A 214,760-nucleotide genomic window follows, 5' to 3' on the forward strand; every position below is an offset into this window, starting at 1 on the left:
GAAATTTATACATATATCGGAAGGAAAGCCCTTTAATACCAAAATTGTAATTACAAAACCACAAAGTCATTTCAATACCAAAATCATTAAAATGGCTCCAGCATTAAGCATCGATTTAACACAACAACAGGATAACAATAGCAAACATACAAGAATTCAAAGAAATCGAAATCGTTATACCCACAAGAAATATGGGGCTCGTTGTCCTGAAACCTATCACCATGAGATGACTGCAGAACAACAACATATTATTAAAATGGCCAATGAAAACAATACAACCACCACCAGCCCCCAAAAAACGTCACTAGGCGGTAAGCGAGTTGGTGAAATCTTTCGTCCATATGCCATCGATGATGACATGACAACACCACGTAAACGTAAACATCAGGAGTTAAATGATGATGAAAATTTTGAATGCAAGAGATTTGCCCCATCAACAGCAGCAGCTACGGTAACAAATGAAATGGATATTGCCTCCTACTTTACACCATACTATATTCCTCCACCAATGGCTCCCTTAACTTATCAATGGTCCGCACAACTGGAAATGAATCCAGAGATTTTTACCGAGATACTACAGAAACAACATGCTGCCATGTATATGGGAGAAATTTTAAAAAGAATGACCATGGGTTGATTTGTAGAATATTAGTTTCTTTAAGAATATTAAATGCAACAATTGTGATAAAATTAAAAAATTGGTGGCCTGTAACTTTGTGGTGATTTGAAAATCAAAGAGAAGTACTGTTATTACAAATGTCTTGGACTTTGTTACATATTCGATTAGTTCGAATGATTGAAAGCTCTCAGTTTTTTTATTTTCACATCTCCACACAGATGCGGGCCCTCAATATTTGTATTGTAATATGTATTATTTTTTTAAATTACAATTTACTTTTAAGTGATTTTAATTTTATGTAATAATTGTATGCCTTTTTAAACTTAAATTGTAAATTTTTGTTAAAATGGATTAATTTGTATTAATTTTTGAATATTTATTATTAAATGGCATTATTTTATTGACGAAATATAAAACCTAGATGTTGAAGTTTATTGGACCCGTTCTGCATGAAATTGTGGTATTGTCAAGACAGTCGATATTTAACTTTAAATGCGATCAATCCTATGACCAATCAAAGCCATATCATGGCATACTGTGACTCGCATATATATTTCTACGAATAGAAACTAACGATCAAGGAAGAATATGGACAATGTGGATGGAGTTCGCAATGGTTTTTAATATGTCAAGCTCCAACAGCAGGGTCTACGACTTGTTCGGGTTAATTCTCCGACAGATATGTGTGGTTGTTGTTGTAGCAACACATACATATGTATATGTTCGTTCGTGTATTATTTCAGTCATCAGGTTCTGGTTACTTTATATCCAGACTCAGGAATTCTAATTCTGCAACCTGGACTGGTTGCGTCCATAAGAATCAGGGGAGAGGTGAGGGGTTAGCTGGGCAGCTAAACAAATGCAGTGTGTCGTGTGGTCCCAATCCACATGCGGGCATGTGTTGAGTATCGTGGTATCAATTCGGGCCCAATACGAATTGAGGCGACTGCATCGCCGGATCTACAAACAAAAACATTGTTCCACAACATCCCATACGGGACAAGGGAGACTTCTCTCATATCAATGAGTGCACCCCGATTCATATTTAGCTCAATGATATGGGACCTACTGTTTATCGCCGAGTCCGAACGGCGTGTCATAAGACACCACTTGTGGTTGAAAAATGTTTGATGTTGCCTGGCCGGGGAATCGAACCCCCGACCTTCTACGTGCAAGGCGGGCGTGCATACCATTGCACCACGGTGGCACCGGATCTAAACTGGGCTAAAACCATTAGTTTTTGCCTTGGCAGCTGGCGTTCTTCTTCTGTTATGGAGGGATGGTCCCTAGGGCATTCACACTGTATCTATGAACTGCCTGCGCAACCATGTCATTGTGAATGCTATACAAGCCTGCCTGATAGGCTCGTTTGTTTAGATCATGAAGATCTCTCCTGATGTGCCTGGCTCACTGGAATAGCACCCAATCAGGTACTGCCTCTACAGCATCTTGTTGTGCTGACACACCGGTAAAACCTTCGTCTCCTCATGAAGATGGTCCTCTGGTGTCATGAGGAGGCACCCTGAATATTCTTCCACTGCGTACCGCTAACATTTGCATACCACGCTGGCTCCGCATAGATTACCACAGACCAGTCTATTGCGTTGTAAGAGATCGACAAAGTTTCTTTGTCAGCACCCCAAGTGCTGCCGGCCAGCGACTTGAGGATCTTGTTCCTACTTCTGATCTTGTCGCAAACAGCTGTGGCTTGAGCGGACGACTTAACCATGCTATCGAACGTTGCAGCTTGTGAGCAGCTCCCTGCGTGAGCTGTCATAATAGCTATGATTATCTCTCTTTGGGGAGCTCACTGTTTTACTTAACGGGTCTTTGACCTCTTATTTCTGAATTCCACAAACTACTGGAGTCCACACAGTATTGTTGAATATCCAACGTTTCGAACTCGGATGGAGGGAAATTTTCTCTATATTTTCGATCAACTTCCCATGTTAACGGTATCGGAGGCCTTCGATAGGTCAAGAGACACAATGACTGCTCAGTTCAGTGTTTTGGTTCAGTTCTCGACTAATATGTGTGGATATGGCGTGCACTGTACATTATCCGGAATCCATGCTAATTTTAGGCAACTGGAAAACTGCTTCTAATCATGGGGATAGAGTCTTCGTAAGTGGTAACAGGTGGGAAATCGGCTTGTACGATTCGGCTGCTAACTTTCCAGGCTTCTGGTACAACATGGATCGCTAACGATGAATTGAGGACACTTGTTTTCAACATTACCATCGACGCTTTCGATAATTTCGCGTTTCAGATGTCATCTGTTCATTGTAAATTGTGGTGGTACAACTTCGGCTGAGAGGGCGTAGCACGGATATCTTCGTTCTATCACCCTTCGAGATTGATTTACCGATGCCCACAATTTATTCAATTATTTAGATGTCTTGTATCACACTTCGAGATTGATTTACCGATGCCCACAATTTACTCAATTCTGTAGCAGCCTGGCAAGCAGGCGATGCTGCTTATGTACCCAGGCCTTAAGTTCCCTAACACTTAGGTCTTCAGGGTTCGTACGACAAAGCTCATCACGCTTATTTGCTAGTCACGTCGACAGTGTTGATGTCCCGGAAAATTCTATCATTTACCCGAGGATTGCTAAATTCTCAAACCGTGTGACCCAATGGTGATGTCTGTCTTTTCCTTATCTTCGTTTTCCGTTCAAAATATTGAGGCATCAGTTACGGCGTGCACTGTCCCTATCTGTTCATTGCCTAGGACGGATTGCCAAAGCTCATGGTGATGATTGAAGTCCTCAGTTATGCCCTTCCAAAAGCGAAGTAATAACAAGCATATAAAGCATGGTGTGCTATACACATCTAAACACATGTACAAATTTGGTTAAAAACGATTCGCTGCTTTGGAAACATCATCCCAAAATATCCTACCCCTCCTCCTAGAAAAGAAATAAAATAATTATGGGTTGTGACAAACATTTTATTATGTTATATCTTCTTTATTTTATATCCGCAGAAAAAAAAAACAAAAGCATTTTGAAAACATGAAATCAATTACAAATCAGAAAAAAAATACTTTGAAAATATGTAATAAAACAATGTGTATGAACATGGGGGACTCACAGTGTTACATGAGTCACACGTACATGGAATTCCACTACGTACGTATGTATATCCGAAACATCTTTAAAACGAACAAAGATGTCAATACAAAAAATTGGAATATTGATAAAAATAGAAAACAAAAATCGCGAAGGCGCCTTAAATGAAACGAAAACAAAAACTGTACCAAAAACTTAGTTAAAGACAAGTTAATATACGACATAACTTTACTTAAAATCTATTCAGTATCTTGTTTTGTAATTTTTGTTCTTGTTGTGTTGTGTTTCTTTCTTTCTCTTTACTTGTGTGATTAAAACGTAACTCTCTATTCGAGATGTGATTAAAATGACTCGTTTTCATTTCTTCAAAGGTAAAAATCTGCATTATTTATAAAATAGATACGATTTTCTTCTCCCAAACAAATTTACACCGATGGTAATTACAATTTTAGGAATAATGTTATGGGGCAATGGTCGCTACCCATACACTGGCTGCGTATACAATTGTCCACCACACGTTTAATAAACCGTTCCGAAACCAGGAAATAATCCAGACGCCAGCCAACGTTGCGGGCTCGAGCATTACCCATGTAAGTCCAGAAGGTATAGGCTCCCTTGCGATCGGGATACAGGTGGCGGAATGTATCAATGTAACCCAAGGCAAGTAGCTCAGACATTTTATCTCTTTCCTCTTTTGTGAAGCCGGCATTGCGGGTATTTGTTTTGGGGTTTGCCAAATCGATTTCCTGATGCGAAACATTCATATCACCACATATGACCAGAGGTTTGCGGGCATTAAGTTTTTCAACAAATTCCTGGAACAACTTTTCCCATTTCATGCGGGCATCTAGATTCACCAGTTTTCTACCCGAATTGGGTACATAGACATTAACCAAAAAGAATTTTTCATATTCTGCCGTTATGATGCGACCAACATCATCAAATTCCTTATTGCCAATACCATATTCTACATTGATGGGCATTATTTTGGAATAGATGGCTACACCGGCATAACCTCCTGGCATACACAACCAATAGGGATGATAACCGGGAATGCGTTGTACCTCCTCCGGCAGTTGGTCGTTGGTGCATTTGGTCTCTTGCAAGCAGAAGATATCGGGTTCCTCATATTCCAAAAATTTAAGACCTTCTTTCTTAAGCCACGAACGAAGGCCGGCAACATTCCAGCTGGAAATTTTCAAATTAAAACGTGGCTCATCTCCCGCCGTTTGTCCCTCGGGCAAAGGTGGCAACTCAAAATCGGCTTTATTATATTTAGTTGTGGTTGAATTGAGTGGAGGAGAATCCTTTTTCTTTTTTGCTTTGGAAGCTGTAAAACAGGAAAATAAGAGCTTTTTCAGTTGCGTGCCGCACGACGTCATATCTAACTTACGTTTCGAACCATCTGCTTCGTCCTCATCTAACTCTTCATCCTCAACGTCATTGTGATTTGTGGCAATAGCCGCCTTGTTGGCGTCATCATCAACATTTTTGTCATTTGTCTCAGCAGCTGCGGTCTTTTTTGCTTTGTTAGCTGACGGTGCGGCACGTTTTCGTCCACCACCACGGCTTGTTGAGGGCTTTGTTTCTGAAATATAGAAAAAAGTTAGGAAAATTAAAAAAATGGACCAAGTCTCGGATCATACTCATATTGGCCTAAAAAATATACAAAATAATGGAAAATGTCGAAATTTTTTACCATTTTACGATGATTTGATAAAAAAGAAAATTTGTATTACCCAGCCCAAAGTGTATTCATATAATATACCCATGGTACAACTGACCAAGGAATGAAAGGGTGCTTCTAAAGAACCTTTCTAAAAAAATACAAAGAGCCTTTTTGAAAGAAAGGGTACTTCCAAAGACCCTTTCTGACAGAAAGGCTACTTCCAAAGAGGACTTCTTAGGACCCTTTCTAAAAAAAAGGTTGCTTCCAATGACCCTTTCTAAAAGAATGGTTGCTACCAAAGACCCTTTCTAAAAGATAGGCTGCTTCCATAGACTCTTTCTATAAGAAAGGTTGCTTCCATAGATCCTTTCTAAAAGAAAGGTTGGTTCCATAGACTCCTTCCGAAGGAGAGGGTCCTTCCAAAGACTTTCTGAAAGAAAAGCGCTTCTAAAGACACTTTCTGAAAGAAAGAGTGCTTCCAATGACACTTTCTGAAAGAAATGTTGCTTCCAAAGACTCTTCCTAAAAGCAAGGGTGCTTCCAAAGGCACTTTCTGAAAGAAAGAGTACTTCCAAAGACCCTTTCTGATAGAAAGGGAGCTTCCAAGGAACCTTTCTGAAAGAAATGGCGCTTTTATAGACCCTTTCTAAAAGAAAGGCGCTTCCAAAGACCCTTTGTGAAAGAAAGAGTGCTTCCAAAGACCCTTTCTGATAGAAAGGGTGCTTCTAATGACCCTTTCTGAAAGAAAATCTGCTTCCAAAGACCCTTTCTGAAACAATGGCTGCTTCCAAAGAAATGGGTGCTTGTATACACCCCTTTTAGAAAGGTTGCTTCTAATGACCCTTCCTGCTTCTATAGACCCTTTCTAAAAGAAAGGTTGCTTTCAATGACAATTTCTGAAAGAATGTCTGCTTCCAAAGACCCTTTCTGAAAAAAAGGAGCTTCCAATGACCCTTTCTGAAAGAAAAGCTGCTTTCTGAAACAATGGCTGCTTCCAAAGACCTTTTCTGAAAGAAATGGTGCTTCCAAAGACTTTTTCTAAAAGGGTGCGTGTATAGACCCCTTTTAGAAAGGTTGGTTCGAATGACCCTTCCTGCTTCTATAGACCCTCTCTGAAAGAAACGGTGCTTCTATAGACCCTTTCTAAAAGAAAGGTTGCTTCCAAAGACGCTTTCTAAAAAAGGATACAAGGACCCTTTCTAAAAGAAAGGTTGCTTCCAATGACCCCTTCTAAAAGAAAGGTTGCTTCCAATGAGCCTTTCTAAAAGAATGGATGCTACCAAAGACCCTTTCTAAAAGAATGGATGCTACCAAAGACCCTTCCTAAAAGAAAGGTTGCCTCCAAAGACCCTTTCTAAAAGAAAGGGTGCTTCCATAGACAATTTCTAAAAAAAGGTTGCTTCCATATATCCTTCCTAAAAGAAAGGTTGCTTCCATAGACTCTGTCTAAAAGAAAGGCCGCTTCCATAGACCCTTTATAAAAGAAAGGTTGCTTCCAAAGACCCTTTCTAAAAGAAATGGTGCTTCCATAGAACTTTTCTAAAAGAAAGGTTGCTTCCATAGACCCTTTCTAAAAGAATGGTTGATTTCAAAGATCCTATCCAAAAGAAAGGTTGCGTACAAAGACCCTTTCTAAAAGAAAGGTTGCTTCCAAAGACCCTTTCTAAAAGAACGGTTGCCTCCAAAGACACTTTCTAAAAGAAAGGATGCTTCCATAGACCCTTTCTAAAAGAAAGGTTGCTTCCAAAGACCCATTCTAAAAGAATGGTTGCCTCCAAAGACCCTTTCTAAAAGAAAGGATGCTTCCATAGAACCTTCCTAAATGAAAGGGAGAAACTTTTTAAAAGAAAGGTTGCTTCTATAGACCCTTTCTAAAAGAAAGGTTGCTCCCATATATCCTTCCTAAAAGAAAGGTTGCTTCCATAGACCCTTTCTAAAAGGGAGTTTGCTTCCAAAGACCCTTTCTAAAAGAAAGGTTGCTTCTATATATCCTTTTTTTTCGACCGTTCCCAACGCCACTCATTCTCACACCTACCGACCGAGGGTGCGACCACCCTTTGACCCTTCCTAATAGAAAGGTTCCATAGACCCTTTCTAAAAGAAAGGTTGCTTCCAAAAACTCTTTCTGAAAGAAAGGGCGCTTCCAAAGACCCTCTCTGAAAGAAATGTTGCTTCCAAAGATCCTTTCTGAAAGAAAGGGTGTTTCTACAGACCCTTTCTGAAAGAAGCAGTGCTTCTGTAGACCCTTTGTGAAAGAAAGGGTACTTCTATAGACCCTTTCCTTCAAAAAGGGTGCTTCTATAGACCCTTTCCTTCAAAAAGGGTGCTTGTATAGACCCTTCCCTTCAAAAAGGATGCTTCTATAGACCCTTTCCTTCAAAAAGAGTGCTTGTATAGACCCTTTCCTTCAAAAAGGGTGCTTCTATAGACCCTTTCCTTCAAAAGGGGTGCTTCTATAGACCCTTTCCTTCAAAAAGGGTGCTTCTATAGGCCCTTTCCTTTAAAAAAGGGTGCTTCTATAGACCCTTTCCTTCAAAAAGGGTGCTTCTATAGACCCTTTCCTTCAAAAAGGGTGCTTCTATAGACCCTTTCCTTCAAAAAGGTTGTTTCTATAGGCCCTTTCCTTCAAAAAGGGTGCTTCTATAGACCCTTCCTGAACGAAAGGTTCTTCTATAGGCCCTTTCCTTCAAAAAGGGTGCTCCTATAGACCCTTCCTGAACGAAAGGTTGCTTCTATAGACCCTTCCTGAACGAAAGGGTGCTTTTATAGACTCTTTCAAACTGATCCTAAGGCTGCATCTAAACGACAATTGCTCCGCGAAATCTTCTAAGGAAGAGCACACCTGCCGCCACACAGTATGAAAACCAACCGCCATAACACACTTCCGAGACGACCAAAGGTAATGAAATGATCTCAGTCTCTCCACCAAAACAAAATTTCACAAAACAAACGAAGACAAATAACACCGAAGACTCTTTTTGCAAATAAACAACAAAAATTCCCTCACTCACACAAACAAACACGACATGAAATCCCAACCATGGTATACACAAAAAATTGTGCGAAAAAAATATTTTTGCCAAATGACAAATAATTAAAAAAAAAAACAAAAATTCAACAGCACTTACCTTCGGCAACTTCTTCGGTAGCCTCTTCCTCTTTTGCTTGTTTTGCCTCAACAACTGGCTCTTCTTCCAATTTTTCTGCCGCCTTTCTTTTGCCACCTCTACCTCCCTTTTTGGGTTTTTCAACTTCAGCCTTTACCTCTTTCTCCACACTAGGCTCTTTACGGCCACGTTCTGTAAATAAAAAACAAACATAAGTTAAATTCTGAAGACTTAACTACGCAAGTTTGTATTACTTTTAGGAACTGGTGCTTCTTCCTCAGCAACTTTCTCTCCATTTTCTTCAGGAGCTTCTGTAGGTGGTGTTTCATCAGTCTTTTTATTTGCTGCTTTGGCCGAACCTCCTCTGGCCTTTTTTGTTGGTACTTTTTTAACTTCCTCCTTTTCCTTGGCTGCGCTGTCTTTGGCACCTCTCTTGGTGGCTTTTTTGACTGGGGCAGCTTCTGCAGTTTCTTCAGGTTTATCCTCTTCAACTGATTCTTTAGCAGCAGCAGCAGTCTTCTTAGTGGCTCCGCGGCCTTTCTTTGTGGGTGGTTCTGGCTCTTCACTTATCTCAGATTTCTCTTCTATGAATAAATAATTTAGCATAGGTATAAATTGCATAAAGAGATTAGAACAATGTTTGCCTACCTTTTACTGTAACTGATGCTGTTTCTTCCTTCTCATCTGATTTCTTTTTGCGACCACCCGCTTTTGCTTTTGTGGCCTTTGGCGGTGGTTCTTCTACAGCTGGAGCCACTTCCTCATTTGCCGTCTCCGTCTTTTCTTCTATGAATAAATAATTTGGCATAGGTATAAATTGCATAAAAAATTACAACAATCTATGCCTACCTTTTACTGTAACTGATGTTGTTTCTTCCTTCTCATCTGATTTCTTTTTGCGACCACCCGCTTTTGCTTTTGTGGCCTTTGGAGGTGGTTCTTCTACAGCTGGAGCCACTTCCGCATTTGCCGTATCCGCCTCTTCTTTATTGGCTTTTGTAGTTCTCTTGCCACCGCGTCCCTTGGCTTTAGGTGCCGCTTTTTCTTCCGTTTCTGCAACCTTAGATTCGGAGCCATTGGCGGCGTCCTGTTCGCCATTTTCAACAGCAGCTGGTGCTGACGCTTTAGCACCACGCTTACCTCTACCACCCTTGGCCTTGGTTGCCACAACTTCTTCCTTTGGCTCTTCTGCTGGTGCTTCTGTGTCCACTTCCACATCACCATTGCTTGCTTTCTCGACAACGACGTTCTCGGTCTCTTTCTCTGTAACCTCAACATCGGCTTCAGCAGCCTTTTTATTGCCTCTACCCTTTGAAGCTGTGGCTTTTTTAGCCGGCTTTTCTTCTTTTTCAACTTTTACCTTTTCGCCCCGCTTTCCCCGGCCGCCTCCTTTGCCATTTGTAGCCGCTGGAACAACTTCTGTTGCGGTTTCTTCTTCAGCATTCTCATCGTTGTTGTTGGCAACGTCATTTGTATTTGTATTGTCAGCATCAATTTTGTCTTTTTTATCTTCTTTTGTCAATGCATCAAACAATTCATCAGCTTTAGTTAGCGTCTTAGTTGGTGCTTCAGAGGTTGCGTCCTTTTTTCCTTTACCTTTGGTTGCTCTTGGCATTTTTTTAATTATTTTTGCAAAATTTGTTATCCTTTTTCCGCGTTAATTTACAAAGATTTTCAAAGCTAAAAAATTTTCTGTACAATATATTCTTTTCTTTCGCGTAGGTAGGTTGGTATGTTGCAGACGCGTTGAAAATGAAATTGACAGCGAGGAGAGGAGGATGTTTGTCAGTTGAATGTACACAAAAAAATATTTTTGCAGTTCTTTTTGGCGCCCATTCACACCGAAATTAAATTCAATCAACCCTCGAGAAGTTTAAGCCGAGTACACATTTTCATTGTTCACACATGCGACAAGAGTTGCCAGATAGGTTTGCTCGAAAATCGTCATAATAGCATTCGAAAGTCTTCAAGAGTCGTCAAATAAAACGACGTTTAATTCATTTACGATTTTTAATAAGCAGAAGTTAAAAAATTAAAGTTTAATGAAAGAATTTGCGGTGCAGAAAGAAAAATAGGGCTCATTTCCCAACATTGACAACACAAAAATGTCCATTAAATCGTCACTTATGGCAACGCTAGCATAAGTCAAAGCCACTCAATATAGTCAACGTGACTTGTGAACGGCGTCAACTTCACCACTGGTCGACCACGTTATAATTCTATCATTCTAAAGTGAATGCTGTTTATTGTGAAGAAGAAGAACAAACGAGTAAATACGAATCAAATTCAATTTATTTAAATTAAATTAAAGAAAATTGTTCAATAAATATACGCGATAAACAGGGAAAATATACATATATAGAAAAATATAGCTTAGGAGTTGATTAAACCAACGACATTGGATAATATGAAATGTTTTCTGTTCCACAAATGAGAAAATTGATTTGACGGGCATATCTTTCCTTTACCGACAGTATGCATAAAACTAAGAAAAGTTTACCACAGATAATGCTTTTCGTCCCGATTCCAACGACGTATAACTCTTAGTGGGGAAATATATACTTCCCAAGATATGGGCCTCTGAGGTTCCGAAGTTTAATGGCCGGCTACTTAGAGAAAAATTATAAATATAAGCCAATATGTGTTAAAATAATAGGAAAGTTCGGCTCATTCTGGTCAACTCCATATAATGCATTCAAAAGTTTGATGGATGAAAATTTCGAAACATAAACTGATCGGTTTTAGTGGACAAACTTGAGAACAGAACTCGATATTCAATTTTATTCGGGTAAAAAAGTGCGCCATTGTGTGTGGGTGGAAATATATTCGAAATAAAAATATCGTCTTGGAGTTCTTAGACGCAGCATCTGGCATGACTTCAAGACTATGGTAAGTCTTTTAATCAAATATGTACCTGTTTTTATCCTATGAAATGCTTTAGATGTCTGTCTTTTTTAATAATATTGAACCGACAGTCGCCAAGAAATGTGGATTCATAGACCTTGTTATAGAACGTCTTCAATGACGAGCAGTATGTTATCTCAAAAAAGATTTATCGGTTTTCTAAAAAAGAGGAATAGATTTTTTTAGGCAGTGTTATAAAATTAAGATAAAAGGACTTTTAGATGTCCATTATGTCAATAGTAATCAGTTTGTCTTTTTATAGGCTTATAGGTATTCTTGTAAGAACCATTTGACCTTATTATAGAAGACCAATACATTCTCCTAGGAATGGAATGCTTGTAGAGCAGTATTGTCCATCATTTAAAAATGAAACTCTCATTTGGTGGTGTTATTGTCCTCTACAAGAAAACTTATTGGTCTTCTATGAAGATGTTCTCCTTTGATAAAGTTCTATTGGCCTTGCCTAATATTCAGTGAGATTATGAATGTAAACTCCCAGTGAGTTTTGTCTTTCTGCCATTTCAACTTAAAGGAAAAGCGAGAAAACTCACGGGGAGTTGATATTCATAATTGGGCTTGGAATTGGGTGGAAACGATGTCATTATACTGAAACGCAATAGATCAGCATACAGTAATTTAAAAACAATTAATTAATTTAAAACACTTTATTTTCAATTTAAAAAATCTTAAAACAAATTCAAATTTATATTTAAATTCATCATTAGATCATTTGGGAAAATATAAATACATCATATGTTTATTAAAACCTTTTAAAGAAAATCATAAATATTTGGCATATTATCTCCAATAATATCAATATCGGAATCCATGATAAAATTGTCATTATCAAATCCAATAATGTCAACGTTTTGAGGTGTAACATCTTCTTGTGTTTCAAATGATTGCTGCTCTTCAGAGTCACTTTTTTCTTTATGGTTTGGTTCTTCCTTTTTTGTATTGGTTTTTGTTGAAGTTTCTGGTTTGAAATTGTAAATTTTGTTTAAATAGTAATCGAATTCTTTAAATGCTCGTCTACTGGTGTGCGGTTCAGGTAATTCGGTGTCTGAAATACTATTTGGAGATGATGAACTGGCTAATTCTTCTACACTATTTGACTTATCTACATCATTTTGTATATCATTAGTTGGTTCAATATTTTCTTTATTATTTCCCAAGTCCTCTTGCGGCGGCTTTATGACAACACACTCCAATATGTCAACTTTTGGTTTATTTGTGGTAGATTTTATATCTACAGCTTTAGTGGCACTTTCTTTTTTGCCACTTTCTTCAAGAGGCGTTAATAAATCAATTATTGGAATTGTATTTTGCGTGGTTTCACTCTCTGGACTAGATTTTTGAACAGTACTATTTGGATTTTCAATTGTGGTATCTTGTGAATCTTCTGAAGTTGTTTCCGACATGGCGGAATCACTATATTTATTAAGCTCAAATTGTTCCTCCAATTGTACCTTGAAACGTACATGTTTGGTGTGGTTTGTAGTAATCGATTGATTAATTTCCATTGAATTATCTTGGCTGTTGCGTAAAATTGACTTGACCGTAATATTGGTGGTATTTTCAATGACCGTTATTTCTGGTTTTATTTCCGTTTTGTTAAAATCCTGATTGAAATTACTTAAGATTTCACTAAATGTTGGGAATTTTGGCATACCGCCGTTGAATGTTCTCAAAATATCGGGAGCAACAAAATCCACAGAACTTTGGTAGGGCATTAACAATTTTAAATGCTGGAAAAAAGAGGACACCAGTTACTAGACGATCAAAAAATTACAAATAAAAATGTTACCTTGCTTTCGATGTCTTGTATCTGTTGGTTTAATTCGAACTTTTTTCGATTCAAGGTTTCCAACTTTGAGGAATACTCTTGTAAGGTTTGAAGCTAATGTAAAAGATAAATAATAACTACTATTGATATTGTTATTATTAGGTTCCTTACCTCTCTTCCTAAATTGCCAAGATCTCGTAATGCTTCAGCCATGGAAATAATCAAATTCTTTTGTTTTCCCTTGGCAGTTTGTAGTTGTTGGCGACTCTCATTAATCGTGTTGCCATAGGTTGTTTGTAATGTTTCCAAATTATTTTTAACACCCTTCCAAATAACTTCAACTTTACGATATTTTTGTACGACATGTCGATCTTGCATTTTCTGATGCCCCTTCAGTATGGACACGGTGTAGTCTTGCATCTTTTGCCACTCCTTACGCCAAGTTTGTTCCATTTCCATATGTTTACATTGTAAAATTTTAATATAGTCTATTTGCGATAGAGCATAACGTATATTAACACAGCTTTCAATAAGCTGTTGATTTGTCCTCGCAATGGAACTTTCATCGGGTAAATTGTTGTCCGTGGGCAACATTATAAGTTTAACATTGTAAAGATCCATTTGAAGGCGTGTATGGTCACGTTCTGTTTCTGTGGAAAGTATAATAATGAACATGTTTGCTTATTGGATACAATATACATATTCAAGTGAGTTAAATACCTTTGGTAGCACCAAGTAATTGCCTCAATTGTTAAACTTAACCTATAAAATGTACTCACCTCCCTCTTCATATTCCACAAGTTTTTGTAAATTTAACAATTCTTCAGTTTCCTTGAGTAGCTCTTCAATTTCGGAGTCCTCCTCACAAAATGATTGTACAATACCAATAAAAGTACTTAGATGGCTCATTTTTGATGAAAATTTAATTTATTAAAATATTTATAAAAAAGTTTAGTATAAAGACGAAGCGTCCGAAGTAAAATAACGGCAAAAGGAAATGAATAAACGTATCTTCTCTTCTTCTTGCTACCATTGCTCTCTGGAGAGACATTCACTGATGTGTGATTGTGTTGCCAACATGCAGTTTGGGTAATTGTTAGACACTGTTCACACAGATAGTGAGAGCAATTTTTTAAAGCAACGCAGCAATGTGGATGATTACAAAGAGCTAGAAATAACATTTAAGTGTTTTTTTCTAAATGAAAACTGCATTGTTGATATTAATACTTCAACTACAGAGTCTTTTCAGAAAAGGAATATCTTCTTCAGCTGCATGCTCTCAGACGACATTCACTGATGTCTGATAACATCATTGTGTTGCCAACACGCGTTTTGTTTGATTGTTAGACACTGTTTAAGCGCCTTTGAATTATACAGTAATAATTAATGTGTAAATGGTATTACAAATGACCAGAAATGCACTTAAAGTGATTTTTTCTAAAGACAAACTACACTGTTGACATTAATGCTTTATTTTCAGAGTCCTGTTTAAAAAATGAGTCTAGTGACTAGACTCTAGTCTCTTCGCCGTTACCATTGCTCTCAGACGACATTCACTGATGTGTGGTAACATTCTATGTGTTGGGATTAACCCACTTAGCGCCGAGATTTTTTTTTTTTTTTTTTTTGAGTGAAACTTAACATTTTATATGAAAATGATATTTTGTGGCTTTTTTAAGCTTTTTTTAAAACATAATTTTTTTTCTCTTCTTTTTGATGAATAAAGTACTACTATATTCCTAATAACTCTCTGACTTTATATGAATGTAACATTTATAATTAAATTTTTAACGCATATTTAAATTTTTTATCAAATGTCGAAAATTAGAAAAAAGTCGACTTTTCTGAATTTCTTGCGTTTTATGCCAATTGCGTGGAAATGCATGGACCAAATGAAGCTTTATATGATAGATAACAGACAATACTATAACAAAGTCAAAAAACCCCACAAAAATATGCGAAAATATTCGAGTTTTACGTCATTTTTTTCAACCATTTTTTGTAGCGTTTAAACGACCAAGCCAGTGGTCGTGGTAAGTGTGTTAAATTTCTAAAACTTTTCAAATTTAATAAGAAAACAATGGTAAATATTGCAAAATGTTTAAGTTTTTGCAGGACCAGGAACAGATCATAGATTACTTACTTTCTTAGCTGGCCCATTACAGAACATTTGTTCCATAGACCGAACTAAGAAAAGATCTCCAATTCTCTCTGTTTCGTGCTTCGCTTTTTGGAATACCGCGCCTTGTCATCTCTTCATCCACTTGTTTGTGCCATCTATTCTTTGACCTGCCAATTCTGCGTGCACCGGCATGTGACTCGAATTTATAAGCCTTTTTAGCGGGTTCATCATCGCTCATTCTTATTATATGACCTAGCCAACGCAATCGCTGCATCTCGATACGTTTAACTATATTGATGTTGTTGTATAGAAGATACAGCTCGTGGTTCATACGACGTCGATATTCACCGTCAACGCAGATCGGTCCGTAGATGTTTCGAAGAATTTTTCTCTCAAACACACCAAGCACTAGCTTATCTGCTTGCGCAAGTTCCCAAGCTTCGGAACCATACATCTGCACGGGTAGTATCATTGTTTTGTAAAGCGTTATTTTTGTTTGACGAGTTGTGGCTTTGTTTTTAAAGTGCTTACTTAAGCCAAAGTAGCATTTGTTGGCCAATACAATTCTTCTTTTTATTTCACAACTGATGTTGCTGGTTGTGTTTACGGCGTTGTCGAGGTATACGAAGTCTTTTACTACCTCAAAATTATAGGAACCAACTTCAAAAGTTGGTCCGATCTCAATGGATGCATTGCGCGTCGACACCATCAGCTTGGTCTTCTCGCCATTTACCGCCAGACCCAATTTACCAGATTCTCCTTCCACCTTCATAAAGGTATCGGTTACTTCTTTTACTGATCGTCCCATGATGTCTATATCATCAGCATATGCAAGTAACATGTGGCTATTGGTGTAGATTGTGCCACTTCTTTTGACGTTTGCCTCTCGTATAACCTTTTCTAGCAGGATCACACACAAAACTCTTCGGAGAGGTTCTTTCCTATTTTAACTGAAGATCTTGTGTCAGTTAGAGTCATTTTACAAAGCCGAATGAGATTTGGGGGGATACCAAATTCAGACATTGCTTGGAACGTAGCGGTCTGTCGAAGGATACTTTAAAATCGATCTGCATCTCTTGGGTCTTCTCCAGGATTTGCCGCAGGCTAAATATCTGGTCAATGGTGGACTTGCCAGGTCTAAAGCCGCATTGGTATGGTCCAATTATTTCGTTGACCATTGGCTTTAGTCGTTCGCGCAATATCCCTGACACTATCTTGTAGGCGATAGGGAGAAGTCTTATACCCCTATAGTTGGAGCATAAAGTCTTATCTCCTTTCTTACGGACGGGACACAGGATGCTCAGGTTCCAATCGTCGGGTACGAGTTCTTCCTGCCAGATGGAGCTAACTAGCTGATGAATACACCTTATCAGCGTGTCGCCTCCGGTTTTAAACAGCTCGGCTGGTAGGCCGTCAGCTCCTGCTGCCTTGTTATTCTTCAGACGGTTTATTGCTGTCTTTACCTCATCTTGGCCGGGTGGTATACATTCAATACCATCTTCTGGGATTGGATCTGTAGTATCTTCGTCGACTTCGCTACTATTGGATACCAACAGTTTTGAAAAATGTTCTTTCCATATCCTGAGTACACTATCATCATCAGTTACCAAACTGCCTTTCTGGTCTCTACAGGAGGATGTGCCTGTACCAAAGCCATCAGTTTGATGCTTGACTCTTTGGTAGAATTTTCGGCCTTCATTCTGTCTCCTGTACATCTCGATTTTTTCACACTCTCGCTTTTCCATCTCTCTCTTTTTCCTGCGGAAAAGATGTTTCTGCTCTCTCCTTTTCTCCCGATACCTCTCTCGTACCCTACGCGTTGCTACGGATTGTAAAGTAGCCCCATATGCCGCATTTTTCTCTTCGGTGGCAGCACGACACTCCTGATCATACCATGGATTCCTTGGTGGAGGTCTCTGGTATCCAAGTATGGATTTTGCGGCTGTTTGCATGGACTGGGCAATGCTTTGCCATTGCGCTGATATGTTATCGGGATGAGGAGCGCTTTGATTAAGCAATTGGGCTAGTTGAGTGGAATATGCTGTAGCTATCTGTTGTGATTGCAGCTTACCGATGTCTAACTTTCGTGTTGTGTCTGTTCGTACTTTGTTTGCTACGTTTAAGCGGGTGCGTACCTTTGCTGCAACAAGGTAGTGGTACGAATCAAGGTTTGCGCCTCGGAACGATCGTACATCCAACACACTCGATGAATAGGTGTGTACGATAACCCAATAATTTGTACAAATTCGTACAAATTTTTACTGAATGCTGTTCGATAACAAACCCAGCAAAATGTTCGATGACAGATCATGAGTTGAATCATAGGTGCAAGTGACTTGTCATAGGTGCAAATTTAGGTGAATCACCGATGAAATTTACAAGGGAGTGACACCTGATTTCACCTGTTCATTGTCATGGCATTTTGCACCAGTTCATTGTCATGACATTTTGCACCAGTTCATTGTCATGGCATTTTGCACCAGTTCATTGTCACGGCATTTTGCACCAGTTCATTGTCATAGCATCTTGCACCGGTTCATTGTCATGGCTTCTTGCACCAGTTCATTGTCATGGCTTCTTGCACCAGTTAATCGTCATGGCTTCTTGCACCAATGCTTTGGATCCGGATTTTTGCCAATCAGAAATAAAATTCGCAATACAATTATGTAATTTGTGGAATTAATAAGAATACAATGCGCAGATGATTTGTATCGCCAGATGTTATTTTTCTTTATTTTGTATGTAATTTTCAAAATTATATATTATATTAATCTGCAATATCATATTTTATCTCTTCCGATGGCTGCAAGATACTTCTTTCAACTTGGGGGTTCCGTTTTCCAATATTCGATAAATTATGTGTCAATCTCTGAACCAAGCTCATCGTTTGGGAAATCTAGTATAAATTTGAATTCTGTTATTTTATTTCAAAAGAAAAAGCTTATCCTGTAATAGTTACCACGTTATGGTCTCTTTTATACTTATTTTACCGATCTCCTACTTTGCTTCTCTCACTTTGCATGCCATGCTTGTGATATCGTGATCTTTCCATTGGAGTTTTGTTCCCTCGGGTCGCATAACTTCAAATGGCTCGTATTCATATGCCGGTGGCATCTTTATCCATCCTGTTAACATGGCCCAACCAACCCAATAATTGCAGCTCGATATGTTTTACTATATCGGTGTTGGTCGGCTGGGGAAGCTCGTGGTTTATAGACCGGGTCTTTTTCATACTTCTTTTTAATATCCACAAAGCGAAACAGGTTTCCAAACACAAAATATATTTTTCTTTTGTTTTATATAAATTTACATTGTATTTTTAATTAAAATATATAAATTTTGCCACTATCGACCACTTTCATCTGACTTTTATTTTCATTTTAACAATTACTTTTGCAAGTACACAATTATTCGGGTATATGAGTATTTGATAATTTATTGTGCGGTTACTTATCAATTTATTTGAACTCATGATAATATTGTGACAAAGATCGGATCTTTCACGACTTCAATTGCACTCATGAAAATTCGATGAAAAAGATCGGATCTTTCATGACTTCGATTGCACTCATGAAAATTCGATGAAAAAGATCGGACCTTTCACGACTTCAATTGCACTCATGAAAATTCGATGAAAAAGATGGGATCTTTCACGACTCCTTTCGCACTCATGCAAAAGAACCAGTGAAATCATGATTTCACATGGAATCACTTCCATTTAATTTTGCTGGGAAATTATCCAGCAAAAGAGAGCGAGTTTGGACAGATTTTTGGAGAGTTTTGTGACTGAGAACTTGCAAATTTTTGCTGGGAAAATTTGTCCCGCAAAAATTTGCAAGTCTGATCAGCTGACTTTAAATCACCTGTTCAATGTAAACAACTCGAAATGTTAACATTTTTGACCACGAAAATTTCACAATTGCACATTTTTTTTAGATTCTAAAGCGTTGTGGATAGGATTAAAGTATTAAAGAAGGAAACTGCAATTTTAAAATTTATGCTTTTGTTCCGTTTGGTTTAAAATATCAAAAGAAACAAAAACAAATTTCATACATTTTCGGAAACAGCTGACTTTCTTGCAGATTTTTGCCAAATGCTGTTCGATAACTTTCTGCAATTTTTCTTGCTTGAGAGAGTAAAATTCACTGAGAGAGGTTGCTGGAACTGACTGAGTAATTATTGCTGTTAAAGTTATCGTACACACCTAATGTCTTCCATCTATCACAACATGATCAATTTGATTTCTTGTTTTCTGATCTGGAGACAGCCAGGTGCCCTTATGAATATCGAGATGATTAAATCTGGTACTGCTAACTACCATGTTTTTTGCAGCTGCAAAGTCTATCAGCCTCATACCATTGTCAGATGTTTCACTGTGGAGACTGAATTTCCCGACTGTTGGGCGAAAGATATTCTCCTTTCTAATTTTGGCATTAAAATCGCCTAGAATGATTTTAATGTCATGGGCAGGGCAACGGTCATATGTTTCTTCTAAGCGCTCGTAAAATATATCTTTGGTCTGTTCGTCCTTTTCTTCAGTGGGAGCATGAGCGCAAATAAAGCTGATGTTGAAGAATTTAGCTTTTATTCGAATTGCAGCAAGGGGTGAAGCTGGATACCAGATGTTTTAGTCTCCGTCTAACTACGAATCCACAACCAAACTCATGCTTTACGTCATGGCAGCTATAATACAGTGCGTCACCTTTAGCTGTTGTTGTGACGCTTTTCCCAATCCATCGTATTTTCTGTATGGCAGTAATATCGGCCTTGTACTTTTCAAGTACGTCTGCCAATGCGAAGACTGCACCTTCTCTATAAAGAGTGCGAACATTCCAGGCGCAGATTTGCAGATCGTGGTCCTTAAAACGTTTGCGGGGTTCGTCAACTGTAGAGGGGTTTGTTTTTCTTTTCTTTCGTGTTTTCATAGTAGGCTGTTTTTTCTAGGGGAGGTTACTAACCCGACGCCCAAACCCAAGTTTTTAACGTTCTTATGGGTGAACGCGCGGCACATGTTAGCTCACTACCTTTAACGGGTGTTAAAGGCAGTTCCCCAGGTGACACCACGGGGAGGTCAGTGTCCACTTGGGATGAAAGAGGGACCAAGATAAATCCTGGGCTTTGCCATGTTAAAACAGGTCAGGACCGTTGCTTGGTATCTTCCATGCCCTACGTCATCGGTTCCAAATAATAATATATTTTTTAGTTTTTCCCCACTTCACCCATACCTACCTACCTCTTAAGCATAAAAAATTGCTTACTAATGAACATACCAGAAATGTTTATTTTATTACAACTTACAATTTTTATTATAAAAAAATATTAAGTGCCTAACAATAGAAAACACGTTTTGAAGTACATACATACATACTATATAATACATAATATAAATTGATAAATTTGATATTCTAATTTTGTCATATATAAATTTATACTAACACTTAAAAACTAATTATTATCAAGTAAATTAATTACATATTTTAGTTATTGTTGAGATAATTCCATTTTCAAGCATACGCTTCTCTAATTACTAAAGTGGTAGCAATTGATATTAGGTGAGGGACAACAAAAAAGCAAAGTGATTAAATGCCAGTTTTTTTTGAAAATTAATCATGTAGAACTAATTTGATAAGAAAACAATTATTTGAAGGGTGGCCGAAGATAGATCAAGGCCTATAGCAGGTCGGGCGATAAGTAAATTTTTTAACAAGAGATTTAGTAGTTTTTTAATTATTGTGATTCGAAATTTTTTACATTCAACACAGAAGCAAACGTTATTGTCCAACTGGACTTATCGTTCGACTTGTTGTAGACCTTGGTGTAGATGATTGATATGTCTTTAAGTTTCTGGGCTTTTCTAAATTGATATAGTACATAATTACATATTACAATTATTGAGATATGATTTTTATATTTCCTAAGTAGTTCCTCGGGGTTGTGAATAGTTTTTAATATATTTTCCATATTTTTTGTAAGGCAAATTATCACATTCCTCAGACATATAAAATCCATTTGGTTTTATATGAAGAGTTTAATTTAGCGAGCATTATTTATTTCCAATATCATATTTAAATATTTTAGTTCTTCATTTGAGTTTTATTTTACACAACAGTTCGTTTCGTTTGACATTCACTTCTCTTATCACAGTAGCTATGTTTTTAGAGCACCAAATGTTTCTAGTCTATGCTATGAAGTTATTTTTTAATATAGTCTTACTTTTTTCCATTTCAAAGCAGTTCTATGTAGGAATATTCTGCAACAAAATAAAGATTTTTTTAAACAACTACAAGGACTTCGGATTTGCGAAATCATACCGAAAAAATATATAAAATATTTACGCATAATTGTGAATTACAAGTTCAAATAAAACTTTTGGACTACTTTTTTTGATCGCTAACCTACCGAAAAATATCGTTAATTAACGGAATTATAGACATTTCAATTTTACCGATTTTTGTCGGAAACTCAAAAAGGATTTAGAGAATCGCACTACTGACTGATCATGTTCGAAAATTGTGGGTATCGTCCACATAAAATGTTCAATTTTCTCGCACAATTGCAGTTAAGTAAGGACCCGTCCCCTTTTCGACAGTATAATTATTTTTTGGGGAAAGTCCATACTTCTTGAGGTGACTACCCTAAAGCTTATGGCCTTTAATAGATCAAAAATGTACCTGAGAGCCTCATCAGACGATTTTGCCAAGCTTAGCTGGCTTATACTCGAAGTGAGTAACCGATTTGGTCAAATCTTTGATATCGAAATATTCCTTCCAAATTCAGATCCTGTTCAAAGTGGACTATTTGGTCGTGATCTTCACTACGAAAAAAAAAGTTTAAAAAGTTAAGACTAAATGTAGTCTAAGGACTGCTCGAGGATTATTTTGAAATTTCTACCGAATGTAGCCCTGCTTAAAACGATATAATGTCTTTCCGAAAGTAGTGAATGACCTTGGTCCAACTTGTACACATTGGAATTTTTCTCTCAAACTGAAATCAAGTTTGAAGATGGACTATATCGAAAAAATCAGTTCGGGTTTCCTCCACAAAAATTTTAAAATTTGTTATTGTTGTTGTAGCAGCATTTAAACCTACGTAGAAGCATAGGTTTAATGCTGGGTTGGCAGCCGCTGGCCGAAACACTATGGTCCCGGGTCATTTCGGTACGAAAGAACCCGCTGCCGTGTGATTAAGTTCAGTTTAAGGGAAGTTCGAGAATAATTTTGGAATTTTTACCAAAGTTAGCCCTTGTGATTCTGATAACAACGATATAAATTTGTGCATGGGCAAGTCCAAGCTTCCTGATATAAATCGGATAGCTCACCAACAAAGATTCGAAAATGGTTAAGGATCAATTTGATAGCCCTTGTGATTTGAATTTTTCCATTCCTTCCATGCTTCCTCACATAATTCGAGTATCTCCCCCGCAGAGTTTTAGGCAATTTCGCATAAGTTTAGTTTAAGGGTTGTTCGAGGACCATTTCATATATATACTGAAGCTAGTCCTTGTTGTCTTGTTCCTGTATCATTTTTTGTGGGCAAATCCATAATAATATAATTTTTCTATAAACATCTCAGAAGGGACAAGGGAGACTTCTCTCATATCAATGAGTGCACCCCGATTCATATTAGCTCAATGATATGGGAGAGAGTCCGTTCAGTTCAGTTTAAGGACAGTTCGAGAATAATTTTGGAATTTTTACCAAAGTTAGCCCTTGTGATTCTGATAACAACGATATAAATTTGTGCATGGGCAAGTCCAAGCTCCTTATATAAATCGGATAGCTCACCAACAAAGATTCGAAAAAGGTTAAGGATCAATATGATAGCCATTATGATATGAATTTTTCGTGGGCAAGTCCATGCTTCCTCACATAATTCGAGTATCTCCCCCACAGAATTTTAGACAATTTCGAAGAAGTTTAGTTTAAGGGCTGTTCAAGGGCCATTTCATAGTTTTACTGAAGGTAGTCCTTGTGAGAATATCATTAATAATAATATAATTTTTCCACAAACATCCCAGACGGGACAAGGGAGACTTCTCTCATGAGTGCACCCCGATTCATGTTCAGCTATGTGATGGAAAACGATTCGACTCGTTTTGCGATAAATCGAAATCGTATATCTCTAATTTTGGTGAATATTTTAATGAAATTGAAAATGGATTTTAAAAATATTATTCAACTAAGGGGCTTTTGCAAAGCAAAACTATATATATCATCAACGTCACTCCGATCATATATCATGTCGATTCTGCAAATCGAGTCGATTCGGTTTTCATCACATACCCGATTAGCTTAATGATGTGGGAGAGAGTCCGAACAGCGTGTCTTAAGACACCACTTCAATAAAGTTTTACATAGCTGAAATACTCAGTCAATGTCGCCAACATTAATGAGGGGTACTTGCAACCGTTGCAAATTTGATGTTGCCTGGCCGGGGAATCGAATCCACAACCTTCAGCGTGCAAGGCGGGTGTGCATACCATTACACCACGATGGGACCCGTGGGCCAATCCATACTTCCGGAGATAATGACCGGAAAGTCTTCTAAAACCCCCATGGTCACCATCTAAAATGTCTAATAACTCTCGAAAGAACTAAGCCTCAACGTAATATTTCTACCATACTTGAATCAAGATCGAAGTTGGACTATTTCGTTCCTATCCTAGGCTACCTCCCCATAAAAAGTTTAAAAATTCGATAGGTACACTTTTGAGTGGTTTTGTTCTCAGGTCGTTATTAAAAATTACACCAACGATAGTCATTATTTCTCCCAAACTAACAGCAAATCCATCCCAAGAATGAGGTCCCGAAATTGCTCAAAATGTCAGCAATATCCACAGTTTATGTGGATAAGTTTTTTGACCTCTAGGGGGACCTCAAATGCCGAGTTGTAGATAATTTGGTCAGAAAATGTGGTACGTACCGTTATGTGGAGGTTATTCCACATTTTTTGGTGGATACGTTTTTTTGACCGCAGGGAACCCAAAAAGCCAATTTATTGATAATTTGAGGTAGTGAAGTTTTTTGACCGCTGGGAACCCTAAATGCCAATTTATAGATAATTCGGTCAGAAACAGTGACTGATAACTTCAAATTACCTGAAATCGGGTGATGTCATTATATGTGGGCTATACCCAGGCGTGGACCTATGTCTACAATTTTAGGGGAGAGAAGTTTTTTTGGCGCCTGGGGACCTCAAATATAAAATTGTTGATAATTCGTCAGAAAATGTAGCTGAAAAATTCAAAATACCTGAAGTCGGGAGGTGACGCTATGTGGAGGTTTTAGGAGATACGTTTTTTGATCGCGGTTGAACTCCAAAAGCTAAACTGTAGATAATTCGGTTAAACAATTTAGCTAAAGACTTCACAAACCTAAAGTCGGGAGGTACCGTTAGGTGGAGTTTATACACACACGTGGACCTATACCCACAGTTTTTTGAAGATGTTTTTTTAAAAAAGGAAATTATAAATTACAAATTGCAGCCAATTCCAGCAGAAAGCTTAGATAAAAACTTTAAAATACCTGAAATCGAGTGGTACCGTTATATTGTGACCCATACCAAAACGTGGACCTATGTCTACAATTTTAGGGGGAGAAGTTTTTTGAAGTTTTGGACCTCAAATATCAAATTGTTGATAATTCGGTTAGAAAATGTAGCTGAAAAATTCAAAATACCTAAAGTCGGGTGGTGCCGCTGTTTGGTTTGTTTGTATACCAAAACGTGGGCCTATGTCCACGATTTTTGGGTGAAACGTTTTTTGACCGCTGGGAGCTTCAAATTCCAAATTTTAGATAATTCGGTCAGAAAATGTAGCTTAAAACATTAAAGTACCGGAAGTCGGAAGGTACAGCTATGTGGGCGGTATACCAACACGTGGACCTATGTCCACAGTTTTTGGTGAAGATGTTTTTTGACCACTGGGAATTATAAAGTACAAATTGCATCAATTCCAGCAGAAAGTTTAGATAAAAGCTTCAAAATACCTGAAATTGTGTGATGCTGTTATATGTGGGCTATACCCAGGCGTGGGCCTATGTCTACAATTTTAGGGGGAGAAGTTTTTTGACTGTTTACTGTTTTTTTAGCTGTTTAAAATTCAAAATACCTGAAGTCGGGAGTTGCCGCTATGTGGGGGTTATACCAAAACGTGGGCCTATGTCCACGGTTTTTGGTGGAGACGTTTTTTGAGCACTGGGAACTATGAATGGAACATTACAGCCAATTTTGGGCGAAAAATCAGATAAAAATTTTAAAATATCTGAATTCAGGTGGTACTGTTATATTGTGACCCATACCCAAGCCTAGAGCTATGTCTACAATTTTAGGGGGAAAAGTTTTTTGACCGCTGGGAACTCCAAAAGCTAAATTGTAGATAATTCGGTTAAAAAATTTAGCCAAAGACTCCACAAACGCTAAAGTCGGGAGGTACCGTTAGGTGGAGGTTATACCAACACGTGGGCCTATTTCCACAGTTTTTGGTGAAGACGTTTTTTGACCGTTAGAAATTACAAATTGCAGCCAATTCCAGCAGAAAGCATAGATAAAAACTTCAAAATACCTGAAATCGGGTGATGCTGTTCTATGTGGGCCATACCCAGGCGTGGACCTGTGTCTACAATTATAGGGGGAGAAGTTTTTTGACCGCTTTGGACCTCAAATATCAAATTGTTGATAATTCGGTTAGAAAATGTAGCTGAAAAATTAAAAATACCTGAAGTCGGGAGGTGCCGCTTTTTGGGGTCATTCCAAAACGTGGGCCTATGTCCACGATTTTTGGTGGAGACGTTTTTTGAGCACTGGGAACTATGAATGGAACATTACAGCCAATTTTGGTCGAAAAATCAGATAAAAATTTTAAAATATCTTAATTCAGGTGGTACTGTTATATTGTGACCCATACCCAAGCCTGGACCTATATCTACAATTTTAGAAGATACGTTTTTTGACCGCGGTTGGAATCCAAATCCAAATTGTAGATAATTCGGTTAAAAATTTACCTAAAGACTCCGCAAACGCTAAAGTCGGGAGGTAACGTTAGGTGGAGGTGTTGGTATACAACACGTGGACCTATGTCCACAGTTTTTGATGAAGATGTTTTGTGACCACTGGAAATTGTAAATTACAAATTGCAGCCAATTCCAGCAGAAAGCTTAGATAAAAACTTTAAAATACCTGAAATCGGGTGATGCTGTTATATGTAGGCTATAACCAGGCGTGGACCTATGTCTACAATTTTAGGGGGAGAAGTTTTTTGGCCGCTGAGGACCTCAAAATCAAATTGTTGATAATTCGGTTAGAAAATGTAGCTGAAAAATTCAAAGTCCCTGAAGTCGGGAGGTACCGCTATGTGGGGATTATACCAAAACGTGGGCCTATGTCCACGGTTTTTGATGGAGACGTTTTTTCAGCACTGGGAACTATGAATGGAACATTGCAGCCAATTTTGGGCGAAAAATCAGATAAAAATTTTAAAATACCTGAAATCGAGTGGTGCCGTTATATTGGGGTCTACACCAAAACGTGGACCTATGTCTACAATTTTAGGGAGAAAAGTTTTTTGACCGCTGGGAACTCCAAAAGCCGAATTATAGATAATTCGGTTAGAAAATGTAACTGAAACAAAATACCTTAAGTCGGGAGGGTTAATTTAGGGTTATACCAAAACGTGGGCCTCAGTTGTCGGTTTTTGGTGGAGACGTTTTTTGAACACGGGGAACTATAAATGGCAAATTACAGCGAATTCAGACCGAAATTTTAGATAAAAACTGAAAATTACCTGAAATCCAGTGGATTTTTAAAGAAAATATTTTTAATCGTGGATTTGTAAAGAAAATATTTTTAATCGTGGATTTTTAAAGAAAATATTTTTAATCGTGGATTTTTAAAGAAAATATTTGTTATCGTGGATTTTTAAAGAAAATATTTTTAATCGTGGATTTTGAAAGAAAATATTTGTTATCGTGGATTTTGAAAGAAAATATTTGTTATCGTGGATTTTTAAAGAAAATATTTTTAATCGTGGATTTTTACAGAAAATATTTTTAATCGTGGATTTTGAAAAAAAAAATTAATCGTGGGTTTTTTAAGAAAATATTTTTAATCGTGGATTTAAAAAAAAAAATTATATGGTGGAAGGTATGAAAAGCAATTCAAACGTAATAACTTCAGAATGGAGGATTTTATTCATGTAGACTCTATTGGATCTGTCACCGGAATAATAAGTTTCTAACTTTCTGATTAATTTCCCACAAACTCCTGAAAAGTTGGGCAGGAATCCAGTTTTAACTACGGATTGCTTCTACATTTTGTCCATGAGAAAGTCATGAAAATAACAAAATCTTTTCTGCAAATATTCGTTGTGGTATTAATTTCAAAGGAGAATTTCTACCTCAGATTTCTCTCAAATATTCGTTGTGGTATTAATTTCAAATGAGAATTTCTACTTCAGATTTCTCTCATGTCTCTTAGTTGCAGGGATGCCAACTGTTCCGAGCCAAAAATCGCTACAGCCACATACGCACCATAGGTCTGTAGCGATTTTTACCTTAAAACAGTTGACATTCCGGCTTAAACAGTGGTTTTTCTACGTCAAAAATCACCACATGTAGCGGGAAAACCACCAAGTTGGCACCCCTGCTTAGTTGTTCTTTCACCCTTCTCTTTCTCTCTCTCTCTCTCAACTTTTTTGAAGGCGAATAGTGTGAGAGAGAGACTCAAAAGGGCATAGTAAAATAAACGTGAATTAGTGTGTGTAATGGGTTAGTGTAAGAGAGAGAGAGAGAGAGCTCTCTTACACTAACCCATTACACACACTAATTCACGTTTATTTTACTATGCCCTTTTGAGTCTCTCTCTCACACTATTCGCCTTCAAAAAAGTTGTCGATGCATAACGAATTTTGTAGCTAAATTAAATCGCTACGCAATTTCCCGATTCAGATTTGTTTGAAGTCTCTTAAGGCCATAACAGAATCAATCGTCGCTTGCTTTGCTTGCTTCCAAAATGTCAAATTATAAAGCATGGATAGGCAATGTGCGCTTACTGAGAGCAAGTGAGCATACATTTCAATGCGTTTTACATTGAAGTTTTCGCTCACTTGCTCTCAGTAAGCGCACATTGCCTATCCATGTTATAAAGTAATGCCAGAGCCTCCTAAAGGAGAACGCAGGCGGATTTGCAAAGAGGCTCTTGCATTCCTTTATAATTTGACATTTCGGGAAGCAAGCAAATCAAGCGACGATTGATTCTGTTCTGGCCTTTACATTTTTCGCTTCATAAACCACGACATACATATGTACATATTCACATATTCAAAAAGATTTGCCCGCTCACTTCGCATACATAAAAAATTATGGAAGAAGTGTCGTTTAGGGACACCTCTCGGATCGGTCCGAAATTTTTACCATAGGTAGCCCTTGGGACCCTGAACACAACGATATATAATTTTCCGGGGGGAAGTCCATACTTCCCGAAATATGGGTCTTGACATTTCGGAAATTTCCTACTTTAACACCTGTAGGTTGTTTATGTACACCTCTTGGATCGGGCTGAAATTTTTACCATAAGTAGCCCTTGGGACCCTGAACACAACGATATATAATTTTCTGGGGGGAAGTCCATACTTCCTGAGATATGGTTCTTGACATTTTGGAAAATTTGTACTTGCAACACCCTTTATGTTGTTTATGGGCACCTCTGGGATCGGGCTGAAATTTTTACAGTAGATAGCCCGTGGCACACTGAACACAACGATATATAGCTTTCCGTGGGGAAGACCGTACTTCCCGAGATATGGGTCTTGACATTTCGGAAATTTCGTACTTTCACACCTTTAGGTTGTTTATTATTAACACTTAGGGATTAACTAACGAATTTATCGCTTAATGTAGAGAATTTTCCCGTTCTGAATTGTCTCATGACTCTTATTTCTACTTTGTTGTTTTTCTTCAGCTCACTATCTCAGTTATTTGAAATCTTCGGTTCACAATTAACAAAAAGATTAAACGATTTCCCTGCGCTCATCGCCACATAACGTTAAAGTTTAAATTTTATCGCTTAATTTCGTTTTAGATCGTTAGAGAATTGACCGAGTTAGATTTGTCTCATTTCTCTTAACTTGTTATCTTGCCTGTTCTTTGGCTTCCACTCCCGCTACACACATATTTACCAAAAGAACACGATTTTCCTGTGCGAATCGCCATTTAATTAACGAATTTTATCGCTTTACATATTTGGAGAATTGTCCAATTCAGATTTGCCTCACGTTTCTCATTTCTGTTCTCTTATTTTTCCTTGGATCACTCTCGCACTACACCCTTATTTCCCATTTTCAGATTTCTTTGTTCACGTTTAACAAAACAAACACGATTTTCCTGCGCGTATCGCCATTTAACGCATTAATTAACGAATTTCATCGGTTTACTTCTTTGGAGAATTGTTCAATTCAGATTTGTCTCATGTCTCTCACTTTTGTTCTCTTGATGTTTCTTTGGCTCACTACTCTGCCACTACACACTTCTTCACATCTTTTCATAATGCTTTTTTTACGATTAACGATTTCCCCCCGCTCATTGCAACTTAACGTTAAAACTAACGAATTTTATCGCTTAATATCACTTTATATCCTTACAGAATTGTCCACTTGCTTCTTCTGTCGCTCTTTATCACTTTCTGTCTCTATCTCTCCTTCTCTCTGCCTCCTATAAAAACGAACAACTCAAAATTAGAATTAAAACTAATATTGGAAATATCGCATAAATCTCCGTACGCGGATGACATGTTGAGATCAAATAGGTTATGTCATCTTCTTCATGTTCAATACCATCGCGAGTTGGCACCTCAACGACGACAATTTCATCCGACAAAAAGCCAATGGAAAATGTACAATTCGTTGCATTAACACAACCCTGAGAATTACTTATGTTGGAATATTGAAATGTTGGCTTATAAATATCGAAAATGGCATGAATATCGTTACGCACCAAATCGTTATCACTATAAAAGATATAATAGTAGTAACCATCGGCATCGATTTCGTGGATGGACAGCATACGATGTGAGCCATTCTCTAAGAAATGGGGATTTGTACATTCGGCAATGGGTGGAAAATTGCCGAATGATAACTTGTTGGTTTTGAAACACTCGAGAAGGCCAGTTTCAAAACTTGATATTGAGTTGGATTCATCGGTTTCGGTAAAGTTCATGGCATTACCGCCATGTGTGTATTTACGATCATAAATGTGATCACGTTTTCGGCGACTTTTGAAAAGTTGATCGTAGACGCGTTGTTTGCGCTTCGTTTCGGCTTGGTGAGATTGATGATGAAGGGCGGAGAGATTTTCAGGACTTTGGTCCCCGTGGGAACGTCGTGATCTTATGTTGGCTTCAAAATGTTCATCTACAACAGGTGCATCTTGAGATCGTTTATAAGGTTCCTCATGTTCTCCATGATGGGATCTATGTGATCTTACATTGCCTTGAGATCGATAATGTGATCTTGTCTCTCCGTATTCCTCCTGCTTTTTGTGGGATCTTCTTTCTCTGTTATTTGTTTCTTCATGGCCAACTGTTTTCTGTTCCTCCTCTTTTGACATCAAACTATTGCCATTATGATCATGATTTTTTAGGGCATTTGGCAGAGAACCCTTTTTCAGCTTCTTCCCCCTTGGCTTGATGGTGTGAGGGGCCTTTGTTGTGGTCGTCGTAGTGGTTGTTGTAGAGGTAGTTGCATCATCATCATCCTCATATTCATAATCCTCAGATAAATCTTCCCCACCACTATTCTCCAATTCCATTAGACTTTCGGGAACCGGCTCAAGCGGTGGTGCCTGAGTTCCGCCATTTTCACTGACTTTGTTCGAAGTAGTTTCATGGATTTCGGTAATATCTTCAAAGAACACCTTTACCTGTTCATGATTTTGCGGATAATTTGGTTTTTTCTTATTATGATCCAAAAGACCACAGGTATCCAGCTCTCGGGCTCCCTTTACCACCAACATACGAGCACCTTCATAGCGTGAGCAAAACTTCAACAGCACTCGAGCGCCTTTCAACAAATAGAAACCCCAATATTCAAAGGTATCATCCGGCAATGTCATCGATTTCTTGAGGCGAATATGTTTGTGATGTGAGGATATTTCAGGTCTAGTGCGCAGCTGAAAGGCATTAAAGTTCGTGTTCATTTTCAACGAATGTTGTTGACAGAATATCGAGGAGATACCATCGCGTATCTCAATAATATCCGATTCAGCCACTGGATAGACAACATCAGCAAACACGGTTCGGCGCAGATACAAAGGTATGATGATCAGGGTGGCCGGCAGTATCACAATTAGGGTGCAGAATATCAAAACCCTTTTGACGCCATTCATTTCGTGGGACTCTGTAAAGAAAAGCAAAAAATAAGAAAATTAATACAACATGGCAAGGATTTTACGGGCTCTAAAAATTCCCACCATCAAACCGGTACTCGGTTGGTATTAGCTTATAATTTGGCAAGACTTTGGCCTCCATTATTCCTTTTTTCTACTTTTGTAAAACTTAAAAAAATATTTCCCCAAAATTTTTAAAATTCCAAAACTTTTTAGTATGCCACCGATCTTTACTCAACTACCAACTTCTATCAAATGAGTCTCTTGATTATGGCCAAGGGCCGCTAACGCCTAGCAATATCTGTTGATTGTAATCATCTGCCCTGCCCCCACTCAAATAATCTTTATCTTTTATAGTAGACTTGCTATCAGTCACCCAACAAATCAAACAAATACAAAATTATTTGCTCGACTAATTTCAAGATATTTGTTTGTTGATCGTCGTGTGTATTGCTCTTGCGTTTTAGTTCTTCTTCGGTCAAATAACTATGTTATACAAGTGGTTTGTCTTTCCATTTTTTTTTTTTGTTTGAAGATCATGATTTTCTTTGCTTTTTTTGGGAAGGCAGAGATTCTTAACTTCCGAGAGAAAGTTAGAGTAGGGAAATACAATACCTCCCATGGGAACCTTCTATTAGAAGCCTCCAATGGAGGTCTTCTATTCTATAGAAGCCTCCAATGGAGGTCTTCTATTCTATAGAAGCCTCCAATGGAGGTCTTCTATTCTATAGAAGCCTCCAATGGAGGTCTTCTATACTATAGAAGCCTCCAATGGAGGTCTTCTATTCTATAGAAGCCTCCAATGGAGGTCTTCTATTCTATAGAAGCCTCCAATGGAGGTCTTCTATTATATAGAAGCCTCCAATGGAGGTCTTCTATTCTATAGAAGCCTCCAATGGAGGTCTTCTATTCTATAGAAGCCTCCAATGGAGGTCTTCTATTCTATAGAAGCCTCCAATGGAGGTCTTCTATTCTATAGAAGCCTCCAATGGAGGTCTTCTATTCTATAGAAGCCTCCAATGGAGGTCTTCTATTCTATAGAAGCCTCCAATGGAGGTCTTCTATTCTATAGAAGCCTCCAGTGGAGGTCTTCCTCCAATGGAGGTCTTCTATTCTATAGAAACCTCCTACGGAGGTCTTCTATTCTATAGAAACCTCCTACGGAGGTCTTCTATTCTATAGAAACCTCCTACGGAGGTCTTCTATTCTATAGAAACCTCCTACGGAGGTCTTCTATTCTATAGAAACCTCCTACGGAGGTCTTCTATTCTATAGAAACCTCCTACGGAGGTCTTCTATTCTATAGAAACCTCCTACGGAGGTCTTCTATTCTATAGAAACCTCCTACGGAGGTCTTCTATTCTATAGAAACCTCCTACGGAGGTCTTCTATTCTATAGAAACCTCCTACGGAGGTCTTCTATTCTATAGAAACCTCCTACGGAGGTCTTCTATTCTATAGAAACCTCCTACGGAGGTCTTCTATTCTATAGAAACCTCCTACGGAGGTCTTCTATTCTATAGAAACCTCCTACGGAGGTCTTCTATTCTATAGAAACCTCCTACGGAGGTCTTCTATTCTATAGAAACCTCCTACGGAGGTCTTCTATTCTATAGAAACCTCCTACGGAGGTCTTCTATTCTATAGAAACCTCCTACGGAGGTCTTCTATTCTATAGAAACCTCCTACGGAGGTCTTCTATTCTAAAGAAACCTCCTACGGAGGTCTTCTATTCTAAAGAAACCTCCTACGGAGGTCTTCTATTCTATAGAAACCTCCTACGGAGGTCTTCTATTCTATAGAAACCTCCTACGGAGGTCTTCTATTCTATAGAAACCTCCTACGGAGGTCTTCTATTCTATAGAAGCCTCCAACGGAGGTCTTCTATTCTATAGAAGCCTCCAACGGAGGTCTTCTATTCTATAGAAGCCTCCAGCGGAGGTCTTCTATTCTATAGAAGCCTCCAGCGGAGGTCTTCTATTCTATAGAAGCCTCCAGCGGAGGTCTTCTATTCTATAGAAGCCTCCTACGGAGGTCTTCTATTCTATAGAAGCCTTTTACGGAGGTTTTCTTTTCTATAGAAGCCTCCAACGGAGGTCTTCTATTCTATAGAAGCCTCCAACGGAAGTCTTCTATTCTATAGAAGCCTCCTACGAAGGTCTTCTATTCTATAGAAGCCTCCTACGGAGGTCTTCTATTCTATAGAAGGCTCCTACGGAGGTCTTCTATTCTATGGAAGGCTCCTACGGAGGTCTTCTATTCTATAGAAATCTCAAACGTAGGTCTTCTATTCTATAGAAGCCTCGAACGGAGGTCTTCTATTCTATAGAAGCCTCCAATATGAAGGTCTTCTATTCTATAGAAGCCTCCTACGGAGGTCTTCTATTTTATAGAAGCCTCCAACGGAGTTCTTCTATTCTATAGAAGCCTCCAACGGAGGTCTTCTATTCTATAGAAGCCTCCAACGGAGGTCTTCTATTCTATAGAAGCCTCCAACGGAGGTCTTCTATTCTATAGAAGACTCCAACGGAGGTCTTCTATTCTATAGAAGCCTTCAACGGAGGTCTTCTATTCTATAGAAGCCTCCAACGGAGGTCTTCTATTCTATAGAAGCCTCCAACGGAGGTCTTCTATTCTATAGAAGACTCCAACGGAGGCCTTCTATTCTATAGAAGCCTCCTACGGAGGTCTTCTATTCTATAGAAGCCTCCAACGGAGGTCTTCTATTCTATAGTAGCCTCCTACGGAGGTCTTCTGTTGTATAGAAGCCTCCAACGGAGGTCTTCTATTCTATAGTAGCCTCCTACGGAGGTCTTCTATTCTATAGAAGCCTTCTGCGGTGGTCTTCTATTCTATAGAAGCCTTCTGCGGTGGTCTTCTATTCTATAGAAACCTCCTACGGAGTTCTTCTACTCTATAGAAGCCTACTACGGAGTTCTTCTATTCTATAGAAACCTCTAATCTATAGAACCTCCTATGGAGGTCTTTTATTCTATAGAAGCCTGCTATTCCTCTATTCCGTGGGTCCTCTATTCTATAGAAGCCTCCTACGGAGGTCTTCTATTCTGTAGAGCCTCCTACGGAGGTCTTCTATTCTATAGAAGCATCCTACGAAGGTCTTCTATTCTATAGAAGCCTCCAATGAAGGTCTTATCTTCTTTAGAAGCTTCCTACGGAGGTCTTCTATTCTATAGAAGCCTCCAATGAAGGTCTTCTATTCTATAGAATCCTCCTACGGAGGTCTTCTATTCTATAGAGGCCTCCAATGGAGGTCTTCTATTCTATAGAAGCCTCCAATGGAGGTCTTCTATTCTATAGAAGCCTCCAATGGAGGTCTTCTATTCTATAGAAGCATCCTACGGAGGTCTTCTATTCCTCCTACGGAGGTCTTCTATTCCATAGAAACCTCTTACGGAGGTCTTCTATACCTTAGAAACCTCCTACGGAGGTCTTCTATTCCATAGAAACCTCCTACGGAGGTCTTCTATTCCATAGAAACCTCCTACGGAGGTCTTCTATTCCATAGAAATCTCCTACGGAGGTCTTCTATTCCATAGAAACCTCCTACGGAGGTCTTCTATTCCATAGAAACCTCCTACGGAGGTCTTCTATTCTATAGAAGCCTCCTACGGATGTCTTCTATTCTCTAGAAGCCTCCTACGGAGGTCTTCTATTCTCTAGAAGGCTCCTACGGATGTCTTCTATTCTATAGAAGCATCCTTTTGTTCTAATGAAGCTTCCTATGTAGGCCTTCTATCCCTTATATTCCCTTTTGTTGGAAAACAACAATAATCACTTATCACCTTTTTGGTGACTTCGTTTGGGAACCTCTGAATCTTACAACCTTTCTCAGGTTTTTAATGGAAGATAAGATTATGTGTGATTAACACAAACAGTTTTCTGTTTATTTCACTTTGTCATCCATTTATTTATGTAAACTCTGGAACTATTTGAAATTTATGATGCCACAATTTACAGGCTAAGGCTAATGGAAAAACAATTGTGCGCTACAGAACGATAAATGACAAATAAACAAACTATGACGAAAAGGATCATAAAGTAATTTCTCCGTAAGTGGTAACAGTTTATAAAAACTCCATATAATTCACGTTGCCTATTTCTACCTCGATGTAAACAAACCGACCATAATGAAAATTCTGCTTTTAACTAATACCAGGTTTTCAAAAAACTCCAGCTTATAATTAAATTTCCCTTGCTCTCCTCTCCCTCTATCACATTTTTTTTGACTTTATTCCAGAGTTGAGCAAAATCAAGAGAGAGACAAATTTAAGAGAGAATTAATATTTAATTTTTCTTGATGTTTCATTACTTATTTCAAAATTTTTTAAACATTTATCTTGTCTAAAATCTTCCACAATGCAAATTATTAAAAAATATAAATAAAAAATTGCATAAACTTTTAATTATTTATGGTTCACAAAAAACTAAGAGTACCCTACTTTATTCCAAATCCATTGACAGAATTCTAATCCAATTTATGGTCGAAACAAACAAATATCACACTTGTTTGTCTGCCAAAAAATCAATTGTGTCTGTTGATAAAATTGATTAGACCCTTGGGGTGGGTAGGTAGATGTTATGCACCCAATCGTTAATAATGTCATCATTTATTGGGCCAATAAACTTTCATAATTATTCCTACTAATTTGAAATAACAAATTCGTGTTGTTTTGTCACAGAATTGGCTGTCGTGTTGTTTGTTATGGTCGGAGATAATGAAACCCAACCTAACACACTTTTCTTTTGTAAGGTTATTAGAGTGGCTAATATTAAATAATTCAAAATACAAGAAGTGTTCGAACAGTACCAGGAAGCCAATTTAAAAAAAATATTTCTTTGTAATCAGATTCATAAGAACTAACTTAGATCCAAATTTCAAAACAATCCATGAACAGCCCTTAAACTGCACTTGCACATTTTAAAAATCGAAATTTTTTTATTGACTCATTTTAAAGTACAGGTAGAATAGAATATGTTGCAAAAAAATTTGCTGAGATATGAGCGTTAGAAAGGAAAAATTCATTGTGAGAGACTTGACGGATTTCTGGCGAAAAACTATAATTTTTTTTATTTAATAAAGAAATTTTGACTTTGACAGTTTTGTTTAAATTGTAAATTTTTTAATTCCGTTTCGCTTAAGTACAAGATAATTATGTAGATCCCACACAAACATACATTTTGTTATGAATGTAACTGATAGGTTTAAGTTAATTTAGTTTTATTTCTGTTAATTTAAAAATTTGAATTGTAACGTAAAGTTTTTATTATGCAGTTACTTTATTTAAGCAATTACAACTACCATGTAGAACTCTCTTCTTTAGTCTAGTTATTACCCAACAAAATGTTCGATGCCATAGATGCTATTCAAGAATGGGTGCAAGTGAAATGGAATGTCATTTTTTCAGCATCTTCACTCATTCTTTTTACAAGAGCGTGACCCCCAAAAGATGCAATTCATTTTCAGATCCTAAGCATGTCATCTTTACTAACTCGATGGAATGGCATCTTCAACAATTCTTTGGCTTGCCATCTTAACCAATTCCCAAGAATAACATTTTCACTATTCTTTGGCATGTCATTTTCACCAACCCTTTGGCATGTAATTTTCACGTCTTGTTCGGAAAATGCTGTATTGAAAAATGATTTTATTTTTTTTTTATTTTATTAATTCAAAGGAGTTAATGAAATAACTATAATTTATTTATCATCATAAAGTTTACATCTATATTTGCAGTTTGTTCTCGTTGTTGTAACAGTAGTTAATATGTTTGTATTCTCATTTTTCTGCTTAATCTGACTCTTGGTCTATCAGTCGTAAGAATGTGGCTATTTCGCTATTTATATGGTTTGTAACCACAAAGCTGCAAACTTAAGTTTCTTAGCAGGATTGGTAGGGCAATTGAAAAGGAGCAGTGTGTCGTGGGGGCATGTTTCCACGGTGTCATCAGTACTTGCCCTATAGGAATTTTGACGGCTGCACCATCCCGAGCGTATTGACCCAAAACTACTCTGGTTTGACCTGACAGCTGGCGCTTCTCAGCTGCGATAGATGGTGGATGTTCTCCAAGGACCGCATTCACACGATAACTGCGTTTGGAATTCAGAAGAGGTTTTCTACACTCTACGGGTCTTGGACTTCTTGATCCTAAATTCTACGTACTACTGTCATCCACACTTAAAATTTATTATCCAACGTTTCAAACTTGGACAGTGCGTAGTCTGCTCGATGACATCAAACAACGAGGGTGCTTGACAATATCAAAGGGCTTTGCTAAATAAAGTGTCACTATCACTGTTCTATCGCACACCTTGCTCTGAGTGAGTCTTCGGCTAATATGGAGATGGCCTTCAGCGCAGTTGTTGTGCTGCTTATGGATCCTATGCTATTGATCGGCAACTGGAAAGTTATTTCTGATGGTGGAAGAACTAACGCCACAAGGGTCCTTGCTACGGGCGACAAAATCGGCCTGTAAGATTCAACTTTGCTGGCATCCTTTTCGGGCTTCAGTAGCTGGCCTATTTTCCAGACTTCGGGAACGATGTGTTTAGCAAGCGGCAGGTTGTAAATTTAAGTGAGAAACTTGACTTCCGGCTGTCCCAGCTATGGCAGTCTAAACACCGCCGCTGCACCGAAACAGAGTTTACTTCGTCCACTCTCAGCCACTGATTTTGTTTCATCTTACAAAAGCTTTTCTATTATCTTCTCATCACCAGTTCAGATTTCGACATGGACTAGCACTCCTTTAAGAATTTCTGTTTGTGAACCTACATTTAACTTGTAATTTTATAACAAAATTTTTGGAAATGTATACTCCTTTGTTTTGATGTCGCTACATGTAGGGATGTACAAATCGACTATTTTTTTTTTTTGTAGTGATCTGTAAAAATGATTCAAATGCTGCTGAAAAGATCGGATCTTTCACGACTTCCTTTGCATGGGTTTAAATGCTAATGAAAAGATCGGATCTTTCACGACTTCATTTGAACCAATGCAAAAGATCCAGTGAAATCATGGCATCTCATGGAACCACTTCCATAAAATTTTGCTGGGTACTTTAACTTTTATTAATGTGTTTTTGTTTGTTTTGCCATAATCATGTAATTATCATTTAGTTGTCATTTCTTATTTCTTGCATTTGTTTGTTGTTGTAATTGCGTCATTACTGCGCTTGTCTACTTGTTCTACTTGTATGTATGTGAGTATGGTTGTTCGCTTAGTGCGAATGTGCGTCTGTGTGTTCGCTGCACAGATTCGAGATGTTGCCAGATTTTGTGGATAATTTTAGACCAAGGAGATTTTGGTTATAAATAGCGGAAGGAGCGGCAACATTGAGTGAGTTGTGTTTTAAGCGTTGAACTGAACAGATCGGTTAAAGAATAGCTGCGTGCTAACTAGAGACTTGCTGTGTGCTTAGTAATTAAAGTCGGTTCCGAATAAGTGTAATAAAGTAAATAAAGCATTGTAGAAACGTAATCTAAAACGAAATACCGAAAACGTAATCTAAAACGAAATACCAAATAAAACAGGGTATTTGGTACAAATCGTACTGGGGAATAAAACAACGTCTACACGGAGATTAGTTAAATCTAATTCCGTAACAATATGTTGATCGCTTAATTCGTTTTCGATCTACAGTGGGCACCGCAAACTGTTTCGAAGGCGGCCATTTGTCAGAACACTGTCCAATATTTTTCAACAAAAAAAATTCCGAAAGTATCTCAAGGTATGATCTATCAGATGAAAACAAAACCTTCTAAACCAAATTGGTAGATTTCTTGTAAAAATTTCATGAAAAATTTCATTTTTCGTGCTCAATAAGTGTAGTTTACTTCTAGTCGCATTTATTTTATCGTAAACCAATATATATTGGAAAGATAATGAAGGTTGTTATTTTCCATTGCAACAGATGTCGCAGTTGGTGATAATGGTATAAACTTCAAGTAAGCTATAAAATTTTGCTATAAGCTATATAATTTTGTTTTCACATAACAGGTGTCGCACAAAAGATTTTCTTTCGTTAAAATCCAGTTAGACAAAAAATGATTACAAACGATGAATTTGTAAAAATTTTGATTTTCAATTTCAAATTAAAAAAAAATTCTTTCAATAGTGTTTGGTTTGTTGTACATATGAGTTGCTGTTGAAGACAAAATTAGGGTATTAAATTCAGAAATCGGTCAGAAATAACAAAAATAATTTCTATTAAAAAATAGTTTTAATGTTGAGATTTTCTTTATAATTGTGTCACTTCCGCTAACGAAGTAGCGGGCACATGCTAGTAAAGTATATATATTCTTGATAAGGATACAATTCTGAGTAGATATTGTCATGTCCGTATTTTGCAATCACTATATTTTTGCACCTGAGTGTCTTTTTCCATAGGCATCTCAAGTTCGCAGATGGGCTATATCGGGTCATGTTTTGGTATAGCAGCCCCCATATAACGGTACCTCCAGATTTTCGGTATTTTGAGGATTTTAGGATTGGGTATTTTGAGGAATTTAGCAACGTTGTTTACCGAACTATCTGTAAGGCCACAAAATATCTCCACCAAAAATTGTCAACATAGATCCATGTTTCAGTGTAGCCACCATATAACGGTACCTCCCTATTTTCGGTGTTTTGAGGGTTTAATTTGACGTTTTAGGTTTCCAGAGGTCACAAAATATCTGTGCTATAGACTCCATATAACTCCATATAACGGTATAGACTCCATATAACGGTACCTCGCGATTTTCCGTATTTTGATGGTTTTAGCAAATTTTTTTGATCGAACTACCTGTAATTTGACGTTTGAGGTTCCCAGAGGTCACAAAACATATCCACCAAAAATTGTCAACATAGGTCCATGTTTTGTTATAGCCACCATATAACGGTACCTCCCGATTTTCGGTATTTTAAGGGTTTTAGCAACATTTTTTGACCGAACTAACTGTAATTTGACGTTTGATGTTCTCAGAGGTCATAAAACATCACCACCAATAAAGGTAAATATTTTGGTATGGCATCCATATAACCATACCTCCCGATTTTCGGTATTTTGAAAATTTTAACTGAACGTTTTCAGTTGACTAGCGGTAATTTGCCATTAGAGGTTGCCAGTGGTCACAAAACTTATCCACTTAATATTGTCAACATAGGTCCATGTTTTGGTATAGCCCCCCATATAAGGGTACCTCCCGATATTCGGTATTTTGACGATTTTTGCTACATTTTTGGACCGAACTACCTGTAATTTCACATTTGGCGTTCCCAGTGTTCCACCAAAAATGTTCCTACCGTTTTTTTTTTGTATTTTGAGGATTTTATATACCTTTTTTGATCGAACTACCAGTAATTTATACCCTAGACAGACGGCAGCGTAAATTTGCATTAACTGCCTTAATTAAAATTAATTCGTGCATTATCCACATTCTTAATGCACAAAATCAAAGGGAATTTAAACTGAATTTACATAGGTATTTCAATATGGCAATACTGTAAAAGAGAGCCCATATTCATGTAGAAAAGATAGCATATTCATATATTCATGCTCGGAGAGACAATTTGCATGGCAGTAAACAACAAAACAGTTGTTTACCAGGAAACAGCAGTCCCGTGCCACATTAGAGTAATTTCAATAAAATTTTGACATAAAACTTTGCATTTTTTGGGAAAAATGCATAATTTCAAGAAACTAGTGTACACGGTTTCATGTGTTTTGCAAATTTGCTTTGTTACAATATTCGTATGAAACAAACAGACCGTTTTATTTTACATTTTCTTTTACTTTCATGTTAAAAATTCAGTGAAATTACTCTTAGTGTGGCCCGGGACTAAATGCAGAAACTGTCGTCTGTCAGGGTGAAGATAAATACAGTGGCGGCCATATAATTAAGAACGACATCGTATTAAAAAGTATTTGACTTGCTACGTTCCAAATATTTGAATATTTATATGGAACAAAATTTGTAAATAAAGTACAGGGTAAGCACTTTCAAATAAAGCCAAAACATGTTTTACTTCTCCCTAGTTTATACGAAAGAAACCACGATTTATTAAAATAGTCATAAATCGACCTGGTCACATAATTAAGAACGCTATATGTAAAGGTTACTTTAAGGTAATTTTCATACACAATATGTGAATATATCGTTATGTATTTTAGAAATCGGTTACTTTGATTCATTTTTAGTATCAAATGTCCTTCAATGGTACATATTATTGAGTCTAAGTTTGATAATTAGAGCATACCTAAGGTTTTCCAAAATTTGCCCATAATTTGACGAATTTATTTTATTTTTGGGATCTAAAGCCACAGTTTTGGCTTCCTCTCATTCCCTCGACGACGCTCTGAACGATACCCTGTGATTGTCGTTCCATAATCGGTGCTTATTTACCCTTAAATTGGCTTTTATCCCACTTGTTTGAGTCCTTTACGAGGGAATTGTCTGGGAAATAGTTTCGTAAGAGCCATTTCCACCTTATAAAGCGGTAGGATTTTTGTCTGCAGATAGTAGACAGGAAATAAAAACATAATTTCGTTTTGTACAAAAAGTTGGCCTAACGGTACACCGAACAAAAATGAAAGGTTTAATAATTTCAAAGCCTTCATTGCACAATGTCTTTGTGGGTGTGGTAGGCATAGTTATGTAAGACGTTTTAATCAATGAAGCTCATATTAATATCAAAACCAGTCAAATCAATAATTTTTATGGATGAAAATACAATTTTTGTACAAACTAATGTCTGATGAACATACACAAAATTATTGTGAAAATCTAGCATTCAAAACATTATGTTAATAAATGTTATATTCGGTGTGGAATTCTTCCAATTTTTGTATAGACGTTATATTATTTTTTTATTTCCTGTCTACTATCTGCAGACAAAAATCCTACCGCTTTATAAGGTGGAAATGGCTCTTACGAAACTATTTCCCAGACAATTCCCTCGTAAAGGACTCAAACAAGTGGGATAAAAGCCAATTTAAGGGTAAATAAGCACCGATTATGGAACGACAATCACAGGGTATCGTTCAGAGCGTCGTCGAGGGAATGAGAGGAAGCCAAAACTGTGGCTTTAGATCCCAAAAATAAAATAAATTCGTCAAATTATGGGCAAATTTTGGAAAACCTTAGGTATGCTCTAATTATCAAACTTAGACTCAATAATATGTACCATTGAAGGACATTTGATACTAAAAATGAATCAAAGTAACCGATTTCTAAAATACATAACGATATATTCACATATTGTGTATGAAAATTACCTTAAAGTAACCTTTACATATAGCGTTCTTAATTATGTGACCAGGTCGATTTATGACTATTTTAATAAATCGTGGTTTCTTTCGTATAAACTAGGGAGAAGTAAAACATGTTTTGGCTTTATTTGAAAGTGCTTACCCTGTACTTTATTTACAAATTTTGTTCCATATAAATATTCAAATATTTGGAACGTAGCAAGTCAAATACTTTTTAATACGATGTCGTTCTTAATTATATGGCCGCCACTGTATATGTAGTTCTTAATGCAAATTAACCATGCCGTCTGTCTTGGGTATTAACATTGGATTTTCCCAGTGCACAGTAGCCAATTTTCCGAAAAGCCTGACCAAAAATCGAAGAAATAAATTCATAAATATTTAAGTTGTTTATAAAACTATGATAATATTCAAAATAAACCACGAGTTTTAAATATTGTTTTTTCTAAATGTAATGAAAGGTACGTGAAACGTAATTAAAATGTTCAGTGTCGCCAATGAAGTGCGCATATTTTTTATTTCATGTCCGTACTTGTTGATTTTTTCAAGATAAATTTTCACAATAAATTAAGAAAATAGTTGTGTAAGATGGAGTTGGGCTGTGTATCTTATCATGGAAACTGCTTTTTTTCATAAAAAGGGAAGAGTTTTTTTACCAATTTCCATCGAAATATCCTGCACATGTGCAAGTATGATATTCGCATTTACATGGCATTTTGTCCAGCACATATATACAAATATTCGTTGATTCAGAATGTCAGAATATAGTATAGGATCACTTCCTGGCGTTTAGGTATAATTTAGAGTTTTGATATAGTCTAGGACTTATAGTAAAATTTTATGGCGAACAAATTTCTAGAAGATATTGTTCTGATACGATCACATTTTATAGATTTTAAAGATTTGTGGAAAAAACGGACCAAACAGACCCCTTTTATGACTCGCACGAGGGTTAATTTTTTAAGACAAATATTCCTCGTATTCTTGTCAGTAAAGTTGTCAAGGACGCCATATATCTAAACTGCAAGGATTCCAAGTAATCTTAACTCAAATATATCCAAAACTGGAGAAATGGTGGAAACATGCACCCCTATTTTATTTTCTTGGTTTTTGGCAAAATTGATACCGATATTTCCTTGGTATGTAATGCAAATAGAGACTCCATTTCTTTGGCGACTTATAGTGAAATTTAGTGGAGAACATTTTTGTCTTTGACATCATTCTTCGTAAATAATGTTTTGTGGGACAATTTAGCATAAAGTAAGGTGAAGTACGACTTTAACCCTACAGCTCTTTTTAATATTTCTGGAGTTTAGATAAGATATACAAATGGAATAATTCGAATTACATATGGAATAATTCGAATTACAAATGGAATATTTCGAATTACAAATGGAATAATTCGAATTACAAATGGAATGTTACGAATTACAAATAGAATTCTCGAATTACAAATGAAATGTTACGAATTACAAATATAACTCTCGAATTACAAATGAAATGTTACGAATTACAACTAAAATGTTTCGAATTACATCTGAAAAAGGTGTAGTAAGTGTTTTTGCCTTGTAAAATTTCCAATAAATAAATAATTGTTTTTAACCTACTGTTAATATTTATTTGTATTACATTGTAATGGATTATTCGACTAATGGGGTCGCCGAATTTTTTGCATAGTCTTATTGTCTGAAGCAAGTTTTTATTTTGTCATTTTAAACTACTTAACTATGTGGCTCACTGTATATGTTAATCAATTTGTTATCATTATTATTTATAGCATAATTTAGGGGATTATGAAATATTATTTCATTGTTGGTTTGCGCCTAAGGGGTTACAAAAGATAAAAAATATGTATTGTTATTAACCCACACGTCACCTAAAGCCTAAAAACAATAACTAAAATTCTGGACAATAAAAATATGTGTCTCTAAAATTTATTTCATGAAGATTTCCAAAAAAAAAATCTCGCTAATTTCTGCTAATTCAACTAACACTAACTAAATCACCTACACTCGTCATATTTCCTCTCAAAGAAACCTTTGTTAGTGGAAGTGAATTTGTTTTCATTTCATCAACCCACTCTCCTCTGAAAATAATTTATTCAAATTAAAACGTTTATTATACGCAATCTGTGTGCATCCAAACTGGTTTATTTTGTAGGGCTATTCCATGAAAATTGTATTACAATTTTATAATCTTAATATGTACCAAAATGTTGATGACTTTCGAACATTGTATGTTCGTTCCATTAATTTGAATATTTTATGAATTTCTAATTTAAACTTTATTATCAGTCAGTGTATCTTACGATGGAAGGAAATGTCATTGTTTGAATGGGGTAAATATAAATAAATATGTATAACAATAAAGTCAAAAGGTGTTAGAATGTGGCTCTGATAAGAAGTGCATTGTTTAGCAACCCAGCAAAATGTTATGGAAGTGGTTCTTTGTGATGCCATGATTTTAATAAGTTCTAAATACAATTTCAATAAGAATAACATTGTTGTTTTTTGTTTTTATTTATAATAGAATTTGATAAATATTAGATTGGTATTCAATTCTTTATTTTATGAAGTTACCCCCCTTTATTCTTTTGTTATTATTTGAACTTTCGGACAGTTTTATAACTTTCCGGTTATCCTAAAGTTAAATGTGATCATTAAATTTTAAGGAGGACTTTCTTTGCATTATTTTTTAAGGAGAGAATTATGTTTTAAAGTCCTCCGAATTTATTTTGCGATTTCAAAACCATCCAATAGTAAAAGAAAATATATTAATAATGACCCTAAATTGTACTTTGCTTCCATGGATATTTCCCCAGGAATTTTCCGCACGGAAAATAATTTTAAAAAGTTTAGTTTTTGTAAAATCAATATTTTGAAACGTTGAATACTACTAGAATCACTTAAAATATTAAAAATATTCCTTTTTTGGACATTAATACGGAAATAAAAAATGGTGAATTTGGGGAAAGAGAAAAAATACGGCGCGGAATTTTTATTCATGATTGCCCCTGTAGAAGTGAATATGCTAAAATGACATGCCAAATCACTTGAATTGCATCTGTTTGGCATCGAACATTTTGCTGGGAAAGAGAGCAATTAGCGGATTTCAAGATATTCACGTGCTTTTGTTCTGCTTTATACACACACCTAATGAAAGCCTCCAATAAAATCTTTATAAATAAAGCAGTAAATTAAGAAGAAAGAATTAAAAACACGAAAAGACATAAGTGTTATGAATTGCTTCTATTTTTAGGTGACTGGAGTGGGGACTTTATTCTTATTGCTAATTTCAATAAAGAATACACGGTTGGAAATTTTTTCCCACAAACTTCTCTTGAAGGCACGGGGAGATTTCTTTGATATCAATGAGTGAAGATCGATTTTATATTTAGGCCAATGATATGGAAACTGCTTTTTATCGTCAAGTCCCCATAGCGTGTCCTAAGACGAAATTGCTTGCAAAGAAGTTTTACATGGCTAAAAATATATGTTCAGGAAATGTAAGCCAAGATTACGTTGAGGGGTTTTTAGCCAACGTTGTACAAAAATAGTGTTTCTTATTGATCTGTTATTGATTTTTGTATGGTCGACAAAACCAAGGCTCTCATAATTGTGTTTTTATATTGAAAATTATGTTCCTTGGTCGTGGGTCCATGTTGCCCTTCTTAAAAATGTTTTCCCATCGGACTTTGTCTGGTTATAGCCCAACTGCCTATCATCCCCACCCAAAGCGTATCCCTATCGCTATGTCTAATTAAATCTTTATACGAAATGCCAACAGTATCTAACCGAATCATATTGATTATGCATTAAGAATATTTATGACATATAGAGGCATCCAAAATCTTTGTTTTTGTTTCTGTTTAGAATATTAATTTATAAAATATGAAGGTGTGTGCTGCTTATTTCCAATCGCTTTTAACCATTATTTGTTTATTGTTAAGCTAAACCAATAATATAATGCAAATTATTGAGTATTTGTTGTAGTTAATAACAAATTATTGTTTTATGTCATACACCACATCGGCAAACAGATATACAATGAGCGCGAAAAGTGAGTAAATATTTAGTATGGGAAGCATAGGCTTCTTATGGAGACCAACATAACTTTTTAGAAAAGATCATAGAAGTATAAACATGTATTCTAGTTAGAACATCTATTTCTTGTAGGAGAAGTAAAAAAAGAATCAGGAGGCTTTGGTGACAGCTAATTACCTTCAGTCTATGACTGCAAAGAAAAAACAAATTACTGATGTGGAACTAAATAGCCGCCGCACAATGGTTCAGAAATCGATTTTCCTCCAAAACTTCAATTTTTTGTCGCCACTGATTGTCAACTTATATATGGGATTCGATAGTAATCATATTAAAACTACGGAAACCAAAAAAGTAGGCCAAAATATGTTAAGGTGTGGGCGTGGCGGTTCCTAAATACGGACATTTTCCCCCATTTTGGAAAATACGTAATTTTTGCAAAAATCTGCAGAAAAAGGAGCCATTTCTCGGAAACTGTAACAGATATTGTGTTCATTGTTTGTTTGGTAGGTAGGTAGGATTGTTGCCATTAAGCCACGTTTTAATAAATTACCCTAGCATTTACACGTAGTGATATATTTGATGTTTCCTAAGGTACTAAATTTTAGTTAAACTCCCAAGTTTATTGGACTAGAACCTTTAGGGAACAGTTTGGAACAAAGTTTCGTATTCACAGAATGATGCCCGAGAGTGCCCCCTTTTAGCACACATACATATACTTTTTTAACCGGTCCGTTTAACACTCATTTTAAATTTTTTGAAATTACTTGGCACAGTGGCAAATTTTCAGAAAAACCTGGCCAAAAATCGGTGAAATAAATTTATAAATTTACACTAAATAGTGTCAAATATTTGTTAGAGGATCCCACTGCGTGTAGTTATAAAAAATATACACGTTTTTTGTTTAGTAAGTGGACATAAAACCAGATCAAAGTGACCCTATTTGGAAGTTTTTGTTTGTCTCAATTTTTAAGTTGTTTATAAAACTACTAGCAAATGCCCGCTAATTGGTATGCGGAAAGGAAACGAAATATATATAAACAATATTTAATACGGGAACGGTGAATACTGGAGATTCTGTTGTACTAAGACCTATTTTTAGTACCAATATTTTTTCGATTGTAGTCTCATATTGCAAATTTCAGATTTGACCCCTGGTTTTACCCCTTCACTAACACAGCATTCCCTTCCAGTACGAATTTCCTAACACTAAACTTTATCTCACCCCTTCACAACAACAATCACGCACATTCACAATTCAAGGTTCTATCTTTTGCGGTTTCGCCCAGAACCAGAATAGGTCCGTTAAATTTTCGGCATTCAAAATGGCCATAAAAATACACGTTTTCGTATATCCCCATATAACGCTACCTCCACGTTTATTAGAAGAGATATTTTGAAGATTTAGATTATTTTGAAGATCTTCTGCACATTTTCCCAACCGAAATACGGAATTTGTGGCATGAAAGGTTAGAAAACTTCTTTACAAAAAATTGTACTTAATGTGCACGGGTATGTATATAACGGAAAATTTTTTGAAGGCATTTCAATTTAGGATTTTTTAATATCAGGGGGTAAATAACTTCTAGTTAACAAAATTGTCGCATTGGACCACGTTTTCAAATTTACATACCAAAGCGGTCAGAACAAAAACGTTTTTTGAAAAGATACTTCACGTTTCACTATTTAATTACAGTACATTATTTAGAAACTCCTTGGCGTTAACATCAAATCAATGGAACAATATTCAGTACAATTTTTCAAACTCACATCACTCCATCAGTGACCTTCATTCCAAATTTCAGGATTCCAGCTCTATTCGTTCACCCAAACCCAAATTGTACTAAATTTACTACAATTTATTACTTTTCGTACACTTATAGTTCGAATTCCAAAAACCTTTCATTTTTACTCTTCATCAGTGATCCTCATTCCAAATTTCAGAATTCCAGCTCTATTCGTTCACCCAAACCCAAATTGTACTAAATTTATCACCATTTAGTACTTTTCGTACCCTTGTAATTCGAATTTCCAAAAACCTTTCTTTGCTACTCTCCACCAGTGACCCTAATTTAAAATTTCAGGATTCTAGCTCCATCCGTTCACCCAAATTGTACTAAATTTAGTACCATTTAGTACTTTTCGTACCCTTATAGCTCGAATTTACAAAAACCTTTCATTGTTACTCTTCATCAGTGACCCTCATTCCAAATGTCTGTATTCCAGCTCAATCCGTTCACCCAAATCAAAATTGTACTAAATTTATCACCATTTAGTACTTTTCGTACCCTTGTAATTCGAATTTCCAAAAACCTTTCTTTTTTACTCTCCATCAGTGATCTTCATTCCAAAATTTAGAATTCCAGCTCTATCCATTCACCCAAATCCGAATTGTGCTAAATTTAGTACCATTTAATACTTTTCGTGCACTTATGGTTCGAATTTCTAAAAACCTTTCTTTGCTACTCTCCATCAGTGACCCTCATTAAAAATTTCAGGATTCCAGCTCAATCCGTTCACCCAAAACCAAATTGTACTTAATTTAGTACCATTTAGAACTTTTCGTGCACTTATAGTTCGAATTTCCAAAAACCTTTATTTGTTACTCTCCAAAAGTTACCCTAATTTCAAATTTTAGGATTCCAGCTCTATCCGTTCAAACAAATCTAAATTGTACTAAATTTAGTACCATTTAGTACTTTTCGCACCCTTGTAGTTCGAATTTCCAAATACCCTTTGGTACATCTTTCTAGCTCTCCATCAGTTACCCTCATTCCAAATTTCAGAATTCTAGCTCTAATACCAAGGGTACCATATTTAGTACCTTTTAGTACTTTTCGTACACTTCTATGTCGAATTTCCAAAAACCCAGCCTTAGCTCACCCCTCACCCCTACACACTTTCTAGCTTCAGTGGTTTCGTCTGGGCGCTGAAGAATCAGTCAGTCAGTCACTCACCTCACTACTCTTTTATATATAGATAATAATATCCAAAATAAACAGCGGTTTTTAAATATTTTCTTGTAATTGTAACGAAATGTATGTGAAACGTATTTACAATGTTCAGTACAGCAAAAAAGTGCGCGTTTTTTAAAAATTGATGTCCGTACTTGTTGATTTTTTCAACGTAAATTTTCACAATAAATTAAGAAAAATGTTGTGAGCAAGATGGAGTTGGGCTGTGTATCTTATAATTTCATTAAAGGGAAGAGTTTTTTTACCAATTTCCATCGAATCATCCTGCACATATTTGCACTTTTCGTTTTTACCTGTCATTTTGTCTTGCAGATATGTACAGATTTTCTTTGATCCAGAATGTCAGAATACAGTATAGTGTCACTTTCTGGCGTTTGGGTATAATTAAGAGTTTTGATGTATTTTAGGACCTACAGTAAAATTTTATGTGGAACAAATTTCTAGAATATTTTGATCTGATTCCATCACATTTTATAGGAACTTTTAAAGATTTGTGGAAAAAAGGACCAAAAATACCCCTTTTTGACTTGCAGGAGGGTTAATTTTTTTAAGAAAAATATTCCCTACATTCTTGTAAGTAAAGTTGCCAAATACATTATACACCTAAAGTGCAAGGATTCCAAGTGATCTCAACTCAAATATTTTCAAAACTGTAGAAATGGTAGAAGTTTGCAGCAACCCGATTTTAGTTTCTTGGTTTTTTGGCTAAATTGATACCGATATTTCCTTGGTATATAATGCAAATAGAGATTCCATTTCTTTGGTAACTTATATTAAAATTTAGCGGAGAAGATTTTTGTTTTGGACGACATTATTCTAAAATGATGCTTTGTATGACAATTTTGCCAAAACTAACATGAAGTACGCCCTTAACTCTAAAATGTGTTTATAATTTTGCACATTTCTGAAGTTTAGGTAAGATATAGAGTTATGGTGTATTCTAGGACCAATAGTAAAAATTGATGGCGAACAAATTTATAGAATATTTTAATCTTATTCGATCACATTTGATAGGAGAAGGGGCCAACAAGTTCCCATTAATGACCGTCTGGTCTAAATCCATTAATTTTTAGAGTATTGGCCAGGTTTTCCGTAAAATTGGCCACTGTGCATCGGTAAAAATTTGTGTTTTTTCCATACCCGTTTCACATATAAATTACAGCTTTTTTACACAAATGGAATTTTTTTAAATATGAATTTTATGAAAACCCAACGAGTGTTTATGTTTTAATTTTTGAACAAATTTTAAATTTTTTGAAAAAAAAAAAACAAATTTGTTTTGAATTTTTGTCCTTTTTATTGAGGTTTGACCATTTTAGACCTCAGCTTTTATGCTAACGAGGACACTTTCATACGGACAAAATTAGCCTCATCGAAATAATGGTTTTATTAGACCCCAATGTTTTATCCAAACTTAGTTTAAGGTCGAAGATGCGTTATATCTGACCACTCCATCCGGTACCTCCCTAACAAAAACTCGAAAATGTTCGGAAAATTTGTGCGCACGATAACTCTCGAAGGGATCTGCCGATTCGGTCCAACATTCGGCCTGCGTATTATTTTGTCCAAAATTAGTTTAGGTTCGAACATACGCCATATTGGTCCGCTCCTTCAGGTACCTCCCCCACAAAAGTTCAAAAATATTCCAAAAAATTGTGCGCACGATAACTGTTGAAGAGAGTGACCAATTTGGTCCAAACATTACACATACTGATATACATATTTGTAGATCAGGTTCGAATATGGACTATATTCGTCCACTACTTTGGGTACCTCTAACACAAAATTTCGGATAAGTTCCCTTTAAGACAATGAAGAACACGAAGAGAGCATTTGTATGTGGTATCGTACGAAAAAGTATAGGCGAGTGCTCATCTTGTTCATCTGTGCTTTAAGACCTGCTCTCGAATCACTTTGTTTGTTAAAGCAACTTGAATTCGCTGTCTCATTTACGGCCTTAAAACTTTTTTCAGGACAAGTCCATACTTCTTGAGAAAACAGCCCGATAGGTGTAAAAAAAACCCTATGGCACCACATGTAGTGGCTGGAGAGCACGATAACTTTCGAACTGATAACTGATTTGGTCCAAAATTTGGCCTTCGTAATATTTTGTCCAAACTTAGTTTCAGTTCGAAGATGGGCAATACCGGTTACTAAAATGGATAATTTGGTCCAAACTTTGGATCTCCTAATATTTTTTCCAACTTTAGTTTAACTTCTAAAATGCCACCATATCGGTCCTCTCCTTAGGGTACTTCCCCCACAAAAGTTCAACATTTGTGTCTAAGTGCAGTTTAGGGTCTGTTCGAAGATCCTTTGGAAATATATACCGATGATGTTCGTTGTGGTCCTGTTTACGGCGATATTATGTTTTCCGTGGACAAGTCCATGCTTCCTGGTATACTGATCCAAAAGTTATACGATAACCCACTAAAATGCGATATCTATCGAAAAGAAATGATTCTCAAAATAACATCCACTTCCATGATGGTCTCTGTTGGTCCATTTCTTTATGTACCACCTCGGCAACACTTTTGAACTTTAATCATAATCCACATTTTTGTCGGCATGTTGAAATGTTCAAATAGGCCCACAAATTTCAGATAAGACCCTAAATACATTCGATCTGTCTGTAGATGACAGTTCGATTCATATAGGCTGAGGGTATATCTCTGTCGGCAAAGCCGACTGATACTTTTTTACTTGTTTTCTGCAGGTTGTCTTTGCGGTCACAATTCGGGGGCAAGTCCATACTTCCTGAGATAATAACCTAAAAGCCCCAAGAAACCTTAACGGCACCAACTAAAATGGCAAATCCGCAAGATACATAATTCTCGCAGGGAGTTTCTGATTGGTCCAAACTTTGCACGGTTACCTTCCACACAAAATTTGGGAAATGTGCAGAATAACAGCTCTTCTCGGATTATTTAATTTTTTTTCCAAAAAAGTTTTTTCGGGACAAGTTCCTACTGCGCAATTTTTTCGGGCGCAATTCCATACTGCCTGAGATAATGGCCCAAAATCTCCACAAAAAAAACCATGCCCGCACCAACTAAACTGGGTAGTACGTACGTAAGACAACCCTAGAAGAAAAACCCGATTTGGTCCACACGTGGTACAATTTTTGAGGGGAAGGTACAACTTGGTGATTACCATACTTTGGAAGAAATATTACAATGTACAAGACCAAGAGGTTTCCTTATAGAAGACCAACAGGTCTTCCAGTAGGTGACCAAGAGGTCTTCTTATAAACGACTAAACTAAACGGGCCAACAGGTCTTTTTATTGTCAAATAGGCCTTCGTATAGAAGACAAATAGGTATTTATATAGAAGACCAACAGGTCTTCTTATAGAAGATCACCGGGTCTTCTTATTGAAGACAAACAGTATAAAATACATAATTTCTTCCTATAGAAGTCCAAGAGGTCTTCTTATGGAAGACCAAGAGATCTTCTTATAGAAGACCGACACGTCGTTTTTTAGAGTAGTTGAGCTATTATAGAAGACCAACAAGTCTTTTTATAGAAAAACAAGAGGTCTTCCTATAGAAGTCCCAGAGGTTTTCTTATAGAGAACCAATAAGTCTTCTATAGAAGAATAACACATCCTTTTTTAGAGTAGTTATCTTTTTATATAACACCGTCATTCTTCTTATAGAAGACCAAGAAGTCTTCTTATAAAGAACCAATAAGTATTCTATAGAAGACCAACCCGTCTTTTTGTAGAAGACCAACAGGTATTCTTATAGAATACCAACAGGTCTTCTTATAGTAGAAGAGGTCCTCTTATAGAAACCAAGAGGTCCTCCCATAGAAACCAAGAGGTCCTCTTATAGAAACCAAGAGGTCTTCCAATAGAAGATAAAGAGGTCTTCGTATAGATGACCAATAGGTCTTCTTATAGATGACCAATAGGTCTTCTTGTAGAATACCAAGAGGTCATCTCATAGAAGACAAAGAGGTCTTCCTATAGAAGATAGAAGGTCTTCTTATAGAAGAAAAATAGGTGTTCGTATTGATGACCATATTCTTATAGATGGCCGACAGGTTTGCTTTAGAACCCAAAAGTTTTTTCTCTAAGGCCATTATCTTAATCTTTCTATCTATTCTTGTAGAATACCATCAGGTCTTCTTATAGAAGACGAAAATGCCTTCCTGTAGAAGGCATCTCATATGTAGAAGAAGACATTCTAACAGAAGTCCAACAGAACTTTTACAGATGTCCAACTGGTCTGCTTATAGAACACCAAGAGGTCCTTTTTTTATAGAAAATTGTGATATCTTCTTCTTATCGAAGACCATAAATTCTCCCTTCCTATTTCAGAGACATTTCCGTGAATTCTGTGGATTATAGTTCAGTTCGACCATATACTCTGATGTTGGCTTTTTGAGACATCTTATTGCATGGCCCCGAATTGCATAAACAATTGTCATTTTGTTGTTGTTGTTATGGCTTATGATGACTTGGAGCGTTGTCGGCGTCGTCAGCATATTTTGTCTTTACAAAATTCTATAATGACACTGAAATGTTTTTGTTTAGCTGTTTGTCTGTCTGTCACGTTGTTGTAGTTGCGATAACGAAATAAACGACCATCCAAACAATCATGCAAGTGCAGCTTATTTACAATAATTTCTATTTAGATGTGTCCGCGCTGGAGAAGAGTGTGTTTACCTGGTTGAAGTATGGATTTTTTAAATATGTGAACTGGATGATACAGTGAGCGCATTCTTTAATGTGACAGGTTGAAGGCCAACTTATTTCCGTTCACGGTGCAAAGAACATTCAAAACAAATGTTGGTTAGATTAGATGAAAATGGCATTAACCTCTGTTTCGAAGGTTGTACCACTCATTATACACTCTTTAGATGCAGAAGAAAAGGTAGGATTGGTTGGCGCAAGAGGAGTCGTAAACAATCACTTGAAGAAGATTCCCCTGTGAATTTTGACGAAAAAGTTAGCTAAAAAGACATTCAATTTCAATGATATTGGACCTTCTCACCATGTCTTAACGAGATGTCGAACATACCACAAACTATCATGCTTACCATCTTACCAACGTACCACGTGCTGAAATGTTCCTGGGCCAATTTAATTAGAAAATTACTGTGACTAGCACTTGAACAAAAAATCAATACAAAAGTTCACTTGATTATTTCATTATTGAAAAATACATTTGAATTTAAATAGCAAAGTCAACAGATTATTTTTAGCTCAATTTCAATATCAAACAGCGCAAAGGGTGCCATTAGAAACGTCGACTACGTCATATTCACACTTCTGTCAAAAAACGCCAAGTACTTGAACTTGCTTTGTTTTACTCATGCCGCCCTTATGAGACATTGAGACATGTAAACACTTGTAGGCTTCCCATATAAGAATTACAACAAAATTTGAAATTATTTTCTTTTTTAGTTTTGTATTATTCACGAACCGTTATAGTTGTTGCTGCCATTTGACTTTAATAAGAAGAAAAATTACACTAAGTACTACACGTAATAAAACAATAAATAGAGCAACAACAAAAATAACAACAACGATAACAACGGCAGCAGCAGCAGCAGCAACAACAAACAATTGACATGAAATGACGAAAAGCCCAATCAAAACAAATAAAATGAGAATGTGATTATGTTTGTTGTATTGTGCCAATGGTTACAGTTGTTGTTGCTACAATAGGCGAAGTTGAATTAGTTTAAACAAAAAGAAAATCAAGTTAGACAAATGTTAACGTAAACTAAATGCTGTGTTCAATAGGTCTGTCTGTTTACTTTCCCAGTAAGAATTGTCCAGCAAGAACTTTCTCAGAGAGTAAGGAGTTTTTATCCTCTTTTGCAAGAAAATTGTAAAAAGTAAACAGACACGTTTCCAGCAGAAAGCAGCAAGCAATCAGCTGGCTTTCCAAAAGAGAACAATTTGTCCGCAATAAAGGAACCAAAGCAAGCAAAAAAAATTTGTATTTTATATAAAATAAAAAAGAAAATCTCCCAATACAATTAGGCTTGCTATTTCCACAATAAAATTGTTTTTCTTTTTCACAAACGTAAATCACAGAACAATTGAAAACAGCTGATTGTTTTCAGGAAGAAGAAGAGTTTGCAAGTGCTTGCTAGAGAAAATTTTGCAAACTCTCACGAAAAGAACTGTCAAAATGTCTCTCTCTATTCACTCTCTTTTGCTGGCTTTTTGTGTTAACAGACGACTTTCAGCACCAATGGGTACAAATTGTTGCAAGTTTTAGGTTAACCAGACAGACCTAATATTAGTGCCTCTTACCCTGCAAAATTTTATGGAAGCGTTTCCAGGCGATGTACAGTGGTCGAAATTACTGATCCATGGATACTGCGCTGGCCGAGCAAATTGATAGCTCCACGTTTTGCACGGTAAATGAAGACGCTACTTTGAGGATTTGAGGTGATTGCAACAACTCACTAGATATCACTTTTGTGGGGCCAGGCCTGATAAATGACATATCCTGGCATCCCGTAATTTTCCTTGGCTCAGACCACCTTCTTATCATCGTCTCCGTAATTAGACTACCCAACTTCATAACCTCTAATCGTCGTAATTTCCTGAACAATGAGAAAACTGATTGGCAAGAGTTCAGAGAATTTACCAATCACCGCTTCAGAGAGCTGCCTATTCCCTCAAATCCTCGGGTAACTGAAAGGAATTTTCAGGACATCATCCCTGCGGCAGCCGCTCGCTACATACCTGCTGGTCAAACACCCGAAATCAGACCAAATTTCCCAGCAGAGGTGACTGGACTAGCAAATGAGCGTGATGAGCTTAGTCGTATGAACCCTGAAGACCCAAGGGTTAGAGAGCTTTCTCTTGAAATCAACAGGCTAGTAGGCGAACGTAAGCGGAAAAAGTGGCTAGACCACCTAAAGCAATGCACTCTCACTCTCGAATCCGGGAAAGAAGAATGACCAATATGTTCAGCGGGAGCCTCATTTCAGCCGTCCAAGTGATAACCAGTGTGCCAGCGGATTTTGCAGCGTTTATTTTCATATTCAAACTGACTAAGTCAGCTATGTCGATATTGAACCTATCACATATGTTATCGACGATAGGACCCGACGCCAAGATCGTACAATCATCCGTATACATTACGATCTCTATGCCATCTGGAGGATGTGGAATTTCAGAAAGGTAGAGGTTAAACAGTACCGGAGATATCACCTCTCCTTGGGGAATTCCCTGTTTCACTATCACATATGTTATCGACGATAGGACCCGACGCCAAGATCGTACAATCATCCGTATACATTACGATCTCTATGCCATCTGGAGGATGTGGAATTTCAGAAAGGTAGAGGTTAAACAGTACCGGAGATATCACCTCTCCTTGGGGAACTCCCTGTTTCACTCTACGGGTCTTTGACTTGTTAGTTCTGAATTCTACAAACGTCTGGCGTTCACACAGATAGTTGATAATCCAAAATTTAAAATACGGTAGGAGGGAAGTCTTCTCCATATTCTCAAACAGATTGGCATAGTTTATGGTATCGAAGGCCTTTGATAGGTCAAGAGCCACCATAACTGTTCGGTTGTACGGCATGTTCTGGTTTATTCCTCGACTAATATGTGTGGATATGTCGTGTTGTGGTGCTGTGCATTTTCCGGAATCCAACTCTGCTGGCATCCTTGTCTGGTTTCAGAAGCGGGACCAACTGATACAATATGCGTGGCGAACGAAAGATTGAGGACACTTGTTAAATACTCAATCCCGGGGTTCATCCAGTTGTTTATGCATTGAGATTCCGTGTGGGTTAAATGGTTTGGATGATTTTGCGTTTCGACCATCGGATATCGTAAATTGTGATGGTAATTCCTCGGCCTAACCCTTACGGCATACCATACTCCTCTTCGCCCTATCAGCCTGGGGTGCTCTATAAACTCGCGGTTAAAATAACACTCTCATCTCTGTCGAGCACCCCGAGAGTGACAGGGTGAAGAGAAAAGTATTACGTTGCATCAGATCTCTTCCTGCCGAGGATGAACCACCACGGTTTATAATGGATGATGTTGCGAATGCCATCAGGAACGCTAAATCATCTAAAGCCTTGGGCCCTAATTGGAATCTCCATGGTAATGCTAAAGCAGCTGGATGAGCCCGGAATGTAGTATTTCGCTAGCCACCCTCACTGTTCCCGAAGTCTGGAAAATGCCCAGGGTGGTCCCGCTATTGAAGCCAGAAAAGGATGCAAGCAAAAGTGAATCGTACAGGCCGATTTCGCTTTTGACGCCCTAGCAAAGACCCTTGAGGCCTTAGTTTTCCCCAGTCTCAGAAATAGCTATCAAGTTGCCCATCATCAGCATTGATTCCGTAAGCAGCACAGCACGACATCGGCTGTTACTTTGAACGGCCTGACAGTAACTGACCCAAAGAGGTGCGCGTGTTATTTTAGTCGGCAGTGCATAGAGCACTCCGAGGGAGATACGGCGAAGAGGATTGTGCTACGCCGTATAAGAAGAGCCCTCCCAGCCGCGGAGGTACCACCTCAATCTACAATGGGCGATGTTGCAGATGCCATCTGAAAGGCGAAATCATCCAAAGCATTGGGCCCACACCGAATATCGATGGTAATGCTTAGGCAACTGAATAACCCTATCGTTAACAAAGGGCCGATTTCAATACTGTTGCAGGCCGATTTTAATCCTGTCGCCAGTTTGTTTGGACGTCAGTCGTTTGGGGAATTCAGCAATAAGAATTCAAGGACCCGTAGAGTGAAACAGGGAGTTCCCCAAGGAGGGGGTGATATCTCTGGAACTGTTTAACCTCTACCTTTATGAAATTCGGCAACCTCCAGACGGCATAGATATCGTAATGTTACGGAATTAGATTTAACTAATTTCCGTGTAGACTTTGTTTTATTCCCCAGTACGATTTGTACCAAATAAAACAGGGTTCGTTTTAGATTACGTTTCTACAATGCTTTATTTACTTTATTACACTTATTCGGAACCGACTTTAATTACTAAGCACACAGCTTGTCTCTAGTTAGCACGCAGCACTTCTTTAACCGATCTGTTCAGTTCAACGCTTAAAACACAAATAACTCAATGTTGCCGTTCCAACCTGTATTAATTCCCAAAATCTGCTTGGTCTAGAATTATCCAGAACATCTGGCAACACCTCGAATCTGTGCAGCGAACACACAGACGCACATTCGCACTAAGCGAACAACCATACTCACATACATGGGGGAAGACAAATACAAGTGGACAAGCACACTAATGACGTAATTACAACAACAAACAAATGCAAGAAATAAAGAAGTAACAAATTAAACGATAATTACATGATTATGACAAAATAAACAAAAGCACATTAATGAAAGCTAAAGTAAGAACTAGAATGATGAAGAGATTTCTACATGGTAGTTGTTGTTGCTTAAATAACGTAACTGCGTAATAAAAAAACTTTACGTTACAATTCAAATTTTTAAATTAACGGAAATTAAACTAAATTAACTTAAACCTATCAGTTACATCCGTAACAGTAATGTACACTAGAATGAGTATACGATCTTGGCGTCGTGACCTATCAACGATGACATATGCGATAGGTTAAAAGTCTACATAGCTGACCTAGTACAGTTCTTCCATCTGAGGAATATGAACATATCCGCCGCTAAATCCACTGCTACACTGTTCACCACATGGACGGCTGAAATCAGGCTGCCGCTGAACATAGTGGTCGATGGTGCACTGATTCCTACTACTAACTACCCCAAAATAGTTGGTGTAACGATCGATAGCATGTTTAAATCGTCCGCGGAAACCACAGCTATTTGCGATAAGAGCAGAAGTAGGAGCAAGGTTCTCAAGTCGCTGGCCGGCAGCACTAGGGGTACTGGCAAAGAAACCCTGTTGACCACTTACAAAACAATAGGCAGGTATGTGGTAAGCTATACGGCGTCAGCGTGGCATGCAAATGTTAACGCTACACTGTGGAAGAATATTCAAACCTGGCAGAATACCGCCATGAGGACTGCAACAGGGTGCCTCCTCACGACACCGGTGGACCATCTTTATGAGGAGACGAAGGTTTTACCGATACATCAGCATAACAGAATGTTGTCGATGCAGTACCTGCTTGGGTGTTATTGCCGTGAGCATTCCTGTCACGATTTAATGGATACATGCACGTCAGGAAAGATCTTCATGATCTAGAGAGGGAGAGGTCCAATAGTATAAAAGATAACCTCTAGACGAAATGGCCAATCAGGCAGACCTGGACAGCATTCACACTGAGACGGTTGCGCAGGTATTACAGAGATACAGTGTGGATGCCGTACTTGGCTTTGAACGCTAACACGCCGTGACAACATTTTTTGATATGTTTTCAAGGACGGGGGTTCAAATCCCAGCCTTTTAGGGCGAAGATCATTTTTATTAATTTTCTCGTTTAGAGTTAAGCTTGATAATTGAAAATTATTTGCAAGTGAAAAAGGAAAGCCAAGGACTCGAACCTACGTAGTCACCAAATTACGTTACCTGGTTTCACTGGTGGTAAACCAGATCTTCGGACGTATCGAACATGTAGTGGCTTCTCTCTCCTAGAACTTTTCGTTTTTCAAATGCAAATGTGTTTCATACATTTATTTTTGATTTTCCTATCTCTTTTTCATTAAGAGATATTCCACGGCCTATTTTTGTTGACTGATATGAAGATATTGTAGCCCTTCCATGAAAACTTCGAACTCGTTCATTAATAATATATCAGCAACACCAGAAAGAGAAAAGCTGCTATCATATGTATGTCTACGATGTACTACTAACGCAATGTAATCAAATTTGAAGCACTGTGAAGAGAATACTGAATCCATATTATGGATATACTTCACAACTATTTCAACAAACATGGACTCAATATTGGAAAGTATCTGTGGTTTTTAGTCTAACCCATTCGGAAATATATCCTTATTATAGAATCTGGCGATGGAAGAAATTGAATTTTGAACATGAAATACCTTGAAATTATCCAGAAAGGCGAGTGTGACTTCTGTCGTCAAGTAAACTAGCATATTTTACTTTGCGAAAGCAGCACCGCTTTAGATATATTAGGCTTTCAGAAAGTATTGCCCTCCAGAGAACCCTCAAGTTTATACTAGAGTCACCAACTTAAAGATCCCCTATATGGGCATCTTCTTACTCTTAATAAATTGGATTTGGTTTATCAGAAAAAGCCTCCAGTCAAACTTTACTACAGTTTCAATTCAATACTACCAGTTTTAATTCAGGGAATAGGAAGAATGTAGCACGCGTATTAGCCTGGTGTAACAGTCTAATAACCATGTTTCCATGGGCGTAGTTTTCTCACTGTGAGGAGCGTGGCCTATTCACCTTACGAATGACAAACAATTTATGATTGAAAGTGCCTCCGACAAGATCGTAAAGATATGTGATGGTGTATAGAGTTAAGATTACCTAATTCCATATACGACTTGCGGTACTAGAAAGAGAATATTTGGTTTAATCTCGTTACTTTCAGCTTCACTTCTATATTACCGGGATATTAATAACACCTGATGTACTGGGATCGTTTAGCCCGTTACTTTCCTCTATAATATCCATGCCTTTTGGGTACAACAATGTTTGAATGCCCGCCTTCCTCATCTATCGCTCGGATTCCATTGCCAGGCAGACATTACCTTTTTAGCGCTGGTACAAACCTCTCTGTGTAATTTAGGCTACATTTCCTGAGTACTTCAGCCCTGAAAAACTCCTCTATACATGAGAAAACAAAGCCAATGTTGGAAAGGGAACGTATGAACAGCTTTGGCGCGAAACACATTACATATATAAATCAAACTTTGATAATGTCAACATTTTCGACAAAGTAAACAAAGAACAAACAAGGTACACATTTGAAACTTTGCAAATATAACAGAAGATGAATAAGACGATGAGCGTAAAAGAAAACACCAACAACATTAGTATTAGTCAACGCGCTACAATACAAAACTCGGTGATCCAGATTAAAGCTGTCTTTAAAATTTAAATTTGTGTTATTACATACGTGTGCTAACTGAGGAAGAACTTTGTGTGATGATATTCTTAATTATTGTAAGTTAATTTTATATTGTGGTCAAGATTCGATTAATTTGATGTTTTTGAGGTGAAGAAGATGACAAACAAATATTGACAAATCGTCGGTAAAAAATTAATAAAAAGCAGTCTGTATTTAGACACATTTATGTTCACCAAGCTTAAAAAACAAAAGCAGATCCCATGTCATTGACCTAAATATTGGATCAAACTGCACTCATTTATATGAGAGAAGTCTCGCCATGTCACCTGGGAGATGTTTGTGGGAAATTGTTTTTTATGAGTTTACCTAAAGCTCCGTTACCTTGTACTTTCTTACAAATCGACTGAATGATGTCAGTAATCTGAAGGTCTTTGTCACATTTCGATATTCAAGTTTATTTTGGGATATCTACATGTACAAATATGGGTACTGGACTTAGATGAGTGAGGCCTGTTCTTTTCTTTTTCTCCGAGACTGGTGAACGACAAACTATTTATAATTGAAAGTGTCTCCGACAAGATCATTAAGATCTGCGATGGTTGATCAGTTTAGATAACTTAATTCCTCACACTACAAAGCAAACCTTTGGTGGGATCTCGTAACTGATTTTCGTTTAGTCCCATCTGATCCAGGGGTCAGCTATACTGACCTTAGGACACCTAACTGTAGTAAGCATATCATCTGAGTCCTGGACCTAAACTAGGCATAATACCAAGATTTTCAGTTGTTTTTATTGTGTTCGGTTCGTGGAAACTTCAAATCATTTCTACATATTTTACGTCCACCTTACATTAACATACTTATGCATCTATAACTAGGCCAATGATTGAGCTGAAACACTTACATTATGGGTCGTCGTTTGTCCACAAATGATGAGGGTATTGACGATGATGAGGAGGAACACCACTTCGGACAATTCTTGGAAAAACTATTCAAATAACACGTTTTTTGTTGCTGTGGTTGATAGTTGTTGCTACAGCGGCTTCCCTTATGATGAACGGCAGAGAAGATTAGAATACAGGCGGTGGTTGTTGTTTCGGCGAATTTCTTATTGCTAAGCATTACAGTGATGATAGCGGCTATCCAAGTGTCGAATAATAATAATGATTGTGATGATGATGAAGTTGAATGCGCCAACAACGGCGACGTTAATACATAGAACCCGAATAAAAAGAATAACAAAACACAACAAATATCAGCTGTCATATAAATAGACCCCCGAGCTGAAAATTTGAACTAGCGACGCAAAAGGAGAAGAGAATTATTTGTTTTTGTTTTTATTGACAGTTACAATAAGAACAACAAGAACATTATTTGATGTATGGTAGCCGGTGGCGATTGCATTGGTTACAAAAACAACACGAGGAAAGGAAAATAAACCAAAAAAGTATTATAGAAAGGTATTAACAACGGCGATGACGACGACCACGTCTAGCGATAGTAATGTCGAAGGTGGCAGAAATACCGATAGTTTTTATACTTGTTTTGTTGTTGTTGTTTTTTTCTATTATATTATTGTTATTGTAATTCCCCTTTGTTTTATTTAAACGGAATTTAATTCATTAAATTTTTGTTACCATTTCACATTTTCAATGACTCAGAAAAAACCAAAATAATGAGATGTTTTCACTTTTTACAAAGGTTAGGAGGACAAAAACGTTTCCTCAATATTTTTCTTGTTTATTTTCATTAATCATGAAATTATTAGCACTGTAATGCCACTCATTTTATTTGGTAGGTAACGTGGAACTGTAACAGTTCTCACATATTTCACAATTTGTATTTAAATATTTTTTTTACATTTGTGTTGTTGTTGCTGGATTTTCACAAAGCCATGTTATTTTGTAATATTTGAGAATATTTTTATTGTTTTGTTTGTTGTTGTTGCTGCCTTTTGTAGTGGTGTATTACAACAATTTATACGTAAATGTCGTTGTCTTTCCGAACAAACCGAAAACAATCGAATTTTCCCTCTTTCGAAAATCAAATCAACGTTGTGTTCCATTCACGAACAATTGGAACTGACTGATTTGTTTCAATGGTGCCGTCTCTCATTTTGTATGCCTCGCATGAAATACAAAAATTGAAAATTCATTTTTTTTTCGTGTGCCGTTTGTTTTCTCTTCTTCCTACTCTTATTCAGTGTTTTGTGTGTCGTCTTCTTCTTGTGTGTGCCCTCCTCTCATTTGGTGATGTTTTTGTTTTTGAAAATCAAAACAATGAAATAAAGCGGCATGCATCGACCGTAGCCATTGTTGCACAGTGTGACGACAAACACTTTTTGTAGAGTTATTATATTTCCTTTAATTCTTTCTTCGATGTTCTGATTAGAAAATTCTTCAGGATTTCTTTTTTGCTTGTGAGCACAAGGAAGAGCTTAAAGGCCAGAATCTATCAGAAAACGTCAAAGAACGAGTGTAATCCTCTTGGAAGATTGTGAGCGCCACCGTTAACCAATATGGGCTCATCCACCGCCATAACTACCGGATTGCCCGCCATAGCAATGCAGATATCTGTAGAGCCTATTCCCCAAGGACTTCGGGATGGCTATTACATGGTATGTTAGAGGTGCTGCAGGTACTTCTTCCATGCAACAGTTAGGATTATACCGATCACGAGCCTCGTTTGCGTGAACAGAGGACACAAAGTCTCAAGTAAACAGTGGGTGAGATTTGATGTTTGAACAGGCCATGGTCGGTCTCAGTTCGAAAACATACTACAGGGCAAAGAAAAGTAGACCGAAGGATTGGTGCAACAAGTACGCGGTCTTGGCACGAAAAAAATCCAACACGCTGCAGCTGCGATTACTGTTTGTTTTGGTTTAACGCCAAGATTTTTCATCCGCACAATTGATATCAATCAACACAGATTGCGATGTTACTTATCACTCGACAAATATACGAACGACATCACCAACACCAGTCTTGCTGGAGGAGTAGTCGAACCTTGGTTCATTGTTTTGCCTAAACCATTTCACAGGTATAAAAACCAGTATATTTCGGTTTTATTCCATTTATTGCGTATTTATTATTTTTCAATCCAAGATGATTTATAAATAAATTTATAGCATTCACTTTTAGGCTTTAATCAATTAAATTCAAAGTTTTTTTTTATATTTTTCAATAAGATAAAAGTCTACAGACTAAAAAGGAAAAGCCATACGAGAGAGAGCTGGAAATACCAACCGTATAAATATAGGGTGAGATCAAAACAGTTGAAGCACTTGAAATGGACAAAGAACTCAAGCAATGTCATTCAAAAATGTCTGTACCTCCAATTTTAAAATGGAAAGGTGTTTTGTTTATTGGACACCAAGGAGTTGAATACTAATTCCATCTGGATAAATATTTGTAAAAAGTGGCTCCAGATGAAATCCCTTCAAAGGCCCATGACATTCAAGTAACCAACCTCGGCACAAAAATAGGAATAGCAGGATATAGCTCCACCCTGAAGAAAATGACAACAAAAATAGGAATAGCAGGAGATAGTGCCACCCTGAAGAAAATGAGAACACTAAATAAGCAAGGACCCCCAACCACTGCACAAATTCAAGGATGAAACGATAGATGGCAGCCCCACCACCCAAGACAGGCCAATCTACTTAGCTGGAGTAGAAAAACAATACTTAACCAAACTAACACAAGGCAAAATGAAAAACAATATCAGGATCATATGGCAATGACTATTTCCACACGAAATAGGACCCGCTTTGCGCAATAGAATGTACTCTTTATGACGTATCGAGGCCTTCCGTGCAAGCCTCGACATCTTATGACATCGAAATCTTAGGTATAAGCGAAATGAGATGGAGTAAAAGCGATGAACTTCCCAAAGGAAATGGTGGTGAAAGCGGAATTGGGATCATAATGTCGAAGAATACTAGGAGATCGTTGCAGACATGAAAACCAACAGCTGACCGTGTGATAATGGCTCGATTCAAGAGCAATGTAAGACACGTCACCATAGCACAGTGCTATGGCCCCACAGAAGATGGTAATAGCACAATTAATATCCACGCTTAATCAAATACAGAGAGGAGACATCATAATTCTCATGGGTGACTTTAACGCAAAACTAGGGAGCGACAATGGGAAAAAACGGATGTGGAGTTAAAAACAATAACGATGAGCGGTTCATAGAACTGTGTCAAACATTCCATCTTCCTGCACAAGGAGATTCATAAAAACACATGGACCTCACCGAGCGGCATTACTTGATCACATATGCGTAAATAGAGGACGAAAAAGCTCTATGTCAGACGTCAAAAACAAAAGAGGATCTGACATTGATCACGAGCTCATCATAGGCGACATTATGATCACATTGAAATACCCAAGAAGAAATACAAGGCGAAAACAACTACGCCTAAAACGGCTATACGCAAAAAAGTTATCAATAAATCAGCACCATACATGGGAAGACATCAAATGAACATATCACCAAGTTTCGGAAGAAACATTGGCCGTAATCCAAAACGGAGAAAAAATTGGATGTCAGACGACACTTGGAACCTAATTTCTCATAGCGGGGAACTTAAGATGCAGTTGAACGACAGCAATATCGCAAGTGAGCTATATCAATTACTAGCAGAACAAGTGAAGAAAGCTGGAAGAAAAGACAAAAGTTCCTGGAAAATCTAGCAAAAAACGCCGAGGATGCAGCTAGCCGGAACAACATGAGAAAGCTACACCGGACAATAGAAGGTGTACCAGAACCCAAACAATAAATAGAAGGTGTACCAGAAGCCAAGCAATAAATATCGCAATGTTAGGCTACTAACGAACAATGATGAACAATTTCAAAGATGGAGAGAACATTTCGAAGAAATTAGTAACGTCAGAAACCCCACTGAAAATAACGAAATGTACAATAGCAGTCCAATGGAAAATAGGCTGAATATACCGCGTAACCCTCCCAGCTTCAACGAAATAAAAGAGGTAAAAAAGTTTACCGGCGAAAGCTCTACAAGTCAACGACAGAACCGCATCTGATTTACTTCGACCTCACATCATAACATCTTAGGAGGAAGAAAGACTGCCTCCAATATGGAAGAAATGGCGACTTGAAAGATTGTAATAACTGCAGAGGAATAACACAGGCCAATACCTTACGAGTCATAATTTAACAATCTATAGCAGGGTGAACTATGTGCGCAACTTCATTGCTTGTAGCAGGGAATATATTTGTCATGTCTCCTCAAGAAAAGTTGAATTTCTAAAATATTTTATCTATTAACAGCAACAGAGCAATGGCTCAGGCCCATTTTAAATTAATGTCTTTCTAAAAAATTAATGCAAAAGCGATAGGACTCAAAATCAACATAAAAAAACCAAACGCATGCGCCTAGAAACTCAAAACACTCAGCCTGGCGGACTTCCGAAAGGTCTCTTGCTTTTTTGTCATGAAACAAATCTCATGAAATTAGGCGTTCTTAGATCCAGTTCCCCGCTACTGCAATTTCATAAATTTACTCTAGTATGGATTCCAGAGACATCCACCAAGGAATCCATGGTATGCAGGAAAAAAAAGAGGGATGGTCCGAAAATTCTACCAAAGAGTGAAACATCAAACTGATGGCTTTGGAACTGGCACATCCTCCTGTAGAAACCAGCAAGGTAATCTGGTAACTAATACAGATAGTATGCTAAGGATGTGGAAAGAGCATTTTTCCAAACTGTTGGTATCCAATATTAGCGAAGTCGACGAAGATACCACAGATCCAATCCCAGAAGATGGTATTAAATGTATACCACCCGGCCAAGATGAGGTAAAGACAGCAATAAACCGGCTGAAGAATAATAAGGCAGAAGGAGCTGATGGCCTAAAAGCCGAGCTGTTTAAAACCGGAGGCGACACGCTGATAAGGTGTATGCATCAGCTAGTTAGCTCCAACTGGTAGGAAGAACGCGTACCCGACGATTGGAACCTGAGCATCCTGTGTCCCGTCCATAAGAAAGGAGATAAAACTTTATGCTCCAACTATAGGGGCATAAGTCTTCTCCTTATCGCCTACAAGATAGTGTCAAGGATATTGTGCGAACGACAAAAGCCCATGGTCAACTAAATAATTGGACCATAGCAATGCGACTTTAGACCTGGCAAGTCCACCGTTGACTAGATATTTACCCTGCGGCAAATCCTGGAGAAGACCCAAGAGATGCAGATCGACACCACCACCTTTTTGTCGATTATAAAGCAGTCTTCAACAGCCCGCTACGTTCAAAGGTATTCCAAGCCATGTCTGAATTTGGTATCCCCGCAAAGTTTATTCGGCTTTGTAAAATAGGAAAGAACCTCTCCGAAGAGTTTTGTAGCAAAAGATGTTTCAGGCAAGGATACAGCCTTTCGTGTGATCATTTCAACATCCTGCTAGAAAAGGTTATACGAGAGGCAAACGTCAAAAGAAGTGGCACAATCTACACCAATAGCCACATGTTACTTGCTATGCTGATGATATAGACATCATGGGACGATCAGTAAAAGAAGTAACCGATACCTTTATGAAGGTCGAAGGAGAATCTGCTAAAGTGGGTCTGGCAGTAAACGGCGAGAAGACCAAGTTGATGGTGTCGACGCGCAATGCGTCCATAAAGATCGGGCGAACTGTTGAAGTTGGTTCCTATAATTTTGAGGTAGTAAAAGACTTCGGCACCGCCGTAAACACAACAAACGACATCAGTTGTGAAATAAAAAGAAGAATTGTATTGGCCAACATATGCTACTTTGGCTTAAGTAAGCACTTCAAAAGCCACAACTGATCAAACAAAAATAACGCTTTACAAAACTGATACTACCCGTGCTGATGTATGGTTCCGAAGCCTGGGTACTTGCGCAAGCAGATAAGGCAGTGCTTGGCGTGTTTGAGAGAAAAATTCTTCGAAAGATCTAGGGACCAATCTGCGTGGACGGTGAATATCGACGTCGTATGAACCACGAGCTGTATCTGCTATACAACGACATCAATATAGTTAAAGGCATCGAGATGCAGCGATTGCGTTGGTTAGGCCATATAATAAGAATGAGCGGTGATGAACCCGCTAAAAAGGCGTATAAATTCGAGCCACATGGCGGTGCAAGCAGAATTGGCAGGCCAAAGAATAGATGGCGAAAACAATTAGATGAAGAGATGACAAAGCGCGGTATTCCAAAAAGAGAAGCGCGAAACAGAGGGAATTTGAGATCTTTTCTTACTTCGGTCTATGGAACAAATGTTCTGTAATGGGCCAGCTATTTAAGTAAGTGTGGAATTAGAGGAAGAAAATCAACTATACAAATTAAAGGAATTATATGCACGATTGGAACTATATGAACTCAAGGAACTATATAAATGTAAGAGCCCGATATAGTTCCAATAGTTCCTTGGAACTAGTTCGTTTCGGTACTACACAACTCTAACGCACAGAAAATTCAACACAGACCTTAACAAAATGGCCTTCGAATGGAATCCCCAAAGTACAATTCAGCCAGAAAACAAGAACTTTATGCCCAGAAATACGAAGTATCGAACATAATAGACAACGTTGGAACGAACTCGTTTCCACCCTATGTTCCGTGTGGGAAGGGTATACGAGTATTTTAACAAGAACATTATACATGTAATGTTCAAATGTACATAGAAATGTATTTCAATATTGTTAAAAAAATGTTCCCAAGGAAACAAATGAATTTCTTGACTTGTCCGGGTCCACACTAGAGTGATTTTATTGAAAAAATTGTATTTCATGCATCTCTAGATCGACCTCCATAGTAAAGTAAAATCATAAAATTGCTGTAGTGGGGAATTCGATTTAAGAACACATAATTTCATGAAATTTTTTAATGAAATTCACGCTAGTGTGGACCGGGACCTTAGAAACTGAATTTTTTTTTTTTGCAATTTTAAAAGCTATGTTGCGGTTGTTTTCATTTTACTAAAAATGTAGACAAGGTGTTCCACTAAATTTTGTCTCCTATTTATCTCCTGATTTAATTTTGGATTGATTGGCTCCCTTTTACCGTCTTTGTAATATGATATTGGTTTTGTATTTCTAATATTTTTAATATAATTTTTTATTCCTTCCTTTTGAATAATTTTTTATTCCCTCCTTTACTTTATGCTAAAAGTTTGTTAATCAAAAAATAATTTTAAATTGGAATTGCAAAGAATTGATTTTAAACCAAATAAAATATTAGGTAAAATCAACAAACTATTCCGAAACATAATACTTTTATTTTAATCTGGCAACAATGTCTATTCCGAAAATTATTGTTTAGATTTTGGTTTGTGTCTACGAAATAAATAGGTTCAGGGTTGTATTACGAATTTCTAACAAACCATTTGCATCCCACCACACACGTTTGTTCGGATATATTCTATGGCCATTGTACTCTTGAGACAATAAAAGATAAGAATGTTTTAACGTGTCAAATGAAATAAGGTAAATATCAACATGTTTCTGCAGGGTTGACAAATTATTTACAGCAGAAAATTTGCATTGGAACTTACGACTAATACAAAATATACCGAGTAAATGTGTGCCATTTTAGGGTAATTTCATAGAATGCCTATTTTGATTGCTTAGTACAGTCAAAAAATGTTATAGAATAATAAAGTTAAGTACATATGTAATATTAAATAATATGTTCTTGTGACTTCATTTCATTCTACATTTCTAATATGTAATCCTAGCTGTTGCTGTTTATATCCTTAAGGTACCACACTATTTAGAAAAAGATATCTTTTAAAGTGCTAATTTGTTGATAACTTTACATCACCTACAAAACTACTTCCACAAAAATATTTGTTGTTCCTTTTGAAGTGCAAATTTGTTGATAATTTCTTCATCGGTTCCTGGGTATGAATTCACTTCATTCTACCTTTGTAATATGTAATCCTGGGGGGTTACTCTCTACCGCGATGCGTTAAAAAATGCGATGCGTAAGGAAATTAAATGCGTTTTAGTATCTCCTTTCGCCATTATTTTTATTCCTTTTTTCATTTCTGGCACCGCCGTTATCTGTAATACAAAAGCATATGTCAAAATCGTGTGTTAACGCAAATATCTTGCGCTAACAAAATACCAAACGCAACACAATACAGAGTAACCCCCCTGGATATTGTCATTCTTATATCCTCAAAAATCCATTTTCATCTACAGATATCTTTTAAAGTGCTTATTTGTTGATAATTGTTCATGATCTACAGTATATGGAGTGTCAATGATGGCTAAAGACATCTTTTGAAGTGCAAATTTGTTGATAATTTCTTCTTTGGTTCCCGTGTATGAATTCATTTCATTCTACCTTTCTAATATGCAATAATATATATTTTAATTCTTATTCTAAAGAATCCATTTCTGCATAAAGAATTCTTTTGAAGTGCAAATTTGTTGATATTTTCTTCTTCGGTTCCTGAGTGTGAATTCATTTCATTCTACCTTTCTAATATGTACTCCTAAGTATTGTCATTCTTCATCATCTACAGAATATGGAGTGTCAATGACGGCTTAAGGAATCTTTTAAAGTGCAAATTTGTTGAGAATTTCATCTTCGGTTCCTGAGTATGAATTCATTTCATTCTACCTTTCTAATATGTACTTCTAAGTTTTTTCATTCTTATATCCTCAAGAAACACTTTCTAGCTACTGATATCTTTTAAAGTGTTGATTTTTTCGATAGTTTTTCATCATCTACAGAATATGGAGTTTCAATTACCGCTAAAGAAATCTGTTGAAGTGCAAATTTGTTGATAATTTCTTCTTCGGTTCCTGAATGTGAATTGATTTTATTCTACTTTTCTAATATGTTACCCTAGAATACTATTTCCATTCTTATATCCTCAGGAATATATTTATATACTCATATATAATTTAAGTCGTAATATGTTGACAATTGTTCATCATCTACAGAATATGGAGTGCCAATGTCGGCTAAAGAAATCTTTTGTAGTGCAAATTTGTTGATAATGTATACTTCGTCTTACATATCGTCATTTTTATATCCTCAAGAATCCATTTCTAGTGCTTTTAAATTGCTAATTTGTTAATAATTTTTCAATCAATTCTACCTTTACCATATGTAATTCTAGATATTGTCATTCTTTTATCCTCAAGAATTAATTTCTATCTAAAGATATCTTTTAAAGTGCTAATTTCTTGATAATTTGTCATGATCTACAAGATATGGAGTTTCAATGGCGGCTAAAGAATCTTTTTAAGTGCAAATTTGTTGATAATTTCTTCTTTAGTTCCTGAGTATGAATTCATTGCATCCTACTTTTGTAATCTGTATGTCAGTAGATACTGTCATTCTTATATCTCAATAATCCATTTGTATATACAGATATATATTTTTAGTGCTAATTTGTTGATAATTTTTCATCATCTACAGAATATGGAGAGAAATCTTTTAAAGTGCAAATTTGTTGATAATTTTTTCTTGGGTTCCTGAGTATGAGTTCAATTCATCCTACATTTCTAAAGCGGTTTCTAGACTTTAATTCATTATTTAGTATACCAATCATCTGAACTTTAATACCTAGAGTAGTCTGTAAAAATAGTTTTTATGCAGAAGATATCTTTTGCAATTTTTTTGATGATTTTCTTATAACAAAGTAGTTCATCATTCAATTTATTATTTACATTTGATACCATCCTTTAGAAATAGTTCTTATTCATACATATACATAGTGTTCCAATAGCGTAAAATGTCTTTCAAACAATGATAACTTTTAGAAGTTCTTTCTAAATTTCTACTTTCACAATACTTACTGCTTATCTCTGGCATTGAATAATAAAAATCCGTATGATAGTAATGGTATAAACCAACCTGAGCCGGTTTTGCCGTTTTCGATTTGATTAAACCACGTTTTTCCATTTCTTTTAATCTCAGTTCAATATTTTCCATCTTCGTTTAATTTTTATTTTCAACAATTAAAACAATTTATTCTTCACCATGTACCGTGTCTGAACTCTAAAGTCTAACTAACAATTGGAAAACTATTTTCAACATTTTAGTGGTGATAATAAGTAATTTACTTCATCATAATCGCCTGCTTTGTTTCATCTTTTACACTATTTATTTACAGAGATAGAAAACCAAATGTCAGTTGGCAAGCAGGCAGACAGACAGGTCATATCATATGCCGGGGTTTTTGTTTATTTAATGCAGTGGACTATGATAGTCATTGGCTTCCTTTAAGCAGGAGAGCTGAATGAGCTACCATGATGACTGCATACTCAAGTAATCCGAGTAAAAACAAACACAAAAAATTGTTGTATTTTATATTGATAATTTTTTACATTATCTGTAACATCCCACGCCACATACCGACATATTTATACGTTATGGGTAAATCAATCTCCGGTAATCTAAAGATATTTTTAATGGAAAAAAATCCGATGGACTTCAAGAGTAAGAGGAGGGTTACAATTTAATCAAGAAAGAAAGTCCGAAGTGCTGGGGATACTATAATAGTAAGAGAAAACGGGATTCCTCAACCAGGAGAGAATGTGCTACTATCATGACATCCAAGTAAAAACAAAACGAAGAAATGTATCATAAATTTAAAATTAAAAAAAATTGACAGTATCCGTAACATCCCACGTCACACACAGACATATTTATATGTTTTGTGTAAATCAATCTGCGGTAATGACATTTTCACGCAAAAAAAGAGTAGTTTGAAACGATGTATATTTAACATATGATTTGTCACTGTTTGTATAGATAATGTACACAAAAAGTGACAGATCGTATATTCAAATATATATCGTGTAAACGACCTCTTATAGAAGAGTCACAGTTAATGTGAAATTATTACAGTTAAATGAAAATGAAGTCAAGCAAACAATAGCAGCACCCTTTCTTTAAGAATGGGTCTATAAAAACTCCCTTTCTTTAAGAATGGGTCTATAGAAACAACCTTTCTTTAAGAATGGGTGTATAGAAACACCCTTTCTTTAAGAATGGGTCTATAGAAACACCCTTTCTTTAAGAATGGGTCTATAGAAACACCCTTTCATTAAGAATGGGTCTATAGAAACACCCTTTCTTTCAGAAATGGTCTAAAGAAGCACCCTTTATTTCCGAAAGGGTCTAAAGAAGTACCCTTTATTTCCGAAAGGGTCTAAAGTAGCACCCTTTATTTCCGAAAGGGTCTATAGACGCACACCTTCTTTTAGAAAGGGTATATATGAGCGCACTTTCTTTCAGAAAGGGTCTCTAGAAGAAGTCTGTCTTTCAGAAAGCGTCTATAGAAGCAGCCTTTCTTTCAGAAAGAATCTATAGAAGCAGCCTCTATTTCAAAAAGCGTCTATAGAAGAAGCCTAACTTTCAGAAAGCGTCTATAGAAGCAGCATTTCTTCTTCTATATACGCTTTCTGAGTGTGTAGAAGCGGCCTTTCTTGCAGAAATAATCTACAGAAGTAGCCTAACTTTCAGAAATAATCTACAGAAGTAGCCTAACTTTCAGAAATAATCTACAGAAGTAGCCTAACTTTCAAGTTCGCTTTCTTTCAGAAATGGTCTATAGAAGCACCCTTTCCTTTAGAAATGGTCTATAGAAGCACCCTTTCCTTTAGAAATGGTCTATAGAAGCACCCTTTCCTTTAGAAATGGTCTATAGAAGCACCCTTTCCTTTAGAAATGGTCTATAGAAGCACCCTTTCCTTTAGAAATGGTCTATAGAAGCACCCTTTCCTTTAGAAATGGTCTATAGAAGCACCCTTTCCTTTAGAAATGGTCTATAAAAGCACCCTTTCCTTTAGAAATGGTCTATAGAAGCACCCTTTCCTTTAGAAATGGTCTATAGAAGCACCCTTTCCTTAAGAAATGGTCTATAGAAGCACCCTTTCCTTTAGAAATGGTCTATAGAAGCACCCTTTCCTTAAGAAATGGTCTATAGAAGCACCCTTTCCTTTAGAAATGGTCTATAGAAGCACCCTTTCCTTTAGAAATGGTCTATAGAAGCACCCTTTCCTTTAGAAATGGTCTATAGAAGCACCCTTTCCTTTAGAAATGGTCTATAGAAGCACCCTTTCCTTTAGAAATGGTCTATAGAAGCACCCTTTCCTTTAGAAATGGTCTATAGAAGCACCCTTTCCTTTAGAAATGGTCTATAGAAGCACCCTTTCCTTTAGAAATGGTCTATAGAAGCACCCTTTCCTTTAGAAATGGTCTATAGAAGCACCCTTTCCTTTAGAAATGGTCTATAGAAGCACCCTTTCCTTTAGAAATGGTCTATAGAAGCACCCTTTCCTTAAGAAATGGTCTATAGAAGCACCCTTTCCTTTAGAAATGGTCTATAGAAGCACCCTTTCCTTTAGAAATGGTCTATAGAAGCACCCTTTCCTTTAGAAATGGTCTATAGAAGCACCCTTTCCTTTAGAAATGGTCTATAGAAGCACCCTTTCCTTTAGAAATGGTCTATAGAAGCACCCTTTCCTTTAGAAATGGTCTATAGAAGCACCCTTTCCTTTAGAAATGGTCTATAGAAGCACCCTTTCCTTTAGAAATGGTCTATAGAAGCACCCTTTCCTTTAGAAATGGTCTATAGAAGCACCCTTTCCTTTAGAAATGGTCTATAGAAGCACCCTTTCCTTTAGAAATGGTCTATAGAAGCACCCTTTCCTTTAGAAATGGTCTATAGAAGCACCCTTTCCTTTAGAAATGGTCTATAGAAGCACCCTTTCCTTTAGAAATGGTCTATAGAAGCACCCTTTCCTTTAGAAATGGTCTATAGAAGCACCCTTTCCTTTAGAAATGGTCTATAGAAGCACCCTTTCCTTTAGAAATGGTCTATAGAAGCACCCTTTCCTTTAGAAATGGTCTATAGAAGCACCCTTTCCTTTAGAAATGGTCTATAGAAGCACCCTTTCCTTTAGAAATGGTCTATAGAAGCACCCTTTCCTTTAGAAATGGTCTATAGAAGCACCCTTTCCTTTAGAAATGGTCTATAGAAGCACCCTTTCCTTTAGAAATGGTCTATAGAAGCACCCTTTCCTTTAGAAATGGTCTATAGAAGCACCCTTTCCTTTAGAAATGGTCTATAGAAGCACCCTTTCCTTTAGAAATGGTCTATAGAAGCACCCTTTCCTTTAGAAATGGTCTATAGAAGCACCCTTTCCTTAAGAAATGGTCTATAGAAGCACCCTTTCCTTTAGAAATGGTCTATAGAAGCACCCTTTCCTTTAGAAATGGTCTATAGAAGCACCCTTTCCTTTAGAAATGGTCTATAGAAGCACCCTTTCCTTTAGAAATGGTCTATAGAAGCACCCTTTCCTTTAGAAATGGTCTATAGAAGCACCCTTTCCTTTAGAAATGGTCTATAGAAGCACCCTTTCCTTTAGAAATGGTCTATAGAAGCACCCTTTCCTTTAGAAATGGTCTATAGAAGCACCCTTTCCTTTAGAAATGGTCTATAGAAGCACCCTTTCCTTAAGAAATGGTCTATAGAAGCACCCTTTCCTTAAGAAATGGTCTATAGAAGCACCCTTTCCTTTAGAAATGGTCTATAGAAGCACCCTTTCCTTTAGAAATGGTCTATAGAAGCACCCTTTCCTTTAGAAATGGTCTATAGAAGCACCCTTTCCTTAAGAAATGGTCTATAGAAGCACCCTTTCCTTAAGAAATGGTCTATAGAAGCACCCTTTCCTTTAGAAATGGTCTATAGAAGCACCCTTTCCTTTAGAAATGGTCTATAGAAGCACCCTTTCCTTTAGAAATGGTCTATAGAAGCACCCTTTCCTTTAGAAATGGTCTATAGAAGCACCCTTTCCTTTAGAAATGGTCTATAGAAGCACCCTTTCCTTTAGAAATGGTCTATAGAAGCACCCTTTCCTTTAGAAATGGTCTATAGAAGCACCCTTTCCTTTAGAAATGGTCTATAGAAGCACCCTTTCCTTTAGAAATGGTCTATAGAAGCACCCTTTCCTTTAGAAATGGTCTATAGAAGCACCCTTTCCTTTAGAAATGGTCTATAGAAGCACCCTTTCCTTTAGAAATGGTCTATAGAAGCACCCTTTCCTTTAGAAATGGTCTATAGAAGCACCCTTTCCTTTAGAAATGGTCTATAGAAGCACCCTTTCCTTTAGAAATGGTCTATAGAAGCACCCTTTCCTTTAGAAATGGTCTATAGAAGCACCCTTTCCTTAAGAAATGGTCTATAGAAGCACCCTTTCCTTTAGAAATGGTCTATAGAAGCACCCTTTCCTTTAGAAATGGTCTATAGAAGCACCCTTTCCTTTAGAAATGGTCTATAGAAGCACCCTTTCCTTTAGAAATGGTCTATAGAAGCACCCTTTCCTTTAGAAATGGTCTATAGAAGCACCCTTTCCTTTAGAAATGGTCTATAGAAGCACCCTTTCCTTTAGAAATGGTCTATAGAAGCACCCTTTCCTTTAGAAATGGTCTATAGAAGCACCCTTTCCTTTAGAAATGGTCTATAGAAGCACCCTTTCCTTTAGAAATGGTCTATACAAGCACCCTTTCCTTTAGAAATGGTCTATAGAAGCACCCTTTCCTTTAGAAATGGTCTATAGAAGCACCCTTTCCTTTAGAAATGGTCTATAGAAGCACCCTTTCCTTTAGAAATGGTCTATAGAAGCACCATTTCCTTTAGAAATGGTCTATAGAAGCACCCTTTCCTTTAGAAATGGTCTATAGAAGCACCCTTTCCTTAAGAAATGGTCTATAGAAGCACCCTTTCCTTTAGAAATGGTCTATAGAAGCACCCTTTCCTTTAGAAATGGTCTATAGAAGCACCCTTTCCTTTAGAAATGGTCTATAGAAGCACCCTTTCCTTTAGAAATGGTCTATAGAAGCACCCTTTCCTTTAGAAATGGTCTATAGAAGCACCCTTTCCTTTAGAAATGGTCTATAGAAGCACCCTTTCCTTTAGAAATGGTCTATAGAAGCACCCTTTCCTTTAGAAATGGTCTATAGAAGCACCCTTTCCTTTAGAAATGGTCTATAGAAGCACCCTTTCCTTTAGAAATGGTCTATAGAAGCACCCTTTCCTTTAGAAATGGTCTATAGAAGCACCCTTTCCTTTAGAAATGGTCTATAGAAGCACCCTTTCCTTTAGAAATGGTCTATAGAAGCACCCTTTCCTTAAGAAATGGTCTATAGAAGCACCCTTTCCTTTAGAAATGGTCTATAGAAGCACCCTTTCCTTTAGAAATGATCTATAGAAGCACGCTTTCCTTTAGAAATGGTCTATAGAAGCACCCTTTCCTTTAGAAATGGTCTATAGAAGCACCCTTTCCTTTAGAAATGGTCTATAGAAGCACCCTTTCCTTTAGAAATGGTCTATAGAAGCACTCTTTCCTTTAGAAATGGTCTATAGAAGCACCCTTTCCTTTAGAAATGGTCTATAGAAGCACCCTTTCCTTTAGAAATGGTCTATAGAAGCACCCTTTCCTTTAGAAATGGTCTATAGAAGCACCCTTTCCTTTAGAAATGGTCTATAGAAGCACCCTTTCCTTTAGAAATGGTCTATAGAAGCACCCTTTCCTTTAGAAATGGTCTATAGAAGCACCCTTTCCTTTAGAAATGGTCTATAGAAGCACCCCTCCCTTTACAAATGGTCTATAGAAGCACCCTTTCCTTTAGAAATGGTCTATAGAAGCACCCTTTCCTTTAGAAATGGTCTATATAAGCACCCTTTCCTTTAGAAATGGTCTATAGAAGCACCCTTTCCTTTAGAAATGGTCTATAGAAGCACCCTTTCCTTAGAAATGGTCTATAGAAGCACCCCTCCCTTTACAAATGGTCTATAGAAGCACCCTTTCCTTTAGAAATGGTCTATAGAAGCACCCTTTCCTTTAGAAATGGTCTATAGAAGCACCCTTTCCTTTAGAAATGGTCTATAGAAGCACCCTTTCCTTTAGAAATGGTCTATAGAAGCACCCTTTCCTTTAGAAATGGTCTATAGAAGCACCCTTTCCTTTAGAAATGGTCTATAGAAGCACCCTTTCCTTTAGAAATGGTCTATAGAAGCACCCTTTCCTTTAGAAATGGTCTATAGAAGCACCCTTTCCTTTAGAAATGGTCTATAGAAGCACCCTTTCCTTTAGAAATGGTCTATAGAAGCACCCTTTCCTTTAGAAATGGTCTATAGAAGCACCCTTTCCTTTAGAAATGGTCTATAGAAGCACCCTTTCCTTTAGAAATGGTCTATAGAAGCACCCTTTCCTTTAGAAATGGTCTATAGAAGCACCCTTTCCTTTAGAAATGGTCTATAGAAGCACCCTTTCCTTTAGAAATGGTCTATAGAAGCACCCTTTCCTTTAGAAATGGTCTATAGAAGCACCCTTTCCTTTAGAAATGGTCTATAGAAGCACCCTTTCCTTTAGAAATGGTCTATAGAAGCACCCTTTCCTTTAGAAATGGTCTATAGAAGCACCCTTTCCTTTAGAAATGGTCTATAGAAGCACCCTTTCCTTTAGAAATGGTCTATAGAAGCACCCTTTCCTTTAGAAATGGTCTATAGAAGCACCCTTTCCTTTAGAAATGGTCTATAGAAGCACCCTTTCCTTTAGAAATGGTCTATAGAAGCACCCTTTCCTTTAGAAATGGTCTATAGAAGCACCCTTTCCTTTAGAAATGGTCTATAGAAGCACCCTTTCCTTTAGAAATGGTCTATAGAAGCACCCTTTCCTTTAGAAATGGTCTATAGAAGCACCCTTTCCTTCAGAAATGGTCTATAGAAGCACCCTTTCCTTTAGAAATGGTCTATAGAAGCACCCCTCCCTTTACAAATGGTCTATAGAAGCACCCTTTCCTTTAGAAATGGTCTATAGAAGCACCCTTTCCTTTAGAAATGGTCTATAGAAGCACCCTTTCCTTTAGAAATGGTCTATAGAAGCACCCTTTCCTTTAGAAATGGTCTATAGAAGCACCCTTTCCTTTAGAAATGGTCTATAGAAGCACCCTTTCCTTTAGAAATGGTCTATAGAAGCACCCTTTCCTTTAGAAATGGTCTATAGAAGCACCCTTTCCTTTAGAAATGGTCTATAGAAGCACCCTTTCCTTTAGAAATGGTCTATAGAAGCACCCTTTCCTTTAGAAATGGTCTATAGAAGCACCATTTTTTCAGAAAAGGGACAATAAAACCACCCTTTCTTTCAGAAAACGGGCTATAGAACCACCCATTTATTTTAGAAAAGGGGCTATAGAAGCACCCTTTCTTTTAGAAAAGGGGCTACAGAAGCACAATTTCTTTCAGAAAAGGTGCAATAGAACTACCCTTTCTTTCAGAAAAAGGGCTATAGAACCGCCCATTTCTTTTAGAAAAGGGGCTATAGAAGCCCCCTTTCTTTTAGAAAAGGGGCTATAGAAGCCCCCTTTCTTTTAGAAAAGGGGCTATAGAACCACCCTTTCTTTTAGAAAAAGGGCGATAGAAGCACCCTTTCTTTTAGAAAAAGGGCGATAGAAGCACCCTTTTTACAGAAAAGTTGATATAGAAGCACCCTTTCTTTCAGAAAAGGGGCTGTAGAAGTACCCTTTCCTTCAGAAAAGGTGTATCGGAGAACCCTTTCTTTCAAAAAGGATCTATAGAAGCATTATTTCTTTCAGAAATAAACCCTTTCTTTTAGAAAGGCTTTATAGAAGCACCCTTTCTTTCAAAAAGGGTCTATAGAAGCACCATTGATTTCAGCAAGTTCTATAGACCCTTTATAAAATCACCCTTTCTTTTAGAAAGGTCTATAGACCCTTTATGGAAGCACCCTTTCTTTTAGAAAGGTCTATAGACCCTTTATGGAAGCACCCTTTCTTTTAGAAAGGTCTATAGACCCTTTATGGAAGCACCCTTTCTTTTAGACAGGGTCTATAGAAGCACCCTTTCTTTTAGAAATGTCTATAGAAGCAGCCTTCTATCAGAAAGGGTCTATAGAAGCAGCTTTTCTTTCAGAAAGGGTCTATAGAAGAGGCCTTTCTTTCAGAAAGTGTCTATATAAGCAGCCTTACTTTCAGAAAGGTTTTATAGAAGAAGTCTTTCTGTCAGAAAGAGTCTACCGAAACTTTCTTTCAGAAAGGTTTTATAAAAGAAGTCTTTCTTTCAGAAAGGGTCTATCGAATCACCCTTGCTTTCAGAAAGGGTCTATCGAAGCACCCTTGCTTTCAGAAAAGAGTCTATGGAAGCACCATTTCTTTGAGAAAGGTTCTATAGAAGCACCCTTTCTTTCATTTTAGTTCAGAATACTTCATGGTGGAAGGCAATGATAACAAGTTCGGACCAGCAAAAATTAACGTTTTTTACTTGTTAAAATAATCTATTCCTTTTTTACTTTCTTATGCCCTCACTGATGCAATATTTTTCTTTCACTCTCTTACAGATCAGGAAAGAAAACCACATGTTACTACATGTAAGTACCCCTCCAATTGACCTTCCCTTCATATTAAACAAATAGTTCTGGAAATTTTTCCTTTTGATTAAACTTTATTAGATAAAATGTTCAACAAACCACTTAAAATCTAATCCAAAACGTATTCTCTAACTTATCAAATAAAAAGATTCAGCAAAGATAAAAATGTTGGTTTGCAATGCTGCGATCGATTAGCATACAAAACTTATATCGCTGAATTCTCTCAATGCAATTCAATTGCAAAATTCAGTTACACTTAATCGATAAAATATTAATATATAAGTATATTGAAATATATATGTATGGGTTCGAAAACATTCGAACTTCCTCTTATGCATAGTTTAGATGTTACGACTAGCCTTATTCGAAAATTAATTCTCTAAATAAGAAAATGTCTGTTTTTTGTTTTCGAATTGTTTTTGTTTGTTTTTCGGTAAAGCTCCAAACCATTGACTTTGAGACTTAAAAAACTAGGATTTTATGTGATTTTGTTTTCAACTTAACCTAATCCATGGACCACATAATTAAATATAATATGCGGGACCAAGAAGTTCCTTAATTTAATTACTAATTAAATTTTCTATGGAGACCCAGCTCCAGTTTTGACGGTCGTCCATCATTTGTTTGGGTTTACATATAAGAATCGACCGGATAACGTTCAGCTTCTTCTAGCATATGGCGAAAATCCATTCTCTGACCTCCGGTCTGACCGTTCATATATGATGTGGGACCCTTATTATTATTGTTGTTATTTGCTAATTGATGACCGCTAGTGTTGCGATTCTTCAAATGGCCATTCATGAGACTGACATGATGGCTTATTGTTGGCACTGCACCAGGCACATTATTTTCTAAATCCTGTAGTATGGCATCCGTTTGTTGGTTCATGTGTGATCCAGCTGCTGCACCTGCTCCCAGGCCCGCAGCCGCTGCCATGCCCATATGGCTTACATTGTTTGCTGTAGCACCTGTTAGGTTTTGTATGTGATTGCGAATGGATTTTTCAAATTCACGCTGCACCGATGGGCTATCCGTGTCGCCATCGATCTGTAAGAAAAAAAATATAGGTGTTGTTTTTATTACAAATAAATTCCATGATGAAAAATTGCAAACAATTTGACGTACAATTTGCAAACGATTGCTGTTATCCATTGCCTTAAGCATTGGCAAAGTTTGTTCGCGGAATAGTTCCAGTCTGCGACGAAATGAGGACACCGTGTCATCTATGCGTCCCCTGCCAAGTTGTAACTTTGAACAATCCAGCAGGATTATGGGTGGGCGTTGTTTATACTGTAAATAAAGAAATTAAGAAAAATTGCAATTGAAGGATTATCAGAGGAGAGGAAAGATTTCCAGAACATTTGGAGCAGCCGAGCTAATTCCGAATGTATGTAAATAGATATCTTTTAAAGTGCAAATTTTTTGATATTTACTCTTCGGTTGTTATATAAATAAGAGTATTTTATACTATATTTATACAAGGACAGACACATTGCGACCAGACGAGCTAATTCCGGAACTGAACAGATATCTTTTGAAGTGCAAATTTGTTGATATTTACTCTTCGGTTGTTATGTGCGGACAGCAGGGTTAAATAAGTAGATTTTATACTATATTTTTACAAGGACAGACACGTTTACACCTTTTGTGTACTCTTCGGTTGCTATGTACGGACAGCAGAGTTAAATAAGTGGATTTTATACAATATTTTTACAGGTCCAGACAAATTGAAACCAGCCGAGCTAATTCCGAACCTAAACAGATATTTTTGGTTGCTATATGCGGACAGCAGAGTTAAATAAGTGGATTTTTACAAGGGCAGACACGTTAAGTCAAGCCGGGATAATTTCGGATATAAGCAGATATCTTTTGAAGTGCAAATTTGTTGATATTTACTTTTCGGTTGTTATGTGCGGACAGCAGGGTTAAATAAGTGGATTTTATACTATATTTTTACAGGCACATATACATTGGGACCAGCCGTGCTAATTCCGGATCTGCGCAGATATCTTTTGAAGTGCAAATTTGCTGATATTTATCCTTCGTTTGCTATGTACTTACAGCAGAGTTAAATAAGAGTATTTTATACTATATTTATACAAGGAGAGACACATTGGGACCAGCCATGCTAATTCCGGATCTAAGCAGATATCTTTTGAAGTGCAAATTTGTTGATATTTATTCTTCGGTTGCTATGTACTGACAGCAGAGTTAAATAAGTGGATATTTACAAGGACAGACACGTTAAGTCAAGCCGGGATAATTTCGGATCTAAGCAGATATCTTTTGAAGTGGAAATTTGTTGATATGTACTCTTCGATTGCTACGTACGGACAGCAGAGTAAAATAAGTGGTTTTTATACAATATTTTCACAAGGACATACAAATTGGGATCATCCGAACTAATTTTAGATCTAAACAGATACCTTTTGAAGTGCAAATTTGTCGATATTTTGCTAGGCAGGGCTAAAAACTATCCGAAGAACCTCACTTACCTTATCTTCAAAGTATTTAACCTGCTGCATATTCCGTGGGAAACCATCAATGATGACACCCTGTTTATCTGACATTTGTCGCAAATTCGTTTCCAAAATAGTATTAATGGCCTTTTCCGGGGCCATTTCACCTGCCGCCAGAGCTTCCTTGACTGCATAACTTTCTGTATTGGCACGTGGCGCAGCATCAGTAATGCTACGCAAGAGGCGACCCACACTATGTAAATGACACACATTACAAATTATTACACATGAATCTTCTTCAAAATCGCCTCCAACTTACCTAAAATGAGTCCATCCCGGATTCAAACCAACCGCCTTCATACACAATGTTGCCTTATTGCTACCGGGACCACCAATAACCCATATAACCGGTGGTATACCATTCATATCGGTGCTCATTGATGTGGCAGCATTTGTCAACATTGGTTGTCGTGTTACAGCTCCACCCGCCGAACCCACCGCCTGGGCAGCATTAGAGGCAATATGCGATATAACTGCATTGGTTATATTCCGATCATCCACCGCATTGTTGTTCAACATCTGTTGGTGTTGTTGCTGTGATGGCACTGTTGAAATTGATTGACCAGCGTTATAATTAAGATTTCCTGGAATATTCTGTTGTGGTGCTTGACTAGGTGCCGTGTCTACGCTAACTATACTGCCCGGTATATCATTTATCCCTCTGCCCATACCTGTTACTCCATTGAGAATGGCCTCCTGATTTTCCAATGAACTCAAAATGTCAAGCACAGCTGAACGGAAATCTTTATACACCTCAGATGGAGCTCGTTCACCATTAACCTATACGAAATTACAACAAATATTGGAAGTTCAAATTGTCGTGGAATATTTGTGAAGTGGACTTACCGCTATTAACATATCGCTTTGATCAAAATAATCCGCAACAGGCATAACATTTTTAAAGAAATTCTCTAATTCCATTTTGGCTAAGGAGAGTACTACATGACCCAATTTGGCGCCATAATCAATTTGTTTTTGTAACACGGATTGACGCCAGGATATCAGTATGACACCATTTACTACTTGAATCTGGAAAAACAGGAAAGACAAAAAGAGTGATTAAAAGGGAATCAAAGGATGGGGTGTCAGGGTATAAAACATATTATAGAAAATAAAGTGTAAACTTCTAGGAGTCTTCTCTGCTACCTAGAAATCACCAATAGAAATAAATGGTGTTTCTATGGATCCTTTCTGAAAGAAACGGTGCTTCTTAATACTCTTTCTGAATGAAAGAATGCTGCTATAGACTTCTATGGACCCGTTCGGAAACATTGGGTGTTTCTATAGACCCGTTTTAAAAGAGAGGGTGATCTATAGACCCTTCCTGAAAGAAAGGGTGATTCTATAGATCGTTTCTCAAAGAAAGGGTGCTTCTATAGACCCTTTCACTAAGGATGGGTGCTTCTATAGACCCTTTCACAAAGGATGGGTGCTTCTATAGACGCTTTCGAAAGGAAAGGGTGCTTCTATACCCCTTTTCTAAAAGGGGTATAGAACTTCCACAGACCCTTTCTTAATGAAAGAGTACTTCTAGTGACCCTTTCTTAAAGAAAGGATACTTCTAGAGACTCTTTCTTAAAGAAAGGATACTTCTTGAGACTCTTTCTTAAAGAAACGGGGCTTCTTAAGAAGCTTTCTGAAAGAAAGGTGCTTCTATAGACCCTTTCTGAAAGAAAGGGGGCTTCCTTAGACCCTTTCTCAAAGAAAGGGTCCTTCTTTAGACCCTTTCTCAATGAAAGGGTCCTTCTTTAGACCCTTTCTCACAGAAAGGGTCCTTTTTTAGACCCTTTCTCAAAGAAAGGGTTCTTCTTTAGACCCTTTCCCAATGAAAGGGTCCTTCTTTAGACCCTTTCTCAAAGACAGGGTCCTTCTTTAGACCCTTTCTCAAAAAAAGGGTTCTTCTTTAGACCCTTTCTCAAAGAAAGGGTCCTTCTATAGATCCGTTCTGAAAGAAACGGTGCTTCTTAAAACGCTTTCTGAAAGAAAGGGTCCTTCTTTAGGCCCTTTCTAAAAGAAAGGGTCCTTCTTTAGACCTTTTCTCAAAGAAAGGGTCCTTCTATAGATCCGTTCTGAAAGAAACGCCTTCTGAAAGAAAAGGTTCCTCTTAAGACCCTTTCTGAAAGAAACGGTGCTTCTTAAGACGCTTTCTGAAAGAAACGGTGCTTCTAGAGACACTTTCTGAATTAAAGGGTGCTTCGTAAGGCGCTTTCTGAAAGAAAGGGTACTTCTTAAGACCCTTTCTGAAAGAAACGGTGCGTCTTTCAGAAACGGTGCTTCTTAAGACGCTTTTTGAAAGAAAGGTGCTTCTTAAGACCCATTCTGAATGAAATGGTGCTTCTGTAGACCCTTTCTAAAAGAAAGGGCGCTTCCATAGACCCTTTCTGAAAGAAAGGACCCTTCTTCTTTAACCCTTTTCGAAAGAAAGGGCGCTTCCATAGACCCTTTCTGAAAGAATGGACGGGTGTTTCTATAGCTAGACTCTTCCTGACAGAAAGTGAGCTTCGATAGAGTTCTTCTATAAGGTCTATCAATAAAGAAAAGCCTTCTTTAACTAGAGGGCCACCTCTTCCTGGAAAGAGAGATATCTACTTGTATTCTAAGCATTTTCTTTAGAAATAAGGCATTATTTTTTCTAAAAGTAATCAAATACATTTTTTAGTTTCTGCTTTACACCAAATACTTACTATCTACAGATCTTTCATTTAGTAGATGGAAGACTTCAAAGGTCTACTACCTTGCCCTGTGACATGGAAGACGTTTTCTATTCTGGACATAAGAGACCGCAGATGAATTCTTAAATCATACCGATTTAGTCCATATAATTTTTGCAATCATATTTCGACGAAACTTCAAATTGCCCTGCACAGTCGCCTTTAGTTTCCAAAGTATCTTCTCCGTCAACCACTGTTTTTTTTCTTTTTGTTTTAAAATTTATTGAATTAATGTGGGCCGAAATCCCGGCGGTACTGCAATACCGGGCCAACCCGTGGCAGGGGTGGAGCAAGCCCCTAAACACCCCGCCTATTTCCAAAAATCAGTTTAACATTTGTTGTCCTCCGATGGAGGATCTATCAGATGTTAAGCTGATAAGAACAGATACTACACTTTGATCTTAGCCATAAGGCCGAGAAGCGATAACTTTACCACCGTCAAACTAAACATCTTATTCATAGGGTCAAAGTAGGTGAATGAGAATTATAATGTAGCAGATACATTTTGACATCACTTATTTATACAACCGAAAACGCTAAAGCATACAAAATGACAATGAACTCACAAACGCAAGAGGTATATTCCTGCCTAACAACCACCATTTGTAGATAAGCATGGTTATTTGTACATGCTATAACCACAACAACAACACCAACAACCCTCTGTGCCTCTGTGAAATGATTCATTACAACAACGACAAGCAGCCACATTTTCTACCGTTGAATATGTGCTGTTGTGGTTGGTACTCATAAAAGTCTGGAAGTAATTTTGTGGAGGTAGCAGACCTTGTGGTGGAAGCCAGCTGGCTCACTCAGTAGTAGCTTAGTACGTGTATGAATGTTTGTGCTATAAATGCTTTATTAGTCGCGTTTTCTCAGTTATGAAAATTATTTTTTTTTAATTTATATTAAAAGGCAAGGTTGATAAAATATTTATAGAAATTAAGAGGGAACTAAAAATTCTGGTTTTTCAAATATTCCAATTTAAAAACTATGTATAGGAAAACAACTTTTCACTTCTAAATGTGATCAGGTAATTATTTGTGGGTCTATTCCACACTTAATATTGTCGGGAATGTTATAATTTTTCAAATATTTTGTTTGTAATTCATACGAACACCTTGGTAGTTACCAATTGCGTTGTCATGTTTCTTATAGAAAATTTGATGTAAGAACAAAAACAAAACAAACCTATTAAATTTAGCCATACCATTAATAACGACACAGAAGCAAACCATTGAATAACAAACACGCTTAAGGGTTGCCATGTTGAATTTCATAAGTCTTGGAGGTTTCCAAATACGAATGAGTGTATTTTTCTTCTGAACAAAAGTCGGCGAAGAATTTACATTTTATATATAATAATTGTTCCACAAAAACATCCCAGGCGGGACAGGGGAGACTTCTCTCATATCAATGAGTGCACCCCGATTCTTATTAGCTCAATGATATGGGACCTACTGTTTATCGCCGAGTCCGAACGGCGTGTCTTAAGACACCACTTGTAGAGAAGTTGTACAAGGCTGAAATACTCAGAAAATGTCGCCAACATTACTGAGGGGTATTTTGCCACCGTTGAAAAGTGTTTGATGTTGACTGGCCGGGGAATCGAACCCACGACCTGCAGCGTGCAAGGCGGGTGTGCATACCATTGCACCACGGTGGCACCCGAATTTACATTTTATATTTGTTTAAAAAAAGAAAAGTGGTGTGAAATACTACAGATAATGGCTTATTTGATTTGACCTTTAACAATGACTATTTTGAAACAATCAGCTAGTATGCATATGACGTTCTAATACTGCTAATAGGAAAGAATAAAATTTGTTTTGCTAAAGGGCGGACCAAGATGTCTAAAAAAACAGAAATATATAGGAAAAGGAACATATGTGTGACTCTTGGAAGAACCAGTTTTCCTCAATACGACTATAAGAGACAAAAAAGTTGAATAACACTATGCAACATATTTAGACTATAAAAACCCTAGTAGGGTTTTGTCCTGTCAGATCCAGTTCGGATTTTATGGCCTCATCTAAACCGGGCTAAATCTACACTTTTTCGAAATTATCAGGCCTTTATCTCAGAAACGAATAGAAATTTGGCCTTGCTGTCTTTAGCAATATTGTAGCCCTAAACTAGTAGAACTTATCTTTACCGCATAAGAAAAACTTCTTCTAGGGCATCAAAATCTATAAAATATAGAAAATTTTACATAATTGCTGAAATTCTGGTCAGTATCGGCTAAACTATTGGGAGTTGAACCAAGTAACCTATTGCAAAAACCATCCGAATAAAGTTCTCAACAATTCTTCACAACATACTGAAACTCTAAAATGCTTACTTCATGTTGTTTCAGCGTTATTTTGCATCATATCTTTTACAACACGTATTTCAAACACAGTTCACACCAACAGTTTATTCTCGCATTTCGGATTTCTCTACATTATTGACATTTTTATTAAATCGTCGTTGAAAAGTGTACTAAAAACAACGGGATAGAGGCATTTTACACCAATGACATGTTCCGAAGAGTTGTGAATTACATTCCAATTTTTCCAAAAGAAAATATTCTGAAAAAATTAACGGTTTTGGAGATACGGTGCGAAATGTATAAAAATTGTGGCATTTTTGCATATATTTTAAAATTTGAGGCAATAAATGTAGTTTTTCGAGTTGATTATCTCTGCAAATATTTTATTCTTGTCCTTACCTACAAATTTGCTTCAGAGATCAGAAGAAGATTCGCATTGGTTTCAGAGATATAGCCCCGAATTTCTTTAAAAAACTCAATATTTAACCATGTTTGGATGGGGCCATAAAGTCCGAGCTGGATCTGACACACGTTTGGGTCTGTACTTTCAAAAAATCCTCAGTTCGAATTGTTTGCACAAGATCACCTTAAAAATGTTGCACAGTGTAATTGAAGATATCTCGTTAAAACCCGTCAGAGGCATGTCGATCACTAGGACCCCAGCAAAAATACATGCTGGCACAGATGAGTCGATAGGGGTTCCAATCTAGAACATTTCTGGAGATGTTGTCGTTACTTTTTCGAAGGGTGGAACCTATTCACTTCCATTTTCTTCATCTCATCTGACATTTTATGGGTTCTTCATATGTTGTAATTTATAGCTCTAAATCAGAAATTGTATTTACCCAAAATATGCCGCAAATTCTTCTGAAGCTTCTGACGGCTTGGAATCTTGAAATTTATTATTGAGTTTGAAATGAGCCAGTTTTCATATTGTAACACCGACGGGTAATAGGATCTAAAGCTTTTCGAAAATGTATTAAAACGCGGTGGAATGTCTTTCGCTAATCTATAGACTGCCGTTTTATTACCTGCAGGAGATTTGTCTTATCAACACAGCTTCAACGCATGGTAGAACAAACCAGGTAAAGTAAATACTACAACAAATACAACTCAACAACAACCACATAGAAATTTGTTTTTGTTTGTAATGTTAGTGCCAATGGTAAATGTAAACATAATAAGGAATTGTCTATAAGTTACTGGAATTTAAAAACTAATATTTTTAACATTTAATTGAATATTTTCGAAAACATGAATGAAAACTCGTTAGATTTTTAATTTGAATGTTTCCATATAATTCCACTAAATGCCTACTTTCTCGCAGAAAGTAGAATTCTTGCAGAAATGTTTGGGGTCGCTGGTCATTCATCGAAAAAGAAGAAGCTGCTTCAAACTTTTGTTTTTGAAATAAAAATAGCACACGTTTATTAGGGCTTTATTCTTTTCAAGTTTAAACAAAATACCACACATATTTACAAATATCGACCGCCACTATAAGCGGTGTTTTAGTGTGCGGCACATGGAGAAGGTTACATGTCAATGATATGAAGAAGTCTTTATGGGAAATAGTTTTTTTTCTAATGAATAAATTTGTTCTTCAAGAAATATCTATCCCTAATATACATCGAACATAGAAATAAATATACAAACTGTCGTATGGAATTTGACACTAACATTACAGCCCAGTTCAGTCAGCTGGGTATTGCTGTTACCTTTTATCGTTCTACCATGGCTTCAATGTGGACAGAACTCGGCTTTTTCGTCACTCACTGCTTTTTCAATAGGCTGTAATCTATCGTTTATTACAGTTGTGTTCCAGAGCCTGCAAAATAGTACTATTTTTCGAATTTGTTTAGAAAATCGTTCCCGTATTCCAAACAGTAGAAAAACTTGCACTTCTCTTTAAATAAACATTTCGCCGAATCACGCTCTCTCTGCTATTTTCTGGATAGTAGTAGAGTAGGATGTGCAGAAAACAGTGAATGCGGAGCATGCAATGAGTTACACTTAACCGGATAAGCCCAGTGGGTTTGGAATTCAAATGTCAATTCCATAGCGCAAACGTCAAATAAATCCTATCGAAGTGGGTTAACCCGGCAAAAAACTCTAGTGTAACCGTACTATAAGGAAACACAACCAAAGATGTCACCAAAGTAAGATCAGAGCGATTGGAAACAAACACAGTTGGTTTCTTTATCAGATGTGCAGTTCGCAAGAGGCAGATCTGGGTACAAACAAGTCCAGACATTCTCAAGATTTGCAAAATTATTCCAGTACCACAAAATGTGAATTCAAAAAGCGTTGAAGATTTTAGACCAGTAGCAGTTGAATCGATGCTTGAGAGGTTAATTGAAAAGAAAATTTTTGATAAATTCACAGCGTATGTTCAAGACAAACATATAAGTTTGCAAATCAGTTTGACTTTAATAAAGATTCTGAGACATTTGAGGCTATATTTAATATTGTTGAACATGTGTGCAGTGGAATTGATTCAGGAGGTAGAGGAGGTGGCCGGAGTATTTCTTTGACTTTACCAAAAGGCATTTGATCTTTTGGATCATAATATTTTACTGAAAAAGTTGGAATACTTTTTGAAAAATCGCTTTCAATTTGTAAAAATTTTCAACAAAGAAATTGCTCTACATAAACGATTTAATAAATGTTCCGTGTTTCGCTGACGATATCAGGATAAAAAGTTTCTTCAAACTCAAATCGAATATGATTCAGCATTACTAGCAGAGTTCGCAAGATTAAACAAATCCTAGATCCAATTAAAATAAAAATCATGGAGCTCTCTCACCGGGCATTTAAAGTCGAAGGTATCATCTGCTACACGAGATCTTCGAAAATTTAGAGATCGTATTAGAACCGATACCATGGTGATATATCAAAGGAGTTTATGGAGGTAAAGCCATCCTTATATTATAGCTTTTTGCAGGGTTAACCTTCTTTATGAGGATTTATATTTATATACCCAATGGAAATGACATTTGAAACCCACTGGGTTTGTTAAATCAGGTTATATATAAACGTGCTATAAGAGTACATGTCCACTAAAGGATTTATAGCGCCCTCAAAATTAAGCTGTGAAAGTAGCTTTGAATTTGCCGAGAAGATATCCGAAATAAGGCTGTAGAAAGAAAATACTAAGTCCTCCATTTTGCCGATACGTGGATTAATCTACAACACATCTGCTACAGGAGATCTTCGAAAATTTAGAGATCGCCTTAGTACCGATACCATGATGGTGATATATATTAAGGGAGTTTATGGAAGTAAGAGTACATGTCCATTAAAGGATTTACAGCGTCCTCAAAATAAGGCTTCGAGAGATACCATATGGTAACACTGTGCAATATTTTTAAGGTAATATTGTGCAAACAATTTGAGCTTAGGATTTTTTGAAAGTCAGACCCAAACGACAGAAACCCTAGTTGGGTTTTGTTGTGTCAGATCCAGATTGGACTTGATGGCCTCATCCTCATGGTTAAATATTGATTTTTTATAGCAATTCTGGGCTATATCTCTGAAACCGATGTGAATCTTCATCTCACCTCTGAAGCAAATTTGTAGATAAGAGCAAGAATAACATACTTGTTGAAATAATGAACTCGAAAAACTAAATTTATTGCTTCAAATTTTATAAGATATCGGAAATTTCTTCTTAATAAGAAGAGTAAGTCCAAAGGTCAATTATAATACAAAATAAATATCGAAAATTTCTATAATTTGTATACATTTTGCACCATATCTCCAAAACCGTTAATTTTTTCTTAATATTTTCTGTTGGAAAAATATTCACTGGAATGTAATACACAACTCTTCAGAGCATATCATTGTTGAAAAATGCTTTTATCACGTTGTTTTCAGTATATTTTTCAACGACGATTTAATAAATATGTCAATACGAGTAATATGGCGAAATCCGAAATCCGAGAATAAACTGTTGGTGTGGACTGTGTTTAAATACTTGTTCTTAAAGATATGATGGAAAATACCGCTGAAACAACATGAAGTAAGCATTTTAGAGTTTCAGAATGTTCTGACGAATTGCTGAGAACTTTATTTGGAAGACTATTGCAAAGGGTTACTTGATTCAAGTCCCAATAGTTTAGCTGATACTAACTAGCATTTCAGAAGTTATGTAAAATTATCTATATTTTATCCAGTTTGATGACCTAGATGGAGTTTTTCTTATGTAGTCTGTTCAAAAGATAAGTTCTACTAGTTCAGGGTTACAATATTTCCAAAGACAGCAAGGCAAAATTCCTATTCGTTTCTAGGATAGAGGCCCGATAAATGCAAAAAACTGTAGTTTTAGCCCGGTTTAGATGAGGCCATAAAATCCGAACTGGATCTGACAGGATAAAACCTTCCTAGGATTTTTGTAGTCTCAATATGTACTTTCAAAAAATGCATGCAGCTGGCTGTGTCTTCTCATTTTATCAATTGGTCCTTCGAGCCGAATCGAGTGCCTTACATATTAAGGCTAGATATCAGTTTCTTTTCTTTTCAACCGGCAGATAAATCCCCTTTTTTCAATTTCCACAATATTGTATTTCAGTCCATTGAACGTTTAGCATGTTGTTGCTATCAACATGGTATTTTCGCCGTTTATTGTCATGCCACATTAGCAGATTCTTTCGACCTTTTGAAAGATGTATGTTACCGCTCGTTAAGTTCGATCCAAGATGCTAATGTCATCGTTATAACAGTTCGCGGTTATGAGTTAATGTAGAGTACGATGCAGTTTGTGCGTATTCCACACTCAGACATGCCATTTATTTACACCGTAAAATATATGCAGACATTTCGTTTTGGCAACCCTAGACCCGGCAGAGGTGGGATTTCATAAATGAAGAATTATTTTTATTTTTGTAGAATACGATTGCAAAAATGCTAGCTAGCATATATTTAATTCATTTTAATTCAACTGATTTTGTAGATAAAGAAAAAATATTTATGGATTCTATAATATAGAATTCCATGAATTCATACTCCCTATTAACATACCTATGTAAGCAGACATACATACCTACATATTATGCCCAGCATTCCGCACAACAAAAAATAAATATCTTCACACACATACCATAATCATATCCATCTCCATGCTATCGCTTATGGTTGTTTAATCCACACTGCCAACTCTGCATTATTGTTATAGCACGCTATGAGTTTGTCAGATGACTTGATTGGTGGTGGTAGTTTTATGTGTGTTATGTATTTCAACGGCATACAATTTTAATAGTATTTTCGTTTACCATGTTATACTTCTCATTCACTTTGTATTGCTGTTTACACTTATATTTTAGTTTTTCGCTGTTCAAATCACTCTGGCTTCTCTTCAGTTGTCGAATAAATCTTTCGCCTTTTACTAAAGATTTCCGTGGAGAGGAGCACTCTAATGAGTCTTAACAGAATTTTTCCACCGGCCTTTCCTTACTGGAAGGGCCATAATAAAATACATTTCAAATATTTTTATTAGTTTTAGTTAGTGAGACTTTTTTCACTCTTCTGTCAAGTGAAGGTTTAGGGATAGGTAATGGAAAGCAATAATCGATTATTCGATTTTGGTCTAAAACTAAAAATGCGATTTTTCGGTCTGGCGATTATTTCGCTTGTCATAAAACTCGACTTTCGACTTTTTCATAACCGCAGAAAATCGATTATGATAGATTATTCGTCGATTTTCGAGTTTTCTTTTGAAAATGTAAAACCGCCAAAAATGTAAAACCGCCAAGTCAGCAATCAATGGGCAAACTCGAAAATCGATCACAGATAATCGATTATGCGATTTTCCCTGCAGCCAAAAGTCGACCACGATTTTTAGACTTTTAACTGCAAAAATTCGACTTATCGATTAATCGAAAGTCGACTTACCTCCCTATGAAGGTTTTTACAATCTCATGCTGCTAATCTACGTAAGAAATACCATAACTTTTCGTGGAAGAATTTTAAAGGAATTTCTACGGACCAGGCATAGTTGGATACAAATAGTAGAGCTGGCAAACTATAGATAATCGCACCATTCGATAGTTTCTATATTTCTTAGATAAATATCGATACTATTGTTAGTTTTCCATCGCCTGTCTTTGAAATCAAAACTTGGGATTTTAAATGTTCAGTACAGATGTGAGTGAAATTAAATCCAGTGGATTTATGGGCAAATATTCATTTGACGAATGTGGAATTGACATTTGAAATCCCCTGGATTTACTAAATTTAAAACGCCGTACTTAGTAGACCTTTTTGTCGGGTTAACCTTCTTTATGAGTATTTAACTACGTTTATACTATACCTGTTTTAGCAAATCCAGTCGATTTAAGTTGTTATTTTCATACCATACATTTCAAATATATCGAGATAACTCACTTAATCATCATAGAGTCTAAATCAAGTTTTAGATTTACGAAGAAATTCACTCGATTTCAAATGTCAATAATTCCATAGCCTGTACGTCAACTAAAGTCCAGTGGATTTGGAACTAGGATTTATAGTTTGTTTACATTTACGAAATCTATTCGATTTCAACTGTCAATTCCATTGCTTAAACATGAAATGGATTTCATTCAGATGAGTTTTCATTTGACTATACGCAAAGTAATTGACAGTTAAAATCAAGTGGATTTCGTAAACGTAGTATTATTTTACGTATACGCTATGATATTGACATTTGAATTCGAGTGGGTTTTGTTAAATCCGGTTATATGTTAACATACTAAAAATGTGTGTTCCCACAAACAAAAACATGTAAAACTTTATGCCTGCTCCAGAACCTTCAAGAAGCTACTACTTTTACCACGATAACAATTTTTCCTTTATGTTATCGAAAGTAATAGTAAAATGTTGTAGATTCTTGCAGTACTGGAACAGACCATTTTAAAGTTTAAAGTGAAAAGTGTAAACATTTGTTCCCTGAAGCATAAACCCACTATTATTTAACAAATAAAATGAACAAAGCAAAAGACACATTGCCTGTAGTGCGATTCTGTAACTTTTTTTAATAACGAACCGACATCGGTAGTTAACGAAAATATTCGGTTGAGTTAACGAATGTGCTAGTCTGTAACTTTAGGTCTTACATAGCAGTACCACACTTGAGTTCTTTTGAAGCACTTGAGTTCTTTTTCCTCTTTAATAAGTAAAACAAAGGTTAGCGCAGTCTTCATACGTAGGGTAGCATGGGGCAACTTCGCCACTGTTGCGCCTTCGCCAGCATCGATTATGAGTTAATCGAAGATCTACAAGTTCTCTTTGATGACCTTTACGCAGCTTCAATAAAATCGGCGCTTTCGAAAGCACAACAGTGGCGAAGCTGCCGCATGTTATTCTACACAGTTAACACTTATGTAAATGCCTTTGGAAGATTTTTCTTAATAGGGTGGAATTTACCTTGTGTGCCCTCTTTATTATCTTCATATCTGTTCATATAAAAACGCCGTTGTTAAAAGAAATCATCAAAATACAGCAATAATGTACTGTCGTTAAGACTTAACGACTACTTTTTTTGCGTTGTTAACTTAACAATAATTTTCGGTAATTAACGACAAAATTTACCGACAAAAATCGTTAAAACTGGTTACAGAATAGCACTTACCGAAAATTATCGTTAACTACCGACATTCGTCGTTAATTCTGTCGTTAAGGAGTTACAGAATCGCACTACTGGTAGTATCATTGTGAGGTATGATAAATACATATATGACCGAGAACTTTTCAATTCTAATTGATCTAAACAATTTTCATTTTTGTTGATTTTTTACGTTATTCTTTTAATTCTACTAATGGCTGAATTCTGTCGATAATATCGATAGAAAAAATAACCTTCGATATTAGCTCACAAAATAAAATGTCGATAGTGCTTTCGATATTTGTCAGCTCTAACAAAAAGTCTGTCTGGTTACTTTCCCAGCAAGAATTGTCCAGCAAGAACTTTCTCAGAGAGTAAGGGGTTTTTATTCTCTTTTGCTAGGAAATTGTAAAAAGTAAACAGACACCTTCCCAGCAAAAACCAGGAAGCAATCAGCTGACTTGCCAAAACAGAACAATTTGTCCGCCAACAAAGGAAGCAAACACGTTGTACTTTATTAAAAATAAAAAAGAAAATGAAACAAAAAAGTATTTTTCCACTTTACAAATTTGTTCTCCATAAAACAATACAATTAGACTATGTTATTTCCACAATAAAATTGTTTTTAATGTTCACAAACATAAATCAACAAAAAACTAAAAACGGCTGATTGATTGTTTTCAGGAAGAAGAAGAGCTTGCAAGTGCTTGCTAGAAGAAATTTGTCCAGCAAGAATTTGCAAGCTCTCAGTGAAAGAACTTTCAAAATGTCTCTCTCGAATCGCTCTCTTTTGCTGGTTTTTTGTGTTAACAGACGACTTCCAGCAACAATTGGTACAAATTGATACAAATTTTAGGGTAACCAGACACAGCTAAAGGTGTGCGGCTTTCTTATTAGAAGGAAAATTCTCAACATTTTCCGAATAATTATTAAATAAACGTGATTCAATATTAGGTCTGTCTGGTTACTTTTCCAGCAAGAACTTTCTCGGAGAGTAAGGAGTTTTTATTCTCGTTTGCAAGAAAAATGTAAAAAATTAACAGAAACCTTCCCTGCAAAAACCTGCAAGTAATCAGCTGATTTATACAAAAAAAAAAAAACAATTAGTACGCCATTTAAGGGACCAAACAAGCAAAAATTTTGTATTTTATTAAAAATAATACAAAAATTATCCGAAAAAATACATTTTCCATTTTAAGCTGGGTACACATTGTCAGTTTTGAATGACAGCTTTGTTGTTGCTTGCTAGTGTGGCCGTTTTTGTTGATGTTTTGTTGGTGCTGGACGGTTTGACAGTTATCGATAATTGCGAAATATCGACATTCAAAACTGACAATGTGTACCCAGCTTAACAACTTGGTTCTCCAAAAAGAAACAAAACAAGTGACGTGCTTATTTCCACAATAAAATTGTTTTAAATTTGAACAAACATAATGCCCTAGACCAGCGATGACCACAGAAATACAACCAAAGCGAAGACGTGTATGAACGTATGAGTGAAAAAAGCAAAAACCACATTATGCTTTTGTTTGTTTATATTCATTTACACTGTACGTGAGAGAGAGAAGCAAATGCAAAAACAACTCAGTGGGCGCCCTCACTATTAGAGATGGCAAAAAATCGATGGCACTATCGATAATATCGATTGTTATTTAAAAATTCAATATCGATAGATAGTTTTCCCTATCGATATTATCGGAATAAAAACGCCTAACCTGAAATCCATTGATATAAATAGAAATTTCGCTGCTTTTCGGTTATGTGTGTGTAAGAAAGTAAGTCCGTAGTCACACGTACACATTTTTCGGTAAAATAAAATGTATTTTTTTACATTTTTTATAAAATAACAAAATTCCAAGAAAAGCATTGACATTTCCACCATTTTCAGCTCCAAATTAATGGCGATGACAACTTAACGATAATATCGATAGCAATCGATATTTTAAAACATTATATCGAAAATATCTAATGTTGGGAATATCGATGGTTTGCCAGCTCTATCACTATACGATCTAAGCAAAGAAGCTCGTCCCTGCCCTAGACAGACGGCAGCGTTAATTTGCATTAGCTCCCTTCATTCAAATTAATTCGTGCATTATCCACATTCTTAATGCACAAAATGGAACTGTATTTAAACTGCATTTACAACAAAAATTTGCAGTGCAAACAATACATGTTAACCAACAATCAGCTGATTCATAAATGCAGAAACTGCCGTCTGTCAGGGTAACATTAAATACACATCTTAATGCAAATTAACGTTGCCGTCTGCCTAGGGTATAAATCACCGAATAATTTGAAAACAGCTGATTTATTGTTTGCGGGAAGAATAAGAGTTGCAAGTGCTTGCTATAAGAAATTTGTCCAGCAAGAATTTGCAAAATCTCAGTAAAATAACTGTCAAAATGTCTCTCTCGAATCGCTCTCTTTTGCGTGGACTTTTGTGTTAACAGACGACTTCCTGCAACAATTGGTACAAATTTAACAAGTTTAAGGCTAACCAGACAAACCTATTATTTTTAGGTTATTAGTACTTAAAAGTTGAAACAAAATATGATTTATATACGCAATCACGTATAAAAATTCCGTGCGGAATTTCTGTTTCCCCCATTATGTCCAAAAAGGGAATATTTTTGTCGATTCGGCGAAAATATTTCATAATTAGTGATTCTAGTAGGTAATAATTAAAGATTGCAAAAAAAAAGGAGTATGCAGTTTATTACGTTGCCGTCGGACTTTCTTGGTAAATCTTGTTGATGACTGGGGGGGAAACATTCCAAAATAGATTCCAAGGAATATTGAATAAGGTAGTATATTCGCGAATTGCTACAACAACGCAAATTTTGTGGTAACATGCGTCAAAATTTGCAAAGAAATTCAATTCACCTTGGCACTTAAATTGATAGCGAATTTATTTCGACCACTCTGAACAATAGGTTAGTTTAGATTTCACAATTACAACAATTTGTTTTGACATCTCATATTACCATCAGCTGGAATAATTCCTCTACCTGTTCCACGGCCTAAATACATATATTCTCTGATTCCTACTCGAATTTAAACCAAATAGTTTAATAGACAATTCAACAAATTAGTACATTTTTATTAAAAAAGGGTACATATTAAACAAAAAAAAAAAACAGTTTGTTATCTAATTTTAAGTATAGTACACATTGACAAGCAAAACTGACAGTCATCGAAGACTATTTCGTGAATATCAAAGCCTAACTTATAAATTTCTTTTGAAATTTAACATTCAACAGTTTTTAGCTAAATAAAAGTTGTTATTTTCCGTAAAATTGTCCTAAAAGTACGTTGACTGTCAGTTGTGAATGATAGTATGTACTCCCCTTTAAATTGGATATACAGATACGATTTGGATTTTAAATTACAACCTATCTGAATACTTTTCCAAAAGTTCCACATATAAGTCATGATTTTCATCTTTAAGATTTTTCCAAGCTTCTGTTTTCTTGACAGCTTTAATATTTTCTATTATAAACGTAACAGCATTGGTTTTAAGGCGAATATTTCTAGTTTTTTGGGCAAGTAGAAGTAGTTCAATAACTGAAGCCGCATTCACTGTTTTTGTTAGAATGTTTTCACAAGTTGTTTCCAAGTTCGGAATGACATATTTTTTAGCAGCCGAGAGTAGATCAACAGCCATATGTTTGGGTATTTTATTCTCACCAGTGTAAATAAAGTTTAACATTTCTTTTATTACATCGGCCGTCATGTCCGGAAGTGTTATACGATCAGGGAGTAGCTTTTTGAGAAACATGGCAGCAAAAGTTTTGCTACGTGCACTTAATATAAGTTTGTGGGCCTTGATCTCAGTTCCACATGATGCAACCAGTGTTATATCGCTAAATTGCTTGCTAACTAAAATACTGGCAAAATCCATCGCCAGATTAGAGTCTACGTTGTTTTTTCCCTCCATTTCTTTATTCATATTTTCGATATTTTCGCAGTTTGCCATATTGAAGATAATTTTAGGTGTAGGCCGACATAATCTATTTTTCAATACTTCAAAGAATAAAATGCTTTTTTTTTCTTCTTCCACTAGTATAGGTTTGGTAAGATTGTAACCATGTACGTCTAGCGTAACGTCGAAATGGGCATTGGTGCTGTTCGAGGAAATCAATTGTACTAGAATGTCGAAACCATCAGTGGATAAACTGTCATGCTCCATTACTAATATTTTCCATTCAGATATAAGATCACCATTGCATACTTTTATTGTGGGGGAACTCAAAAAAGGGGGAAAACTAAGGCCACAAATTTCATAAAGCTCCTTTTCATCAAAATTCCAAATAAACATGTTACCGCTGTTATTGGTTATTACTCCAGCAGTGAAGTTTATTTTATATGGTGACCACATTTGGTTGATTTTTTATAAAGTGAAATTTATCGGATAAATCCAATATACTTTTTATTCCGACAGAAAAGTAGAAAACGGTTTATGTTGTGTTCAGTGATTTTTATTATACTATTCATTGAAAAGAACTACTGGAACTGAGTCCGATCTTCAAATTCATATAGGGTAAGTGCACCAATAGTCGGCACTTTAAGGATTTGCCCAACGTCAATCATTCACCATTCCGAGTAAATTTTTCCAATTGCTATGAACTAAAGCTTATTTTCTTCGTTTTTTTTACTATTCGATGAAAAAAAAATGAATTATTTGTTATAAAAGTTGAGAAAAATGCGAATTTAGTGAAATAGTGCTTTTGTGCTAGTAGTCGGCACCATTTCCCAATTGTCGGCATGGCATGTTCCAGTTGTCGGCATATCGTATTTTAGTAAAAAATGTTATAAATTGGTCGTTTCTTTCATTTAAAACAACAAAAAACTCACTTTAACACAAATAATTCTTATTTTAATCCATATTGTTTTTAAAAATTAAATAATTTTAAGATTTTGTTAACATTTGGAATTAAGTTTAAATTTCTTTTTTAGGAGTTTATAACATAAACTTAATTATTTGAAAGTTCAATAATTTTTTTCTTGCATTTTTTGTTGACATTCCAATTAATTTTGCATAAAAAGTAAGCAAATTTAAATATGATGCTTAAATAAATTAGTTATTGTCTAATGTCGGTAACTATAACCTAATTGTCGGCATGCCACAAACGCGGGCACTTCAAACTAGGCCAAATATAAAAGGATTAACTTATTTTTTATTGAAGTTATTTTAACAATTGGACTTTGAAGTATTTATTCAACATATTTTTACGATTTCGAGCTAAAAATAATTGACAATTGTGGTTTGATAAGTTGTAGAGCTGACAAACCATCGATATTCCCAACATTAAGCATAGTACACACGGTCCAACAAAACTGACAGTCATAAAGGTCTATTTCGTTAATATCAAAGTCTAGCTGAATAATTTCTTTCCTAATCACTAAATTATACCTTAAATCCCAGTAAAAAGTTTGCCTCCAAAGAGGCAGTTAAATGATATGTACAAGTGATCTGGAAGTGCATCAAATTATGCATTTTCACTCATGATTTTTACAAGAGCGTGACTACGGAAAGAGGCACTCCATTGCACTGCATTTTAACTGACCCTTTGGCACTGCATTTTAACTGACCCTCTGGCACTGCATTTTAACTGACCCTTTGGCATTGCATTTTAACTAACCCTTTGGGGTAGAATAGGAGGCAGTCCAAAGCACGTATTTTGATACAGGCATTCTGCGGAAATTGTGCAAGCAATTACAAAATATGCCAGAACAAATGAAATGCATTATTTGTGTAAAACAAAAATATTAAGAACTTTATTACATTAACACAAATTATGAAAATTCTCCATTGAATTCAATCGCAAACATGCGTGTTTCCTCCGCTCTCCATTTGTTCCAAGCTGAACTGTTTTTACTTTATTTGCTAAATGGGTTGCCTTCCCATCACCAGTTAAGATATCGACATGTATTCCAACAGCACTCCATTCGGAAATTTTCTTCTCGTGAGTTACCGGAAAAATTTTCACAAATTAAATATTATTTAGTTTGAAAATGTTAACACGCTTATCTCTTATTGGAAAATGTATGCCGCTGCCTGTAGAGATGTACAAACTGATTTATGTACATGTAGGGATCTCTAACAACTGCTAATAATATGTAGCGAACGGAGTGCCTATTTCACGACTCCGTTTGGACTGCTTCCTGATGCTGTTAAATTGTGAGGAATTGGAGTGCCTTTTTCACGACTCCGCTGAACTGCATCCGGATGTTGTTAAAATGTGAAAAGTGGATGTGATTCTTTGGATTGCTTCCAAATGCGGTTAAAATGTGAGGACTGGAGTGCCTTTTTCAGGACTTCAATTGAACTGCATCAAAACATGCCGTGACAGAACTAGTCCACATTGCACTACTTCCAATTTATTTTGCTGGGATGTTGTATTTCAATTATTTTTAGCTAACAAAAAGTTTGCCAGACAATTGCCGTAAAAGTACGTTGACTGTCAGTTTTGTTGGACCGTGTATAATGTTTTAAAATATCGATTGCTATCGATATTATCGCTAAGTTGTCATCGCCATTAATTTGGAGATGAAAATGGCGGAAATGTCAATGATTTTCTTGAAATTATGCAAAAGTAGTTCATGGAAATGTAAAGGAAAACAAGTAAAAAAGTATCAGTCGGCTTTGCCGACAGAGATATACCCTCAGCCTGTGCAAATTGAAACACGTTTTTCACAAAAAAATTATGTATTTAGGGGGTTTCAAAATTTTGGTCGTATGAACCGACAAAAATGTTAATTAAGATTAAAGTTGAAAAATTTTGCGGAAAAGGTACTTAAAGGAATGGACCCACATAGACCATGGGGGTGCCATAGGGGATTTTTACACCCTTCGGGCTGTTTTCTAAAGAAGTATGGACTTGCCCCTGAAACAACTTTTACCATCGTAATTGAGGCCGCGAATGTAAGTTGCTTCAACAAAAATCAAAGTGATTCAATAGCAGGTCTTAAAGTGAACTTATCCAAAATTTTGTGTGGGAGGTACGGGATGGAGTGGACAAATATAGTCCATGTTCGAACCTGATCTATATCTGGTAGATATTATGAGGTATGGACCAAATCGGTCACTCCCATCAAGGGTTATCGTGCGCACAATTTTTCCGAATATTTTTTAACTTTTGTGGGGTAGGTACCTGAAGGAGTGGACCGATATGGCTTATCTACGAACTTAAACTAAGTTTGGAAACAATATTACGAAGGCCAACTTTTGGCCGGAATCGGCATTTCCGCTCGAGAATTATCGTGCGCTTCCACCCATAAACATGGTGTCATAGGGTTTGTTTTTCAACTTTCAGGCTATTTTTTCAGGAAGTATGGACTTGCCCCTGAGGAAACTTGTACCTTCGTATAGGGGACAGTGAATAAAAGATGTTACAACAAAAACCAAGGCGATTCGAGAGCAGGTCCTAAGCTGAACTTTTCCGAAATTTTGTGTGGGAGGTACTCGAAGGAGTTTTCCGATTGAGTCCATATTGGAACCTTATCTAAGTCTGGTAGAAATTTCATAATGTGCAAAGTATGGACCAAATCGTTTACTTCCTTCAAGAGTTATCGTTCGCACAAATTTTCCGAACATTTTCGAACTTTTGTGGGGGAGGTACCGGAAGGAGTGAACCGATATAATCCATCTTTGAACTTGAAATAAGTTTGGACAAATCGTGCGCACAAGTTTTGCGACAATTTTTGAACATTTGTGGGGGAGGTACCTGAAGGAGTGGACCTGTATGGCCCATCTTCGAACTTAAATCGAATCTGGAAAAAATATTTCGATACCCAAAATTTGAACCGATTCGATTGATCCGTTCGAGAGTTATCGTGCGCACCAGCCAGCCAGACAGACAGACGGACGGACATTGCTAGATCTACTCAAAATTGTCTGAAACGGATATCGTACAAACATACTTGGGGTCTAAAACCATTATTTCGATGAGGCACATTTTTGTTCGTATCAAAGTGTAAATACCCTCTTTAGCCTAAAGGCTGAGGGTATAAATATACACATTGTTTTATAAATATTTTTAAACAATATGCAACTTTTACTATTTTAGAAAACAATTAAAGTTTTAAAACATAAAAAAGTTAAGAAAAGCCAACAAAAATGCAGTGTGAAACATTTAAGAGAATATGTGTCAGATTCTCTTTGTGCATCCCTGCTTTAGATTCTAAAGTTTCTAAAGTTTAGAAACCAAGAGGGATATGCAGTTTACGTTGCCGTCGGCAGCGTGACCGTTGTGCCACTAAAGTATCAATTTTGATACTTTTTTTCAGCATTGATACTTCTGTGCCACTTTTTTATATTGATACCAAATGTGCCACTTTTTGATATTTTGTGCCACTTTTTCATACCTTGTGCCACCTTTTTTAAACTACATACATTTTAATGTCGGGAGGCAAGCATCGATGCGATAGTCGAAATCTTATCCTAAATGATCAAGCCCACGGGAAGAATTGTGCCACAATCATATGACTGGCACGTTGGGCTTTATCATTTTGGATAAGATTGCGACAATCGCATCGATGCTTGCCTCCCGACATTAAAATGTATGTAGTTTAAAAAAGGTGGCACAAGGTATGAAAAAGTGGCACAAAATATCAAAAAGTGGCACATTTGGTATTAATACAATGGTGTGCACGGCCATCCACTGGTGGATGCTGTAAAATACTCTTAATTTAATTAATTCAACAACACTTGGGCGTTTAAGTATTTTTTGTAATTATTCTTTAATAATTCGTTTGTAGCACGATTTTAGACAACATAAATGTTTAAAAATTTTGAAATATGTAATGAAACAACAAGAAATTATTTTATTATTTAATAATAATTCTCCCTTAAATATTCTCTTTTCCAATTTTGCTCACCATTGTATTAATATAAAAAAGTGGCACAGAAGTATCAAAATTGATACTTTAGTGGCACAACGGTCACGCTGGCGGAGAGTATGAAAAGTTCGAAAATCCAATCGCATTCATTGATGCAGGACGGGTTCTTAGTTAAATAACATTGAGTCGTAGGTGGTCTCTAATTGTGTGTTGTTATATATACATATGTGCGTTCGACTATTGGAATTTTTACATTAAACGCCTTTTAGACTATACACTTATACGACGATACATTATCCATTATCCCAATTTTTTGACATACATATATTGTATGAAAACAACAATTTAAATCGTTTGGATTTGCTAAATCCAGCATAGTCTTAATGTACTATTAGGCCATGTTTATATTATAGCCTTTTGCAGGGTTAACCTTCTTTATGAGGATTTGTTTGACGTATATGTAATGGAATTGACATTTAAAACCCAGTGGGTTTGTTAAATCCAGTTATATATAAACGTACTATCATAGACTAATTAATGTAGAGACAAAGAATGGCTCTCACTATTTATCTGCGGCGACATAGATGTCGTTTACGCATGTTTGTGGTTTGAGTGACAGCTACTTGTTTCACTCAAACGAAAACTCCTAAAAATATTAACATTAACGAACTATATGCCTATCAAAAAGATTGACATAGTTAATTTCACATGTAAAGAACATTTTAAAGTGGCGAAGTTTGCAAACAGAGACCCTAATTGGTAGAAAAACAAATAAATTGTTTTCGAAGTTGAGTCATTTGACTAGCCCCAGTCTGGCTTGAGTCAGATGACTAGCCCCAAATCGTTTCGTGCGACATCTTGTAGAAAATGGAAAATGAGAGCGTTCGTAGTCTCTACTTAATTAGTCTATGGTACTATAACCAACATTATTATTAACAAAAAATCGAGCGAGGGACTTTTATTAATTTTTTTGACGAAATCGACATTTTCCGTTTCGCTTAAGGAAAGGAAATTGATCCCACAAAATATAATCTTATCCGTTTATTTGCTTTCGAACTACGGTGGGAATCGCAAACAGCTTTAGTAAAAACAATGTTTCGTAGGCTGGCATTTGTCAGAAAATATGCAATATTTAGATTTCTTTTATAAAAAATCTTGAATAATGATTTTTTGGTGCTTAATAAGTGTCTATAACCCCTTAACAATAGTAAAAAAAACTGTGCCACTTTTTGTGCTACTTTTTCAAAAAACTTGTGCCACTTTTTTCCAGAAATGATACTTTTTGTGATACTTTTTCAAAATTTTCAGCGGTCACGCTGGCCGTCGGTCTTTCTTGATAAATCTTGTTGCCAATAGAGAGCGTCATATCGACGCCTCCAAACAATAGTATGCTAAGTCGACTTAGCATGTTTTCAAGTTCTTTACATTTTTATATTTAACGTCCTTTAACTTAAATTCTGTCAAATTTTGGTAATAATCGGACAATCCGAACAGAAGTTATTAACAAATATTTACTTAGCATAGTACTGAAGGTCAAAGAAATTTCCAAACTTTTAGAGCTTGTCCTGCAAAACTCACTGTTCAGAATTAGCAAACTATTATTTGGAGGTGTCGAACGTCCTTTAACTTAAACTCTGTCAAATTTTGGTAATGATCGGTCAATCCGAACAGAAGTTATAAACAAATATTGACTTAGCATAGTACTGAAGTTCAAAAAAAGTTCCACACTTTGAGAGCTTCTCCTGCAAAACTCACTTTTTAGACTTAGCATACTATTATTTGGAGGTGTCGATATATCTTCTGTTCCTTAATCGAAGTTAAACAAATTCCTTTGATTAATTTGATCAACAAATTTTTAGATGACTTATCAACCAGTTTATATAACCGATTTATTAGCTTTGTTTCTTTACTTTTTTAATAGTAAAAGTAGCAAAAGAGAGAACTGACAAAATTGCTCACACATAACAAGTTTTGCACTAAAGTAAAGGAACGGGAAAATAGTAGATCTGGCAACAACGTCAAAAAAACAAACATGGCTGCTTTCACTGTTTTTATTTTTTATTTAAATTTTTATTAATTATACCCTCAGCATTTATGCTAACGAGGGTATAAACACTTTCATACGGGTAAAATGTGCCTTATCGAAATAATGATTTTAGACCCCAAGTATATTTGGACGAAATGTGTTTCAGACAATTTGGAGTTGATTTAGCCATGTCCGTCCATCTGTCTGTCTGGCTGGTGCGCACGATAACTCTCGAACGGAGCAACCGATTCGGTTCAAAATTTGGCTTTCGTAATATTTTGCCCAAACTTAGTTTAAGTTCGAAGATGGGTTATATCGGTCCACTCCTTGCGGTACCTCCCCCACAAAAGTTCGAAAATGTTCGGAAAATTTGTGCCCACGATAACTCTTGAAGGGAGTAACCGATTTGGTCCACATTTTGTACATCGTGAAAGTTCTACCAGACTTAGATGAGGTTCCAATATGGACTCAATCGGTCCACTTCTTCGGGTACCTCTTACACAAAATTTCGGAAAAGTTCAGTTTAGGACCTGGTCTGGAATCGCTTTGATTTTTGTTTACGCAAGTTGTATTCGCTGCCCTCTATACGACGCTGTAAGTTTCATTAGGGGTAAGTCCATACTTCCTGAGAAAATAGCCTGAAAGTTACAAAAAACCCTATAACACCGTGTGTAGTTGTTGGAGCGCAAAATAACTCTCGAACGGATCTGCCGATTCGGTCCAAAATTGGCTTTCGTAATATTTTGTCCAAACTTAGTTCAAGTTCAAAGATGGATTATATCGGCCCAATCCCTCCGATACCTACCCCACAAAAGTTCAAAAATATTCGGAAAAATTGTGCACACGATAACTCTTGATGGGAGTGACCGATTTGGTCCATACTTTACACATTCTCATAATATCTACCAGATATACACACAGAGAAGAGATATTGTTGGAACAATCATATTCTAAGAACAAAATAGTGTATTTTAAAAATCTGAAAATTTATATTGTTGTTTCAACCATATATTTTTTATTAGGGAACATGATGACACAAAATATATTGTTGCGCCAACAATACATATTTTAAGAATTTTAAAATACACTATTTTGTTCTTAGAATATGATTGTTCCAACAATATTTTTTCTCTGCGTGTAGATCAGGTTCGAATATGGACTATATTTGTCCACTCCATCCCGTACCTCCCACACAAAATTTTGGATAAGTTCACTTTAAGACCTGCTATTGAATCACTTTGATTTTTGTTGAAGCAACTTACATTCGCTGCCTCAATTACGATGGTAAAAGTTGTTTCAGGGGCAAGTGCATACCTCTTGAGAAAACAGCCCGAAGGGTGTAAAAACCCCCTATGGCACCCCCATGGTCTATGTCGGTTCATTCCTTTAAGTACCTTCTCCCCAAAATTTTTGAACTTTAATCCTAATCAACATTTTTGTCGGTTCATACGACCCCCTAAATACATAAGTTTTTTGTGAAAAAAGTGTTTCAATTTGCACAGGCTGAGGGTATATCTCTGTCGGCAAAGCCGACTGATACTTTTTTACTTGTTATTTTTGTCTTTGACGTTATATCTCCAAAATTATGTTTTGTGGGACAAATGTGAAGAAACTCAGATGAAGTTCGACTTTATGCCTAAAACGTGTTTTTAATTTTTAAAGATTCCTGGCGATTAGATAAGATTTACAGATTTGGTATATTTTGAGACCTATAGAAAAATTTTATGGCGAACAATTTTGTATAATGTTTGGATATAATCACATTTTAAAGGAGTTTTTGGAAGATTTTTGGAAAAGGGGCCCTTTTGAAATTTTTAACAAAAATATTCCCCACGTCCTCCTCTGTAATGTTGTCAAAGACACCAGATACCTAAAATGCAAGGATTCCAAGATATTTTTTTTCGAAATATTCGAGTTAAGGAATATTTCGAAAAAAAAAAAAATAGAAATGGGCGGAACTCGCACCTCCTACTTTGGTTACGTTCCGATGTAAATTTAAAAACGTCGATACACGTGTCTCAAATTTTTAGTTCTACTTTAGTAATCTACTCAGCTTTCCTTGACATTTTTTGGTTGTAGCACAGTGCAATTCTGAGTTAATGGACACATATACACGTACCCGGTTTGCACTTAGCCGGATTAACCCAGTGGGTTTGGGTTTCAAATGTCAATTCCATAGCGTAAACGTTAAATAATCCTCATAAAGAAGGTTACACCGGCAAACGCAGTTTAAAAGTACCGTTCTCTTTTCTCCAATAGTCAACTACGACTAATAGTCGACTGCGTCTTTCGAAAGTCGATTAAGAATAATCGATTATCCGGTTTTCGCCCAGTCAATAGTCGACTACGTTTTTTTCACATGTAAAGAGCAGTACACATTAGAGCTGGCAAACCATCGATATTCCCAACATTAGATATTTTCTATTATATCGAAATAAAAATATCGATTCCTATCGATATTATCATTAAGTTGTCAACACCATTAATTTGGAGATGAAAATGGCGGAAATGTCTTGACATTTTGCACAAGTAGTTCACAGAAATGTAAAGGAGAACAAACAATTCCTTTTATTTTTTAAAAATATTAAAAAAAAAAATACATTTTACTTGTCCGAAAAATGTGTACGTGTGACTACGGGCTTACTTTCTTACACACACAAAACCGAAAAACAGCGAAATTTTTATTCATTTTAATAAATTTTATGCTGGGGGTTTTTGTTACGATAATATCGATAGGCAAAATTATCTATCGATATTAAATTTCTAAAAAATAATCGATATTATCGATAGTGCAATCGATTGTTTACCAGCTCTAGTACACATTGTCAGTTTTGAATGACGATATTTCTCAAGTATCGATAACTGTCCAACAATCCAGCAACGACAAAACATTTTGCGGTTGCATGATGAATGATAAAAATGAACGGCCACACTAGCAAGCAACAACAAAGCTGCCATTCAGAACTGACAATGTGTACCCAGTAGAGCTGGCAAAGCGTCGATATTCCCAACATTATATATTTTCGAGATAATATTTTGAAATATCGATTGCTATCGATATTATCATTAAGTTGTCAACACCATTAATTTGGAGATGAAAATGGCGGAAATGTTAATGCTTTTCATGACATTTTGTACAAGTAGTTCACAGAAATGTAAAGGCGAATAAACAATTGCTTTTATTTTATAAAAATATTAAAAAATGCATTTTACTTTTCCGAAAAATGTGTACGTGTAACTACGGACTTACTTTCTCACACACACAAAACCGAAATTTCTATTCAACAGGTCAACAGTAATCAAAAAACAACATTTATACAGTCGAAATCGCTTATAACCTCGTCGTTTATAACGTCATATCGGTTATAACGACGATATCCAAAAGTCCCAAATCTCTGGGGCCCTTTATAGCCCTATCGCTTATAACGACATATCGGTTATAGCGACAAATTCCGCCGGTCCCTTGGCCGACGTTATAAGTGATTTCGACTGTATTTATTTTATTTTCTTTTGCTTTGAAAGTGCTCTTTGTTTTCCTTTTTTCTTTTTCCTTAATTGTCAAATAAATGTCAAATCTCCAGTTTGACAGATTTTCCACTTTTTACACCACGAAATTTGTCGAGCAGAAAGTATTAAAAGGGAAAGCCATTTTGGCGAGCTGTCTCTTAAATTTTGCTTCCAGGAACGCTTTCCGAGATAAAAATGGTAAAACTTGAAGAAACTTTAAAGTAAAGGGGCAAAGTTATTATCAACCATTTTTGTCAACTAGTTGAAAAAAGTACGACAGGGAAATTGAAAAGGAACCACCTGAACTACTACAAGTGGACCTGCGGGTAATAGGAGAGTAGTCTATAGGATGGTTTTGCTACTCAAAATGTTTCATGGATATTGACGGGTGAGTAGAAGAATATGTCATAAAGCTAGATCTGCCATAGGTCGTCTTAACAAAACATGGAGGTCACAACATCTCTCGCTCCAAGCAAAACTGCACATATTCAACGCATGTGCAAAATCTATCTTGTGATATGACTGCGAACCTTGTCTTAAAAAGTCCCAAAAATATCATTTCCATATAAAATTTTAAGTTTTGCGCAAATAAAATTCTCGGCGCTAAGAGGGTTACTAAATGCTTGAGAAGAATTTACGTCATCTTAGCCAAATAAAACTTATAATTTATAACTATGGAATACAACTAATGAGGAACCCATAAAACGCCAGATCACAAAAAGATAATGGAAGTGGATAGGCCACATACTTCAAAAAAGTCCCGACAGCATCTCCAGAATTGATTTAGAATGGAACAATGAACGCACCGGACGACCTAGGGATAGGTAATGGAAAGCAATAATCGATTTTTCGACTTTTCGATTTTGGTCTAAAACTAAAAATGCGATTTTTCGGTCTGGCGATTATAGGTGTGTTCGTTTACTCAATAATTTGTACAAGTCCAGTAACTTCTTGTAAACGGACAGCATCCAGTAACAATTTGTACAAATTGTGAGTAAACGAACACAGATTATTTCACTTGTCATAAAACTCGACTTTCGACTTTTTCATAATCGCAGAAAATCGATTATTCGTCGATTTTCGAATTTTCTTTCGAAAATGTAAAACCGCCAAGTCAGCAATCAATGGGCAAACTCGAAAATCGATCACAAGATAATCGATACGATTTTCCCTCCAGCCAAAATTCGACCATGACTTTTAGACTTTTTACTCCAAGGTCGTCGAGAGTCGACTTACCTATCCCTAGAACGACCAGATCGGCCGAGAAACACGTGTCTATGGCCGAGAAACACATCGCACCTAATCAACAAAAGGGAAGCAACTCAAAATTTCTTACTTTTCAGTAGAGACAAAAACCTGTTCATACTTAACTAGTAACTCTGAGGACACGAAGAGTGAAATAACGGTATTTTTTTGACGAAAGAGTAGACAAACCAATGTAACATTTTTACAGTGGATGGAGTTGATCATTATCTAACGTTTTTTATTAAAAAGTGAAAATTTCCAAATTTTGAGTTACTACCCTTTTGTTGAACAGGTGCGACATGTCTATGTCTATGGGAAGTATGTAGTTACAATTATGTAACAATAGAGTAGGGGAATTCCCTTGTGAATGCCCCATGTTCCCAAGTGGAATGATTAAAGGAAAAAAATAACAAAACCGCACTGCCGTTAGCTATGAATTTTTTCGCAAGAGAATATGTAAGGCCCTAATAACCAAACTTGCTATGTTAAGGTGCGGAACGACTCTTGTAAGAGTTCCGCATAACTCAAAGCCGACATATTGCATATGAACTAATAAGAAAAAAACATAAATGACGTAGGAATGGACCAACTTGAACTTCAAACACCTCTCAACTTGTGAAATTTTTAAAGAATAAAGATTTGTCACATTGCGACCTAAAAATGTTCACAGCTGTTAGATGGTTATGTCGAGCCGAAAGTCTGAACCCACTTTTTAAGAAGATACATGAAGGTGTTGAGAGAGCATAGAGGTCCATTTATGGTTGGAAAATGAAGAGTTTATACGAGATCAAGCATTTTTGTCCGATATTTCATTGTTAATTAATAAATATGATGCTAAACTGCAGGGAAAATTAAAGCTGTAAAGTGACATGTGGATTAGTCTTTTCAAATGTAGAAATAATATATTTTGTTAGCAAGAGGATACATCAACCTGGCCTTACCGGGTCACCCGGTAATTGAATCATGGTCAAAAAGTTCATATGTACTACAAAAATTAGTCTAGAATAGGTGTTTTAAAAAATGGTTAGTCTCCGTATCCAAAAGTTTACTTTTGATTTCGATTGCATATTCATAATCATTGATTTTACTATGAACATTGGTTTAAGAACCATTCCTGCCATATAACCTTAATGGTATGCAAAGTATTTCTACTCTTCATTCCCCAACACCGAATTGATTTTAACTGCCTTCCGCAATGTGCCAGCGTCCAGCGTTTGGTATTATTATCCAATAAAAACATAAATCAATTTTTCATAATTTTTTTCAAAAAGTTTTGGTTATTTTCCCACAATTTTTGACAGTGAAGGAGGAGGTTGGTCGGTAGTCGTGGCAGGATTGACCGACCAGTAAACAACACTCCCATTCATATTCGTGTGGCATTGAACAAAAAAAAAAAAAAAACACCATGTACACAAGTACAGTGAGTCACAGTCATAACATCTCAAGTATAGGAACCCTAAAAAATGTCTTTCAAGAAGAATGGTCAGATTTCTTGCACCGAAAATTTAGTTAAATCTTTGCCAAAAATGTTCAAAGCTGTTAAGGATAACAAAGGATATTATACCAAGTACCAAACACCCAAGAAATCCTTTTTGTTTAATAACATTTTTAGTATGGATGCTTTTCACTGTGAGGTAGAAATCGATGTTGTTTAACAATTTTTATTTTTTTATCTGAATTTACCTGAATATTGATAATTTTATTAATTTTAAGTTAAGATGCTTTTGTAAAAATATAAGAAAGAATAAAATCACTTTCATTTATTAACTCTTAGCAACCGCATTTTTAATGTCAGAAACTGAAGTGGATGCTTTTGACTGTGACTCACTGTATGTGTGTAAATGACACATGCTGCCGAGTTGAGGGCAATGAATGGTTGTTGTGGGTGGTGGTGGTAATGCTGCTGGGTTGGTGCTAGTATGTAGTCCAATCGCCAAGGTTAACTCTAGCTTCCAACCTTACTTCCGCCATCGAATGACCTGACCTGCTTGCCGGTGGTTTTATTTCAGCTGGTAGTGGTGCATCATTCATTCATTAATGAATGGTATTGTGGGTGTATAAAAAAAGGGTGGACGGCAACCGAACCAAACAAAACGAACACACACACACGAATGAATGATTTATTATTAATTAAACATTTTAATTAATTCAGATACAAATTCAAGTAAAGCACTATAGCTTTTCGTCCTTTATTGGCCAGGTATATAATGCTAGACCAGGAAAACCCAATGGGTTCAAGCAACGACAATAACAACAATTGAGGACAAACTCAAACCGCATTAACCACAACAAAAACAACTGCGCTCACTTCTTAGAACAGCAGCAACTTGATTAAAATTTATTGTGTAAACAACAGAAATGTATGGGAGAAGAGAGTTGGAGGAGTATTTTGTTGTGGGTGGTCGACCGGTCGACCATGTGAAAGGGATACTTGCGATGACATTCAATGGCTTATAGTTCAGTTTTTGTGGTGTTAAACAAATATGTCTATATTTTGTTATTAACTTTTATTGTTTATATAAAAAGGCCAATGAAAGTAAGCAGGGCAAAAGGATTAAGGCAGATCTTACAAAGAAACTATTAAACTTGGATTTGATGGTTCTGAGACATTGTCCTAATGTGTTTAGGTTTGTAGAAGAAGGAGAAGATTACCATGATTATTTGAATTTGATAAATCATACACAAAATTATCGTTGAATATTTAAATTTGAGTTTATGCGCCGATTTGAAAGCGAAGTCTAATAAAAAATTCGTATTAATGAAAGAAGAAGAAACACTTTGGTAGCGCAAACTCGATAAAAATAGTATTAATGAAAAACACTTTGACAATATCAAAAAATATTAAATAAAGAAACAAATGAGAAGAAAATGAAAACGCAATCAGGGTGACGTAGGAGATGGAAGATACCAAGGAACGGTCCTGACCGGTTTTAACATGGCAAAGCCCAGGATTTATCTTGGTCCCTCTTTCATCTCAAGTGGACACTGACCTCCCGGTGGTGTTACCTGGGGAACTGCCTTTAACACCCGTTAAAGGTAGTGAGCTATCAGGTGCCGCGCGTTCTCCCATAAGAACGTTAAAAACTTGGGCCTACTATGAAACAACGAAAGAAAAGAAAAACAAATCCCTCTAAAGTTGACGAACCCCGCAAACGTTTTAAGGACCATGATCTGCGAATCTGCACCTGGAATGTTCGCACTCTTTATAGAGAAGGTGCAGTCTTCGCATTGGCAGACGTACTTAAAAAGTACAAGGCCGATATTATTGCCATACAGGAAATACTATGGATTGGGAAAGGCGTCACAACAACACCTAAAGGTGGACGCACTGTATTATAGCTGCCATGACGTAAAGCATGAGTTTGGTTGCGGATTCGTAGTTAGTCGGAGGCTAAAACATCTGGTATCAAGCTTCACCCCAGTGAATGAAAGACTTGCTGCAATTCGAATAAAAGCTAAATTCTTCAACATCAGCTTTATTTGCGCTCATGCTCCCACTGAAGAAAAGGACGAACAGACCAAAGATATATTTTACGAGCGCTTAGAAGAAACATATGACCGTTGCCCTGCCCATGACATTATAACCATTCTAGGCGATTTTAATGCAAAAATTGGAAAGGGCAATATCTTTGGCCCAACAGTCGGGAAATGCAGTCTCCACAGTGAAACGTCGGACAATGGTATGAGGCTGATAGACTTTGAAGCTGCAAAAAATATGGTACTTAGCAGTACCAGATTTAATCATCTCGATATTCATAAGGGCACCTGGCTATCTCCAGATCAGAAAACAAGAAATCAAATTGATCATGTTGTGATAGATGGAAGACATTCATCGAGCGTGTTGGATGTACGATCGTTCCGAGGTGCAAACATAGACTCGGACCACTACCTTGTTGCAGCAAAGGTACGCACCCGCTTAAACGTAGCAAACAAAGTACGAACAGACACAACACGAAAGTTAGACATCGGTAAGCTGCAATCACAACAGATAGCCACAGAATATTCCACTCAAGTGGCCCAACTGCTTAATCAAAGCACTCCTCGTCCCGATAGCATATCAGGACAATGGCAAAACATTGCCCACTCCATGCAAACAGCCGCAAAATCAGTACTTGGATACCAGAGACCTCCACCAAGGAATCCATGGTATTACAGGAGTGTCGTGCTGCTACCGAAGAGAAAAATGCGGCAAATAGGGCTACTTTACAATCAATAGCAACGCGTAGCGCACGAGAGAGGTATCGGGAGAAAAGGAGAGAGGAGAAACGTCTTTTCCGCAGGAAAAAGAGAGAGATGGAAAAGCGGGAGTGTGAACAAATCGAGATGTACAGGAGACAGAATGAAGTCCGAAAATTCTACCAAAGAGTGAAACATCAAACTAATGGCTTTCGAACTGGCACATCCTCCTGTAGAGACCAGCAAGGTAATCTGGTAACTGATACAGATAGTGTGCTAAGGATAGAGAAACTGTTGGTATCCAATAGTACACGCAGAACAATTTATGTTAGAAATATGTTTGGATCCAAACAAATATATGTTTGGGACCGGTTGCAAACAAATATAGTGATGTCGACGAAGATACCACAGATCCAATCCCAGAAGATGGTATTGAATGTATACCACCCGACCAAGATGAGGTAAAGACAGCAATAAATCGGCTGAAGAATAATAAGGCAGCAGGAGCCGATGGCTTAACAGTCGAGCTGTTTAAAACCGGAGGCGACACGCTGATAAGGTGTATTCATCAGCTAGTTAGCACCCTTTGGCAGGAAGTACGAGTACCCGACGATTGGAATCTGAGTATCCTGTGCCCCGTCCACAAGAAGGGAGATAAGACTGTATGCTCTAACTATAGGGGCATAAGTCTACTCCCTATTGCCTACAAGATCGTGTCAGGGATATTGTGCGGACGACTAAAGCCTATGGTCAACGAGACAATTGGACCATACCAATGCGGCTTTAGACCTGGCAAGTCCACCATTGACCAGATATTTACCCTGTGGCAAATCCTGGAGAAGACCCAAAAGATGCAGATCGACACCTACCACCTTTTTGTCGATTATAAAGCAGCCTTCGACAGCCCGCTACGTTCAAAGGTATTCCAAGCAATGTCTGAATTTGGTATCCCCACAAAGCTCATTCGGCTTTGTAAAATGACTTAACTGACACAAGATCTTCAGTTAAAATAGGAAAGAACCTCTCCGAGGAGTTTTGTACCAAAAGAGGTTTCAGACAAGGAGACAGCCTTTCGAGTGATCTTTTCAATATCCTGCTAGAAAAGGTTATACAAAAGAAGTGGCACAATCTACACCAATAGCCACATGTTACTTGCTTATGCTGATGATATAGACATCATGGGACGATCAGTAGAAGAAGTAACCGATACCTTTATGAAGGTCGAGGGAGAATCTGCTAAAGTGGGTCTGGCGGTAAATGGCGAGAAGACCAAGCTGATGGTGTCGACGCGCAATGCGTCCATTGAGATCGGACCAACTGTTGAAGTTGGTTCCTATAATTTTGAGGTAGTAAAAGACTTTGTATACCTCGGCACCGCCGTAAACACAAGAAACGACATCAGTTGTGAAATAAAAAGAAGAATTGTATTGGCCACCAGATGCTACTTTGGCTTAACTAAGCACTTTAAAAACAAAGCCACAACTCGTCAAACAAAAATAACGCTTTACAAAACACTGATTCTACCCGTGCTGATGTATGGTTCCGAAGCCTGGGTACTTGCGCAAGCAGATAAGGCAGTGCTTGGCGTGTTTGAGAGAAAAATTCTTCGAAAAATCTACGGACCGATCTGCGTTGACGGTGAATATCGACGTCGTATGAATCACGAGCTGTATCTGCTATACAACGACATCAATATAGTTAAACGTATCGAGATGCTGCGATTGCGTTCGCTAGGCCATACATATCATAAGAATGAGCGATGATGAACCCGCTAAAAAGGCGTATAAATTCGAGCTACATGGCGGTGTACGCAGAATTGGCAGGCCAAAGAATAGTTGGCGCAAACAAGTGGATGAAGAGATGACAAGTCGCGGTATTCCAAAAAGCGAAGCACGAAACAGAGAGAATTGGAGATCTTTTCTTAGTTCGGTCTATGGAACAAATGTTCTGTAATGGGCCAGCTAAGTAAGTAATCGATAGCTGTCAAACTGGCTAACAACCACAAAACATTTTGTGGTTATCTGTTGACTGGCAAAAATTAGCGGCCGATTATTTGAGCAAAGCTGTCAGTCAAAACTGATCATGTGTACCCCGTTTTAGTTATAGGTAAGTCGACTTTTTGCAGTCAAAATTCTAAAAATCGTTGTCGACTTTTGTCTGGAGGGAAAATCGCATGATCGATTTTCGAGTTATGAAAAAGGCGAAAGTTTTAATGCAACTGAAATAATCGCCGGATAGTCCCGGTCCACACTAGCGTGAATTTCATTAAAATATTTCATGAAATTAGGGGTTGTTAAATCGAATTTCCTACTACAACGATTTTATGATTTTACTCTACTGTGGAACTCGATCTAGAAACGCCTAATTTCATGAAATCGCTTTAGTGTGAACCGTAACATAGAAAAATCATTTCATTCATTTTTAGTTTTCCACCAAACTCTATTATAGTTCATTTAGACTAGCCATAAATCCTCGACTGGATTTAATAAATCCAGTACAAATGTCATTGCATTCAGATATACATTTTGGAGGATTTAAATGGCAGTCAGCTGATTTTTGTTTATAGCAACATGTTGCAGAAAACAGAGTTGTATACGAGGATTTATGCCAGATTTAAAACAAATCCACCCAATACGAGGATTTATTTTTGTATGGGAAATCTGGGAGATTTTGGCTGGATTTAGCAAATAAAACCTGGTAGTGTGCTAAATCCGGCTAATGAAGTCATATCTAAATGGGCTATTATTGCTTTCCATTACCTATCTCAGATGCCCAGAATTTTTTCCCAATAGAAGACTAATAGATTTTTTCATTTCCAAAGAAACCCTGATGGTTTATTGATAGAATAAATAAGGCGTGCTAGTGCAAATCTTCACATGGAAGACCAAAAGGTATTCTTATAGAAATTCAGATGATCTCAAAAATACCTATGTATATGTCCCCATTAAAAACCAAAAAGGTATTCTATTAGAAGACCAAAAAATCTCCTCATGCCATCATAACTACTTACCTTCTCGGAATATTCCACAACATCTCGCATTGAACGGGGATATCCTGAGATTAAATAGGCTTTGGCAGCTGGAGCCATTTTCATTTCTAACATTAAAACTTCTGTGACGGTTTTTGATGATAATTGTGAAAAGTCTTGCATATCTGTGAATGTAAAACACAAAATATTGAGATAATATATTTAAAATCTGTAGTGGAATTCTGTAACTCAAGTTCGACCTAATTCAAATGTGATTCTGAAATCTTTTTATTAGGTCGAACTTAGTCTTTAGCCTTTTATCAGATATGACTTCAGCAATGCTTCTTATGTGTCGAGGCCTTAACGAACATTTTCGGTAAGTTTACAACCAAAATAAAGCTGTCGCTAAGTCCTAACGAAAGCAACAATGTTGCCAACTTTTATTGATACATTTCATTCATAATTTTTCGTTCTAATTTTACCGATTGTTGTCGGTAACTCAAAAAATGAGTTACAGAATTCAACTACTGAGCTCGGTTTCTCTTCTCACCGTTTCCCATGGCATATTGTTGCAGCAGATCCATCATATTGATGTGTGTTACCCCACGGCGTTCCTGCATAAATGTATCGCAGTGGGTCACTTTGCCACTACCTGGGCCGCCTAAAACAAATATCACTGGCACTTTGGGCGGATCGAATTTTATTTTTCCAACATTTTGCATATCGGTAGCGTTTATATTTGGCGATGCGACTAAACGTCCAACGCCAGCTCCAGCACTGTTCTGATTTTGAGTAGTACGATTCCATTCGTTGCCTTGTTCGCCGGTGTCCTGTGCTGCACTGGCATCTGTAAAACAAACAAATAAAAAAACACACACGCACACAACCGCCCGCCCACAGGGTGGGAGGTTGGTGGGTGGGAGATGGAGGTGTTAATAACAAATCGCCGCAAAGTTTTTGAAGGTAAAATGAAATAAAAAGAAAACCCAATATAAACAAAACAACAAATGTGGGATGGGTCTGTTGACCTATGACATATGTGAGGAAACTTAAATTTACAATGGAATTGGTAATAAGGTTATTAACAATTAAATAAAAAATTCGAAATTTATTAATTTTTGATTATAAAAAAATGACGGCGGCACGTGTGATTTGAAGGCAGAACATGTTAAAAATCAAACGACTTTCAGAGCTAAAAAGTGAACAGAGACAAACAATATTTTTAAGTACATTCTGTTGGTTCTTCATTGGGTTTTCTGAAGAATATTTTCCAAAGAACAACAGACCCACAAAAGTGAATAATATAATGCATATATTTGAAGGCCCAACATAACCTCCACTTCCAAAAGATTAATTTCAAGTTTCAAGGACCAAAGAATCAATTATTTATATTCTAGCAGAAACACAGAAAAGCAAAGGGTCTTATAATAGAAGACCGAGAAGTCAGCTTATAGAAAACTAAATGAAGACCGTGGATGTAAATAATTATTTTAAATTCTGTCACTCCAATTTATTTAAGGATATAAATGACACACTTGGCAGTCCTAAATCTTAAAGAGAGAGAGAGAGACAATAACCGACAAACTCAAGAGAGTTGTTCCGAAGTCCTTACAATGTTTGGATATTTGTTTCCCACTCCAAGTTTCGCACACACACACACACATCTAAACCCACTTTCACCCACAATAACACACGTGTAGTCGTGTAGTTTGTCGGTGGTGCATGACTCTGTTTATTTCCGAAGGATATGACAGTCGACAAAATAACAAAATGAAATAGAATTGAACTACACAAAAAACATGTCAATTAAATTGGTAAATGTGGGTGAGAAGAAAATCGATAAAGGTAAACAACGAAAAGAAAATATAATGTGAAATCTGTATGTCAATATTTAGTGTTCATGTATGCATGTGCATGTGTATTTATGTTTATTTGTGTACTTGTTGGCACAAATAATAGATGTAAAAGTGACGTTTGTTGTCGCGATTGAAACATAGCAAAAAAGTGTTTTTTTTTTTTGTAAAAAAGTGAAATCCTGTAAATTTCGAATGTCATGCAATGAAACAAATAAATATTGGCGGGAACTTTAAAAACTGGGTAACTTTGTTAAGTTACAAGGCAAGGGGAACACAAGGCCCTTTGAAAAGAGGCAGAAGGTTCCCTCGTAAAAAAACCTTGGTCTTTTCTAAGAAGACCATTAGGACTTCTCACGGAAGATCACAAAGTGTTCTCATATAAAAAAGGTATCTTGTTATGGAAGACCAAAAAGCCTTTAATAGGAGCCGAAAAGATGTTCTAATGTTCTCATACAGGACCGGAAGGTCTTCTAGCAGAGAACTAGGGATGAACGACGTACATATATGTATGTCACATATTGATATTCTACCCAAAAGAGAGATCTGGGGTGTTAAGCGACCACGTGTTCCCGGTTTGCTGTCAGATACCTGGGTGAGCCAACGAGTAGCAGGCTTAGCTGTCGAGTCCAAGTCATGGTATTGGAGGTCTATGTCATCACCTTCTCATCTCCCCATTTTCAAAAGACATCTAAGGATTCAAATACAAAAATAAAAAACCCTCAAAACAGACAAAAGCACCCTCGATAAAGACCACGGACAACGCTGCACCTGGAGCAAAAGACGCAGTTTCGGATAAGGACGGTAAATCTATGCCGACGGTGGCCGCTGTCATATTGGGAGAGTTTCCTCTAAGAACTTGGGAAGACATCCCTCTGTCAGATGAGGAGATGGATACCACAGTTATCCTATCTCAACCCTTCATGGAGCTGTCCACCTCAATTTGTGATCCCCAAATCAAGGCGGTGAGAGCTCAACTCCATTGGGAGATAAGACGTCGATAGTAACCTGTCCTTCCCAGACTGGATGCTCTAATGGATGAGGAGGTGGAACATAGTACGAACCACTACCCCACACTCCCAACCAAGAAAAGCAATAAGACCAGGGACGGAAAGATTGCCACTCCAATAAAAGGGCAGCTCGATACTGTACAAAATGTATTGGCAGGAATCCGAGTGAGATCAACCAAGCGCAATTCCGCGAGATTGGGTTGAAAATTCAAATAGTGAGGCATTTTGAAAGGATATAGCATCACGCTAAAAAAAAACTTTTCCTACCGAGTGAACGGATTCTGACGTCTGGTACGGTGGAAGCCTTCGACTCTCCACCTGAGATGATTGAAACGACACCAGTTAAAAACAGAAATCACCGATGTTTTCAGGCTGCTCGAGTACCGTGCGGAAACCAGTGGTGTCTGCGGCTGGGTCGGGCAAACTGACTTCATCGGCCCGCAAGGCAATCGATGTCGGCAAGAGTCAAGAGCTTCAACGGCGACTGACTCTACAACTGCAGGGGAAAAGAAGTGTGGGCATTCTTCGGGAGCCTCGAAAATGAAGTGGAATGGCCCAAAGATCACTGCAATGTCGGCCGCTCCTAACAGTTCCAGCCCTTCGGGAAAGTTGCACCTGGAGGGAATAAAGGGGATGTTGAAGCAAGAAGTAAAGTCTGAATAGACTGACGGTCCCTCACCTCAAAGTGGGAAATCGAACACCTCTTCTTGAACTTTCCTATAGAAATATTCATCGTTTCCCGATGAATTTTTCTATAGAAATATTCATCGTTTCCCAATGAATTTTTCTATAGAAATATTCATGGTTTCCCGATGAATTTTTCTATACAAATATTCAACGTTTCCCGATGAATTTTTCTATAGAAATATTCATCGTTTCCTGATGAATTTTTCTATACAAATATTCATCGTTTCCCGATGAATTTTTCTATACAAATATTCATCGTTTCCCGATGAATTTTTTTTCTATAGAAATATTCATCGTTTCCCGATGAATTTTTTTTCTATAGAAATATTCAACGTTTCCCGATGAATTTTTCTATAGAAATATTCAACGTTTCCCGATGAATTTTTCTATAGAAATATTCATCGTTTCCCGATGCATTTTTCTATAGAAATATTCATCGTTTCCCGATGAATTTTTCTATAGAAATATTCATCGTTTCCCGATGAATTTTTCTATAGAAATATTCATCGTTTCCCGATGAATTTTTCTATAGAAATATTCATCGCTTCCCGATGAATTTTTCTATAGAAATATTCATCGTTTTCCGATGAATTTTTTTATGGAAATATTCATCGTTTTCCGATGAATTTTTCTATGGAAATATTCATCGTTTCCCGGTGATTTTTTCGTTAGAAATATTCATGGTTTCCCGATGATTTTTTCTATAGAAATATTCATCGTTTCCCGATGACTTTTTCTATGGAAATATTCATCGTTTCCCGATGAATTTTTCTATAGAAATATTCATCGTTTCCCGGTGATTTTTTCGTTAGAAATATTCATCGTTTCCCGATGAATTTTTCTATAGAAATATTCATCGTTTCCCGATGAATTTTTCTATAGAAATATTCATCGTTTCCCGATGAATTTTTCTATAGAAATATTCATCGTTTCCCGATGAATTTTTCTATAGAAATATTCATCGTTTCCCGATGAATTTTTCTATAGAAATATTCATCGTTTCCCGATGAATTTTTCTATAGAAATATTCATCGTTTCCCGATGAATTTTTCTATAGAAATATTCATCGTTTCCCGATGAATTTTTCTATAGAAATATTCATCGTTTCCCGATGAATTTTTCTATAGAAATATTCATCGCTTCCCGATGAATTTTTCTATAGAAATATTCATCGTTTTCCGATGAATTTTTCTATGGAAATATTCATCGTTTCCCGATGATTTTTTCTATAGAAATATTCATAGTTTCCCGGTGATTTTTTCGTTAGAAATATTCATGGTTTCCCGATGATTTTTTCTATAGAAATATTCATCGTTTCCCGATGAATTTTTCTATAGAAATATTCATCGTTTCCCGTTGAATTTTTCTATAGAAATATTCATCGTTTCCCGTTGAATTTTTCTATAGAAATATTCATCGTTTCCCGTTGAATTTTTCTATAGAAATATTCATCGTTTCCCGATGAATTTTTCTATAGAAATATTCATCGTTTCCCGATGAATTTTTCTATAGAAATTTTCATCGTTTCCCGATGAATTTTTCTATAGAAATATTCATCGTTTCCCGATGAATTTTTCTATAGAAATATTCATCGTTTCCCGATGAATTTTTCTATAGAAATATTCATCGTTTCCCGATGAATTTTTCTATAGAAATATTCATCGTTTCCCGATGAATTTTTCTATAGAAATATTCATCGTTTCCCGATGAATTTTTCTATAGAAATATTCATCGTTTCCCGATGAATTTTTCTATAGAAATATTCATCGTTTCCCGATGAATTTTTCTATAGAAATATTCATCGTTTCCCGATGAATTTTTCTATAGAAATATTCATCGTTTCCCGATGAATTTTTCTATAGAAATATTCATCGTTTCCCGATGAATTTTTCTATAGAAATATTCATCGTTTCCCGATGAATTTTTCTATAGAAATATTCATCGTTTCCCGATGAATTTTTCTATAGAAATATTCATCGTTTCCCGATGAATTTTTCTATAGAAATATTCATCGTTTCCCGATGAATTTTTCTATAGAAATAATCATCGTTTCCCGATGAATTTTTCTATAGAAATAATCATCGTTTCCCGATGAATTTTTCTATAGAAATAATCATCGTTCCCCGATGAATTTTTCTATAGAAATATACATCGTTTCCCGATGAATTTTTCTATAGAAATATTCATCGTATCCTGATGAATTTTTCTATAGAAATATTCATTGTTTCCCGATGAAGAATTTTTCTATAGAAATATTCACCGTTTCCCGATGAATTTTTCTTTAGAAATATTCATCGTTCCCCGATGAATTTTTCTATAGAAATATTCACCGTTTCCCGATGAATTTTTCTTTAGAAATATTCATCGTTTCCCGATGATGAATTTTTCTTTAGAAATATTCATCGTTTCCCGATGATGAATTTTTCTTTAGAAATATTCATCGTTTCCCGCTGAATTTTTCTATAGGAAATATTCATCGTTTCCCGATGAATTTTTCTATAGAAATATTCATCGTTTCCCGATGAATTTTTCTTTAGAAATATTTATCGTTTCCCGATGAATTTTTCTATAGAAATATTCATCGTTTCTCGATGAATTTTTCTATAGAAATATTCATCGTTTCTCGATGAATTTTTCTATAGAAATATTCATCGTTTCCCGATGATGAATTTTTCTTTAGAAATATTCATCGTTTCCCGATGAATTTTTCTATAGAAATATTCATCGTTTCCCGATGGCTTTTTCTATAGAAATATTCATCTTTTCCCGATGAATTTTTCTATAGGAAATATTTTTCTATTCCCGATGAATTTTTTTATAGGAAATATTCATCGTTTCCCGATGAACTTTTCTATAGAAATATTCATCGTTTCCCGATGAATTTTTCTATAGAAATATTTATCGTTTCCCGATGAATTTTTCTATAGAAATATTCATCGTCTCCCGATTCATTTTTCTATGGAAATATTCATCGTTTCCCGATGAATTTTCTATAGAAATATTCCTCGTTTCCCGATGAATTTTTCTATAGAAATATTCATCGTTTCCCGATGAATTTTTCTATGGAAATATTCTACGATTCCCGGTGAATTTTTCTATAGAAATATTTATCGTTTCCCGATGAATTTTTCTATAGGAAATATTTTTCTATTCCCGATGAATTTTTCTATAGGAAATATTCATCGTTTCCCTATGAGTTTTTCTATAGAAATATTCATCGTATCCTGATGAATTTTTCTATAGAAATATTCATTGTTTCCCAATGAAGAATTTTTCTATAGAAATATTCATCGTTTCCCGATGAATTTTTCTTTAGAAATATTTATCGTTTCCCGATGAATTTTTCTATAGAAATATTCATCGTTTCTCGATGAATTTTTCTATAGAAATATTCATCGTTTCTCGATGAATTTTTCTATAGAAATATTCATCGTTTCCCGATGAATTTTTCTATAGAAATATTCATCGTTTCCCGATGAATTTTTCTATAGAAATATTCATCGTTTCCCGATGAATTTTTCTATAGAAATATTCATCGTTTCCCGATGAATTTTTCTATAGAAATATTCATCGTTTCCCGATGAATTTTTCTATAGAAATATTCATCGTTTCCCGATGAATTTTTCTATAGAAATATTCATCGTTTCCCGATGAATTTTTCTATAGAAATATTCATCGTTTCCCGATGAATTTTTCTATAGAAATATTCATCGTTTCCCGATGAATTTTTCTATAGAAATATTCATCGTTTCCCGATGAATTTTTCTATAGAAATATTCATCGTTTCCCGATGAATTTTTCTATAGAAATATTCATCGTTTCCCGATGAATTTTTCTATAGAAATATTCATCGTTTCCCGATGAATTTTTCTATAGAAATATTCATCGTTTCCCGATGAATTTTTCTATAGAAATATTCATCGTTTCCCGATGAATTTTTCTATAGAAATATTCATCGTTTCCCGATGAATTTTTCTATAGAAATATTCATCGTTTCCCGATGAATTTTTCTATAGAAATAATCATCGTTTCCCGATGAATTTTTCTATAGAAATAATCATCGTTTCCCGATGAATTTTTCTATAGAAATAATCATCGTTCCCCGATGAATTTTTCTATAGAAATATACATCGTTTCCCGATGAATTTTTCTATAGAAATATTCATCGTATCCTGATGAATTTTTCTATAGAAATATTCATTGTTTCCCGATGAAGAATTTTTCTATAGAAATATTCACCGTTTCCCGATGAATTTTTCTTTAGAAATATTCATCGTTCCCCGATGAATTTTTCTATAGAAATATTCACCGTTTCCCGATGAATTTTTCTTTAGAAATATTCATCGTTTCCCGATGATGAATTTTTCTTTAGAAATATTCATCGTTTCCCGATGATGAATTTTTCTTTAGAAATATTCATCGTTTCCCGCTGAATTTTTCTATAGGAAATATTCATCGTTTCCCGATGAATTTTTCTATAGAAATATTCATCGTTTCCCGATGAATTTTTCTTTAGAAATATTTATCGTTTCCCGATGAATTTTTCTATAGAAATATTCATCGTTTCTCGATGAATTTTTCTATAGAAATATTCATCGTTTCTCGATGAATTTTTCTATAGAAATATTCATCGTTTCCCGATGATGAATTTTTCTTTAGAAATATTCATCGTTTCCCGATGAATTTTTCTATAGAAATATTCATCGTTTCCCGATGGCTTTTTCTATAGAAATATTCATCTTTTCCCGATGAATTTTTCTATAGGAAATATTTTTCTATTCCCGATGAATTTTTTTATAGGAAATATTCATCGTTTCCCGATGAACTTTTCTATAGAAATATTCATCGTTTCCCGATGAATTTTTCTATAGAAATATTTATCGTTTCCCGATGAATTTTTCTATAGAAATATTCATCGTTTCCCGATGAATTTTTCTATAGAAATATTCATCGTCTCCCGATTCATTTTTCTATGGAAATATTCATCGTTTCCCGATGAATTTTCTATAGAAATATTCCTCGTTTCCCGATGAATTTTTCTATAGAAATATTCATCGTTTCCCGATGAATTTTTCTATGGAAATATTCTACGATTCCCGGTGAATTTTTCTATAGAAATATTTATCGTTTCCCGATGAATTTTTCTATAGGAAATATTTTTCTATTCCCGATGAATTTTTCTATAGGAAATATTCATCGTTTCCCTATGAGTTTTTCTATAGAAATATTCATCGTATCCTGATGAATTTTTCTATAGAAATATTCATTGTTTCCCAATGAAGAATTTTTCTATAGAAATATTCATCGTTTCCTGATGAATTTTTCTATAGAAATATTCATCGTTTCCCGATGAATTTTTCTATAGAAATATTCATCGTTTCCCGTTGAATTTTTCTATAGAAATATTCATCGTTTCCTGATGAATTTTTCTATAGAAATATTCATCGTTTCCCGATGAATTTTTCTATAGAAATATTCATCGTTTTTGTTTGCCTTGCAATGAGAAATAGTTAAACTTTTAAAAATAGACATTTTTCGCTTGCAATACCCATGGCGTGGATAATAATTTCCTGTGTTTTGCAAGTCGGTCATTGTGACGCAGATCTATCCATCCACCAGACCTGTGGCACTAGTAGAGCAACAGAGTAACGAAAACAAACATTGTCATTTCATGCCTGGCGGCATTAATGAGAACGGAAACTAACGGACAAAGTGGCACAATAAACTCGTTATTACCGGAAGTTAGGCCAAAGAAAGTTTTGCACACACACGCGAAAGAGCGTATGTTTTGTTTTTATACCATGTCCTGTCGTCAGTTTAATATTTCCTTTCGCTTTTGGGGTGGGAGATCTGTTGTAGAATACAAAATAGCGGTAAATTAATTGCAATTAAAATGTTTAACAACACTTCAGCACGAAACGTATAGTTGCAATTTCCGCATGTTACCGGATGATTAATAAACCACCTTCACATTTCCGTTGACAATGTCGTCTTTGGAATACACCCGGAAGAGAAAATGGAGAAAATAACATACAATTTATGGGTCTCTTGAAAAGTTTTAAAATGTTGCAGGACACAGGAGGAGACTCAAGATAAATAGCAAAGGTGGGTTTAAGGACATTTCTCTCTATGACAAGGACTTACAGTGACAATGGTCTAGAATGCAAGGAGAGGTGACTTCTATGAGAAGACCGGCATATGGGACCAGGGAGACTTCTCTCCCTACTTAATCCTACTACTAAATCCAATTTCCATCCAACTATAGGCCACGTTTGGTAAGCCTTTTGAATTCCCGCAACAAGGTCACCACACACTATCCCTTCAAGTATTCCCTTTGCTTTTGTGATAATGAAAATCTAATGGCGGCACTTCACTTCAGGATAAAAGCAAAATATCAAGGGAGCACTTGTCGTGTTGTAGGTGTTCTTCCCCTGCAAACCATTTCTATCGCCTAAGAATAATACGCGATTTTCCTCGGCGAATAATTTTTCACAGGCGATATCGCCTAAAAATCTTCTGCGTAACACAAACCTAAAGTAAGTGTTTATGGAATGCGACTCGCGACCAAGATTCGCTGACGAATCATTTGGAAGATCTTAAGAAGAATAAAATATAAACAAAAAATTAAAGAAAATTTATTTTTAATTTTTCTTTGTTTTTTGTTTCTTTCATTTTTGTCTTTGATTTTTATAATTTTTGTTTTATTTTCTGATTTGTTATAATTTTTTATCATTCCTTATGGCATAGTGGTTTATACTGCTCCTCGGGCCTTTCTTAATTCCACTTGGCAAAATCCAGACATGTACTATGTTTGTCAATACTCATAATATAATACGTGCCATTTATACCAAAGTTATGCAGAATGTGTATATGAGAATTATAAGCAACCAAATCAAAAATTTTAGTAACAATCGCGTGATGGGGGTTCGGAAAAATAATATATTATTCGCCTGCTCTAACAATAGCGGAACATAACACAATTTCGCGAAAAGATCGCCGAGAAGCGTAACAGGTAATTTGTCGTAGCGATTGATTATCAACAATAATTTTTGAGAATCGTCTACGAATTGCAAATTACTCGCATGGGTGAATTTTATATACAAATTCGCTAAAAGATCGCCGGAAAGAAGCGTTGAAGAAAAATATGGTCGAAAAATCGTCCAACAATCCTCCAATGGTTTGCAGGGTCGGGTAGAACATGTGAATGAACGAAGGAAAAAAATCCCCCTCTCAATATGAATTACAAACTCACAGACGCACTCCACATACATATATGAATTTGTATCTGTGTAAGTGGGTCGTTGGCGACCTTGATCCTATTGCTTTCTCTTTCTCCACATGCGTTCTAAACATGATTTGTTTTTGTTATCGTTGTTGGGGTAGTTGTTGATGGTGTGGTAGGTAGGGATGGGATGATGATGATTGTAGTGGCGATAATGATTATTATCGGCTTCCATTGTAAGTGGATAATTGTAGGTGAGTGGATTTTGTTTTGCTTTGGTGCCACCAAAAAGGATAACACACATGTCCGTATGTATATGTGTGTCAAATTACAATTTTTTTAAATCTTAGTTTTTTTTTTTGAGGAAAACTGTTGCATACTTGAATTTGACAGGGATTAGGCTTCCGATTGTTGGAATACTTGTGGAATAAATTTTTCGTTAGTTTTGTAAAAAAGTCCTTGGTTCCTTAAACTGTCCTTTGAACTCTTATAGAAGGTAATGACGAAAGCAAAACATTCAAGGCAACATAACTGTATTTAATTGTTGACCACCCTCCTACAACCATAATGACAATAAATAACACCTTTTCAAGGAGAATAAAACGACTGGGTATAAATCATGGTCCCAAAGGCTGGCAAAAGACTGGGATGGGATAAATGGGAGTTCGAAAGGATAGACTGACTATAATATATAGTTTGAGTAGAATCTACAAGGTAGACGAATTAGAACTCCAACATACTTTGAGCGATTGTATGGGACTTTGAAAGTTATTGTGGGATTTTCCCCAATATAGGACACGGTGCGCCTTAACTAATATTAAATGATTAGTGCTTACACCTGGGAAGTTTTTCCGGGTTCTGAAACTACAAACAGCATAGATAAGAAAAATTCGTAGATAAGAAAAATCAAAAAAAAAAAAATAAAAAATCGCTGGAAGGATTTTAAATAAATCGCGGTCAAAGTTCACATTTTTACGTTTACTTTAGGATTTTGCCTGGAAGCGGCAAGTCTTATCGAAATGGGACTAAAGAAGATGTTGTAGCAGTGAAAATCCTCTACAACATTTTCTTTAGTTCCATTCCTGAAAATCTAAAATAAACAAAAAATTGGAAACTTACCGCATTTTTTTTAACTCACTCCAGCTATTTTTTCTTGGGTTTTTTTTACTTTTCTTATCTATGAACGTTGCTGTTTCAGAATCCGCAAAAAACTTCCCAGGTCTAAGCGGTTTTCATTTAAAGTTAGTTAAGGGCACCGTAGATGACATTGTTTTATAAGGAGGCGATACGGTCAGTGCATTGTCCCAATTTGAACTTCTATATCTCAAAAATGGTAAAACCTAGGAAAATACCATTAAGGCCAATCTTGTAGAGAATTTTTTACTGTTACAACATCTTCTTTAGTCTCATTACGATAGGACTTGCGCTTCCCAAATAAAACCATGAAATCATAAAAACCCTAATAATGTGAACTTCGACCGCGATTTATTTGAAAATCCCTCCGGCGATTTTTATACCCTACACCACTATGTGGGGAGGGTATTATAAGTTGGTTTTGGCCAAAAAGTTTGTAACGCATCGAAATAATGGTCGTAGACCCATACTTATATATACCAAAATGAATGTCTCCACGAGCTGAGTCGATCTGGCTATGTGTGTCCGTCCGTCAGTCCGTCCGTCTGTCCGTCTGTCCATCTAAACCTTGTAATCACGCTACAGGTCGCAATTTTGATCGGATCGTCACGAAATTTTGGATTTTGGTGATGGTCGGATAATATTTAGGGGTCGGAATGGGCAAAAAACTTATGTGGATAAAAAGACAACGTTTTTTTCCTAAGCGAATATCTCAGCTTATATACGAGGTATACCAAAAGCAAAACCTGACAATAAAAGTAGAAAATATCACCTTTCTAATGATGTAAAGTAGGTTCTCGTAGGTGATCAAACAACGAAGATATCACAATACTCGCAAATAAAACCCAAATTTTCATTTTTGCGATTTTAATTATAATGACGATTATCACAGCTTTGGTTGGGGACTATCCAAAAGCAAAGCCTGACTATGAAAGTAGAAGATCCCATCTTTACAATGATGTAAACTAGGTCGGCGTAAATGACCAAATAACGGAGATTTCGCAATAGTCGGTAATACATCCCATTTTTCCACTTTTTTGGAAATCACGCTACAGATCGCAATTTTGATCGGACGGTCACGAAATTTTGAGGGTTAATGGAGGTCACACAGATGAAGAAGCCTATTGATTTTGGTGATGGTCGGATAATATTTAGGGGTCGTAATGGGCAAAAAACTTATTTGGAGAAAAAGACAACGTTTTTTTTCTAAGCGAATATCTCAGCTTTAATATGGGGTATACCAAAAGCAAAACCTGACCATGAAAATAGAAAATATCGCCTACCTAGTGATGTAAAGTAGGTTCTCGTAGGTGATCAAACAACGAATATATCGCAATAGCCGCTATTTTTGCGATTTTAATAATAATGACGAATATCACAGCTTTGGTTCGGGACCTTCCAAAAGCAAAGTCTGACAATGAAAGTAAAAAATCCCATCATTACAATGATGTAAAGCAGGTTGGCGTAGGTATCCAAATAATGGAGATATATCCAAATAACGGAGTTATTGGGGGTCCCACAGAGGAAAAAACCTTTTGATTTTTGATAATGGTCGGATATGGATATGGGGTCGGAAAGGAAAAAAAATATTTGGAAAAAAGACCAACGTTTTATTTCAAACTTAATATCTCCCTTCTCTGGGAGGTATGTATATCGAAAGCAAAACCTGGCAAGGAAAGTAGAAAATATCAACTTTACAACGATGTGAAGTAGGTTGTCATAGGTGGTCAAACAACAGAGATATCGCAATAGTCGGTAATGCATCCCTCTTTCCATTTTTGTGCAATCACACTACGAAATTTTGATCAGATCCTCACGAAATTTTGAGGGTTGATGGGGGTCTAACAGAGAATTATTTGGGTTGTACTGTCGATGCACTTAAATGCGTTTCAAAAAAATTGACCTGTGTTAATGAAGACATTCAGAGCAAAGGCGCTAAGCTATCCCATTTTTAACATTTTGAATTTTATTGGTCAAAAGCTTATGCACAGGGGTAGTGGTGTAGGGTATCGCATAGTCGGCCCCGACACGACTATATACTTGGCTCACTTGTTTTTTTTTTGTTTTTTTGATTTATCTCATCTATGAACATTGTAGTTTCAGAATCCCGAAAAACTTCCCAGGTGTAAGCACCTTTCATTTAATATTAGTTAAGGCGAACCGTGAGTATCATTTTATGTCTATGAGGGCAATTCATAACTTCAGTTAGTAATTAGACAATTACAATGCAGAGGAAAACGTTTTCAGACTGATACGATCAATGTCTCTCATGGAAATAATAGTTTGGAGTCCAGTTCAAAGATGGGCTCTGTCGGACCACTCCTTCGCTTAACTTCCTCACAAAAAAGTCGTCGCTAAAAACTCTTGAAGATAGTAAATGATTTGGTCTAAACTTTCCACATCGCAATCTTTATTTCAGACATAATTAGATTCGAATATGCACAAAATTGGTCCTTCCGACCTTCGGGTACTTCCCACAAAAATGTCAAAATATAATGAGCCAAAGTCCTCGGGGGAGCCTGTAACTTCTAGAGGACGCGTCCCCAGGTGGCGGGTAGGGGAATGCTTCCCAGATATGGATGGTAAGGAGGAAATCAAATACCTCTCGCGGACCAACAGGTAGCTGTGTCTGTTTCCATAGTGGGCGGCTGCAAACAGCGTCTGTACTCTAAGAAGAGTGGCTGAAACGAAGACGGTAAACTTTAAACCCATCAGAAGATAAGGGGAAATCACTGATGTATTTATCCCTTGAAAACCATATAACAATGAATGCTGAACAAAACACACGGCCCTCAATCTCCGGTAACTCGAGGGTGCTAAGAATCCCCGGAGGTAAAACCAAAAAGACACTTATTATTGGTACATGGAATATCCGAAATTTATATGAAGCAGGTAAACTAAACAATACTATAGCTGAAATGGACAGACTCAATGTGAACATACTGGGAGTGTGTGAAACTTGGTGGCCAAACTCTGTATCTCAAAATGCCAAAATATACTTTTCAGGTAACTCGGATAGAAATCATCGGAATGGAGTTGGCATTATAGTGAAAGAACATATAGCCAAAAGTGTCATCGGATTCATTCCAAAATCTGATAGAACTATGATAATAAAAATATCAGCAAATCCAGTCAACGTTAATATAATTCAAGTCTATGCACCTACAGCAGACAAAGTAATGACGAGATTGAAACCTTTTATACTGAAGTCGAAGAACTAATTAAAATAACAAAACCGCACGAAATAACCATAATTCAAGTCGATTTCAATGCAAAGGTTGGAAGCGATATAGTTGCAGGAGTAAAAGGAAGATATGGTCTAGGAGACAGAAATGAAAGAGGTGACAGACTCATCGAATTTTGTCAGGAATTTAAAATGAAAAATAACAAAACCATGTTCACCCTACCGCCAAGAAGGTTATGTACTTGGAAATCCCCCCAATATAGAGTCGGCAATGTGATAAGGAATCAAATATAGGCGACACTGCTCATCTGTAAGAAAGGTCACAACATATCCTAGTGCAGATGACAATCTTCTGATGGCAAAAATCCACATAGAACTAGCACGTCAATCAAATAAAGCACGAAATCGAAAAATTGACATCGGAAAACTCGGAAATCCTGCAATATGGTCTGACATTTCTTCTCAAGTCAACACAGAATTAATCAATATCGACAGGAATGACGTGGAAAATATATGGAACAGTGTGAAGACCACAATCAATTCAATTGCACGTAACACGCTTGGAAACTACACAAAACCAAAAAGTAAAAGCTGGATGACTGAAGAGATACTTCAACTGATGGATGAGCGTAGAAAATACAAAAATAGTAACTACGAGATGTATTGGGAAATCAACAGGGATTTTCAAAGAGAAGTGCGTATAGCCAAAAACAACCATCTTAACAGTCAATGCTAAGAAATTGAACGACTGATGACACTGCACGACGACTTTCAGTTACACAAGAAAATGAAAGAAGCAGCCGGCATATACAGAAATAATAATTCAACAGTCCTTTACAATAATAATAATAAACCCGTTTTTGAAACCGCTGAGAAGAAAATCATCTGGAAAGAATATATTCAAAACTTATTCAAAGATCCTACTAGATCTGATTATGACTACCGGATATCACAGCAAATGACAGGCGAGGCAATCACAAACAACGAAGTTGAAGATGCAATAAAATCCCTCCGAGAACGAAAAGCCACGGGTCCTGATGAAATACCTGCCGAAATACTAAAAATGATAAATGATAACAATATTGATCTGTTAACGAAACTATTTAACTATATTTATGGCACCGGAAAATGGCTGCCACCGTGGTGCAATGGTATGCACGCCCGCCTTGCACGCTAAAGGTCGTGGGTTCGATTCCCCGGCCAGTCAACATCAAACACTTTTCAACGGTGGCAAAATACCCCTCAGTAATGTTGGCGACATTTTCTGAGTATTTCAGCCTTGTACAACTTCTCTACAAGTGGTGTCTTAGACACGCCGTTCGGACTCGGCGATAAACAGTAGGTCCCATATCATTGAGTTAATATGAATCGGGGTGCACTCATTGATATGAGAGAAGTCTCCCCTGTCCCGCCTGGGATATTTGTGGAACAATTATTATGACACCGGAAAATACCCCGAGGATTGGCTGAAGTCCACATTTATAACCATTCCAAAGAAATCTCACCCCAAAAGATGCGACGACTACCGGCTAATACGGCGTTTATATTATAGTTTTTTGCAGGGTTAACCTTCTTTATGAGGATTTGTTTGAAGTATATACAATGGAAATGACATTTGAAACCCAGACCCACTGGGTTAACCTTGTTATATATAAACGGCCTATTATTAGCTTGATGAGCCACGCCATAAAAATTTTTCTGAAAAGTATACATAGATGGATATACGAAAAATGCGAAAAAGAAATGGGCGAAACACAATTTGGTTTTAAAGAAGCAAAAGGAACCAGAGAAGCACTATTCTGCGTGCAAGTGTTGGTCCAAAAATGTAGAAGTGTTCATAAAGACGTTTTTATGTGCTTCATCGACTACGAGAAGGCATTTGATACCGTACAACATGACAAGCTCATTGATATTTTGGCGTCAATTGGAATAGGGAGAAAAGAAATTAGATGCATTAAAAGTCTGTATTGCCACCAAACCGCACATGTTAATATCAACGGAGAAATGACGGAAGAAATATTTATATCCAAAGGAGTAAGACAGGGTTGTACTCTGTCCCCACTACTGTTTAATATCTATTCGGAAAAAATATTCAAAGAAGCAATAAATAACGCTAAAGAAGGAATCCTCATAAATAATGCTTATATAAACAATATCAAATACGCTGACGACTACACTGATAGCAGACAGCGTATCAGTAGTGCGATTCTCTACCACATTTTTTGAGTTACCGACAAAAATCGGTAAAATTAAAACGTAAAATTATGAATGAAAAGTTCAAATAAAAGTTGACAACACTCTTGCTATCGGTAGAACTTTACGACTGCTTTTTATTCGTCGCTAACTTACCGAAAAACATCGGTAACTACCGAAATTATAAGCATTTTAATTTTACCGACAATTGTCGGTAACTCAAAAACTTAGTTAGAGAATCGCACTACAGGTCTACAAAATTTTATCACCAGACTAACTGCGTGTAGTGGAAGATATGAATTAAGATTAAACATCAAGAAAATTAAATATATGATAATAAGCAGAAAAAATAATTATGAAAACATGAATATAATAATTCACAACACTCCACTCGAGAGAGTGTCGAGCTTCAAATATCTCGGGTTCTCAATAAATGATCAGTGGGATAACTCCAAAGAAATTAAATGCCGGATAGAAATGGCAAGAGACGCCTTTCACAAATATAGAAAAGTTTTGACAAGTCATGATATTAACATCACAACAAAGACAAGGTTCATATAAGCCTACATATGGCCAGTACTGTTATACGCAACGGAAGTATGGACTCTAAAAGCAGTAGATGTCAAGCGATTAGAAGCATTCGAAATGTGGATATATCGGAGAATTCTTAAAATCCCATGGATAGCTCACGTGTCAAATGACGAGGTTCTACGCAGATTAAAAAGAACAAGAGAACTCTTCAATCATATAAAAAGGAGAAAAATTGCGTATCTTGGACATATAATGCGAAACTCAAAATACCGCATTATGCAATCAATTCTACAAGCCAGTATAGAAGGAAAACGTAGCAGAGGAAGACAAGAGATGTCCTGGCTCCAAAATATTCAACAATGCACATTGGGCCCAATGACAGGTTTTTGAGGCAACAAGTCACTGGAAGCAGCTAGAGCTACCAAATTTCGTTCCAATGTTTTTAATGGGCATAAAAGTACTTCTGCAAAATTTGGTAAGAATCGGTTCAGATATAGATATAGTTTTCATGTATATGTTTCATCCGATTTAATCCGATTTTATTTTTAAGCCCCACAAAGGTCACAATTTGCATCCGATCGCCTTAAAATTTGATATGGTAAATCCTGTTCAGGTTAGAATCAGGTCCTGAAAATTTGGCTCTGATCGGTTCAGATATCTATCTACATATATATAGAAACCTTTTCAGGTATACCATGATGTTCGAAATATAAATCTTCTGAAATGGCTGGACCGGATTTGATAAAATTTTGTTTGTAGATTCATAAGGTCTGAGAATAGATCGTAAGGTACTTTTTATACCGAAAAATGGAGGGGGTGGGGGACCTCCCCCACAACAAGTTTTAGCCAAACGCGAAATCTCAGAGATTATTAGACGCATTGGTATACAAAACAATAGTAATTGTGACCTCTATCATTAATTTATGTTTTGGAAGTAGAAAACCGCGATCGCGTCCGTTATTTGAAAACTTTATAATTACAGGTTAAGATCTTGAAATTTAGTAGGTGTTTGTAGTACCAGTTATTAAATTTAAAGATCTAGAATATTGAAGATTTCAATGCTTGGTGTAACTCGGATAAGATTACTATAAAATTTGGCGACTTGTGTCATATTGAGCATCGTCCAGTCCCAACCCAGTCTAATAAATTAAAATATCCACATTTTTAAGTGTCACGCTATCTGTAAGTAATTTTCTATAAGTATTCGGATCCATACGGACATGAAATTTTTTTACGCATATAGTACTCACTATTACCTTCTATCAGATATATATAGTTTCGACAATACGTCGCAATACCGCGAGTTTTATTCCAAAAACTATTTAAACTACAATACGAACTACACAAAAAATACACCACATATTCCTTACCAAATCTAACTTCTTTTATTTCTTAATCAGAATATTAATTTATATACCTTTACACGTTTTATCCATTAAAAAAAACTGTTTATTAAATCAGCGGTTTTTAATTGCCGAGCGAAACAAATTTGTTCTTCGTTGGATAAATTTTTATAAAATTTTACAAAGTAACATGCAATATCTTTGACAGCTCGGTATGTGACCACGAAGCGTTGCCAGGTTGAAATGATTTTGTTTCTAAGTGGCTCAAAGTGTTAAGAATCTAATCCCGTTACTAATTTATACAAATATATGACTTCAAAACTAGACTTTTTGCCTCAGAAATCTGCCATTGGGCCCAATGTGCAATGGACAGAATTCCGAAATACAGAAAATTTAATAAGTGTCGCAAGAAATAGAGAATTATTTTCTTATTTTGTCAATGATATTTAAAATATTATACATGAAATGTAATATGGTCGCTAACATTCGAATATCGATATGCAATAAAGAAGAAGAATGAGCCAAAAACTCCTTCCGGAACCAACTAAAATTATTGAAGAGCACGCCAATTTACGATTTGAGTATCCGAATTCAAAAACATAGCAAACATTGTATATAAACTTCCATTAAGGTCTTTATCGGACAACTTCTTTGGGTACCTTCCTCACAAAACTACACTTTTCTCTTAAGTGCAGTTTATGGCCCGTTTTTAAATTTTTACCGAATACAGTCCCTGTATAATTTTATATTTTGCCTTTTTTCTATGCCCTTCAATAAAAACCACCATTTATAAATGTGTATATATGTTAGAAATAGCCAGTGAGCGCTTGCTGAGAGCAAGTGAGCATAAATTTCAATGTGTTTCAAATTGACATTTACGCTCCCTTGCTTTCAGAAAGCGACCACTGGTGCATATTTTATGTTTGGGACTGCTTGCAAACAAATATATGTGTGCTGCAAATATGTTTGGGACATATGTTAGAGAGGCCATTATTTTATACCCTCAGCCTTTAGGCTAAGGAGGGTATATACACTTTGATACGATGAAAATGTGTCTCATCGAAATAATGGTTTTAGACCCCAAGTATGTTTGGACGAAATGTGTTTCAGACAATTTGGAGTCGATCTAGCCATGTCCGTCCGTCTGTCTGTCTGTCTGTCCTGCTGGCTGGAGCGCACGATAACTCTCGAACGGATGAACCGATTCGGTTCAAATTTTGGCTTTCGTAATATTTTGCCCAAACTTAGTTTAAGTTCTAAGATGAGCTACATCGGTCCACTCCTTCCGGTACCTCCCCCACAAAAGTTCGAAAATGTTCGGAAAATTTGTGCGCACGATAACTCTTTAAGGGAGTGACCGATTTGGTCCATACTTTGTATAGCGTAAACTTTCTACCAGAGTAATATGAGGTTCCAATATGGTCTCAATTGGTCCACTCCTTCGGGTACCTCCCACACAAAATTTCGGAAAAGTTCAGTTTAGGGCCATCACTCGAATCGCTTTGATTTTTGTTTTAGCAACTTGTATTCACTGCCCTCCATACGACGGTACAAGTTTCATCAGGGGCAAGTCTATACTTCCTGAGAAAATAGCATGAAAGTTGCAAAAAAAACCCCTATGACACCGTGTGAGGTGGTTGCAGCGCAAGATAACTCTCGAACGAATCTGCCGATTCGGTCCAACATATGGCCTTAGTAATATTTTGTCCAAACATAGTTTAAGTTTGAAGATAAGCCATATCGGTCCACTCCTTCAGGTACCTCCCCCACAAATGTTCGGAAAAATTGTTCGTACGGTAACTCTTGAAGGGAGTGGCCGAATTGGTATATACTTTACACATCCTAATATATCTACCAGATATAAATCAGGTTCAAATATGGACTATATTAGTCCACTCCATCCGGTACCTCCCACACAAAATTTCGGATAAGTTCACTTTAAGACCTAATATCGAATCACTTTGATTTTTGTTGAAGCAACTTGTATTCGCTGCTTCAATTACGATGGTAAAAGTTTTTTAGGGGCAAGTCCATACTTTTTGAGCAAACAGCCCGAAGAGTGTAAAAACCCCCTATGGCACCATATGTTGTGGCTGGAGATCCACTTCCATAACTGTCAATGTCGATCCAAAACTTTTGATCTTTAATCCTAATCAAAATTGTTGTCGGTTCAAATGCCCAAAATGTTTAAAACCCCCTGAATACATACGTATTTTGGGAAAAAGCCTTTTCCTTGTGCATCGAGTGGGGTTGCATAACGTAACCTCGGTTCAAAGAAAAACATCAATGTTCATAGGATCGCTGACACCATGTAGGTTCCGCAGCCGTTCATCGGTCTGCCACTGTAGCCCAGGCCTCTAACCTCCTCCCTGTCATTCATATTTGATATGCAGTCGATGTTTCTATGACTTATTAGGTATTCTAATCGAGACCAGAAATTCTACTCATAAAAGTCAAGAAGGTATTTTCATCTCGTGAACGCCAGAAGTTTTCCCAAAGAAGACTAGAAAGTCTTCTCAACAAAGAGTTTAAAAATCTCATATGCTCCCCTCTTAGAAGACCATAACATCTCCTCATAGATTGGCAGAAGGCCTTCTCACAAAAGACCAGAAGTTTTTCTAATAGAGAACCCACAGTTTTGCTTAAGAACGACCAGAAGATTTAATAGAAGAAAAAAAGGTGTTTCAAAACAGATTAGAAAGTTCCTACATAACATAGACACGTCTTCTGGAAGAAAGGCAGAAAATATTTTCATATAAAAGCAGACAGACAATAAGATCTTCTAAACAATACCCGACAGTAATCTTCGCATAAAGGAGCTAATAGAAGAGCAACAGGTTTCCAAATAGAAGAACTGCAAGTTTTCTCATACAAGAGTAGAAAGTCTTCTCGTAGAACAAAACCAACTTTCTTGAAAGAAGGCCCAAGTTACTCTCATAGAAGACCAGCAGGTCTGCTAAAGAGTTGAACGTTTTCTGATAGAAGCGCGAAAGCTCTTCGAAAGAGCAGAAGGTCTTCTTAAATTGGACCGGAAAGTTTGTTTTTTCAAAATTCAAAAGAAGGACATCACATAGTATACCCCTAAATCTTCAGATTTTGTTCTTATAAAATACCGCAGAAGGTTTTCTCATGGAAGAACAGAAGGTCTCCTGATAGTACAAAAAACAGAAATGCAGAATGTGTTTTTAAAGGAAACTTTTTAGAAGAGCAGAGGATTTTCCCAATTACACGGATAAAGAGGCATATTATTTTTCGAATATTCACCACAAGTTCCGAAAACGATATCTTTTTCGAACATTTGGCAAATGTTTATACCCTACACCACTATATGGGGAATACCCTCCCTCCTAAGTTGGTTTTGGCCAACAAGTTTGTAACGCATCGAAATAATGGTCGTAGACCCATACTTACATATATATAACAAAATGAATGTCTCGACGAGCTGAGACGATCTGACTATGTGTGTCCGTCCGTCTGTCCATCTAAACCATGTAATCACGCTACAGGTCGCAATTTTGATCGGATCGTCCCCAAATTTTGGGTGTTGATGAGGGTCCCGGAGGGGAAGAAGCCTTTTGATTTTGATGATGGTCGATAATATTCAGGGGTCGGAATGGGCAAAAACTTATTTGGAGAAAAGGTCAACGTTTTATTTCAAAGCCAATATCTTTAAGAGGAATATCAAAAGCAAAACCTGGCAAGGAAAGTAGAAAATATCACCTTTACAACGATGTAAAGTAGGTTGTCGTAGGTGGTCAAACAACAGAGATATCGCAATAGTCGGTAATGCATCCCATTTTCCCCTTTTTTTTTTGTATTCACGCTACAGGTCGCAATTTTGATCGGATCGTCATTTCGGTCGGATCGTCATCGGAATTTTTTGGTTAATGGGGGTCCCACAGAACAGAGGAAGAAGCATATTGATTGTGATGATGGTCGTATAATATTCAGGAGTCGGAATAAGCAAAAAGCTTATGTGGAAAAAGTCAACGTTTTTTTCTTATGCAAATATCTCCGCTTCTGGTAGGAGTATTCCAAAAGCAAAGCCCGTCAATGGAAGAAGAAAAGATCTCCTTTATATTGATGCAAAGTATGTTGGCGTAAATGGGCAAGCAACCGAGATATCGCAAAAGTCAGTAATATATCAAATTTTTAATTTTTTTGTAAAGGAATTTTTATCGGATAGTCACGAAATTTTGGGGGTTGATGGGGGACCCACAGAGGAAGAGGCCTATTGATTTTGGTGATAGTCGCATAATATGTAGGGGTCGGAATGGGGAAAAACTCTGTAGAGACAAATTTAAAGTTTTATATCGGCTTCTAGTAGGGGTACTCCAACGGCAAAGCCTGTCAATGGAAGACGAACATATTACCTTTACATTGGTGCAAAGTAAGTTGGCGAAGGTGGTCAAACGAGGGAGATACCACAATAGTCGGTAATGCATCCAATTCATCCATTTTGTTACAATTCCATGGTGCTCTTGAAGCAAATTTAAATGGAAGGTGCTTTCACCTGGGAAGTTTTTGCTGATTCTGAAACTACAATGTTCATAGATGAGAAAAATCAAAAAAAAAAAAAAAAAATAAATCGCGATTCATGTTGACATTTTTAGGGGTTGTTTAGGTTTCCACGATTTTTCTTGGAAACCACAATTCCTATCAGAATGAGACTAACGAAAATGTTGTAGCTATCAAAATTCTCTACAAGACTTACCTTTATGGTATTTACGTAGGTTTTACCATTTTTGAGATATAGAAGTTCAAATTGGGACAATGCACTGAGGGTATCGCCCCCTTATAAAACAATATCATGAAGGGTGCGCCTTAACTAACTTTTAATGAAAACCGCTTACACAAGGGAAGTTTTTGTGAATTCTGAAACAGCAATGTTCATAGATGAGAAAAATCAAAAAACAAGAAAAAATAGCTGTAGGGATTTTTAAATAAATCGCGGTCAAAATTCACATTTTTAAGTGTTTTTTTAGGTTTTCACGATTTTGCTTGGAAACCGCAAGTCCATTCGAAATGGAGCTAAAGAAAATGTTGTAGCTGTGAAAATTCTCTAAAGGATTGGCGTTTATGATTAGTTCCAAGCCTGTACCATTTTTGAGATAAAGAAGCTCAGTTTACATTTTTAGGCTTTTTTGTTAGGGTTTCGCGATTTTGCTTGAATACGGCAAGTCTTATCGATATGGGACCTGAGAAAATCTTAAAGCTGTGAAAATTCTCTACAAGACTGGCTTAAGTAACTTATCCTAGGTTGTGCCATTTTTTAGATATATAAGTTTAAGTTGGGAATTTGCAGTCATGACATTGTTTTATAAGGGGGCGATACAGAATTGAATTGAATTTGAATTGTCCCAATTTGAACTTATACATATATCTCAAAAACGGTAAATCCGACGAGAACACCATAAAAGACACTCTTGTAGAGAATTTTCATAGCTACAACATTTTCTTTAGTCCCATTTTGATAGGACTTGCGCTTTCTAAGCAAAATCGTGAAAACCTAAAAACCCCTAAAAATGTCAAGTTGAATCGCGATTTATTTAAAAAGCGCTGCGGCGATTTTTTATGAACATTGTAGTTTCAGAATTCGCAAAAACTTCCCAGGTGCAAGCTTCCATTTAATTTGCTTCAAAAGCACCATGATTCCCTAAAAGAAATGTTTACCAGTGAAAAGCTTATGCACAGGGGTAGTGGTGTAGGGTATCACATGGTCGGCTCCGTGCCGACTATAGCCATTGCTCACTTGTTTTAGATGTTTTGGTCCATTATGCCAGGAAGTATGGACTTGCCCATGAAAAAATTATATCGTTGTAATTGTGGGCCTAAACAGCCCATAAACGGCCCTTAAGCCAATATTTTGAACTTTTATTAGGGGAGTTAACATGTGGAGTTGTCCGATATGGCCCGTCTTCTCTCGCACTCCATCTAAGTCTGAACTTGGCTTCTCTTAGAGATTTCAATCAGTATTAAACTGATTATGGACATCAATGTGGATTTTAGGAATCTTCTAGAGTCTAGAATCTAGACTAATCTTCTAGTATTCCACATTTACAGATGGGATGATATTTCTCGAAATCATTTGTATGGATTTCAGTCTTAGATACATAAGTACTCATATCCTCAATGATCCCGTTTTTATGTTCAAGAGCCTCAATGTCAGTAAGAATTTCTAATAGTTCAATATACGGCCTCCAATACATACACTAACCACAATTGAACACCTCTATCGATGATTAATGGAGTGGCAACACCTTTCTTTCTATGACAAAATAATAACAAATCAAGAACACCCCCAAAAAGCACGCACTTATGCCTAAAGACGGTGGAGGGGTGATTGAGAAACATTATTTTCTTGGTCACTAGGACTGGAGTATGATACGCTATTCGAGTGACACACATCCATTCATAGTTCGTTAGTTTAACGTTTCCATTTTTTTACTTTCGCCTCCCACTACTCACTTACCTGTGTCTAAACAAATACCCATTATCCATTCGGTAGCCAATGTAGCGGAATCACAGCTAATTCCGTGGTTAACGTTTTGTTGTTGTTGCTACTTTGTACCGCTCAGCTAAGGCTTAAAGGCGAGAAGGACGACAACGATGATTTGCTGGAATTTCTTTTTATTTATTTGTTGTTGTTCTTGGTTTATTGTCGTTATATTTCGTTTTATTGTTCAACGCCTGTTTTTCCTTTTTTTTTTGGTTGGATTTCCGAAAACTAAGCAAATTTAATGATCCCTTATTAAGGATTTCTTTTTATGATTCCTCACAAATTGCGTATTATTAAACGATTTGGTTTTATAATTCTTCTTTTTTTCATTTACAATTTTAAAAGTAGTATTTCCCATATTGTTATTTAGTTTTGCGCCACATTCACCAATGCTACAACAACAGTTCGTTGAGGTTTACGTGACCCGACATAGCAGTTACCGACTTCATTATTTCGAAAACTAGCCATTTTTTAACAACTTTTTTCCGACACAATAAAACGAATTATTTTAAGTGAAATATCCTGTTTGGTTGTTGTATTACTGTTGTTGTTTATTATTTTATTATTGTTGTTGTTGTATTCTATTTTATTATTCTTTACACTAAAATTCCCTTTCTCTTTTTGCTGTTGTCGTTATCATTAACTTGCAATCTGAACTGGGGAATACTGAAACTTTTTTCTACATTTTTATTACTATTATTGTTACTAACTTTGACAGGATTCGAGGTTTGGTTTCTTTCGCTTTTTCATTCCGCTCGGTTCGACTCTCAAAATCAAACTAAACCAAACGTTGACATTGTGAAATATATGAGTTTTTAGTTTTATTCTTTTTAGCCGGTCACACTGCTAACTGCTAGACCTCGTTCATGAATATTTTATCTGTTCTAGCAGTGGGTTAACTAAGTGTTTTCATGTCTTTGTGAGTTTTGAGTGAGGGGTGCCCTATAGTTGACATTGGGACTTAATATGGAATTATTTTTTTTTTTACAAAAGGTGGTCAACAAAATCCTTTAGAGGGAAAGTGTTCCAATAGAAGTTCATCTGTGGTTGATAAGAAATATTTTCAGAAGATGTCCACATTCATATCAAAAGGTTATAATTCCGCAAATATAAGAGGCTAAAAGCTAAGAAATCGTTTTTTTACAAGACCACAATGTGCTCTAAAAGAAAATCGAGATGTTCTCATAAAATACCAAGACATACTTCTAAAAAACAAGGTTTTCCCATGGTAGGCAAAAAGTTTTCAATGAAGACCCAAGTTTTAATTACTATACCTATCATAAAAGTTTCATAGATTACGGGAATGTATTTCCCAAAAGCCGTGAAGATCTCCGATATAAGGCCAGAATGTTTTCTACTTTATCATAAAGGTCTTCTTGAGGAGTACTAGAAGATCTTCTCATAAAGACAGCAATAACTCCTCATAGAAGATCCAGTTCGTCTTCGCATAGAAAATTAGGAGGATGTAGTAGGCCCAGAAGACGAAAACGCCTTCTCACATAATTCCACAAGATATTCTTGTGAACGACGACAATACCAAAAGATCTCCTTATAGAACACCAGCAGCACTTCCCAGTAAGTTCCACAAATTCTTCTCATAAGCTCTTTTGTTGGACTTTTAATGGGACACCTGAAGAACATTTAATGGAGGACTACAAGATGTTCTTATTGAAAATCCAAACTCTTCTTTTGGAAGACATGTGGGTCCTCTGAAAACGTGGACCTATACCGATAATACTCTACTGGAATATTTTATAACTCTTGGAAGACTAAATAACGAATTTCAGCCATTTCGGTGGGATATTGACGTCACAATCTTCAGTATTACGAAAATCGGGAAATACCGTTCTAAGGGGGCTACATCGAAACGTGGACCTATTCCGATGAATTTTAGGTGGTGGTGGCCATTTTGGTGGAATATTGAAGCCACAACCTTCAACGAAGTCTAAATACCAAATTTCAGCCATTTAGGTCGAATATTGAGGCCACGACGTTCAAAATACCGAAAATCCGGAGGTACCGTTCTATGGGGGCTATATGAAGGCGTGGACCGATACCGACAAAGTTCTGGGGGAAAGTTTTTTACCACCAACGTAGACTAAGTACCAAATTTCAGCCATTTTGGTGTGATAATGAAGCTAAAACCTTCAAAATACCGAAAATCGGGAGGTGCCCTTTTATGGAGGCTGTATGAAGGTGTGGGAAAGTTTTATACCCCTAAAGAAGACTACGTACCAAATTTCAGCCATTTTGATAGGATAATGAAGCTAAAACCTTAAAAATACCGAAAATCGGGAGGTACCGTTCTATGGGGTCTATATCAAAACGTGGAGCGATATATCCCATTTTCAATACTAACCATCCTGCAAGTAATAAAAACTTTTTTACCAAATATTGACTCTTTATCTTTAAAATAGCGAGCTGTATCTTGATTTCAACAGACAGACGGACATGGTTAAATCGACATAGAATTTTATGCTGATCAATAATATATATACTTTATAGGGTCTCCGACGAATATTTCGATGTGTTACAAACGGAATGACAAATTTAATTATACCTTCCATATGGTGGAGGGTATAAAAAACTGTCTTCTCATAGAATTCCAGATGTGTGAGCAGATCTCCAGAAGGGCAGAAACTATTCTTACAGAAAACTAGATGCTATCCTCATAGAATAACAAGAATTTTTATCATAACAGACAAAGAGATCTTCCATAGAATGTATTCTCTGGGAAGACCAGTTGTACTTTTCATAGAACACCGAACCGTATTCTTATGGAACACCAAACCATCTTCTTACAGATGACCACAGGATATTCTTGTGGTATTCTTATGGAAGACCAGAAAGTTTTTTCGTAGATCCGAGGAGGGTCTTCTTATTGAAGGCCAGATGTTCATCTCATAGATCTGAAGATCTTTTCATAAAGACCAGAATATTTTCTCAGAGAAGATCAGAAGATCTTATTATACAAATCCAGTGGATAATATCATATAACCATCTGGTGTTCTTCTCAGATGATCTTTTCATAGAAGATCAGAAGATATTTTCACAGAAAATCAAAAGGTATTATCACAGAAGAACAGGAAATCTTCTCATAGATCAGATGATATTTTCATAGAAGACCAGAAAATCTTCTCATAAAATATCGGAATGTTTTCTCATAGAAGACCAGAAGATCTTCTTATAGAAGATCAGATAGAGATTTTATAACAGAATATCACAAGATTTTCTCGTAGGAGACCACAAGATCATAGTGATCTTCTCGTAGAAGATTAAAAAATCTTCTTATAGAAGATCAGAAGATTTTCTTATAGAAGATGAGAAGATCTTCTCGTAGAACACCACAAGATCTTTTTATAGAAGACCAGAAAATTATCCGCTAGAAGACCAGACGGTACTTTCACAGAAGTCTAGAAGATCAGAAGGTATTTTCAAATATGAGAAGATCTCATAGTCTTTTCGTAAAAGACAAGAAGACCTTCTCATAGAAGACCATAAGATCTTCTTATAGAAGCTCTTGTCATAGAAGTTGTGTATCATAAAGTGTCATAAAAGACGTACAGATCTTTTCAATCGACAACAACAGTTCTTGTGATAGAAGATAAAAAATGCTCGCTTAAAAGACCGGAAGGTCTGCTTATTAAAGACCAGAAAGTATTCTTTTGAAAGATCGGGAGGTCTTCTTTTTAAAATCCAGAAAGTATTCTTTGAAAAAGCCCTGTAAGCCTTCTTAGAGATAAGAAAAAGGTCTATTCATGAGGAGTAAAATATCTTAATATAGAATATCATGTTTCTTTTTCAGGTAGGTATTCAAGAGCTGTCGGTCCTCGGATTCACTAAATAACATCTAATCCCTCTAAATATCCTCGAATCATCTATGTAACATACAACGTATCGAAAACTCGGCTCTCGGATCCGCTAAATACTTATTTACTTAGCTGGCCCATTACAGAACAGTTGTTCCATAGACCGAATTAAGAAAAGATCTCCAATTCCGCGGAATACCGCGCCTTGTCATCTCATCATCCACTTGTTTGAGCCATCTATTCTTTGGCCAACCAATTCTGCGTGCACCGCGATGTAGCTCGAATTTATACGCCTTTTTAGCGGGTTCATCATCGCTCATTCTTATTATATGGCCTAGCCAACGCAATCGCTGCATCTCAATACGTTTAACTATATTGATGTCGTTGTATAGCAGATACAGCTCGTGGTTCATACGACGTCGATATTCACCGTCAACGCAGATCGGTCCGTATATCTTTCGAAGAATTTTTCTCTCAAACACGCCAAGCACTGCCTTATCTGCTTGCGCAAGTGCCCAGGCTTCGGAACCATACATCAGCACGGGTAAAATCAGTGTTTTGTAAAGCGTTATTTTTGTTTGACGAGTTGTGGCTTTGTTTTTAAAGTGCTTACTTAAGCCAAAGTAGCATCTGTTGGCCAATACAATTCTTCTTTTTATTTCACAGCTGATGTCGTTTGTTGTGTTTACGGCGGTGCCGAGGTATACGAAGTCTTTTACTACCTCAAAATTATAGGAACCAGTTGGAACTTCAACAGTTGGTCCGATCTCAATGGACGCATTGCGCGTCGACACCATCAGCTTGGTCTTCTCGCCGTTTACCGCCAGACCCACTTTAGCAGATTCTCCTTCGACCTTCATAAAGGTATCGGTTACTTCTTTTACTGATCGTCCCAAGATGTCTATATCATCAGCATAAGCAAGTAACATGTGGCTATTGGTGTAGATTGTGTCACTTCTTTTACGTTTGCCTCTCATATGACCTTTTCCAGCAGGATGTTGAATCAGGAATACCAAAATCAGACATGGTGGCTTGGAACACCTTTAAACGTATAGGACTGTCGAATGCTGCTTTATAATCGACGAAAATATGGATGGTGTCGATCTGCATTTCTTGGGTCTTTTCCAGAATTTGTCTCAAGGTAAATATCTGGTCAATGGTGGATTTGCCAGGTCTAAAGCCGCACTGATAGGGTCCAATAGTTTCATTGACCATAGGCTTTAGTCTCTCACACAATATGCCAGATACTATCTTATATGCAATAGGGAGCAGACTTATGCCCCTGTAATTGGAGCACACAGTCTTATCACCCTTCTTGTGGACTGAGCATAGGATGCTCACGTTCCAATCGTCGGGTACGCGTTCTTCCTGCCAGATGGTGCTAACTAGTTGATGCATACACCTTATCAGCGTGTCGCCTCCGGTTTTGAGCAGCTCGGCTGGTAGGCCATCTGCTCCTGCCGCCTTATTATTCTTCAGCCGGTTTATTGCTGTCCTTACCTCATCTTGGCTGGGCGGTATACATTCAATACCATCTTCTGGGATTGGATCTGTGGTATCTTCGCCGTCTTCACTGCTATCGGATACCAACAGTTTGGGAAAATGTTCTTTCCATATCCTGAGCACACTATCTGTATCAGTTACCAAATTACCTTGTTGGTCTCTACAGGAGAATATGCCTGTACCAAAGCCATCAGTTTGATGCTTCACTCTTTGGTAGAATTTTCGGACTTCGTTCTGTCTCCTGTACATCTCTATTTGTTCCCACTCCCTCTTTTCCATCTCTCTCTTTTTCCTGCGGAAAATACGTTTCTCCTCTCTTCTTTTCTCCCGATACTTCTCTCGTGCGCTACGCGTTGCTACTGATTGTAAAGTAGCCCTATAGGCCGCATTTTTTTCTTCGGTAGCAGCACGGCACTCCTGGTCATACCATGGATTCTTTGGTGGAGGTCTCTGGTATCCAAGTACTGAGTTTGCGGCTGTTTGCTTGGAGTGGGCAATATTTTGCTATTGTGCTGATATGTTATCGGGACGAGAAGCGCTTTCTTTAAGCAATTGGGTCAGTTGAGTGGAATATGCTGTGGCTATCTGTTGTGTTTGCAGCTTAGTGGTGTTCAACATTCGTGCTGTGTCTGTCCGTGCTTTATTTGCAACGTTTACACGGGTACGTACCTTTGCTGCATCGAGGTAACGGTCCGAATCTATGTTTGCTCCTCGGAACGATCGTACATCCAACCCTCTGCCAAGTAGGAGGAAGATTCTCATGGAGGCGTGCACTAGTGTAATGTTGTACGGTTCGGAAATTTGGGCCCTGGCTCTGAAAACCCGCTCGAGAGCAAATAAACTATTATCGGTGCAAAGAACAGCGGCATTGCGCGTAACATCAGCATACCGCACGGTATCTGCAGCAGCCGTACTTGTAATAGCTGCAATGATCCCTTTCGATCTACAAGCAATGGAGCGTCATAAAATCTTTACCGCGAAGCAGCAAAATGCATTACAAACTGAATACGCCCCGGCTTTTCGACAAGAAGGAAGTATGGCAACAACGGTGGCAAGCCGAAAATAGTGGTAAATGGACACTGAGGTTAATCCCAGACGTACAGAGCTGGTACAAGAGGAAGTCAACTATTATGTAACGCAGATGCTGACAGGTCACGGATATTTCCGCAAGTACCTATATAGAATGGGCAGCACACATTGCATATACGAATACATTGTATATACTAAGAGGATGAGGTGTTTGACGACGCAGAACACACGTTCTTTAAGTGTAGCCGATGGTCAGAAAGACGACAAACACTAGAAACCGAGATTGGTGAAGTTGGAATCAGAAACATCGCAATGAAAATGATCGAAAGAGAAGTAGTGTGGAAAGAGGTATGTAAGTATGTGGAATACGTTCTCCGAAAGAAAAAGCTTGATCTTGATATGAACCACTAAAATACAATAGCGGTGCCTGGACGCAGGCAATAAGTGAAGATGTTGGTGCGAGACACCAAATGAGGGGTCCACCTCGAAGTAATGCACGAGCGGTTCCGAGGTGGAACCGACCCCGAGGAGGAAGGTGGTGGGTTTTTAGCCGGTATAGATCTGAGTCCGGCATACGACGATTGTGACGACATCGCCAGATGCGTAACGCATTTTCCCATCCCTAACCGCAAAAAATATTATTATTATTATTATTATTATTATTATTATTATTATTATAATTATTATTCTTATTATTATTTTTTATTATTATTAAAACTTATCCCTTTTTGTAGGTTATTTTCGGGTCGTTGTCGCCCTACAGTCAAAAACTTTTGTCTGGTGACCGTTGCTATCATTTTGTTCCCGGTTGCTATCTCTGTTTGGTAAGGAGCGAGCATTGCGTGTTAATGCCGCATTCCCATACATGTCTAGGTCGTCGTTGATGTATTTGCATTATTAGTTGGGCTCGTTCTCTCTCTATATGACTCTCAGTTCTATCAAAAGAGAACCATATGAAGTCCTGTATGAAACGCTCGCAGGTGTTTTGATTCCAATTTCATTTCAAATTTGTTTTTTTTTTTTTTGGTTTTTATTAATATTTTTCTTTTTGTTGTTTTCTTGAAGTCGTTTTGGTTTGTTGTTGTTAGTGCTAAGGTGGGAGAAACTCCTCCAACTTTTCCTTTAACAAAAGTAAGATTTCGTGAGGTCCCTTACATGAGACACAAACATATGAAAGTAAGTCAGTTTAAATATGCTGCTGAAGAAATTACCATTCCTTCCTTCCCTTTCCAAAATTAATGTTTTTGAAGGTCCTTTGCCTTCTTGACATATGCACAGGTGTGAGATGCCTTATAATATCTGGCTTATGAATGTGGTTACGTTATGTCCATTTTGTTATTCTCAAGAACTTTTTTTGTCTGTTGTTTACTTCTTCTGCATTGCATGTTTTGTTAGTTTTGTTTTTCTTTTCATAATTATGTTACACTTCCTCTTGTTTTTTCCTCTCTCTCTCCCATATGCCGCCTTTGATTTGACGGTCTTGACTTTTTTCGTGGAGGTAAATGAACCTTTATTACATTTAGGTGCTAGCATGGGTTTTGTGGCTTCCATGGAACTTCTCAATTACCTCAACAAAAAATTAATAATTTTTCCAATTAATTTGACCAAAATTTATATCCCCACTTTTACCTTTTTTCATAGTAGGTGACAAATATGTGTTCGAAAATTGACCTACAAAACACAAATGAACGTACATATGTACGTATGAGAGTCGATATCCTATTAAAGGATATGCGCCGTAATATATTGAGGTGGTAAATTTTTAAAAAGATTTGTTATTAAAATTTGAAGGATATTCCAGCACCACACTGATACACGAATCAAAGAGGACAAAAGGCGGGGATTTTTTAACATCAAACATCATAACTTTGTTTCGGTAGTAGTTAAAACTTGCAGTTCGTTTCCAAAACAAGACTTCTATATTCTTACCTTCGACTTTGACCCAAAAATTGAAAATTCAAACTAATACCCCTACCTCTACCACCGAAGAGAAGGGTAGTGGACGACTAAATGTAACATTTCCAAGAAAACGAAGATAATAAGAGGTTTTTATATTTCTGTTGTTGTGGGTGGAGAATAATAACGTTAAAAAATATGTCCTTTTAACAGCATTTCAATGTTAATAAAATTTTATATTTAAATAATTGAACATGCAAGTATTGCTATATTAGGGTGGAACCTATATTAAATGGCATTTCTAAATAAACAAAAATTCATCGTTTTGGTTTATTCACATATTAAATTTCCTGCCAGGATGTTTATTGCCTTGGATCTACACATATATTAGGTGTGCCCTATTTGGTGTTGTAGCAGCTTTACTCTATTACAGGCTCCCCTAAGTAGGACACCTCCTGATCCGAGCCTTTTCTTCCAGTTATGCATAATTCATTTTATTTTATTTTAAATTTTGTACAATAAAATCTGCACCATCACGCTACAAGATATTAATATTTTAATCCAATTGCCCTCTGCTGTACAAATTATTGGACTATGACCTGTTGGCCTCTGACTAGACAACAACATGTGTTGTAGCTTGTCATGCACGAAGTCATTATCACAATACTACAATTGTCATAAATACTCTATATATTTACATTAGATAAGTCGATATGTTTTCTATCAGAGGTCATAAATGTTCCATATAGTTCATTACTCAACCCTTTCATAATTATTTTCTTAGAATCAGCAATAAAACAATTGCTTGTTTATGCTGAACTTTAAGGTGAAAGAAAACTTATTTCATAGTAAGTAATTCGTACTAAGTAATCACAACTCGTCCTTCCTTGTGGTTTCTTCACTCTTTGTTGGTGTTTCTTCCTCATAAGTTATGGAGCGGAAAACATGAACCATAAAACTGGAAACAAAACAAGAAAAAAAAGTATCAGTCTACTTTTTCGACAGAGATATACGCACAGCCTGGGTGAATTCAAACACTCTTTAATGCATTTAAAGGGTTTTCAGAATTTTTGGCGTATGAACCTGCCGACATAAATATAAATTTAGATTAAAGCACAAAAGTTTTGCGCGGGAGGTACCTAAAGCAATGGACTGGCATTGTCCATTTTGGAAGTGGGACTTATTTTGAACGTCATTCCTCGCGATTGATATCTCGCTCACCAGTCTTTTCAATTGGTCACCATATAATTTAGAGCTTTTGAACCATTATACCAGGAAACATGGACATAATATCGCTATAAACAGGGCCACTAGGAGTAACATCGGTAAAAATGTCCAAAAGATCGCCGAACAGACCCTTAACCGCACTTAAACAAAAATGTTGAACATATGTGTGGGTGGTACCCCAAGGAGTGGACCACTTTTTAACATAAACTAAGTTTGGACAAAATTTCGAAATCCAAAGTTTGGACCAATTCGGTTGCTCTGTTTATAAGACATTGATGAGGGAGGTACAGGAAGAAGTGGACCAATAAGCACCACCTTCGAATTTCATCTAATATTCAAAGAAATGTTACGATATGCAAAGTGTGGACCAACGCAGTATTTGGTTCGAGAGTTGTCGTGCGCACCAGCCACTTCACATTCTGGACATAGGGATTTTTTACAGCTTTCTAATCGTTATCTTAAGAAGTATGGTCTTGCCACCAAAAAAAAAAAACTTGTATCATCGTAATAGGAGCCGTGAGCGCAACCTGCTGCATGAAAAATCAAAACGATGCCAGAGAAGGTCCTAAACTGCACTCTTCCGAAATTTTGTGTGGGAGGTACCCAAAGGAGATGACATATATAGAGTCCATATTCGAACTTGATCTATGTCTCGTAGAAATATTACGATGTGCGAAATATGGACCAAATCGGTTACTGCGTTCGAGAGTTATAGTGCGCACCATTTTAGCGAAAAGTTTTGTACTTTTGTGGCGAAGGCACCCAAAGCAGTGGACCGATATGGCCTATCTTAGAGCTTAATTATGTGTGTGCGAAATATTACGACTGCCAAATTTTGTACCGAATCGGTTTATCCGTTCGAGATAATATATCTACCAGACATGGTTTAAGTTCGATACCTCCCACAGAAAAATTCGGAAAAGTGCAGTTTAACCTCCTCTCGGATCGTTTTGATTTTTCTTATAACTACTTCTATTCGCTGGAGCGCACGTCCATCCACTACACATGGTGCTATAGGGGTTTTTACAGCTTTCGGGCCTTTTCCTCAGGACCTGTCCCTGAAAAAACTTGTACCGTCTAAATGGGAGCAGCGAATAGAAGTAGTTATAAGAAAAATCAAAACGATCAGAGAGGAAGTCTTCAACTGCACTTTTCTGAATTTTTCTGTGGGAGGTATCGAACTTAAACCATATCTGGTAGATATATTACGATGTGTAAAGTATGACAATAGTAGTTCAAAGTATCAGTGAGTCCCTTCGAGCTTTTCTGGGGGAGGTACCCGAGGAAGTAGACCGATATGGCCCATCTTCGAACTTAAGACCTAAAGATCTTCCATGAGGAAGACCTAAAGATCTTCTACGATTAAGACCTAAAGGTCTTCTGTGAAAAGGACATAAGGTCTTCTGTGAGGAAGACCTAAATGTCTTCTGCGAGGAAGACCTAAAGGTCTTCTATGAAGAAGACCTAAGGTCTTCTGTGAGGAAGACCTAAAGGTCCTCTGTGAGGAAGACCTAAAGGTCTTCTACGAGGCAGTCCTAAAGGTCTTCTACGAGGCAGTCCTAAAGGTCTTCTGTGAGGAAGATCTAAAGGTTTTCTGTGAGGAAGACCTAAAGGTCTTCTATGAGGAAGACCTAAAGGTCTTCTATGAGGAAGACCTAAAGGTTTCTATGAGGAAAACCTAAAGGTCTTCTATCACGAAGACCTAAAGATCTTCTGTGAGGAAGACCTAAAGGTCTTCTATGAGGAAGACCTAAAGATCTTCTACCAGGAAGACCTAAAGATCTCCTACGAGGAAGTCCTTATGGAAGTCTTCTGTGTGGAAGACCTAAAAGTCTTCTACGAGGACGACCTAAAGGTCTTCTATGAGGAAGACCTAAAGGTCTTCTATGAGGAAGACCTAAAGGTCATCTTTGACGAAGACCTAACGGTCATCTTTGACGAAGACCTGAAGTTTTTCAGTGAGGCAGGCCACAGGTATTTTGAGAGGAAGACCAAAAAGGTTTTCTGTGAGGAAGACCTATAGGTTTTCTATGAGGAAGAGCTAAATGTCTTCTATATGAGAAAGGCCCAAAGGTCTTCTCTGAGGAGACCTTAAGGGGTTTTATGAGGAATAAAAAAGGTCTTCGATGAGAAGACCTTAAGGTCTTTCAGGTCTATTAAGACGACCTACAGCTCGTCTATGGAGACGAACTACAGCTCGTCTACAAAGACGAACTGCAACTCGTCTATAAAGACGAACGACAGCTCGTCTATAAAGACGAACTACAGCTCGTCTATAAAGATGACCTACAGCCCGTCTATAAAGACGACCTACAGCTCGTCTATAAAGACGACCTTCGGCTCGTCTATAAAGACGACCTTCGGCTCGTCTATAAAGACGACCTACAGCTCGTCTATAAAGACGACCTACAGCTCGTCTATAAAGACGACCTACAGCTCGTCTATAAAGACGACCTACAGCTCGTCTATAAAGACGACCTACAGCTCGTCTATAAAGACGACCTACAGCTCGTCTATAAAGACGACCTACAGCTCGTCTATAAAGACGACCTACAGCTCGTCTATAAAGACGACCTACAGCTCGTCTATAAAGACGACCTACAGCTCGTCTATAAAGACGACCTACAGCTCGTCTATAAAGACGACCTACAGCTCGTCTATAAAGACGACCTACAGCTCGTCTATAAAGACGACCTACAGCTCGTCTATAAAGACGACCTACAGCTCGTCTATAAAGACGACCTACAGCTCGTCTATAAAGACGACCTACAGCTCGTCTATAAAGACGACCTACAGCTCGTCTATAAAGACGACCTACAGCTCGTCTATAAAGACGACCTACAGCTCGTCTATAAAGACGACCTACAGCTCGTCTATAAAGACGACCTACAGCTCGTCTATAAAGACGACCTACAGCTCGTCTATAAAGACGACCTACAGCTCGTCTATAAAGACGACCTACAGCTCGTCTATAAAGACGACCTACAGCTCGTCTATAAAGACGACCTACAGCTCGTCTATAAAGACGACCTACAGCTCGTCTATAAAGACGACCTACAGCTCGTCTATAAAGACGACCTACAGCTCGTCTATAAAGACGACCTACAGCTCGTCTATAAAGACGACCTACAGCTCGTCTATAAAGACGACCTACAGCTCGTCTATAAAGACGACCTACAGCTCGTCTATAAAGACGACCTACAGCTCGTCTATAAAGACGACCTACAGCTCGTCTATAAAGACGACCTACAGCTCGTCTATAAAGACGACCTACAGCTCGTCTATAAAGACGACCTACAGCTCGTCTATAAAGACGACCTACAGCTCGTCTATAAAGACGACCTACAGCTCGTCTATAAAGACGACCTACAGCTCGTCTATAAAGACGACCTACAGCTCGTCTATAAAGACGACCTACAGCTCGTCTATAAAGACGACCTACAGCTCGTCTATAAATACGACCTACAGCTCGTCTATAAAGACGACCTACAGCTCGTCTATAAAGACGACCTACGGCTCGTCTATAAAGACGACCTACGGCTCGTCTATAAAGACGACCTTCAGCTTGTCTATAAAGACGACCTACAGCTCGTCTATAAAGACGATCTACAGCTCGTCTATAAAGACTATAAAGACGATCTACAGGTCGTCTATAAAGACGACCTTCTGGCTCGTCTATAAAGACGACCTTCAGCTTGTCTATAAAGACGACCTTCAGCTCTTCTATAAAGACTATAAAGACGATCTACAGCTCGTCTATAAAGACGATCTACAGCTCGTCTATAAAGACGATCTACAGCTCGTCTATAAAGACGACCTTCAGCTCGTCTATAAAGACGACCTTCAGCTCGTCTATAAAAACGACCTTCAGCTCGTCTATAAAGACTACCTACAGCTCGTCTATAAAGACGATCTACAGCTCGTCTATAAAGACTATAAAGACGATCTACAGGTCGTCTATAAAGACGACCTTCTGGCTCGTCTATAAAGACGACCTTCTGGCTCGTCTATAAAGACGACCTACAGCTCGTCTATAAAGACGACCTATAGCTCGTCTATAAAGACGACCTACAGCTCGTCTATAAAGACGACCTTCAGCTTGTCTATAAAGACGACCTACAGCTCGTCTATAAAGACGATCTACAGCTCGTCTATAAAGACTATAAAGACGATCTACAGGTCGTCTATAAAGACGACCTTCTGGCTCGTCTATAAAGACGACCTTCAGCTTGTCTATAAAGACGACCTTCAGCTCTTCTATAAAGACTATAAAGACGATCTACAGCTCGTCTATAAAGACGACCTTCAGCTCGTCTATAAAGACGACCTTCAGCTCGTCTATAAAGACGACCTTCAGCTCGTCTATAAAAACGACCTTCAGCTCGTCTATAAAGACGACCTTCAGCTTGTCTATAAAGACGACCTACAGCTCGTCTATAAAGACGACCTACAGCTCGTCTATAAAGACGACCTACAGCTCGTCTATAAAGACGACCTACAGCTCGTCTATAAAGACGACCTACAGCTCGTCTATAAAGACGACCTTCAGCTCGTCTATAAAGACTATAAAGACGACCATCAGCTCGTCTATAAAGACCACCATCAGCTCGTCTATAAAGACCACCATCAGCTCGTCTATAAAGACGACCATCAGCTCGTCTATAAAGACGACATACAGCTCGTCTATAAAGACGACCTACAGCTCGTATATAAAGACGACCTACAGCTCGTATATAAAGACGACCTACAGCTCGTCTATAAAGACGACCTACAGCTCGTCTATAAAGACGTCCTACAGCTCGTCTATAAAGACGACATACAGCTCGTCTATAAAGACGACCTACAGCTCGTATATAAAGACGACCTACAGCTCGTATATAAAGACGACCTACAGCTCGTCTATAAAGACGACCTACAGCTCGTATATAAAGACGACCTACAGCTCGTCTATAAAGACGACCTACAGCTCGTCTATAAAGACGACCTACAGCTCGTCTATAAAGACGACCTACAGCTCGTCTATAAAGACGACCTACAGCTCGTCTATAAAGACGACCTACAGCTCGTCTATAAAGACGACCTATAGCTCGTCTATAAAGACGACCAATAGCTCGTCTATAAAGACGATCTTCAGCTCGTCTATAAAGACGACCTTCAGCTTGTCTATAAAGACGACCTACAGCTCGTCTATAAAGACGATCTACAGCTCGTCTATAAAGACGACCATCAGCTCGTCTATAAAGACGACCTTTAGCTCGTCTATAAAGACGACCTTCTGGCTCGTCTATAAAGACGACCTTCTGGCTCGTCTATAAAGACGACCTTCTGGCTAGTCTATAAAGACGACCTTCTGGCTCGTCTATAAGGACGACCTTCTGGCTCGTCTATAAAGACAACCTTCTGGGTCGTCTATAAATACGACCTTCTGGCTCGTCTATAAAGACGACCTTCTGGCTCGTCTATAAAGACGACCTTCTGGCTCGTCTATAAAGACGACCTTCTGGCTCGTCTATAAAGACGACCTTCTGGCTCGTCTAAAAGACGACCTACAGCTCGTCTACTTGCCTGTTAAAACTTCCTTCTGCTTGGTGTATAGACTACTGCTAGTCTACAATGAATTACCTCTGCTTGCCTATTAAAAATCAATTGTGTTTGTTGATAAAGACCCCCTTCAGTTTACATGTGAAGACTCTCTTTAGCACGCGTATAATGTGTCAACTCAGCTCGTCTAGCAGGACTTTATTCGCATCATCTATAAAACCAAGGCAATTTTATTTTACCCACATTTCAAAATTTCCATAAATATGTATGTAGTATGTAAATGTACTCCTCATTGACTGAACAGCAATGTCAACTTTGTCTCTCTCACCGAGAGATATAGTTGTCATTGCAACTTTTATTCGTCATATGATTCAAATAAAATAGCTCTCACAGAAGGTCCTTGTTGTTCGTTCGATGACCATTAAAGCTATACAGCGACAGACCATTACACCTGTACGAAGAGGGTAAAAATGTTGTGCATGTGTGTTAATTAAATGTCCTCACCATAGGGGAATTTCAATAGCAAGGATAATGACGTTATTGACATTCATTTGTTGTTGTTCTGACTAGAATTGCATGTATGTAGCGTCGTGCAGAGTATTAATGGAGTGTGTAAGGTCGGTCCACTGATAACTGAATGTCCAGTAGTAACTTGTTGTGTGTTTTTCTGATTAATCCTTTCACTTGTTTTGTTGTTGTTGTGATACAGCGGCTAGACACACTAACATGTTGAATGCATGCGATGCACGAAGAGAGAAACAAGTGAAAGTAGTGATTAGTCATCACAGGATATAAAGAACAATTTAAAGGGATTTCTCGGTAAATTAACTGCCACCAAAAAGGGGGTTCACAGATTTCGTGAGAATTGCAATGAAAACAACATTGTTGGCCTTCTCATAGAAACACCAATTTCTATGGTTTTGAATGCATTACTTTTGCCTTCCTTCCCCGCATCCCTTCACCTTCTCATGTGTGAAATGCACGTGTTTCGGGTCTTTCACCCAAGGTGTTAACATTTGTAATAATGGCCTCAAGAAATTAATATTTTAACAATAAAAAAGAAGAAAAACACAAATCATTCTCGAAACAAATTGAATTGAAAATGAACAGCTCAGCAAAGTGCTCTGGGAATAATTTATATCCTTCACATGTGTAGACGCATGAGTACGCATTTTTAATATCCATTGGTGACACATTTTTAATACCCCCAAAAGGCCTACAGTGAGATTTGTTAATTGTCAATATAGGCAAACCTTTCGCAACACCAACTGTCTTTGATCTACACGCAGAGAAAAAACATGATTCTTGCCACCATATTTTGAACGAAAAATATATATTATAGATATATGGTAATGGTACTCGTATATGGGACTGATATCTTTGAACAGCTGTTGTGCGTGTGAACAGAATCAAAATTGCCAATATACATCATCGCCACTAAAAAAATATGTGCGCCACAAAAATTATTTGGTGCCAGCCAAAATAAAATTTGGCCCACCTCCAGCTAAAAAATATTTTTTCTCTGCGTGTATCTGGAAGAAAATGTGGACTCGTCGTTTTGGATGCCGAAGAGTAAATTAATAAACGTGTATAGTCTTCATAGAGTAGCTGAGGCCATCTTCATAGATGAGATTAGGCAAGCCTGATGGGAGGCTTTAATTTCAAATTAAATTTAATCTTTATAAGCTATCTAATGGGAGTTTTTATAGACAAGCAGAAGTGATTCTTTAAAGACTAGCTGCACAGGAGCTTGAAGGACCTGTTTCTTAATGTAAATGGGGTTCTTATAGACGAGCTGAAGGAAGTCTTTATAGAGAAGCTAAAGGGAGTCTTTATAGACGAGCGGATGAGAGTCTTTATAGACTAGCGGAGTAAGTCTTTATAGATGAGTTAAAGGGAGTAGTTGTTATTGACGATATGAAGTGCGAAATTATAACGAGCTGAAGGAAGTCTTTATAGAGAAGCTAAAGGGAGTCTTTATAGACGAGCAGAGGGGAGTCTTAATAGAGGAGCTGAGGGAGTCTTTATAGGCGAGCCGAAGGGAGTCTTTATAGACAAGCGGAAGAGAGTCTTTATAGACTAGCTGAGGAATTCTTTATAGACGAGCCGAAGGGAGTCTTCATAGACAAGCCGAAGGGAGCCTTTATAGAGGAGCTGGAGGGAATCTTAATAAAGGAGCTGAAGGGAGTCTTTATATAGGTGCTGGATGGAGTCTTTATAGACGACCTGAAGGGCGTCTTTACAGACGATCTGAAGGCAGTCATCTTAGAGGTGCTAAAGGTAGTCCGTATAGACGAACTAAACGGAGTCCTTACAGTCGTGCTGAAGTGCATCATTATAGAGAGATGAAGGCGTATTTATGGACGAGCTGAAGTAATTTCTACAGACGTTCTTCTATGTTGAGAACATCTACAGGATGTTTGCTATTTACAAAAATGTATTCTATATATTGGTGTATTAGAAATCCAGGAACGACGGATAGGAATAAAACACACAGACAAACTTCCGATTGAATATTTATTAGATGTTAACAGCAAGACAATTTTAAAGACTCTAAAATCAAAACAATGTTTACATGACGAACAGAAACAAAAACAAAAATGTATTAGCCAAGGCCTACTTCGTACAATTCAATTATGCAACAGAAACTTATTATTGCGCCATTCTTTTATGCCAAGGCTACTATTTTAACAATTGTGTTGAATATTTTTAACACTCCTTCTCAACACAATTCTACTTCCACAAAAAATTAACAAAAACAAACATTAAACAATTTCAAACAATCCCATAGAATTTACAAATTTAAAATGTTTTACTTTACATAAATTTTTAGTAAGAATATCTGCCATCATTTCATTGGTTGGCATATACTTGACTTCGACTTCTCCTTTAGATACCATGTCCCGGACGTGATGATATTTGATTGCAATGTGCTTGCTCTTAGCATGATATGTAGGATTTTTTACAAGACATTGTGCGCTTTGATTGTCGTTGTACATTACTATAGGACCTTCTTTTGAAAATTGTAATTCAGATAACATCTTCTGAATATACACAGCTTCGGTTGCAGCTCCTGATATTGCAATATATTCGGCTTCTGTTGTGCTCAATGATACCACGTTTTGTTTTTTCGCGCTCCAAGCGAATACACAACCTGCTATAACAAAAACATAGCCTGAAAAAGATTTTCGATCGGCCGCATCACCTGCCCAATAAGCATCCACGTAACATTCAATAGGCTTTCCTGTTCTCTCGTAGCACAGCTTGTAATTTATCGTCTTTTTTAAATACCTGAATATATGTTTATAAGCAGCTTCATGCTCCGAATGTGGGTCGCAGTTCATTTGAGACAACTTCACAACTGACAGGAGTATATCCGGACGAGTAGATAATGCCAAATACATAAGGGTTCCAATTGCTGACTGATAATCTGTTTTTTCAACTCGTTTACATGATTCATTTTCGCAATTTACCTTGAAGCCTGGATCCAATGGTGTTGACGCCTCTTTGCAGTCCAACAAACCGTATTGTTCAAGTATATCCAATATATACTGTTTCTGGGATATTGTTATTGGACCAAGATCACCCTCTCGGTTAAACTCCATGCCTAGAAAATATGAAAGTTCACCTCCATCAACAATTTCGAATTCATTAGCTAGCATTTTCTTTGTCTTGTTCAACTCCGTCAACGATGTACTTCCAACAATTAAATCATCAACGTAGACGACAATTATATTATAAACACCGTTTTGTTGCTTTGTGTAGATACATGGTTCAGTTACGCAGGGTGTAAATCCATACTTTTTCAAAACATTATCCAATTTGGCATTCCACTCACGGCCACTCTGCTTCAACCCATATAACGACTTCCTTAGCTTTAGAACTTTGTTGGGGTATCTTTCATTCTCGAAATAGGGTGGTTGTTTCATAAATACTGCATCGTGTAATTCTCCATTGAGATATGCAGACTTCACATCTAACTGGTGTAAATACATTCCGTGCTCAACAGCTAAACCAACTACCAATCTGATATTAGCATATCGAACCACTGGTGAGAATGTTTCCTTATAATTTACTCCATATTTCTGGCTGCAGCCTTTTGCCACCAATCTAGATTTCAATTTTTCAACATCACCATCCTTGTTCCTTTTGACAGAATAGACCCACTTGCAACCTATAGCCTTCTGACCTTTGGGCAAATCCACCAAGTCCCAAGTATTATTTTTAATCAAAGAATCATATTCGGCCTTCATGGATTCTATCCATTCATCCGCGTAGGGACCATTCAATGCCTGCTCCGCATTTTCTGGGGTTTCAATATCACACTTACCCACTGCATTCAATTCATTATATGCCTTTCTTGGCCTTCCTGGTCTACCATCACGCACTATTCGTGGTCTTCCTGGACCTCTCCTCATTGGTTCAGCTTCTCTTATAATCTCAGCTTGATTATTCTCCATAGGTTCATTTTGCGGCTGACGAACTTCTGCACCACCTAATTGCATTTCTTCGTTTAACACATCTTCATCTTCTTCTTGAGAAATATTTCTTGGCTCAATTTGAATTCTATCAAAATTTTGAAATGAAACTTCATTTTCTCCTTCTTGACAATCACTTGGCTCCCCTAAATTTGCACCTCCATAACCAAAAGTTTCATTACTGCAATCTTTACTTTCATCCATTGAATTCTCAAAAAATACTACGTCTCTTCCGACGATAACCTTGTTATTTTTTGGATTGTATAGTCTATAGGCCTTACTTTCATCGCTGTAACCAATCATTATACATTCGATTCCTTTTGGTGCAAATTTACCTGGTGATTTGTTCTTGTTGAGTACTACCGCCTTTGATCCGAAAATTTTAAAATGTCCTACAGCTGGCTTAAACCCTTTCAGCATCTCATATGGCGTTTTATTTTTCAAAATTTTAGTTGTTGTCCGGTTTCTTATATATGCAGCTGTTCTTACCGCTTCTGCCCAAAACGATTCTGACATACCTGCATGTATTACCATTGTCCTTGCCATTTCGACCAAAGTCCGATTAGCTCTTTCGGCGACACCGTTTTGTTGTGGCGTATAAGGAACCGTCAACTGCCTCTTAATACCATTTTCTTGTAAAAATTTCTCAAACTCTTTATTGACGTACTCACGACCATTGTCTGTTCTCAAGCATTTAATACGTTTACCAGTTTGCTTTTCAATTTCCGCCTTGAAATTCTTGAATGCACCGAACACTTCGTCTTTTGATTTTAAGAAATAAATGCTGATATACCTCGAATAATCGTCTATGAATGTAGCAAAATATCGCGAACCTACTTTTGAGCATACATTCATGGGACCACAAATATCACTGTGAATTATTTCTAGCGGTTCTTTAGCACGATTTTCAGATATTTGAGGGAACGGTTTCACACAGATTTTTCCCTTCGCGCACGTAACGCACTCTATCGAGTCACTCATTCCTTTGATGTTTATACCGCGCACTGTCTTTTCCTTTATCATTTCTTTCAAGCAATTGAAATTCACATGTCCGAATCTATTGTGCCATTTTAAGGCCTCTTCATTTAATCGCGACACGTTGTAACACTTATTTTGGGATTTTTTAACACCTTCATATATGTACAAACCGTTCTTTTTATAAGCTGTTATTACACACTTATTTTGATCATCCCATATTTTTACCGTATTGTTTTTAAAAATCACTCTTGCGCCATTGTCTGTAGCTTTTGATACCGAAATAAAATTATGCGGAATTGACGTTACATGTAACACATTTTTCAAAGTCAAGTTTAGTTCTTCAAGATAAACATCTCCGCGACCGATAGCTTTAACATTTGTATTGTTTGGCAATATCACTACCTCTTGACATTCCCGATAAGTTTTGAATAATTCACGCACACAGCAAAAATGACTAGTCGCTCCACTATCAATGCACCAATTCCATTCATTCAAATCTTCTGTGTTATTAGCTCCCAGTAACTGTGTCATAAGGCTGGAACTACTCTCAACTCTCTTTTGTTGCGGGCATTTAGCTGCAAAATGTCCTGGTTGACCACAGTTATAACATTTCTTACCGTTTTGATTTTTCCACTTGTTTTTATCTGGACGTTGTTCTTTTGGTTTTTTATACGGCTTTCCCTTTGTTTGCATGAGCGTTTCTCCAGCTTGGCTACCAATCCCGGATTCATCTAGTCTTGCTCCTTCTTCCAATAATTTCACCTTCAATGTGCTGAAAGAAGGTAGGTCATCGCGAGTCTCTATCGCAACCACAAAGTTTTCGTAATTCTTCGGCAAGCTTGATAACAAAATTATCACCAAAATTTCTTCACCCAATTGCACGTCCACTTCATTCAGACTTTCCAAAATATTACTGAATTCATTAAGATGATCCACTATCTTACCTCCATCTCGCAATTTTATTTGCAACAATTTCTTGAACAGCATTATCTTGCGTGCCGGTCCTCTCGGCTGATGTATTTCTTTTAACTTGACCCATGCTTGAGCCGCCGATGTACACGCTTTCACATGATTAATTTGATTTGCCTTCACGTAGAGCAATATCAATGCCAGAGCTTTTTCATCCTTTGTTTCAAAAACTGCTGCTCCATTGCCTTCAGGCTTCACTTCTCTGCCGCATGTTATTCCCCATAAATCCGAATGAATTAGAACGCTTTTCATCTGAACGCTCCATGTGGCGTAATTTCCGTCGTCCAATTTCTCGATTTGCAAATTCATTGTCAAAATTATTTCTTTTTTTTCACACAGAAAATTTTCTTCCAGGACAATTTACACAATTCTTTTCCTTTCGTCTCTAATTTATTATAGATTCACACAGAATTCCTTATCTTATGGCCTGTCTGGGGCGTGGAAGGGGCCCATAACCTATTAGAAATCCAGGAACGACGGATAGGAATAAAACACACAGACAAACTTCCGATTGAATATTTATTAGATGTTAACAGCAAGACAATTTTAAAGACTCTAAAATCAAAACAATGTTTACATGACGAACAGAAACAAAAACAAAAATGTATTAGCCAAGGCCTACTTCGTACAATTCAATTATGCAACAGAAACTTATTATTGCGCCATTCTTTTATGCCAAGGCTACTATTTTAACAATTGTGTTGAATATTTTTAACAGGTGGATAAATTCCATGGAAGGTATTCTGTTTAGAAAAAATTCTACAAGATTTTATTATATCCTCAGTCTTCAGACCCCAAGTATGTTTGGACGAAATCTGTTTCAACAATTTATGATTTAGCCATGTCCGTCCGTCTGTTTGGCTGGCTGGAGCGCACAATAGCTTTCGAACGGATTAACCGATTCGAACCAAATTTTGCACTTCGTAATATTTTGCCAAAACTTAACCCGAAAGGTGTAAAATAGCCCACCATGTGTAGTTGTTAGAGCGCTCGATAAGTCTCCAACAGATCTGCTGATTATGTCCAAAATTTTGTCATTGTAAGTTTTTGTCTGAACTTATATTATGTTCGAAGATGAGCAATATCGGTCCACTCCCACACAAAAGTTCAACATTTTTCTGTAAAATGGTGCGAACGATAACTCTCGAAGGGAGCAATCGATTCGGTCCAAACTTTGCACATCGTAAAATTTTAACCGTACATAGATGAAGATTTAGTGTGGACTCTATAGGTCCACTCCTTCGGGTATATTCCACACAAAATTTTGGAGAAGTGCAGTTTAAGACCTCCTCTCGATTACCTTTGATTTTTGTTGTAACAACTTGTATTCCCTGCCCCCATTATGATGGTACAAGTTTTTTCAGTACCAAGTTCCTACTTCCTGAGATCCGAAATTTAAAAAAAAACATATGTGTAGTGGCTGGAGCGCACGATAACTCTCGTTGTCGTAATATTTTGTCCAAACTTAGTTTAAGTTCGAAGATGAGCGATATCGGTAAATTCCTTACTGTACCTCCCACACAAAAATTCAGAACTTTTCGCTAATATGGGTCGAACGATAACTCTCGAAGGCAATTACCGAGGTGGTCCATACTTTGCACATTGTAATATCTCTACGATACAGAGATCAGTTTCCAATATGGTCTATATAGGTCCATTTGGGGAACCTCCTACACAAAATTTCAGAAAAGTGCAGTTTAAGACCTCCTCTCGATTACCTTTGATTTTTGCTGTAACAACTTGTATTCCCTGCCCTCATTACAGTGGTACAAGTTTTTTCAGGGGCAAGTCCTGTAAAATGGCCCGAAAATTGTAACAACACAATAACTCTCGAACGGATCAGCCAATACGGTCTAAAATTTTGCCTTCGTAAAATTTTGTCCAAATTTAATTCAACATCGAAAATGATCCATATCGGTATTTTTCCACAAAAGTTCAACATTTTTAGTAAATGCAGTTTAGGATCTGTTGAAAGCTCCTTTGGAAATTTATACCGAAGCTACTACTTGCGGTTCTGTTTGCAGCGAGATTATATTTTTCGTGCGCAAGTCCATGCCCTAAATTATTCGGGGACCACCTGAAATGACTTGTGGGCGTGATATCTATCGAAAAGGGATGACTCCCAAAAATTAGATCTACTTCCGAAATGGTACCTCCTCCGCAACACTTTTGAGTTTTAATTCAGATCCATATTTTTATTGGCATGTTCATATGTACAAAAAAGGCGACAAAATTCCGAAACCCCTCTAAATAAATAATTTTTAGAGAAAGGGGATCTTAGTTGTGGACCCGTTTTTCCATCTGACCGTTGAGGAAACTTTGAACTTACATAGGCTGAGGGTATATCTCTGTTGGCAAAGCCGACTGATACTTTTTATACAGAGATTTGGTTTCAAAAGGCCTAAAAAGGTCAGCTCTCAGCACCCTCGGTCAATAGAAGCACCCTTTTATTTAGAAAGGGACTATAGAAGCACCCTTTTATTTAGAAAGTGTCTATAGAAGAACCATTTCATTCAGAAGTACGATTCTATAGAAGTACGATTTCTTTCAGAAGGGGTCTATGGAAGCAACCTTTCTTTTAGAAAGGGTCTATAGAAGCACCCTTTCTTGCACAAATGTTCTATATAAGAACTCTTTCTTTTAGAAAGGTTCTGTATAATCACTATTTCTTTCAGAGAGGGCATGCAGAAGCACCAATACTTTCAGAAAGGGTCTATAGAAGCACTCATTCTTTTAGAAAGGGCCTATAGAAGCAACTTTTCTTTCAGGGAGAAGCACCATATCATTCAGAAAGGACCTTTCTTTCAGAAAGGGCCTATAGAAGCATATATTCTTTCATCAAGGGTCTATAGACGGGGGTGGTGCCTGAAGGTATGGATCGACATTGTTCATTTTGGAAGTGGTGTTTATTTTAGGAGTCATTACTTTTCGATAGATAGTGCGCACTCCAGTCATTTTAGTTGGTTACCGTATGACGTAGAGCTTATGGACTACTATGTCAGGAAACATGGACTTGCCCACGAAGGAGTAGCATCGCTATAAATTTCCAAAGGTTCTTCGAACAGGCCCTAAACTCTACTTAAACAAAAATGTTGAACTTTTGTGGGAAGGTACCCTAAGGAGAATATCGATATGGTCCATTTTCGATGTTAAACTACATTTGATGGTCCGATCCAAGGGAAAGGGTTGCCAGGTAACGTTACTTGACAGACCAGTAGTGGCATTCTGTAACTCATTTTTGCTGTTATCGTTAATTGTCGGTAAAATTAAAATACTTATAATTTCGATAATTAAATAAAATTTTCGGTAAGTTAACGATGAATAAAAAGTAGTCGCTAACCTCTACCGACACAAACAGTGATGCTAACTTTTCCTTATGTTTTAGTCATACTTTTGCGATTTAATTTTACCGATTTTTGTCGGTAACAGCAAAAATGAGTTACAGAATCCCACTACATGTGATACGATGGTTATATCTGGCGAACTGTAACACTCTCCTCCCTCGTCCTCATTGACCTTGCAAAACGTAGAGCTATGAATCCGCTAAGCCAGCGCTGTACCCCTCTGGTCGTTTCCGAGCGCCGAATGCCACATCTGATGATGCGCATTAAAGTCCCCCAGGACTAGAAGATTATGACCTTCCAAAGGCGGGCTAATGTCAAGGTTCGTAATCTGAGATACAGATATTTCTCGGCGGGATGTATACTTTCAGCAACTCTATCTCGGCAGTTCCACACCTGACTGCTACCCCCATATATTCCATGTACGGGACATTAGATACAGGCTCAAACGAGATAGGTTGTTGAGCTTGGTTTCTTGTGCCGCCGCGACCTTGATGTTCTTGCGACCCATTAAATCTACTATTTCCTCGATTTTACCTCGGAGTCCATTGCAATTAAATTGCAAAAAGGATGCATTTTCTGGGATTGGGACAACAACGGCAGGTGTTGAATGTTGCATGTGCTGTTGCTGTCGAGGGGACTGCGGGGGAGTTTCGTAATCTGACGACGACTTACTGGGGTCTGTATTCACGCAGCATGAAGCAAACATAATCCATGTCGTAGTCCCTCACGTGGAAAAGTCCCGAGCAACCCCTTAGACGCGCCCACTCCTGACAACTATTGCATCTCACCGAAGCACAGTGCAAAATATGAGCACTTTAGCGGAACTTTGCTAATAACATTTAAATGAAAAGGTGTTGATTCCTAAAATTTTGCACAAATGTTTATTATATTAGTGGATAGTGTGGGGCTCAAATTGGGTCACATAGACCCGCGGTTTCCTGTAGCGCTCATGTAACGGTGGCTGCCGTTTTTACGTTTTACATTCATTTTTCAATCGATTTTGATGCAAATTGGTATATTGAGTTTTCAGCGGATAGAAAACTTATGTACAAAATATTTTCAAGATAGGTTCGCGTTTTGGAATAGCCCCCACATGCCGGGTTCCCTCATATTGGGTATTTTAAAGGTTAAAGACAAAAATTGCAGCCGATTTTGATGCAAATGTAAATTTTAAGATGTTAGCGAATAAAAAAACCTTCTCACACAAAAGCTGTCAACATAGGTCCACTTCTGGGTGAAGCCCCACAACCCTACACATCTATTAAGGAGTAAAATGTCAATATTTTTTGTTTTCATTTGTATCTATAATGTTTATTGGTCCATTCAGCAGGTCTGTACCATTAATTTTGTCAATAATGCCTTTCAGATCAAGTTCAGGTCTGCACTGCATTACAATTTTTAACGTATTTTGGTTTTTGTACCGCAGCATCTAAAAATGTTGCACTATATGAAAATCACCAACATTTAGAGGTCAAAACTATGAAAAATTGCGAGAGGTTTCTTAATTTTACAGAAATTATCATTGTTAGAATTAGTGAGTCCATTTCTTCAAAACACAGTCAACAATGGCGTTCATTGTCGCGTTTACCTTCCACTTTTGGAAAATGCAACTGAATGAAATTCCCGAAGTCTTTTTAGAAAGTCTTGAATATCTCCAAAGACCGTGCGATACCGCAGCAGTTTTATAGCTTTGCGAACAGGGGAGAATCCAATCTTTCAGATTATATATATCTTAACACGTGAATGTACGTAACTCACTTTTGAAATGTCCACGGAAAATAAAAAATTATAATTTTGAAAACTTCAAAAAATCACTTCTTTCCGACTAAAATTGCACGAAAACAATAAGGGTTTTTGCATTTTTTAAAGTGTAAAATATCATAATTGTTTTGTAAAATATTAAGAAAAATAAATCATGTCACACTGACTTACCATTTGTCCGCGCCACTCCATGTTTTTAATGAATCAAAAATAAATTTCTTACAAAAAAAATTATTAAACAAAAGTGCAACTTTAAGTGCATTTTTAAGTCGTTTCGTGGAGTATATCGGCAAACTGAGTATGGACCATTTGCAGTGGAGTACTTAGCTAACGAATTCAATAAAAGTTTAATTAATTTCATGTACTTTGAAAATCTCTTAAAGTTCCACTAAACTTCCCAAATTTCGCACTGTGCGAAGGTTGGATATGAGTGAAGATGCGGATTTGACAAACTGAGCACAATTAAATTGGTCCTGGGTATTCCTCCGTCCCGGCACGGACAAAAAGAATCCGGAGCAGGCATTCCGGGATATGCTGCTCCTAACACAGAAAAACGAAACAAATACAAACACATGTACACTGAGGTGGCAGCCGCTGGCCGGAACTCTGATGTTGTGTGGTTCCGAGTCAACCCGGTACGAAAGAGCCCGCTGCCGTGGGACGTGTTGTGGAATTCCAGTTAGCTGTATGTTTTCATAGTGTATTTTGTAATGTCAATTCGATCACATATGTACTTAAATTTTGACCTAAGGTTTTAGTCATGATGCCCACCAGTGCCCACATCGGGAATAATTTTCCAATGTAGGTCATGGGTTTAAGATAATCTAGTATTATATTATATTACACTTTGCAACACTGAAAATGCAACAACTTCTAGTATGCATTTTTTGAAAGTTCATATTGAGACTACGACCCTACCCTAGTAGGGTTTTGTCCTGTCAGATCCAGATCGGATTTTATAGGCTCATCTAAATCGGGCTAAAAATACAGTTTTTTTCATTTATCGGGTCTTTATCTCAAAAACGAATAGAAATTTGACCTTGCAGTCTTTGGCAGTATTGTAGCCCTAAACTAGTAGAATTTATCTTTTAAACATAGGACATAAGAAAAACTCAATCTAGGGCATCCAAATCGTTAAAATATAGAATTTTACACAATTGCTGAAATTCTGGTCAGTATCAGCTAAACTATTGGGAATTGAACCAAGTAATCGTTAGCAAAAATCTTCCAAATAGTGTTCTCTGCAATTCTTTGGAACATTCTGAAACTCTAAAATGCTTACTTCATGTTGTTTCAGCGGTATTTTGCATCATATCTTTTACAACTCTATTTCAAACACAGTTCACACCAACAGTTTATTCTCGCATTTCGGATTTCACCACATTATTGACATATTTATTAAATCCAAGCTGGATCCAACATAACAAAACCCAACTAGGGACTTTGTCGTTTGGGTCTGTACTTCCAAAAAATCCTCAGCTCAAATTGTTTGCACAAGACTACTTTAAAAATGTTGCACAGTGTTATCTGACTACTTAAGATTTAGATAAAAAACATTAACATAAAAAATCGATTATTTTTATTTAGATTACTTACATATAAAACATGCATGAACATGATACAAAAAATTTGTTACTACTTAAATTAAGCAAAATTAACACTAAATTAAATTTTAATTTAATTAAAACAACTAATTATCCCCTGAGACTAAATATTATGATGCTATCCAAGGTACAAACAATGACTAAAAAAGATGCACACTTATCAAACTAAATACAAAATTTCCTAAAATAATTATCAATAAATACACTAAATAATTACTTCATAATATACATACATATGTAATTTATGGAAAGATCGAAGAACCAAAGAAATCATTACAAAGCCCTTCCACAAAACAAATTACAACTTATACAACTAAAATAAATTAAATTAACATTATTTTACAAATTCAGAAGAATTTTAATGCTTATGAATATTTTCGGAACTCTGCGAAAAGGCAGGATTTGTTTTGCCCTCAAAGTCTCCCAGCACCATGGAAATGCCCGATGAGGAATGTTTGATGCCGGTACCGGCTTTCTTTTTGGTAATTGGTGGTGGTGGTGTTGTTGTGGGCAGAATAAATGAAGCCTTGTTGACACGTCTGTAGAGCAGGGTCCTCAATTTGTAGATGGTGAAGAGAGCCATATAAATGACACATGACAGCATAAGAACTGCCACCACTGTCAAGGTGGCGTTGAGGGGTTTATCCCAATCCACAACGTGGTAAATGTAGGGCTTGCCTTTGCTGTGAAGAAAAGAAAGGAGATTAGATTAATTTATTAGAGGGGATACTAGGAAGAAATTTGTATACTTACATATTATGCCCCCCGCTCAGTTGATATATCGCCGAGAAAATGGCATAAATAATACCGAAGACAACCGGTAAAAACATGTGCAACAACCTCAAGGGATGTGCCACAATCAGCAAATCCACAAACATGCAAACCGAATTGAAGACATGCGTCAAAATGTTGGTGGCATTTAGGTTGCTTTCGTTCACTGTGGGTGGGAGGAAAAAAGGAGAAATATTTTCATTATTAAAGCATCGAGAAGAGATTTCGATACTTACCATCATACAACAGCGACCAATAGATAATGGTAATAACAATTGACACGACCAGCGTTGTTATGTGTATACCCCAATAGATGCGGAATGGACTTGTTAAGGATTCCAAATTTAACAGTTTATCTAAAAAGAAAAGAAATTTTAAAATATTTAAAATGAGTAAAAAGAGATAAATACACAAATATACCTAAACGTACTATGGACACATCCCAAGCTTTAAAAATAAACAGGAAAAAAATGTTAGTAGTTTCTAGCGCAAGGAAGGGGTGCTTCGATAGACCCTTTCTGAAACAAAGGGTGCTTCGATAAATTCGTTCTTAAAAAAGGGTGCTTCTATAGACCCTTTCTGAAAGACAGGGTGCTAGAAAGGGTTCTTCTATAGACCGTTTCTGAAAGAAAGGGTGATTCTCTAGACCGTTTTTGAAAGAAAGGGTGCTTCTATAGACCGGGTCTGAAAGAAAGGGTGCTTCTATAGACCGTTTCTGAAAGAAAGGGTGCTTCTATAGACCGTTTCTGAAATAAAGGATGCTTCTATAGACCGTTTCTTAAATAAATGGTGTTTCTATAGACCGTTTCTGAAAGAAAGGGTGCTTCTATAGACCGTTTCTGAAAGAAAGGCTGCTTCTATAGACCGTTTCTGAAATAAAGGGTGCTTCTATAGACCGTTTCTGAAATAAAGGGTGCTTCTATAGACCGTTTCTGAAATAAAGGGTGCTTCTATAGACCGTTTCTTAAAGAAAGGGTGTTTCTATAGACCGTTTCTGAAAGAAAGGGTGCTTCTATAGACCGTTTCTGAAAGAAAGGGTGATTCTATAGACCGTTTCTGAAAGAAAGGGTGCTTCTATAGACCGTTTCTGAAAGAAAGGGTGCTTCTATAGACCGTTTCTGAAAGAAAGGGTGCTTCTATAGACCGTTTCTGAAATAAAGGGTGCTTCTATAGACCGTTTCTGAAAGAAAGGGTGCTTCTATAGACCGTTTCTGAAATAAAGGGTGCTTCTATAGACCGTTTCTGAAATAAAGGGTGCTTCTATAGACCGTTTCTGAAAGAAAGGGTGCTTCCATAGACCGTTTCTGAAAGAAAGGTTGCTTCTATAGACCGTTTCTTAAAGAAAGGGTGCTTCTATAGACCGTTTCTGAAAGAAAGGGTGCTTCTATAGACCGTTTCTGAAAGAAAGGGTGCTTCTATAGACCGTTTCTGAAAGAAAGGGTGCTTCTATAGACCGTTTCTGAAAGAAAGGGTGCTTCTATAGACCGTTTCTGAAAGAAAGGGTGCTTCTATAGACCGTTTCTGAAAGAAAGGGTGCTTCTATAGACCGTTTCTGAAAGAAAGGGTGCTTCTATAGACCGTTTCTGAAAGAAAGGGTGCTTCTATAGACCGTTTCTGAAAGAAAGGGTGCTTCTATAGACCGTTTCTGAAAGAAAGGGTGCTTCTATAGACCGTTTCTGAAAGAAAGGGTGCTTCTATAGACCGTTTCTGAAAGAAAGGGTGCTTCTATAGACCGTTTCTGAAAGAAAGGGTGCTTCTACAAACACTTTCTGAACGAAAGGGTGCCTCTACAAACACTTTCTGAACGAAAGGGTGCCTCTACAAACACTTTCTGAACGAAATGGTGCTTCTACATTCCCTTTCTGAAAGAAAGGATGCTTCGATAGACCCTTTCTGAAAGAAAGGATGCTTCTATGGACCGTATCGGAATGAAAGGATGCTCCGATAGACCCTTTTCTGAAAGAAAGGATGCTTCGATAGACCCTTTCTGAAAGAAAGGATGCTTCGATAGACCCTTTCTGAAAGAAAGGATGCTTCTATGGACCGTTTCTGAATGAAGGGATGCTCCGATAGACCGTTTCTGAAAGAAAGGGTGCTTCTATAGACCGTTTCTGAAAGTAAGGGTGCTTCTATAGTCCCAAGAAAGGGTGCTTCTACAAACACTTTCTGAACGAAAGGGTGCTTCTACAAACACTTTCTGAACGAAATGGTGCTTCTACATTCCCTTTCTGAAAGAAAGGATGCTCCGATAGACCCTTTCTGAAAGAAAGGATGCTTCGATAGACCCTTTCTGAAAGAAAGGATGCTTCTATGGACCGTATCGGAATGAAAGGATGCTCCGATAGACCCTTTTCTGAAAGAAACGATGCTTCTATGGACCGTTTCTGAATGAAGAGGTGCTCCGATAGACCCTTTCTGAAAGAAAGGATGCTCCGATAGACCCTTTTTGAAACAAAGGTTGATTTTATAGACCCTTTATGAAAAAAGGGTGTTTCGATACACCCATTCTGAAAGAAAGGGTGCTTCGATACACCCATTCTGAAGAAAGGCTTTTCGCTAGACACATTCTGAAAGAAAATGGTGCTTCGATAGACCGTTTCGGAAACAAAGGGTGCTTCTATAGACACTTTCTGAAACAAAGGGTGCTTCTTAGACCCTTTCTGAAACAATAGGTGCTTCTATAGACCATTTCTGAAACAAAGGTTGCTTCTACAAACCATTTCTGAAACAAAGGGTGCTTCTATAGACTCTATGAGCCATCTGCTATACAGTAGACGACCCTGTGGGCCATATACTATATATTAAAGGATCCTATGGGGCATCTACTATACAGTAGACGACCCTATGGGCCACATGCTATACAGTAGACGACCCTATGGGGCCATCTACTATACAGTAGACGACCCTATGGGCCATCTACTATGCAGTAGACGACCCTATGGGCCATTTACTATGCAGTAGACGACCCTATGGGCCATCTACTACCCTACGGGCCATATACTATACAGTAGACGACCCTATGGGCCATTTACTATGCAGTAGACGACCCTATGGGCCACCTACTATACAGTAGACGACCCTATGGGCCATCTACTATACAGTAGACGACCCTATGGGCCATCTACTATACAGTAGACGACCCTATGGGCCATCTACTATACAGTAGACGACCTTATGGGCCATCTACTATACAATAGACGACCTTATGGGCCATCTACTATACAGTAGACGACCCTATGGGCCATCTACTATACAGTAGACGACCCTATGGGCCATCTACTATACAGTAGACGACCCTATGGGCCATCTACTATACAGTAGACGACCCTATGGGCCATCTACTATACAGTAGACGACCTTATGGGCCATCTACTATACAATAGACGACCTTATGGGCCATCTACTATACAGTAGACGACCCTATGGGCCATCTACTATACAATAGACGACCCTATAGGCCATCCACTATACAGTAGACGACCCTATGGGCCATCTACTATACAGTAGCCGACGCTATTGGTCATCTACTATACAGTAAACGACCCTATGGGCCATCTACTATACTGTAGACAACCCTATGGGCCATCTACTATACAGTAGACGACCCTATGGGCCATCTACTATACAGTAGACGACCCTATGGGCCATCTACTATACAGTAGACGACCCTATGGGCCATCTACTATACAGTAGACGACCCTATGGGCCATCTACTATACAGTAGACGACCCTATGGGCCATCTACTATACAGTAGACGACCCTATGGGCCATCTACTATACAGTAGACGACCCTATGGGCCATCTACTATACAGTAGACGACCCTATGGGCCATCTACTATACAGTAGAAGACCCTATTGGCCGTTTCTGAAAGAAAGGGTGCTTCTATAGACCATTTCTGAAAGAAAGGGTGCTTCTATAGACCGTTTCTGAAAGAAAGGGTGCTTCTATAGACCGTTTCTGAAAGAAAGGGTGCTTCTACAAACACTTTCTGAACGAAAGGGTGCCTCTACAAACACTTTCTGAACGAAATGGTGCTTCTACATTCCCTTTCTGAAAGAAAGGATGCTTCGATAGACCCTTTCTGAAAGAAAGGATGCTTCTATGGACCGTATCGGAATGAAAGGATGCTCCGATAGACCCTTTTCTGAAAGAAAGGATGCTTCGATAGACCCTTTCTGAAAGAAAGGATGCTTCGATAGACCCTTTCTGAAAGAAAGGATGCTTCTATGGACCGTTTCTGAATGAAGGGATGCTCCGATAGACCGTTTCTGAAAGAAAGGGTGCTTCTATAGACCGTTTCTGAAAGTAAGGGTGCTTCTATAGTCCCAAGAAAGGGTGCTTCTACAAACACTTTCTGAACGAAAGGGTGCTTCTACAAACACTTTCTGAACGAAATGGTGCTTCTACATTCCCTTTCTGAAAGAAAGGATGCTCCGATAGACCCTTTCTGAAAGAAAGGATGCTTCGATAGACCCTTTCTGAAAGAAAGGATGCTTCTATGGACCGTATCGGAATGAAAGGATGCTCCGATAGACCCTTTTCTGAAAGAAAGGATGCTTCTATGGACCGTTTCTGAATGAAGAGGTGCTCCGATAGACCCTTTCTGAAAGAAAGGATGCTTCTATGGACCGTATCGGAATGAAAGGATGCTCCGATAGACCCTTTTCTGAAAGAAAGGATGCTTCTATGGACCGTTTCTGAATGAAGAGGTGCTCCGATAGACCCTTTCTGAAAGAAAGGATGCTCCGATAGACCCTTTTTGAAACAAAGGTTGATTTTATAGACCCTTTATGAAAAAAGGGTGTTTCGATACACCCATTCTGAAAGAAAGGGTGCTTCGATACACCCATTCTGAAGAAAGGCTTTTCGCTAGACACATTCTGAAAGAAAATGGTGCTTCGATAGACCGTTTCGGAAACAAAGGGTGCTTCTATAGACACTTTCTGAAACAAAGGGTGCTTCTTAGACCCTTTCTGAAACAATAGGTGCTTCTATAGACCATTTCTGAAACAAAGGGTGCTTCTATAGACTCTATGAGCCATCTGCTATACAGTAGACGACCCTGTGGGCCATCTACTATTTATTAAAGGATCCTATGGGGCATCTACTATACAGTAGACGACCCTATGGGCCACATGCTATACAGTAGACGACCCTATGGGGCCATCTACTATACAGTAGACGACCCTATGGGCCATCTACTATGCAGTAGACGACCCTATGGGCCATTTACTATGCAGTAGACGACCCTATGGGCCATCTACTACCCTACGGGCCATATACTATACAGTAGACGACCCTATGGGCCATTTACTATGCAGTAGACGACCCTATGGGCCACCTACTATACAGTAGACGACCCTATGGGCCATCTACTATACAGTAGACGACCCTATGGGCCATCTACTAACGACCCTATGGGCCATCTACTATACAGTAGACGACCCTATGGGCCATCTACTATACAGTAGACGACCCTATGGGCCATCTACTATACAGTAGACGACCTTATGGGCCATCTACTATACAATAGACGACCTTATGGGCCATCTACTATACAGTAGACGACCCTATGGGCCATCTACTATACAATAGACGACCCTATAGGCCATCCACTATACAGTAGACGACCCTATGGGCCATCTACTATACAGTAGCCGACGCTATTGGTCATCTACTATACAGTAAACGACCCTATGGGCCATCTACTATACTGTAGACAACCCTATGGGCCATCTACTATACAGTAGACGACCCTATGGGCCATCTACTATACAGTAGACGACCCTATGGGCCATCTACTATACAGTAGACGACCCTATGGGCCATCTACTATACAGTAGACGACCCTATGGGCCATCTACTATACAGTAGACGACCCTATGGGCCATCTACTATACAGTAGACGACCCTATGGGCCATCTACTATACAGTAGACGACCCTATGGGCCATCTACTATACAGTAGACGACCCTATGGGCCATCTACTATACAGTAGACGACCCTATGGGCCATCTACTATACAGTAGACGACCCTATGGGCCATCTACTATACAGTAGACGACCCTATGGGCCATCTACTATACAGTAGACGACCCTATGGGCCATCTACTATACAGTAGACGACCCTATGGGCCATCTACTATACAGTAGACGACCCTATGGGCCATCTACTATACAGTAGACGACCCTATGGGCCATCTACTATACAGTAGACGACCCTATGGGCCATCTACTATACAGTAGACGACCCTATGGGCCATCTACTATACAGTAGACGACCCTATGGGCCATCTACTATACAGTAGACGACCCTATGGGCCATCTACTATACAGTAGAAGACCCTATTGGCCATCTACTATACAGTAGACGACCCTGTGGACCATCTACTATAGAGTAGACGACCCTATGGACCATCTACTATAGAGTAGACGACCCTATGGACCATCTACTATACAGTATACGACCCTATGGACCATCTACTATACAGTATACGACCCTATGGGCCATCCACTATACAGTAGACGACCCTGTGGACCATCTACTATACAGTTGACGACCCTATGGGCCATCTACTATACAGTTGACGACCCTATGGGCCATCTACTATACAGTTGACGACCCTATGGGCCATCTACTATACAGTAGACGACCCTATGGGTCATCTACTATACAGTAGACGACCCTATGGGCCATCTACTATACAGTAGACGACCCTATGGGCCATCTACTATACAGTAGACGACCCTATGGGCCATCTACTATACAGTAGACGACCCTATGGGCCATCTACTATACAGTAGACGACCCTATGGGCCATCTACTATACAGTAGACGACCCTATGGGCCATCTACTATACAGTAGACGACCCTATGGGCCATCTACTATACAGTAGACGACCCTATGGGCCATCTACTATACAGTAGACGACTCTATGGACCATCTACTTTACAGTAGACGACCCTATGGCCATCTACTATACAGTAGACGACCCTATGGGCCATCTACTATACAGTAGACGACCCTATGGGCCATCAACTACACAGTAGACGACCCTATGGAGTAATCTATGGGGACCCTATGGGCCATCTACTATACAGTAGACGACCCTATGGGAAATCTACTATAAAGTAGACTATGGGCCATATACTATACGGTAAACGTACTTATGCGCCATCTTCTATACAGTAGACGACCCTATTGTCCATCTACTATACAGTAGACGACCCTATGGGCCATCTACTATACAATAGACCCTATGGGGGAAATCTACTATACAGTAGACTACAGGGACGTACGCAGGGGGGGGGCACAGGGGGCCCGTGCCCCCTGTGCCCCCCCCCCCCCCCCGAAATGGTTTCGTCGAACAAAATTTGTTAAGCTACTCTAACTAGTTATTATATCTTTTTCTCATAAAAATGTTTGTATGTTTGCAGATTTCAAATGAAAACTTATATTTTCTTAAGTTTCTGAACAGAAAATGTACATGATTAAAAAGTTTTGTAAGAAAATATTTTAAGATTTTTTGTTTGTATGCTGTTTTTGAGAGAAACTTCCAATGAAATCTGATTTACTTCTTCATGTCATATCATTGCACTATCAAATGCGAATCCCTAATGAACTCCAAGTTTATTGTCATAGTATTGTGGGAATGGAAGTATATGAAAAAATGTCTATTGGATAAAATGTATGCCATCGCCAAAATTTTGTTACTCTATTTTAGACAAATTTGCTCCTAAACAGTATGAGAAAATAATGAAGACAAATGAATTTTTGTGTGTGACTTGTTTTTTTTTCCTTATCACCACCGAAGTTTAATTGTAGCCTCAGACTTTAAGGTTACGAGATTACATACACTAGGATACGATACAAATAGGTCTCAACAAAATAATGATTTTTGACTCCACATACATATGTTTGGACGCTATTCGTTTCAGATAAGATGGAAGTACTTACCACCGTCCGTCTGTATCTCTGTTTGTCTGGCAGGTTGGAACTCATGATAACTCTCGAACGGATCAACCAATTTGGTCCAAGTTATGGATCTCGTAATGTTTTGTCCAAATTAAATTTAAATCATATTTCACTAAAATGGTCGAAGGGACTAACAGATTCGGTCTAAAATCGAACCTAGTATGGACTGTCTCGGTCCACTCGCAAAATTACTTCCAACAGTACATCAAGTTCCAAGAGAATAGGTTTGGACAACATATTCAGGTCCCTTATACAAGTCTACTAACTGCAGTTTAAAGACTGTTCGAGGATCCTTTGGACATTTTGTAGTCTTGTTTACAGCGATATCCTATTTTTCGTGGACAAGTTCATGCTTCCTGACAAAGCTATAAATTCCACGGTGACCAACTAAAATAGCTTATGTGCGCGGTAACTTTCGAGAGGAGTGTCTCTCAAAATAAGATCCATTTCTAAAATTAATTAACTTATTATTAGCGAATAATTAAGTGGGGTTCAATAAGGATCGATTGTTATTTGTGCAAACTATATAGAACTAAGTCCATCAAAGTGTTTGTCATCGAGTCCAAAAACTTCTAATCGTACAATTAAGAACAAAAATTATAACACTTATTTTTTAACATTATATTAAAAGTAACAAGTAAAAAAGTATCAGTCGGCTTTGCCGACAGAGATATACCCTCAGCCTGTGTATATTGAAACAAATTTTTCCAAAAAAAACGTATGTATTTAGGGGATTTGGAAAATGTTGGGCGTTTGAACCGACAAAAATATTGATTAGTATTAAAGATCAAAAGTTTTGCGGAGGAGATACTAAAAAGAATGGATCTCCAGCCTCTCCATATGGTGCCATAGGTGGTTTTTACACCCTTGGGGCTGTTTGCTCAAGAAGTATGGGTTTGCCCCTGAAAAAACGTTTACCATCGTAAATGAGACAGCGAATGCAAGTTGCTTCAAAAAAATTCAAAGTGATTCGATATCAGGTCTTAAAGTGAACTTATCCGAAATTTTGTGTGGGGGGTACCGGATGGAGTAGACAAATATAGTCCATATTTGAACCTGATCTATATCTGGTAGATATATTAGGATGTGCAAAGTATGGACCAATTCTGCCACTACCTTCATGAGTTACCGTACGAACAATTTTTCCGAACATTTTTGAACTTTTGTGGGGGAGGTACCTGAAGGAGTGGACCGATATGGCTTATCTTCGAACTGAAACTATGTATGGACATAATATTACTAAGGCCAAATTTTGGACCGAATCGGCAGATTCGTTCGAGGGTTATCTTGCGCTCCAACCACCTCGCATGGTGTCATAAGGTTTTTTGCAAGTTTCAGGCTATTTTCTCAGGAAGTATGGACTTGCCCCTGATGAAACTTGTACAGTCGTATGGGGGCTGTGGCGATTCGAGAGATGGCCCTAAACTGAACTTTTCCGAAATTTTGTGTGGGAGGTACCCGAATGATTGAACCGATTGATTCCATATTGAAACTATATCTAAGTCTGGTACACATTTCACGATGGGCAAAGTATGAACCAAATCGGTTACTCCCTTCAAGAGTTATCGTGCACACAAAATTTCCGAACTTTTGTGGGGGAGGTACCAGAAGGAATGGACCGATATAGCACATTTTCGAACTTGAACTAAGTTTGGGCAAAATATTACGAAAGCCAAAATTTGAACCGAATCGGTTCATCCGTTCGAGAGTTATCGTGCGCTCTAGCCAGCCAGACAGACGGACGGACATTGCTTAATCGACTCCAAATTGTCTGAAACACATTTCGTCCAAACATACTTGGGGTTTAAAACCGTTATTTCGATGAGGCACATTTTGCCCGTATGAAAGTGTATATGGGCAAAACTGCCAATTATTTCATATTCCATTTCCAAAAAATTGAATTTTTTTTTTCGCGCTACATTAACGATTTTTGGTACATAGGTTAAGAAAAAATTCCCCAGTACAAATCCGCTCGCGAGCAAATTTTTGGTTGTTGCGGACAAATGTTATCGCGGTTTTACTTCTGCTTTTAAGAAAAAATTATTACAAAAACGCTAATTATTTTATTGAGCACAAATGTCACTAAAAAGTTATTACGAAGTGACGTCATTAAGTAGATTGCATAATATTTGTAAAATGTTTCTCAGTATTCGCGGAATTTACAAAAAATTGAAAAAATTTTAAATGTAATCCGAATTTTTTGAAAATATAGGTCCATTTACCCGTCAAAAATTACGAAAAAAGTAACAGTTTTAAATAAAGACTTCACGGGGAATCAAATGAGACCAAACTTATAATCATCGGGATAGTAGTTAGGATATTATAGCCAAAATAAGCACATATTTGTGTTACAAAAAACTAATTTTGGTTTGGAATAATGGTTTTCACATGCATTCTAGAGTCGAAAATATTGGAAAAATTCTATAGGAGTACTTCTTTTATTTTTCTTGAAACTCCCAAGGAAATGGGCGGATTTTGCTTTAACTACATTCACATAGAAGGTTTCCAATTGAGGAAAGTTATCGGGATGTTGAAATAAATCAGTAGACTTCTTAAACGGAAATATAATTCAAATAAACCGCTTTAACTTATATGCATTATTAAAATATGTGTAAATCGCTTAATTATCAAAATCGTTTTGTCCGCATGTGATTTTCATGTACAGCAAGACCATATCTTTTAATTTGTATATATTTTTCGAAATATAATTTGGACGCTAAGATGTAGCATCGGCTGCATCTTAGCATTAAAAATCCTATAAAACATCGCTAATTTGCGCAAAGTTCATACAATTTCGTTCCGCATCCGGTTTTAGTGTCACCATGAAAATCTGCATCTATATATACCTATTTCAAGGCAATCAGTCAAGAACCGTGGATGTAGCATCACACACTATTTTTGGGATAAAATGAATGTAGTTCCCTTATCAGTGAAGTTTTTAAATCTCTGTTTCCGCAAAAAGGAAGATGCTGCACTAGTTTTTTCATAGTAGTGCATGCGGCCGACAGAATACGCGATAAAATGCGCGATAATTTCAAAAACAATATTAGGTGATTTTCCTACCTTGGAATTTCTCCTATCTCGCGTTTTAGTAGATGGATTTTAACGAGTAATGATTTATTAGATCCGCAAAGTAAAAATCCAAAATTTGCAATCATGCACGAGTAAATCGAATGCCAATTGTACAAATTAGACCCGAAATATATGATTTTTAGAAATTTGTTCGCACAAAATTTTCGTATTTGGATACAGATTTCTCTGAAGCTGTGTAGGCTACATTCACGACACATATATCAAATAAATCAGAATCGTGAGTTCTTCATTCCTATATATGACTTTTTGAAAAACCTGTTTGCGGAACGAAATTATAAGAAAATTTCAAAAAACACTTAAAATCTGGCTTCAAAATGTCAGCATCATTTAATGGTAGACGCAGATCAAATTTTGAGAAGTTATACACTAGTGAGATAATCCTTATTTAGTTGCCTTCTACTTTTACTTTAACGGGAAAATCGTGATAAGTGTGGTTTAATCACAAATCGAGAGAAAAGAAAAAAAGACACGTTGGCTTCAACCCACTTTTACCCATTTTTTAACATAAATATAGCCACAGCTTCCACGCAAATCAACTTTGAAGGCCAATATTTTTTGCCAAGTCTAAAAACATTTCATTTTATCCAAAAGCATGTAAATTGTACAATATACAACCACTATTCGCGAGTTATAAACGGGTAAACCTTGGCTTCAACGATGTTAAATTTTCAATAATATTGCCCATATACCCTCGTTAGCATAAATGCTGAGGGTATAAAAATAATCCTGGAATCAGACTCTATCTCTTCAGGTAAATAACACTTTTAAGGTAATCATGTGCAAACAATTTAAAGTGAGGATTTTTTGAAAGTACAGACCCAAAGTACAAAAGCCTAGTTGCGTTTTGTTGAGTCAGATCCGGCTTGGATTTTATGGCCCCTTCTAAACATTGTTAAATATCGACTTTTAAAATCAACTCGGGGCTATATCTCTGAAACCAATGCAAATCTTCTTCTGACCTCTGAAGCAAATTTGTAGATAAGGGTCAGAATAAAATATTTGGACAAATAATGAACTGGAAAAACACTTTTGTTGCCTCAAATTTTATAATATATTTAAAAATTCCATAATGTGTATAGATTTCTCACCATATCTCCAAAACTGTTAAATTTTTCTTAATGTTTTCATTTGGAAACATATCAACGACAACGGAAGATGATGTTCTTAAAAAATAGGCTAAGATCATCGAAATAAAAAAAAATCTTGCTATAAACTCTCTTGCGATTAACTATAGCGTGGGCCTGTATGATTAAAAACTTCAATTCATTGAAAACGGGGCGTAGATTTTACATGGCGACTTTACCGAACGTGGCCCGATATTGTTTATTTTCAATTCTAAATATCATACTCTGTAAATATTTAATTTATATACTTTGTACCAATATTTCATATAAAATTCGAAAAATCGAATTGTTTTTGGCTCATTTTAAATTAAATGTAGAATAGAATATGTGCCAAAATTTCCAATCCATCGGACAAAAATTTACCGGGATATTAGTTTTCGAAGGGAAAAATTTATTGTGTTTTGTATGTAGCATAGAAACTAAAAACGTCTTTTCCTCGAAGTAGCACTTTTGAAAGCGGTGTCAACTCGAAAACGGATGCTCCGGTCTTTATGTGTTTTTGTTGGACTGTTATACACATAAATCATGTGCTTAACCGAGAGAGTCTTTAAAAAACTGCTGAGGGAGTCCGAAGAATATCAAAAACATTTTTTTTTTTTGTTAAAATCGAAGTTTTGATTTTAACTGTTAAAAATTGTTTTTTTTTTTTAATTCCGTTTCGATAATGGACTAGATTATTAGGTTTGTAATGATCCCACAAAAATATATGCTGATCGGTTTATTCTTTTTCAAACTACAGGGGGTACCGCAAACTACTTTAGCAAAAACAGTGCTTTCTAGACGGGATTTTGTCAGAAAGATTTTTCAAAAAAAAAAAAAAAAAAAAAAAAAAAATAGAAGGTAACTCAAGGTTTAATAGATTTCTTATAAAAAATGCATGAAAATGGCTTTTCTGATGCTTATAAGTGGCCATAACCCCTTAAAATAGCTTTACGTAACGCTACACAACATTTGAACTATTCATGATTTTTGGTCAAGTTGGGCCCCCCCCGAAATGAAATCCTGCGTACGTCCCTGGTAGACTATGGGCCATATACTATACGGTAGATGAACTTATGGGCCATCTTCTATACAGTAGACGACCCTATAGGCTATCTACTGTACCGTGGACGACTCTATGAGCCATCTACTGTACCGTGGACAATCCTTTGGGCCATCCACTATTATGCTATTCTATCTATATACTATTATATCCTATATATACCTTTTATCTGTAAATAACATACGGAAGGTTTTATATCTGCAGAAAACTTACAGAAGGTCTTCTGTCTGTAAGACATGCTGAAAGTTTTCCATCTGAAAAAGACCTACAGAATGTCTTCTATCTGTAGATGGCCTGCAAAAGGTATTCTATTTGTAGAAAGCTTACAGAAGGTAATTCTATCTGTAGATAACCTATAGAAGATCTTATATTATAAAATATTCCAAGTTTCCACTTACCTGCATAATCAGGACGATAATGCCATATAAGGACCAAAATGGCTGCATATACATTGGTGATCATGCACATCAGGATACCCCAATTTGTCATGTAAATGAAATACAAACCAAAGCTGGCATTGTTGTAATGATCGATCATGGAGTCAATAACCACGGCAATAAAGAAGCCAGCCAAGAAGAGGCGGTATATCAGGTAAAGGATGCTTCTGGTGCGATTTTGCCACTAAAAAAAGGGAAAAGAAGAAAATTGAAATATGAAAATTAGAATTTTAACTGGGAGGAAGAAAATGGAAATACATACTAAAATTAGACAAGTATGAATTCCGAACTGGGTCGTTGACCCATTTCCGAAAAAACATTGATTTTTATAATTATAACAATGCTTCTTCTTTAAATTTTACACTCCTTTAAGATGAACTCCAAGGTGAAACAATGACATGAAATGTTAATACTTTTAAACTAAACTACTCCTTCTCCTCCCCCTTTCTATAAGCCCCCAACAAATCTAGGTTCTTTAAACAAAAGAAGGTGCGTGTCAAAAAAAAGGTTGTTATCTACAAAATAAAAAACAAAAAACTTCTTATCAGGTCATGGTTAGCTTTGTCATCGCCTTTTTTAGGCGGCATTTTATAGTTTGTCTTGGACATTGACCCAAATGATGATGGTTAGAATATATTTACTACTGTGTTATATGTTTTAAGTGGGTTATCCAAGAAGCCACCACTCCACTAAGTAAAGCTCATTCTTTGGCATTCATAGATGGGAGCGTTGACAGGTGTCTTCTTCGTTTTCTGTTTTTATTTTTCTTTTTAATTTCCAATTAATAACCAATTTTGTATTGGACACTTGCCCAAAAGTACCTGCAGGTCATATTTACCCCTCATAACTTACCATGGAATAAGTTACAAGGGGGTGCAGGTGGCGAGGTCACCTGTGTGTATTTGAATTGTGCATAAATTTTTAATAAGTTTTGGTTTTCTTTTTTCAATAATTTTTATTGGGCCAACGCTTTAATACCTTGAACCCATTTGAGGGAAATTGTTTTTGTATTAAGTGCCCTGGTTGGCTAAGGTATGTTGTTGTAAAGAGGTCTTAGAGAGTTCAGAATATAGTCTCTAGAATAAAAGCAAATAAGATGAAAAGTAGTCAAAATTGCAAAGTCTATAAATGGATTTAATATTTGTTATGCCGGTTATGAACCTCGCCAGTCGTTTAGGCGACAGACACTGCTAATTGTTTGATATTTAAATTGCTCATCCCACACTACGTTTACTGAGAATTCATTGAATTAGATTTAAAAAACACCTGTTCAATTTTATTTATCAAAAAATATTTGTATTCAAAAATAATGGTGGTAAGGGAAAGGGGTAAAATTTGAGTTTCTGGCACTTTGTAATATTACAAGGAATGAACATTTTGAAATTTTGTGGGGGGACCACTATTTTGAGTAAATGCAAAATTTTTTGGCAAAACAATCTTGAAAGAGTATTCCACATTTTGGTGTATGGTATAAAAAATCTTCGAAGAGCGTATCTTTGATGTTACTCCCAATTTTTGTAAGCACATTTTATTCGTTCTTCTATATTCGTACTAATTTGACATCAATAGCTCAGCCTCTAGATGGCATCTAGACCAAAATCTTCCTGCTGCAGGACATTTGAAAGGAATTATCCCTTCTAAACTTACCTGTGATTTGACAAAATCATCTGGCGGTGTGTGTTCAAAACCACATTTTTCGCGGCGAAATTCCTTCTTTACCGGATGAACAATATCTTTTATGGCCTTCATTGTTAGCACTGATCCGCAACAAAAACAACAACAGATCAATTTTAGTTAGTTTTGCAAAATTTCAAACTCCAACGTCGTGTTATTTTATAAATGAATATTTTTTAATTGTTTGCTCGCAATTATTTTTCAAATCCGATATAAAACGATCAGCAGGTACTTGTAGTGATGTTATTGTTATAATTGTTGTTGTAATTTGTGTTATTATTATCGATGATGATGATGATGTTGCTGTTGTTTTTGTTTATTCAAATGTTTAGATGACGAAGTACACCGTCAGACGTCGTTAGGGTAAAATTGCATGCAATTCCAATTACAACAACAGCAACAATATGACATCATGTCAAAAGCAATTGCATTTGAAAGGGCTGTAATGAAATAAAAAAAAAAAAAATAAGAGGGGAAATTAGTAAAATATAGAATTATGGCATCATAATATTATTGGCATGATTCTAACCGACAGACCAGCCGACATCCGTTCTCAAATCCAATAATTATAGAGGAGACAAGAGGCAAGAACAATGTAAAATTATTGAACATGTAATTTTGAGATAACATGAAATTTCATTTGAAAATTAAACCCATTTAAGGTACATTTACAAGGTAGTAGTATCAGGCCAGATGACTGAATAGATTTTTAAAGAATTTTTTAAAAAAAAATTTAATAATAATTTTTTAAAAAATTTTAAAAATTATTTTTAATAGGCGTGGATTTTTAAAGAATTTTTTAAAAAAAAATTTAAAAACTATTATTAATAGGCGTGGATTTTTAAAGAATTTTTTAAAAAAATTTAAAAACTATTTTTAATAGGCGTAGATTTTAAAAAATTTTAAAAAGTATTTTTAGTAGGCGTGGATTTTAAAAGAATTTTTTAAAACATTTTAAAAATTATTTTTAATAGCCGTGGATTTTTAAAGAACTTAAAAAAAAAATTAAAAACTATTTTTATTTGCCGTGGATTTTTAATGAATTTTTTGAAACATTTTAAAAATTATTTTTAATAGGCGTGGATTTTTTAAAGAATTTTTTAAAACATTTTAAAAATTATTCTTAATAGGCGTGGATTTTTAAAGAATTTTTTAAAACATTTTAAAAATTATTTTTAATAGGCGTGGATTTTTAAAGAATTTTTTAAAACATTTTAAAAATTATTTTTAATAGGCGTGGATTGTTTAAGAATTTTTTTAAACATTTTAAAAATTATTTTTAATAGGCGTGGATTTTTAAAGAATTTTTTAAAACATTTTAAAAATTATTTTTAATAGGCGTGGATTTTTAAAGAATTTTTTAAAACATTTTAAAAATTATTTTTAATAGGCGTGGATTTTTAAAGAATTTTTTAAAACATTTTAAAAATTATTTTTAATAGGCGTGGATTTTTAAAGAATTTTTTAAAACATTTTAAAAATTATTTTTAATAGGCGTGGATTTTTAAAGAATTTTTTAAAACATTTTAAAAATTATTTTTAATAGGCGTGGATTTTTAAAGAATTTTTTAAAACATTTTAAAAATTATTTTTAATAGGCGTGGATTTTTAAAGAATTTTTTAAAACATTTTAAAAATTATTTTTAATAGGCGTGGATTTTTAAAGAATTTTTTAAAACATTTTAAAAATTATTTTTAATAGGCGTGGATTTTTAAAGAATTTTTTTAAAACATTTTAAAAATTATTTTTAATAGGCGTGGATTTTAAAGGATTTTTTAAAACATTTTAAAAATTATTTTTAATAGGCGTGGATTTTTAAAGAATTTTTTAAAACATTTTAAAAATTATTTTTAATAGGCGTGGATTTTTAAAGAACTTTTTTAAAAAAATTTAAAAACAATTTTTAATAGGCGTGGATTTTTAAAGAACTTTTTTAAAACATTTTAAAAATTATTTTTAATAGGCGTGGATTTTTAAACAATTTTTTAAAACATTTTAAAAATTATTTTTAATAGGCGTGGATTTTTAAACAATTTTTTAAAACATTTTAAAAATTATTTTTAATAGGCGTGGATTTTTAAACAATTTTTTAAAACATTTTAAAAATTATTTTTAATAGGCGTGGATTTTTAAAGAATTTTTTAAAACATTTTAAAAATTATTTTTAATAGGCGTGGATTTTTAAAGTATTTTTTAAAACATTTTAAAAATTATTTTTAATAGGCGTGGATTTTTAAAGAATTTTTTAAAACATTTTAAAAATTATTTTTAATAGGCGTGGATTTTTAAAGAATTTTTTAAAACATTTTAAAAATTATTTTTAAAAAAAAATTTAAAATTAAAAAAAAATTTAAAAAAAAAATTAAAAACTATTTTTATTTGCCGTGGATTTTTAATGAATTTTTTGAAACATTTTAAAAATTATTTTTAATAGGCGTGGATTTTTTAAAGAATTTTTTAAAACATTTTAAAAATTATTCTTAATAGGCGTGGATTTTTAAAGAATTTTTTAAAACATTTTAAAAATTATTTTTAATAGGCGTGGATTTTTAAAGAATTTTTTAAAACATTTTAAAAATTATTTTTAATAGGCGTGGATTTTTTAAGAATTTTTTTAAACATTTTAAAAATTATTTTTAATAGGCGTGGATTTTTAAAGAATTTTTTAAAACATTTTAAAAATTATTTTTAATAGGCGTGGATTTTTAAAGAATTTTTTAAAACATTTTAAAAATTATTTTTAATAGGCGTGGATTTTTAAAGAATTTTTTAAAACATTTTAAAAATTATTTTTAATAGGCGTGGATTTTTAAAGAATTTTTTAAAACATTTTAAAAATTATTTTTAATAGGCGTGGATTTTTAAAGAATTTTTTAAAACATTTTAAAAATTATTTTTAATAGGCGTGGATTTTTAAAGAATTTTTTAAAACATTTTAAAAATTATTTTTAATAGGCGTGGATTTTTAAAGAATTTTTTAAAACATTTTAAAAATTATTTTTAATAGGCGTGGATTTTTAAAGAATTTTTTAAAACATTTTAAAAATTATTTTTAATAGGCGTGGATTTTTAAAGAATTTTTTTAAAACATTTTAAAAATTATTTTTAATAGGCGTGGATTTTAAAGGATTTTTTAAAACATTTTAAAAATTATTTTTAATAGGCGTGGATTTTTAAAGAATTTTTTAAAACATTTTAAAAATTATTTTTAATAGGCGTGGATTTTTAAAGAACTTTTTTAAAAAAATTTAAAAACAATTTTTAATAGGCGTGGATTTTTAAAGAACTTTTTTAAAACATTTTAAAAATTATTTTTAATAGGCGTGGATTTTTAAACAATTTTTTAAAACATTTTAAAAATTATTTTTAATAGGCGTGGATTTTTAAACAATTTTTTAAAACATTTTAAAAATTATTTTTAATAGGCGTGGATTTTTAAACAATTTTTTAAAACATTTTAAAAATTATTTTTAATAGGCGTGGATTTTTAAAGAATTTTTTAAAACATTTTAAAAATTATTTTTAATAGGCGTGGATTTTTAAAGTATTTTTTAAAACATTTTAAAAATTATTTTTAATAGGTGTGGATTTTTAAAGAATTTTTTAAAACATTTTAAAAATTATTTTTAATAGGCGTGGATTTTTAAAGAATTTTTTAAAACATTTTAAAAATTATTTTTAATAGGCGTGGATTTTTAAAGAATTTTTTAAAACATTTTAAAAATTATTTTTAATAGGCGTGGATTTTTAAAGAATTTTTTAAAACATTTTAAAAATTATTTTTAATAGGCGTGGATTTTTAAAGAATTTTTTAAAACATTTTAAAAATTATTTTTAATAGGCGTGGATTTTTAAAGAATTTTTTAAAACATTTTAAAAATTATTTTTAATAGGCGTGGATTTTTAAAGAATTTTTTAAAACATTTTAAAAATTATTTTTAATAGGCGTGGATTTTTAAAGAATTTTTTAAAACATTTTAAAAATTATTTTTAATAGGCGTGGATTTTTAAAGAATTTTTTAAAACATTTTAAAAATTATTTTTAATAGGCGTGGATTTTTAAAGAATTTTTTAAAACATTTTAAAAATTATTTTTAATAGGCGTGGATTTTTAAAGAATTTTTTAAAACATTTTAAAAATTATTTTTAATAGGCGTGGATTTTTAAAGAATTTTTTAAAACATTTTAAAAATTATTTTTAATAGGCGTGGATTTTTAAAGAATTTTTTAAAACATTTTAAAAATTATTTTTAATAGGCGTGGATTTTTAAAGAATTTTTTAAAACATTTTAAAAATTATTTTTAATAGGCGTGGATTTTTAAAGAATTTTTTAAAACATTTTAAAAATTATTTTTAATAGGCGTGGATTTTTAAAGAATTTTTTAAAACATTTTAAAAATTATTTTTAATAGGCGTGGATTTTTAAAGAATTTTTTAAAACATTTTAAAAATTATTTTTAATAGGCGTGGATTTTTAAAGAATTTTTTAAAACATTTTAAAAATTATTTTTAATAGGCGTGGATTTTTAAAGAATTTTTTAAAACATTTTAAAAATTATTTTTAATAGGCGTGGATTTTTAAAGAATTTTTTAAAACATTTTAAAAATTATTTTTAATAGGCGTGGATTTTTAAAGAATTTTTTAAAACATTTTAAAAATTATTTTTAATAGGCGTGGATTTTTAAAGAATTTTTTAAAACATTTTAAAAATTATTTTTAATAGGCGTGGATTTTTAAAGAATTTTTTAAAACATTTTAAAAATTATTTTTAATAGGCGTGGATTTTTAAAGAATTTTTTAAAACATTTTAAAAATTATTTTTAATAGGCGTGGATTTTTAAAGAATTTTTTAAAACATTTTAAAAATTATTTTTAATAGGCGTGGATTTTTAAAGAATTTTTTAAAACATTTTAAAAATTATTTTTAATAGGCGTGGATTTTTAAAGAATTTTTTAAAACATTTTAAAAATTATTTTTAATAGGCGTGGATTTTTAAAGAATTTTTTAAAACATTTTAAAAATTATTTTTAATAGGCGTGGATTTTTAAAGAATTTTTTAAAACATTTTAAAAATTATTTTTAATAGGCGTGGATTTTTAAAGAATTTTTTAAAACATTTTAAAAATTATTTTTAATAGGCGTGGATTTTTAAAGAATTTTTTAAAACATTTTAAAAATTATTTTTAATAGGCGTGGATTTTTAAAGAATTTTTTAAAACATTTTAAAAATTATTTTTAATAGGCGTGGATTTTTAAAGAATTTTTTAAAACATTTTAAAAATTATTTTTAATAGGCGTGGATTTTTAAAGAATTTTTTAAAACATTTTAAAAATTATTTTTAATAGGCGTGGATTTTTAAAGAATTTTTTAAAACATTTTAAAAATTATTTTTAATAGGCGTGGATTTTTAAAGAATTTTTTAAAACATTTTAAAAATTATTTTTAATAGGCGTGGATTTTTAAAGAATTTTTTAAAACATTTTAAAAATTATTTTTAATAGGCGTGGATTTTTAAAGAATTTTTTAAAACATTTTAAAAATTATTTTTAATAGGCGTGGATTTTTAAAGAATTTTTTAAAACATTTTAAAAATTATTTTTAATAGGCGTGGATTTTTAAAGAATTTTTTAAAACATTTTAAAAATTATTTTTAATAGGCGTGGATTTTTAAAGAATTTTTTAAAACATTTTAAAAATTATTTTTAATAGGCGTGGATTTTTAAAGAATTTTTTAAAACATTTTAAAAATTATTTTTAATAGGCGTGGATTTTTAAAGAATTTTTTAAAACATTTTAAAAATTATTTTTAATAGGCGTGGATTTTTAAAGAATTTTTTAAAACATTTTAAAAATTATTTTTAATAGGCGTGGATTTTTAAAGAATTTTTTAAAACATTTTAAAAATTATTTTTAATAGGCGTGGATTTTTAAAGAATTTTTTAAAACATTTTAAAAATTATTTTTAATAGGCGTGGATTTTTAAAGAATTTTTTAAAACATTTTAAAAATTATTTTTAATAGGCGTGGATTTTTAAAGAATTTTTTAAAACATTTTAAAAATTATTTTTAATAGGCGTGGATTTTTAAAGAATTTTTTAAAACATTTTAAAAATTATTTTTAATAGGCGTGGATTTTTAAAGAATTTTTTAAAACATTTTAAAAATTATTTTTAATAGGCGTGGATTTTTAAAGAATTTTTTAAAACATTTTAAAAATTATTTTTAATAGGCGTGGATTTTTAAAGAATTTTTTAAAACATTTTAAAAATTATTTTTAATAGGCGTGGATTTTTAAAGAATTTTTTAAAACATTTTAAAAATTATTTTTAATAGGCGTGGATTTTTAAAGAATTTTTTAAAACATTTTAAAAATTATTTTTAATAGGCGTGGATTTTTAAAGAATTTTTTAAAACATTTTAAAAATTATTTTTAATAGGCGTGGATTTTTAAAGAATTTTTTAAAACATTTTAAAAATTATTTTTAATAGGCGTGGATTTTTAAAGAATTTTTTAAAACATTTTAAAAATTATTTTTAATAGGCGAGGATTTTTAAAGAATTTTTTAAAACATTTTTAAAATGATTTTTAATAGGCGTGGATTTTTAAAGAATTTAAAAAAAAATTAAAAACTATTTTTAATAGGCGTGGATTTTTAAAGAATTTTTTAAAAAAATTTAAAAACTATTTTTAATAGGCGTGGATTTTTAAAGAATTTTTTAAAAAAATTTAAAAACTATTTTTAATAGGCGTGGATTTTTAAAGAATTTTTTAAAAAAACTTAAAAACTATTTTTAATAGACGTGGATTTTTAAAGAATTTTTTAAAAAAAATTAAAAACTATTTTTAATAGGCGTGGATTTTTAAAGAATTTTTTAAAACATTTTAAAAATTATTTTTAATAGGCGTGGATTTTTAAAGAATTTTTTAAAAAATTTTAAAAATTATTTTTAATAGGCGTGGATTTTTAAAGAATTTTTTAAAAAATTTTAAAAATTATTTTAGTAGGCGTAGAGTTTTAAAGAATTTTTTAAAACATTTTAAAAATTATTTTAGTAGGCGTAGAGTTTTAAAGAATTTTTTAAAACATTTTAAAAAGTATTTTTAAAAGGCGTGGATTTTTAAAGAATTTTTTAAAAAAATATTTTTGTTAGGCACGGATTTTTAAAGATTTTTTAAAAAAATATTTTTGTTGGCGCGGATTTTTAAAGAATTTTTTAAAAAAATATTTTTGTTAGGCACGGATTTTTAAAGATTTTTTAAAAAAATATTTTTGTTGGCGCGGATTTTTAAAGAATTTAAAAAAAAAATATAAGAATTATTTTTAAAAGGCGCGGATTTAAAACAATTTTTTTTTGTAGAATCTAGAGACCCTATTTTGAAAAATATGAATAGTGATTGACCTCATTTGATTCTATTACTCTTATTAATTGATGTTGTATTCTAAGAATGCAGACATAATAAGCTCAATTTAATTTAAATTCTAGTTAATAGTGACAAAGCCGAAACTTCCATGACTGCCATTATGTTTACACAGATCTGTCCCACACATTACACCCTCATTGATCTTAGCTTCTTCTCATGTACTTCTTTTCAATTTGAAAACTTGTAAACAAACACCTCACCAGCTCACGCATGTAAGTAACGAACACAAATAAATCATCGTTGTAATAATAGTATCTCCGATTCTAGTCTTACTCGTAGCTATTACAACAATGATCAATTATGATTTCCCATCCGCCGCTTCTCTCCCCGTCTACAATGTGGCATTTAAAATTGAATATCAGTTTTCATATGTATTTATGATGATGACGAAGCTTTTTAGGAGATAAAAATACCCCTATTGAAACTTAATTGTGAGATATCTGGTAGTATACAATCGAATGGATACACACACGGACTATCCATCGTTTATCAGAATGTTACAAACAAATGCCAAGGTAATTGAACTTATGTCATTATGATACTATTGTTGTTACTTTAAATATACAGTGACTCTCGTTGGATTTGATACTACCATTTTTTTATTTCCTTAAATAAAGTAAAGACACTTATTTTACTCATTAGATCGATTTTTAAATAAGGGAAACTGTCGCCTTCAGAGCATTGCGCTTTACACATCTTTGACATATTTAGACCACAGGTTTTAGGGAACATATCAATATCGTTCCATTTGGGATTTTCCGCCGTTAATTTGTATTTATAGATTTTTTTGCTGCCTTTTGGAATTTCACCAAAAAATATGAAATTCGAAATGAATATTTATCGCTGACTTGATTTTAACCATTCCCACTTTCATTTAATCCGCCGCCACAACTTTATTTGTGGAATAAATTTGAAATGAAAGTGAAAATAGCTTGCCACTTATAAGGAGAGCAACAACAACTACATTGAATCTCAGCCACTAATTTGTAAGTTTTCTATCACAAAATGATATGCAAATCCATGCAAAAATTTAACGCTGTGAGGCGACACTTATTAATTAACCACAAAAAAACTTGAAAATTGATTAAATGAATGACATTGATAAATCTAAGATGATGATGATGATGGGGAGGAAGGAAGATTGTGATGCCAGTTAAGATATACTTTCAAATACTTCCATTTATTCTATTTAAAGGTAATATTGTACAAATTACCCACATCAATGCTATGCATCTGCCACAACAACATTAACTCTTCATAAATTACAAGAACGGTACTTGGTTTTTTTCTTAAAGATTAACTGTAGTAAAAAAATTACATATAATTGGACTTTTATGTGGGAAGTTGCCCTAAATATTGAAACATTTCAGTGCCCATATCTCGGGAAGTATTGGCTCCCTCAGACAATAAATTATATTGAAGATTTTGTCTTTTATGGAAAAGATCATTTTAATATTAATTTTTAGGAGAAGCCGAAGATTCGATCCCACACAACCACCATTATGTGTCCGGTTTCGCCGTTGGTAGCGGCTCATCAAACATGTCGGCTGTAGAATGACTTATCTGTCATCGAACTTTTCTTCTTTCAAATACAATTTGTTTTTACAGTGATGGCTTCCATGACAAACGCTTAGCGCAGCCTTTGGATGTTATGAGTTTGGCTCTGAACGCCAACACGCCTTGACAACACTTTTTTCATATGTTTTTCAAGGACGTGGCTTCAAGCTGATTTTTATTTATTTGAAAATTTTGTCTATAAGGGCGAAGATCATGGTGTTAATTTTTAACACCACAGCCGGTATGTCTGATGGGCCACTACCAACAACGAAACCGGTCACATAATGGTGGTTGTGTGGATTCTAATCTTCGGCTTTCCTTTTTCACTAGCAAAAAATCATGGGTCATTAAGCTCGACTCCAACGAGCAATTAATTATAAATTATATTGTTGTAGTCCACATTAGAGGGTCTACGCGCTTATAAAATTTCAATACAATCCGAGTAGTTGACTTTTCTTTTTAGATGTTACAACTCAAAATGTCGACTACTCGATTAATCGAAATTCGTATAATTGGTTAAAAGAAAGTTGACGTTAATATCCCTAGTAGAATTTTATAAAACTTTCGGGTTATTATGTCCGGAAATATGGACATGCCCACGAAAAGCATTATGTCATGGTAAATAGGATCATAAAGTCTACCTTTGGTTAAAAATTCACAACGATCGACGCACAAGAGTTAAACTGCATTTAAGCGGAAATTTTGAACATTTTAAGCCTGACTATTAAACAAAATAGAAGTAATCATCCCAAATAAAAAACGCCAACCCTCCTAATTGTGAGACCAGGCACCGTCAAAAGTTTGGTTTATTGCTGTTGTTAGCAATACCAACAAACTAGTTATGTGTTTTTTCGTTGAGACTCAACGAACGCATAGTAGTGGGAAAGATTTGGGTTTGTTTACAAGTGCAGTTGTTCTAGTTTAGGTCGTGCCAAAGAAATTCTCGATCAGAGTGTTTCTTTGGATACGTATCTATTTGAGCGAGCAATTGACACTTGGGTATAAAAAGTTTCTTGTTGAAAAACAAGAAACAAGGGAACTGATGAAGACCTGTGGCGAGGTCTGAAACTATAGTCTTCCCTGCCTTACCCCTTGGTAAACATCACCAATTTTTTCCCACTAATAAATTAAAGTTGTTTTAATAAAATACAACGACTATGGGATTAAACTTGACTATTTTGAAAAACAAAATAGAAGTCATCATCCCAAATAAAAAAGCCAACCCTCCTAATTTGCGGGGAAGATATTCGAAGAAGTTGTCAGAAAAATTTGCGATAAAATCGTATACTCAACTCACAAGTAATGGTGTGCTCATCAGTCATTTTAGTTGGTGCCGGCAGGGTTTTTAGAGATTTTGGGTTATTATCTCAGGAATTCAGGACAACCACTGCAACAACATTTCAACACGATCCGAAAATTTTCTCCAATTTTGGACCACAGCCACAGTGAAAAGATCTTCTGGTCTTCTATAGAAACACCTTATGGAAGACCATTAAGTTTTTGCTATAGGAGTCCAGTAGATCTTCCTAGGGAAGACCAGAATGTCTTCCTAACGAAGGTCTTTCCATAAAACTAGAAAAGGTTTTTCTATAAAACGCAAGAAGGTCTTCCAAGATTAGTCCACAAGGTCTTCCAATGAAAGCCGAGATGACGCTCCAATAGAAGATCAAATGGTTATCCTAAAAAGTACCTGAAGGTGTTCTTGTTAAAAATCAGATTATCTTTCCAGATGTTCATCCCATAGAAGACCTCATGGTCTTTCCATAGAAGAACACAAGGTCTCGCTATGGAAAAGCAAAAGACCTTCCTATAGAAAACAGTAGAACTTTCCATAGAAAACCAGAAGGTCACCTTGTGGATATCAGAAAGTCTCCTAGAGAAGATCAGAAGGTCTCGTAGAGAAGACCAGAACGTATTCCTTAAGCACACCTAGACCAGAATGTCTTCCTAGAGAAGACCAGAAGGTCATCCTAGAGAATACGAAATGGTTTTTCTAGAGAAAATCATTAATTCTTCCCATATATCTCATTCGTATAAAAGGCCGTTCTATAGAAAACCAGTTCAGGTCTTCCAATATTAGTCAACAGAGTCTTCCAATGAAAGCCAAAATAACGCTTCAATAGAAGACCAAATGGTTGTCCTATAAAGTACCATATGGTGTTCTTGTTGAATGGTGTTCCAGAAGGTCATATCATTTAAGACTTCAAGGTCTTCCCATAGAAGAACACAAGGTCTCCCTATAGAAAAGCAAAAGGTCTTCTCATAGAAAACTAGAAGGTCTCCTTGAGAATCCTAGAGAAGACAAGAACGTCTTCCTAGAACAGACCAGAAGTTCATCCTAGAGAAGACCAGAATGTCTCTCAAGAGAAGACCAGGATATCTTCCTAGAGAAGACTAAATGGTTTTTCTGGAGAAAACCAGTACTTTCCTTCCATATATCCCATTCGTTGTAAGGCCAGAAGGTCTTTCCATAGGAGGTCAGAAGGTATTCGTATAGAAGGCCAGAAGGTCTTCGTATAGAAGACTAGGATGCCTTCGTATAGAAGACTAGGATGTCTGCGTATGGAGGTCTTCGTATAGAAGACCAGGAAGACTTTGTATAGAAGACTAGAAACCCAGAAGGTCTTCGTATACAAGGCCAGAAGGCCTTGTTATAGTAGACCAGAAGGCCTTCTTATTGAAGACCAGAAGGCCTTCTGATGGAAGACCAGAAGGTCTTCTTATAGGAGATCAGAAGGGGTTCTTATAGGATACCAGAAGGTCCTTTTATAGAAGACCAGCAGTTCTACTGAAAGGTCTTCTTATAGCAAACCAGAAGTTTTTCTTACAGAAGACCAGAAACCCTTTTTGTAGAAGACCAGAAGGTCTTCTTATAGATGACCATCCTGCTCGAGTGGAAAGCACAAGCGACCTCAGTTCTTGGTTCATAATCTACTGAAAGATTTATTTGATATTCCGCGGTTGAATGGATTCTATCGTCAATGTCCGTCAGTGTGTTTCTTGACATGCATGGACAGAACAATCGAAGCGGTCAAATAATAATAATAATAATAATAATAATAATAATAATAATAATAATAATAATAATAATAATAATAATAATAATAATAATAATAATAATAATAATAATAATAATAATAATAATTATAATAATAATAATAATAATAATAATAATAATAATAATAATAATAATAATAATAATAATAATAATAATAATAATAATTATAATAATAATAATTATAATAATAATAATAATAATAATAATAATAATAATAATAATACTAATAATAATAATAATAATAATAATAATAATAATAATTATAATTATAATAATAATAACAATAATAATAATAATAATAATAATAATGCACAAAACGACCACGAAAACGAGACAAAATCGATAAGTTGTCAATGAGAGCCATACCTATAATTTTCTGAGCGACATTTTTGCAGAACATTTCGAAGCTGAAAAACGTCATCTTGTGGTACTTTTATATCGGCTCTTACAATAAAGGACGAAAAGGACATTGAAGGAAGCGAGATAGAAGGTCGAAGTGCTCTACGAAAATAATCCTCATTCGATTTGACTGAAGACATGTCATTTCAAAAATAAGCTTAAACAACAGTGAACAAAGATATAACGCTAATTCCTGATGCCATACAGGGTCTCTAGCAAAAACTTCATCACGCCATTACGCGGAAGTTCGACTCACGGCGGATCTGTCCTTCGGGGTTCTTAATATACTCACCAAGGCCTTTCTTCCCCAAGAGGAATTTTCCGTGCCCCAGACTTTCACCTCCATTTTGTTGCACAGTGTAATAAAGCATGTCGTATCCAATTTAGGCATTAGAAAACAACTTTTTAGCTTACCATTCCGAAAATCTCCCTTCTTTTGTTGTCAAGTCCGACTAAACGTCGTAAATCCCCGATCTTCTCTTGGCAGTTGTTTTTTTTTTTGCAATCTCGTCCTGTCGATCTGCTGTTACGATCTGTTCCTCATACCAAAATAGTGTTTGGTGGTTGTCGTCCTATTTTGGTTGAAGCATTACTTGCTCAAAATACTGTCTTTGGCTGGCTTGTCACGCCTCCTATCCCAGCAACAGAATTTCGAACTTTTGCCACTACTATTGAGGTAGCAGAAGAAAACAAACTCAACCTGACTATATTACGTTTCTCGGAAATCGAAAAAATCCCCCAAAAACAAAATCGTATCTCCGTCACAAAATTGTTTGGAGGAGAAATACGTCTGGACAACTCGTAGGGAGTAGGTATATCGTAAGGCTGCTGCCTAAAACTGAGATTAGCTCTACCAGGTATTGGGGAGAATCTTGGGCGTATTTTCAAGTAATATATAGTTTAGTACCAAGTATTACTGGAATATTTGGAACTTGATGAGGCCGGTATCCGCAAATACTTCAAATGATGTAATTTCGCGTTATTGCCGCATCAACTCGTGATAAATCTTGAGAAACAAATCACGAAGCTTAGAGTAGTTTTTAATACCTCAGATAAAACTTTGAATGGTCAGAGTCTTAACGACATATTGCACGTAGATCCAACGTTAATACAATCCGTAAATATAACCGATAGCCATAATATTTCGTATTTAGGGTTTTGGGATCAAATGAAAAAAAATTTGGTGGGTATGCATTTCAATATATTTCAAAATTTGTAAATTTTACGATAATTCCATTAGATATTCGTAAAATATCCATAATATTTCGTATTTAGGGTTTTGGGATCGAATGTGTATATTGAAACAATTTTTTTTCCAAAAAACGCATGTATTTAGAGAGTTTTAAAAATGTTGGGCGTTTGAACTGACAAAAATGTTGATTAGGATTAGAGATCAAAAGTTTTGCGGAGGAGATACTAAAAAGAATGGATCTCCAGCCATTACATATGGTACCATAGGGGTTTTATACAACTTCAGGGATGTTTGCTCAAGAAGTATGGACTTGCCCCTGAAACAACTTTTACCATCGCAATTGAGGCAGCGAATGCAAGTTGCTTCAACAAAAATCAAAGTGATTCGAAAGCAGGTCTTAAAGTGAACATGTATCCGAAATTTTGTGTATGAGGTACCGGATGGAGTGGACAAATATAGTCCATATTTGAACCTGATCTATATCTGGTAGATATATTAGGATGTGTAAAGTATGGTCCAATGCGGCCACTCTCTTCAAGAGTTATCGTACGCACAATTTTTCCGAACATTTTTGAACTTTTGTGGGGGAGTTACCTGAAGGAGTGGACCGATACGGCTTATCTTCGAACTTAAACTAGGTTTGGACAACATATTACTTAGGCCAAACTTTGGACCAAATCTGATTATACGTTCGAGAGTTATCTTGCGCTCCAACAACTACTCACGGTATCATAGGGTTTTTTTGCACCTTTCAGGCTATTATCTCAGGAAGTATGGACATGCCCCTGATTAAACTTGTACTATCGTATGGGGGGCAGTGAATACAAGTTGCTACAACAAAAGTCAAAGAGATTGGAGAGCAGGTCCTAAACTGAACTTTTCCGAAATTTTGTGTGGGAGGTACGCGAAGGAGTGGACAGATTGAGTCCATATTAGAACCACATCTAAGTCTGGTAGAAATTTCACGATGTGCAAAATAATGGACCAAATTGGAGTTATCGTGCGCACCAGCCAGACAGACACACGGACGGACATGGCTAAATCAACTCCAAATAGTCTGAAACACATTTTGTCCAAACATACTTGGGGTCCAAAACCATTATTTCGATGAGGCACATTTTGTCCGTATGAAAGTGTATATGCCCTCGTTAGCATAAATGCTGAGGGTATAAAAGGTTAAGTTGGGCCCTCGGTACGTAGGTATCATGGCATTTTTGCTTAAGTTATTTCTGGTAAAAGAATAAAGAACGGCCGGGCCATATTCGAACTAAGTTGCCCCTTGGTATTTTATCAGAAATAACTTAAGTAAAGCAGAGCAATTAAGCGAAAAGCTGAATGTGTTTTGGCCTTTATAGTTCCGTTAAAACTCTTCGAACTTTTGCAATATTTAAACAAAAACGATTAATTAATTTCTTCTTCTTCTTCTTCCTAAATAGGCTATGATGGAATTTTTCACAGACTCCATCCTCCTTGGAAATCATTATTAAGGTAAGAAGACTATTTGAGCCAAATTTCATGAAATGCATTCGATTTGTTGAAATATTGACCTAACCCAACTCAAGTATTATGTAATATGTTAATAGAAAATCTTATCCGAACCTTACTCAATAACAACAACAAAAATTCCCATAAAATTAAACAAATTAAATCAAGATGTTGTTGCTGTTGTTTAAAATATGTTAATGTAAACAATTATTTACATATGTTTACACAAATGCATTTCGTTCGACTAGTTCACAATGGTTGTGATTTTGTCACAATCAACTTCTTTGTAATACCCCCTCCTGGGGGGTTGGGTATATTAAGTCTGTTTTTTACTCATAATACCGTTATTTTAAAACCATGCCTAATTTTAAAGTTACGCATTTTATCAGCAGGCAGAAGAAGAAAAATAATTCAAATGCATTTTATTTTAATTTTGTCGTCTAACATTCATTCGTGTATCTTTTTTGTTTACATATTTGAAAACATGTTGGATTATGTAATGCCGAATTTTAGGTATTTTGATTTTTTTTCTTTCAATAATCATTAGTTACCAGATTTAAGTTGGCCAACATTCCAACGAAACGGTTCCATCAAACCACAAACATGTTTGGTTGAGGGTTTAGGTGAGCTACTTAGCTGGTAGCTAGCTAACTAAGCTAGCTCATGGTTCAATATAATGAATGAATAAATGACTGAGTGGCTGACTGAATGAATCAATGCATTAAATGCATTGATATGCTGATGTTGATGGGATTGTTGTTGCTGTTGGGGAAACTGTGTCACTGAAGAAGTTATAACAAATTAAAGCATTTTCTTCTCATGGTAATTTTTTGGTATGTCTTTTTGATTTTCCACCAAGTTGGGCAATGATTTTAAATTATCTAACAATAATTGTGTATTATTTAACATTTTCATGGCATGATTTAAGTTTGAAGCAAGTGAGGGCCCATCCATTAAACCTTACACCTTCTTTATTATATTCAATATTTAACATTTAAAAAAAGGAAATAATCAACAAACAATTGAAAATTTATTGATCCCCAAAAACACCAATTAGCCGGCGCCCGCCAATTATTTATAATTGCTATTTAAAGTCTAATTTAAATACTCAAAAATTAGACAACCTATGGTAAACTACTTATTACCCACACCCAGTCAATATTCTCAAGTGAGGGTTATCAAATTCCATTAAACAGCTATTATTGTCTGGAAACGAATCTCTTTAGTTGCGATAAGGAGCTAAGATATGCTCTACATTCAGACGGGTGATAGTGAACTATGAAATGAAATACTCGTATGTCAAGAGTTTTTAATATGCTAATTAATCTACCATCAACAACAGATGATGCAAATTATTGTAGATAACATCTTGAAGCAAAAAAAAACAACGCTCGCTTACTGCCAATCGCTAAGGCAAAGACCAAAGGTTCGACGTGTGATTATTTTCCAAAATTAGAAATTGTTAATAAAATCGCTCGTAAATAACATTATGTTTTGAAATTAGGAAACACCTAGAAGTGTAAGCTCAGATATACGACTCATTAGGGTGGTTTTGGGTGTGTCTTGGTCGCTCATACTGAAAGTGTATACATCCCACTATAGTTTTATATGGACGTATATATATCTAATTGCTCAACAGATGGGACAAGAGAGACTTCTCTCATATCAATGAGTACACCTCGATTCATATTAGCTTAATAATATGGGCCCTACTGTTTATGGCCAAGTCCGAACGGCATGTCTTAACTTGCTAACATCTCACTCAGGGGTATTTTGCCACCATTGAAAATTTGGCCTGGGAGTCGAACCTGGAAATTCATCGTGCAAAGCGGGTGGACATTCCTTTCCACCGTGTCACCCTATGGTCGTAAATAGGAAGACAAAACTGTGAAGGAAGCAGCTAGCCAGAACGACATGAGAAAGCTACAACGGACGATAGATAGTCTCACAAATCGTAGCTGTACCAGGAAGGAACCAAGCAGTAAAAGATCGTAATGATAGACTACTAACGAACAATGATGAACAAATTCCAATATGGAGAGAACATTTCGGAGAAATTAGTAACGTCAGAAACTCCACTGTAAATAACGAAAAATAAAATAGAAAATGCGTTGAATATACAGTGGTAACTCGTGGTATTGTCTAGGTCAGCAACTTATTTACTATCCCTCGTAGCAGCCATAATTCTAACGAATTCTATGGCAAGTAGAAAACATTTTGAGAGATAAACAAACTGGCTTCCAACCAAATAGTAGCACCCTATGCGTCATAATGGCACACACTATCGAACACACCTTTATCCATTGTTCATCGATTTCAAGCAAGCCATAGTCGATATCATCACACATACTGTCATATGGGAAGCTTTGAGCAAAACAGGGAGCACCTCAGAAAATAATCCGTGAAATAAGAGAGATGCAGAACTCTCAGTTCTTCACGAAGGGAACATACGCCAACAATTTCACACAAATGCGGGGTAAGGCACTGATCACAATTGTACTGAACGAAGTACTGAGTAAAGTCGGCTCAGAAGGCATAACAAGAAGTCTCTCACGATTCAGATTCTGCGGTCGGCGGCGGCAAGTCTCCTCAGTGTAATGCTAGCTTATATCTCCTGAGTATTTCAGCCATGAAAAACTTCTCTACAAGTGGTGTATTAAGACACGCCGCACCGGGCCACCAGTCCCGGTTCCGTTTGGGGACCAACTGGTAGTAGTCTTATGGTTACGAGGTCGTACCAGAGACTTAATTCTGGGACCACGGGTACCAGTTGCCCCTAGGTCTAATGGCCTAGTCTGGTAGTTGGTGTCGGCCCCCTTGTGGGAGTATCGTGGTGGCTGTGGTTGCACCCAAATCGCGGGGAGAGTCTTCGGCTTGTATGTGGAGTTGCATTAACAACCGGCTGTCTGACCCATAGAAAGACAGGAGCTTTGGATAATGCTCCGCACTAAACCAAGGTGGTGAACAGGGCCAAACACTTGAACACATTTGGTACCTCACTATGGTGCAAGGGGCGTTGGTTTGTCGCCTGTAATCAACCCGGTGCTGAGAACATCGTGGGGTTAAGCCGTCAAGGCAGGTACCCACGCTAGTCATCACCACACACACGCCGCACAGTGTTGCCGCTTCCATACAAAAATGGACAAAAATAGAAGGAGTTGACCTAGGTTGATGATTTGTTCACAAGTACTTGTAAGGGCATTGGAATGAACAGTTTCAACTTTGGTCAATATCGGTTCAGATTTGGATTTAGCTCCCATATATATTTCTCCGATTTTGCTATAACTCGGTCAATTTTAATCGAACAGCCTTCAAATTTAATGTGATATTTTCTTAGGCCCCTGATCCGTTTTACCGATTTTAATAAAAATCTGTTCAGATTTGGATATAGCTACCATATATATTTTCGGGAGAATTTCTGAGCTTCTATGGAAATACCGACCTCTATAGGTAGATATTTGGATAAAAAAAGTATCAGTCGACTTTGTCGACATAGATATACCATCAGCCTGTGTTAATTGGAACTCTGTTTTATATATTTAGAGGGTTTTCAGAATTTTGGGCGTATGCACTTGCCGAGAAAAAATATGAATTTAGATTAAAGCTCAAACGTTTTGCGGGGAAGGTACCCAACGGATTGGACCGACATAGTCCATTTTTGGAGTGGGTCTTATTTTGTGAGTTATTTCTATCGCGTTCACCAGTTATTTCAGTAGGTCACCATATAATTTAGAGTTTTTGAGCCATTATAACAGGAAACATGGACTTGCCCACGAAAAACATAATATCTCTGTAAACAAGGCTATTAGGAGTACCTTCGGTAAAATTTCCAAAGAACCTTCGAATAGACCCTTAAGCGCACTTAAACAAAAATGTTGAAAATTTGTGTGGTTGGTAACCCAAAGAGTGGACCGATAGGGCCCACTTTTGAACATAAACTAAGTTTGGACAAAATATTTCGAGACCCAAAGTTTGGACCAAATAGATTGCTCTGTTTATGAGATATCGCGAGTTCTATTTCGGCGAATATTTTCGAACTTTTGTGGGGGAGGTAACGGAAAGATTAGGCCTATAAGCACCACATTCGAATTGCATTTAATATTCAAAAAAATATTGCAATATTCCAAGTGTGTACCAACGCAATATCCCGTTCGAAAGTTGTCGTGCGCAACAGCCACTACGCAGGGTGGATGCAGTGTTTTTTAACCTTCAGGTCATTTTCCCATTAAGTATGGTCTTGCCCCAGTGTACCTCCGTAATAGAGCTCGAGGCCTCAACCATTTACAAAAAAGAGGTACCCTAAATGGTGGACCGATATAGTCCAAATTCGAATCTGATCTATGTTTGGTAGAAATATTACGATGTGCAAAGTATGGACCAAATCATGAATGCCAAAAATGTTGAACTTTTGTGGGGAAGGTGTGGAGAGAAGTAGACCAATATTGCCCATTTGCGGACTTAAACTAACCTTAGCCAAAATATTAGAATGCCAAATTTTGGACCGAGTCGGTTGATCCGTTTGAGAGTTGTCGTGCACAGCGGTCAGCCGGACAAATGGACGGACATCTCTAATTCGACTGCAAATTGTATGAAACAGATATCGTAAACATACTATGGGTCTAAAACCATTGTTTCAATTAGGAAGTCTCCTACTGGAATAACTTGTAGTCTCCTATAGGAAGACTTTGATCTGCTATAGAAAAACTTCTGGGCTTTTATAAGAATACCTTCTGGTAATCGATGGAAAGACCAAGTGGTCTTCTATAGAAAGAAGTTCTGGTATTCTGTAGAAATACCTTCTGGTCTTCTACAACAATCCCTTCCAGAATTTTTATACAGAGTCTTCTATAAGAAGACATGGTCTTCTGAATTTTGTTCTGTGCTTTTTTAGGAGGACTTTCCATAATAACAGTTACTGGTCTTCAATAAGAAAACCTATCTTGTCATTAATGAGAAGATATTTTGCACCTCTTTGAAGAGACCTTCTGCTCTTATTTGAAAATAAATTGGGCTCTTTTATGAGAAGACCTCTGTTCTTCGATGGGAAAACTTTCTACTCTTCTATAGAAGATTTTATGCTCTTCTGTCAGAAGGCTTTCTAGTCCTCTTTAATTATATTTCTAGTTTTCAAGAAGTAAAATTTGTGCTCTTCTTGGGATGACATTTTGTTCTTCTGAGAAGATCATCTGCTCTTCTATGAGAATACATTTTGCTCTTCCTGACCTGCTTCTATGTGAAGACCTTCCTGACCTGTTGTCCTTTAGCTCTTCTATGAGAAGACCTTCAGCTCTTCTATGAGAAGACCTTCAGCTCTTCTATGAGAAGACCTTCAGCTCTTCTATGAGAAGACCTTCAGCTCTTCTATGAGAAGACCTTCAGCTCTTCTATGAGAAGACCTTCAGCTCTTCTATGAGAAGACCTTCAGCTCTTCTATGAGAAGACCTTCAGCTCTTCTATGAGAAGACCTTCAGCTCTTCTATGAGAAGACCTTCAGCTCTTCTATGAGAAGACCTTCAGCTCTTCTATGAGAAGACCTTCAGCTCTTCTATGAGAAGACCTTCAGCTCTTCTATGAGAAGACCTTCAGCTCTTCTATGAGAAGACCTTCAGCTCTTCTATGAGAAGACCTTCAGCTCTTCTATGAGAAGACCTTCAGCTCTTCTATGAGAAGACCTTCAGCTCTTCTATGAGAAGACCTACAGCTCTTCTATGAGAAGACCTTCAGCTCTTCTATGAGAAGACCTTCAGCTCTTCTATGAGAAGACCTTCAGCTCTTCTATGAGAAGACCTTCAGCTCTTCTATGAGAAGACCTTCAGCTCTTCTATGAGAAGACCTTCAGCTCTTCTATGAGAAGACCTTCAGCTCTTCTATGAGAAGACCTTCAGCTCTTCTATGAGAGGACCTTCAGCTCTTCTATGAGAAGACCTTCAGCTCTTCTATGAGAAGACCTTCAGCTATTCTATGGGAAGACGTTCAGCTCTTCTATGAGAAGATTTTCAGCTCTTCTATGAGAAGACTTTCAGCTCTTCTATGAGAAGACCTTCAGCTGTTCTATGAGAAGACTTTCAGCTCTTCCATGAGAAGACCTTCAGCTCTTCTATGAGACGACTATCAGCTCTTCTATGTGGAGGCCTTCAACTCTTCTATGAGAAGACCTTCAGCTCTTCTATGAGGAGACCTTCAACTCTTCTATGTGAAGGCCTTCAACTCTTCTATGAGAAGAACTTCAGCTCTTCTGTGAGGAGACCTTCAACTCTTCTAGACCCTCAGCTCTTCTATGAGAAGATTTTCAGCTCTTCTATGAGAAGACTTTCAGTTCTTCTATGAGAAGACCGTGAAGTCTTCTATGAAAAGACGTTCAGCTCTTCTATGAGAAGACATTCAGATCTTCTACGAGAAGACGTTCAGCTCTTCTATGAGGAGACCTTCAACTCTTCTATGAGAAGACCTTCAGCTCTTCTAGGAGGCGACCTTCAACTATTCTATGAGAAGACCCTCAGCTCTTCTATGAGAAGACGTTCAGCTCTTATATGAGAATACCTTCAGCTCTTCTATGAGAAGACCTTCAGCTCTTCTATGAGAAGACCTTCAGCTCTTCTATGAGAAGACCTTCAGCTCTTCTATGAGGAGACATTCAACTCTTCTATGAGAAGACCCTCAGCTCTTCTATGAGAAGACCTTCAGCACTTCTATGAGAAGACGTTCAGCTCTTCTATGAGAAGACGTTCAGCTCTTCTATGAGAAGACCTTCAGCTCTTCTATGAGAAGACCTTCAGCTCTTCTATAAGAAGACCTTCAGCTCTTCTGTAAGAAGACCTTCAGCTCTTCTATGAGAAGGCCTTCAGCTCTTCTATGAGAAGACTTTCAGCTCTTCCATGAGAAGACCTTCAGCTCTTCTATGAGGAGATCTTCAACTCTTACTATGAGAAGACCCTCAGCTCTTCTATGAGAAGACCTTCAGCTCTTGTATGAGAAGACCTTCAGCTCTTCTATGAGAAGACTTTCAGCTCTTCCATGAGAAGACCTTCAGCTCTTCTATGAGGAGGCCTTCAACTCTTCTATGAGAAGACCTTCAGCTCTTCTATGAGAAGACCTTCAGCTCTTCTATGAGAAGACCTCCAGCGCTTCTTTGAGAAGACCTTTTGCTATTCTATTAGAAGACGTTTTGTTCTTCTATTAGAAGACCTTCTGCTCTTTTATTAGAAGACCTCCTGCCTTTCTATTAGAAGGCCTTCAACTCTTCTATGAGAAGAGTTCTGTTCTTCTATGAAAAGACCTTCAGCTCTTCTATGAGGAGACTTTCTGCTCTTTCATTAGAAGGCCTTCTGGTCTTCTCTTCCTTCCTTCTTTGAGAATAAAGTCTTTCCTTTTATGTTGCAACTTTCTGATGTTCTGTGAGACAAAATTTTGCTCTTCTATTAGAACAAATTCTGTTTCTGGAAATCCTTCGTCTTTTCTATGAGAAGACTAACTAGTTATCTTTAGGATGATGTTCCAGTCTTCCCAAAGAAGACCTTCTAAATAATAGCTTATGGGTTTCTATACGAAGAACTTTTGGTCCTCCATAAAGAAATCTTTTGGTTTATAACAATATTTTAGATTTCTATAAACATAATGTCTTTGGGTCTTCTATAATATGACTTTACAGACTTTCATAAAAAGCCTTGTGGTCTTTTACCTACCGGTCCTCCAAGAAGGAAGGCAAAACACTTTCGTATATTTTATAAAAAAAACATTCTCTTCTCTTCTAAAAAAATCCTTTGGCCTATAGAACACCATCTGGTCATCCCGAAAAGGATCATTTGACCTTACCTATGAAGATTTTCTGGTTTCCATAAGATGACATCTTTTCCAAGAAATTCTTGTGGTATTCCCAAAGAAGACCTTTTTATACATGTATCTAGTTTAAAACTTTTTGTCTGTAATGGAAAGAATGTGTTGTTTTATATGAGAAATCTCCAGGTTCTGGATCTGCTGGTCTTCTTAAGAGCCCCCTCCTTCTTTTCTATAAAATCACTTCTGGCCTTCCCTTAGTACACCTTATGGTATTTTAGGTCTTGTCGACAACAACAACAATTAAAAACTTACAAATAAAATAAAAATATTTTTCCCGAAACAAACTCTTGCAAGAAAGCAAATTAAAAATGTTATTTTTGTGAAAAATTTGTATAGTTTTTTTCTTGGTTTTGTAGTGATTGCAGTTTAATAAAAGTTTTATTTTTGGCAAAACTGGGACATATGGACCTTTCTTTGTTATTCCGATCCCACAATGGTGTCCCGTGACTCTAAAATTACGCGCAGTATTATGCGTGTAAACATTCATACATATTTATAAATAACTAAAAATAGAGAACAGGTTTATTTATAAAACAGCAGATTAATTGGAGAATTAATCTGAATGAATAAAAAACAGACAACTAACATGGAACTCAAATGGAAGTATTGATCCATTGGCAAATAAAAATAAACAAACACACGTTTTTGATGCCTTTACTTTGTTTGCAATTTCAAATCTTGTGAAGAGCTTAGCAAACAACAAAAAAAGTTATCTTGACAGAAGATGCCAGACAACCAGCCTTAGTTATCTTTTTTATTCTCGAAGAGAGATTGCAAAATATTTAGACATGTATGTCATTTTGGGAAGAGCAAACATTTCACCTAGCTTTGTTAACTTGATCAATTCTTTTCATTTGATTCTAAGTAAATGATGGTGATTATGAACATATTAGTCTAACAAATTATTTTCAAAATTTATTTTGAACAATATTCCGTCAAGTATCGTGACAAGAATTTGAACATTATTTATATCCAATTTTTGTCGCCCGATAAGATTAGATATTTTTGTATTGGAAGTTGTTCGAAAAAAGCATAGTTTTTTAATGACGTCTAATAAGCTATATTTCTGGCTATATTTATGAAACGTCATATGATTATTGGCATACTTTATTTGAGGAAATAAATCTTGAAATCATATCGAATTTAATTGTGTATGTTCAGTTATAAGATGAATGTAATTAATTTGTGATAGCATGTCTGCCACAAGTTTTAAATCTTTTGCGTGAATCGCATTAATTGAAAAACATCGTATAAAAACTATTAATAACTAATTGCATGCGTAAAATAAGTAATAACAACTTAAAGATCTTCCGAAGCCTACACAAAGGGGCCCAAGGGGATACATATTGCAATATCAAAAAGTATTCCTCAATTTTATTAAATAATCTTCTTTTCACTGATTTCGAGCTATATTCCCAAAGTACTATATATTTATTTCTTTACACTCATATAAGGAGCATAGGGCCAGTATTCGAACTATTAAAATGCCTTAGACCCTATTTCCTTAATGATTATTTCAAGTCCAACATTTCCAACCAGTCTCACCAGACTTTCTAATTTTGACTGCATTTTTTTGATATCTTGTGCGAGAAATGACAGATGTTATCTGCATAATTTAACAGGGCAATCATGAATAAAAATTCCGTGCGGAATTTGTTCCCTTTCCCGAATTTGACAATTTTTTATTTCCATATTTATATCCAAAAAGTAATATTTTGCGAATTCGGAGAATATTTCATAATTAGGTGATTCTAGAAGTTCCCAACGTTTTAAAATACTAATTTTGAACGAATTTCACTTTTTTAAATTATTTTCCGTGCGGAAAATTCCGAGGGAAATATTCATGATTGCCCTGTAAGTCTTCGAGACTCTCTGTTATGCCTTTTCTCTAAGAACAGACTTCATCCAATATAATTGTGAACAGTAATTTTAGCAGAGGACATCCTTGCTTTACCCCCACCTTTAAGTGAAATGATTTCCTAGTGCAATCCCCCCCCCCCCCCCCCCCACTTTAAGGAACTGAGAGTTCTGCATCCTTTCTACATCACTTTCTTTCAAAGTTGTTTTCGAATATTTATAAAAAAAGGCTACATACTATTCCAAATGAATTCCTAAGGTGAACTCAAATATGAATGGCTGGAAGAAGCGCCACCTAGAGCTAAATGACAAAACTAAATCATTAAAGACACCAACCACCGCAAAGCGGAAATAGACGTTGTTTCTAGGCAATTAAAGATGGTGGATCCATCACCCCTGAGATCAGACTTTACTCAGTATTTCATCCAGTACATTTGCGAACAGTAGTGGTGACAGAGGCCATGTTTATTTCAAGACCAACATTGCCAACCAGTCTCACCAGACTTTCTAATTTTGACTGCATTTTTTGATATCTTGTGTGAGAAAAGACAGATGTTATCCGCATAATCTAAGTCTTTGAGTTGTCATGAGAGACTCGCTGTTATGCCTTTTCTCTAACAACAGACTTTATCCAATACAATTGTGAACAGTAATTTTAGCAGAGGACATCCTTGCTTTACCCCCACATTTATGTGAAATGATTTCCTAATGCCCCCTCCTCCACATTGAAGAACTGAGAGTTCTGCATCCTTTTTACATCGCTTTCTTTCGAATATAAAAAATGCTCTAGAGATTAACTCAAATATGAATGGCAGGAAGAAGCGCCAC

General features: G+C 36.3%; 5 protein-coding genes, 1 long non-coding RNA gene and 2 other non-coding genes across 15 annotated transcripts; 2 read left to right on the forward strand and 6 right to left on the reverse strand.

Annotated features, from left to right (window-relative positions):
• Positions 1-3,550: 3,550 nt before the first annotated feature.
• On the reverse strand, positions 3,551-10,599 carry Rrp1 (Recombination repair protein 1). Its single transcript, XM_073966947.1, has 6 exons — positions 9,318-10,599; positions 9,117-9,254; positions 8,723-9,052; positions 8,490-8,660; positions 5,086-5,280; positions 3,551-5,022 (listed from the first exon to the last, which is right to left on the reverse strand). Exons 1-6 carry the CDS (start codon positions 10,081-10,083, stop codon positions 4,133-4,135), a joined length of 2,490 nt encoding a protein of 829 aa, XP_073823048.1. The 5' UTR covers positions 10,084-10,599; the 3' UTR covers positions 3,551-4,132.
• A 100-nt stretch (positions 10,600-10,699) lies between these two features.
• On the forward strand, positions 10,700-205,624 carry LOC141393646 (uncharacterized). The gene is made up of 3 exons (XR_012410151.1): positions 10,700-11,357; positions 81,293-81,322; positions 204,191-205,624. It is a non-coding gene; the product is annotated as an uncharacterized lncRNA (long non-coding RNA).
• Positions 12,143-14,277, reverse strand: LOC141394784 (uncharacterized). Its single transcript, XM_073969670.1, has 4 exons — positions 13,938-14,277; positions 13,330-13,808; positions 13,180-13,272; positions 12,143-13,120 (listed from the first exon to the last, which is right to left on the reverse strand). The coding sequence occupies exons 1-4, from the start codon at positions 14,065-14,067 to the stop codon at positions 12,143-12,145; spliced, it is 1,680 nt and encodes a 559-aa protein (XP_073825771.1). The 5' UTR covers positions 14,068-14,277.
• LOC141393639 (uncharacterized) lies at positions 29,216-73,029 on the reverse strand. Of its 7 annotated transcripts, none has more exons than XM_073966948.1 (2): positions 72,725-73,029; positions 29,216-31,664 (listed from the first exon to the last, which is right to left on the reverse strand). In XM_073966948.1, the coding sequence occupies exons 1-2, from the start codon at positions 72,858-72,860 to the stop codon at positions 29,983-29,985; spliced, it is 1,818 nt and encodes a 605-aa protein (XP_073823049.1). In that variant the 5' UTR covers positions 72,861-73,029; the 3' UTR covers positions 29,216-29,982. The 7 variants fall into 7 exon arrangements, with proteins under 7 accessions (XP_073823049.1, XP_073823051.1, XP_073823055.1 ...); XM_073966950.1 differs by lacking the exon at positions 72,725-73,029 and adding an exon at positions 62,821-64,138; XM_073966954.1 differs by lacking the exon at positions 72,725-73,029 and adding an exon at positions 55,368-55,438.
• On the reverse strand, positions 81,377-145,742 carry LOC141393641 (uncharacterized). 2 transcript variants are annotated; one of them, XM_073966957.1, is made up of 9 exons: positions 144,835-145,661; positions 119,756-120,052; positions 119,248-119,390; positions 84,688-84,870; positions 84,513-84,621; positions 84,101-84,386; positions 83,818-84,034; positions 82,448-82,612; positions 81,377-82,369 (listed from the first exon to the last, which is right to left on the reverse strand). In XM_073966957.1, the coding sequence occupies exons 1-9, from the start codon at positions 144,854-144,856 to the stop codon at positions 81,953-81,955; spliced, it is 1,839 nt and encodes a 612-aa protein (XP_073823058.1). In that variant the 5' UTR covers positions 144,857-145,661; the 3' UTR covers positions 81,377-81,952. The 2 variants fall into 2 exon arrangements, with proteins under 2 accessions (XP_073823058.1, XP_073823056.1); XM_073966955.1 differs by having other exon boundaries at positions 84,101-84,621; positions 144,835-145,742.
• Positions 86,781-86,977, reverse strand: LOC141395993 (U2 spliceosomal RNA). Its single transcript, XR_012411094.1, has one exon. It is a non-coding gene; the product is annotated as a U2 spliceosomal RNA (small nuclear RNA).
• LOC141396004 (U5 spliceosomal RNA) lies at positions 94,198-94,321 on the forward strand. Its single transcript, XR_012411101.1, has one exon. It is a non-coding gene; the product is annotated as a U5 spliceosomal RNA (small nuclear RNA).
• LOC141393642 (protein rolling stone) lies at positions 172,959-189,565 on the reverse strand. Its single transcript, XM_073966958.1, has 5 exons — positions 189,094-189,565; positions 187,408-187,630; positions 174,008-174,127; positions 173,754-173,937; positions 172,959-173,683 (listed from the first exon to the last, which is right to left on the reverse strand). The coding sequence occupies exons 1-5, from the start codon at positions 189,193-189,195 to the stop codon at positions 173,359-173,361; spliced, it is 954 nt and encodes a 317-aa protein (XP_073823059.1). The 5' UTR covers positions 189,196-189,565; the 3' UTR covers positions 172,959-173,358.
• Positions 205,625-214,760: the final 9,136 nt, after the last annotated feature.

The sequence above is a fragment of the Musca autumnalis genome, unplaced genomic scaffold (assembly GCF_047663935.1).
Source record: "Musca autumnalis isolate F117 unplaced genomic scaffold, ASM4766393v1 scaffold_2, whole genome shotgun sequence".
Taxonomy (NCBI): Eukaryota; Metazoa; Arthropoda; class Insecta; order Diptera; family Muscidae; genus Musca; species Musca autumnalis.

What these genes read in the sequence shown, in the direction of transcription:
- LOC141394784 (XM_073969670.1), bottom strand. Translation starts at nt 14,067, where the DNA reads ATGAGCCATCTAAGTACTTTTATTGGTATTGTACAATCATTTTGTGAG. An exon ending in TGTGGAATATGAAGAGGGAG is followed by an intron (nt 13,809 to 13,937) that starts GTGAGTACATTT and finishes TACTTTCCACAG; the next exon opens with AAACAGAACGTGACCATACA. An exon ending in TTGGCAATTTAGGAAGAGAG is followed by an intron (nt 13,273 to 13,329) that starts GTAAGGAACCTA and finishes CTTTTACATTAG; the next exon opens with CTTCAAACCTTACAAGAGTA.
- LOC141393641 (XM_073966955.1), bottom strand. Translation starts at nt 144,856, where the DNA reads ATGGGTATTTGTTTAGACACAG. An exon ending in ACAATATGCCATGGGAAACG is followed by an intron (nt 119,391 to 119,755) that starts GTGAGAAGAGAA and finishes TTACATTCACAG; the next exon opens with ATATGCAAGACTTTTCACAA. An exon ending in TTAAATACTTTGAAGATAAG is followed by an intron (nt 82,613 to 83,817) that starts GTAAGTGAGGTT and finishes CTTTATTTACAG; the next exon opens with TATAAACAACGCCCACCCAT.
- LOC141393642 (XM_073966958.1), bottom strand. Translation starts at nt 189,195, where the DNA reads ATGAAGGCCATAAAAGATATTGTTCATCCGGTAAAGAAGGAATTTCGC. An exon ending in TTATCGTCCTGATTATGCAG is followed by an intron (nt 174,128 to 187,407) that starts GTAAGTGGAAAC and finishes TTTTCTTTTTAG; the next exon opens with ATAAACTGTTAAATTTGGAA. An exon ending in TTGGTCGCTGTTGTATGATG is followed by an intron (nt 173,938 to 174,007) that starts GTAAGTATCGAA and finishes TCCCACCCACAG; the next exon opens with TGAACGAAAGCAACCTAAAT.
- Rrp1 (XM_073966947.1), bottom strand. Translation starts at nt 10,083, where the DNA reads ATGCCAAGAGCAACCAAAGGTAAAGGAAAAAAGGACGCAACCTCTGAA. An exon ending in AGAAGCACCAGTTCCTAAAA is followed by an intron (nt 8,661 to 8,722) that starts GTAATACAAACT and finishes TTTTATTTACAG; the next exon opens with AACGTGGCCGTAAAGAGCCT. An exon ending in CGAAGCAGATGGTTCGAAAC is followed by an intron (nt 5,023 to 5,085) that starts GTAAGTTAGATA and finishes CCTGTTTTACAG; the next exon opens with CTTCCAAAGCAAAAAAGAAA.
- LOC141393639 (XM_073966948.1), bottom strand. Translation starts at nt 72,860, where the DNA reads ATGGAAAATATTGAACTGAGATTAAAAGAAATGGAAAAACGTGGTTTA. An exon ending in TTCAATGCCAGAGATAAGCA is followed by an intron (nt 31,665 to 72,724) that starts GTAAGTATTGTG and finishes TTTTCTTTACAG; the next exon opens with AGTCCCACGAAATGAATGGC.